At 31.1% G+C, this 282,788-nt stretch overlaps 4 protein-coding genes and 7 long non-coding RNA genes across 54 annotated transcripts in view; 9 read left to right on the top strand and 2 right to left on the bottom strand.

Annotated features, from left to right (window-relative positions):
* The first annotated feature begins 8,998 nt into the window (after positions 1-8,998).
* On the top strand, positions 8,999-12,582 carry LOC145305317 (uncharacterized). Its single transcript, XR_013874574.1, has 3 exons — positions 8,999-9,104; positions 11,933-12,005; positions 12,235-12,582. It is a non-coding gene; the product is annotated as an uncharacterized LOC145305317 (long non-coding RNA).
* A 54,641-nt stretch (positions 12,583-67,223) lies between these two features.
* Positions 67,224-92,912, top strand: LOC145306164 (glucose dehydrogenase [FAD, quinone]). 31 transcript variants are annotated; one of them, XM_080148171.1, is made up of 33 exons: positions 67,224-67,292; positions 67,498-67,731; positions 71,783-71,852; positions 72,138-72,232; positions 72,701-72,767; positions 73,190-73,248; positions 73,680-73,809; positions 74,367-74,404; positions 74,924-74,967; positions 75,515-75,551; positions 76,383-76,444; positions 77,028-77,085; positions 77,352-77,465; positions 77,611-77,715; positions 78,036-78,119; positions 79,171-79,236; positions 80,244-80,306; positions 81,183-81,228; positions 81,693-81,787; positions 82,287-82,400; positions 83,653-83,738; positions 84,441-84,537; positions 84,962-85,058; positions 85,526-85,609; positions 85,982-86,040; positions 87,318-87,378; positions 87,816-87,907; positions 88,357-88,471; positions 91,101-91,144; positions 91,551-91,598; positions 91,867-92,046; positions 92,227-92,305; positions 92,831-92,912. In XM_080148171.1, the coding sequence occupies exons 3-28, from the start codon at positions 71,831-71,833 to the stop codon at positions 88,465-88,467; spliced, it is 1,986 nt and encodes a 661-aa protein (XP_080004297.1). In that variant the 5' UTR covers positions 67,224-67,292; positions 67,498-67,731; positions 71,783-71,830; the 3' UTR covers positions 88,468-88,471; positions 91,101-91,144; positions 91,551-91,598; positions 91,867-92,046; positions 92,227-92,305; positions 92,831-92,912. The 31 variants fall into 31 exon arrangements, with proteins under 31 accessions (XP_080004297.1, XP_080004298.1, XP_080004286.1 ...); XM_080148172.1 differs by having other exon boundaries at positions 92,781-92,912; XM_080148160.1 differs by having other exon boundaries at positions 91,551-91,612; positions 91,872-92,086; positions 92,227-92,324.
* A 10,697-nt stretch (positions 92,913-103,609) lies between these two features.
* LOC145305260 (uncharacterized) lies at positions 103,610-109,339 on the top strand. 3 transcript variants are annotated; one of them, XM_080146859.1, is made up of 3 exons: positions 103,610-105,355; positions 105,646-105,698; positions 105,867-109,339. In XM_080146859.1, exon 3 carries the CDS (start codon positions 106,487-106,489, stop codon positions 106,952-106,954), a length of 468 nt encoding a protein of 155 aa, XP_080002985.1. In that variant the 5' UTR covers positions 103,610-105,355; positions 105,646-105,698; positions 105,867-106,486; the 3' UTR covers positions 106,955-109,339. The 3 variants fall into 3 exon arrangements, with proteins under 3 accessions (XP_080002985.1, XP_080002984.1, XP_080002983.1); XM_080146858.1 differs by having other exon boundaries at positions 105,646-109,339; XM_080146857.1 differs by having other exon boundaries at positions 103,610-105,698.
* Positions 109,340-114,489: 5,150 nt separating this feature from the next.
* LOC145305981 (uncharacterized) lies at positions 114,490-127,327 on the top strand. Of its 4 annotated transcripts, none has more exons than XR_013874847.1 (4): positions 114,490-114,544; positions 117,593-117,689; positions 126,287-126,350; positions 127,193-127,327. It is a non-coding gene; the product is annotated as an uncharacterized LOC145305981 (long non-coding RNA). The 4 variants fall into 4 exon arrangements; XR_013874848.1 differs by lacking the exons at positions 126,287-126,350; positions 127,193-127,327 and adding exons at positions 118,962-119,025; positions 119,871-121,143 and having other exon boundaries at positions 117,593-117,668; XR_013874846.1 differs by lacking the exons at positions 126,287-126,350; positions 127,193-127,327 and adding exons at positions 118,962-119,025; positions 119,871-121,143.
* Positions 127,328-127,809: 482 nt separating this feature from the next.
* LOC145305983 (uncharacterized) lies at positions 127,810-131,217 on the top strand. Of its 3 annotated transcripts, none has more exons than XR_013874855.1 (5): positions 127,810-127,868; positions 128,433-128,484; positions 129,363-129,438; positions 130,176-130,239; positions 131,083-131,217. It is a non-coding gene; the product is annotated as an uncharacterized LOC145305983 (long non-coding RNA). The 3 variants fall into 3 exon arrangements; XR_013874854.1 differs by having other exon boundaries at positions 127,810-127,889; XR_013874853.1 differs by lacking the exon at positions 127,810-127,868 and having other exon boundaries at positions 128,354-128,484.
* A 483-nt stretch (positions 131,218-131,700) lies between these two features.
* On the top strand, positions 131,701-145,026 carry LOC145305982 (uncharacterized). 3 transcript variants are annotated; one of them, XR_013874852.1, is made up of 5 exons: positions 131,701-131,759; positions 132,324-132,375; positions 143,172-143,247; positions 143,985-144,048; positions 144,892-145,026. It is a non-coding gene; the product is annotated as an uncharacterized LOC145305982 (long non-coding RNA). The 3 variants fall into 3 exon arrangements; XR_013874851.1 differs by having other exon boundaries at positions 131,701-131,780; XR_013874850.1 differs by lacking the exon at positions 131,701-131,759 and having other exon boundaries at positions 132,245-132,375.
* Positions 145,027-145,509: 483 nt separating this feature from the next.
* Positions 145,510-151,746, top strand: LOC145305984 (uncharacterized). 2 transcript variants are annotated; one of them, XR_013874857.1, is made up of 5 exons: positions 145,510-145,568; positions 146,133-146,184; positions 149,323-149,398; positions 150,143-150,206; positions 151,047-151,746. It is a non-coding gene; the product is annotated as an uncharacterized LOC145305984 (long non-coding RNA). The 2 variants fall into 2 exon arrangements; XR_013874856.1 differs by having other exon boundaries at positions 145,510-145,589.
* Positions 151,747-151,888: 142 nt separating this feature from the next.
* LOC145305986 (uncharacterized) lies at positions 151,889-157,205 on the top strand. The gene is made up of 4 exons (XR_013874858.1): positions 151,889-152,369; positions 155,430-155,502; positions 156,292-156,355; positions 157,015-157,205. It is a non-coding gene; the product is annotated as an uncharacterized LOC145305986 (long non-coding RNA).
* On the bottom strand, positions 156,994-219,049 carry LOC145305980 (four and a half LIM domains protein 2-like). 4 transcript variants are annotated; one of them, XM_080147894.1, is made up of 19 exons: positions 218,997-219,049; positions 211,130-211,201; positions 205,968-206,046; positions 204,436-204,515; positions 201,744-201,858; positions 200,156-200,226; positions 199,419-199,511; positions 196,255-196,290; positions 195,670-195,787; positions 193,523-193,580; positions 190,195-190,264; positions 189,796-189,901; positions 185,943-185,978; positions 179,915-180,006; positions 168,581-168,655; positions 167,172-167,225; positions 166,664-166,720; positions 165,655-165,732; positions 156,994-162,034 (listed from the first exon to the last, which is right to left on the bottom strand). In XM_080147894.1, the coding sequence occupies exons 2-19, from the start codon at positions 211,186-211,188 to the stop codon at positions 161,962-161,964; spliced, it is 1,350 nt and encodes a 449-aa protein (XP_080004020.1). In that variant the 5' UTR covers positions 211,189-211,201; positions 218,997-219,049; the 3' UTR covers positions 156,994-161,961. The 4 variants fall into 4 exon arrangements, with proteins under 4 accessions (XP_080004020.1, XP_080004021.1, XP_080004022.1 ...); XM_080147895.1 differs by lacking the exon at positions 218,997-219,049 and adding an exon at positions 218,469-218,521; XM_080147896.1 differs by lacking the exon at positions 218,997-219,049 and adding an exon at positions 218,403-218,444.
* Positions 219,050-219,863: 814 nt separating this feature from the next.
* Positions 219,864-221,570, bottom strand: LOC145305979 (uncharacterized). Its single transcript, XR_013874845.1, has 3 exons — positions 221,491-221,570; positions 220,560-220,613; positions 219,864-220,115 (listed from the first exon to the last, which is right to left on the bottom strand). It is a non-coding gene; the product is annotated as an uncharacterized LOC145305979 (long non-coding RNA).
* Positions 221,571-254,141: 32,571 nt separating this feature from the next.
* LOC145305369 (FMRFamide receptor-like) overlaps positions 254,142-282,788 on the top strand; it is a 37,575-nt gene continuing 8,928 nt past the window's right edge. Inside the window, exons 1-9 of the mRNA XM_080146987.1 lie at positions 254,142-254,215; positions 257,533-257,580; positions 261,200-261,248; positions 262,044-262,108; positions 262,585-262,674; positions 274,018-274,108; positions 275,356-275,456; positions 277,821-277,868; positions 281,179-281,221. Of these exons, the coding sequence (XP_080003113.1) occupies positions 254,185-254,215; positions 257,533-257,580; positions 261,200-261,248; positions 262,044-262,108; positions 262,585-262,674; positions 274,018-274,108; positions 275,356-275,456; positions 277,821-277,868; positions 281,179-281,221 (566 nt within the window). The 5' untranslated portion in view covers positions 254,142-254,184. The remainder of the gene's footprint in view (positions 254,216-257,532; positions 257,581-261,199; positions 261,249-262,043; positions 262,109-262,584; positions 262,675-274,017; positions 274,109-275,355; positions 275,457-277,820; positions 277,869-281,178; positions 281,222-282,788) is intronic.

Below are 282,788 nucleotides of genomic sequence, written 5' to 3'. Positions count from 1 at the left end.
AAGTCACAGGATATCTGTTTATGTGTCTGTGGTTTTTCTTTACAATGTAGCTTCTCATAAGTCTTGGTAAAGAAAATAACTAATTTAGTTGAGGGTACTACCACCCTCCCAAGATATATAAATCGCCTCAGATAAATATTACCCCTCCCCAAAATTTTTTTATTTACTTAGAAAAAACAATAAAATAAAAAAATGAGGTGGCCACCCCTCTTCTCTACTTCCTCTAAGGGCGTAACCGCTAACTCAGAAGCTACCTGATTAGTATCTCTTGGACCGGTATGTCTCAAGACACTAATATTCTAATTAGGGTTGGGCCGGATATCCGGTGTGGCCGGATATCCGGCCATTTTCAATATCCGGCCGGATACCGGATATTGAAACTATCCGGCCGGATATCCGGCTCTATAATTTTTTATACTTTACACTAAAAATCTCTGCTTTTTAAATTTTAAATGGCTATAATTTTCTTATTATTGAAGCTAGAAGTACATTTTTTCTAAACAAATTTAACTTTATGTAAATTTATATAAGATTTCTGATGAAATTTTTTTTTGCTTCTTTAATATCTGGTAATTTGGCCGGTTATCCGGCCGGATATCCGGTAATTTGGCCGGATAACCGGATATTTGCCGGATATCCGGCGTTGGCCGGATATCCGGCGTTGGCAGGATATCCGGCCGGTTACCGGATATCCGGCATTTGAAATCAGCCGGATATCCGGTATCCGGCCAAAAAAGTATCCGGCCCAACCCTAATTCTAATATTGCAGACAACCAACCCTTTGGACGACCTTTGTCTGGATTTCCTACCCCTGCAGGTTGATGAGAAGCGCCTGTTTTTGACCAAGTCATTCCTTCTACTCATACTATTAATGTTGCGCATCTGACAGCAACAGTAGGTAAAACTTTGAACTCCTTTATTTATGACATGGTTTGGGCCAAGAATAGAACCCTTTACCTTACTAAAGACTTACGGTTAACCTACGGGATTAAAAGTTAAATATCGAGTAAGGTTATTTTGTCTGTATCTTAAGATCTCGGAAGTTGCAGGTCCGAATTGGTTGAACTTTTTACTTTTTAGGGAGGTATTAGAATTGTTTTGGAGTGGTTTAATTTTTTTTAGTGGCGAAGCTACTCTATAATTTGAAATGTCCGTCTGTACGTATGTCTGTCTGGAACGTTTTGAGGGAAACGTGATTTACTCGGCTCCTTTAAAAGATAGACAGCTGAAATGTTTAGGGATTAAATAAGTTACCATTCTTCATATTTTCAACAAGTTTAATTAAGATATGTCAATTAATTGGGGTGCTAGATCGATTCCTAGATTTTAAGTTTTCATGATTTTCTCGATTCCTATTAAACATAAAAGTCTAAAAATTTCAAGGTTTAAATAAATTCAAATTCTTCACACTTCTATAAAGTTTCAGTGAGATTTGCTTATTGGTTGGGGTGCTAGATCGATTCCTAGTTTTTTTTAGGGTTCAAGCTTTTTTTCAACTCTTAGTCCAGATGGCTGAAATTTGCAGGGATTGAAGATTTTATATATCTCCACAAAGTTTCATTAAGATTTACTTATTGGTTGTGGTGCTAGATCGATTCCTAAGATTTCATTCTGGATTCATTCTGGATGTTCTTCCATGATTTTTGAGCTTCGCTACTTATGTATGTTGTCATCCTTGTTTACTTCCATCGCCTTCCCTTAGAGACTAGAGGGACAAAGTAACTATATACCTTTACAATGTATTTAAACCCAGGGATCTAAACGGCCGATAAATTAAAGTACATCCCCAATGATGATGCACAAAATCACCCCTTCTGTAGATTAAAATTGGTGGTTGATACGTTTAAACACTCACCTTAATGAACCAACCAATCAAAATTCACTAAAGTCTACCAAGTTATTATGCCAACGAATAAGGAAACGTTGTTATAAAACTTTGGGGACTAGTGTAATAAACGGTACTACGTCAAACCCTAGATACGTCAAACAGTAGATGCGACAAACGCTAGACAGACAAACAGTAGACAGACAAACCCTAGACACGACATACGCTAGATACGACAAACACTAGAATGCGACAAACGCTAGAATATGACAAACACTAGATTTTTTCTAAAGGCGACAAACAATAGATACGACAAACGCTAGAATTAATCCTATTGTGTAAAGTAATACGCTTTTTTGTCTGTAGCGATGGATCTCACTAACCGCTAAACCGATATGGTTCTCATTTACAGTGAAGTTTCATATGTGTCCAGGGAAGGTTTTTAACTATATCTACCCCCCCCCCCCAAAAAAAAAATATTTTTTTTCTTTTTAAAACTTAAAAAGAAAATGAAACAATCTTTTTTGTATGTAGCAAAGGATCTCACTATCCGCTAAACTGATTTGGTTCTTTTTTTAATGAATCGCTGCACTGATTCAAAGACAAGGACAATATCATATGTAAGTAGTGCAGCAACATTAAAGCAAGGTTTTTTCTCTTGTAATAAACAAGTATTGTTAGTATGAATCTAAAAAGAAAAATTTCATTACAATTGAAATTATTTTATATTCATTGGATAGATTTCTGTAAAACGTTTCAGTCAAGCAACGGATTGTCAGAATTAAACATACATACACTTACTACTAAATAGCTGCGCTGTTGAAAAAGTGTTGTACGGCGAAGTCATAAATGGTCAAATAATTAATGCTCATAAAATATTGCTCATCCTAAGTCTTTATCACTCCGCCCTTTGATGTTTAAACAAAGCAACTGTAAAAAAAACTTTATACAAACATGTCATTTAAAAATAATTATATTTAAATTACTAAAATTCTTTATCTCTTTAATTATATTAGACTTAATTTAATAAACCTTCTTTGATGTATCTATAAATACCAAAAAAATAACACATGCTGGTTTAGTTTTAACTGTATTGCAAAATCACCTTTTCATTGCTATATCACATTTTCTGCAGGGAATGGACAATGATAGCAGAGCGAGAGAGGACAATGGGCTGTTTAGTACACTAGTCCCCAAAGTTTTATAAGAACGTTTTCTTAATCGTTGGCTAAACAACTTTTGTTACTTAAATGAATTATGATTGGTTGGTTTAATAAGTTGAGTGTTCAAACGTTTTAACCCCTTATTTTTTGCTATAGAGGATGTACATAGATTTTTACGGCAATTATCTTATCCAGTTAGATCCCTGCATTAATAGAAATATAAATTTAGTATTAATGAACGAAAAAATTTATAAATATTTCATAGCGTTTATATTCTAGCGTATGTCGCTTCTAGTGCACTATGTTCCTGAAGTGACAAAAAATCGATTTTTACATTTTGGAAAATACACTTTTAAACAATTGTTTAGTAATATACACAAGTTTTTTGAAATAAAACCGAAAGAATTAACTCTTTACTATGAAAAATAAGAATTGTATGTGTAATTATACTAGAGGTTTCGAATTAAGTTCCTTTTCATCATAGTAGACAACTGTTTTTTTCGGTCAACTAAACTACATTTCAAATCCGTGTGGACGGTTTATTTTTAAAGCTATTGTTAAGTATTATACATTTTTGGATTCGATATGCAATGCTTTAAATGTTTAGCTTTTAAAAGAAGTCAAATCTCCATTTTTTGTTGTAATTGTAGGTACTTTTCTAGACATGCCCGTTTCTTGTAAGATAAACAATTTTCTTAAAATGAAAATTTTACGTTTGGTTCCAGAACTAAAAATGGCAAAGGATAGCAATAAAATCCTCTCGTATGAGTAAATTAGGACTATGTACAATATCATAGAACTTTAGCCTAATCTTCCGAAATCTTGCGAAGTTTGTTTTTTAAGCTCTTAAGTAACTAGGGTCAATCAAAAAATAACAATTTTTTAAGGCATAAAAGTAATATATTTTTCTTATTATTTAAAACACATATTCAATTAAACTTAAAGTAAAGAAAAGTTTTAAAATAAAATAAAAGATTATCTCCTAATGTCTTAGCTCTTATCTGAACTATCATAAGGGGGGAGGGAGGGGTTTGCTCGATTTATATCAATCTTAGATCCCATTAAAGCTAGAAGCCTAAAATTTTATATGTGTTTTCCTTGATCAACAAAAAATATTCTGATTTTATATGTTTAACATTATCTACTCCCTTTGCCCTTTTATTGAGCAACCTTTCACAAAAGGTTCTTTCATACTTATCAACAAAGAACAGAGTAGAATTTATGTTGAATAAGATAGAAAATGTTTTCTTTATAGTAAAATGAAAATAAAAATTAAAGTCTTACATATCTATGATCTAAAGGGATAAGACAATGGCAGATAAATTAATGTACATCCCCAATGCTAATACGCAAAATTGCCCATTGTGTATTCTATAAATTACATTTAGTTGTTGAAATGTTTGGACACTCAACTAATAAACCAACCAATCAGATTCAATAAAAGTCCAAAAAGTTGTTGTGCCTACAAATAAGAAAACACTATTATAAAACTTTGTGGACTAGTATTATAAACAGCTTATTGATCCCTCCCTCCTTGCTTAAATATACACCTATATTTCATATTCGGATGTAGTGATATAGGATATTTTAGTATTTTGGTAAGATGAAATGCTAAGTTTAAGTCATAAAAAAAAATATTTTTGTTTTTTACCTGTATGATATGCAAGGTATCCTGGCTTCCTGTGCCCGCCAGGATAGAGATATTCAGCTTTCAGTTATGTGTCATACCCATTTAAAACAAGTCACTCAGTTATAGCACTCTATCATTCACACACAGAAAATGAGACAGAAAATACCAGAAGGGGTGGCAACCCTAGGGGGGGCAACCCTCCCCCCCCCCCTCAGACTATTAAGGGTTAATAAACATTGTTATTTGGGTTGTACAATATATTTTGATATAATTCCCGTCAATGTAACTCAAAAACAAAGGAAGTTACAGCTTCTGAAATGTGCTTATTAGACTAGCTTTACACCCCCCGTTGACGCCCCTTGTGTAAAACCCCTATTATAAGTATTTTTCACCATTTTAAAAAAAGATATATGTATACTTATTGTTATTTAAAGAAAATTTCATCAAAATTTTAACTTATACACTCTCTATGATTTTTTGTCATTTTTCGGGATTTCAGGAACACAGTGTAGTGTTTGTCGCATTTTACAAATTCTACTGTTTGTCGCGAAATAGCAAATTCTACTGTTTGTCGTAGTCTAGTGTTTGACGTATCTATCGTTTGTCTGTCTAGCGTTTGACGCATCTACTGTTTGTCTGTCTAGCGTTTGTCGCATCTACTGTTTGACGTATCTAGGGTTTGACGTAGTACCTAATAAACAGCCCATTGTTCTCTCTCTCTCTCTGATGTAAACCTATGATTCTTAATTACCAGTCTATGGCCATAAAAATTATTTGTTTATTGATAGTGATAAAATTAAACAAATAAACAAATTTTAGTAAATAACAAAAAGATAAAGAAAATAATTTACGCACATAATCAAAAAGATATTTGAAACAGTCTTTAGAAAACGCAGGGAGGGACGAGACATAAGGTTGTTTATTACACTAGTCCTCAAAGTTTATATTACAGTATTCTTCTTCATTGGCTTAACAACAGTGAGGAAATTTATTGAACTTTGATTGGTTAATTAATTAAGTTTGGGAGTCCAAACGTTTTAACCACTAATTGTAATCTACACCATGGGTAATTTTGTGTATCATCATTGCGGATGTACTTGAATTTATCGGCCATTGTCTAATCCCTTTAATTCCCTTGAGAAAACGTCTCATAATGGAGCAGCTTTGGTTGATAGCAGCTTCCCTTGTGGCTGTGTCTGCTGATAATATTCCTCCGATAGGAGTGACAGAGCTAGAATATGGAACATGTGATGGTAAAGTAATTTTCCAGTATGGCTTTGAAACCAATTAATATCCGTTGGATTAGAACCGGTTCCCAGCCATTCTGTACATTTCTATATCCTCGGAAAGCTGTTTATAATACGATGCAATAAATAACTAAAAATATTTGTTCCCCCTCCCCCTAAACATATCGACTCAAAGGTTGGTTTTTCTGAAGCTGGAAATATATTTTCGTTTATTTTTTTTTCTTTCTGTCGTCTGCGTTTAAATCAATCAGTTAAATTCAGTTACCAAACCAAACAGCATGTGAGTACCGCATATAATATCTACAATGCAAAGTAGAATGATGTCTGTCTGTGTGTTTGTTTGTGGCGAAGGATCTCGCTAACCGCTGAATGGATCAGGTTTTCCTTAACAGGATAGCTTCTCATAGGTCCCGGGAAGGTTTATAAAGAAGGTTTTTAAAATCTTAATTTGAAAATGGGTTTTGGGATTAAACTCCCCTCTCCTCATGCGCCCCTAAAGGCCTCCTGGGGGCAAAGTCGCTAGTATAATCCTATTATATAAAGTAGTAAGCTTTTTTGTCTGTAGCGAAGGATTACGCTTACCGCTAAACTCCTTAAGGTTAAGGTTCTCCTTAACAGTGAAGCTTATTATAGGTGCAGGAAAGGTTTTTAACTATTTTGGGGGAGGGTATCACACCACCCTCCCCCCAAAAAAATTACCCTCCACAAACTATTACTATTATTTTTTACTTTTCTTTTTTAAACTCAAATTGAAATATTGTCCCCCTACTACATTAAGTGCCCCTAGAGGCTTCTAGGGGGCGTAGCCGCTAGTATAATATAATTTAATAAATCCGAAATACAAAGTTGTAGTTTTATTTTGAGCGAATATGCCACAAAATTGTTATGTTGATGCGTCATGATGCTCCTACCTTAAAATTAATATATTAATTTTTGTTCATTATTGAATTTGATAAAATAAATAAATAATATAAAATATTTTGCTTTTATTTAATTAAAGCTGTATAAAAGTAGAAGGATGTGTGTCTATTTGTTAAGTAACAATAGTTTTTCAGTTTATTATATGGAAATAGACCGTTGCCAAATTATAATATTACTTTAAAAAATCATTTTTAGCTAATCTGGAGCCGGAGCCGTTTTTAACGAAAAATACGGCTCCGGCTCCACCAAAAATGTTGCTGCTCCCGGCTCCGGCTTTGAAACGCTGCTTGAAACAATAACAAACATTTATTTATGCCTTTTCTCATTAGTTGTTTGTTATAACACTTTGGGATGGTACCAATTAAATTTTAGATTTTTGGTTCTAAGTAGCATAAAACACATCATATTTTTGTTCAAAGACATCTTTTTGACCGTTTCATATTATTTTATATTTATTAACATTGTTATTCAAGGTTCTTATCCTGTCTTGGAGATTAAAAGTCTTGCCTTTACCCCCTACCCTGTATATATCAAAGCTGGCGAATTTCTCAACTTTGAATTATCATTTAATCTCTGGTAAGTTTATAAAAACAGTTTTTTATGAGAACTTTTCTTGAAAGCAATTTTACTCCACTTATAATTATCAGAATTAAATGATTGATGGCTTATTTTATTCGTTTTTATGACAATTCATAGATCAACAAAATAATATTTCAGTGTTTTTTTAAAGTACAGTAAAATAAAATAAAAAAAACATAGGTGTCAACATCTAAAAATGTTTTTAGCGCATTTTTCTTATGCTCTAATCTTCTACCCTTTGAAAGAACGGCTGCAAAACCCTTCAAAGTTAAGATATAGAGCAAAAAATGTATACAGATACTATTGGGAACATGTACTAGAACATAATAAAGTTTGAAGGCCATATCTCAACCAGGGAGGAAGAAGTGCCCCCCTCCCCTCAAAGACGAGAACCAAAAAAAATTTCAAAAATGAGTTCTCTAGTGACATTTTTTTGTCACTTTACTGCCCATAGAATCAGTTTTAGATGTCCAAAACCACTTCTAAAGGTATTTTTGTCCTCAAACAAGTAACTGCAGAGATATAATTTTAATCTTATTATATATTTAAGCTTTTTTTGGTGGACCCAGAAAAAATATTATTAGTGGTGGGGTTAACTCAACCCAATGTATCAACCTCCCCCCCCCCCCTAAAAATTGGGTTTTCAGTAGTCAACTTTGGGGGGCCAGTACTCCTTCCCTGGTTGAGATATGGTCTTCAAACTTTCATTTCTTCTAGGACATGTCCCTAATGGTATCTGTAATGGTTTTTAGGTCTATATATCAACTTAAGCATTTTGCAGCCATTCTTGCAAAGGGTAGAAGATTTGAGCATAAGAAAATTTGCTAAAAACATTTTTTTGAATTTTTGATTTTACTTTATTTTTTTTAATAAAAACTGAAATATTTTTAGTTGTTCTATTAATTGTCTATAAAAACAAATAAAATAAGGCATTAATGATTAAATTCTGATAACTATAAGTGGGGTAAATTGATTTCAAAAAAGTTTTCATAAAAAAACAACCTCTTTCCTTGGATCAAAAAAAAAATTGATACTTTTGGTTTATAGTCTATAATTTTCTTGAATTATTATTGTTTTTTTATGTCTTTTCATCATTTGTGTTGCCACAAGGACCTCTAAAAATTTTAAAAAAATTTGTCCATTTGTGTGTCACTATGAAATTTATTTGTGTGTCTTTCTATATGAAATTTTGCTTATCTTAGCCATTTTTATTGGCCTCAAATTCTTTTTGTTAAAAAAATAAAATCTAATACCAGTTATCCTATGCAGTTATTGGATGTCTATCTTATTCAGTAGAAAAAAAGTATGTATGTCTGTCTATATGAAACTTAGCATTTTAACCATTTTTTATTAGATTATCATTTTTTGCTTAAAGTTTTACAAAATAGTTTTTAGACGTTTAATGTATGTCTGTAGAAGAAAGGCCAGTAAACTTTTTTAATTTCAAAAAGGCATAAGTTTGTACAAAATCATGTTAAATTTTGATTATTAGTATATAAAATAATATTTATTGGTATATTTTTATCATCAAATTACAAATTTCAAACTTTAATTTATGATATTGATTATGAAAAGAAAAAGGGATGGTCATAATAATGAAAAAGAATCAATTAACTTAATTGTTTTTTTTAGGAACCTATTCCCAATGGAGCTCAGATCAGCATTAGGCAGAAAAAAATTGGACTAGTAGATTTGCCAATTCCATGCCTTCCAATCAATGGAAATATGTACGGATCATGGTAAGCATTGGTGACACAAGGGGGGATGTATCTATCCTTCTGAAAATCAAGGGTGTTTAATGCCCTCCTATTGAGCAGGGTCAACCTATTTCAGCCCTTTTTGTACACTGTATTACACTTACATTTGAGACAAAATTATCTGGAATATTATAGAACTCAAATTATGGTATCAATTCTAGATTGGAGACGTTATTCTAACTAGTTCTATTACTGATTAATCTGTTTCCAAAAATCTAGCTTTTTTCTTTGCACTTCTTTGTACTTGTTTTTTTGTCAAAATGATAAAATGTTTTAACAAATAGTCTTAAATATATGAGGTAATAGGATATTTAGGGAGGTTGGCTAAATCTTCCTTTATTACCTCTTGGCAGATGACCTATCCCTTCCTGTTAAACCCACATAAATGGGACACAAAAAATACATTATGCATGAAAACAACTTTACAGAAGCGAAGCTACTTTAAAATTAATTTTGTTTAAACCATAGGGTGTGTTTTAGTTAATTATGAGAAAATATATCAACAGTAACGAAAAACTGTTGAGCTGCAAAATTGTTGTAATATTTATTAATAGCCACAGCCATCGGCTGGTAGTTTGCAGTTCAACAGTTTTTTGTTACTGTTGGTATATTTTCTCATTATTAACCAAAACAAACCGCCAAAACAGCCACCAATCCACCAAATTAAAAGTTTTGCAAAATATTTCTAGACTGACCCATAGTATTATAATTCAGAGCTCTATCTTGTATATGGGTCTCAGAGCGCACTGTTACCGTGAATGTGTACAACCCCCCTCCCCCTTATTTAAGTTTAATAAAGACTAATAGTCATTCTAAATGTTTTAAATTACAAATCCACTTATAAATACTGAATTTTGACACTATACTGTTAAATAAAAAAAACAAGGTTCACAACATCCATAAGTAGCGAAGCACAAAATCTATTGTTAAATAGACAAACGGACAAAGTGAGTTATAGAGCTGATTATCTGTTATCACAAGAAAGAAAAGAAAGAGCAGTCTGACCGCTACGGATGTGTTATACTTAATTATGCTCCATATTTATGTGAATAGCTACAAGAATTTTCAACTTTCTATCTTTTACAGGAGCTGAGAAAATCACGTTCCCCCCCCCCCCCCCCCTCGTTTTGTCTCTAACAGACGGACTGACAGACGGATATTTCGTATTTTAGAGTAGCTTCGCTACAAAAAAAAAATTCATTGAGAAAATCAGTTGTGAAAAATATAAGCGGCTTAAAAGCATTCCGACTGCTAAGGATGTTTTATACTTAATTAAGCTCCATATTGATTGAATGTTTACAAGAAGTTTAAGCCTTCTATCTTTTATAGGAGCTGAGAAAATGATGTTTCCCCCTTTTTGACATTTTGAATTATAAAGTAGCTTCGCTACTAAAAAAATAATACATTGTTAAATTGGAGTGGATACAAAACCGCGACAGTTACAAAACCGCCCCATAACAAAACCGCGACAATAACAAAAGACCAACATTCAAAAATTCTTAATGCTAGAAGGTCATGGCCGCAAAGCTCGGACCCCTGGCCTGCCTAGCCGCAGGCGCTCGGCCCCCTTGCCTATAACCTAACCTAACCTTACCTAAATATTGTAAAAAAATGTTAAAAATTTAATGTACATTAACTTATTTATAGTTTAGAATTTCGTGGATTTTACAAAAAGTGGTTGGTAGATTTTTTAAAAATTTTTAATATTTTTTTACAATATTTAGGTAAGGTTAGGTTAGGTTATAGGCAAGGGGGCCGAGCGCCCGCGGCTAGGCAGGCCAGGGGGCCGAGCTTTGCGGCCATGACCTTCTAGCATTAAGACTTTTTGAATGTTGAATTCTAAAAAAATTCTACATAGTTATATTTTTGTTATTGTCGCGGTTTTGTAACTGTCGCGGTTTTGTTATGGGGCGGTTTTGTAACTGTCGCGGTTTTGTTATGGGGCGGTTTTGTAACTGTCGCGGTTTTGTATCCACTCCGTTAAATTTTATTCAATAAGGATGACAAAATTTGTAATATTTACTATATATTAAACTGTTACTATTAGAGCTGTGAAGCAAATCATGGATGCTTATATTCATCACATTCATTGGATCTTCGTTTAGGAAGGTATAAACAACTATTTGTTAAATCATTTTATCATTTTGACAAAAAAAACAAGTGCAAAGAAAGAAAGCTAGATTTTTGGAAACAGATTAATCAGTTATAGAACTAGTTAGAATAACGTCTCCAATCTAGAATTGATACCATAATTTGAGTTCTATAATATTCCAGATAATTTTGTCTCAAATGTAAGTGTAATACAGTGTACAAAAAGGGCTGAAATATAGACTATTCCATTTATGAAAAAAAAATTTATATTAGGCCAGGGTTTTTCCACAATCGACCTCCAGGTAAAAATTACTTGTGTAGAGCTGTACTTCTACACATTAATAAATGTGCTGATTACAAGGTTTTCGATTGTCAAGCAAGTTTAAAGGAAAAGTTTAAGGTATAAAACTCATGTCAACTCTGGAAATTGTTCAAATGAGACCAAAAATACGGTTTTAACATTTTTGTGTTAGCAGCCATGGCTTCACCTAGGATGATAAGAAAAAAATATAATTTTCTTTATATTTATAAAAAAAGGTAACTTTTTAAAACAAAATATCAATTGTTAATGTATTTTTAACAATTTAGGATAATAGGCCTTTTCTTTTGATGCGTGATTTTTCTGTATTAACAAGTATTTTCCTAGCTCATTTGTACAATATAAATTATTGATTGCACATGCACAATCATGATAAAATAATGATCCTATTTTGATTTAGTGATTATGACTTGCAAAATCTACTGAATTATACACCCAATTCCCTATGCTCATATTTTCTTCCTGATGGTCAGGTAAACTTTGTTGCAAGTATCTGTCATTATTATCTGTAGTTCCAAACCATTCATTATTGGATGAATTTTCTCATTCAACTTTAAAGGAACCCTGCAAGAAATACACCGCTCTTACTGCTGAAAGGCTGCCTTAAGTAGACCTAATATCCCAAATTTGAAGCCTTCAGCTTTTTTCAGCTTTGAAATTTTTACTTAGAATTTACATATACTATTATATTATTTCATTTAGTTATGTGAGTTGCCTCTAAATCCTGGCCTGTATGGAACAAATGGACGTTATTTTGTTGTTCGTATACCAGCTGAGTTAGATAATCCGTATTTCAGTGAGATTACTTTTATTATCACCTAAATAGTATTCCTTTACTGCATGATTGTTTATGTTTGGGCGAACTAATAAATGAAATTGCATCTTTCGTATTGACAGTATAACCCCCCCTCCACTGTAGCGCTCGATTCCCTTGCCTGCCTAGCCACAGGCACTCAGCCCCCTAGCCTATAACCTAACCTTACCTAAATTTTTTTTAATGCGTTCTCTCACAGAGGCAGGGGGGTGGTGGAGGGTTGCCAAAATTTTCAAAATTCTAAGAGGATAATGTCCTATTGTAGGCTTTTTTCCACAAAAAAACGTATCACTGTTCACCTGAAATTGTGTTATTGGGCTGATTTGTAATAATATTTTTTTTATTTTATTTTCCCTGAAGTGAGAAAATTATATTTAAAATCAATATCAAGCCCCCAAAATAATTTTAAATTAAAACGTCGATTTTGAATTTTCCCCCAATTCAAGAAAAAATTTTATTTTATGAAGCATCCTAAGCACTAAGTGCAGTCAATTTTCACTAAAACCAATAAAATTTTTGGAATATAAGTGCAGTTGTAACCTTTTATAATATAAATAAGGATTTTGATTGCCTTTTATCTGAAAAGTGTATTTTCTCCATAGGGTTTTTAAAACTAATAATTTTTGTAATAAGTTGTACTAAAACAGTAGCTTTTAGTCTTTTTAGAATACAAATGACGAAAAACTGCAACAAATCTACGTTTAACGACATAAAACAATAAAAAGTATTTGAATAAATTTTATGTCTCAACAGACATTGTCGCCAATAAAAAAAATGTTTAGATAAAAAAAAATAAACGTAAGTAAAAAAGTGTCTTAATTTCTTCTTATATTCGACTACTTTCATAAAAATGATACTAAATACAAAAAAAATAATATTGCAAAAAATAGTATTAAATATTTAATATTGTTTATGGATGAACCAGGAATAAAGACTGAGTAAATCTAAAAAAAATTAATTTAGTGATTTTGTAGTATGAATTAGCTTTCCTCAAATATTGTAATCTTACAGAAATATATTTTAATCCTTTATTCTTCATACGTTTATTCCTGTTATTTTATATTTTATTCTATTTTTTACCAAAATAGCAGACAAAAAGGAAAATACTTAAATACTTTTTTTTTAAGTTGAATTATTCTTTCTTATTTGGGGAAGAAAAGATGAAAAGGAAAGTGCAATTCCTATTAACTTAACATGATAAAATGATCTTTTAATTATGAATTATTATTTAGCTATCTATAATACAAAGTAGAACGATGTCTGTCTGTCTGTTTGTGTGTATGTGTGTTTGTCTGTTTGTTTGTAGCGAAGGATCTCGCTAACCGCTGAACCGATCGGGTTCTCCTTTACAGGGTAGCTTCTCATAGTTCCCGGGAAGGTTTATAACTATTTTCTTGGGGGGTGGGACACCCCTAACCCCCCAAAAAATGAAAAATACCCCCCCCCCCAAAAAAAAAAAAAATTTCTTTTTAAAACTAAAATTAATATAGTGGGGTTGACTACCCCCCCCCCCCCCCAAAAAAATCCCCCCCCCCCAAAAAAAAAAAATTTATTTTATTTTTTATTTTAAATCTAAAATACGAAAAATTGGTTTGATCAAACCTCTTGGGGCAAAGCCCCTAGAGGCTAGGGGCAAAGCCGCTAGTCTTTTATAAAGTAACTACAATATCATTCAAAGGAAAAAAAATATTGACTGTACTTACTAAGCACCTATTTTTTCTAAGAAATATGAATGCTAAAATTAAGCATAGTAATTTTTCATAAAAAAATGTAAATGAATATGACTATGAGTTAAACTAAAGCTTCTACACAGACGCTACAAGATCTGTATTATCTTCCTATACTCTTTCACCTTAACATACCTAACATTATAAAAACGCATTCCCATATAAACAACCCCTTAAATAGTGGATGTAAATATTCATTTATTTCCCTGGTATCTCATTTATATCCCTGGTATCTCATTTATATCCCTGGTATGATTTTAGAAGATTTTTAATTTTTTTTGGAAGATTTTAGAATTTTTATTAATTACTAAAAGAAAGAAAAATTATACCAGGGAAATAAATGAAATTTAAAAACCAAAATTAAACCACATTTTACTAGCATAAAAATGAGTTTTTGTTTAAATGAGAATGATATTCCTGTCCAGTTTTTTGTTTAGGAATGAATATTTCTTACCCTCGTGAATAAATGATGACCTATCGGTCCATCATTTATTCCCTCGGGTAAGAAATATTCATTCCTAAACAAAAAACTGGACAGGAATACCCCATTTATTATCTCACCTGGTACAAAGATTATTTTATATTGTTCCAATTAGGTACTAAAAAAAAATTTTTTTTAGATTTAATTTGGGGTCATAAGGAAAAAGGATAAGAGGATGAATACTCACCCCTTTTTCATAATAAAATACTACTTCCCCATCCCTAAATTTAGAAGCAGACGAAAATCAAAAACCGCCCAGGGCTTTTTGTAAGTCAATCATAAATAATAATTTGAATAAAAAGAAAAGCGATATTTAGCAAACAGCCGTGGGCGGTCAGAATCAGCTGAATGTTCATTATGAAAAAAATTTCCTCTTTTTAGAAATAGAAGGATTCATCTTTCATGAACAAATTTTTTTAAGTAAAATAATATTCTATGTAATTTTTAATTAAAACATTAAAACGAAAATATCTAATCTAATATTCTTGCCCTAAATATGGAAATAGTAAAAAGTAAAAAAATATTTTTTAGAATAATTTTTAATCCTCCCATTTGAAAAGTAGTGGAATAGCAATAAATTTTAGCGCGGCAACAGCGCTAAGTAGGCCTCTAGGCCCACTGCCTATTTTCGTCTTCTAGTTGCTTCGATTCCTCTCTTTTATTTTTTTCTCTATGTTTGGGGTTCAGGTGGAATTTTGGAAACAAAGATGTACATCTATCTGCCTGATGGAACTGAGATGACATGTGTATACATCAAAAGCGAATATGAAGAATGGTGGCAACCCTGAATATTTTAATTTGTACAATCAATTAATCAACCAATAATATCTAGAAATTTGTATAAAATCTTTCCACACAAGAAAAATTAAAAGATAATTATCATTGTTTATATTTTGAACCATATTTTTATTATTCTAACCACATTAGCTTTAAATTTGATTAACAATAAATTCATCCCTTCTTAAATTAAGCTTTTATTTATTTCCTAACTTTTTGATTTATATTATAACATAAAATATGAAATAATTTATATCCAGAACTCTAAAAAGTTTTACCTTAAAGGAGAACTGTATGAATTCAGTGGTTAGCGATATTCTTTGGTACACACAGACAAACAAACTTCCTGTTACTTTAAATAAGGATTTGCACAGCTATTATTACTCCACCCGTTACAGCACATTATAGAATTATAATCATATTGGAAAAAACAAATTTAGTAGCATTCAACCATGTTATCGAGTTTTTAATTGATTGATTTAAACGCAGACGACCTTTTTATCTTAAAAACCCAACGTTGAACAAAGGAAAGCTTTTCATTAAGAGATATAAGTTTTCCGGAATTGTAATGTAGGGAGTAGATTTGAAATCTGCATCAAATTTTAAGGATTTTTTATAAAATTCGTTTTTTGTATAATTCTTTATCTAAAAGCAGAAATACAAATTAAGTTAATTAATTTTGGCATCTGTGATTAGTGGATTTAAAAAATCTGCGCTCTGATTGGATGTCGTACATCATTCAACCAATTAGAGCGCAGGTAGTTTAAAATCCACCTATCCTATTGGTCAAAATTAATTAACTTAAAATGTATTTTCGCTTTTAGATAAAGAATTTTACAAAAAACGAATTTTATAAAAAAAATCCTTAAAATTTGATGCAGATTTCAAATCTACTCCCTACATTAAAATTCCGGAAAACTTATATCTCTTACTGTTCATGCCAAGTTTTACCTATTTTTTTACATTTTCTTTTTTTACAAATCAAAGAGACCTCTTGGGGCATAGCCGCTAGTGTATGATACTTAACAATAACAACACCCTAACTTGAAAACTGTTAATGTTTCATTAGTCTGATTCCTAATTTTCTTATTCATAGGCTTAACAAGTCTAAAGACTTATATAAAATTTTAATAGGTTGGAACTTTTATTTCAGTAACTAAACGTTTCAATCACTCATCTTAATCTACATTAGGATCAATTTTGTAAATCATCATTGGGAATATACACCAATTTATGGGCTATTGTCTTATCCATTTAGATCCATGAGTAGAAACCATTTTCCCTAATTGGGTAAAATCAATGCCACGGTGTTCGTTCATTTCAACTAAAACACCCATATATATTTTTATAATCATGCATTGTCACATTATTTTGTCATATCAAATTTTTGGCCAAGTCCCAAGTCTTTAGGGAAGGTCAGGAAAATAGCCTAAAACCTTCACAAATCTTCTTAAAAGTACAACCACCCCGGATTAGGAATTTTCCGAGATCGTTAGCATCAGACAAAAAATAGATTCTCGGAAAAGTTTTAGTCTAATTAAATGTTTAATTTTAAATCTTGGGATGGTTTTGGACTTTGTTGCTGTCATCCCCCTCCCCTAGTTGGCACAACAACTATTGATAAAGCTAGGACCAGTTTGTGCTATTGTAATAATATACGGTTTTAATAATATGATACATATGTGCGGAAATGAGTGTACATCAATAAGGCCTAACCCATGAAACAACAAGGATCTAAAGGGATAAGACAATGGCCGATAAATCAATGTACATCCCCAATTATTATATACAAAATTACCCCTTCTGGACATTCCAATTAGGGGTTGAAACGTTTAGACACTCAACTTTTTGAATGTCTAATTAAAATTCAATAAAGGTCCCCAAAGCTGTTAAGCCAACTATGAAAACTTTGAGGACTAGTGTATTAACAGCCCAATGTCCCCTCCCTCCCTGCATGAAATCATATAATATGATCTATACTATCTATTATACCCCTTTTCCACCCCACCCAATTGCCTTAATCCTATATAATACGATTTGGTGCATCGCCCCTAACCTCAAGGGGCCAATTTCAATACAAAAATAGCTTAAAACAATTCCGGGACCTATGACTTAAACTGTTTTTAACCTATTTTTTTATCATATATCAAAAATATACTATGACACCAGTAGATTCAGACTGCAGAGCCCAAATTTGAATTAAGTCCCCAATAAACTTTTTTGGGGGGATTTAAAAATCAATTTTATATGTTGCTGTGATCATTTTGATGGAAGCAAAAGCATTTTTTAGTTTGGGGTTAAATTGTTTCTTACAGAACAATTTGATGTGATTCAGATTATATCAATACAATAATAAAAACTCTACTCTGTTCGATGCAAATAATTTTTTTCTAAAACAATAATTTATATAGAAGAAATTTAACATTAAAATAAAAAATATTATTCTGAAGTCTGAACCAATTAGAAGCCTTGTTTCATTTCAGTTTTTTACAATTCAAAAAAGAGTGTTTTCACAAAGTGACTTATTTCCAATGTAGTTAAATAATTTTTATTTAATTAAAATGAAAAGAATGAAAACTATACACATAAAAGATAAATGCTTTTTAAAAATATTTTTAAAAAAAGTTTGAATAATCTTATATTTTATCATATTTGTATATGTGACAAAAAAAAATTTGTTGTATTGCGTAAACGTTTGTTGTCATCTTTCACTATTTAACCCTTTACAGCCAATTTTTTTTGTGTTTTAAATAAGTGATGGAAAACAAGCACGATAAAGTTAATTCATTGATATATTGTAAAGAATTAAGTTTTTAATGAATTAATTTAGATGAAATCAAAAGGCCTAATTTTACTCTATACCAGAATACTATATATATGAAGCAAAACACTCTAAAAGCTACGAATTTTACCCAAATAAAAAAAGACCTTTTGCTCTGATCAAAAAAGACCACAGCAACAGTAAAATTAATTTTTAAATCCCCTCAAAAAAGTTTATTGGGGACTTAATTCAAATTTAGGCTCTGCAGTTTAATTCTACTGGTGTCATAGTATATTTTTGATATATGTTTTAAAAATAGGTTAAAAACAGTTTAAGTGGTTTAGTTAAGTAATGCAATATATCGGACAAAAAATACCTTAGTACTTAATACCTTACTATTTTTGAATTTAGCTGCGTGTACTAGATCAATAGAATAGCAGCTAAAACCGACCAAAGACATTTCTAAAGCTTCCCTATTAAGTATAAACTTATTAAGAGCAGAAATTTTCGAGATAAATAGCTTCAGATAAAAAACCTTACTACTTTATATTATATGAAAAAGGGGTCTTGATCCAAAAGGACAATTATTTCTCATTTAGAGATAAAAATCATCATTAAGAAGGATGGTGAAATCCCCTCCCCCCCGCGATAAACATACTAAAACCTGCCATAAACCAATACAAAACAAAATTGTTGCAGCTGTTTACCAGATCTTATTGGAAATACAAATTCACATTTAACTTTATACTAGCGGCTGCGCCCCTAGATTCCTCTAGGGATATTTAAAAGAAAGGTGATGAGAGTTCGAGTTCTAGTCCCCATGTGGCAACTCGAATTTCTCAGTTGAATACATTCACGCAACTTCCCCTGGTTGTGTAAGAAGGGGATTATTGAGTAAGTTTGGATACTTAATAGTAATAGTCAAGTACATAATATCAGTACTACCCTTATCCCAAGCTCCTCTGCGGAGAGCGTCATTCATTACGGTGACTTAATTTGGGACACCTGCCATACTCGGCGAGGGTGAGGTAATAATGAGTAGGTCCCTTGAGACAGCGGGTCAAGTACTTGTACTTGAGCGTGGACCTTGAGCTGGCCCTGGTGCTAGCATACAAAAGTGTCTCGTCCTACTCCATGACTACTTAGGTCCAAACACTAAGAAACTATGGCTACACACACAAAAGAAAGGTATATAGAATGTCCTAAAATTTATCTTTAAAAAATTATGGGGGGAGGTTGGAATTTTTAGAGGAGATTTCTCTTTAAAGGGTGGAAAAACACTCCCTTAAAATATTTCAAATTATTTCCTGTACCTATAAGAAGCTTCACTGTAAAGGAGAGTCAGATCGGTCGAGGGGATAGCAAATTTCTTCGATACAGATAGACAGACAAACATCATGTTACTTTTTTTTTATAGGAAAAATAATTATTAAAATTTTAAATTTTTAAAATATTTACTTATATTTAAATTTTTTTTTCACATATATTTATTTACAAATTTAAAATAAAACTATATATAATACAAAAAGTGTCCTTAGCCCTCTATTTTAGGCTTATCTTATACGCCCTTGTCAGGGTGTTTAAAAAACTTTTAAAAAAACATTAAAAATAAATTTCGCATTTTTGTTTATTTTTGGCATTTTTTATTTTATGAAATAAAAATGAAAATATTTTTTTTGTATTTTGAAACACCCTAACCGCGTATATGCCAGCCGTATCGCATGGTTAGTATGTAACCAGCGTTTGAGTGAGAAGGTCATGCGCGCTTGCGCGAACGTGTTTTTATTTGCGCGTACCGCTTAGTTATATCCTTAAAGTGTTAATGTTTTCAATAATAAAGCATATGGTTTCATAAAATATGAATTTAGTGATTTAATAAGTGATATATTAAGTTAGATTAAATTATTTTGTGTTATTTTTGTATTAAATATTTCAAAATTTAGTTATAAATGTAAAAATTTCCATTTAATGTTTGAAATCGTTGTTTGACCTTATGAAATTTAATTAACGTCGTGTTATATTGTGGGTTGTGGGATATATAAACAGATGGATAGATAGATGGATAAATGGATCAAAAAATGAATGTTTAAGGCCTGCGTACCTGCTATCAAAGGCATAATTATGGGGGAAATTGATTTTATCATCCATAGCCCCATCCCTGCAGGGCCCTGTTATTATAATAAATGAATAAATATCTATACTTCATATTTTGATAGATTGGTTAATAGTACATTTACATGATTTTCTACATAAATTGGTCTGCAACCATATCTAGTATAGTGGTTGCTCCCCTAGTATTTAGGGGCTTTGTTTTATAAGTTTACAAATGAAATAGCCTTAAACCATCCATGGACTTTGGTGAGGCTTTTCTGAATTCAGATTGAGAACGTATTTCACCATTCCAATAATGATGCACAATATCACCCCTTCTATGGGATACAATTAGTGATTGAAACTTTTGGACACTTAACTTAATAAACCAACCAATCAAAATTCAATAAAAGTCGACCTGTTGTTAAGCCAAAAAATAAGAAAACTTTGGGGACTAGTGTAATAAACAGCCAATAGTCCTCTCCCTCGATCCCCTTTGTAAAAACCAATATTAGGTACACAATATAATAATTTGATTGGGAAGTTGGAAAAGAAATTTTCTTGAGCAATATCGACAAAAGGATGTCTTTTTACGCAAGAAACTGTACCCAGGCAGTTAGAGATGGTTCATTAGACTGTTTATTTCACTAGTCCCCAAAGTTTTAATTACAGTTTTCTTATTTGTTGACTCAACAACTTTGGAGACTTTTATTAAATTTTTATTGGTTGGTTCATTAAGTTGAGTGTCCAAACTTTGAACTACTAATTGTAATCTACAGAAAGAGAAATTATGTGTTATGTCATTTGGGATGTAAATCAATTTATCGCCCATTGTCTTAACTCTTTAGTTCCCTTAAGTGTACCACAAAAAAAAAATGGACGAGTTCTGTATTGTGCCATGGCTTATAAATGATATTACTAAATGGTAGGTACATGCCTACTGAGGTCAGTTATTTTAAATAGTGATCATTTTAATATGTAAAGCATCCTGTTAAAATATGAGAAAGCTTAAGGAGCAAAAACATTTTCTAGAATTTATAATATTTCTGCCTGGCTGTATGAATAATAAGATCTTGGTAACCGATGAACCGATAATATGAATTTTTTGGTTACATATTTGGTTGCTATTCAAAAAATTAATAGTGATAGGGGGTAGTTATCCAATGTAACCTATCCTAACCTGCTCTAAAGTAATAAACGAAGAAATACTCCCCGCCCCTAATTTTCAATTTATGACTGTGGTTTTTAGTGGTCAAAAGGCACTTTAAGGGAAACTACCAAAACATAATTATGCCTCTTAATGAAATATATTAGATATTTGTAATTCGTGATTCCTAATTTCCTAAAATCAAATTTAAATTGGGTTATCTAATATTTAATTTTAATGGATTCGTTTATAATTGCCCTTTTTTGTTTTAGTTCTTATAGGGTACCTTTTTGATTGCCTTTTTATGGACAGCTTTTTATTGTTAATTCATGAAATAAAATGTTAATTAGTGCTAAATATCTTTTTTTATTAAGATAAATTGTCTTATTAACAAAGCCATTCGGCCCTGTAGTCTTTTGGGTTCTTAACGATTAAAATTTTCATATTTAAAAAAGATTTATGTTCGTTTTATTTGGCTTTTTCTTAGTTTACCCCCATTAAACAGCCTAAAACCTGGCAGGAAAAATTATTTTTAATGGAGAATTTTCCAGTCGTTTTTGAGATTTTGAAACACACGCGCATTTTACTACTTTAATGAACAAGAAAATCTTGTTTTTTCATTTAAATAAAGTGTTTTGTAAAATAAGTTATTATATTATAGACCGCTTTTCGTGAAAAATTAAAAGATTGATACATTCCAGTTTTATTTTATTATTCGTGGAAAATTATCCGTAATTCTTTGCTATACATGAAATATCAGTATGGTTGAGAGACTGTTCTAATCCATAGGATATTAATCTGTTTTAAAGCCATACTGGAAAATTGTTTAAAGTCACGTAAATTTCCCGCCCATTTTGGTTTTAAGTTAAACCCATATAAGGGTAAAGAAGATAATGTATTTATTGCCTATCATCCTTAAGTATGCATTTCTGCAGGGATGTGGTGGGGGTAGGACATTGGAGATTTATTAAAGTAGAAGATTAGAGAGCTATATGTAACTATGCCCACAGGGCAGAGACCTGTCTCGAATTTGTATTGGGTCTTTAAAATAAGTTAATAGCGTCGGAAATATAAACACAGCCGAGCTCCATCCTTCTCATTTTTGAAAAAATAAAATAATGGGGGGTAGTTTTTTTATCATTGTTTAACTCCCTTTCTGGGTCTCTACACCTGAGGTGTCCTAACCCTTAGGGGCTACCCTTTACTCAATATAACCTAACCTAACCTAACAAGCGCATTTAAAGCATTTGTTCAAAATAAGGAATGGAGGGGAGGAGTTGTCTGCTAGACTTGCTTTTGAGGGAAATCACCGAAATCTTCTACTTTTATATTATGCTATCTTTTAATCATGTAAGCTCTATCGAAATATTAGAGAAATCATTTTATTTTTAAATTATCTATCCCTTTATCTAGTAGGGGATGTATGGGTTTATTATTTAGCTGAATCATCATTCTTTTATCATGAATATTTATTTGTTGTAAACTATCATTAAGCAGCGCAGTTTCTCTATAATGAACATATAACAGGATCTGTGGCAGGGTTCCGAAGGATCTCGCTAACCGATGAACTGATATGATTCTCCTTTACAGTGTAGCTTCTTATAGGCCTTGGGAAGGTCTGCAATAATATTAGGGTTTAAGTCTTCTAGGGGCGAAGCAACTAGTTTTTTTATATATAAAAGCAGTGGCGTGCACATTGATATTGCTAAAAATATCCGAAATTTTTTATCCCCCCTCCCTCCCTTAAATCAAAACTGAGAAGGGTGTAAGGGGGGTAAAATAAAGAAATCAAGAGTGCTGTTTTATCGTATCGGTTATGATGATAAACATAATTACCCCTTCTGTAGATTAACATAATTGGGGGGAAAGTTTTGAAACTGTTAGTTTGAATAAACAAATGTATTAAAGTATCTAAGTTAAGTTATTTTAAGGAAATATGATTTAAAAACTTTGGGTACCAGTATAATTTACAGTTAAATGTCACATACCTCTCACATGTTGCGCCCTTCTTGGTTTATTTTTTGTAAAGAAGGCATATAATAAAATATAAAGTGATTTATTATGTGCAGTTTTGCAGTTATTGTTCACAATGACATTGCAAGATGTGCCATTTTATTTTTTGACATTTAAAAAAAACTATATTGTAAGAGAAGGTTTACATATATATACAGGGTGTTTTTTAGTGTCTTATTTAACCCACTTATTAATTTAATTTAACCCTTAAAATCTTATTTCCTTTAGAGGCTTGGGGAGTTTTATATCAGAAAAAAATACTTTATAATTTTCAGCAAACTATTCACTTACCTAATACTTTTTCCCTAAAAGTTTATTTTAGATATTTACAAGATAATTGTTACAAAAGAAGAGCTTTTTTCCATTCAATAAGTTAACCATTAACAGCTTTAAAAGCTTTGCTTAGTGAACAAAATTATCAGCTAAAAAAAGCTAAAAAAGATATATGATCTAAAATCTTCGTCTAGTATTAATTAATTTTCTAGGTTCACGGATTATTATTGTCTATCTAGAGAAATGAATCTATTACGCAACCTTTGAATGTGTTCACCCTAGTTTCTTAAAAGTACGACTAAGGTCAACGTTTTTACGTTTTTTTTTTCTCTCCGGCGCGATAATGAATTACTGTGTCTAGAGTCGAGAGGGAGGGAGGGGACAATGCCTATAAAAATATATCTACATACCTTTCATCCCCCAAAACTTAATACATTAGGTAAATTAATTTCAAACCAAAGATGTATGTATATTTTGGATCTACTGCAGTTCATGGTAAAATATTGCTGGTAACGAATATTGCCAAAAATCTATGAATTTTAAAGGCTGCTAGCGGTCAAACGGTTTAACGTACAGATCATGCCCGCACACTGTTTTAAGCGGCATAAGAAGGCCTACAAATAATCTGGAATAGCCATTAATCAATAATGCCTAATTATCTCGCAGTGCAGAGAAATGCGCGAAAAAGGCCTATTTTACGCGTTTTTTCTTCAGTGAAGCTTTCCCTGTGCATCATTGGATCTTGGCTATTCCAGATTATTTGTAGTCCTTCTTATACCGCTTAAAATGGTGTGCGGGTATGATCTGTACGTTCAACCGTTTGACAGCTAGCAGCCTTTAAAATTCATAGATTTTTGGCAATATTCGTTACCAGCAATATTTTACCGTGAACTGCAGTAGATCCTATATTTTTCATTGTTCTAGCCCTGTACCCCAGACAGTTAGCGCCGCCGTAATTGATATATTATTACTTGGATCTTACACCAGAATTTCATGCTCTCTAATAAAGTGAAGTTTGCAGCAGGCTAAAATTACGATTTCCCCTCACTAACCCCCTTTATCCCAACACTTGATGAACGAACTGGCCAATAAATGAGTTCCAGGTTAGCAAGCTAAATTCACAACAAACTTTCCCCTGCTATAATATCCACTTATATTTTACATCCATTGCTGCCGTAAGAGTTTAAATCTAGATTTTTCGTGTTTTGTTGTATATAACCTACACTATAGTGGTCACTTCTTGACCAAAGGGATACTTCCATGTTTGAAATAAAAGAGTTCTGCATAGTTTAGCAACTTAGTAAATATTTTGTTATTTAATTTTATTAAAAATTTATTTCTTCATAGCATATGTAAAGTAAGTTTATAAAAGAAGAAAACTGAAGTTTTCCCACTAAATATAACAAAGTATGTTGTGCTACTCGTGCGTTAAGGTCTTCCTTGTTTTGGCCGTACAGACAATGTGAATATAATATAAAGTAGCTTCGCTACGTAATAACAAACACCATTATTTTCACCCGTTTTTCAAATTTCCCATCCCCTCTCCCCAATAAATTCTCACCCTTTCACCCCCCCCCCCCACACAAATTATGGGCTTATAGGATATTAAGTTTTAATCACCTGTAAATTCTTATAAACATGTTTTTATGTTTTGCCCAGGGTTATAGGGATGGGTGGTTAATCAATTAATCATCCCTTTTAAAACTGCTCGCAATCGGGAAGGTTCGTTCTCGGCGTTAAAAAAGACGTTTAAAATTGTACTTTGTGCTGCTATGTCATATGCACGACATTGATGGTTAGAGTAGGGGGAATGGCCTGGCCCAAAACAGGCTCAACTCATTATCATGCCCAGTTTTCCATCGTGCAATCAAATAGTTGGTTGTCTGCTGGGTGTCTCGGGACCTTTTTAAAGCTTCCTCAAAATTGATAACTTAAAAGTATTAGTTATTGCTTTCTTAATAAGATTAAAATTTATGTTGATATGCCCTATCCCTTTTCCCGTCATCAAATGTTATTTTGTTCATAATTTGATAGTTATTTCTCGCATCGTATTATAAACATCTTTCCGCGGATATAGAATGTACAATTATAAGATTAAAACCAGTTTTTGTAGCCCCGAGGTGCCGAAGGCGCGGGCTAAAAAAATTGTTTTAATCTTATGATTGTATATTTTTATATTCGTAGAAAGCTGGATATAATACGATGCTAGACAAAGTTTTTCGTATGGATGAGAACCGGTTCCAATCCCCCGGATTCGAATGAATACGAGAGAATATCTTTATCAAACTATGCGTTTGTTCATAATTTTTAATAGATTTATTATCTAGATGTCCAATCAGACACAATCAGTATTTTGAGCAGCCAAAGATTTTTGTTTATAGGGTAAGGGGGGGGAAATTTCGGTTTTTTTTTCGGTTTTTTTGAAAAAAAATGGGGTAAATATTAATATTTTCAAATGAAACCAAGACCAGTAGAAAGCTTACGGAAAGGACTATCAGGTCCTAAAAGGACACTATCTTAGGACTTTTAGAAGTTGGCCGAAATTGACCGCAAAAAAGTTACCGATATTTCCCCACCACCGGGGGAAATATCGGTAATTTTTTTCAACCTAAAAAAAATCGATGAAAAACGGCCAAACGGCCAGTCAAACATAAATAATCATAATTAGTATAGGTTATAGGGATTATCCACAAAAAGTTTCATAATGATCGGACTATTCCTTCTATGTTAAAAATGAATTTTTTTGAAAGACACGAATTTTCGATTTTTTTTTTCGAAAATTTTTTTTTAAAAACTTAAAATTAATATAAGAAAAAAACGTATTTTATTACTTTTTAGGCCTGATCCTAAAAAAGCTCACATTGAACTATAGATTTAGCCCAAAAAACATGAAAATTGATTAAAAATTGACCTCAAAAATTGAATTTGAAGCAAAAGTGTCATCTTTGCAAAATATCTTGACTACATTTTAACCTTAAAAAAATCGATGAAAAAAGGCCAAATGACCAAACAAGCGTAATAAATCATAATTAGTATAGGTGATTGGGATTAACCACAAAAAATTCATAAAGATCGGACTATTCCTCCTATGTCAAAAATATTTTTTTTTTCAAAGGACCAGAAATTTTGATTTTTTCCTTGCAAAATTTTGATTCAAAAGATAAAATTAATTTTTTTTTGTTTTTTATCTGTTCTATTCATTTTTAGGCCTAATTCTTAAAATGTCCATATGGAATAATAGATTTGACAAAAGAAAACATGAAAACATGACCTTAAAAGTTGAATTTTAATTTCTTTTGAAATTACCGATTTTTCCCCCGGCGCCAACTTTGGTCATTTTTGAAAAAATATTAACCCGATTTTAAAGCTCTCAACGGATTTGGAAAAAGCGGGCAATTTCTAGTTCAAAAAGTTTTTCAGATCAGCTCTAGGTCTTACTAATTTTTGTGTAGGTCGATCTTTACACACCTACTAAAAAATTTTTGGAAAAAAAATATTTTTCGTCAGACTTTGAGACCCAATAAGTACCCTTAATATTCCTCTCACAAAAAAATCATTTTATACTTTTTTGTAGGCAATTTAATAAGGAACAAATTTGCTTTTATGTTTTTTTCTGTCATTTGAAAGGAACATGGAGAAAAAGGTCATTTAATGAAGGTAGGTCGAAATTACCGAGAATAGCCCCTTACCGAAACTTCCCCCCCTATTTAGTTAAAAAATATTTGCGACGAAAGGGGTAGTTGCATGAAGTGCATTTAAAAAGTTTGATTGCAAGCAAAAGTTACAAGAAGACCATCTAACATAAAATTTTGTATTACAACAAATAGCAATCAATTAGGCACCACCAAAATAGTCCTCATGCTGTTTTTGTGGAAGCCCGACAGTTATGATTTTCAAGTCTTGGTATTTTTAAAGCTATCTGGTAGAAAAATGAAATTCTTTCAAATATATTTCCTATAGATGTACCATTGTACCTAGTCTAAACTATCTAAACTATTAAACAGAAAAAAATATGCAGTTCACTAAATTAAAGTTTAGATGCATGCACTTCGCGCAACAACTCCTTTTTGAAAGATATATTTCTCCAAGTAAAGCTTTATTTATATCTTATTATGTATATGGATGCATTGGAAAACTTTCTAACCAATAATTTGGTCGGATTGTTCCTACAGCCCTATATTTAGATTAGTTTTAAAATTATCAAAAAAGTTTAATTACTAAATACTGAGTGTAACTCTTTCCTTTCTTTCAAAGCGGCGGTTTGCTTATTCTTGCTGCGATGCTAATGGACATTATAATCCTTGTTTATTTTGTACTGTTTTTGTCGTATTATAAAGATTTTTCAAAAATGGCTTCCAAACCGATTAATATCCGCTGGATTAGAACTGGTTCTGAGCCATACTGAAAAATCTTGTATAGCATCGTATCACAGAAAATTTTTCACGAATATTAAAATATTAATCAAAGATTAATACCAGGTTTGTTAGCCCGGGCTTTATGCACCTCGGGGCTAACAAAATCTGGTTTCAATCTTATAATTTTTCATCTTAATGTCCGCGGAATGCTGTCTATAAAACGATGCGATAAATAACATTTCTGACTGTGTCACTAAAATAACTGTGAATTTAATAATTGTTTTTTGCAAATCAAAATTGTTTTTTTTTTAGTATCGAAGCTACTCTTTAATTGTAATGTCTAATGTACGTCGTCGTCCATTGTCATACAGAAAAAATATAATTTTAAGAAAAATAGTTCAGTAGCTGTTTTTCTTTATATAAACTGTATTATAGTTGGCTGATTTTTGATTTCTTAAATATTTTACACATTTTATTGTTTCTGTGCTACCTCAGGACTTAGATTTTATTTTTTCTGTGCTACCTCTGGACTTAGATTTTATTGTTTCTGTGCTACCTCTGGACTTAGATTTTATTGTTTCTGTGCTACCTCTGGACTTAGATTTTATTGTTTCTGTGCTACCTCTGGACTTAGATTTTATTGTTTCTGTGCTACCTCTGGACTTAGATTTTATTGTTTCTGTGCTACCTCTGGACTTAGATTTTATTGTTTCTGTGCTACCTCTGGACTTTTTTTATTTTCAAAAATGCATTAGAAGTTGTCTGATGGATGTTAGATTTAATATTATCAGGGAGGGGTAAATTACTGTGAATCCTAAAATTTATGACCAAATTATCTTAATCGTTGGTCAAAAAACTTTGGGGACTTTTATTAAATTCGGATAGGTTTGATCAATACTTGTTGTCACCAATCTTTTAAATTAGGTAATAATTTCTAGATTCAGTAATTTTGTCTGTTATCATTAGGTACTTACATTAGTTTATCGTCTATTGTCTTATCCCTTAAGATCCCAGAATAATACTATACAACAAGCATTTCGGAAATATGCAGTCTTTCTCTTTTGATTGAAAATATTTAAATAACCTAATATTTTACCTAATAAAGTTTTTTTTATATAGTCTCAAAGTTTTATAATATCGTTTCCTAATTCGTTGGCTTCACAAATTTAAGGACTTTTAGTGAATTTTGATTGGTTGGTTCATTGAGTTGAGTATCTTAACATTTTAACAAACTAATTGTAATCTATAGAAGGGGTAATTTTGTGCATTACCATTGAATATGTAAATCAATATATCGGCTATTGTGTTATCCCCTAAAATCCTGTAAAAGTTCCTCAAAAGTTTTAGAACTAAATTAAAAGCCATTTTAGTGATTTATTTTAATAATCTCAGCTGTATCTTAAAATACTGGTTGATAAGTTTTGACACCAATAGGTTGATAATAGTACCCAAACTTAATAAACTAATTAATAAGGAAACGTATTTATAGGTGTAATTTAGAGTCTAAAATCATTTCTGTATTGCTTTAGTTTTTATTGTTTTTGGGGAAAAATTTTTTTTTGTATTCAATTGACCTGTCCTTACATTACTTACAACGGCTAAGTACAGAAGAGTCGGCTACAGTCAAGGAAAAGGGGGATCAAGTGGGGCGTGGGAGGCACGGGGAAGGGGGGACTAGTGGTTTTGGGGGCAAGACGTGGATTGGGGGTGGGGTAGGGTAAGAGTAATCTTGACATTGGAAAATCTCCTAGTCATGCCATAGACTAAGTATCATAGAATTTATGCGGTTTCATAGACAAATTAAAGGCTAAAACTATCTTCCCCTTTACTTCATCCCCTCCCCTTCTGCGGATGAACCAACTGACCGATAAATGAGCTCCATGTTAGCAACACAATTTTCCCCTGTCATAATATCCACATATATTTCATATCCCTTAGTCCATGAATATGTTTTTCTGCTTTTTGCTAAGAGGATCATTGATCTTTTATGTGACGTCATACATAATTTTCAACATAGTTCACATCAATTTAAATTTAGGAATAGTTATTTATCGCATCGTATTAAAGACAGCAGGTATATAAGAACTGGTATTTATTTTATGATTACATTTTAATACTTTAATCTTTAGAATTGGTTTGAACTGGCCTTAAATAATCAATAATTAAAGCTTGATTGATTGGTTGTAACTAGCAGTGTATAATCCATAATTATTTAGTGGATCTCAAACATATGCAGTGGAGGGGGTGGTATAAGGAGATCCACAGATTTTAAAAAGGATTTTACTAGAATATTAAATGGTTGGTTTAGCATTATGATAAAAATTAGATGTTAAAACATGTATGAAGTAACTTGCTTTGTTAATGAAATCAAGCATGAGAATTATTTGTTTTATGCTTAATAATTAACTTTAAAAAATATTCTTTCAAAAGTTCAAACTTCAACAAATATTTCATCGACTGAATACTTTTTATCATAAGTATATTTGATTTATTAATATTAACAAATAACAAGAATAACAACGTTAATAAAAATGTTTTAATTATGAATCTATATTTTGTAATGTATAGAATATCATGTTCTAAATATATTTTTGCATAAATGCCTACTTTTTTTTATACGTCATGCATAATTGGCCTGGGAATCACCATTTTATTTATATTAAAGCACCGATTCTCTGATAAACGAGTTGCTACGTTTCCTAGAACTGCCCTAATTATAGAAAAGCATCGCTTAGAAAAGTGTACTCTATCCATATATAACAAAATTGAATGCCTATACAAAACACTGTATTAGTTTAATGAATGGTTTTATGTATAAATAGACCCAGGGACATACGGATAGGCAAGTGATATTCATTTTTATCTAAAATTGAAAATCAGGAGTTAGTAGACATTGGACTGTATAATATACTGGTACCCAAAGTTTTAATAGTTCCATTTTTTATTAATTGGTTTTATCTTATCAACTTTTAAATGGTTGGACCATACTAGTATATTGTCCAAACTTTTCTACTAATCATTCTATTAGGTAGATACATCTATTTATCTCTATTGTCTTAAGATCCTTGGTTATAAAAAGCCTTTTATTATTGGTTCATTATGATGGGTGTATGTATATAAATTTAGAATCTATTATCCCATCTCGACTCTCCCTTTCTGAATTATAACACTTTTTAAAACTTTTTTTTTGATTGTCCCTATCTCCCTGAACTATACTACTGATTAAAAGCCTAGTTGATTTTCCCTCTCTCCCTAAACTAGAATACTGATTAAAAGCCTAGTTGATTGTTCCTCCCTCTCTAAACTAGAATACTGATTAAAATTCTAGTTGATTGTCCCTCTCTCTCTGAACTAGAATACTGATTAAAACTCTAGTTGATTTCCCTCATTCTCTGAACTAGAATACTGATTAAAATTAGTTGATTGTTCCTCCCTCTCTAAACTAGAATACTGATTAAAAGCCTAGTTGATTGTTCCTCTCTTCCTGAATTATAACAATTTTTAAAACTCTAGTTGATCGTCCCTTCCTCCCTGAACTATACTACTGATTAGAAGCCTAGTTGAATTTGTTTAATTGAGTTTGTTTAAATGACTGTAACAGTTTTTAGAATTTAAATGTTTGCTGAAAACAGGGATAAATTCAGGACTTTGCAGGGATCTTAAGGGAAAGGCCAATAGACAATAACTTGATGTGTATCTTCAATGACAATTTTTCCTTCTGTAGTTTAAAATTATTGGTTGAAAAGTTATGTAAGTTACTTCTGGTTTCAAACTACCAAGCAAGATTTGATAGGTAAAGTACTTAAATTCTTTGAAGTCAAAGAATGAAAGAGTGGTTTTAAAATTTTGGGTACTTATGAAATTACTAGCCTGCTTCCTCCCTGTGCCACTTGATGCAGAAATACTTTAAATTAAGCTTTCAAACAGCATCCTCTTAATGGAAAAAATAATAATTTTTGTTCATGTGAAATAAACAACAATCCTAATTGTGATTGGCATGCAATTGCATGCACAGATTTTTCCACCCCCCATTATTTTGTTAGGGGGGTGCATACACGCCCTACACCCCCACTTCTACACGCCTCTGCTTGCATGCAATAAAATATTTTCTCGTATTCATTCGAATCGGGTGGATAAGAACCGGTTCTCATCCACACGAAAAAACTATGTCTAGCATCGTATTATATCCAGCTGTCTACGAATATAAAAATGTACAAGCTGAAGTTACCGGGTAAAAAAGCTGGTTTTAATCTTGTAATTGTACATTCTATATCCGCGGAAAGCTGTTTTTAATACGATGAGAGAAATAACTATTAATATCTTTTCATGTTTAATTCAAATCATTTGACCTTCCATCATGAATACCATAGCCTTTTAATTAAAAATTGTAAGGGAAATTTTAAAAATATTTGAGAAGTTGAACTCATAAAGGCATTTTTACCCCTTCAAGCTTGACAAAAAATCATTTCAATGCAGCATTTTTCAAAATTGCTCAGTAGGAAATTTATTTTTAAGGGTAGAACGTTTAAGTTTATAAATAAACTTTTAATTTCTAATACATTGCAATATACATTATTTTTTTTTGTAACAAAAATGAACTAGATTAAATTTTTAAAACAAAATGTTCTGCTTAAAGAAGTGTTATTTTGAGTGTTTACAAATTAAATTGTGTCAAAAACTGAATTATCATCTCAATAACATTTTTCAAATCTACGGTGGGAAAGTATAGTTAAAAATAATATGGCGCTTACACACAAAGTACCCTATTGAGCAGTAGCACTGATATCCCCCCCCCCCCCCATAAATTTTATTGAAAATAAGGGGGTGTGGGTAGTTTTTCGCTTTTTTGTTTTTTAGATGGGTTAGGTTATATTGGGGCATTACTTGCAGAATTAGGACCCTCCTCAGGGGTTAGTCATAGAAATAAAGGAAAGGTTTATCGCTCAACAGGTTATTTGTGTGAAAGCATAGATACTATTTACTAAAAACTGCTATCACTTTCATCTCAATCTATAATACCCTTATGTTAAGTTTAACTTTTCACTAAAATATAGGTATAGAAGATGATTTTTTTCCATTGTTCAATCCCTGAGATGGGTTCTTTAAAGATAATGCCTCGTTTTTTCGACATTTTTTACGCTATGAATAACAAGCGCGACATTCGCGAAATCTAAAAGAGTATACAACGATTTATTTAATTATTTCGCTTTTGTTGGTACGGCCTTCATAGAAGAAAAACAAATTATCTTCAATCCATTATTGCTGCATATTAATTAATGCATCTTTTTAGAGCTGTGTTAGACATTATAAAATTGCTAAAAAATAATTTAAAATTCAGTATTCTTAAGTTATATACTCTGTTGAAATTCTATGGTCTTCGTTCAATCAATCAATGTCTAAAAAACGCCGAAAAAACGCGGCATTCATCTTTTAAAAACCCATCTCTGGTCAAATCATGATATAATAAATACGTACTACTACAAGCAATCAAACTGTTTTAGTTTCAATAGAATGACAGTTTCCTTAAAGGCGAAGCTCAACATTTCAATAAAACAAAACAACTTATTTTTCTATATTGAGAAAATATGTTATATTGAAAATGGGAGAGGCGGAGGCATTTTTTCTGTGCCAAACCCCTGCGGGAAGCCCTTGCCTATCGGTTCTTACACCTGCAGTGTCCTAGTCGGGCTACACAGTACCTGTCATAACATAACCCAACCTAACTTAAAGTAATAAACAAACAAAAGATTGATGAACCATTAAACATAATACCTTATTTTTAATTTGTTATAAAAATATGGAATTGGGGTTTTCTGTGTGTTGACAAGGCACTTTTAGAGAAATTGCTGACTTTTTAGAATCTAAATTCCTGAGAAGCTAAGCTCCAAAAATACAATTTGCACTTTTTGCCGTCCGTTAAAATGAATTCCATAATTTTATGCCTATTATCAAGTGCTGAATCAGTATTTGGAGTTGTTTCAAGGAAGGATATTATAAAGTTTGTTTGTCCATTAAGATATATTTACTGTTAAATGGATTATTTGCTATGATATGATGTAGTTGGGTGTCTGTGTGTATCAAAGGTTCTCGCTAGCCACTGTTCTCCTTTACTAGAAGATTCACAAAGGTTAAGAGGCTTAGTGATTTTAGACAATTTTTTAGGAGAGGGTACAACTAGTCACCCTCTTAATCGCGCACAAAAAAATGTGTCGATTTCACACCACCGCAACCCCCCCCCCCCTCCCCCCACTCTTACTCAATTGTTTTAGAGGCCTCTAGAGGCGTAGCCGCTAGTAAAATTGAAATGATATTTTTAGGAAATGTCAGCATTATCTGGGAGAGAGAGTTAATTTACAACCTTTTTCTCATCCAATATTAGCCATAGAATCTTACAATGATATCCAATTTTGGATCTATTGTCTTAGCCCTGCATTATTGGCAAATGATAATTCAAATATGAGAAGTGACTTTCAGATTTGATTAACTGTCCTAATTTTATCTAATAGCAATTTATTATGGGAATGAGGAATAGGTCACTAAAAAATAAATAGAGCTTGCTTTTGATTAAAATCTACTTTTGTGGCCCTAAAAAGTCGGAAATGTGATGAGGTTTTATCAAAGTAGTTGAATGTATGTCTGTTTGTCAGTGAGTCTTCAACTATTAGTCTTTTATTTCTACTATTGTTCGGGGAAAAGTTACAAAAGAAGTCTCTAGAGGCTTTTAGGGGTGGAGAGGAGAAAGTCGACCCTCGCCATTTTCAATTTTACTTTTAAGAAAGCGAAAAAGAAAGCTGCACTGTAAAGAAGAATTATATCGAATCAGCGGTGAGCAAGATCTTTTAGAGCAAACAGACATCCTATAACTTATATTAGGATAAATATATACATATATAATAGCTGTTAATTATTGTTTTGAAATTCATGATAAGACAACGATTTTAATTTATAAGGTTAATTATGATATATCTATAATGTTTATTTTAATACGACTGAAACAATATAAAATGACTTTCAAATATCTTTCTAATTTAAATCGAGGTTTGAATAGAAGCGCTGTTTGTCTGATCTTAAATATAAACAAAAAACTGTAATAATAGCGTATCTACTATACAACTCGCATGTCTATCCGTCCGTCTATAGTCATGTTTAAAGGGGGGAGGCGGATGTGCCACTTTTTGAAACCAAAACTAAAAGTCAAAGGAACTCAACTAAAAAAAGAGTTACTAGTCTGAGATTTTGCATGGCAGTTGCTTTATAGGGTTACAATATGGAACAGTGAAGAAACGGCGGCGCATCCGCCGAAAACCGCCGAGAAATTGCAAAAAAAAAATTCGGCGGGAAACGGCGGTTTTCGGCGGTTGCGCCGCCATTTCTTCACAGTTCCATATTGTACCTCTATAAAGCAACTGCCATGCAAAATCTCAGACCTGTAACTCTTTTTTAGTTGAGTTCCTTTGTTGACTTTTAGTTTTTGTTTCAAAAAGTGGCACATCCGCCTCCCCCCTTTGATTTTCTTGGCTTCTGTTTGAGGTAGACAGTTTTTATTTGTTTAGTAATAAACGATGATTTTTTGTGATCAGTTATAAAAATCTTAAAAATTAATAGAAAAAGATATTTTCTTTATTATTATACCAAGATTTATAACAAAAAACTAGATTAATTAATACACACTGTCCCTAAGTATTCTCTATTTCATTTTGATGCAAAAAATAGAATAAGTCATCCCAAACAACCTCTTTAGAACTTTTCAAAGGGAAAATCGAGGATACTCTTTGAGTAATACCTTAATCATTCAGTACAAACTTTATTTTAATGGGGCTTTTTATTATTTATTTCTTACTTAAAAAAATAAAGGCTATTTTGGGGTGATTTGTTTATATACACATTATTAATCTATGATTTATTTATGTGTTTTCAAGAAATATCTTTACTGGTACTATAAGTTATATTTATTGGGGTTGCTTAGATGCTAAGGTGTTATACTTCCTTTAATATGTATAGACCACCCCATAGGTAAAGGGTAAAGCCACTAGTGACAAACCGTTTGAAATAACAATAAAAGCTGCTACTTTAATTATAACTATTTATTTATGGTGCAATTGTCAAAAATCTTTTCATTTTTTTGGTAAATAAGTTATAAATCAAGTAAAATGATAAAACAAGCAACAAAAGTTAAGCCATAACGAAGCTTTTTAGAAAAAAAAACATTTTTTATGGTGGAATTCAGAACTTTTTAAAGGTTTTTAACAAAAATAAATATAAACATAGACATATATCAAAGTGTTAAAAAGCATGAAAATGTTAATATACAGGGATGGAGGAGACATTGGTTTGTTTATTGCACTAACCCCCAAAGTTTTATAATTACCTTTTGTTATATTAACAACTTTGGGGACTTTTATTTATTTTTGATTGGTTGATTCAGTAAGTTTATAGCTCTGCATGTGACGTTTAAAGAGTAGCTTTGCTCTGACAATTAAAGAAATATAATCAAAGCTTTCAGCAATTTACTGCTGAGCTTTTCTGATAACTGGGTTTACCAGGGAAACAGAGAAAGGGTCTTGGCATATTAATCTCAATACTATAGCTACTACTGTCATTTAATATTGTCAAAACATAGTGCAATAGTTATTTATCGCATAGTATTATAGACAGCTTTCCGCGGATAGTAAAATAAAAAACTATAAACTTAATTAAAGTTATGTGGTTCCTTGGGGGACTAAAGGTTCAGGGCAACAAAACAGAGATTAATATCAAAAGTTTTATTACTATTATTCGTGCAAAAATTTCTACAATACGATACTATACATGATTTTTGAGTGTGGATTGGGAACATTTTTATCTAGATATTATCAGATAATGTATCTTCTATTTGCTTATCCCTACCTCCCTGTAAGGTTTATATAATGATTAATCAAGACAAAACACTAAAGTCAATGATGTTTGCAATTTGCTTTGGGTGCAAAAATTTTAAAAAGTAACAGGATTTCTACTTGTCTGTCTTAATTTAACTGAATTATGTATCTTGCTAACCAAGATGGTTTTGCTTTATAGTAATGCTTTTATAGGCTCAGGGAAGGTTTTTTTTCCCACTATTTTGTCCTTAACTTAACAAAAACAAACCTAAAATATCTTAGGTATTGAAATTGAAATTAAAAGGGGGGAGGCGGATGTGCCACTTTTTGAAACCAAAACTAGAAGTCAACAAAGGAACTCAACTAAAAAAAAGAGTTACAGGTCTGAGATTTTGCATGGCAGTTGCTTTAAAGGGTTACAATATGGAACAGTGAAGAAACGGCGGCGCAACCGCCGAAAACCGCCGTTTCCCGCCGAATTTTTTTTTGCAATTTCTCGGCGGTTTTCGGCGGTTGCGCCGCCGTTTCTTCACTGTTCCATGTTGTAACCCTATAAAGCAACTGCCATGCAAAATCTCAGACCTGTAACTCTTTTTTTAGTTAAGTTCCTTTGACTTTTAGTTTTGGTTTCAAAAAGTGGCACATCCGCCTCCCCCCTTTGAAATAGTGTTAAATCCCCCCCCCCCTTGGCTCAATGCAATCATCTCCTTAAATAAGTCGTAACTAATGTCAATTATTAATCTTTCTTGGCCCAAAGGACCTCTTAAGCAGTAGCCTCTTGAACTTTTGTCTGTCGTTTTGCAATTCTTGAATTATATTCTTGATGAGTTTAGATATTCATGAGTTGCTAACTTAATCACACTACTTCATTCATACCAGAAAGCCCAATTAAGGTTTTATTATTTTATGGAACATATTGTACTTTTTATCCTTGTTTATTATGAGCTACATGCATTTTTAGATACTTATTACAAATAACTGTATGAAACTGTATATTAACTGTATAAAAAATGTTTATCGTTTTATTAAGACAACAAGGAAAAAATACTCCTTATAAGCATAGCAATAAAAATAGACTACTTTGTCCGAAGCTTAAGAGTTAAATAAAAACTGATTTTATTTAGTTCTCTTCAGCTTGAAATAGGTCCAGGGAAGGTTTTAAGCTAATTTATTCTTTTAATTTAAGTCTTCGGATAGTTCAGTGCTATTTTTTTCTTACCATCAATGCTAGATTCTAGATGCTAGAGACACAACCGCTAGTAATCTTAAAAGGAAAATAAAAGTGATGACAAAGCTTTTTAAACACATAAAAACGCCAAATAAAGAGGATGATCTTCTTGAATAGATATAAGTAGCAACATCATATGATCTCTTTATCGGATATACAGACAGACAGACATGCTTAGTTATAGAGTAGCTGCGATTTTAAACCTTTATTAGCAAGTCATTTAAGATGCATTATTATTTACTTGCAGTTTGCAAGTCAGGGAGGCAGGGCTATTGGGCTTATTAATTACACTAGTCACAAAAGTTTTCTAAAGATGTTTTTTTTTTTATTCGTTGGCTTAATAACTTTGGGAACTTATATAGGATTTTGATTTGTTGGTTTTTCAAGTTGAGTGTCTAAACGTTTCAACCACTAAATGTAATCTATAGATGGTAAAATTTTGTGTGTAATCATTGGGGGATGTACATCAATTTATACATGCTATACATGATATTTAGTATGGCTGAGAAACTGTTCTAATCCAGCGGATATCAATCGGTTTCGAAGTCATACTGGAATAGTTTTTCTTACGATAAAGATTACCTTTCGGGGTAAGAAATTATTTTTCTCCCATTGAAATATCCTCGTATTAATGGTTACTTAAAAATCATCCAATTTTCATGGTTAGTAGCTCATATGCGAATATGAATATTCTGTAATTATATTTTTGATTGTTTAAACTATTTAGTTTTGTATTCTGTTTTGTTTAGGGATATGGAAAAGTGAAACAAATATGATAATTTTGGGATAAAGTTCTTTATGTGACTGTAATGAGCCAAGGCATTCCAATTCCTATTTTTTTCAGTCCTTATTTTTGGATTAGAACCGGTTCTCAGCCATACTGAAAAAAATGTATGGCATCATATTTCAGCCAATTTTCCACGAATATTAAAATAAAAATCATTTTATTACCAGTTTTGTTAGCCCGGGCCTTCGGCCCCTCAAACCTAACAAAATTGGTTTTAATAAATTTTTGTTTCATTTTAATATCCGCAAAACTGTCTATAATGCGATAACTATTCTGGATCCTTATCAGAATCCTTTAATATTTTATAGATTTATTATTACTAGATAATTAATAAAAATTCTCATGTAATAAAATCATAACAATTTTATTTTGATTTGTTTTGGTTTTATCGTTGACGATATACAGAGATAGAGATATGGCATCTGAAAAAAATATTTTTGCCAGTCAAAACTTCTTTATTATTGAATAGTGGCTCCACCCCTATAATCTAGGTGCTCTGTATTCGAAGGGGTAGGGGCGAAGCGGTAGAATTATATCTTAAAACTAGTGATGGCAATCCGTCGAATTTTTGGGCCGGATTCCGTATTCCGGATTCTTAAAAGAATCCGCCAAAAAAAGTGGTGGATTCCTTGCGGATTCTTATTTTTGGCGGATTCGGATTCCGGATTCTAGCAGTATTTTAAAAGGCTTTAAAAAAAAATTAGAAATTAAGTTCTACATATGTCCTAAAAATCAATGTTCTTGGTGTTCTCTATAATTCACTTCCGAGAATCGAACCAGATTTTAAAAGATTTTATATATAATGATGATAATCTTTGCTTCAAAAAGCGAGAGTTGAAAGAAAAAACTCAAGACGCTAATTTTAGCATACCAATTAAGAATCCGGAATCCGTTTTTAATAGAAAAACGGATTCCGGATCCGGATTCAGATTTCAAAATTGGCCCAAAAATTGGGCGGATTCCGGATCCGGATTGCCAACCCTACTTAAAACCATACCGAAACCTTTTTTTTTAAATCTAAAGTAATCAAATGACTATTAAAATACTACCTACCCCCTTTAATTTCAATTATTTCAATTATTTCAAAATAAGTTAAATGGGGGGGGGGGGGTTGGATTTCTGTGCTTTATAAGCAGAGTATAAATAAAACTTAGTGAAATTATAAAGCTTAAAAACTTAAAAGTTCTTTAATATTTTGTTGTTGTAAATACTCCCCCATGCAATGTAATCTCTTTTTTATTATTAAAAAAAATAACATAAATAAAATGTGTTTTTTTAGGTAGTGGCATAGTTTTGAAACACCTTGTCTTTACGTATATTATATATGTGTTTTACATTCTTAATTAAAAATTCAAGCAAATCATATCCTATACTACTTATACAGTGTGTTTTTTTTATGAGAACTTTTTTGAAAGCAATTTTACCCCACTTATAGTTATCAGAATTTAATGATTAATGGCTTATTTTCTTCGTTTTTTAAGGGAAATTATAGACAACCAAAAAAAATTACAGTTTTTGTTGAAAAAGTACAGTAAAGTTGAAAATTAAAAACTTAGGTGTCAACATCTAAAAATGGTTTTAGCGCATTTTTCTTATGTTCAAATATTCTACCTTTTGCAAGAATGGCTGCAAAACGCTTCAAAGTTATAGAGCTATGAATTTATACAGATACTATTGGGGACATGTACTAGAATAGGTCAAAGTTTGAAGGCCATATCTCAATCAGGGAGAAAGTACTGGCCCCCCAAAGTCGACTACTGAAAATCCAATTTTTTTCTTGCAAAGGGTAGAAGATTTGAGCATAAGAAAAATGCGCTAAAACTATTTTTAGATGTTGACACCTAAGTTTTTAATTTTCAACTTTACTGTACTTTTTCAACAAAAACTGTAATTTTTTTTGGTTGTTTCATAATTTCCCTTAAAAAACGAAGAAAATAAGCCATTAATCATTAAATTCTGATAACTATAAGTGGGGTAAAATTGCTTTCAAAAAAGTTCTCATAAAAAAAAACACACTGTAGTTGTTTATTTCAGTTAAAACATCTAAGATCACTATGCAATTTCATCTTTTCCAAGTTTGATATTGTGATGTTAATATTCTTACTATATTTTTTGAAGCCTGCTGAAAAATCCTATTACTACCAGTGCATATTTCAACACCGTCTGGGCGGACGTTAAGGGTGTCAACTATAGTTGTAAATAGAGTACATTACAGATTATTATCTTTTAGGCCTTGATTTAAGAGATTCTTCGCTTATAGAATATAACCTTCTTATTATAGGAATCATTATTCCTATTATCAAATTAATAAGAAATTAATATCATACAAATAGTTGCGGTGAAAAGTAAAGACATAAGTACAGACATAAAAGTACAGATATAACGATTATAGAGTTGCTGTGCTTGTTAAATCATACCTAACTATCACAGGAATCCTCATGCAAAGTTAAAAATCTATGGGAAAATCATAGAATTACAGCAGATCCTATAGATCTACTTAGCTTTTTATGAATACATATGTATTTCTGGAACCCTGAAGTTATATTATTATTAAAAAACAGTTTCAGCTTAATAATAAGTCATTGTTGCTTTAAAAGTTTATTGTTTTTTCATTGTTTTCTTCATTCCTAAACTTTGTTTGCAGTTTCAGTTTACTTTTTATATTTGCCTATTGCGGATTTTTGGGTTTTACTGCAGTGACAGATTGCTTTTTGTTCTAACAAGGATGACATCGTATGTAAGCAAGGAAAGCTTAAAAAATAATACGAGTTTTGGCCAATAAATGATCTGATTTATCTAGGGGCTGTGAATTCGAAGTGGCAGAAGTGGACTAGAAAAATAGCTGAAAACAAATTCAAGGCTAGAATCTTAAAATAAAATAGTCTAAAACAATCACATGACCCTTTTGAAATAGAGATTCCAATCGATTCAGTAGTTTTTTATATCTTAAGCTTCAGACAAATAAACTCTTACTACTTTATATTATAGTATTATTATTACTATTTGTTATCAATGTTTTAAATTGCTAAGGAGATTATTATATCCTTATACTAAAGTAAAAGGATGTTTGTCTGTTTGTTTGTCTGTGTGTGTGTCCGTACCGAAGGATCTCGCTAACTGCTGAACCTATCGGGTTCTATTTAACAGGGTAGCTTCTCATAGATCCCGGGAAGGTTTATAACTATTTTGTGGGAGGGTACCACCACCCTCCCAAGAGAAATCGCCCCTAGGAATTTTTTTTACGTTCTCGATAATAGAAAGAGTTTTCAACGAAAACATACACATCAAACGCAATATAGACATATTTTAAATATAAAAAAAACATTTAAAGTACCACTAGAGGCCTCTAGGGGCGTAGCCGCTAGTTTACAATAACTAACTAAGATAGGTAATGAAAACATTTTGTCAAAATAATCATAAAATAGTAGACCATATAATTTATCATGATGTGTCATATCCCCGCGGTTTATAATCTAGTTAAGATTATAATTATCGAACTAGAACCTTCACACGTTTTGAAAAAAAATTATTTTTCTGATTCCAAAATTGTAATGAAGCGTGCCATGTGTTTATTAGTAGAATAGCTTTTCTGATTTTAAGTTTGACTGTTCGTTTCACATAAAAGGAATTGGGATTTCCTCTAATTAATTTTTAGTAGCGCAGCTACTCGATAAAATTCTGTCCTTTCAACCGTCCAAATAGCCGCTTAATATAATTGAATTTTTTTCTCATCTATTATAAGAATATTGACTTATTTTTACTGTGTAGATTCTCCTGCGAATTTAAGCTTTTTAATATTGCAAATTTTTGTGCGTTTTTTCATTGCTTCGATTCTTATGATTAGAACTTTCCTTGTTTTGTTAAGATTCAACAAAACAATGACAATTTACTTTTCTGTTGTTAATAAAAGATAGTCCATTAAACATCTAGTGTAAAAGTTACTTTGAAAATTTTTATTTTCTTCGCCATTATAGAATTTATGGATATTGTCATCCTTGTCTTATTTATTTTAAAGTTGGTCGGTAAGTCAGTGCAGTTTTTTAATCATGTCCGAGACAGTTAAGGGGGGGGGGGAAGTTCTGACACTTTTGCGTAAACAGTGATTATAGGCTTTGTCTTTGGACTGAGAAGATAGGTTATTAGGAATAAAATCATTCTTATATGATGAATTTCCCCCAGATTTAAGATTTTTTGGATAGGCCTCCAGGTTCCGGAGCTCCAGGCCTCCAGGTTGTCTCTCTACAGGTAAAAATGAAAAAAAATTTTTTTTTTAAAGAGTTATATGTCAGCTTATGAGACAAAATATGTATGTTTTTTCTTCAAATATGTGAATAACAATCAAAAAGAAGTATATTTTGTTTTATAAGTTAACTTCTAACTCTTCAAAAAAAATCTTATTTTTAATTTTTACCTGTACAGAGACCACCTGGAGGCCTGGAGCTCCGGAACCTTGAGGCTTATCCAGAAAATCTTAAATCTTGGGGAAACTAATCATATAAGAATGATTTTATCTGTAATAACCTATCCTCTCAGTCCAAAGACAAAGCCTATAATCACTGTTTACGCAAAAGTGTCAGAACTTCCCCCCCCCCCCTTAAGTCTAATAAATGTAAGTATGTTCTTAATCAGTATCCTGTTTTTAAAAAGTTTTGCAACAAAATTTCTTACAATTTACAATTTTAGACTTCTGCATTAATATTCTGCTTATTCAGTTCTGACACTCTACAAGTGTTAATGTTCATTTGTCCTACCATTTCAAAGCTTTGCTTTTATGGACATTGACATCATTGTTCATGTTTGTATAGTGTAATAGTGTATACTAATGTGCATCTATATTGTGTTGTCAAATTTTTATAAATAAAATGCAACTACCTAGTCTATTTGATGGTTGAGTAATTATAAAATAAATACGCATGGATAAGGCATTACAAGTTAAATTTATGCCCCCATCTTTTTGGCCAGTCATGTATAGAAACGATAACAAATTGTTTATCTAAATTGGTTGAAAAGTTTGACATTGTACATCACTTAATCAACTGTGTCATACCTGATTTTAGCATTCTAAACCAGTTTTCAAGCCTTAGAACACATCTCTTTATGGGATCATAGTAAGTGGGTGGTCTACCTTTTCGGCATTTTTATCTTTTTATAGTGAAGCTACTCTATAAATCAAAATATCTATCTGGTAGTCCGTCTCAAACGGGGATAAAACGATTTTCTTGGCTCCTATTCTAGATAGACTGCTAAAATTTCATGTCCATATTACCATTATTATGGAGCATATTTATAAATAAAACCTCCATAGCTACCAGGCGACTTTTATTCATCTTTTTAGCTTTTTTTTATCCTTGGTTATATTGTGTTATACTGATGTTATAAGATAAGTAAAAAAAACTACGTTTTATAAGCGTAATGTCCATTTTTTGGGGAACAATATGAAGAGATTTTTTTTGATGGGTGTGAAAGTATGCGGGCATATAAATTTTATCACGGGATAAAGGTGTTAGTAAATGAACCAAGTAAAGAGAGCATTCGAGAATTTTAAACCAATAACTCACAGTACCACATTGTCACATAATAGATTAAAGCGGCAATTGGAAAAACAATTTATATTACATTTTTAAGGGGGTTATGTTTTGTGCTTTTTGGGGGGGATATGGTTTCCTAAAACACCACAAACGAAAATTTTTGATGCTAGTGTTTGTTTAGGTTTAGAAAAAGAAAGGTTAGAAGAGCCTCGTGTAGATGGAAGGGTTATAGCCACCCCTCACTCCCGCCCCCCAACGAAATCTTCTCAAAAATTGAAAATAAAAGGAGGGTGTGGGGGGTCATTTAGATGACCAATAATAGGTTTGAGTAAAGGGATCAAAATATTTGTCTATAGAACAGAAATTTGGTCACATTTTAGGAAAACTTTATATTACCCTTTATCCCTTAAAAAGTAGGAAGTAACCCATATCGGACAGAAAGATCAAAATCTTTTTTTTCCGGTTTAGGACCACAGAATAAATGTTTGTCTAAACCCAAATAAATCCCTTTTATATTCTATATTTATTTTAATATAAAAATAGACATAGATAGCAAAACTATTAAATAGATTCGGAGGTTTTCATACGACATTTTTGGCTTTATAGGTATAATAACATGATTATAAACTGTCCATATTAATTTTTTAAATCTGATTTTACAGGTTTTACCCAGGAATATTACGGGATAAGACAATACAATGGAGGAATAATACATTTCTAATAATAATAAAAATACCCTTTCTGTAAGTCAAAATGTTTAAAAAGTCAGGACACTTCTAGTTTGGAATTAATCAATCAAATTAAATTGAGGTTTCCAATGTTTTTGAGTCAACGAATGAGAAAACAAACTTTGGGTATCAGTGTAATTTACTTTCGTTTGTTGGAATTAACCAATTAGTATTTAATAAAAGTAGCCAAATCTAACAAAAATGATAACAAAATTATATATATTTGGGTACCAGTGTAATTTACAGTCCAATTGACCTTCCTTTTCTCCGTGTGTTTTACTGCAAATGCAAATTTTCCCATCCAATTGCATTTTTAAAACTTGTGCCCAAACAATGATTCCTTTTTTATAATCCCATGCCCTCTGCAAAATACTGGGATCTAAAGGGATATGACAATTGCCGATACATATTCTTACCCAATGATAATATACAAATTTCTGTAGATTACAATTAGTGCTTAAAACGTTTGGACACTCAACATAATAAACCAATCAATCCAAGTCCCCCAAGTTTTTAAAATAACAAATAATAAAACGTTATTATAAAACTTAGGTGAGAAGTGTAATAAACAGCTCCCTAAAAAAATTGAATGAGGAAGGAACTTGATGTTTAAGAGCTTTTTCAAGTTTTAGTACAAGTTCATCAATCTATTTTTATATGCATAGCATTTCTACAATTACATCAATCAACTTGAAAACTGCTCTCTTTGTGATGGTTTTGCTAGCACACATGTTTTATGGGTCTCAACGCGTTCAAAGGGGGGGGGGGGGGGGGAATGTGGTGACTCGTGCCACGACATACCAGCAATTTTATTTTGGGTGCTACTCCCTTAGTTTTAGAGATAATTGGGTGAAATCTTTTGGGCTGGGTCACTAATTACCCCAACTAGTGGTATATTTCGAAAAAAACGGCGGCGGGTCCGCCGCTCCCGCCGTTCGCCGCCATTTTCCGCCGCGGCCGCCAAAAAAATTTTTATTGCATTTCTCGCCGAATTAGGCAATTTGGAATCATTTGAGACCATGTTATTTTTTTCAAAAATTTTTCCCCTTATAACCAACCCTGCGGGGGTCATTTTTTTCAAATTCTCGTTTATCAAGGTATATCTTAAATTCAGTGCCTCTCCTGTGCTTTTAAAGATATTGAAACAAAACCTTTTGAGGTAGATCAGTAAAAAATATTTGAATAAAATATGGCGGCGGTACCGCCGCTCCCGCCGTCCACCGCCATTTTCCGCCGCCGCCGCCAAAATTTTTTTTATTGCATCTTTAAAAGCTTAGTAGAGGCACTGAATTTAAGATATACCTTGATAAACGAGAATTTGAAAAAAATTACTAAGTCCCCCCGCAGGGTTGGTTATAAGGGGAAAAATTTTTGAAAAAAATAACATGGTCTCAAATGATTCCAAATTGCCTAATTCGGCGAGAAATGCAATAAAAAAATTTTGGCGGCGGCGGCGGAAAATGGCGGTAGACGGCGGGAGCGGCGGTACCGCCGCCATTTTTTATTCAAATATTTTTTACTGATCTACCTCAAAAGGTTTTGTCTCAATAACTTTAAAACCTTGATAAACGAGAATTTGAAAAAAATTACTAAGTCCCCCCGCAGGGTTGCTTATAAGGCGAAAAATTTTTTTAAAAAATAACATGGTCTCAAATGATTCCAAATTGTCTAATTCGGCGAGAAATGCAATAAAAAAATTTTTTTTGGCGGCGGCGGAAAATGGCGGCGAACGGCGGGAGCGGCGGACCCGCCGCCGTTTTTTTTGAAAGATACCACTAGTTGGGGTAATTAGTGACCCAGCCCAAAAGATTTCACCCAATTATCTCTAAAACTAAGGGAGTAGCACCCAAAATAAAATTGCTGGTATGTCGTGGCACGAGTCACCACATTTTCCCCCCCCCTTTAAATTTTACTTTGCCGAAAGAAATGTTTTAAGGGATTTTAAGCGATAATTCTTTTAAAAAAATTATTGCTTCTAAATTTTTAGTGAGCCTCACTGATTTTAGTGAGGCAAATTTTTCTTAAAGAATTCACGTTAAGTTTGAATAATTTTTTTCTGTATATTGAAATCAAGGTATTAATCAAATTAAACTTTGATTCTTTTTCTATATCTTTTGAGAAAAAATTTAAAAACAAGGTAGGTATCCTTTTATATAACTAGTAATGTTATTTGTCTCTTAGCTATTTGGTTGTAGGTTATTTATTTGTTTGTTTAAGTCTTGTGATGGATTTAAGCTATTTTATATTTTTTTCGGTCCTATGACAAACGCAGGAGTTCCAAACGTCGGAGTGGACAAACGCAGGAGTGGACACTTAACCTAACCTAACCTAACCTATTTAAGACCATCTTATAGGTTTTTTAAATGCCTAACCCCTGCGGGGGGCTTATTTGGACGTTAATATCTTAACCTAACCTAATCTGCATAGAAATACTTAATTAAATTAATATTTTAACACTCCTGCGTTTGTGCTGGAACCTTTTTTTCTACTTTTTCGAATAGTCACTAGAAGCTAGGAGTGTAGCCAATAGTACTTATATAAACTGTATTTACATATGAAATATGAATAGTTAATGATGCATAGACAGATAGGGTTACATTCTTATAAAGGATATCATATCAAAATATCAAATCCATTGAATACGTAGCCCCTAGATGCTAGGGGCATAATCGTTATTTTGTTTATTAAAACACAAGTAGCTATATTCCTTAAAGAGTACAGACCAATCGGTTCAGTGGTTACCGAGATCATAAGCTTAAGACGGAGGTACAGACAGACATCGTTCTATTATGGATGTATCTTAAATTATGCATAAAAAGATAGGGTTACATTCTTATAAAGGATATCATATAGTTTTTACTTCTATCCCGTTATATGCCTTATTTTCAAGTTTTGTTTTAGGCTATTTTAGTTTTTTATGTAGATATTGGGCGTAGATATTGTTTCTGCTTTTCAATTCCTACTTTTAATACATAGCCCCTAGATGCTAGGGGCATAATATTTAGTTTCTTTATAAAAGAAGTAAACTTAATGATGCATATAAAGATTGAGTTATAATCTTAATAAGGACATCATATCAAAATAGAAGTAGTTTTTTTTACTTACATTCAGTTATATGCCTTCTTTTCAAGTTTTGTTTTAGGCTATTTCGTTTTTTATATGTTTCAAGCTATTTTTTTCTGCTCTTTAATTCCTACTTCAAAAATTAGTTGCTAGTGACAAAGCCGTTAGTGTGTTTATAAAATTATGAAAACTTAATGATGCATAGAAAGACAGGGTTATATTCTTAATAAGGACATCGTATCAAAATGTAAATAGTTTTTACTACTTTCCCGTTACATGCATTATTTCTAACTTTGACATCATTATATATATAAAAAAACAAGAACGATTTTGTTCCATTTATGGCATAGCTTGTGAAATGCCAAAGAGGGAGGGGATATTAAACTGTAAATTACACTGGTATCCAAAGCTTTATAATTTAGTTATCTAATTCGTTAGCCTTAAAGTGAAAGTAATGTATACTTTCATTAAATTTTGTTTGGTTAGTCCCAAGCTAGAAGTGTCCAAACGTTACAACCAATTAGTTTAATCTACGAAATAATAGTTTTCTTTATCTCGTGTTGTCTTACCCCTTAAGATTTCGAAAAGCGATATCTAGCTGTATTTATGAATTAAAAGCTAGAAATCCATGAATAATCCACGAATAAAATGCTCAAATGCTACAAATGGCAGAATTCAGCGCATGTACGGTGAAATATTTATTAACCTTCCATTGTCCTATCCAGTTAGATCCTTGCTGCTAATCTAATCTTTATCTAAATCTATGAAAATTTGAGTGCTATGCTTAATTAGCCATTGTGTCTTTACATCGTTAACTGTTCAGACATTTAACTTTTTTTTTTTAATTTTGAACGAATTTTATGTAAATCATCATAGAAATCTTTTCAAATGGACAAACATAATATCTATGTAACAGGAATCATTCATCATACTTAGTTTGAAATCGTTAAGACAATTCTAATATGCTTGAACGAACGACATGAGCTATTCCGTATTCGTTACTGATGGCTAAACCATAACTGTAGGAAAGCAACGGGGAGGTATAGACCAATATAAGAATACACAATCTTATATTTGTTAATTAAAGATTTAATAAAAACTTGCTGCTTTGTTTGGATATCAATTATCTAAGTACAATTGTTATATCATAAACATAATTGTAGCTGGGGACATGGCTTCCAAAGTTAACTATTACTTTCCTTAATCTTTTTCGCCAGTAGAAAAATACAATTTAAGAAAAAATATTTTTAAAAGCATTTTATCTTATTACATGAAGAAAGTTTTTATTTTTAGTTTAGTTCGTTAAGAGCTAACTAACCACTGAACCGCACGATAGAGCTCTAATTTTAAGGAAGCTTTACATGGGTCACGGGATGTTGTACACTATTTCAGCATTTTTTTTTCATTGTCTTATCCCTTCGCTGTTGAATAAAGAAAGGGTTAATAAACTTGTGTGTTATTATAATGGATATATTATTACTTGGATCTAACACAAGATTATCATGTTCTCTAATAAACTCACAAATAAAGATTCTCCCTTTTACCCTAGCCTCTCCTCCCCAACTGTACGAAAGAACTAACATATGAATGAGTTTTTTATGTAAGCAACCTAAATTGACGACAATTGTTCCCCTGTCATAATATCCATGTATATACTACATCCATTGTAATTATTCAGAACTGTTACAATTAATTTCAACAGTTATCTAATTTTCACTTTTGTCTTCTATTTAAAAATAATTGAAATTAATTTCAAAATTCATTGATCCTGATACTTAAAAAATTTAATCTTTTTATTATGATTTGGCCCAAGCCGTTTAACTTTACTAAAGTTAAATTTTTCTTTATAAATACACACTTCACAGTACATTAATTTGAAATGGTTTATTGGCAGCTTTTCAAAAATCCAAATATAGATGAGATAGAGCGTAAAAATATTTGGATACAAGGACAGTTTCTGCTTAAAAGAAGCGAGGCGAGTTTGTAGGGAAGTATACTAGTGACGGCAACCTAAGCTTCCAGTAGGGATGCTTAGGAATAAGACATTGGACGTTAAATTGATTATAAACTTTCGCCCAAATATAAACCCCGAATAACGATAGAATTATTGGTAGATTAGTTTGGATGCTAGTTTGGAAATATCCAATCAAATTTCGATAAAAGTAAAAGTACCCAATGATTTTGAGCCAACGAATGATTGTGGTTGTGAAACATCTTGTGATTTATAGTCCCATTCAAATTGGAATCCCTCCACCGGATTGCTGCCAATTACCCCGTCCCGTTTTAGATTTTTTTTTTAAATTTTGGCCCCCAGCCAAAATATGGTTGATGTATGCAAAAAAATGACCCATGCATAATATTTTTTCTGTATTGCAAAAATTGCGATGTTACAAGCCCAATCCTGCCCAACCCTGTCCAACCCTATTGTTTATGTATGCAATTTTGACTTTGGAAGATTACTTGCTACACTTTCGTCCTTCATATGTTATAATTGAGACAGCCCCCATTTTTTTTGAGTAAATTTCAGATTTATATCGACACACAAGAATTGAAATTTTATAAAAAAATCTTTAAAATTGAGATGGTACAAAAGCTTTAAAAACAAGTCTTTTTGCAGATTTTAAAAACTTTGCAGTGCTTGTACCATCGCAATTTTTGCAATACAGAAAAAATATTTTGCATGAGTCATTTTTTTGCATAAATCAACCATATTTTGGCTGGGGGCCAAAATTTTAACAAAATTTTTCTAAAACTGGACGGTTTACTGCCCATATTATATTCTTGAATCAATATAGATATTATGGTTTTAAGATTGAAAAGATTAAATTACATATGTAGGCTAAGCAATGAGCATAGATTTAAAGGTGTTAGACAATGGTCCATAAATTGGTGTACAAGACCAACTACGTTAAACAAAATTACTCATCTTTTGTAAACTTAAGGTATAGACAACTTCATCAAGATAAGTTTCCAAAGGTGTTAGTCCAACCCTTGAGAGGCAGTGTTTATAAAACTTTGAGTACCAGTGTCATTTACAATCCAATGTCCCCTACCTCCCTGAGTTTTAAGTGACTTCTTTAGTTAAATATGCGTATTAGCTTGGCTTTCAAAGCAATCTTTTATCTTAGGCGTCTTATTTCAGGAATAAGGTATAACTAACAATAAAAATTTATCTAAATAAACAAGGATGACAACATCCATAAAAATAAATCGTAATATATGAGTTAAGATTTAAGGACATACTTATATTTTAAAGACTTTGTTATAGAGATGCTTCTCTCTTCTCTTTATTGCTCTATATTTGTATAGGTTAAATGTGTTTCTCCTCTGCCATTTAAGATAGAAGGCTGAAATTATTAGTGAAACTTTAACATTGGAATATCGTCGGGTAATCGGAATAGATATTGATTTGTTTGTTCAACTTTATGTGCAGATAACTTTTTGTTTATCATCATTGGGTTTGTACATCAATTTGTCGTCCATTTTCTTATCCCTTAGAATACCTGAGGAATTTTGTTTCATACATGTTATACACAATACAATTTGATATATCTGAAATCTATCTCTTAAATGCCCGTGTATGCCTTTTTAGAACAGGATATCATTGGAAGAGCAGGTTTATTATGTTCGTCTGTCTATCTGTCACAAACCTAAACTTAACATTTACGTTCATATTGGGAACAGAAAGATCTACACTTACTCACACAGTGGTTATATGTTAAATTTCTGTAGCTTAAGATCTCACAAACCGCTGAACCGATTTGGTTCTCCTTCACAGTTGAAATCCAGAGATGACTTATCACTTTAATAATATTTTTGTTGCTGCGTTGGACATTGTTGTCCTTGTTTTAGGGGCGTTGTTATCTTGTAATAACTAACAGTTAGATCTAGAACCATATTGTAGGAATGGATATTATAATACGTGGCTATTTTAAGAGATTTTTGCATATCCTGATAAAATACCCCAGCCCCCTCATTTTGGCTTTACTTTGTTACTTTCCCTTACTATGGAGGAACGTATTGACCAATTGTGATGACTATATTGAGCACAATAATTCGCCTGTCACAATATCCACGTATTCTATATCCATTTTTGTATGTATGGGTTTCATTCTGTGAATTACCAATCTCGCACTTGACCTTTAATTTTAGACCTTATAAAATCCAGGATAGGATGGGATATATGACTGTAAATTAGACTGGGACCCAAAGTTTTATAGACTTATCATATTGTCCGTTGTCTCAAAAACCTTGGGTCCTTTTTTTGCCTTGCCTTTCTTTGCTTGATTCTAAACTAGTACCTAGCGTCAAAACTTTTTACTTAATAATAACAATATATACATAGAAGTTATTTTGTTTATCATCATTGGGACTTTATATCAATTTATCCTCCATTGTCTTATCCCTTCGTATCCCTGGAAAACCTGTATCTGTGCCATTATGGGGCTTTCTTTGTCTAGGGTGCCCTAATCTAATATGTTCATCTAGACAACATATGAATAAACCAAATGAGTCTGAAGTCTAAGGGATAGGACAATGGCCGATAAATTAATACACATCCACAATGATGAACCCTTCTATAGATTACAATTATTGGTTGAGATATTTGGACACTCAACTTAATGAAACAACCAATCAAAAGGGAGGGGGCGAAAGTGACACTTTTTGAAACCAAAACTAAAAGTCAAAGGAACTCAACTAAAAAGAGTTACAGGTCTGAGATTTTGCATGGCAGTTGCTTTATAGGGGTACAATATGGAACTGTGAAGAAACGGCGGCGCAACCGCCGAGAAAAGGCAAAAAAATTCGGCAGGAAACGGCGGTTTTCGGCGGTTGCGCCGCCGTTTTTTCACAGTTCCATATTATACCCCTATAAAGCAACTGCCATGCAAAATCTCAGACCTGTAACTCTTTTATTAGTTGAGCTCCTTTGTTGAATTTTAGTTTTGGTTTCAAAAAGTGTCCCTTTCGCCCCCCCCCCCCCCTTTAATAGTAGTTCCAAAAGTTGTTAAGCCAACGAATAAGAATGCTCCTATTCTGAAGTAATAGGAGCATTTTTATAAAAGCTTTTTTTGGGTGGGGTGAGGAAGTGATTTTGTAGTTGACTAAAATAAACCTTCCAAAATTTCTTTTAAGTTCTGAAAGCTGTTCAGGACAAATATTAAGCTTCCTATATTAGAGAAATTTAAGTGACACCCTCAGAACGACCGACATTCAAACATTAAATTATACCATTATACATTAAATACCAATTATTTAGTTGATAGAAGCAACAGGATCTTTTCAACTGGAAAGTCCAATATTGCAAACTGTTCGTCATAATCATATATTCATATAATCTAATATTGCTTTATCAACACTTCTTGTAGCGTAACTACTCTATTGATAGTGGTTGTCCGACATTCTACAGTCCCTTCGCAGATTTCTTATGTTATCATATGTTAGTTAATTTGATTTTCATTAATTTTATTTGAATAGGCTTAACATTTGGATATTTTTGTGACGTTATGGAGAAGGAGGAGATGGGGGGGAAGGGGGAATTTTCACTTATAACTGTCAGAATCCTTGTCCTTTGTCTCTGATTATAATATGCATTATATTATACTTAATTATTATATTTTTCAACGTATAAAATGTTTAAAAAAGTATTGGGAAGTATTAGTTCAAATATTTTAGTAACCACTTTTTGTAGATTTTGTATGTAAAACAAATAACGTAATCTTTACTTGATTGACTATTGTCTTTAAGTGCGAATACAAAATAGGAAAATTCAAGTTTTCGGGAACGTAATTGATTCGCTATTATGGTGTCATAACTAATAATGTTAAAAAGGTTTATGTAAATCTACGATTTTTAATACCCCCTTTCAATAAAATTAAAATTAGGTAATTCTGGTTTCCATTTTTTCAATCCTTTTGAAAGTTAACATCCCCTTACAAAATTATGTGCACGCCATTAGTTAATGATAAGATTCCTTCTCTCAAGCAGGCGCATCTCATTTCCACGTATAACAAGAGAGGGCTTTCCGACAGATGTTATGCAATAATTCCAAAAAAATAAAAAGAATGTTTATTTGAAAAAAATATTCTATTTATATAAATAACTTATTCCTAATAAGTAGTACTTTAAATGTAAAAACAAATAGATACCTACTATTTTACCTAGTTTTGAATAACACTGATTTAATGAAATGTTTATTATACATAGCAAAAGAAAAATATAATACTGTTATACCTTTTTTGCAAGGTTATTTTTTGGATTACCATGTACTAAATCATATGACAAACGTATTGGCACCTAGTATACATGGGCTTTGTCTTTGAAGGAGTACAGAAAAATAGCCTAAAACCATGCAAAGACTTTAATCTAGATAGTAAAAAGCCTAAAAGCATCCCTGAACCTATGTATCTAAAGCCCCCCCCCCCCCCTTAAAAAAATATATCTAAATCGATGAAGTATTTTTTGAAATATTTATCTTTAGACATAAACATCTTTCTTCTTTCTATAAAAGGAAGCTTTGTCCTTAAAAAGTTGTTATTTAAAAATGATACCTATCGTTGATTTTCACAATAGTTTGTGAAATTTTAAATATCCTTTAAATAATAGCTTGCTATTGCTGTGCTACTCATGCAACTATTCATAGTATTGTTTAAACTCTAAACTTGCTAATTGCTGTATAATTTTTATTTGTTTGTAAGGAAGATTTTAATAGTGGTAATATCCCCTAAAGCGCCCATAACCAGTCTCAACACCCCATAAGGTTCCATAGAGTTCCATTATTCTTTTTTAAGCAAGGGTGAAATATCCATTAACACGTTTATATTCAATACCTATTATTAGAAAGTCTAAAGTATTTATAAATCTATCAAAAAATTACTTAATAAGGAATGTTTTATATGAATAACCATATATTTTAAAACTTTATTAAAATGGACTTATGGTTATTTAAGTTATACTTTATAAGGAATCATCCGATGGAATAATTCTAACTTGCTTAAATTAACGTTGAGAGCAATCCAAACAGGACGGACGAACATGTGGACCGAACCTAAAGATAAAATGTTGTTTAATAATATGAATATTAAGGAAAATTGGGGGGGGGGGGGGGGGGTATTGTCCACTACAATGTTTAGGGAAAATACCAGAGTTATTTTTGCTTCTGGCTAGGTCAATAATTTAACCACAGGGAATAGATTTCATGCAAACAGTATTTATGTGGATTTAGTGTTCATGAAAAATGCGTTATTTTACCGTGATGGAATCATCTTATCGGTTTGAACCTTTGGCATATGTTTCAATTATACAACTTTTTGTTAATATTTATATTGTAATATTGTGATTTCTGGATGTCCATCTGTCGTTCAGTCCTTCTGTAACGCTAAATTAGCTCTTTTACTTTTCTCTTTAATTTTCTCTCTTTCTTTCTTTCTTTCTGTTGTCTAATTGCAAGAGAATTAGGGCACTAGTATGAAAATTATTATGGTATTCAAAGTTTTATAATTTCTCTTTCTCTGACTTAAAAAAAACTTTAGGATATAATACATTAAATCTTGACAGATTGATTCAAACTAGCAATGTCCATATTTCTTATTGCGTTTTACTTCAAGATATCTGTTTATTTGCTGTATTCAATAAACGTATTATGGACTTTTAGTTTGATAATTAATATTCTATTTAGTATAATATAAAAGGCTTCCGTTAATATAATAGATTATTATACTAAAGTGTTATTAGTCATATTTATATAAAAATGTGTCCATATTCCGTTAAAATTTCATTAACCACTGAACCAATTAAGAAATCCTAAATTTTGGAGAAACTTCACATTGCTCGTCGGATGATTTTAGACTATTTAGTTTCTGGATTAAAGATTTGGTTTACGGCTATTTTTCTGTCCCCTTCCTCTTAATATTATTCATATCTTGCCATAATGTTTTAGGGTTATTCTATAATTATATCTTTTTTTTTTATCAAAAGGACTATAATAAACAAAAAATAATGTTCATGATTTTCTAAAATTTGTAGGTCTACTAAGAATTCTACCTAGCAAATTAGTTTATAATAAATGATAATTACTGCCTATTGGTACAAGATATGAATGGGATGATGGAATATTAATAAGATATTTAATTACAGATCGGCTGCGCTCCTTAAAATTATCTGTACTGTGCGCCGCCGTAAACTTTAAAAATAACAAGGATGGCAACATCAATATAAGGAAAGCAGATGGTCAAACAAACGAACATGAACACAATTAATATACATACAGTTTGTAGTTTGAACAAAACTTACATATTTATTTTCTCAGGATGCCTTATATGGACATACTTATATTTTAAAATTGATTACAGGATTGCTTTGCCTATTAAATTTTGCCCTTTCATACAAACTTTTCAGCAATAGTTATATAGTTGCTATAGGTTTTTGATTTGTACCTGACTGTTACAGGAATCCTAAATACCTCTTTTATTGTCATGCAAGGTTTCACATGAATAGAACAATGCTATCTTGTCTAAACAGGCCAACAAACAACCCTCATGACACTTGGTATAAAAACTCTATTTCCAGCACAATTCTATCTCAGTTTTTTTGTGTACAGATCTATTTTAAAAGGAAATATCTCTTGCCCATTGTGTAGGATAAACATTCATGTTTGTTTATTCTAAAAGTAAGAATAAAAGAATAGGTTTTTAGAAATATTTTTTTAATGTCCCAATTGCTCTACAAGCTTGAATGTTGTGTCTTTTAATCCCAAAGTTGCTACTCTTAACCCTATTCTCAAAGATAGAATACAAATGGAGTCCTTCTTTTACAATAGGTCCCTCTTATACTTTTTACTCCAAGATAGGATTGTTATATATGGAATTAACTTATTGATTATACCTGCGACCGTGGCTCAACACGTAGCGCATCCGCTCGTCGTCGGAAAGGTGATAGGTTCGAATCTCGGGCCGACACCGCGTCATAACTAAAGACGTTAAAAATGGTTCCTACGGCTACTATGTCAGATGCGCGACATAAATAGTTAGAGTAGGGGGAATGCCTTGGCCCAAAACAGGCGCAACTCGTTACCATGCACAGTTGGGACTTCTCAGACAAAGGTCGTGCATCACAGAGAGTTGGTTGTCTGTTGGATGTTACTTAACCTAATATCCTTGGGTGTTTTGACAGAGAAGGGTGCACAACAGTCATCCTTAGTTCTCCTGGATTGCTGGACCAGGACCTAGACAGTACACCAAGTCGAAAAGGTCCTGGACTGTAATCCCGCCCGTTCGAGGTAATCTAGGTAACTTATTGATTAATTCCTACAGTTGCTGCTCTTCTACATATTACTTCTAGATGTACATCTTTTCCCTTTTACTTTTTTCTAAAATGTGAAAAAAACTTATCTTACTTTTTACTCCATGTTAGAATGTCATATTTAGCATTCTTTTTTGTAAAATTAAATCTATTTACTACTCTTGTCTTTATTACTCCAAGGTAGGATTTTTATTATGGTACAAAGGGGGGGGGGGTTTTAATGCAACCATCTCGTAATCAGTGAGCAAATGGCACTTAGAATTCGAATTTCGATCTGAAATTTTGCATGAGTAATCCTTGATAGGTTTATTTTCCCTAAATCGAACAAAAAGTTGGAAAAGTAACGGCTGGCGGCTGGCAGCTCAGCCGTTTAGCCGTTTTTTGCCTATTTTTAGGGCAAATTCATCATTAATTACGTATTAATCAACTTTTTAAAACATATTTCTGGTTTAATTCATGTTAAATGATAACAATAACCATTTTTAAAATTTTTAGTACCAGCTGCTAAACTGCTAGAACCGGCTAGTGACGGCCAATCCATATGGCAGCTGGGTTGCAGCTCAGCTGCGAGCGGCCAAGAGTAGAATGAGTAGATAGGGCTTGTGACGTGTCTAGGGATAGGTTTTTATAGGTGCTGAGCTCAAAAATGCTAACAAAAATAGTGGAGGCCCATCCACATGGCAGCTGGGTAATGGACGCAGCTCAGCTGGGTAACGGCCGCAGCTCAGACGAGATAGGCCAAGAGTAGAATGAGTACATGAGGCATGTGACGTGTCCAGGATTAGGTTTTTATGGGTGCTGAACTCAAAAATGCTTCTAAAAATAGTTTCGGCCAATTCCTGTGGCAGTTAAGTAAAAGCTGCTGCTCAGCTGCGAGCGGCTAAGAGTAGAATGATTAGATAGGGCTTGTGACGTGTCTAGAGGTAGGTTTTATGGGTGCTGAGTTAAAAAATGGTACCAAAAATAGTAGCATCCCATCCATATGGCAGCTGGGTAACGGCCGAAGCTCAGCTGGTAGAGGCCAAGAGTTGAATGAGTACATAGGGCATGTGACATGTCTAGGGGTAGGTTTTCATGGGTGCTGAGCTCAAAAATGCTACCAAAAATAGTGGCGACCCATCCATATGGCAGCTAAGTAACAGCTGCAGCTCAGCTGCGAGTGGCCAAGAGTAGAATGAGTAGATAAGGCTTGTGATGTGTCTAGGGGTAGGTTTTCATGGGTGCTGAGCTCAAAAATGGTACCAAAAATAGTGGCGACCCATCCACATTGCAGCTAGGTAACAGCTGCAGCTCAGCTGCGCGCCACCAAGAGTATAATGAGTAGATAGAGCTTGTTACGTGTCTCGGGGTAGTTTTTTATGGGTGTTGGGCTCAAATATGCTACTAAAAATAGTGGCGACCAATCCATATATGGCAGCTGAGTAACAGCTACAGCTCAGCTAGGAGTGGCCAAGAGTAGAATGAGTAGATAGGGCTTGTGATGTGTCTTAGGGTAGGTTTTTATGAGTGCTGAGCTCAAAATGCTACCAAAAATAGTGGTGACCCATCCATGTGGCAGCTGGGTAACCGCGGCAGCTCAGCTGGGAGCGGACGAAAGTAGAATGAGTACATAGGGCTTGTGACGTGTCCAGGGGTAGGTATTTATGAGTGCTGAGCTCAAAAATACTACCAATAATAGTGGCGGCTCATCCATATGGCAGCTGGGTAACACAAGCCCTATCTACTCATTCTATTCTTAGCCTCTCCCAGCTGAGCTGCAGCCGTTACCCAGCTGCCATATGAATGGGTCGCCACTATTTTTGGGAGCATTTTTGAGCTCAGTATCCATAAAAACTTACCCCAAGACACGTCACAAGCCCTAAGTACTCATTTTACTCTTGGCCGCTCCCATCTGAGCTGCAGCTGTTGCTCAGATGCCATATAGATTGGCCGCCACTATTTTAGGTGCCATTTTTGAGCTCAGCACCCATTAAAACCTATCCCTAGACACGTCATTAGCCCTATCTACTCATTCTACTCTTGGCCTCTCACAGCTGAGCTGCAGCCATTACCCAGCTGCCATATGGATGGACCGCCACTATTTTTGGTAGCATTTTTGAGCTCAGCACCCATTAAAACCTACCCCTAGACACGTCACAAGCCCCATCTACTCATTCTACTCTTGACCGCTCGCAGCTGAGCAGCAGCTGTTACCCAGCTGCCATATGTATTGGCCGCCACTATTTTTGGTAGCATTTTTGAGCTCATCACCCATAAAAACCTACCCCTAGACACGTAACAAGCCCTATCTACTCATTCTACTCTTGGCCGCTCGCAGCTGAGCTGCAGCTGTTACCCAGCTGCCATATGGATTGGCAGTCACTATTTTTAGTAGTATTTTTGAGCTCAGCACCCATAAAAACCTACCCCTAGACATGTCACAAGCCCTATCTACTCTTCATACTCTTGGCCGCTCCCAGCCGTTTTCAGCCGGTTCTAGCCGTTTAGCAGCTGGTACTAGAAATTTAAAAAATGGTTATTGCTATCATTTAATATGAATTAAACCAAAACTATGTTTTAAAAAGTTGATTCCTACGGAAATAATGATGAATTTGCCCTAAAAATAGGCCAAAAACGGCTAAACGGCTGAGCTGCAGCCGCCAGCTGTTACTTTTCCAACTTTTTGTTCGATTTAGGGAAAATAGACCTACCAAGGATTACCCATGCAAAATTTCAGCTCGAAATTCGAATTCTAAGTGCCATTTGCTCACTGATTACGAGATGGTTGCATTAAAAACCTCCCCCTTTTTGAAATACCTCGTCTGAGAACCCAAAAAATGGTCACTGGTATCTGTCACTTACATATTTAGTCAAAGTTTGTTTATATAAATAATATTTTTCTATTTGTAGCATTAATGGGAAGTAGTTCATTTGTAATTTAACTATCATTACCGGCCACGCTCCTAGCATCTATGAAAGAAGGAAAATAGCCTAAAATCAAACTTAGATTTAAAAATTAAAAAGCCTTAAAGCATCCAGTGACCTATCAGATGCTTAAGGAACTTAATCGGTCCAGTAGTTATCGAAATCTTAAGCTACAGACAAAAAACCTTCTTTACTTTTTACTATAGGATAGCTTTTTAAAAACCAATGGATTCACTTTAAAAGGTTTCTTTGCCTTTATGACTTTAGTCTTAAATTAAGAATTGACATGGATATTATCTATAAGTAGTTAAGAACAAAATAATATGGATGGACAAACGGACAAAGTGAGTTTAAGATCAGATTTTCAATGGCCATAATGAAAATAAATATATGTCTTTTATAGCATGACCTACAAACTGACGAACCAAGAAAATTGTATACAGGATACTTTTTACAAGGGGCAAATTAACAAAAGCGTTATGACGGACGGACAGACAGATTGACGTACAAATTAAATTGCATAGTACATTACCATATCTGTCATACATAAGTAAATAATTTCTTACTTTTATTCATTTTCTTTGGACTTTAAATTTTCCGGATTTTTATTGTATCTTTCTTTTTTTGTATAAGCTTGATTGATTACAACATTTCTCGTATCCTTTTAGCTTTTTATTCATCAATGACGGATGCTCCCGAAGCATGTAGGGGAGATGAAATTAAATAGCCTAATACCATCGAAGAAACTAAAGGGGGGGGGGGGGGCGAAAGTGACACTTTTTGAAACCAAAACTAAAAGTCAACAAAGGAACTTAACTAAAAAAAGAGTTACAGGTCTGAGATTTTGCATGGCAGTTGATTTATAGGGGTACAATATGGAACTGTGAAGAAACGGCGGTGCAACCGCCGAAAACCGCCGTTTCCCGCCGAATTTTTTTTTGCCTTTTCTCGGCGGTTTTCGCCGGTTGCGCCGCCGTTTCTTCACAGTTCCATATTGTACCCCTATAAAGCAACTGCCATGCAAAATGTCAGACCTGTAACTCTTTTTTTAGTTGAGTTCCTTTAACTTTTAGTTTTGGTTTCAAAAAGTGTCACTTTCGCCCCCCCCCTTTTTAAAACATATATTGTAAAGCTTTCTTTTATGTAAAACTCATTCGGTTCAGAGGTAATCGAGATCTTAATCCCAGGATAAACAAAACTTCGTTTTTTTTATGTGCTCATCCTTTATTATGTCACTAGTGGCTTCGTCCCTAGCCTCTAGGGGATTTGCACACAAACATACCCTGTTTTTCTATATTTTTTTTTATGTGGGAGTAGGGTGAAGAAAGGTAACACCCCCGATGTATACTATTAATATCAAATTGCAGGCAATTTTCCATGAATGTTAAAAAGAAAAATCATAAAAGAAGGGAGGGGGGGGGGGGGGGTTCGATATAGAAAAAATAGACCTACCAAGGATTACTCAAGCAAATTTTCAGATCAAAATTCGAATTCTAAGTGCCATTTACTAATTTATTACGCGATGGTTGCAATACCCCCCCCCCCCCCCCCTCCTTAATACTAGTTTTGTTAGCCCTGGCCTTCTTATATTTTTTCATTTAATATCAGCGGAAAGATGTTTTTTCTAATACGATGCGATTAACAACTTTTCCCGAGATTAAGATGGTGTAACAAGTAACAGCCTATTAGTTACACTTGGTGAACATGTCAATCCCAGGGATATAAAGGGATAAGACAATGGCCTATACATTGATAGGCATACCTAATGATGATACACAAAATTACCACTCCTGTAGATTAAAATTAGTGATTGAAACGTTTGATTCAACTAATCAAAATTCACTAAAGTCCCCAACGTTTTTTAAGCCGACGAACAAGAAAAAATTATACTAAAACTTTGGGGGCTTGTGTAAAAAAACAGCCTGTTAGACTGTTAGTCACACTTAGTAAACATGTCAATCTAGTAAATACTAAGAAAAACAAGGATAACAAAGTCCTTAAAAGTGAAGATCAATAAATCAGACATAAGAATATAGAATGTTAGTGCATTTAGTATTTAACATTATTTAGAAGCTTAGGAATCATTCCACATCGTACTTTGTATAAAGTTAGTTATAAAGATTGTATAAAATCAGAATTCTGTATTTAAGATATTTTGGAATATATTTATTTAGAATATTTGTTAAGGCTAAATTATGTATAAAATTAAATGCGTTATTACTTTGTCTATTTTATTTGTTAATCTAGTATGTTATAATTTTTTATTTCTTCGCTTTTATGAATGTTGTCATTCTTGTTCAGTGTTAAAATTGCTAACAATCACCTTTTTTATTGGTTTAATTTCTTTATATTCATTGTGGTATTTTGACTAAACTATAATATGGCTAAGTAATCAATAGCCTTAAAAAACTGTTTAGTCATGTTTTAAAATACATAAAAAATGGTAGGACTAGACCTACAACTATTTGGGTTTATTGTCAGGGTGGAAGGGGATATTGGGCTGATTATTACACTTGTCCTCAAAGTTTAAGTTAGGTGTCCAAACGTTTCAACCATTAATGGTAATCTACAAAAGTCGTAATTTTGTGTATTATCAATGTATGTATATGTGCATTAATTTATCGGCCATTGTCTTTTCTCTTTAGATCCCTGCCTACAACTATTTGGGTTTATTGTACACACATAGCGAAGCGTGGCCTATATATTTAATAATTTATTCAAAGCAAAGTATTTCTACATAACTAGGATAGTTCTGTCCTTAACGGATGGCTCTTATTAATTTTGGCGAAGAAAAAGGATTATAGATATCGTAGCAACTCTGTTTTCATTGCCAACAAGTATGTATGTCCTATTTAAGCTTATTTCTTCAGCTTTTTAGACAGCATTTTTTACATGGTAATTTATCATATTCTTATTATTATACCTAGGGATATTAGGTGTAATTTTTTCTATAATGTGTAATTTTAAAAACGTTGTTATTTTACATTTGTTAATGTCTGTCTGTCTGATTTGTTAAGCTTCGTTTTTATGGATGTTGCCATCCTTGTGAAATTATATTAAGTATATGTATGTCTGTTATATATATGTTAATAGGTAGTTTCTCAAATCTTACAAAATGTTTTTTCCAGGGTTGATTACTATTGGAGAGGGTTAACCTACCCCCCTCCCCCCCATAAAAATAAAACAAAGTTAGCCGTTCAGGAAATCTTTTGGTACAGACGGGCAATCGCCTGATCTCTATAAAAGATGAATTTCTTAAGTTTCTTATGTGTCAAAATTAAACTTATTGTAAAAAAATTAAAAGTTAAAAATATTGTGCAAAAATATGGTTCTTATGAGCAAACTTCAGTGAATAGTTTTAGCTGTATAATTTTTTCGCGGTTTTACTTGAACTTAATCGTATGATAATAGGCCTGTCCGTCAGAAAGTCAAGGTCGAAGTTTTACCGCATTTAGGCCCCGCCCACTTTCCCCCCTGAGCCCCCTTTTCGTACACTTCGTGGGTGTTTTTCCTGTCTAAAACATTTATGCAACAGGTTTATTTTATTCATTAAAATTTTTGTATTTTAATGACATAAAAAATAATGATTTATAAGTTAGCGAAAGTAAAGTGTTCTAAAAAGGAAGGGAGGAATAAGTCAAGAATTTTAATTTAAACTCGTTCTGTCATTCATAAACTTTGGGTTGAGATTGAATCTTTGGGTTGGTTGAACAAAGTAACAGTGCCCTATCTTTTCCACCAATAATTTTAATTAAATCAGGTTTAATTTATATCATTATTAAGAAGTATATTAATTTATCGTTGATTGATAGTCCTTTTCCTTAAGATCCATGAAGTGCTTCTTTAGACTGGGGAAGGGGGAACTTGAAAAAAAATTTTTAAGATAAAAATAAACTTTATTGTTGTTGTATTGTAACACCTAATGTTCACTAGCATTTATTTCCGTTCCTAATAATCCTATAATCCGCAAGTCTCTTAGGACGCAGGGATATTAAGGGATAAGACAATATGCAATAAAATTGTGTTTATCCCTAATTATGAGAAACAAACATAACCCTTCTCTATAATGAAATTATTGGTTGAAAAGTTTGGACACTGTTACTTGAATTTTCTGGTAAGCATATGAGTTAATAAAACTTTGGTTACTAAAATAAATTACAGTCCAATATCCCCTCCCTCCCTGGTTAGGACGTGATAATTTAAGCATATAACCATTCTAAGAATATGCGTAATACTTTTGTAATTATTTTAATTTATATTTCAAATGTGAACGTACAATCAAAAAGAGCTGAGGTGAGCAAATTCTATTATATAAAGTAGTAAGGGTTTCTTGTCTGAAGCTTAAGATCCTATTAATTACTGGTCCGATATAGTTCTCCTTTATAGAGAAGCTTTTTATAGGTCCTGATATTATTTTTGGAAATAAGTCTGGGTACGGTTTTAGGCTATTTTTAATTTCTGCCCTTCGAATATAAAGCTCCTAGATGTTAGGGTCACAACGGCTTATACCTGTCATACAATAATGTGACTGGTGGTTAATAACTCCCCTCTAAAACCAATTTCCCACTCCAAAATTTTTTTTCCAGGGGATGTAACATGTCCCTTCACCCCCACCCACCTATGTTCTGTATAGGTACAACAGTTATAGAGATTTTAAGAGACTACCTATATCATTTATTTTATGTTCAATCAGAAGTTGTTTAAAACGTTTTATGATTTTAAAATATTATTATTGAAATAAATAACAAAAAGTAATTTAGTGTTTTAAAATAGAAAAATACTGGTTTAAAATGCCCTTAAGAAGTGTTTATAATTAATTACGGTATAGATTTTGTTAGATTTATGTATTCTGAGAGAATTTAAAGTACATAGCCTATTAAGGTTTCTTATTTGTATAAAGCTAATATTTTAATAACTACTCAACTGATTTTGATCTCAATTTTACTAAAGATTAACATTGATGCTGGGATGGTTTAAGACTATTTGTTTTAAAAAAATTCCCGATTCAATTTCTTTTTGGTGTTTGTAGGTACCCTCCCTCAAAATATAAACGTTCCCTTGGTCTATTTGAAGCTTTACTGTAAAAGAGAACCATATCGGTCAAATTAACGAAACCTTCAGCTACACACTAACAGACAAACAGAATATTATAAGAATACATTAATTTCAAAGTATAAGAAAGATAATATAATATTTAGTTTTAGTTATTATTTATAATATCTCCATTAATCTATTTACTATGAAGGATCTAAAGGGATAAGACAATGATTGATTAATTGATGTACTCCCCAGTGATGACACACAAAATTACCCCTTCTCTAGATTATAATTGGTGGTTGCAATGATTGTACACTCAACTAATTGAACCAACCAATTAAAAGTCCCAAAAGTTGTTGAGCCAACCAATAAGAAAATGTTATAAAAATTTGGGTACTAGTGTAATTAACAGCCACATATCCCCTCCCTCCCTGATTTACTATGCATGGTTTACATAGTATATTTTGTCTGCTAATTGACATGCATGACCTTATAACCATATGCGCTAAATATTATAACAAAACAGACCAATATATAGTACAATTATTTTAATCATTTCAAAACATATTATTTTTAAAATTTATTTAAATTATTTTGATTTAACTTATTATTCTTGAACATTTGCATTTAAAAAAAATAATAATTTTTCCTTATTATACCTATAGGTTATACGAAGGGGAATGGATTGTTAGATAAAACAGCATAAAACCATCCCGGAGCCATTATGAAGCCTCCCTTGAAGTAAGAACTTATTCGGTTCTTAAGCTTCAGAAAAAAACCGGTTGCTTTATGTAATAGGATATTTTAAGACATATGATTTATATGTAATGTGTAGGTTTTCATTTAAACAAAGTTAGAAAATAACACATATGCAATTCTTTACCATTAAAAAAATCCACAGTATATCTGTAGTCGCAGATTTCTTGCAAAATTAAAAGTATATATTTGCTGAAAATTTTCCACGCCCCCATATGCTTATTGCAGATTCTTTAAAGAACAGGGAAATAAAGCACTTTCTCTTCCAATATTTATGAGTACTCTAGCCTACCTAACAATTTTGAGATTAATTGATTTATCGTCCATTGTCCTATAACCATATGCCTTATAAAATATAACCTTCTTCTCTGGTATTGTTTAGAAATGAAGAATGTAATTCAACTCGCATCAGGGAGGGAGGGGACATTAGGCTGTTTATTGCACTAATCTCCAAGTTTTATCATAAAGTTTTCTTATTCATTGACTAAAAACCTTAGGGACTTTTTATAGAATTTTAATTGGTTGGTTCATTAAGTTCAGTTTTAAAATGTTACAAGTATTGTCATCAACAAAAGAAGTGTTTTTGTGAATCACCATTGGGGATATACATTTAATTATCGGCCATTATCTTATCCTTCTAGATTCCTGATATTATATACTTGCTATGAGGTTATTATAAAATAATTAGGCCTAGCATTGTGTGCAATTATTATTACACAATTTCACCAGCAAAACACAATGATAGTTGTTTTCATAAGTAGCGCAACAATGACTGGCGAAGATTTAGAAGATTTTCTTGAATGTTTAGTAAATGATATTGCAGTTTTAGATAATTTTGATTCAAGACATTTTTTTTCTATAAAATTTTGATTCGGCTTCTGCAAAAAGAACTATTTTATGTGTAAGTGGCTAAAACATACCATTAACAGAAATACCTAATAAAGACTCGAGTTATAGTGTTTAAAACTTGGGTACAAGGACGTCAAAGGGGGTTGCTTAAAGAAGTAATAACCCCCCCCCCCTTCCTTCTTGAGATACTCTAAAAAAATAAATATTATGTTATTTTCAGATAAAATGTAAAAGTTCTTTAGGTTTAAAGTGTTTCTTATTCTTCATCTAAAACTTATTTTGTAAGGTAAAAGAATTTTAATTTGTTGTTTTCTCTTATCTCGATTATGGATCATTGAAAGATTATTTATTGTTTCATGCTTCTTAGGTTTAGTAAGATCCTTCGGTACAGACAGATAGACGGACACATTGATAGACAGACACAAAGAAAGACATCCTGCTACTTTTATAAGGATATCATATGTTGATATTTACATTTCTTTATTTTTTAGGTTCTGCAATTTTTGCGAAGATGTGAACCCACCCCCAATCACCAATTTCTTATCACCCCCCAGCACTGCACTACCCCCTTAAAAAACTCATATAAAAAATCCACCAAATTAATTTTGGATAATCCCGCCCTATCTTTTTAAAACCTTCACCAAGTACCTACACCTTAATTTTCTACGCCCCAGAAATTTCCTCTACATTTGGACATTCATTACTGTACTTCTGAGAAAAATCAGGTAAATGTTTGGAGGAAAGGGACAATGAAATATAATTTTTTTTTGCCCCTCAAAGTTGATAACCTCGTTAGATTAGTTTGTACTAAGTGTTCAAAATATTTGGGGTGGTATTAAATCTTTGTATTAAGTTATACAAAGTGTCCAAAGTTTTCCACAAAAAAATTCAAAACTAAGTTAGCACATTGACGGACAATGTGAGTCAAAAAGGTAATCTGAATAAAATATTACCCCTACATAAAGGGGACTATCCACGAACAATAGCAAGCATCTTTTAGCATTGACCCATAGTATTTTTTCAGTGAATATACTAGGTTAATGTTTAATATTTGCTTTGTCGACTAAAAAGTTAGGTTTCACCATGGTTTTATATGAAAAAAACTTTGTAATGTAAATCAATTTTTAAAGCAATATCATCAAATGCTTTGTTGAGTTCAAAGGACAAAATAAAATAACACTGCTGAAAAGCATCAAATGTTGTAATTTGCAAAAGTACATTAATTAAACTGTTTACAAGTTACCTACCCTTTTTCTTAATATACATTTTTAATCACAATAATTTATTTTGTGTCAAAGCTTTTAAACAACAGTTTGAACTCATCAAAACATTCGATGATATTGCATCAAACAATGCTATATTTCAAAGTTTTTTTTTATATAAAACCATGGTAAAACCTAACTTTTTAGTCGATAAAGCAAATATTAAACATAAACCTAGTATATTTACTAAAAAGATATTATGGGTCAATGCTGGAAGATGCTTAGAATCACTTGCTCTTGTTCGTGGATAGTCCTCTTTGATATCCCCGATGTATACAGACAGATTAAATTGACTACTTGCTACCAAAAAAATAGGCTGTAACTATTTTTGGAAAACAAAATTTTAGATTAAATTAAATTAAGAAATGAATTTTCATTTATTTTTTTCATTTTGTTTGTAAACAATCGCAGCTCTCTCTCTCTATCTCTGTTTCATTAATCAAATTGAAAAGAATTTTTTTTATTTAAAGATTTTTAAAAATGTGAAGACTTGTTTTTTTCTCTCGTTTTTTCAGAGATGGAGAGAACATTGGATTGTACATAAAATTGGTAGCGAAATTTTTATAAATTGGAATCCAATTTATTGGATTTCTTATTCATTGGCTTAAAAACTTTGGGTACTTTTATGAAATCCTGATAGGAATACACATACACAATCCTTCAGTGTCCAAACTTTTCCATCAATAATTTTAACCTACTAATACATAATTAGGGGTTTATACTACATTGTTCAAATTATTGTCCATTGGCTTATCCCTTATAACTCCTGAATTCTATTGAGTTTAAGGATTTCTGGTTATGCAAAAGTTTTTAAAGAAAATTACGTTTTTAAATATTGGTAAAATCCACTATTTCAAAAGGCGAGCAATTTCAACCTAGGGAGGGAAGGGAATATTGGGCTGTTTACACTAGTCCCAAAAGTGTTAAAAAAAACTTATTCGTCGGCTTAACAGCTTTGGGGACTTTGTTTAATTAATGGTTGGTTAATTAAGTAATTTTACAAACGTTTTAAATCTACAGAAGGGGTAATCAACCTCAACTTAACCCCCTCCCTCCCCTCCTGAACAAACTGACCAAACAACGAGTCCTTGGTTAGCAAGCTAAATTGACGACATTTTTCCCTGTAATATCACGTATATTCTACACCCTGCATTGGGATAAGACACTTTAAATTTTCGAGACATCCTTGAAGCAGTAGTACAAAAACTCCCTGATAACTAGTGGGCGCATTAAAACATGATTTACAAATAATTTCACTTATCTATAATACAAAGTAGTACGATGTCTGTCTGTCTGAAGCTTAAGATCTCAGTAACCACTGAACTGATTGGGCTCTACTCTTCAGGGAATATACCTACTGGTCCTGGGATGGTTTTAAGCTATTTCCTGGGGGGGGGGGGGGGGGTGAAACACTCCCCCCCCCCAAAAAAAAAAAGTTTTTTTTCCCCTAAAATCAAAAAGTGGGAGTTCGACTACCCCCCCCCCAAAAAAAAATTCACCCCTCAAAAAATTTTTTTTTTCTTTTTCCTTTTAAATCAAAATAACACAAATAGGTTGATTAAACCTCTTGGGGCGAAGCCCCTGGAGGCTAGGGGCTAATCCGCTAGTAAGAATTAAAGTGTTGCTCTACTTGCACTTTATGAGGTCTTGTAATTAATTTTTATCATTTTATTTACGCCATTAGTTTTTTCTATTGCATTAAATCCCTCAAAATAATGAAATTAGAGCTAGACACTTTAGTTGGTAGTTAATAACATAAAAGAAGTAGACAAATCCAGTCATAAGAATTATATTCCTCTAATTGAACCTTGCGTTTTAGTGTCTCAAATAATCTTTAGTTGACCTATCACTGTATCATTATTAAACGTTTTGTCATTTTTTCTTGTGTATATTCGTTTTAGTTAACATTTTGGCGGTTTCCCTTTAATGTGCTAATTTGATCACAGGAAACCCACAACTTCCCCATTTATATATTCTTTTGCGTTTATCTACTTTTGGTCGGATAGGTTAGGTTATATTGGGTACAGGGTAGCCCTTTAGGGGTTTGTGATTAAGAAAAATACTCCCTACTTAAATCTTTTTAAATTCGAGGGTTGTTAGATGTTAACCAAAATTAATATTAACAAGAAAAATTATATCTGCATACTTCAATGTTTTATATTTAGGATTTTGACAACATTATATTTGAGAGTAATTGAGTAATGTTTTGTTCCATATATTTAGCATCTAGAGAGTAATATATTTCAGAATTTAGAGTAATGTTTTGTTCCAATATTTATATTTAGAATCTAGAGAGTAATATATTTGAGAGTAATATAGTAATGCTTTGTTCCAATATTTATATTTAGAATCTAGAGAGTAATATATTTGAGAATTTAGAGTAATGTTTTGTTCCAATATTTATATTTAGGATCTAGAGAGTAATATATTTGAGAATTTAGAGTAATGTTTTGTTCCAATATTTATATTTAGGATCTAGAGAGTAATATATTTGAGAATTTAGAGTAATGTTTTGTTCCAATATTTATATTTAGAATCTAGAGAGTAATATATTTGAGAATTTAGAGTAATGCTTTGTTCCAATATTTATATTTAGCATCTAGAGAGTAATATATTTGAGAATTTAGAGTAATGTTTTGTTCCAATATTTATATTTAGAATCTAGAGAGTAATATAGTAATGCTTTGTTCCAATATTTATATTTAGAATCTAGAGAGTAATATATTTGAGAATTTAGAGTAATGTTTTGTTCCAATATCTATATTTAGGATCTAGAGAGTAATATATTTGAGAATTTAGAGTAATGTTTTGTTCCAATATTTATATTTAGAATCTAGAGAGTAATATATTTGAGAGTAATATAGTAATGCTTTGTTCCAATATTTATATTTAGAATCTAGAGAGTAATATATTTGATAATTTATAGTAATGTTTTGTTCCAATATTTATATTTAGGATCTAGAGAGTAATATATTTGAGAATTTAGAGTAATGTTTTGTTCCAATATTTATATTTAGGATCTAGAGAGTAATATATTTGAGAATTTAGAGTAATGTTTTGTTCCAATATTTATATTTAGGATCTAGAGAGTAATATATTTGAGAATTTAGAGTAATGTTTTGTTCCAATATTTATATTTAGAATCTAGAGAGTAATATATTTGAGAATTTAGAGTAATGCTTTGTTCCAATATTTATATTTAGCATCTAGAGAGTAATATATTTGAGAATTTAGAGTAATGTTTTGTTCCAATATTTATATTTAGAATCTAGAGAGTAATATATTTGAGAGTAATATAGTAATGCTTTGTTCCAATATTTATATTTAGAATCTAGAGAGTAATATATTTGAGAATTTAGAGTAATGTTTTGTTCCAATATCTATATTTAGGATCTAGAGAGTAATATATTTGAGAATTTAGAGTAATGTTTTGTTCCAATATTTATATTTAGGATCTAGAGAGTAATATATTTGAGAATTTAGAGTAATGTTTTGTTCCAATATTTATATTTAGGATCTAGAGAGTAATATATTTGAGAATTTAGAGTAATGTTTTGTTCCAATGGCCCTTCTTCCTTCTGTAGGTAAAACTTATTTTATTTATTTTAACAAACAAATTAATTATGTTAAGCTTTTCTAATAAGATTGGTAGGCGGATTCATTCTTGGGGCGATTTTTAATTGGAGGGTGGTTATAAACCTCTCTTCGTCCTATTGTAAAGGAGAACCATATTGGTTCAGCGGTTAGCAAGATACTTTAGTAAAGACAAGACACACTGAGAGACATTCTGTTACTTTTATACAAGAATTATTGAATCATTTGAAGGCATAAGTTTTCATGGAAACTAATTTTGTTTATTTTGTTTTTAGTGATCTCAGGGTTGAGCCCTTATGCGGCTCTGGCCACTGGAGTTTGGTTCTTTCCTTTTCTTATAGCTTCTTTATCATATTATAAATTCTTAAGGGTAAATATTGTTTATTAGTAGCAAAGCTGCTCTATAATTTTATTGTATGCCCATCCGTCAGTCCTTCCGTAACTGTAACTGTACGTTGGAAGGTTGATTTTCTCTGGTGTTATATAGGTAGACTGCTGATTTTTTTTGTAAAGATAGCTTTTCAAAAGATAAATGTAGTGAATATCTATTCTTTATGTAACTTTGTACGTTTGCACATCCATTCAAATAAAAGAATGTCCCCATTAGGTTTCACACAATGCCAATTTTTAATGAAGTAATAAATAAAATAAAACTTTATTATCTAGTATTTTCATCAATATATACTCTTACATTCAGTGGTGTGTAGTAGGGGGTTTAAAGGGATGTTATTGCTTCCCTTAAAATCAAAATTACTTTCTCTTAGTCGCACCCAAATTGCATATACCCCGCCCAGTTGAATAATTGTGAACGCCACTGATTAAATTGATTTTTGTTTAGGAAAATCCCGAAGAGAAGATAAATAATGCAGAAAAATTATTTCAATATTATGATTTTATTGTAGTAGGTAAGTCAGTTTCTTACATTTTTAAACATTATTTGCTTTGCCTCTAGCATTTATTGGCTCGTATTCGAATAATGTAAAAAAGCTTACATCCATTACTAATTCTATATATAAAATAAAATAGCTTAAAACCATTCCGGGACATATGTGAAGTCCTTCCAAATTAGAGAACCCATTTTAGTCTTATTGAAATCTTAAGCTACAGAAATAAAAGCCATACTATTTTAGTAGTATTAGATTGTATAATAAACTTTGGGAATGCCTAGGGGGGTGGTTTTAGACTGTTTTTCACTCATGATTTTCATTATTGCTCAGATCCGGTTATAAACTAGCTGGAAATTATCGGATTCGATGACATACTAGTTAAATATTAAATATTATTTACAGTTTTCTGCTGAAAGTAAAATAAAAATTTGATTTTTAAGGTGCCGGATCCGCAGGAGCGGTGGTGGCCAACAGATTGTCAGAAAATCCTAATTGGAAGGTAAAATTTTTCATTTTTAAACTAATTTTTTTATATGAAAAGTATATTAATATTACTTTTTCTATTAGTCTAAATATTTTTTTTTACAAACTGGTATAAATTTATTGTAATATATCAATCTCATAGAATTTTATTTAAAAAAAAAACAGAAATATGGATACAAAAATCCACTAGTACTAATTTAAAAATCCGCCAAAATGTCCACAACCACATATACCACTTTAAACAAAACAAATCCATCGGTTTGTGATATTTTTGATAAAATAAAACAGAAAGACAAAGAATAATATATTTTTTTTCACTTCACATAAATATGCATAAACAATTCATTTGTTTGAATTTTTTAAACATATCGGCTTGAATTTAGAAGGATGACAATTGTACATTTTTAAAACAAAGTTTTGACGCTATTTTTACAACTCCCTGTTCAGATATTGTTACTGGAGGCTGGTGGCGATGAGACGGAAATCTCGGACGTTCCCGCCTTGGCGGCATACCTTCAGTTGGGGCGGATGGATTGGAAATACAAAACGGAACCTCAACCTAACCGGGCTTGCTTAGGTAAAGATTATTTGGAAAACGAAGTTGATAATAAATTCTTAGATAATAAACTCTTATAAAAGGCGAACATACTCTAAATTATTGCCTGTTAGTCTGTCCATTACTCTAAGGTGTATTTGTGGTTTAATTGGCTTCTATTTAGACGACAATCAAATTTTTGAAATTAAGATTCCCCTTACCAATCAACATCCAATCTTTAACTATGTATGTCCGTATTGTTCTAGAGGACATCAAACTTCAGGGAAGTTTTTTTCACGGCTGTAATTAAAAATAGTTCTTTTATTTCAGTAAATTCTTTTATATTTTTAAGCAGGGAAAGTGATATTCTGACAAACAATTCTAAAGGAAAATTTCCCCACAACCCCTTTCCCTCCCCTTCTTACCCACCCCTCTTCAATTATATGAAAAAATAAGATATACCCCCAGCTAACTTCCAAAGGTTTCGTAATTTTTTTTTGTAGAATTGATTATTACAATAGCTAGGCCTGATTTTTAAGCTCCACGACTTATGGATACTGTCATTCTTGTTCTTTGTTGTTGATTAATATTTTTTTCAGGACACACAAACCAACGATGTAATTGGCCGAGAGGAAAGGTAAACTATTTATTTTTTTCTTCTTGAAACTCAATTTTATCATAATACGTCATAAAGAGAGCATTAAATATTAATGTTCTCCACTTAAATTTTTATTTAATTTCATAGAAATTTATCATATTATGATGTACAAATACTTCGTGTCTAAACTTAATAATATATGAATCACTTTGAAAAATGCAAAGAAAACGAAGTAGCGGGCCAATTTCCTAACCCTGCGGGGAAATCATTAATAATTACCTAACCAAACCTATCAAAAGCTACTTTGAAAATACGACGAAACCCGCTACTTCGTTTTCTTTCCTTGATCATGTAATATGTTTGTTCATATAGTAGGTGGGTGAACACCATAGGGGGTGTGTCCACTCCCCAAAACTACATTCCTCTTGTCTGTGTTATACCCCACTAAAGCTCACACCGCCATCTATTTTGTTTTAATGAGGGGGGGGGGGGGGGGTCGTAGAACCCTGTGCAAGCCACTGTTTTTAATTTAATTATTTAATGCATTTTTTTTTCAAGGTTTTAGGCGGCAGCTCAGTTCTAAATTATATGCTTTATGTCAGGAAAAATAAATCAAAATTTTCTATAATTATACATAGTTATTTGTTGCCTCGTATTATCGACAGTCTTCAGCAGATAGTTAAATTACTTGATTTCCTTGTTGTGATTAATTCAATTTTATTATGTAGAAGGTTTCAATTGTTTTTAAAAGGAAAAAATGTGGGATATTAAAATATAAAACAATAAGCGTTAAATTGAAATTGATATATAATCTCCAACTATAAAAATAAACTTGCCCCTTTTGTAAAAAAAAAATATTGGTTTTTTACCCTATTAGCTTTGAATCAACCAATAAAAATGCAGAAAGTACCTATAGTTTTTGAGATGATGAAAATAAAATAATGTTATTTAAGACTTACGGTCCTATCCCCCCTTTCTCTATATGTAAATAATAAATAGGAAGAAAAATAAATCTTCTAAAAAATTAAATTTTAATTATTAGAGAAAGAATCTTTTAAATCAGACAATAAGAGTGTACTGACATTTAGAAATCTAGGCTTATCTGTGTTTTTTTGTGCTTAATATTTTGATTTATTTTTTGTAATATAGAGGAAACAAAAAGGATTATGATGACTGGGAGGCGCAGGTATTAGTTTACTCTTAAAATCTCGAGAATGTCTTTTCCAGTATGAGACTTTAAAGCTGATTAATATCCCGTGGATTATAACCGGTATGAAAATTTATGTATAGTATCGTATTATATCCAGTTTTCTACGAATATGATATGATATGATATGATTTATTAGCAGTAAATTACAGATTAATTTTACAAATAATTAAATACATTTTAAATTACATCATTTTTATAGATATATTTATTTATATTGACATAATTAGGGTAACTGTACTACAGGGCCTTTAAAGTCAATCTTGACTGTCCTTCGGCCCAATTTTCATTTAATTTTTTAAAAATATTTACAAGTTTCACAAATAATATAAAATAATATTAGCTATTTACAGGGTATGGCATTAAAGTAGCTTACTGGTTGCGATATTTAAATTAAAAATGTAAAATCATAAGATTATAACCAATTTTTTTAGTCCTTGCCTTCGGTTGGGTCTGACAAAATTCATTTTAATCTTATAATTGTACATTTCTATATCTGCGAAAAGCTGTTTATAATACTATAAATGTAAAAATAACTACTTCAGTTAAAATAGGTATAAATATAAAATCATAATTGAATATAATAACGACTATACCTATCCAGTATGGATATTTTAAGCATTATTTTTTTTTTAAATATGGCGAGGTAGGTTGTGCTAAAATTCCGTAGAAGTGAGTTTTAAGGCTTTACAAGAGTAATAGAACGATAAAAAAATGTTTTTTAAGCCTTAAAACTAACACCTTTACGGAATTTTAGCACAACCTACCTCCCCCTTTTTAATTTTGTAATAACATTCCTTTTTTCCGTAGGGTAACCCTGGATGGGGCTTTAACACAGTTCTACATTATTTCAAGAAATCTGAAGATAACAGGTTTGAATATACGTTTATATATTCATGTAATAAAGTTGTCTGGGGGATTTGGGTTCATTAAGATCTCAGTAATGGCCAAACAAAGATAAACATTAATGTTTGATAAGATATAAAAAAAATATCTATAAATAGCTAGGGCAGGGGCTGCTATTCAGCCAAATAATTCCATTTGAAATTTAATATTTTGTTGGGGTAAAGTTGGCGTGAAATTTTATGTAACTGAAGGGGAGTGGGTAAGAAGGGGGAGAAAAAAGAGAAGGGGATATAATTATGGGGATGAAACAATGAAATAATCTTTGGGTACTAGAATCAATGCAACTTCTGTCCTTTTGGCTAACATTCAAGACTATGGGTACTAGCGCAGAATGCCGCGATATAGTTACTCTTCTAACAGACAAGATATTTTTGATCGTAGTAAAACATGTTTCAATAACCTATAGAGGATTTTTTTTATCGTTCTAGGCAAGTTTTACATGAAATTTTTACCTAAATTACAAAATCCTTAAAATATGATAATCATTTGAATAATAACTAAAAACAATTATTTTTTTTTATACTTTAAAACCCCAAAAAAATAATTTAGAAACCCGTACCTGGCGGCCACTCCATATCATTCTGCTGGAGGATACCTCACTGTTCAGGTAAAGTTTAGAGAGTGATATCGCACGTCCAAGAGGGGGGGGGGGGATAACTTTTTTCCAATGGGTATTTCTCTTGAGAGGGCGATGGTGCCTTCCCTCCAAATAGTTATAATCCTTCCCAGGACCTATGAGAACCTACCCGGCATGAGAGAACCATATATTTCCTGCGGATAGCGAGATCCTTCGGTAAAAACCAATACAGATGAACATCCTGTAACTTTATCTTAATGATTATTTTAAATACGAAAAAATGTGTATAATTCCAGGAATCACCATGGCGAACGCCGTTGTCCACTGCCTTCGTGTCTGCTGGCGTTGAGATGGGATACGAGAACAGGGACGGCAATGGAGAGTTCCAGACTGGCTTCATGATTCCTCAGGTTTGAAGTCATTTTTTTTTCTCTCTTCGTTTTTCCTCTAGGGAAAAAATAGGTATGAGGAAAAAAAAATATTTTTCAGCCGGGGAAAAAATGTTTTTTTTTTCAGAATAGCAATAGTTCGAATATTATCTTGAATTATTTTCAGGGTACAATAAGACGAGGTTCACGATGCTCCACAGCCAAGGGCTTCCTCCGTCCCATCAAGGATAGGAAAAATCTTCATATAGCTCTAGATTCATACGTTTTAAAAGTAAGTACAAAATGGACAATGGACTGTTTGTTACACTAGTCCCCAAAGTTTTAAATTAACATTTTCTTATTCTTTGGCTTAATAACTTTGGGGACTTGAATTGAATTATGATTTTTTGATTCATAGAATTGAGTGTCCAAACGTTTCAACAACAACTAATTTTTATCTACATGGGTAATTTTATGTTTGATCATATGGAATGTACATCAATATATCTGCCATTGTTTTATCCTTTCTGATCCCTGAGTATAATTCTTAAGGGATTGAAATACAAATAAATAAGTTTTCATATTAATCTAATCTATCTTTTTACTGTATAGGTATTGATAGATGAGAATAAGACTGCTTATGGTGTTAAAGTAAAAAGATACGGCAAGATTTATAATATCAAAGCAAGAAAGGAGGTAATAAATAATCATATTACAAAGGGGGGAGGCGGATGTGCCACTTTTTGAAACCAAAACTAAAAGTCAAAGGAACTCAACTAAAAAAAGAGTTACAGGTCTGAGATTTTGCATGGCAGTTGCTTAATAGGGGTACAATATAGAACTGTGAAGAAACGGCGGCGCAACCGCCGAAAACTGCCGAGAAAAGGCAAAAAAAAATTCGGCGGGAAACGGCGGTTTTCGGCGGTTGCGCCGCCGTTTCTTCACAGTTCCATATTGTACCCCTATAAAGCAAGTTCCTTTGTTGACTTTTGGTTTTGGTTTCAAAAAGTGGCACATCCGCCTCCCCCCTTTTTTGCCTATAAATATATTGGTAAGGCTGAGAAAAAAAACTATTCATCCGTTCATTATAAAAAGCTTGTTCTGAAAGAATTAACATATTTGATATCTCCATAATTCATCAGTTTATACACCCAAAAGACAAATAAGTGAAATAAGTGCTATCTTGTTATGTAGGTTTTGTGAGTCTCTTATTTGCAGATAGACTTTGTGAGTCTTTGTAAAGGTTTTGTGACTTAATAATATTCACAGTTTATTGTTTATTATATTCACAGTTTGACTTTTTCAAGGCCTTTGATAGTTAGTTGCTAGTTCTTCTTGGTTACCTAAATAAGAGAAAATTACTGATTATCAAATTCTATGATTTAAAATTTAAAATACTAATTGTTGAGGTCATCTTCATTTCAATTCAATTTTTATCATTACCTACAGATTTCATTTTTCCTATTACATAAAGTATTTAGGTTTTTTGGCTGTAGCTTAAGATTTCGTCAACTATTATACCAATTAAGTTCTCCTCTTTAGTGTTCTTCCCAGATGTTCCGATATTTTTTAGGATAATATATTAATAGGTTGTTTTGTGATGGTTTTAAGCTTTTTTTTATCTCTTCTAACATAAAGTCTTTAGATGCTGGGGCGCAACTGCTAGTTTTACAAATTCACATAATGCGTCTTTTCATAAATATTGTTACTTATATTTTCCAAAATGTGTAACTTTGCATTGATTTAGGTTATTTTGTCGGCTGGTTCTCTAAACTCAGCCCAGTTACTTATGCTCAGTGGAATAGGCAGAGCGGTAAGTTTTTATACTATAAAATGCTTAAAATCCTAGTTATATATTTCTTACTTTATGTAAATGGTTCGTTGAAGACAGATTTTAAATCTCGTTTGTTTCCAAGTAATCAATTTGGCATATAATTTTTGTGATTTTCTCAACAAAAAAGATTTAGCATAATGTACTTTTTAGATTGTTAGTTTTTATCTATAACCTTAGTTAATCTATTTAATGAAAGGTTTAAAGAGAGGGGTAGGTTTCTGGTAGAATCCGTAAAGGTTATGTGTTATAAGTTAAAAACAGTAGTAAATCAATAAAAATTTATGTTAACTTTTGAGAAAAAAAAAAATTGTCTATAGTTCTTTTCAATAAGAAATACACTTTCTAGTGAATAATATCGTTCTACTACTATTTTTAAGCCTTAAAACACATACCTTTACGGATTCTACCAGAAACCTATCCCTCTCTTTGACACACAAAAAATGATACTTCCCTCTTCTTATTTAAGTAAGGAATTTTTGCTTTCAAATTAGCAAAATACATATATTGAATTAAAATTTACAATTATATATAATCATTCGGTTCAAAATTAATTGTTTTTTTTTGCAAATAATTTTACAAATACGTAATGTATTAAATACGGTTTCGCTAGAACCTTCGTATTTTGCATAACTAATATTTGCAGATGTTTTAAAATTAGGACAATAAAATCCAATTTTGGCAAATTAAAAACTCCTTAAAAAACACCAACCCAATATAATTCCGAACATCTGTCAGCTATGTTAAGGGGAAAACATAATATTCTTAGCTGCTTTTTAAAAAGGTTGACGTTTGTGTGTGAACATTTTTATATCAAAGAGCACCTTCATAAAAAATAACTTAAGTCCATCGGTCTGTTATTAGGAAAAACTTGAAATTCTTTATGAATGTTCGGATCCTTGTTCCCACCCCTAGGGGATTTTTTGTTTCGAATAAGAAAACCATGCAGTATTTTTTGGCATAAAGGACAATCTTAATTTTTTTTGCAGGATCATTTGACAGATATTGGAATTCCTGTAGTCGAAGACCTTCCAGTTGGTGAAAACCTCCAGGTATAATATCAACAACAGAATGAAAACCTCCAGGTATAATATCAACAACAGAATGAAAACCTCCAGGTATAATATCAACAACAGGATGAAAACCTCCAGGTATAGTATCAACAACAGGATGAAAACCTCCAGGTAAAGTATCAACAACAGAATGAAAACCTCCAGGTATTATATCAACAACAGAATGGAAATTCAAGGTATAATATACACAACAGAATGGAAACTCCAGGTATAATATCAACAACAGAATGGAAATTCAAGGTATAATAACAACAGAATGAAAACTCAAGGTATAATATCAACAACAGAATGGAAACTCAAGGTATAATATCAACAACAGAATGGAAACTCAACGTATAATATCAACAATAGAATGGAAACTCAAGGTATAATATCAACAACAGAATGGAAACTCAAGGTATAATATCAACAACAGAATGGAAACTCAAGGTATAATATCAACAACAGACTGGAAATTCAAGGTATAATATCAACAACAGAATGGAAACTCCAGGTATAATATCAACAACAGAATGAAAACCTCCAGGTATAATATCAACAACAGAATGAAAATCTCCAGGTATAGTATCAACAACAGAATGAAAACCTCCAGGTATAATATCAACAACAGAATGTAAACTCTACTATTTTAGCTGCACAGCACTAAAGTGTTAAATACTATAAATAACAAAATCTTAGTAATATTAAGTAGACAAGTGGTACCGTCTCAGTAATTTGTTATAAATCTTCCCAGGACCTTTGAGAAGCTACACTGTAAATGAGAACGATATCGGTTCAGCAGTCAGCAAGATCCTTTGGGACAGACACAGAAACTGGTATTTTTAATGTTTGTTATTTATGAATATTTAATTTTAGGACCATTATGGAACTGGAGCATTAACTTTCACCATTAATCAACCAGGTTTCACATTTTATAAAAAATATTAATTCCATTGCAAAAAACGCGATATTGAGTAAATATTCTTTTATTTAACTTCGTGTATTTTTTTGTAAAAAAAGGGTGATGTTAGCAAACTATTTCTTCAATAAAATAATAAAATGTTTTTTTTCATTTGATTCTATTTATTTTATTCCAGTGTTTTGTTTTAATCTAATTCAAGAATAAAAAAAATTATCAATTAAACACAATCTTTTAATTTTAACAGAAATAAAAACACAAACAGAATTGATATTACACAAGCAAAGTTGTTTAATGATGATAAAATAAATCTGACAAATGCTTTGTTACAGTCAAAAAGACATTATTTGTAGTTATTCTTTTATTATCTGCAGTTAGTTGTTTTTAAATGCTATTTGGATAGATAAACAATATTTTAAGTTTCTAAATAGGCGAATTCGGTTTAAAATATGATTATTTTTATTTAGTTTCCCTGGTGCAAACTCGATACGAGAATATTCCAGCTGTGCTCAAGTATGCGGTGTTTGGTTCAGGTCCCCTCACTGTTCTGGGTGGGGTAGAGGTAAGATTTAATTTAAATATAAGATTTCATCATAGTTGACCCAGTAGATGTTTTCCGAAATTCAGAACAAACCCCTTTTTTCAACCTCTTCTCAAGAATATTTCATTATGCCCATTATTCTGACAAAAAATTCCAAGTGAAAATTTCTTCTAAACACTTACCTCTCACCTTCTTATCCACTTCCATTAAAATTACAAGTTTTACACTAATAAAATTAATTTTTGGAAGTTTCAAACGGAATTACTTGGCTGAATCACAGTCCCTGATTATGCTTTTCTAAGCATTTTTTTTAGGACAGCTTGAAGAATAATTTTTATGGCATGCTTTGAACTAGCATTCAAAGTCTTTGATAATAACCAAAATAAGAAAGGTTGTTTTGGTTCTAGTATCCAAACTCCAAGATAACCAAAAGAAGAATTTTTTAATCTTTTACCACCCTAAATTTCTCTGCTTGTGACAATACCTATGGCCTTAGGTAAATGAAACAATTGCATTTCAGGGTCTTGCGTGGATCCCGACCAAGTTTACGAACCGTAGCAAAGACTGGCCTGACATAGAGTTCCATTTTGTGTCGGGTAGTCCTGCCTCTGATGGAGGCAGACAGATCAGAAAGGTGAGACAATAGACATAATATATCTAGATGATCCATCTGACCCCATTTTTCGTCAAACTTATAAAGGGATTTTTTCAGACAAAAACCTTTGTTTACTTTTTGTTATATAATAAATATATTCTAGAAAGCTAACTTTACACTTAAGAAATTCAACTATTTGCAACTAACTTTTAAATGTTTTGTCATATTTTACGAGGAAATACATTTTTTACACGAATTAATTTACCCAAGAAAAGTTTTATCCTATGATATGCTACATTTTATAGCGGACTCATAATACCAACGAAATATGCTATTACATTCCAAGATCTGTAAAATATTTCAACCAATGAGATGTCTCGAATTTTCCTATTTGTTGATTTAGACAGTATGTCTCAAGGTTATCTCTATTGGTGAGTCAACTTTACCTTTAAAAATGTCTTAAGACTACCGACAATTTCACTCTAAATGATAATTTTTATATCAGCAAAGGATGCAATCCCTATAAAAGTACCTTTATTCTATAAAGCACTGATACACCCTTAAATCTTGACTATTAGCCCCCTTACCCTGCTGGGATGCCTAGTATCAACATTATTGTTAATAAAAAAAATTACATTCTATCTACCGAATACTTGATGATATTTTATCGTATTTCAGTCTTAAACAGCTTGAACTCGACAAAAGATTTGATGATTTTTGAGAATAATATTTGTTTAAAATATTAATTTTTCTGCCTGAATTGAAGTACAGCTGTTTTTTTTGTCCATATTAAACAGAAAATTAGTATATAAACCTAAAAGTGCTAGACTAGATTAAATCCGGTTTAATTTGGATTGGTTTAAGTTTTAAAATATTTTATTTGATGGTATTTTATCTGCTTATGTAAAAGATTTAAGATAATATCTTGAGTAGTTTGTTTAATTTTGTCCTTTTCGATTAATTTTGTTTCATAACTCTAGTTGAGGATTTTACAAAATGACGATTAAGTTGCCTCAGGACCTTTTAATTAATTGGTTATCAGGCAGTTTCCCACAAAGTGCGTAGCGAGCACTAAATTCCCCTCCCCCTTATTTTGAAACAAATCGAAAACAATGACGGGTTGGGGTAGGTTTTGAGTGTTAGTATTTTACCTTAGGCACTTTAAGGGAAAGCATTTGTTTTCACTAATCCCATTTTGTTTTTAACTTCAAATTAAAAAAATTATTAAAATTTTTAGTTTGGTTTCAGGTTATTAACATTTAGTTTTATATTTATAATTTTTTACTTTTAGGCTCATGGTATTTCTGATACGATGTGGCAGATGTACCGACCCCTGGCCTACAAGGATACCTGGTCCGTCATTCCTATGCTTTTAAGGTACACATTTTTTCTAATTTTGTTATCGTTTCCTTATTATAAAGTAACAGGAAAGATCTCACTATCCGCTGAACAGATATGGTTCTCCTTTAAAGTTAAGCTTCCCATAGGTCATAGAAGGTTAGTAACTATTATGGGGGTGGGTACTACCCCCCCCTCAATTTTTTTTTCTTTTTTAAACTAAGATAAAAATTTAACACCCACTAATAAACTAGATAAATCCTAATAAAGATAAAAAGGATTTTTTGTTTGAATTTCAACAAAAATGCTTAATATTTAGAAAAATAGTTTGATAATTTCCTTAAAATTCCATACGTCATTTTTTTTATCTAAGGGACAATCAACCTTTTGTCTATAAGAATAGTTAACAACTATTATTCTATTTTATGTGAAGCACCTGTATAATCAGTCTAAATCTTTATTATAAATATCCTTTATTTTTAAATTTAATGACTTATTTACATCAAATTATGCTCCGATCTTATAATAATGCTTAATTTCTTTAATAGCGGTTACGCCTGTAGATGCCTCTAGAGGAAGTGGTGGCACCCTTTCTCGCAAAGGAGAACCATATCGGTTCAGTGAGATCCTTTGGTGAACATAGACTCATAGACATCCCATTATTTTGTAAACGTCAGGTTCTCTTTTTTGGGCTTCTCTTTTATGTATGTTTTCGTCCTTGATAATCTTTAACTATTGTAGGCCCAAGTCTCGTGGAAGAATCATGTTGCGCAGTTCTAATCCTTATGAGAAACCTTTATTTTTTGCTGGGTATTTTAATCATCCGGAAGATATACAGGTATAGAAATCCCCAGAAGGTCAATCAAACACTCATTCCAATCTAGAAATTGAATCTCTAGCAGACGAAGTATTTGTTTATATTTAATCACATAAGATTATTTTTTAGCCTAGTAAAAGGGGCGCTTTTTTGACGAATAACTTTCCGAATTCAACTTTCAAAGCTAACTAATTGTATGATTGGATAAACCTGTAAATCTTTGAGAATTTTTTTAGAACTTCTAGTTAAAAGTGGGGTAAAACTAAACAGCTCTTGCAAAACACTAAAATTTACAGCAATTTTTTTCTCTCGATTAGATCGGATTTTTCATAGCTTTCTTCCATTTGTTTTCTTAAATATGAGTTACCTTTTTTTATCCACCTATTGTTAATAAAATATTAATGATACGCTAATTATGAGCATAATTTATATTATTTTTCTTCAGGTGTTGGTAGAGGGTGTGAAGGTGGCCCTTGCCATGGCCCAAACTCAGGCCTTCAAACATCTGGGTACCAGATTCTGGGATAGAGTGCCCATGCCAGGTAAACTAAGGGATAGCACAATTGCCTTAAATCAATCTCTTTCCCTCTTAATTTTAGTTAAAATAACTACTCCAATGAATCAAAGCTATTGGAGGAAAAAGGTACTTTCTCTTTAAGTGCATTGCAAGGCTCCTTAGTACCCATTAAGACTTAACCTAAATTAAAGTAATAAACGAACTAAGGAAAATCTCCCCTCCCCTATCTTAAGGTTTTAATTTATATCAGAAACAATGGGGTGGGTTCAGGGCATACCCCAGGCACTGTTAGAGAAACTACCAGGAAAAGTTTGAAGACTTAAATGACTAATGATTTCAAAGTTTTCAAGTTTCTTTGTTCAACTGTCTTCGATAGTTCCGGGCCAATAAAACAGGGAGCTAATGAATGTTATTTTGTAGAAAATTGTTAATAAGATTCATATTTCAGAACTGGTTATAATTTAGTTGAAATTAATAATTTTTATGTTTAAGGCTGTGAAAATACTGCGTTGTGGACAGATGAATATTGGACTTGTATGTGTAGACAGTATACAACTACCATATATCATCATTCAGGTAGATAGATAGATAGATAGATATATAGATAGGGTACTAGGGACATCAACATTGATAGATACATACAGATGAATATTACACTTGTATGTGTAGACCGTATACAACTACTATACACCATACATCTATCATAGAGGCCGCATTTTTAGATAATGAAAAACACCTTTTACAAGTTTGATGTGCTTTTGTACAGAGAACAAGGATATATAATTATTTTTTCTGTATTCCTTCTGGTTGTTTATGAAAATCGGAAAACTCAGTTTTATTTGACTCACACTGTATATCATCATTCAGGTAGATAGGATAATAGAGAAATCAACACAATTAGTAAGATACATACACATGAATAATGAACTTGTAAATTGTATTTTTTAGGTTCTGCTAAAATGGGCCCCTCAAATGATCCTCAAAGTGTTGTCAACCATGAATTGAAGGTATAGTCGTTTCGTTTTTCGCGGATAGCAATTTGAAAAAATAAATTAGCCCCTAGGTGTAGTTTATAACTATTTGTTGAAAAGTTTATACATCATTAGTTTTGACCAACCATTCAGTATATTATTGTGCCAAAATTTTTAAAGGGATAGTTCTATGAAGTGTATTTAAAGAGTTAAGGTACTTAGAGTAGTGAACTTTTATATGTCTTAGTAGAATGTATTAGGCATTGGATAGATATGATTATATGTTAAAGAATTTTTAACATTGACCAGACCAATTTTTTTTATTCGACAATATCTAAAAAAGTTAAAGTGATTTGCCACATAAATTACATGAATGGTCTATTTTTTTTCAAATATGTATAGCCAAAACACCAATATGAGAGAATCTTTTTCCACATATTTCACAAGAGTTATAATAAAATTGAACAGGGGTTCCCCTTGGGACAAGTTATTTAAAAAACATAAAAAATAACATCCGGTTCATTATAGGAAAGGTTTTCTAGAGATTCTTTTTAAAAAAATAAAGAAAACCGTCCGGTTTACTTACAAATACAATACACACATTATCTCACGCGGAAATACCAACTAACCATACAACATATATATATATATATATATATAAAGACCATTCTCATGTAATTTTATGTTGCAAATCATTAACTTTTTTAGATATTGTCAAAAAAAAGTTCGGTCAGGTCAATGTTAAAATTCTTTATCACAATCATATCTATCCAATGCCTGATATATTCTACTTAGACATATAAAAAGATCACTACTCTAAGTACTATACTAAATATTTTATTGGTCATTCTTTGTTGTTATGTGTATTTTGTTGTATAAAAAGTTTGAAGTTCTATCAACTAGTAAATGCTATCTAAAGTTGTATTTATGACAAAAAAGTTTTCGCCATATATAACATGCAACGAAGTTGAAAATAAAAATGAAACACTCATTTTTTAAGGAAATTCCCAGGTCAAATCTTTTAATTTTAATCAATAACTTTATATTATGCACTACTACATTATTTAAAATAGAAAAAACTTACAGTCCACTATTTTTTTTATAAATGCACTTCATGAAACTATCCCTTTAGGAATGATTGAGTCGATGTAAAAACTATGTGTACCACCATCATTTACAGTCCATTGTACCCTCTCTGCCTGGAAACATAATAAGACATAATATTATTTTAATCCTCATGTGAAAACATCCAAAAACTTTTATGCTACACATTCTATTTCTAATAAACAACACTTTTATTTTAATAAATTTAGGTTTATGGAATCCCTCGTTTGAGGGTGGTGGACGCCAGTATTATGCCCACAATTGTTTCAGGTAATCTACAAATGGATAGGGTAATGTAAGAAATAAATTGTGCATTGAAATTTTTTAAACACGGTATTTTGTAATCTTTTATTGGGAAAAGTAACCTGCGGGATAATATCAGAAATCTTAAATTAGTCATTTTATACAGAAGCTATTCTATAATTCGAAATGTCCGTTTGTCTAAAATTATATAGGGAAAAAATAATTTTCTCCTCTTCTATGTAAGATAGACTGCTTATTAATTTGTGAAAGTTTCCAATACTAACTTATAAACTTAGATTATGATTAGAGTTTCTAGGCTTCCTAAATTGCAGCTTACTATTAAAATGGATAATTTATTCCTAACGTGCCTAAATTAACAATAAGAGTTATCCGTTACGGTTTGTGTGAACCGACGACCCCAATTACAATTTGGGTAAATTGCTTATATGTTTTTTTCTTCTCAGGAAACACAAATGCTCCGACAATCATGATAGGAGAGAAGGCGAGTGATATGATCAAAGCTGACTGGGGCTTTCATCATAATAATTATCATAGGGTGAGCATCAGTTTTTTTAAAATAGAAAATAGCGGTTTCCCTCAAAGCGATTAGTCAAGCACAGAAAAGCAATCTCCCCATCACACCCTTATTTTCAATTTATTTTCAAAACAACTCTAATAACTCAATGTTATATCTTATCATTGGCACGTTCACTTGTCATGGTATTTACTCAAGATGTCATTACAGTTTAATGTGTTTTCAAGTTGTAGTAAGAGTTTCTCTATTTCTGTCTGTTCCGAAGGATCTCGCTAATGCCTGAACTGGTATGTATGGTTCTCATTCACAATGTAGCTTCTCATAGGTACAGGGAAGGTTGATTCATATTTTGGCGGAGGGTTCTACTACCCTTTTTAAAAAGAAAATAACCAGAAAAAGTTATAAAAAAATGAGGCATCTTAGGAGCGTAGCCACTAGAAATAAAACATTAAAAAATATTTATGTTTCAGATAAATCGTGTGAGACGAGACGCTCGAGACAGCCGGGATGTTTCTAATTCGTGGCCAGTCAAGAAAATCAATGGAAATTATTCATATAATATAAACGATCATTATAATTAATTTTATCACATTTAATGTGAGAATGTTGCTATTATCATATTCAAAATAAATGCTGTAATAAGCTTTAAAATATTTAAACACTAGTCTCTCATTGGACACAAAATGACGTCCAATAAGAAAAAGGAATAAAAATATTGGAAAGAAAATTATTTTATTTCAAAATTAATTCTTGGCATTTTTGAATAAAAAATATGGGGGAATAGTTATTTCTCGCATCGTATTATATCCAGCTTTCTATATTCGTAGAAAGCTGGATATAATACGATGCTAGACATAGTTTTTTCGTATGGATGAGAACCGGTTCCTGTCCACTGGATTCGAATGAATACGAGAAAGAAAATTATTTATTTCAAATTTATTTCTGGTCTTGAAATAATATTCATTATTTTATTTTAATTCGAGTGTCAACCAATAAGAAATAGGCATGCTGTTTTAAAAGTTTGGAATAAAAATTATTATTTTTTGTCAATACCTTTTTTCAGAGTATAAAATGAGAATAAATTTTCCAACATCATTATTGATTTCTAATTTAACATTTCATACAGTGGGTAATATTTATTTCAACATTTTTTGTCATTCAAAATCAAGTGTCACAAAAATAATAATATTTAACATAAAAAAGAAATTTTTAAAATAATTTTGTTTTCTTTATTTGTTGAAGATTTAAGCCCAAGCTTTTTCTGAGGGGGGAGACCCCCCTCAACCCCCCCTCTCCTGAGGGGGGAAACCCCCCTCGACCCCCCCCCCCTGACGCTCTCTTCTTTAAATCTTTCATTATTTCTGTAATTTATTCTAACTATCTTATAAATTTCAGAACATGAGATAAAAAGGAAATAATTTGCTGTACATTATTAAAAATTTAAAAATTGTAAAAAAAATTCCAACATGATTTTAATTTTGAATACAAGAATATTTTTTCCTATATGATATGTTAAATTTAAATACAGGAATAATTTTGTACTGTGGAATTGAAGAAATAAATGCTGTACATTAGAGTGGCTTGATTTTCAATGATTTTCTAATTTTAAATGTGCTACATACACTTTCTGTCTGAACATCATATAAGAGACCAAAAAATGAAAAGAAAATATTTTGAATAATGGGGAGGCTCGCTGATGCATGTAAACTTTTAGAAAGACACTTGAGGGGAGAATTTTTTTTTTTTTGGGGGGGCAATTATTTTTCTTTCAAAGTATAGCTTTATGCACCTTCCCAATTTTGTCTTGAAGAGTAGAATAAGAATAAAAAATCTGTTTTTAAAACTATTGATCCTAGCAAGAAAAATCCATAAATAAATTTAAAAACCAAGAGATTTTACATTTAATTTAAGATTTTTCATGCTTGGATTAATATTTTTTTAAACCAATTTGATATTCTTATATTAATCAACAAGACAAATTCAAAAAGATGCATAAAGCAATACTTTGAAAGAAAAAAAGTTGCACCTCCAGAATAAACTTCTAAAATTTTTAATGCATGGAAACACCTTCCCCCCATTTCCCCTCAAGGACAAAATCAATTTTTTATATTTAGGTTTCTTATATGACGTTTAAACTGTAGATGTTGATTACAAATTCAATGTCCAAAATTGATCCACTCTACTGTACATTGTTATAATTTAATATTTGATGTGGGTATAAACATTAGACATAGATGGTCAATCTGACCCCATTTTTTTCTTAAAAAGAAACCTTTGTTCACTTTTTGTTGTATATGAAATACAGCCCTATAGGCAACATTATTTGCAACTAAATTTTGCAATGATATAATTTTTAGAAAGATAACTTTATTATAAGAAATTAAATTATTTATAACTAACTTATTATATGTTGTGTCATACGCCTCACATTATATGATGGAAGAAATATTTTCTTCAAATATTTCACCCAAGGAAAGCTTTAATCTAAGATATTCAACAATATATAGCTGATACATAATGTAAACGAAATTCCCTTGTGCTGTCTCTAGGTTATCTCTATTGTATAAATGAACGTACAAAAGAGGAGGAGAGAGAGAAGGAAATAGACAGAAAAGTGAGGGAGGGGGGAGGGGGAAGAAATATAGAGAAAAATAGACAGAGATATTTATTGTTCACCCTTAGATGATGTAAATTTTTTGATAGACTTTTTTGAATTTAAGAAAAGATAGAGAATGAGACAAAACCAAGTATCGTATTTTATTAATATTGCTTATACAAGAAAGGTCATTCAAAATTATTTCACCAATATTAAGGTCAAGTGACAAAAATTTAAATTTCCACCTACTTCGCCCCCAGAGGGGGCAATAGTAGAAGGAAAATTCAAATTTTGATCACATGACCAAAATTGTTGAAATAATTTTAATATCCTTTCTAGCATTCACAATATTACGAAAATATGATAAATAACTATTCTCGTATTTATTCGAATCCGGTGGATAGGAACCGGTTCTCATTAATACGAAAAAACTATGTCTAGCATCGTATTATATCCAGCTTTCTACGAATATAAAAATGTACAATCATAAGATTAAAACCAGCTTTTTTTAGCCCGTGCCTACGGCACCTAGGGGCTAAAAAACTGGTTTTAATCTTATAATTGTACATTCTATATCCGCGGAAAGCCGTTTATAATACGATGCGAGAAATAACTATTCAAATATAAAGCATCATAATTACCAGAATTTAATATTTTCAAAGGTAGAATCAGTTAATTAAGTTAATCAACCCTTCCAAGTAATCCAAAAACTAGTTTTAGCCCTTGCGGGGCCTTTATACTGCGAGCAGATAGCTATTAGGACCGTTACTTATCCTAACATATCAAAAAATGCTCAAAAATGAAAGTTAAAAAGCGGAGAGGTGTTTGTTTGATTTACTAACAATATCATTTTTAGAATATTTTATATTTATTATATAACCTTAAATAATAAATATAAAAGAAGATAATAATTTTTCTAAGGGCATTTAAAAAAAATATCTAATGGTAAATATTTAATTTTGTAAAAATATTTATTTTTGTGTTTTAAGATTTTCTTACACTTTTTAGTTATATTTTATTCATTTTAAATGCTTAAAAAACTGATTACTAACAATTGTTACTGAGCAGCTTATATCAATTATTTTATTATATTTGTTAAATCTAGTTAAGTTCACGGTTAAATATTGCTGGTAACGAACATTTTTTTTTTTTAAATCTTAAAACTTAATGGGCTTGGCTGCTAGTGGCCAAACAGCTGAACTTACTTGTACTTGCACAGCTGGAAAAAACGTTTAGAATAGGTCTTTTTTCGCGCATTTATGTTTGCTCCGAGATCACTAGAATTATTGAGTTCTTTGGCTTTGGAAATGTTCGATTTATCCAGCAACATTTTACTGTGAATGTCATCCTTTTTATTTTATTTTTTTTGTTTATTTATCAAAAGTTTAGCTGTTGTTTTATGATTTTAGTTAGTTTTTAAATTATTGTTAGAAAATGTGCCAATTTGGATGCCATTTATTAATTAAAGAATTGTAAAAAAAGTCTTGTTTGAAATTGAAACATTTGTAAAATACTTTAAATGGCAAAATAATCTCAAACTATAAATATTCTTTTGTATGTAAAGGTAAATTGTATTTTTTAATGATTATTTATCGCATCGTATTGTAGACAGCTTTCCACGGAGATTAAAAAAAATTAAGAAATTACCGTTTTTGTTACCCTCTGGGAGCCGAAGATTTTTATGATTTTATTTTGATATTCATAGAAAATTGTCTGTAATACGATGCTATATATGATTTATCAGCACGGTTGACAATCTGTTCTAATCTAGCGGATAATGATCGGATTCGAAGCCATACTGTAAAAATTTGAATGTGATTTAGGTATGTAATTGTTAATGATGTAATTAAAAACTACGCCGTACTTTATTATAATCTAATCTTTTTCAGCTCCATTACTGACCAAACCGACCAACGAACTAAATTTAAGACGCTACTTCGCAATTTTCTAATGTGCATTTTTTTCATATATTGCTAAACTCGAAAATTAAACAATTTTTTGGTATAGTCCCTTTCGTGGCAACACCTCTTAAGGGGTGCTTCGTCGTATTTTTACTCTTTCTCCTATTTCAAGACCCTGCGGGGGGCTTTAACCCAACTTAACCTAACCTATCAAAAGCTACTGCGAAAATACGATGAAACGCCCTTTAAGAGGCGTTGCCATGAAAGGGACTAGACCTCAATTTTTTTTGTAACTAATCAGTAAATGTCCCTTCTTGTTACTTTTTAGACTTGGTAAATACCTCATAAATAGATAAAAATAATGTTCTCTAATATCTTTTTTCTCCATATTGCAAAGATTTTTTGATAAAATTTATAAATGTGCGGCGTAAAATACTTATTTAATAGACGATTTTAACATATTTTAGGGCAGTGTTTAAGGAAAACATGTTTTTACATATTTTATCTGAATAAAATTAGTGTCATATTTGTTCAATGTGTTTTTTTAGTAGCGAAGTTACTCAATATTTCACTTTGTCTGTAACTCTGTGGAGGAAATTTTCTCAACTGCTATTGAAGATAAACGGATGAAATTAAGGAGAAGATTTCCTGTATTATAAAGATTATATATGGTCCTCAACTGAAATAAAGAATTTTTGGTTCCCAAATTCATATTGATGTTGTAATATTTGTATTTGTAATGAATATTGATGTTGTAATATTTGTATTTGTAATGAATATTCATTTAGGGTCAGTTCCAACATCCATCAGTGATGGCTCTGATTGATCTTATTTAAGAAGTGTCCTATCAATTGAAAACATAGTATTGTGATTTCTATAACAGACGTATGCAAATTAAAAAGCATAGCAACTCTATAAACTTAGTGTACTTTGTAGATCAAATAATAGGATTATAAATCTAAAAACTTTTGCTAACCTGCCTAATAATATTCCCAGAGAGGGAGGGTACATTGGTCTGTAAATTATACTATTTTCAAGGTTTACGCATACCTACTCTTGTTAGTTCCCTTAAATCTTTGGGTACTAATAAAATCCTGATTGGTGGGTCTCAAACTGATAGCGTCCAAACATACCAACCAATAAGTCATGTCTACAGAACAGGCAAATTAGTTTATCAATAAATCATCCTTTAAGATCGGGTATATATTCCCCTTTAATCTGTAGTCTCTGTCTATAAATCCCTGTACATTAAATCATCTGTATAGACGGTCATACGCTCATAGATCTAACTAAAGGGATAAGACAATGGTCATTAAATTGATGTCTATTGTACATTCCCAATGATGATCCACAAAACTACCCCTGCTGTAGATTTCAATTAGTGGTTGTAACGTTTGGACACTCATGTTATTAAACCAACCAATCTAAATTCAATCAAGTTCCTATAAATTGTTAAGCCAACCAAGAAGAAACTTTATGGACTAGTGTAATAAACAGTCCATTGTCTCCTCTCTCCCTGGCATACGCTAAATAAACGTATGTATATTCTTTATGTACTTGAAATGCGTATTGCACATGTACAATGGAAAATTTTCAGTGAAAACAGTGAAAACTTGCTTTTTATCAACGAAGCTATTCTTTTGACATGCAGCATAGCCCCCAAGAGGCCTCTAGTAACACGTGAGAGAGTGTATAAGGGAAGGAAAGTCGAGCCCCCATTTTAAATTTTAGTTATGATAAAAAAGAATAGAATTTTATTTTGCGCGTTGTTACTTTTTTGGAGGTCGGCCCTTAGGGTTTTACAATCTACTTAAATTAGTCTTTTACTTTTTATTTTACTATATTTGTATTCTATAGAGGGGAATTGTACCTCTTCTAGAAGCTTATTTTGTCTGTTAGTGTTCTTGTTATTTTATTACATTTTATATATTTCTCTGCTTTGCCACTTATGGATGTTGTCATCCTTGGTTTTTTTTTGTAAAATTATGGAAAATACAGAAAAGTTTCTGGTTGTCCAAAGGCAGGTTCCTAGCTATTTTGCTCGAGGAAGTGTGGTTAATCGTCCTCTGTTTAGGTTAGTTGCTTATTCTAATTCATTATTTTATTCGCTTTTTATATTAAAATCTGCAAGGCATATAAAATTATATCTTGCATAACAGTATAAAACAAGGCCAGGATAAAAATATCTATAAATAGCAAAGCACAAAATTTATGAAATGAACAACGGATAAAGTGAGTTATAGAGCAGATATTCAATTTCAAAGCATGACCGACAGACGGACAAATTAATTTATATATAGAAGCTTACTTGTCATTGGGATCTTCGCTTAAAATTTCAGCTGACTATCTTTCATAACAGCCTAGAAAATTACATTCCCATATAAACGACCCCTTAAATAGTGAATGTAAATGTAAATAAATGATGTCCATCATTTATTCCCTCGGGTATCATTTTAGAAGATTTTAAATTTTTTTTGGAAGTTTTTAGAATTTTTATTAATTACTAAAAGAAAGAAAAATGATACCAGGGAAATAAATGAAATTTAAAAACCAAAATTAAACCACATTTTAGCATAAAAATGAGTTTTTGTTTAAATGAGAATGATATTCCTATCCAGTTTTTTGTTTAGGAATGAATAATTTTTACCCGAGGGAATAGATGATGGCCGATAGGTCATCATTTATTCATTCCTAAACAAAAAACTGGATAGGAATACCCCATCTCCCTCATAGCACCACGTATTACGTGAACACACATTATAGAGAAGATTCGCAACTTCTAAACTAGATTCGGTTATTTTTTATATCTTCACTCTTCTACATATGTGAGAATAATACATAGTATTTGAATTATCATCAAGGATGACAACATCTACATATATGTAAGTAGCGAAGCTCCTAAACAATTTATGAAATTAACAACATATTGACAGACAGATGAACATAGGTCGACTTCATCTTCACATCAAAATGTAGGCATGTAACTTTAATTACAGCCAAAATAGAAATTAAAAGAAAATATTTCCCTACAAAATCTTGATGTCCTTTAGACTGATGGGTCATTTCAGTTACATAATACTTCAGAGAGTTATGTGACAATAGACTGTTTAATACACTAGTCCCCAACGTTTCATAATAAATTTGATGAATTTGATGGCCGGTTGGGTTTATTAGGTTTAGTGTCAAAATCGGTGTAAGACGTACGGTGATAAGTGGAGAGTAGCTGCGCTTATAATAACCCGACTTGTTGTTGTTAAAGGCGAAAGATTTATTCGGTTTGTAACAAAATAATTTAATTTATCAAGGCAATGATAAATCATGTATCTAAAATAAACAAAAACGCATCAAGATCATGTGATATAATGTGTGACTGTGATAACACGCAAATATTTTTATAAAAAGCTTTGATTCAGTAATATCTATAATACAAAGTAGTACGATGTCTCTCTGTCTGTCTGAAGCTTAAGATCTCAGTAACCAGTAAACTCTACTCTTCAGGGAATTTACCTACTGGTTCTGGGACAGTTTTATGCAATTTTCTAGGGGGGTTAGGACACCCCCGCAAAAAAATGAAAAAAAACCATCCCCAAAATTTTTTAAAGATCGCAGTAAAAGTAAATTTTACCATTGGCTAATTTTTTTTGTTACGTCATAATCAGTCAGACACTTTTACTGTATTTTTTTTTTTAAAACTAAATAAAAAAGGGGAGTTCGACTACCCCCCCCCCCCCCCCCCAAGAAAAATAATCTCCCCTCCCAAAATTTTTTTTACTTTTTCTTTTTAAATTTACATAACACAAATATAAGTTAATTAAACCTATTGGGGCAAAGCCCCTAGAGGCTAGGGGCGAAGCCGCAAGTATATATATAATCTTTTATTGATTATGGCATAATATATAATAATCTTAGTATTAACATTTAAGAGAGAACGAAGGCCCAGGCTAACAATTATTTAATTTAACTATGTTTTTTTTGCCTGTAACTATAGATTAGGGTTAGTTTTTTTTTATGGTAAATTTAATAAAATTTTATATTGTAAGATATCTCAAATCTTAGCATATAGTTTGATACAATACAATAAAGTAAGTAATAATAGTTCCAAGAGTAGCTGTAAGAGTAGATCTATCAATTGTGTAGAACCCCATAGCAGTAAAAGGCGGAGCATCTTTTAGTTCTTCAATCATCACATATAACATCCTCCACTCCAAGTCATCTTCAGTTATTAGTTGTTCCTTTCTGATGAAAAAAGATAGATATTATTTAATCATACAATAGATAGCAATTCAATTATGTGCATGGTACCCAGGGATAAGACAATAGCCGAAAATTCTCAATGATTCTACACAAAATTACCAATTCTGTGGATTACAATTAATGGTTAAAGCGTTTGGACACTTAATAAACAAACAAATCAAAATTGAATAGAAGTCCCCAAAGTTGTTAAGCCAACGGATAAGAAAAAGTTATTATAAAACTTTGGGGACTAGTGTAATATACAGCTCTATGTCCCCTCCCTCCTTGCTGTTACCTTAGGAATGATGTGAATTCAGCTACCTTTGCCTTGCACTTCTCCAAGGTGAAGCCTAATATGAGATGTATGAATCATATTAAATCATATTAAACTACTCAATTTTTTTTTGCTTCATTTAAACCTAGTATAGACAGCTATCCGCGGATATTAAAATTAAAAATTATATGATTAACACCAAATTTGTTAGCCCCGAGAGGCTGTAAGCTCGGGCTAATAAAACTGGAATAAATTTTATGGTTTTTACTACGATGTTAAACATGATTTTCAGAATAGCTGAGAACCGGTTCTAATCGAACGGATATTAATCGGTTTCGAAGCCTTACTAAAAAAGTTTTACCTAAGGTAATGAGAGTTAGGGAGTATGTTAGAGCCATAACAATAGCATAAACCATAAATCCATAAGTCTAAAATATGAAAAGTAATTTATTCAAGAAATAAAATACTATGTGAAAAATTTTTAAAAGTCTTACCATCATGCGCACATTACAACTAGCTATAGTTCCTGAGACAATATATATCATCATTATTAGATTACACACATGGCTTGAATATGATAAGAATAGAGATGGCGATAATACAGAAACCAAATTTTGATAGTTTGTAACAAAAAGGCGGAGACTTTCCACTGTTTGCCCTTTTTTCATCTTAGCCTCTATTCTTAAGTTCAAGGACTCAGTAGATACTCCAATAACCAGAAGAAAGCAAAACATGATCATGGCCGCAAGCACATTGCCTATTGCCCCTATACAAATCATAAAAGTAGGGGCGTTTTGTGACATTTCATAAAACATTAGACAAGTTGAAAGAGTTGATAGAGTCCAATTTAATGCCAACAAAATGCTGTAAGATGGGGTTGATATCAAACTTTCTGGCTGGCATTTTAGGTACTTGTAGTAGATATTCCGAATCAGTGTGGGGGAAATGAACATGTTTAAGTTTGCAATTACTGAATTAATCTGATTTACAATATCTAAACAAAACATATCTAATAAATTATCTACAATTTTACAAAACATTTGTTTGATTATTTCTTGCACCAAAGCAACAAACCCTAATGATAGCCTGACCTTTGAATAAGCAAAATTAACTTTGTTTTATTTGATGCTAGTGCAGTAAAATTGAATTATTCAGTATACCTGAAGGTCCAGTAGTTTTATCATAGCCAATTTCTCTAGTGAATACTGTAAAAACCATGGGACTAGAGAACAAAGCAGCCATAACTAGAGGGTAAACAATTGCTCCAGACTTGGAGAAGAATCCTAGCTTTTCAAATATGCGCAAGAGCCTTGGTGTCAGCTTTAAACCCATAGTATTTTCTGTCTCCAATGGTATCTAAATCAAAATGACAAGTTCAATAAAAGACAAACTAATTTTCCTTTTTTAAAACTGAAGCTACTCTATATTAGAAATATCCAATGCATGTCTGTCGGGGCTTTGTATTTCTGCTGCTGCCATTTATTGTGTATTAACTGCCTAAAAACATTTTTTTTTTTTTTTTTGGGGGGGGGTTATTTTTGGGGTTGGTAAGGGTGTCCCACCCCCCAAAATAATAGCTTAAAACCACCACAGGACCAATAGGTATATACCCTGAAGAGTAGAATCCAATCGGTTCTGTGGTTACTAGATCTTTTCATGAAAATACCCTTTTTCGAATTTCAATCTTCTGCTAACCTAAAAAGTTACTTTAGGGGCCTAGAAATATATGTACAAAATTTCAGCTCTCTATCTCTACTGGCGACCTAGCGCCAGGCATGTAAAATATCAACAGATAACGGTAGCACGGCGGTTTTAACAATATCTCAGTAATGTGCAGGTTTTCAGCTCTTCTGCATATTTCAATTTAAACACATAAGGCCAAAGATATTTTATCCAAAAAATCTTTTGTCAAAGTCTACTCTAGACCTAGCGCCAGTCAGTTTTCTAAAATCATGCATTTTATACCTGTGAAAAATGAAATCGCCAGCGCTAGGTGTAGAGTAGACTTTGACAAAAGATTTTTGGGATATCATATCTTAGGCCTTATGTGTTTAAGTTGAAATATGCAGAACACCTAAATTCACCTTCCAAGCCATTCTCTAAGCATTTTAATTTTTTTTTAGAAATAACGGGATTTTAAAACTGCCTTTTGAAAAGGCCTAAAAAATATCTTTTTTTGTCCCTTTTTTCACTGTATATAGTTACAACTTATTAAGATATTATTCTCAGTTAAAAAAAAATTGGCGCTTCCAGCACCAAAACCGGCAAAAACAGGCAGTTAAACTTCTGAACCCCTACTTAACCCCCTGACAGACCCCCCCTCTATCTCGGCTCCTGTTACAGATAGAGACTTAAAACTTTTTTCTGGTTGTTCATGTGTATTTTTAGAGAATTGCTTTTTCTAGTCATAGCGGTCAGACCGCTCCTTATCCGCTTTTTAGCGTCCAGCCGCTAAATATTAAAACAGCTGTAGAGCGGCCAATTTTAAAGCTATGAAAACCAAATTTTATGACAAACTATTATTTTTTAACTGCCAATTTTAAAGCTAAGAAACCCAAATTTTATGACAAACTATTATTTTTTCAAATGCCAATTTTAAAGCTAAGAAACCCAAATTTTATGACAAACTATTATTTTTTCAAATGTTTTTGACCATCGCCGAAAAACGACAAATAACGGAAACTGCCAATTTTGGCGGTAAAACGGTGGTTGGCGGCGCTAAATAATATTTTTATCTGTTTATAGTTATGTGATGTATAGTCCCTTTCTTCCTGACTTGAGAGCAATGTATGTATTTTGTATATTAGCTTTTAGTTCTTGTGTCAACGGTTTCGGAGCAAGACATTGCTCTGCAACACGACACGAACATAAAAGTGAACAGTTGTCTTAATATTAATGTTATTATTGTATGTTAACCTTGTATTGAATTAATACACTTTATAAGAATATTTAGCTGTTTGTTCTTGCTATTACTACACGTCATTTTGGCGCAGTAGTGTAGTACGAATCTACGGCTCAGATTTTCTTTTAATTGTATTATTTCTTTGTTTTAGTTTTGTTCAGGAATTTTTGGACGCCATGAAGGTGGACATTGATTATTACAAGAAGTTGTTCCCGGCGGAGAAGGAGGAGTATATGCTCCAATTGTTGGCCTCGTTGCAGGGTGATATTCATTCCAATGGGGATAAGCTGGATAATCTTACTGGAAGAATGGCGCCGCTGGAGGCGAAAGTGCAGGAATTGACGGATAATGTTGATACTAATGTTGCTGCGGTTACTGGACTGGCTACTCGGATAGACGATTTAGAAGATCGTCTTAATAAGGTGGTGGAGCCTAGTGTTGATAATGATATCAAGACTGAAAATGTGACTGTTGTGAATGAGTTTATGACTGGCCAGCAGCGAATTCTTGAAAAGATTGCCCAGCAGAATAGTTTGAATGACCAGCAGAATGGTTCGAATACCCAGCAGAATGGGTCGAATAACCAGCAGAATACCCAGCAGAATGGGTCGAATAACCAGCAGAATGGTTTAAATAACTCTATGCCGTGGCAGAGGACGGCTGGCGGATCTGGAGGATTTGGAGGATCAGAAGAGAAGCCTAAATTGTTTGCTAGTGGTTCTCGAACTATTTTTGGTGGAATGCAAGATCATGAAGATAAGATCGAAGCTCGAACTGCTAATGACAAATTTTGTTTCCTTGAACAAGAAAGTTTGGTGGTGTTGCCAACACTTTCTATGGACAATTTCAAAGCTCCAATTGCTAATGAAAAATTTTGTTTCCTTGAACAAGAAAGTTTGGTGGTGTTGCCAAACAGGTTAGGGGGGGGAGAGTGTATAGGTGGAGAGGACCAGGTAACAGTCAAGGAGATGGTGAACCAGGTCGAACCTCTGGAGGAGGAGAGACATGTGATGCTGGACCAGGTCGAACCTCTGGAGGAGGAGAGACATGTGATGCTGGACCAGGTCGAACCTCTGGAGGAGGAGAGACATGTGATGCTGGACCAGGTCGAACCTCTGGAGGAGGAGAGACATGTGATGCTGGACCAGGTCGAATTCCTGGACCAGTTATGCTTAAAGAATGGAGAGAGGGTGAACCAGGTCGAACCCCTGGTGAAAGAGAGATATGTGATGGTTAAGAACACCACGACACCATCCTGTCTAGTGAAGGACAACATGTGGGTGGAGGACACCAACATAATGTCCAGGGAAAGATATGTGCCGCCCTGGACATGTACTATGTTGGTGGAGGACACCATGAAAGGGGAAAAGGTGCCGCCCTGGACATGTATCAGCAGGGAGAGAAGGATAGACATGTGTTGTTAAAAAATTATCCTTTTATAGTTTGTTTCTACAGGGAGACAGTTGAGTATTGTTAAAAATTGTTAAAAATGTATTCTCTCTATCCTTTTATAGTTTGTTTCTACAGGGAGACAGTTGAGTATTGTTAAAAATTGTTAAAAATGTATTCTCTCTACAGTTTATTCCTTTCTACAATTTGCAGGGAAGCAAGGATTACATGTATTTTTTTTCTATAGCTTATTCAGGACAGACGTGTATTGATTAAACGAGTATTTCTTTCTACAATTTGCAGGGAAGAAGGATTTTCTCTACAGTTTTGGATTGTATCAACAGGATATACATGTACTACGGCCTACGGCGATTTGACGGCGGTGTGGCGGCGATCGATTTTTGTAGTTTTGCAATTAAGATATCTATAATTGAATAAGTATTGTATCTGATAGATTTGACGGCTTATAAAAATGTATAGAAGTTGTGCTTCTGGAAGTATTTCTATTTAGGAAATAAAACTCGCAGATGTTATGTTGACATACAAATCATAGATTATTTGTGGAGCAACTTTTTCTAGAATGAACGAAAATTTATCTGCTATTGTTATATCCCTGTATATTACTGATCTTACTCGATTTTTTGGGAATGAACGTCAATTTATTTTCCATTGTTGTATCCATTGCTAATAAATGTAGATCTCTGATATTATTCGAATTAGTGGGATAAATGTTAATTTATCTGCCATTGTGGTGTCCATGCATAAGGTTAGAATGTATAACATATAATTTGGAAAGCGCTGACATTGTTTAAATAATAAGAAGAGAAACGAAGCAACTCTATAAAGTTTGTGATAAAAAATAATTTGATTTATGGTAATTATTTGAATTCTGGACATATAACATTTTGTTAACTATTGAATACGAGTTTATGAGATTATGTTATTATGAAAATCAAAATATATGCATTTATTTTTTTTGTGTTTTGTTACACTGGAATTGGATATTTGGATATATTTATTTTTGTTTCAGACTATTGTGGTGTCTAACAGAGATAAGAATAAAAAAAAATGGAAGATGGATTAATTTCAACGAAAATAGGAATACAATTTTGTAAAATTGTTAATGGAAGAAAATTGATTTTATTAAATGTTAATATCGTGATTTTATGAAAATTGGATAAAAATTTGAAATTAGATACTTTAAAAAGTATTAGAATTTTGATGAAAGGCTGTAAATTGTTTTAAAAGTTGAGTCAGTTATTATGGTTCTAAGTATTTAATTTTAAAACAACTATATTGCGGTTTATGTATAAATAAGAGTAAAGCTACTCTTAAGCTTATATGAATGGAAACAAAATATTTTGAATATGGTTAAAATGTGCTATGAATAATAACAATTGTACTTGCGTGAAGATAGATATGTGATCTTTGATCTGTGATATATTATTCATAGTACGAAATTTCTATTACAGATAGAACAGAAATTTTGTTTGTTTTGTTTTTGAATTTACGTTGATTTGGATTGATACATACTTGTCATCATGATCAGTAGAATGTGATATTTGATATTTGATGTTTGATTAATGGGCGGAATTTTTGTGGATTTAACTAGATTTATTTTAAACAATTAAATGGCGAGTTAAGATTGGAATGCATAACTCAGCAAAAAATTTTTAATGAAGCAAAAATTGTTATTCAGTATTTGATTATGATGTGAGATAGAGAGAGAGAGAGAGAGAGAGAGAGAGAAAGAGAGAGAGAGAGTGAGAGAGAGATATGTGTGTGGAATTGGATTGTACAATGGACATATTATATGTGGATTAATTATGATATGTGTGCAAAATTGAAATGTATAATGGACATATTATATATATATGAATGAATTATCGGAAATATTTGTATAGTAGGAAATGAATGATTATTGGAAATATTTGTATGGAGAGAAGAGAAAACTTGTTGATGTGTGTACAATGGATATATTATTTATGGATGTTTGTTGAAAATAAATCGGAAATATTTGTATAGTAGGAAATGAATGTTATTGGAAATATTTGTATGGAGAGAAGAGAACACTTGTTGATGTGTGTACAATGGATATATTATTTATGGATGTTTGTTGAAAATAAAACTTTGTGCAAGTTTTGACAATAGATCTAGTATATATAGGATTGTGTAGGGAAGAGATGTCTATTGTGTATATCTATATCCAATGATGGGTGATGCAATATAGATTAATACTAAATGTGTTGTTTAGACTTGGTGGTTAAATGTTGCAAGTTTAGTTTGACCTATATATGACTTCTATTGAAACGTTTTCGAATATGATGTATAAACCAAGGATATTAATATTCATAAAAATGGAGCATTAACACTCGTATAGTAAATGTTGATATATGATTTATATGATATATGATTAATTAAACAAAGATGACAGCATCCGTAAAAACGAAGCAATGGAATGGCAGGACAAACGGACATCAACACTTGTATAGTGTCAAAATTAAATAATCAGAATATACATATAAGATTCAATGCAAAAATTGTAAGCAAATTTGTTTGTAATAAACAAGGAAGACAACATTAATAAAAGCGAAGTATTGAATGGTAGGACAAACGAACATCAACACTTGCATAGTGTCAGAACTGAATAATCTTTGTAAAAACAAGGAAGACAACATTAACAAAAGCGAAGCATTGAATGGTAGGACAAACGAACATCAACACTTGTATAGTGTCAAAACTGAAAAAATAAGTGCATAAGAGTCGATGTAAAATTGTAAGTAAATGTGTTAAAAAAGAACTGATTGAAACAGATTGATGTTTTACTTACATTTTATGAACTTGCTTATAGAGTGGCTTCGCTTATAAACCGCTTAACACGTAGCACATCTACTTGTTGTTGGGTAGGTGATAGGTTTGAATCTTGGTCTGACACTGAGTCATAACTAACAAAGTTAAAAATGGTTCCTACTGCTACTATGTGAGATGTGTGACGTTAAAGTTAGAGTGGGGAAATGTTTTCTTGAAAAAGGTTGTGCATCTCAGAGTGTTGGTTGTCTGAAGGGTGATTGGATGCTTGACACTGTAATCATAAAGTATTGTACTTTGTTGTCCCAGGAATCAATATACATCAAATCAATCGGATAATTAGATCATATGAAATCATTGACATCGCAATCATAAAGTATTGTGCTTTATTGTCCCAGGAATCAATATACATCGAATCAATCGGATAATTAGATCATATAAAATTATTGGATAATTAGATATTTTAACTGCTTCGATTATAATGTTGAATTTTGTTGTTCCCGGAATTAGTATACAATCGGATAATTTGATCATATAGAAATTTGTGGTCAAATCAACATGTTTACAAATGGAAGTACGGACGTCATAGAAATGATTATAGTGTTGCTACGTTTTTTAAATTGTACCTACCTGCTGCAGAAATCACCATGAAAAGTTCGAAATACAAAAAGTAGATAGATGTAAAGTATGGATGGGCGGACCGAATCTAATTATAGAAAAAAACAAATATATCAATAACACAGGGTGGTGAATCAAAATGGTCGTATGGATGGGCGGACCAAACCTAATTATAGGAGAAGAATTATATAAATAACACAGGGTGGTGAATCAAATTGCACTCAAACTTGAAATTGAAACATTATGTGTTGCTCAATTTTGGATGAATCAAATTAACGTGAATAGATGTGGGCGGATTTCAATCTATTTAAAAACTTGGAATATAATGAACGTATTGCGAAAGTTTTGGTGGATCAGAATAAAATGGAAAATATTGAGGGGTGGATTGAAATCTACTAAAACTTGGAATTATAATGGATGTGTTAAGTTTTTGTTTAAGCTTAAATTTTATTAAGGACACTCGATATAGAATAGTATATATTGCGATTTAGTGATGTTGATTCAGCAAAATTATTTATGAAGCTTAGAATTTCATGAAGCAAAATTGTTATAATGCATTAGATATTTGAGTGGAGCTGTCTCTCTTCATGGAGAAGGGGGGTGGGCAATAATTTGGCAAGGAAAGTTTGCACTGTCTCTCGAAGTTGGTATGCGCAAGGTGGGGTGGTGCAGAGAGGTAGCAGCAATGATGAGCAGGAGTTGGGCGTTGTATGCGCAAAAGTTGAGCTGCGCAAGAAAGTGCTCTCAGGTATAGAGAAAAATAGTTAGTTGTGCTTCAACTTTCAAGATTCTAATACATAAAAATAGTTGTGGATGATATAAGTTATTATTCAGATATTCATTGAATAATTAGGTAAATTTTTTACTGTATTAGACTAATATATTGTATTAAGAATTATTTTTATGTTGCTCGATTATTGACAAACATTTGATTAATATTATATTTCTTAATACATTTTTAAGAAGACATGTTGAAATTTTATTTGTTAAGTGATAACATTTAAGTATGGCATCTAAAATAATTGTATTATGTTTTAGATTGGTCGAAAAGAGGAGTAGTTGTGGTGGTTGAGATACAGTATTACCTGTTGGTGAGTTTTAGTTTGTTAAGATTTTAATGATGTTCAATATTGATATACATTTGATTAATGTTATATATATACTAATACATGTTAAAGAAATTATTTTATTTTGTTGAGTGAAAATAAAATATGTATTAAATAAGTTTTGGCATCTAAAATGATTGTATTTTGTTTTAGATCGGCCGCAAGAGAAGTAGTTGGTGGTGACTGAAATTTAGTTTTGAATTTGGCCATTGTTTTGTGTTGACATTGATATTATTTGAGAGTGGAGGCTGGTACATGATACACTTTGATCTGACCGATTATATGTTGAATTAAATGTTGGTGGAGAGAGAGTGGAGGCACATGATACACTTTGCTCTGACCGATTATATGTTGAATTGCTGCTGGAGAATCTGTTTATAGATTAGATGTGAAGTCTGTTGAAGTTCAGAATGCTAAACAGGAAGCTAAACAGGAAGCTAAACAGGATTGTTTAGTGATTGGGTCTGTAATATTGTGAAACATGCTATTGCTGCTGGAGAATCTGTTTATAGATTAGATGTGAAGTCTGTTGAAGTTCAGAATGCTAAACAGGAAGCTAAACAGGAAGCTAAACAGGATGCTAAAACTGTTCTCAATAATGCGGTCAAGAAGCTTGGAGTATCACCAGGAAGGTAGATATCAAGTTCAAGGTTCCTGTATTCTCTGGCAACTATAAGGAGATTTAGTGATCATGAAAAGTACCTGAAGCTAACAACTGAGTGCTTGCACAAAACTCCAAAGGAAGCCTGTGCTGGATTGACAACATATTTGGAATGTATGGAGCTGCTGTTTATGGATTTACCAATATTCTGTCTATTGTGCAACAAAATATGTTTCCTCATGATGTACTAGAGCTGATGATGTTACAGATTAAATACTTGCAAACAATGATTGATGAAGCTATCTTTGAGCTTGAATATGATATCTTGCAAACAATGATTGATGAAGCTATCTTTGAGCTTGAATATGATATCTCTATTACTGATCTTGGCAAGAAGAGTCTTAAATCAACCAGTAGTGGCAAATCATATGCAACTAATGATAGTACTGGTGATAGTGATGATCATAATCCTACTGAAGCAAGTCAATCTGTTGGTACTGGTGATAGTGATAATCATAATCCTACTGAAGCAAGTCAATCTGTTGATACTGTTGTTGCAACCCTTTCTCAACCTGTTATAAGTACTCCAATCAACAGTCCAACTGCTGCCAAGGAGAAGAAAAGTAATTTAGATTTATAGATTGCTAGATTTATAATAACTGTTGAAAAGTTTTGAAGACTTGGAGGTGTTAAATTTAAGCATTTAAGCAACAGTTGTGGATAATAAGACGTCGGAGAGTAGTTTTGAAGCTTAATTTGAAAATTGAGGATTCGTATGTCAAGGATAATGAAAAAACATTGAGTTAAATGAGATATGTTGATATTGTAACATTTTGAACAGATGTGCACAGTGTGCCAGATTAACGTAAATAAATGCACAGTGAGTCAGGTAGATACAAAGAGTTAAACGAATTATGTTGATATTTATTTTGAACAGATGTGCACAGTGTGTCAGGATGATGCAAATAAATGCACAGTGTGTCAGGATGATGCAAATAAATGCACAGTGAGTCAGGTAGCTACAAAGAGATGTATTTACAGTTGTCAAAATGAGAAGTATTTAGTTGATAGATAATGATATACAGAGATATACACCATGGGCTAGAAGCTATTGTGAAGTTGTGCAGAATTTTAAAATAGCATGCATTGTATCTTAAATATATTTATGACTGATAAAACGGATATTTGTAAGTTGTTGATACAGTGGGCAGTCAAAGTATAATGCTGGTTAGTGAAATTTTAGCTGTTCTAAAGAAGGCGGGGCTTAAAGTTGATGTGGCTGTTGTAGATTTGACTGCCAGGTTGGATATCTTACTTGTCAATAGCTGGTGTGTTTGTCGATAGTTAGTATTGAAAAACAAAATGGATCAGATTTCGAATCAATCTATGGCGAAGGTTTTGGTTGCTTTTGTTCGGCTGCAGTTTTCTCTGTGTTTGTTGTTTCTGTTCATTGTTTTCAACGTTATCATTGGTTGGAGTGTCGACAGTAGCATCATTGTTATAACGAAATTCATTGGCAGTTTCTGTATTTTGAATGACATGTCGATTTTTGGGAATCCAACAGAGATGTTAATAGCAGTTATTGTGGTTGTCATTATTAGGCTTAAGTCATGCCTGACTATGCAATAGATATAATCTCCTGGATGATAAATGTGAACAGCAGTTCTGATTTTTGATCTGAGACCTCAAACATTTGGCAGGTTTGGTTACTAGAATGGTTGAGTTAGATGCTCGGTTGGCTAACCTGCAGGATCAGCAACGTATTTTGAATCAGGAAAGGGTGAATTTTGGGAAGTAGTTAGAGTCGATGCTAGAAAGGATTTGATCCCAATTTTTTGAAGAGATTGGAGGCTTCTTGTGGTGGAGGTGAATGGCTGTTGTGTTGTTTGAGAAAATCACAGTTGCTAAGTGGAAACCAGTTTATAACTAAGTTTATAACTAAGCTAAGGTCAACTGGTATAGTTATATCGTCTGTGGTGTTGTAGCATTGGTATGGTTATGTCATTTGTGAGATGTTGATGGATTGATGGATAATGATGGATTGATGGATATGAATGATACTACTATGGTTGGTATGGTTATATCATTTGTGAGATGTTGATGGATTGATGGATAATGATGGATTGATGGATATGAATGATACTACTATTATCAAGAAAAATCTGGCAAAAGAATGAATATTATGATCAAGAATAATTATAGTTTTACTGTGTATTAATTCATATTTTATTTTATTTTTATGTATTAATGTTTAAGTATTTGTTGAGGCAGTAGTAGTCTCGAAAGGTTTAATATTAATGCTTTTATAACAATGCATCTCTAATGACATGTTTTTAAATCAATGCATTCTGATGGTTATATGTTAATCAGTGTTTTTATTTATCATGCATTTATAATAACTATGTTAATCAATGCATTTCCAATGTTTATGTGTTAATCAATGCATTATATGTTAATCAATGCATTTTTCAATGATTATATGTTAATCAATGTTTTTTTAAAAAAAATAAAAAAAAAAAAAAAAAAAAAAAAAAAAAAACACATAAAAAAAAAGGAACATATAAAAAACATAAAAGAGTTCTAAGGAACCAAAACAAAAAGAAAAAAAAATGTATATGAAATGTTTAAAGATCTGGAAATAAAATAAAAAAAAAAAAAAAAAATTATGGCAGGTGTCATACCAGATCAATTATTATCTATTTAATAAGCATTCAATGCTACTTATAATATATATATGATAATTAACATGTAATAAACATATTGTTATATTCAATCTGAAATATTACAGTTTTGAAATCCATGTTCCTGTTAAAGCCAGGGAGAAATGTGATGTATAGTCCCTTTCTTCCTGACTTGAGAGCAATGTATGTATTTTGTATATTAGCTTTTAGTTCTTGTGTCAACGGTTTCGGAGCAAGACATTGCTCTGCAACACGACACGAACATAAAAGTGAACAGTTGTCTTAATATTAATGTTATTATTGTATGTTAACCTTGTATTGAATTAATACACTTTATAAGAATATTTAGCTGTTTGTTCTTGCTATTACTATACGTCAGTTACAACTTATTAAGATATTATTCTCAGTTTAAAAAAATTTGCGCTGCCGAAAAACAACAAATAACAGAAACCGCCAATTTTGGCGGTAAAACGGCCAATTTTAAAGCTAAGAAAACCAAATTTTATGACAAACTATTATTTTTTAACTGCCAATTTTAAAGCTAAGAAACCCAAATTTTATGACAAACTATTATTTTTTCAAATGTTTTTGACCATCGCCGAAAAACGACAAATAACGGAAACTGCCAATTTTGGCGGTAAAACGGTGGTTGGCGGCGCTAAATAATATTTTTATCTGTTTATAGTTACAACTTATTAAGATATTATTCTCAGTTTAAAAAAATTGGCGCTTCCAGCACCCAAACCGGCAAAAACAGGCAGTTAAACTTCTGTATCCCTATTTAACCCCATATCGGACCCCCTCTATCTCGGCTCCTGTTACAGATAGAGACGTAAAATTTTTTTCTGTTGGTTCATGTGTATTTTTAGAGAAATTTACTTTTTCTAGTCAGACTGCTCCTTATCCGCATTTTAGCAGCCAGCCGCTAAATATTAAAAAAGCTGTAGAGCGGCCAATTTTAAAGCTAGGAAAACCAAATTTTTTGACAAGCAATTATTTTTCATAACAAAAAAATGCTTTTTCTGACCATCGCCAAAAAAGGACAAGTAACGGAAACCGCCAATTTCGGCGGTTGGCGGCACCAATTAATATTTTTAGCTGTTTATGATCACAATAAAAGACTACATACAAAAATTGGCTGATTAAGGTCTGGAAAGGGTCAAGACAGTTAATTGTTTAAACTAATGTAATAGATTTTTATTTTAGTCAGATGCCAGACGCAGACAATTTAAAAAAAAATAACATTTAGAAATATTATCAATTTGTCTACAAAGGGTTAACAACAAAATCAAAATATACAAATCTAATTATTAAAAACATCAAGATGATCTTCTCTATAAATTTTATTTGTAAAGCATTGATATTTTTATCAAATAATATGACAATGATAACATTAATAAGTGATTAAATACAGACAAAAAATAGGATGACAACATCCATAAAGACAAAGCTCTAAGATCAGAAGTAAGGACAACTCTCTTGTAATTACTTTTGTAATATTTAATCAACCTTAGAAAAAAAATAAGATGAAAATTAGGTGTTCAGGTATGATCCAGCAGGATATAATCCTCCTAGTCTTCCAATAACTTTGAATGGCTCCAGTGTATTTATTTTTTTACTCATAGACTTAAAATTGTAAAATTAAGCTTATCTTACATGCCTACATGACATATTAAATTTTTTTTTTAAATCAGCTGTTGTTTCCAGCTGACCGCAGCCAGTGGCGGCAGTCCATGTAAGCTTCAAATCAATTAATTTTTTTTAAAAATATATATTAATTCTTGAGTAATAATAAACTTCCATGAATAGTAAGGCCATGACCGTTTGGCCACTCCTTGACCAATTTTTAACTGATTTTTTATTTCCTACCTGTAGTTTTGCCGTTTTTAAGCTGCCAGTAGCGGAATTCTAAAACAGCTCTAGACCAGCCAATTTTTGTATGTAGTCTTTATTGTGATCATAAACAGATAAAACTAGCGCGGCCAACCGCCGTTTTACCACCGAAATTGGCGGTTTCTGTTATTTGTTGTTTTTTTTTGTTATGAAAAATAATTGCTCGTCATAAAATTTGGTTTTCCTAGCGTTAAAATTGGCCGCTCTACAGCTTTTTTAATATTTAGCAGCTGGCTGCTAAAAAGAGGATAAGGAGCAGTCTGACTGCTATGACTAGAAAAAGTAATTTTCTCTTAAAATACACATGAACCAACAGAAAAAAGTTTTACGTCTCTATCTGTAACAGGAGCCAAGATATAGGGGGGTCTGTTATGGGGTTATGTAGGGATACAGAAGTTTAACTGCCTGTTTTTGCCGGTTTGGGTGCTGGAAGCGCCAATTTTTTTTTTTAACTGAGAATAATATCTTAATAAGTTGTAACTATAAACAGATAAAAATATTATTTAGCACCGCCAACCGCCGTCTTACCCTCAAAATTTGTGGTTTCCGTTATTTGTCGTTTTTTGGCGATGATCAGAAAAGATATTTTTTTATTATAAAAAATAATAGTTTGTCATAAAATTTGGTTTTCTTAGCTTTAAAATTGGCCGTTTTACCGCCAAAATTGGCAGTTTCCGTTATTTGTCGTTTTTCAGCGATGGTCAAAAAAGGTATTTTTTTATTATAAAAAATAATAATTTGTCATAAAATTTGGTTTTCTTAGCTTTAAAATTGGCCGCTCTACAGCTGTTTTAATATTTAGCGACTGGACGCTAAAAAGCGGATAAGGAGCGGTCTGACCGCTATGACTAGAAAAAGCAATTCTCTAAAAATACACATGAACAACCAGAAAAAAGTTTTACGTCTCTATCTGTAACAGGAGCCGAGATAGAGGGGGGGTCTGTCAGGGGGTTAAGTAGGGGTTCAGAAGTTTAACTGCCTGTTTTTGCCGGTTTTGGTGCTGGAAGCGCCAATTTTTTTTTAACTGAGAATAATATCTTAATAAGTTGTAACTATATACAGTGAAAAAAGGGACAAAAAAAGATATTTTTTAGGCCTTTTCAAAAGGCAGTTTTGAAATCCCGTTATTTCTAAAAAAAAATTAAAATGCTTAGAGAATGGTTTGGAAGGTGAATTTAGGTGTTCTGCATATTTCAACTTAAACACATAAGGCCTAAGATATGATATCCCAAAAATCTTTTGTCAAAGTCTACTCTACACCTAGCGCTGGCGATTTCATTTTTCACAGGTATAAAATGCATGATTTTAGAAAACTGACTGGCGCTAGGTCTAGAGTAGACTTTGACAAAAGATTTTTTGGATATAATATCTTTGGCCTTATGTGTTTAAATTGAAATATGCAGAAGAGCTGAAAACCTGCACATTACTGAGATATTGTTAAAACCGCCGTGCTACCGTTATCTGTTGATATTTTACATGCCTGGCGCTAGGTCGCCAGTAGAGATAGAGAGCTGAAATTTTGTACATATATTTCTAGGCCCCTAAAGTAACTTTTTAGGTTAGCAGAAGATTGAAATTCGAAAGTGGGTATTTTCATGAAAAGATCTAGTGGTTACCGATATCTTAGGGGACCAGGGAAGGACGGACAGACAGAAAGACAATAAAATGACAATAAATCTGTGTTTATGACAGCTGTAAAAGGGTAATTTTGACTAAGAATTGCCAAAAGGACAGCAAAAAACGAAGTTGACAAAAACACATCCACGTTTTGTCAAAAACACAGTTACTGTATTTTTGCAAGTGGTAGAAATGGCAGCACCCCTATTGAAACTGACAATTAAACTCTAAAAAAAAACTGTGCCAAACAAATGGGAAGAGGGGAGTTTTCTCAAAAAAAACCGATTTGTTTGTTTTTTAGAGGGATAGAGGAGACCCCAAACCTCCAACACATTTGCTAACAAACCAACAAACGACAAGTAGGTATATTCCTTGAAAGGCCGAAACTTCAAGGATTAGCGAGATCTTAAAGGAAAGGAAACCCCTAAATAAGAAATGAATAATAGACGTATTTTTATGATGTCACACATTACGCTTTCTGCTGTCCCATGTTGGCATCCTTATTTTGATTTTTCTTATTAACTTAATTTTAAAGGAAAATTGAATGTAAACATTTATTATCGTAACCTTTATCATGGCTGAGATTTTGAATTATTTATAAGTATTTAATTAAAACAATGATATGTAAAAGTAATCCGATTCTTGTTATTTGCAAGCAACAAATACAAAGACTAAGCTTTACAAAGCCGTTTCAATTAACTTTAGTAATTTGATTCAAAATATTTATCTAAAGATTTTCGATATTTGCAACCTGAAAGTTTGTTTAGGAAAGCAAAGACTATATTTTAATAATGGAAATTAATAAAAGGAAACTTTTAAAACAGTATATTTTTAAGGGAACAAAGTATTGCTTAATTTAACCCAATTACTATTGACAGAATTTAATCATCAATAACAAGATAGCTAGATAGACTGTTTATTTTTTTCTTTAAAAATACTTCTATAACTTTCTTTCTCTCTAACTTACTTTGTCAGACCGCTTCTTTAATTGTAAATGGTATTATATATTTGTGCATCAATACTTATGGATGTTGTCATCCTTGTGTTTATAAAAGCTTAAAAATCTTTAGTTAGCAACATTCTAGAAAATTCTTAAGTTAATATTCTACACTTTAAACATTAACATATGTGGAAAAACAACCTCATATAGCAATTCAAGCATTTCACCCCCCCCCCCCCTTAATGGGGATTTTAATCATTAGGAAAATAATTTTTTGAAAACCTACTCCGAGTATTAAAGCAACATCCACCACCAGACAACCAACTCTTTGAATGCACGACCTTTGCCTGGAAGTCCTAACTGTGCATGGTCATGAGTTGTACCTATTTTGGTCGCAGGCATTCCATTTACTCTAACTTTTGATGTTTCACACATATGACATAGCAGCTGTAGAAAACATTCTAAACATCTTTTAGAGCGGCTCGAGTCAAAAGATATCAAAGGGATATTACCCAAGTATAATGTATATTATAAACAAATTTATAAAAGATTACATTTTTTGACTGTCTGGCTTTAAAAGATCTAGTTTGTGTATTTTTAAAATCAGTTAAAGTTGTTCGTTGTTCTCAATAACACTAAAATCATTGTAATATACACTTAACTTTATATTCAGTTATAAGATAATTGACATCCGCTCATTGTTAGGGAGGTGATAGATTCAAAACTTGGCACAAACCTCGTCACAACCAAAGACTTTAAAAGTTGTACCTACTGCTGCTATGTCAGATGTGCGACATAATAGTAAGATTAGAGTAAAAGCCTTGGCCTAAACAGGAAATACTCGTCATCATGCAAAGTTAGGACTTTCAGACAAAGGTTGTGCAAACAAAGGGTTGGTTATCTGCAATGGTTTAGATGTTATTGTAGTGGGACTGAGCATAATGGTTAGGTCATATGTTGTTATCATCAGTCCCCAAATGTTTTTTAACAAAGGTACTAGATTTTTAAAAAATTATGTATATTTAAAAATAATTCTCCCTTCCAGAAAAAAATGAGGGTTACAGCTGTTCTATTCTGCTGTCTCTTTCTTCTATCCCAGGTAACACAACATGAATCTGATGCTTACACAATTTAATATACCTAAGAAAAGCTTTATCCTAAGATATGAGACAATTTATACCTGACTCATAATATAAGCAAAATTAGATAATGATGCCCTTGGCTTACATACAAAGATCTGTAAAATATTTCAACCAATGAGATGTCTAAATGTACCTTTAATATTCTCCTATTGTCTGATATAGACATTATGTCTCTAGATTATCTCTATTTTTTCTTTTTACCACAAAGATATATTTTCAAAACTGCGAACCAAAAAAATAGGCAAATCTGAATTTTTTGAATAGCAGCTTCATTATTCATTGTGGATAATTTCACTGTAAATATGAAATGTAGATGCATCTTTTGGTTACAAGTTTCCACTGTCAATTTTTTATTAATCAGCACCAATGAAGCACAAGATCTCAAAAACAGCATTTGCGGGAGATACTGGTAAACCAAAAAGATATGCAAATCCAAATGAAATCAATATAAAAGCGAATTTTTGGCACTTTTCTCCTCTCTAAAAGATTGATTTTGATAAATTAACAATTTTTTAAGGGATTTATGCATTAATAATTATGAAATATAGTATAAGGTAGAAAAAAATGATTTTTCTTAATAAGAAATATTAGAAACAAGGTGACAACATCCATAAGTAGCAAAACTCAAAATTTATTGATAGACATCAGGAAAAAATAGTCTTTTGAGTATGTTAAAAAGACATAAATGAAATAAATCACGAAACCTTTTACAAATGTATAATATCTTTTGAAGCATAAAGCTAAGAAACAAAATGTAAAATTAAAAGGAATTGATCTAGCACCCCAACCAATAGCAAGTCTTTCTGAAACTTGGTGAAAATATGTATAATGTTGACTTAATTAATTCCTAAAAATTCCAGCTGTTTATTTTGAACAGGAGTCGAAAAAATCATGAAAACTTGAAAAACTAGGAATCGATTTAGCACCCCAACCAATAATCATATCTTAAAAAAAACTTTTTAGAAATGTGTAGAATGTTGACTTAATTAATCCCTAAAAAAATTCCAGTCGTTTATCTTGAATAGGAGTTGAGATAATCATGAAAACTTGAAAAACTAGGAATTGATCTAGCACCCCAATCAATATAAAAATCTTAATGAAACTTAGTAAAAATATGTAGGATGCAAATTTACTTAATCCCTCAAAATTTCAGTCTTCTGTCTTGAAAAGGAGTTGAGAAAATTACGAAAATAAAAAAATCTAGGAATCGATCTAGCACCCCAATTAACAAACAGATGGACAAAACAAAGTAAGGATTAGATGCGCATATGTCATGGGAACCTTCACTAAAAATATCAGCTGTCTATCTTTTATAGGAGCTGAGAAAATTACATTTCCCCCACTTTGTCTCAGACAGACGGACGGACAGACAGATAGACGGACGGACAGACATTTCAAATTATAGAGTAGCTTCGCTACTAAAAAGAAATTCGACCCCTATCACTTTAGAGGACAGCTGCTAACCTCCAGTCTTATGGATATAGCTAAATACATGTTAAAGATAAAAATTACCCTCAAAAGTATACAAAAATGTTTTGTGATGTGTTAAAAAATACATTTTAAAATCTTGATTTTGAGGATGATGGCCTTAAAGATGCTCCTACTGGTGGAAATGGTGAGCCAAATGTTATCAAAGTGCATGCCCATGATGACAACTTATATATTGAACTATGGTTCAATTTTTGTATTCATAGCAATCTCCAATGGAGCCTCACGACAAGAAATATAAACATCTTCTAAAAACTACAGTAATTACCTTATGAATTAGGGTAACTAAAATTGCAATTTTTTCTTTTTTAATACTGCTTGGCTGGAGGCTGCTATGAATACAAAAATTGGACCATAGTTCAATATATAAATTGTCATCATGAGCATACACTTTGATAACATTTGGCTCACCATCACTACCTGTAGGAGCATCTTAAAGGCCATCATCCTCAAAATCAAGATTTTAAAATGGATTTTTTTAACACATTACAAAACATTTTTGTATACTTTTGAAGGTAATTTTTATCTTTAACATGTATTTAGCTTCATTCATAAAGTCCTCTAAAGTGATAGGGGTCGAATTTCTTTTTTTCTAATCATTAATTTTTACCTAATAATATATTTCATAATAACTAATGCACAAATCCCTTTAAAAATCATTAATTTATCAGTATCAATCTTTAAAAGAGAAGAAAAGTGAGAGAAAAAAATCACTTTTCCGTTGATTTGTTTTGGATTTGCATATCTTTTTGGTTCACCAGTTTTTCCCCCAAATGCTGTTCTTGAGAACTTGTGCATCATTGGTGCTGATTAATAAAAAATTAACGGTGGAAACATGTAACAAAAATGCATCTACATTTCATATTTACAGTAAAATCATCCTAAATGAATAATAAAGCTGCTATTCTGAAAATTCAGATTTGCCTATTTTGTTGGTTCGCAGTTTATATAGCACGATGGGGCATTGTATGACAGTGTTGTATAGAAACTATGCACCTTGATTTTTTTAACTTGTTGAAGAAAATGTTAGAACTAATAATAAAATGTTGTTAATTCATAATTCTTTTCTTTAATTTTGGTGGCTTTGACCTTACATATATTGCTGACAAAGAGTTGTGCATTGTGTAGATGGAATTAGGATAAAAAAAAATAACTGTAAAAATTATATGCTTTACCTAGTAAAATAGCTTAAAACCATCACTGGACCAGTAGGTTTTTTTTCCCTGGGATGCACAGATTACTTGGTTAAGCAGTCAGACAAAGGGACAGACATTGTTCTACTTTGTATTATTAATAACTTGTAGATCATTATTTGAACTAAAAAAGACTTTTGTAAAATTAGGGCCTTTTTTGAACTACTATTAATTGTTATTTTAAATCAATAAGTTTGTTCCTTGGTCTGTATCAAAAGTAGCACTGCAGTATCGTCTGCATGCAACTTTACAACAGAACAAAAATATAGTTTTCATAAATAAGTTTATTATGTGATTTATTATGGTTATGCAATATAATTTTAGATATACAGTGGTGTGAACGGCATCGATATACAACAACAACGACCATCAGATAGACAAGTTGGACCTTGCAGACCAGGTAATGGACCTTGCAGACCAGGTAATCTATAATACAAAGTAGAACGATGTCTGTCCGTCTGTCCGTCTGACCGTCTGACCGTCTGTCCCTCTGTCTGTCCCTTAAGATCTCGGTAACCACTGAACCGATCGGATTCTACTCTTCAGGGTATATACCTATTGGTCCTGTGGTGGTTTTAAGCTATTTTATTGGGGGGTGGGACACCCCCAACCCCCCCAAAAACAAAAACATCCCCCCCCCCATTTTTTTTTTTTTTTTTTTTTTTGCAGAAGATTTCCTTGGTCCTTTGTTCAAAAATATTTTTTATTCCAGCATTTATTTTGAATGAAAGAATAGCAACATTCTCTCACTAAAAACAATAAATATTATTTTTTTACGAATTTCGCCTTAATTTTTTTTATCACCTCTTGGGGCAAAGCCCCTAGAGGCTAGGGGCGAAGCCGCTAGTAGTTATTATCGCATCATATTAAAAACAGCTTTCAGCAGATATAGATATGATTAAAAAATTATATGACACAAAACTGTTTTTTAAGCTCCAAGATGCCGAAGGCACGGAATAAAAAACTGGTTTGAATCTTATGATTGTATTTTTTTTTATATTCGTAGAAAACTGGATATAATAAGATGCTATGCATAATTTTCAGAATGGCTGAAAACCGTTTCTAATCCAGCAGATATTAATCGGTTTTGAAGTGACACTGGAAAAATTATCAAAATAGAATGACAGAGACTCAGTTGACTGAGCTGGATAGGCTCACGTTATAAAAGTACAAATAAGTGGCTAGGGTGCGAAGCGCACCCAAAAAATTTGACAGTCAAAGTTGAATGAATTAAGTTTTGATTATGTCCATAAGAAGAGCAGCGCAAAAATTAAAAGTCACAATATTTCGTGATAAAAAGAGAAAAAATAGAGAATAAAAAAAAGATAGGAAGAGGATGGGAGAAAAAGTGAAATAGAGAAAGGAAGAAATATGGAAAAAGAAAAGCACTAACCAACCAAAAATTTGGGGAATAGTCCCTTTCGTAACATCGCCCCAGAAGGGGTAATTCATTGTATTTTTAAAATGGCTTTTTAAAGGTTATTTTGGGTTAGGTGATTGCCCCACAGGGTTTGGTAATTAGCCCTGCATAAATTGGAGAAAAGCTACTGTGAAAAATAAGAAGAATTGCACCATAAGGTGCGATGTTACGAAAGGGACTATACCCAAAATTTCTTAATTTCTAAAGTTCAAATTTTGGTGCTAGGTTAACATAAACATATAAAAAGTATCTTTCTAATATTCAATATTTTAGGATGCAGAGAATTCATCTATAAAGATTTCAATGAGTGTATTCAAAGCTCTTCATTAAGATACAGGTAACATTAAATATCAAATGCTAGGAAACTAATTGTTCAATTATATTAATATTATTTATGACTAATATTGAATATTAAGCCTACAACGGGGGAAAATAATGTACATGTGAATGGGTAAACAGAAGAATTATTTTGTGTTATCTACAGTCTTTTTATTCAATAGAACCTAGAAAAGTTGTCTCAAAAAGTGCCTTTCTGCTTGTCTCTCTTTCTGCATGTTCTTTCCTATAAGTCACCCTTTTAACGGTTAATTAGCAGTATTTATGTGATTCTCAAAAAAACCTTAAAAAAAATTATTACTGTTTTCTTTTGTGATTTGAAAAGCAAAACTTTTCTATAATTATGTCTGTCCCTCCATAACGATTACCTCTTTTGTTAATTTAGACATTTTAAAATTGTCCTAATGATTTCATTTCATGATTATTCCTATAACAGTCAAGTATTATTTAGAAAGCGTAGCAACTCGATAATACCAGAATTATGTACGTTCATTCAAATCATGTTGATTTTTAACCTTTAGACGATATTTTTGTTGATATAATTATCCTAAATATCTGATTTTTGGAATGCTGATTCTTAGGATAACAAATTACAATATTAAAACAAAGCTTAATTATAACCAAGTCCTTAAAAATGTAAGTATGTCCCAGCCAGTATACTGCATTTGATAATTTGCAACAAATTTACATACACTTTTGTCAAAACTTTGTTTATGCAGTTCTGCCACTCTACAAGTGTTAATGTTCATTTGTCCTACCGTTTCAGAGCTTCGCTTTTATTGATGTTGTGATCCTTGTTTAATACATAAATGATTATAATTGAAAATAAATATAATTATTATTTAGGCCCAGATTGCAAAATTGGATAGATCGTGGACTTGTCCACAAACTCAATGGTTACATCTGCTAAAGAATCATATGCTGAAAAATGTAGAATTCTCAGTAGATCAAAAATTATGCATTTCTTTCACAGTCTTAAATACACTTAAACACAAATTATATGAACTATGAAAAGTATGTCATTAAATACTGTTTTGTTGCCCCTGACCAAAAAGTTACAAATTTTGATTATTTCATATATGAAACCATACAATATATATTTATTTGAAAATTTTTTTATCATTTCAGCCTTATACAAAATATTTAAATGTCAGGTTGTTAATTATCTGCCTATTTTTTTTTTTAGCAGAATAGAAATATTAGGAAAAAAAGTGGCTTAATATAATTATGAGCAGGTATTCAGTGAGAGTTTAAAATTGATTGATTATTATAGAAAATATTTTAAATTGATAACTCAAATTTGTAATTTTAATATAATGCCATTTTAAAAATAGTATTTAAATTTTTGCCAAGCTTTCCAGTTTTTTAGTTGTCATTTGGATTTTCTGGTGATAAGTTTCAAAATAATTTGTGACATTGTTTTATATAAATTTATGTTTAATATCTTTGATCATATTTGCTGTTATCTAATGTCGCATACCTATATTTTTTTGAGACAAAATGAATTGAAAATGATTGCTAAAATCGAAATATATCTTCATGTCTTAGAATAGTATATTTTTTTTAAAAATAGGTTGAAAAACATACTAACTTTAAAACAAGCTTTCCTAAAAAATAGTAAACCTTTGCCTACAAATCCAATAGCTTCATTTACATTTCAGTTAAAATAAAAAAAATTTTCAATCTTGAAAATTTAACCTATTTTCAATATGACCTCTAGCTCTTCAATTTTGTATTAACCTGCAACTATAACATAATAGCATGTATTAGATCTATTTGTCTTGGGAAGGTGATGAATTCAAAACTGTTCTAAACCATGTCACAGCTAAGGATTTTAAAAGCTGCTATGTTAGGTTAGCAATACAATAGTAAGAGTAGAGGGAAAGCCTTGGCCTAAACAGGAAATACTCATCATCATGCAAAGTTAGGACTTTCTGACAAAGGTTGAGCAAACAAAGGGTTGGTTATCTGCAATGGTTTAGATGTTATTGTAGTGGGACTGAGCATAAAGGTTGGATCATATATTGTTATGATCAGTCCCCAAAGGTTTTTAACAGATGTACTAGATTTTTTAAAATTTAATGTATTTGTTAAAACAATTCTCCCTTCCAGAAAAAAATGAGGGTTACAGCTGTTCTATTCTGCTGTCTCTTCCTTCTATCCCAGGTAACAAAAAATGAAACTGATCATTTTTCACCATAGACATAATACATCTAGAAAATCCATCTGAGCCCATTTTTCGTCAAACTACAATGCTTACACAATTTAATATACCTAAGAAAAGCTTACATACAAAGATCTGTAAAATATTTCAACCAACGAGATGTCTAAATGTACCTTTAATATTCTCCTATTGTCTGATATAGACATTATGTCTCTAGATTATCTCTATTTTTTCTTTATACCACAAAGATATATTTTCAAAACTGCGAACCAAAAAAAATAGGCAAATCTGAATTTTTTGAATAGCAGCTTCATTATTCATTTTGGATAATTTTACTGTAAATATGAAATGTAGATGCATACTGGTAAACCAAAAAGATATGCAAATCCAAATGAAATCAATAAAAAAGCGAATTTTTGGCACTTTTCTCCTCTCTAAAAGATTGATTTTGATAAATTAACAATTTTTTAAGGGATTTATGCATTAATAATTATGAAATATAGTATAAGGTAGAAAAAAATGATTTTTCTTAATAAGAAATATTAGAAACAAGGTGACAACATCCATAAGTAGCAAAACTCAAAATTTATTGATAGACATCAGGAAAAAATAGTCTTTTGAGTATGTTAAAAAGACATAAATGAAATAAATCACGAAACCTTTTACAAATGTATAATATCTTTTGAAGCATAAAGCTAAGAAACAAAATGTAAAATTAAAAGGAATTGATCTAGCACCCAAACCAATAGCAAGTCTTTCTTAAACTTGGTGAAAATATGTATAATGTTGACTTAATTAATTCCTAAAAATTCCAGCTGTTTATTTTGATCAGGAGTAGAAAAAATCATGAAAACTTGAAAAACTAGGAATCGATCTAGCACCCCAACCAATAATCATATCTTAAAAAAAACTTTATAGAAATGTGTAGAATGTTGACTTAATTAATCCCTAAAAAAATTCCATTCGTTTATCTTAAATAGGAGTTGAGATAATCATGAAAACTTGAAAAACTAGGAATTGATCTAGCACCCCAATCAATATAAAAATCTTAATGAAACTTAGTAAAAATATGTAGGATGCAAATTTGCTTAATCCCTCAAAATTTCAGTCTTCTGTCTTGAAAAGGAGTTGAGAAAATTACGAAAATAAAAAAATCTAGGAATCGATCTAGCACCCCAATTAACAAACAGATGGACAAAACAAAGTAAAGATTAGATGCGCATATGTCATGGGAATCTTCACTAAAAATATCAGCTGTCTATCTTTTATAGGAGCTGAGAAAATCACGTTTCCCCCACTTTGTCTCAGACAGACGGACGGACGGACGGACATTTCAAATTATAGAGTAGCTTCGCTACTAAAAAGAAATTCGACCCCTATCACTTTAGAGGACAGCTGCTAACCTCCAGTCTTATGGATATAGCTAAATACATGTTAAAGATAAAAATTACCCTCAAAAGTATACAAAAATGTTTTGTGATGTGTTAAAAAATACATTTTAAATTCTTGATTTTGAGGATGATGGCCTTTAAGATGCTCCTACTGGTGGAAATGGTGAGCCAAATGTTATCAAAGTGCATGCCCATGATGAAAACTTATATATTGAACTATGGTTCAATTTTTGTATTCATAGCAATCTCCAATGGAGCCTTACGACAAGAAATATAAACATCTCTAAAAACTACAGTAATTACCTTATGAATTAGAGTAACTAAAATTGCAATTTTTTCTTTTTTAATACTGCTTGGCTGGAGGCTGCTATGAATACAAAAATTGGACCATAGTTCAATATATAAATTGTCATCATGAGCATGCACTTTGATAACATTTGGCTCATCATCACTACCTGTAGGAGCATCTTAAAGGCCATCATCTTTAAAATCAAGATTTTAAAATGGATTTTTTTAACACATCACAAAACATTTTTGTATACTTTTGAAGGTAATTTTTATCTTTAACATGGATTTAGCTTTATTCATAAAGTCCTCTAAAGTGATAGGGGTTGAATTTCTTTTTTTCTAATATTTCTTATTTAGAAAAATCATTAATTTTTACCTAATAGTATATTTCATAATAACTAATGCACAAATCCCTTTAAAAATCATTAATTTATCAGTAACAATCTTTAAAAGAGAAGAAAAGTGAGAAAAAAATCACTTTTCCGTTGATTTGTTTTGGATTTGCATATCTTTTTGGTTCACCAGTTTTTCCCCCAAATGCTGTTTTTGAGAACTTGTGCATCATTGGTGCTGATTAATAAAAAATTAACGGTGGAAACATGTAACAAAAATGCATCTACATTTCATATTTACAGTAAAATCATCCTAAATGAATAATAAAGCTGCTATTCTGAAAATTCAGATTTGCCTATTTTGTTGGTTCGCAGTTTATATAGCACGATGGGGCATTGTATGACAGTGTTGTATAGAAACTATGCACCTTGATTTTTTTAACTTGTTGAAGAAAATGTTAGAATTAATAATAAAATGTTGTTAATTTATAATTCTTTTCTTTAATTTTGGTGGCTTTGACCTTACATATATTGCTTACAAAGAGTTGTGCATTGTGTAGATGGAATTAGGGTATAAAAAAAATAACTGTAAAAATTATATGCTTTACCTAGTAAAATAGCTTAAAACCATCACTGGACCAATAGGTTTTTATTCCTGGTTTAGCAGTCAGACAAAGGGACAGACATTGTTCTACTTTGTATTATTGATAACTTGTAGATCATTATTTGAACTAAAGAAAGACTTTGTAAAATTAGGGCCTTTTTTATGAACTATTGTTAATTGTTTTTAAACTTGATTGCAAGTAATATCTTTTGCTTTTCTTCAATGTAAAAATATTCTTTAACAGTTTCGTACTTGGCTATTCTATACACTTGTAAAATATAGGTTTTTTAGCCAAAAAGATGAATACTCTGGAAATTCGACCAGATATCATTTATTTATGCCTATATAGAGAGCCCCACGTCTTTATTTAAATCATAAGTGCATGGCCTAATTTTTTTTCATATTTTATAATAAAACCCTCTATTTTCCATAGATCTAGCATCATTTCAACAAGTTTTATTCATTTATTTTATATGAAGTTCTTTTAAATCCACAATAATATTTTTTTTTTTTTGTATAGAAATACATAATTAACTATTACTAAGATGTCATTCAAGATTCAAAATAAATTTCAAAGAATATAAAGATTTTAAAGAAATTATTATAGCAATTCAGATTCTCATACTGGAATAGGTCACTAGGACGAATAAACATTAACACTTATAGAATAATCATAATATATGTAAATGTTCTAAATGTCAAAACAAAATTGGAGTAAATTTGTTGAAAAACTGAGTACGGACATTCTTGTAACAATTATACAGTTGCTACGTTTTCTAAATCACAAATACTTAACTACTACAGGAATCACCATGCAAAGTTTAAAATCAATAAGACAATTCTAACATGTACAAGTTAACGGAAAAAATATCCGGATGGACGAACGGACCCACACTATTTTTAGAAAAGTTTTGCTTTTAATAGACACATCACTTTTAATTTAAATTCATAATTAAAAATATGTTTATAAATATGTTTTACAAGTATTACAAAGACCTGTTGGTTCCCTCATTTGCACCAGATTTAGAAGAACGAACAACGTTTCATTTTTGTCTATATCTTGGCAATTCTTTCACAAGCAATACAAATTATTTTGGATCTTTTAAATTATCTATTGCAAACTATGGTATGTTTGTTGTTTAAGAAACAACCACACTAAGAGTGAATTTTATTACTAAAAAGAATCACGGATTTTTCATTTTTTTATTTGCGGATTTTTAAAATGAATTTTATAGTTTAAAAACATAATTTTACAGCTTTTTTTCAAGAAAAAATACACTCAAGTTCAAATGCAATTTATTTTTTAGGCCATGCACTTATGATTTAAATAAAAACGTGGGGCTCTCTATATAGGTATAAATAAATGATATCTGGTCGAATTTCTAGAGTATTCATCTTTTTGGCTAAAAAACCTATATTTTACTAGTGATCTATAAGTTTGGTTCATTGGTCTGTATTAAAAGTAGCACTGCAGTATCGTCTGCATGCAACTTTACAACAGAACAAGAATATAGTTTTCATAAATAAGTTTATTATGTGATTTATTATGGTTATGCAATATAATTTTAGATATACAGTGGTGTGAACGGCAAACACCGACCATCAGATATACAAGTTGGATGTTGCAGACCAGGTAATAGTTATTATCGCATCGTATTAAAAACAGCTTTCAGCGGATATAGATATGTATAAAAAAATATATGACACAAAACTGTTTTTTTAAGCTCCAAGATGCCGAAGGCACGGAATAAAAAACTGGTTTGAATCTTATGATTGTATTTTTTTTATATTCGTAGAAAACTGGATATAATAAGATGCTATGCATAATTTTTCAGAATGGCTGAAAACCGTTTCTAATCCAGCAGATATTAATCGGTTTCGAAGTGACACTGGAAAAATTTTCAAAATATAATGACAGAGACTCAGTTGACTGAGCTGGATAGGCTCACGTTATAAAAGTACAAATAAGTGGCTAGGGTGCGAAGCGCACCCAAAAAATTTGACAGTCAAAGTTGAATGAATTAAGTTTTGATTATGTCCATAAGAAGAGCAGCGCAAAAATTAAAAGTTACAATATTTCGTGATAAAAAGAGAAAAAATAGAGAATAAAAAAAGATTGGAAGAGGATGGGAGAAAAAGTGAAAAAGAGAAAGGAAGAAATATGGAAAAAGAAAAGCACTAACCAACCAAAAATTTGGGGAATAGTCCCTTTCGTAACATCGCCCCAGAAGGGGTAATTCATCGTATTTTTAAAATGGCTTTTTAAAGGTTATTTTGGGTTAGGTGATTGCCCCACAGGGTTTGGTAATTAGCCCCGCATAAATTGGAGAAAAGCTACTGTGAAAAATACGAAGAATTGCACCATAAGGTGCGATGTTACGAAAGGGACTATACCCAAAATTTCTTAATTTCTAAAGTTCAAATTTTGGTGCTAGGTTAACATAAACATATAAAAAGTATCTTTCTAATATTCAATATTTTAGGATGCAGAGAATTCATCTATAAAGATTTCAATGAGTGTATTCTAAGCTCTATATTAAGATACAGGTAACATTAAATATCAAATGCTAGGAAACTAATTGTTCAATTCTATTAATATTATTTATGACTAATATTGAATATTAAGCCTACAACGGGGGAAAATAATGTACATGTGAATGGGTAAACAGAAGAATTATTTTGTGTTATCTACAGTCTTTATATTCAATAGAACCTAAAAAAGTTGTCTCAAAAAGTGCCTTTCTGCTTGTCTCTCTTTCTGCATGTTCTTTCCTATAAGTCACCCTTTTAACGGTTAATTAGCAGTATTTATGTGATTCTCAAAAAAACCTTAAAAAAAATTATTACTGTTTTCTTTTGTGATTTGAAAAGCAAAACTTTTCTATAATTATGTCTGTCCCTCCATAACGATTACCTCTTTTGTTAATTTAGACATTTTAAAATTGTCCTAATGATTTCATTTCATGATTATTTCTATAACAGTCAAGTATTATTTAGAAAGCGTAGCAACTCTATAATACCAGAATTATGTACGTTCATTCAAATCATGTTGATTTTTAACCTTTAGACCATTTTTTTATATAAATTATCCTAAATATCTGAATTTTGGATTGCTGATTCTTAGGATAACAAATTACAATATTAAAACAAAGCTTAATTATAACCAAGTCCTTAAAAATGTAAGTATGTCCCAGCTTGTATACTGCATTTGATAATTTGCAACAAATTTACATACACTTTTGTCAAAACTTTGTTTATGCAATTTTGCCACTCTACAAGTGTTAATGTTCATTTGTCCTACCGTTTCAGAGCTTCGCTTTTATTGATGTTGTGATCCTTGTTTAATTCATAAATGATTATAATTGAAAATAAATATAATTATTATTTAGGCCCAGATTGCAAAATTGGATAGATCATGGACGTGTCCACAAACTCAATGGTTACATCTGCTAAAGAATCATATGCTGAAAAATGTAGAATTCTCAGAAGATCAAAAATTATGCATTTCTTTCACAGTCTTAAATACAGTTGAACACAAATTATATGAACTATGAAAAGTATGTCAAAAATTTACAAATTTTGATTATTTCATATATGAAACCATACAATATATATTTATTTGAAAAAATTGTTATCATTTCAGCCTTATACAAAATATTTAAATGTCAGGTTGTTAATTATCTGCCTATTTTTTTTTTAGCAGAATAGAAATATTAGAAAAAAAAGTGGCTTAATATAATTATGAGCAGGTATACAGTAAGAGTTTAAAATTGATTGATTATTATAGAAAATATTTTAAATTGATAACTCAAATTTGTAATTTTAATATAATGCCATTTGAAAAATAGTATTTAAATTTTTGCCAAGCTTTCCAGTTTTTCAGTTGTCATTTGGATTTTCTGGTGATAAGTTTCAAAATAATTTGTGACATTGTTTTATATAAATTTATGTTTAATATCTTTGATCATATTTGCTGTTATCTAATGTCTTATACCTATATTTTTTAAGACAAAATGAATTGAAAATGATTGCTAAAATCGAAATATATCCTCATGTCTTAGAATAGTATATTTTTTTAAAAAATAGGTTGAAAAACATACTAACTTTAAAACAAGCTTTTCTAAAAAATAGTAAACTTTTGCCTACAAATCCAATAGCTTCATTTACATTTCAGTTAAAATTAAATTTTTTTTCAATCTTGAAAATTTAACCTATTTTCAATATGACCTCTAGCTCTTCAATTTTGTATTGACCTGCAACTATAACATAATAGCATGTACTAGATCTGTTTGTCTTGGGAAGGTGATGAATTCAAAACTGTTCTAAACCATGTCACAGCTAAGGATTTTAAAAGCTGCTATGTTAGGTTAGCAATACAATAGTAAAAGTAGAGGGAAAGCCTTGGCCTAAACAGGAAATACTCATCATCATGCAAAGTTAGGACTTACTGACAAAGGTTGTGCAAACAAAGGGTTGGTTATCTGCAATGGTTTAGATGTTATTGTAGTGGGACTTAGCATAAAGGTTAGGTCATATATTGTTATCATCAGTCCCCAAAGGTTTTTTTTTAACAGATGTACTAGATTTTTTAAAATTTAATGTATTTGTTAAAACAATTCTCCCTTCTAGAAAAATGAGGTTTGCGGCTGTTCTATTCTGCTGTCTCTTCCTTCTATCCCAGGTAACACAACTTGAAACTGATGATTTTTCACCATAGACATAATACATCTAGATAATCCATCTGACCCCATTTTTCGTCCAACTAAAATGCTTACATAATTTAATATACCTAAGAAAAGCTTAATCCTAAGATATGAGACAATTTATACCTGACTTATAATATAAGCAAAATTAGATAATGATGCCCTTGGCTTACATACAAAGATCTGTAAAATATTTCAACCAATGAGATGTCTAAATGTACCTTTAGTATTCTTCTATTGGCTGATATTAACATTATGTCTCTATATTATCTCTATTTTTTCTTTATATTTTATATATAGCATTGTATGACAGTGTTGTATAGAAACTATGCACCTTGATTTTTTAACTTGTTGAAGAAAATGTTAGAAATAATAATAAAATGTTGTTAATTCATAATTCTTTTCTTTAATTTTGGTGGCTTTGTTCTTACATATATTGCTTACAAAGAGTTGTGCATTGTGTAGATGGAATTAGGGTGTAAAAATAAAATAACTGTAAAAATGATATGCTTCACCTTGTTAAATAGCTTAAAACCATCACTGGACCAATAGGTTTTTATTCCTGGGATGCACAGATTACTTGGTTTAGCAGTCAGACAAAGGGACTGACATTGTTCTATTTTGTATTATTAATAACTTGTAGATCATTATTTGAACTAAAAAAGACTTTTGTAAAATTAGGGCCTTTTTTGAACTACTATTAATTGTTATTTTAAATCTATAAGTTTGTTCCTTGGTCTGTATTAAAAGTAGCACTGCAGTATCGGCTGCATGCAACTTTACAACAGAACAAAAATATAGTTTTCATAAATAAGTTTATTATGTGATTTATTATGGTTATGCAATATAATTTTAGATATACAGTGGTGTGAACGCGCGGCGGCGATGTACAAAACCGACCATCAGACAACAAGTTGGACGTTGCAGATCAGGTAATATTTGTTTATCGCATCATATTATAAGCAGCGTTCCGTGGATACAGATATGCACAATATATTATAAGATACAAAACAATTTTTTAAGCCCCGAGATTCCGAAGGCACGGAATAAAAAACTGGTTTGAATCTTATGATTGTATTTTTTTTTATATTCATAGAAAACTGGATATAATAAGATGCTATGCATAATTTTCAGAATGGCTGAAAACCGTTTCTAATCCAGCAGATATTAATCGGTTTTGAAGTGACACTGGAAAAATTATCAAAATAGAATGACAGAGACTCAGTTGACTGAGCTGGAAAGGCTCACGTTATAAAAGTACAAATAAGTGGCTAGGGCGCGAAGCGCACCCAAAAAATTTGACAGTCCAAGTTGAATGAATTAAGTTTTGATTATGTCCATAAGAAGAGCAGCGCAAAAATTAAAAGTCACAATATTTCGTGATAGAAAGAGAAAAAATAGAGAATAAAAAAAAGATAGGAAGAGGATGGGAGAAAAAGTGAAATAGAGAAAGGGAGAAATATGGAAAAAGAAATGCACTATCCAATAAAAAATTTTGGGAATAGTCCCTTTCGTAACATTGCCCCATAAAAATACGAAGAATTGCACCATAAGGTGCGATGTTACGAAAGGGACTATACCCAAAATTTCTTAATTTCTAAAGTTCAAATTTTGGTGCTAGGTTAACATAAACATATAAAAAGTATCTTTCTAATATTCAATATTTTAGGATGCAGAGAATTCATCTATAAAGATTTCAATGAGTGTATTCTAAGCTCTATATTAAGATACAGGTAACATTAAATATCAAATGCTAGGAAACTAATTGTTCAATTCTATTAATATTATTTATGACTAATATTGAATATTAAGCCTACAACGGGGGAAAATAATGTACATGTGAATGGGTAAACAGAAGAATTATTTTGTGTTATCTACAGTCTTTATATTCAATAGAACCTAGAAAAGTTGTCTCAAAAAGTGCCTTTCTGCTTGTCTCTCTTTCTGCATGTTCTTTCCTATAAGTCACCCTTTTAACGGTTAATTAGCAGTATTTATGTGATTCTCAAAAAAACCTTAAAAAAAATTATTACTGTTTTCTTTTGTGATTTGAAAAGCAAAACTTTTCTATAATTATGTCTGTCCCTCCATAACGATTACCTCTTTTGTTAATTTAGACATTTTAAAATTGTCCTAATGATTTCATTTCATGATTATTTCTATAACAGTTAAGTATTATTTAGAAAGCGTAGCAACTCTATAATACCAGAATTATGTACGTTCATTCAAATCATGTTGATTTTTAACCTTTAGACCATTTTTTTTATATAAATTATCCTAAATATCTGAATTTTGGATTGCTGATTCTTAGGATAACAAATTACAATATTAAAACAAAGCTTAATTATAACCAAGTCCTTAAAAATGTAAGTATGTCCCAGCTTGTATACTGCATTTGATAATTTGCAACAAATTTACATACACTTTTGTCAAAACTTTGTTTATGCAATTTTGCCACTCTACAAGTGTTAATGTTCATTTGTCCTACCGTTTCAGAGCTTCGCTTTTATTGATGTTGTGATCCTTGTTTAATTCATAAATGATTATAATTGAAAATAAATATAATTATTATTTAGGCCCAGATTGCAAAATTGGATAGATCATGGACGTGTCCACAAACTCAATGGTTACATCTGCTAAAGAATCATATGCTGAAAAATGTAGAATTCTCAGAAGATCAAAAATTATGCATTTCTTTCACAGTCTTAAATACAGTTGAACACAAATTATATGAACTATGAAAAGTATGTCAAAAATTTACAAATTTTGATTATTTCATATATGAAACCATACAATATATATTTATTTGAAAAAATTGTTATCATTTCAGCCTTATACAAAATATTTAAATGTCAGGTTGTTAATTATCTGCCTATTTTTTTTTTTAGCAGAATAGAAATATTAGAAAAAAAAGTGGCTTAATATAATTATGAGCAGGTATACAGTAAGAGTTTAAAATTGATTGATTATTATAGAAAATATTTTAAATTGATAACTCAAATTTGTAATTTTAATATAATGCCATTTGAAAAATAGTATTTAAATTTTTGCCAAGCTTTCCAGTTTTTCAGTTGTCATTTGGATTTTCTGGTGATAAGTTTCAAAATAATTTGTGACATTGTTTTATATAAATTTATGTTTAATATCTTTGATCATATTTGCTGTTATCTAATGTCTTATACCTATATTTTTTAAGACAAAATGAATTGAAAATGATTGCTAAAATCGAAATATATCCTCATGTCTTAGAATAGTATATTTTTTTAAAAAATAGGTTGAAAAACATACTAACTTTAAAACAAGCTTTTCTAAAAAATAGTAAACTTTTGCCTACAAATCCAATAGCTTCATTTACATTTCAGTTAAAATTAAATTTTTTTTCAATCTTGAAAATTTAACCTATTTTCAATATGACCTCTAGCTCTTCAATTTTGTATTGACCTGCAACTATAACATAATAGCATGTACTAGATCTGTTTGTCTTGGGAAGGTGATGAATTCAAAACTGTTCTAAACCATGTCACAGCTAAGGATTTTAAAAGCTGCTATGTTAGGTTAGCAATACAATAGTAAAAGTAGAGGGAAAGCCTTGGCCTAAACAGGAAATACTCATCATCATGCAAAGTTAGGACTTACTGACAAAGGTTGTGCAAACAAAGGGTTGGTTATCTGCAATGGTTTAGATGTTATTGTAGTGGGACTTAGCATAAAGGTTAGGTCATATATTGTTATCATCAGTCCCCAAAGGTTTTTTTTTAACAGATGTACTAGATTTTTTAAAATTTAATGTATTTGTTAAAACAATTCTCCCTTCTAGAAAAATGAGGTTTGCGGCTGTTCTATTCTGCTGTCTCTTCCTTCTATCCCAGGTAACACAACTTGAAACTGATGATTTTTCACCATAGACATAATACATCTAGATAATCCATCTGACCCCATTTTTCGTCCAACTAAAATGCTTACATAATTTAATATACCTAAGAAAAGCTTAATCCTAAGATATGAGACAATTTATACCTGACTTATAATATAAGCAAAATTAGATAATGATGCCCTTGGCTTACATACAAAGATCTGTAAAATATTTCAACCAATGAGATGTCTAAATGTACCTTTAGTATTCTTCTATTGGCTGATATTAACATTATGTCTCTATATTATCTCTATTTTTTCTTTATATTTTATATATAGCATTGTATGACAGTGTTGTATAGAAACTATGCACCTTGATTTTTTAACTTGTTGAAGAAAATGTTAGAAATAATAATAAAATGTTGTTAATTCATAATTCTTTTCTTTAATTTTGGTGGCTTTGTTCTTACATATATTGCTTACAAAGAGTTGTGCATTGTGTAGATGGAATTAGGGTGTAAAAATAAAATAACTGTAAAAATGATATGCTTCACCTTGTTAAATAGCTTAAAACCATCACTGGACCAATAGGTTTTTATTCCTGGGATGCACAGATTACTTGGTTTAGCAGTCAGACAAAGGGACTGACATTGTTCTATTTTGTATTATTAATAACTTGTAGATCATTATTTGAACTAAAAAAGACTTTTGTAAAATTAGGGCCTTTTTTGAACTACTATTAATTGTTATTTTAAATCTATAAGTTTGTTCCTTGGTCTGTATTAAAAGTAGCACTGCAGTATTGGCTGCATGCAACTTTACAACAGAACAAAAATATAGTTTTCATAAATAAGTTTATTATGTGATTTATTATGGTCAGACATAGTACCTTGGGCTGACGAAATTAAAATTCGTGTAATATTGCAAATTTGGAACAATACTAATTACCCAAAATAACATAAAGTTTTGTTTGAAAATATGTAATATGCAATCATTAACAAGGAAATAACAATAATTAAGCCTCAAATAGTCAGAATATTGCAGACTTAATTATGTTTTGTAAATGTAAAATTATAGTCTTAGAAACAATTAGCGTTGCAATATTGTATAATAACATATATATTGCCAGGCTAATGGATTTTGTTTGTAATAATCAAATATTTTTTTTCAAATATGATAATTATAGTTTATTATAAAATCACTAAACCTAGCAAAAATCTTTTTAATGAAAAATATTCTTATTCTTTATTATGTACCAGCGGCTACGCCCCTAGAGGCCTCTAGGGTCACTTGATGAGGGGGGAGTTTATTTTTTTTGTGGGGGGGGGGGAGAGGTAATTTTTTTCTAGGGGCGATTTCTCTTGGGAGGGTGGTGGTACCCTCCCCCAAAAATAGTTATATACCTTCCCGGGACCTATGAGAAGTTACTGTGTAAAGGAGAACCCAACCGGTTCAGCGGTTAGCGAGATCCTTTGGTACACACAGACAAACACACATCCTGTTACTTTATTATAAGGATGATATTTTTAAAAGCGAAGCTTTCATATAATTAGGATCGGTTTGTCCATCCGTATGTCCGTCCTTGATAAATAGCTTTTATTCCTTAATTTAGGCATGTTAGAATTGTCCTATCGATTTCAAACTTTGCATGATGATACCATACCTCTAGTAGTTAGGTACGATATAGATGTTGAGAAAGATGTAAAACATATAATTCACCATATAATTATAGTTGTCAGAAATTTCGTTTTCCTTATTCAGTTTCTTATCAAAGACGAGGGAGCATATTAATTTATAGAGTAGCTGACTTATATTTATATTCTTATTATTAAGTTCAGACACTATACAAGTCTTAATGTCCGTTTGTCCTACTGTTTCAGTGCTTCGCTTTTATGGATGTTGTCATCCTTGTTAATAAGTGAATATGTTAAAATTTGACAAAAATAGCCTTAACCAAACCCCCCCCCCCCCCCACCCTCTTACCCTCTATTCTTAATAACTAAATGAGACGCTGAACATTGATTTATTATTTAACTTTCATTTTCAATTTAACCCTGAATTGACAGGCAAACACAGGGATTTAGGATTAAGTAAATCAGTGCTATATCTGTTTTAGCAAAGTTTGTTTTAGCTAGGAGACTAGTGTTAAAATCGTAGAATGAATGAAGTTAATGTAATAATGAACATATCAAATATTTGTTTATTGATTCAATTATATAAAATTGATATCAATCAATAATTATATTATAATTACAATGGAAATTGGATGAATTTTAATACTTGAATTGTTAAAGGCTGGATTAGATTTAAAAAGTGGGATAACATATTTTCTTTTTTTCAAACTGTAAATACCAAACAATTTTTGATTCAAAATTATATTATTTCCTTCTTAATTGTATTATGATATACGCCTCTTTCTTGGAATCTATAAATTTCTCCTCCCTCTTTGTCACATTAGGTTGAACCATTTAAAAAATCTTGATATTCAAATTATATTACTTCCTTCCTGAAATATGGTTTCATAATTCTTAATTGTATTATAATATACCCCTCTTTCCATGAATCTATAAATTGCTCCTCCCAATTTTACACCAACTACTCATTATCCCTATAATACTTTTAACTTATCATCTTGTAATTATAACTTTATCCCTGTAACATACTTTTAACTCTATTTTTTGTGACGGGGGGGGGGGGGGGAGGAAATATCGAATTTCCAAATAATCCCTTCAAACAAAGAAAATAATATCTAAGTATTTGGGCAGTTTAAAGTGGAAGCTTATGAAAAAGTATCTTATGTGTACATAGAAAACATTAAGGATTACTTATTTATTACATTAGAGATACGTTGTGACGAACAGATAAATTTTTATTATAGCGAAGCTGTGCTTCTAAAAAATATGGTTGACAATAATGTTTAAACTTACTGTTTCAACAGTTTCACTGTTTAACACAAAATCTTTTCAAAGAGCCCCTTTTACAATCTTAAACAAGTCAAGTTTTAAGTCAGTTGACCTAAAATAGACTTCATACTGGTTCTAATGGTATGCCTACCTTATTCTACAATTACTATGAGCCGCTCAATTTAAATTTTAAAATCTACGTATGTTGTGGCTCACATATCATTTAACTTTAATACAGATTTAGGAACCAAATATTGAAAATCCATAAAAGCGAAGCTCTGAAATGAAAGGACAAACTAACATTTACAGGATAAAATGCATAAGTCTACATAAAATTATTGCGATTATAGTAAATTTGGGGGAAACGTGGGGGAAACGTGATTTTTAGTAGCGAAGCTACTCTATCATTCGAAATGTCCGTCCGTCAGTCCGTCAGTCCGTCTGTCTGTTTGTCCGTCTGTCCGTCTATCTGAGACAAAATGGGGGAAACGTGATTTTCTCGGCTCCTATTAAAGACAGCTGAAATTTTTAGTGAAGATTCCCATGATAAATGCGCATCTAATCTATACATTGTTTTGTCCATCTGTATGTTAATTGGGGTGCTAGATCGATTCCTAGATTTTTTTGTTTTCATAATTTTCTCGACTCCTTTTCAAGACAGACAACTGAAATTTTCAGGGATTAAGTAAATTTGCATCATACATATTTTTACTAAGTTCAATTAAGATTTGTATATTAATTCGGGTGCTAGATCGATTCCTAGTTTTTCAATTTTAATGATTATCTCAACTCCTGTTCAGGATAAACGGCTGGATTTTTTAGGGATTAATCAAGTCAACATTTTTAAAAAGCTTTTTTTAAGATATGATAATTGGTTGGGGTGCTAGATCACTTCCTAGTTTTTCAAGTTTTCATGATTTTTCGACTCCTGTTCAAGATAAACAGCTGGAATTTTTAGGGAATAATTAAGTCAACATTATACATATTTTCACAAAGTTTATTAAAGACTTGCTATTGGTTGGGGGGCTAGATCGATTCCTAGATTTCACGTTTTTCTTCTTAGCTTAATGCTTCAAAAGATATCATACATTTTTAAAAGGTTTCGGGATTTATTTCATTTATGTCTTTTAACATACCTAAAAGATTATTTTTCCTGATGTCCTATCAATAAATTTTGAGCTTCGATACTTATGGATGTTGTCATCCTTGTTTTAGCATCGCTTTCACTACATGGATTCTACATGATTCTTGTTTTTACTTCAAACTAAATTTAATCTTAACCATGAATCTTAATTAATTAGAAAATGAAGTATAAAATTATGAAAATTGCCAATTACAATACAAAAAAAAATAATTAAATTATTGGCCAAAAAAAGTTAGGATTCTGCTAGTTTGGAACCAATCAATCAAAATACTGAAATTATATCAAAATATAGGGATCTATAGAGATAAGACAATGGCTGTTAAATTGATGTACATTACCAATGATGACACATAAAATTACCCCTTCTGTAGTCCCCAAAGTTGTTAAGCCATCGCACAAGAAAACGTTATTTTAATGGCGTTACTACAAAAGACCAACTCTACAAAAGACCAACGCCTACAAAAGACCAACTAGTCGGTTCTACAAAAGACTAACGCCTACAAAAGACCAACCCTACAAAAGACCAACGCCTACAAAAGACCAACGACTACAAAAAATCGTAGAGCTGGAAGGTCTATAGCTGCAACTGGTGTAGCATCATATTTGTATTTATCAAATTAATAAATATAATGAATATAATGTATGCTTTAAATAGATTTTAAGCGACACAATTACAAGAAAAAAATTGTAATTATTTTTTTGTATCAATGTAATCAAATAATGGCTTGAAAATCTTCTAAATTTTAAAGAAAAAATCTTCCAATTTTAATGATATCCAATATGGCGATTAAAACACAAGGACAAAATTCAAAACCGAAATTTCTTTCTTGAATAACTTTGTCCACAGGCTGAATTTTAAAATTCCGTCCGACAGTTTGTCCAAAGTCTGTGTTTGCTACGTAACGGAATAGTTTCGAACCCGATACAACCTTGCTTTTAAAAAATTGACCCTTTTGTAGTTGTTGGTCTTTTGTAGGTGTTGGTCTTTTGTAGGCGTTGGTCTTTTGTAGGTGTTGGTCTTTTGTAGAGTTGGTCTTTTGTAGGCGTTGGTCTTTTGTAAAGTTGTTGGTCTTTTGTAGCAACGCCATTTTAATCTTTGGGGACTAGTGTAATAAACAGCAAAATGCCCCCTCCCCCCCTCTCTCTCTCTCTCTGCTAGTTCCCAAAGTCTTAAAATAACGTTTTCTTATTTGTTGGCTTAACAACTTTGGTGAACTTTACTGAATTTTCAATTTTGTTGGTATAACCACTGCTATATTAATAACCTGACCATTCAAAATACAATAAAAGACCATAAAGTTGTTAAGCCAGCGAATAAGAAAACATTATCGTAAAACTTTGGGGACTAGTTTAATAAACAGCCCATTGTCCCCCCCTCTCTCTCTGCTAGTTTCCAACGTTTGATAATAACGTTTTCTTTTTCGTTGGCTTAACAACTTTGGGGACTTAAGGAATAAGACAATGGACGATAAATTGATGAAAATTTCCCATTTACGATAAGAAATAAACAAATCATTGTTCAAAAAGTTTTGAGGACTTTTATCGAATTTTGATTGGTTAGTTTATTAACTATAGTGTCCAAACGTCCAACCCCTAATCGTAATGTATAGAAGGGGTAATTTTGTTTACCATAATTGAGGATGTACATCAATTAATCTGCCATTGTCTTATTCCTGTAGGTTCCTTTATTTGGGTATAGTCCCTTTAGTGACAAGGGGCGTTTCGTCATATTCTAAAAGCAAGGCTTTCTATAATTAGGGTCGGTCCGTCCTTTCGTATGTACGTCCGTCTGTACATCCGGAATGGATAGCTTTTTTTGTTAATTTATGCATGTTAATTGTCCTATCGATTTCAAACTCTGCATTGTGATTCCTGTAGTAGTTAGGTACGATTTAGAAAGCGCAGCAATTCTATAATCATTATCAGAATGTCGGTATGTTCATTTTAAACATGTAGATTTTTTACTTTTTTAACAACAAATTTTTATGTGATCAATTATCCGATTGATCTGATTTTTGTATATTTTTGTATATTGATTCCTGGGACAACAAAGTACAATATTATAAGCTAAGTAACTCTATAATCAAGTCCTAAAAATGTAAGTATGTCCATAAACATTATCCTGTATGAACTGGTTATAAAACTTTGGGTACAAGTGTAATTTATGGTCCAATGGCACCTCCCTCCTGGTTTGCTCAAACAAATGCATCATAAAACGGTTTAAGAAATAAAGCCAAACATTAACCCATTTACTAATTTAAAACAAGTAAATTTGAATAACAAAATGGTTAGCTCTTAAAAAATTAAAAAGGATGACAACATCTGACCAAACCTTCAAACTACCAATAATTTTAATCTGAAGATAGGTGCTAATAATGTTTATTATAATCAGATTGAGATATCAAATTATCCTCCATTCTTCATTATTATGATTTTAGATAAATTTCAGGGAGGGAGGAACATTGGGCTGTTTATTACACTAGACTCAAAAGCATTTAGTAACATTTTCTTATTTGTTGCAACTTTGCGACTTTAATTATCGGTTTATTGAGTTGAGTGTCCAAATGTTTCAACCACTAATTATAATCTACAAAAAGGGGTTAATTTTGTGTATCATCATTGGGGATGTACATCAATTTATTGTCCATTGTCTTGTCCCTTTAGATCCCTGATAAATTTTGAAATTCTATCAATTTAACCGTTTTGTTGAAAATAATATTGAGTCATAAAGTAGCTAAGCTCAAAAGATTGTGTTAATTCCACTGCTGCTCTGTATGATACTGAGCAAAGGGGGAGGGGGGAGACTTGTCCTTAAACATGGACTTGTATTCTTACTTTTCTACCGATTAAAACGAAATTTGATGCTTATCCACAATTTTATTCCAATACAAAAGGCTAATGTTTAATAGCATAATGTTGTTTTTTTCTTTATTATAGTATTTAGTATTTACGGTGAATGTTGTTTGTCATCCTTATTAAATTGAACTAATATTATTAAAATGGCTTAAAACCTGTCCTTAAGCAATATATGTGCTAACCGCTCAACTAATATGGTTCCCCTTAACAATACAGCTTAAAATCAAACCACCTCTATTACCTTAATAACAAATAAAATATTATTTGAGATGCAAAGAAAGGATAGAACAATTTAGTTTGAATGGGAGGAGAAAAAACAAATATGAATAATTCCCCCAACCCCTGAGTATCATATAACATAATTAACAACATTTCTTTTCGGTCAAATAACTTGACCTTGTTTGACCCCCCCCCCCCCTCCCCCATCACACACATCCAGATATATTTTTAAGAAGCGCAGCTTCTATCTAATTTGTTTGGCTGTACGTCACAACGTATCTCCATCAAAATAAACATGTAATCTATTGTAACCTAAAGTTAAAAAAATGTATTAAACATTTTTTTAAAGATCAATAAAAGTTTTAGACATGCTTAGAGCTGAAACTGATTTAAATTTGGAAATTATTTTTCTTGTTTCACTAATAAGTCATTGATTATTAGGAAATTCAATCATAGGTTAAAGTGAGGCGATCTCAGTGGCGAGGCAAAGTTGGTAATTTTCAACACACTTTCATTAAATGACACTTTTCTCCATGTTTTAATCGACTGATAGGAAAATCATTAAACCAAAGTTGTTCGTTATTAAATTACACACAAACAAGGATAATAACATCCATAAAAGCGAAGCTCTGAAACGATATGACAGACGAACATTAACTTTTGTTGAGTGTCAGAACTGAATATACAAAATATAAAAATATAAGGTTTGACAATATTATACGTAAATTTGTTGCAAAACTTCTTAAAAACAGAATTCTGTTCAAGGACATACTGCCATTTTTAATACTTGATTATAATATTGTATAATATTGTACCTTATTGTAATAGGAATCAGTAATAAGAAATCAGATCAATCGGATGATTTTATCACATAAATAATTCTTATTAGAAAAGTAAAAAAAACCAACATGTTTAAAATGGACGTACGGACCTTCTGGTAACGATTACAGAGTTTCTACGATTTCTCAATCGTACCTTACTACTACAGGAATCACCATGCAAAGTTTGAAATCGCTAGGACAATTCTAACATGCCTAAATTAACGAATAAAAGCTAACTATCTCGTACGGGCGGACTGACCGACCCTAATTATGGAAAAGGTTTGCTTTTAAAAAGTATAAATAGTAGCTGTTCATAGGAGAGTTTATAACTATTTCTGCAAGGGTATCATTATACCGAGAGTGATTGCATCAAGAAAAATTCCAATCCCCCCCCCCCAAAAAAAATTAATTACAACAAGGATGACAACATCCATTAAAGCAAAGCATTAAAACAGTAGAACAAAAGGACATTAACACTTGTATAGGAGAGTTTATAACTATTTCTGCAAGGGTATCATTATACCGAGAGGGATTGCATTAAGAAAAATTCCCAACCCCCCAAAAAAATCAATTAAAACAAGGATGACAACATCCATAAAAGCGAAGCATTAAAATGGTAGAACAAACGGACATTAACACTTGTATAGTGTCTGAACTGAATAATCATAATGTAAAAGTATAAGAGTCAAAGCAAAATTGTAAGTAAATTTGTTGCAAAACTGCATGATACAGGATAATGTTTATGGATGTACTTACATTTTTAAAAGTTGATTATAGAGTTGATTAATATTCAATATACCAAAAATCAGATCAAACGGATAATTAGATCACATAACAAGGATGACAACATCCATAAAAGCGAAGCACTGAAACGTTATGACAAACGGACATTAACACTTGTAGAGTGTCTGAACTGAATAATCAGAATATAAAGTATAAGAGTCGAAGCAAAATTGTAAGTAAATTTGTTGAAAAACTGCTTGATACAGGATAATGTTTTTGGACATACTTACATTTTATGAGTTGATTTTAGAGTTGCTTTGCTAATAATATTGTTCTTTGTTGTCCCAGGAATCAATATACCAAAAACCAGATCAAACGGATAATTAGATCACATAAAATTTTGTTGTTAAAAAAGTAGAAAAATCAACATGTTTAAAATGGACGTACGGACATTCTGGTAATGATTATAGATTTGCTTCGCTTTTTAAATCGTACCTAACTACTAGAGGAATCATCATGCTATTTTTGAAATCGATAGGACAATTCTAACATGCATAAATTAACAAATAAAAGCTATCTATCTCGGACGAAAAATTAACATGTTTAAAATGGACGTATGGACATTCTGACAATGATTATAGAGTTGCTACGCTTTCCAGATAGTACCTAACTACTACAGGAATCATCATGCAAAGTTTGAAATCGATAGGACAATTCTAAAAGGCCTAAATTAACGAATAAAAGCTATCTATCTCGGACGGACGGACGGACCGACCCTAATTATAGAAAAGCTTCGCTTTTAAAAATGTGTTGTGAAAAAAGTAGAAAAAACAACTTGTTTACAATTGGAAGTACGGACATTCTGGTAATGATTATAGATTTGATACGCTTTCTAAATCGTACCTAACTACTACAGGAATCACCATGAAAAGTTTGAAATCAAAAGGACAATTCTAACATGCCTAAATTAATGAATAAAAGCTATCTATCTCGGACGGACGGACGGACGGACCGACTCTAATTATAGAAAAGCTTTGCTATTAAAAATGTGTATAACTCTATTCTCTAATACAAAGTAGCTTGATGTCTGTCCGTCTGTCTGTCCCTTAAGATCTTGGTAACCACTGAACTGATTGGATTCTACTCTTTAGGGGAAAAAAATCTGTAAAAAATCTTGATTTGACCAAACTTATTTATCTAGGGATAAAGAGGTGTTTTTAAAAGAGAAGCGAAGCGAAACTGAGGCCTAGAAAATAATGGATTTTAGTGGATAAGACTTTTTAAAAAGAATTTGTTACGACTTTTGTTAGCAGGTTGACTGTCTACTATTAACAGGGATCTTAACCCTTTACGGTCGGGCCCCTTGCCGCACCTTAATCGGTCGGGGGGGGGGGGGGGCGTTGAACGCCCCCCCTCATTATCTCAGTTACTATTAGAGCTAGAGGGCTAAAAAAATTTGGATCACCCTGCCAGGTTTGCTGGCATCCTGTGTCCGCCAGGATGGAGATATTCAAAAAATGCCAACTCTCAATTATGTGTTATACCCATACTTAAAAAGTCAAGCAGTTTGGGCTCTTTATCTTTCACACACAGAAAATGAGATAGAAAAAACCGGAAGGGGGGGGCGTTCAACGCCCCCCCCCCCCCCCAACCGTTAAGGGTTAAGGGATTGGACAAAGTAGCCCCAAAGTAGATAAATTGTTATAAACCCAATAATGACAAGCCAAATATAATTATTTGTTAAAAACTTCAAGTACTAATAGTTTCAAAAGTCATGCAAGGTTGAGTGATTTTTTTCGGAAAAAATTTACAAGTACCCCTTTTTGAAAAATTAGAAAATAAACCCCTTTTACCTAACATCATTAAGGATGCTATATTGACGAATATTACATCACTAATTATCTTTTCTTACCCAATATTACACACTTAATTATCTTTTCTTAAAAATACAGAAAATATAAAAATTAATAAGGTTTGTCATATTCCTATTATTCATAGTTGATTATTTTTTTTGAAAATAAAAATAAATAAACAAAATCATATAGGATAATCATATATGTAATATTCATTTTTGAGATATTGGATAATTTCGAATTTAGACAGCCCAAGGTACTATGTCTGATTATGGTTATGCAATATAATTTTAGATATACAGTGGTGTGAACGCGCGGCGGCGATGTACAAAACCGACCATCAGACAACAAGTTGGACGTTGCAGATCAGGTAATATTTGTTTATCGCATCATATTATAAGCAGCGTTCCGTGGATACAGATATGCACAATATATTATAAGATACAAAACAATTTTTTAAGCCCCGAGATTCCGAAGGCACGGAATAAAAAACTGGTTTGAATCTTATGATTGTATTTTTTTTTATATTCATAGAAAACTGGATATAATAAGATGCTATGCATAATTTTCAGAATGGCTGAAAACCGTTTCTAATCCAGCAGATATTAATCGGTTTTGAAGTGACACTGGAAAAATTATCAAAATAGAATGACAGAGACTCAGTTGACTGAGCTGGAAAGGCTCACGTTATAAAAGTACAAATAAGTGGCTAGGGCGCGAAGCGCACCCAAAAAATTTGACAGTCCAAGTTGAATGAATTAAGTTTTGATTATGTCCATAAGAAGAGCAGCGCAAAAATTAAAAGTCACAATATTTCGTGATAGAAAGAGAAAAAATAGAGAATAAAAAAAAGATAGGAAGAGGATGGGAGAAAAAGTGAAATAGAGAAAGGGAGAAATATGGAAAAAGAAATGCACTATCCAATAAAAAATTTTGGGAATAGTCCCTTTCGTAACATTGCCCCATAAAAATACGAAGAATTGCACCATAAGGTGCGATGTTACGAAAGGGACTATACCCAAAATTTCTTAATTTCTAAAGTTCAAATTTTGGTGCTAGGTTAACATAAACATATAAAAAGTATCTTTCTAATATTCAATATTTTAGGATGCAGAGAATTCATCTATAAAGATTTCAATGAGTGTATTCTAAGCTCTATATTAAGATACAGGTAACATTAAATATCAAATGCTAGGAAACTAATTGTTCAATTCTATTAATATTATTTATGACTAATATTGAATATTAAGCCTACAACGGGGGAAAATAATGTACATGTGAATGGGTAAACAGAAGAATTATTTTGTGTTATCTACAGTCTTTATATTCAATAGAACCTAGAAAAGTTGTCTCAAAAAGTGCCTTTCTGCTTGTCTCTCTTTCTGCATGTTCTTTCCTATAAGTCACCCTTTTAACGGTTAATTAGCAGTATTTATGTGATTCTCAAAAAAACCTTAAAAAAAATTATTACTGTTTTCTTTTGTGATTTGAAAAGCAAAACTTTTCTATAATTATGTCTGTCCCTCCATAACGATTACCTCTTTTGTTAATTTAGACATTTTAAAATTGTCCTAATGATTTCATTTCATGATTATTTCTATAACAGTCAAGTATTATTTAGAAAGCGTAGCAACTCTATAATACCAGAATTATGTACGTTCATTCAAATCATGTTGATTTTTAACCTTTAGACCATTTTTTTTATATAAATTATCCTAAATATCTGAATTTTGGATTGCTGATTCTTAGGATAACAAATTACAATATTAAAACAAAGCTTAATTATGACCAAGTCCTTAAAAATGTAAGTATGTCCCAGCTTGTATACTGCATTTGATAATTTGCAACAAATTTACATACACTTTTGTCAAAACTTTGTTTATGCAATTTTGCCACTCTACAAGTGTTAATGTTCATTTGTCCTACCGTTTCAGAGCTTCGCTTTTATTGATGTTGTGATCCTTGTTTAATTCATAAATGATTATAATTGAAAATAAATATAATTATTATTTAGGCCCAGATTGCAAAATTGGATAGATCATGGACGTGTCCACAAACTCAATGGTTACATCTGCTAAAGAATCATATGCTGAAAAATGTAGAATTCTCAGAAGATCAAAAATTATGCATTTCTTTCACAGTCTTAAATACAGTTGAACACAAATTATATGAACTATGAAAAGTATGTCAAAAATTTACAAATTTTGATTATTTCATATATGAAACCATACAATATATATTTATTTGAAAAAATTGTTATCATTTCAGCCTTATACAAAATATTTAAATGTCAGGTTGTTAATTATCTGCCTATTTTTTTTTTTAGCAGAATAGAAATATTAGAAAAAAAAGTGGCTTAATATAATTATGAGCAGGTATACAGTAAGAGTTTAAAATTGATTGATTATTATAGAAAATATTTTAAATTGATAACTCAAATTTGTAATTTTAATATAATGCCATTTGAAAAATAGTATTTAAATTTTTGCCAAGCTTTCCAGTTTTTCAGTTGTCATTTGGATTTTCTGGTGATAAGTTTCAAAATAATTTGTGACATTGTTTTATATAAATTTATGTTTAATATCTTTGATCATATTTGCTGTTATCTAATGTCTTATACCTATATTTTTTAAGACAAAATGAATTGAAAATGATTGCTAAAATCGAAATATATCCTCATGTCTTAGAATAGTATATTTTTTTAAAAAATAGGTTGTAAAACATACTAACTTTAAAACAAGCTTTTCTAAAAAATAGTAAACTTTTGCCTACAAATCCAATAGCTTCATTTACATTTCAGTTAAAATTAAATTTTTTTTCAATCTTGAAAATTTAACCTATTTTCAATATGACCTCTAGCTCTTCAATTTTGTATTGACCTGCAACTATAACATAATAGCATGTACTAGATCTGTTTGTCTTGGGAAGGTGATGAATTCAAAACTGTTCTAAACCATGTCACAGCTAAGGATTTTAAAAGCTGCTATGTTAGGTTAGCAATACAATAGTAAAAGTAGAGGGAAAGCCTTGGCCTAAACAGGAAATACTCATCATCATGCAAAGTTAGGACTTACTGACAAGGGTTGTGCAAACAAAGGGTTGGTTATCTGCAATGGTTTAGATGTTATTGTAGTGGGACTTAGCATAAAGGTTAGTTCATATATTGTTATCATCAGTCCCCAAAGGTTTTTTTTTAACAGATGTACTAGATTTTTTAAAATTTAATGTATTTGTTAAAACAATTCTCCCTTCTAGAAAAATGAGGTTTGCGGCTGTTCTATTCTGCTGTCTCTTCCTTCTATCCCAGGTAACACAACTTGAAACTGATGATTTTTCACCATAGACATAATACATCTAGATAATCCATCTGACCCCATTTTTCGTCCAACTAAAATGCTTACATAATTTAATATACCTAAGAAAAGCTTAATCCTAAGATATGAGACAATTTATACCTGACTTATAATATAAGCAAAATTAGATAATGATGCCCTTGGCTTACATACAAAGATCTGTAAAATATTTCAACCAATGAGATGTCTAAATGTACCTTTAGTATTCTTCTATTGGCTGATATTAACATTATGTCTCTATATTATCTCTATTTTTTCTTTATATTTTATATATAGCATTGTATGACAGTGTTGTATAGAAACTATGCACCTTGATTTTTTAACTTGTTGAAGAAAATGTTAGAATAGTTATTTATCATATTTTCGTAATATTGTGAATGCTAGAAAGGATATTAAAATTATTTCAACAATTTTGGTCATGTGATCAAAATTTGAATTTTCCTTCTACTATTGCCCCCTCTGGGGGCGAAGTAGGTGGAAATTTAAATTTTTGTCACTTGACCTTAATATTGGTGAAATAATTTTGAATGACCTTTCTTGTATAAGCAATATTAATAAAATATGATACTTGGTTTTGTCTCATTCTCTATCTTTTTCTTAAATTCAAAAAAGTCTATCAAAAAATTTACATCATCTAAGGGTGAACAATAAATATCTCTGTCTTTTTTTCTCTATATTTCTTCCCCCTCCCCCCTCCCTCACTTTTCTGTCTATTTCCTTCTCTCTCTCCTCCTCTTTTGTACGTTCAATTATACAATAGAGATAACCTAGAGACAGCACAAGGGAATTTTGTTTACATTATGTATCAGCTATAAATTGTTGAATATCTTAGGTTAAAGCTTTCCTTGGGTGAAATATTTGAAAAAAATATTTCTTCCATCATATAATGTGAAGTGTATGACACAACATATAATAAGTTAGTTATAAATAATTCTTATAATAAAGTTATCTTTCTAAAAATTATATCATTGCAAAATTTAGTTGCAAATAATGTTGCCTATAGGGCTGTATTTCATATACAACAAAAAGTGAACAAAGGTTTCTTTTTAAGAAAAAAATGGGGTCAGATTGACCATCTATGTCTAATGTTTATACCCACATCAAATATTAAATTATAACAATGTACAGTAGAGTGGATCAATTTTGGACATTGAATTTGTAATCAACATCTACAGTTTCAACGTCATATAAGAAACCTAAATATAAAAAATTTATTTTGTCCTTGAGGGGAAATGGGGGGAAGGTGTTTCCATGCATTAAAAATTTTAAAAGTTTATTCTGGAGGTGCAACTTTTTTTCTTTCAAAGTATTGCTTTATGCATCTTTTTAAATTTGTCTTGTTGATTAATATAAGAATATCAAATTGGTTTTAAAAAATATTCATCCAAGCATGAAAAATCTTAAATTAAATGTAAAATCTCTTGGTTTTTAAATTTATTTATGGATTTTTCTTGCTAGGATCAATAGTTTTAAAAACAGATTTTTTATTCTTATTCTACTCTTCAAGACAAAATTGGGAAGGTGCATAAAGCTATACTTTGAAAGAAAAATAATTGCCCCCCCCCCCCAAAAAAAAAAAAAAAATTCTCCCCACAAGTGTCTTTCTAAAAGTTTACATGCATCAGCGAGCCTCCCCATTATTCAAAATATTTTCTTTTCATTTTTTGGTCTCTTATATGATGTTCAGACAGAAAGTGTATGTAGCACATTTAGAATTAGAAAATCATTGAAAATCAAGCCACTCTAATGTACAGCATTTATTTCACCAATTCCACAGTACAAAATTATTCCTGTATTTAAATTTAACATATCATATAGGAAAAAATATTCTTGTATTTAAAATTAAAAATCATGTTGGAATTTTTTTTACAATTTTTTAATTTTTTAATAATGTACAGCAAATTATTTCCTTTTTATCTCATGTTTTGAAATTTATAAGATAGTTAGAATAAATTACAGAAATAATGAAAGATTTAAAGAAGAGAGCGTCAGGGGGGGGGTCGAGGGGGGTTTCCCCCCTAAGGAGAGGGGGGGTTGAGGGGGGTCTCCCCCCTCAGAAAAAGCTTGGGCTTAAATCTTCAACAAATAAAGAAAACAAAATTATTTTAAAAATTTCTTTTTTATGTTAAATATCATTATTTTTGTGACACTTGATTTTGAATGACAAAAAATGTTGAAATAAATATTACCCACTGCACTGTATGAAATGTTAAATTAGAAATCAATAATGATGTTGGAAAATTTATTCTCATTTTATACTCTGAAAAAGGAATTGACAAAAAATAATAATTTTTATTCCAAACTTTTAAAACAGCATGCCTATTTCTTATTGGTTGACACTCGAATTAAAATAAAATAAAGAATATTATTTCAAGACCAGAAATAAATTTGAAATAAATAATTTTCTTTCCCCTATATTTTTTATTCCAAAATGCCAAGAATTAATTTTGAAATAAAATAATTTTCTTTCCAATATTTTTATTCCTTTTTCTTATTGGACGTCATTTTGTGTCCAATGAGAGACTAGTGTTTAAATATTTTAAAGCTTATTACAGCATTTATTTTGAATATTATAATAGCAACATTCTCACATTAAATGTGATAAATAATAATAAAATGTTGTTAATTCATAATTCTTTTCTTTAATTTTGGTGGCTTTGTTCTTACATATATTGCTTACAAAGAGTTGTGCATTGTGTAGATGGAATTAGGGTGTAAAAATAAAATAACTGTAAAAATGATATGCTTCACCTTGTTAAATAGCTTAAAACCATCACTGGACCAATAGGTTTTTATTCCTGGGATGCACAGATTACTTGGTTTAGCAGTCAGACAAAGGGACTGACATTGTTCTATTTTGTATTATTAATAACTTGTAGATCATTATTTGAACTAAAAAAGACTTTTGTAAAATTAGGGCCTTTTTTGAACTACTATTAATTGTTATTTTAAATCTATAAGTTTGTTCCTTGGTCTGTATTAAAAGTAGCACTGCAGTATCGGCTGCATGCAACTTTACAACAGAACAAAAATATAGTTTTCATAAATAAGTTTATTATGTGATTTATTATGGTTATGCAATATAATTTTAGATATACAGTGGTGTGAACGCGCGGCGGCGATGTACAAAACCGACCATCAGACAACAAGTTGGACGTTGCAGATCAGGTAATATTTGTTTATCGCATCATATTATAAGCAGCGTTCCGTGGATACAGATATGCACAATATATTATAAGATACAAAACAATTTTTTAAGCCCCGAGATTCCGAAGGCACGGAATAAAAAACTGGTTTGAATCTTATGATTGTATTTTTTTTTATATTCGTAGAAAACTGGATATAATAAGATGCTATGCATAATTTTCAGAATGGCTGAAAACCGTTTCTAATCCAGCAGATATTAATCGGTTTTGAAGTGACACTGGAAAAATTATCAAAATAGAATGACAGAGACTCAGTTGACTGAGCTGGAAAGGCTCACGTTATAAAAGTACAAATAAGTGGCTAGGGCGCGAAGCGCACCCAAAAAATTTGACAGTCCAAGTTGAATGAATTAAGTTTTGATTATGTCCATAAGAAGAGCAGCGCAAAAATTAAAAGTCACAATATTTCGTGATAGAAAGAGAAAAAATAGAGAATAAAAAAAAGATAGGAAGAGGATGGGAGAAAAAGTGAAATAGAGAAAGGGAGAAATATGGAAAAAGAAATGCACTATCCAATAAAAAATTTTGGGAATAGTCCCTTTCGTAACATTGCCCCATAAAAATACGAAGAATTGCACCATAAGGTGCGATGTTACGAAAGGGACTATACCCAAAATTTCCTTATTTCTAAAGTTCAAATTTTTGTGGCTAGGTTACCATATAAACGTCATATAAAAAGTATCTCTCTAATATTGTAATTTTTTAGGATGCAGCGAATTTATCTATAAAGATTTCAATGAGTGTATTCAAAGCTCTAAATTAAGATACAGGTAACATCAAATATCAAATGCTAGGAATCTAATTGTTCAATTATATTAATATTATTTATGACTGATATTGAATATTAAGCCTACAACGGGGGAAAATAATGTACATGTGAATGGGCAAACAGAAGAATTATTTTGTGTTATCTACAGTCTTTATATTCAATAGAACCTAGAAAAGTTGTCTCAAAAAGTGCCTTTCTGTTTTTCTCTCTTTCTATTCTTTCCTATAAGTCACCCTTTTAACGGTTAATTAGCAGTATTTATGTGATTCTCAAAAAAACCTTAAAAAAAATTATTACTGTTTTCTTTTGTGATTTGAAAAGCAAAACTTTTCTATAATTATGTCTGTCCCTCCATAACGATTACCTCTTTTGTTAATTTAGACATTTTAGAATTGTCCTAATGATTTCATTTCATGATTATTCCTATAACAGTCAAGTATTATTTAGAAAGTGTAGCAACTCTATAATACCATAATTATGTACGTTCATTCAAATCATGTTGATTTTTAACCTTTAGACGATATTTTTGTTGATATAATTATCCTAAATATCTGATTTTTGGAATGCTGATTATTAGGATAACAAATTACAATATTAAAACAAAGCTTAATTATAACCAAGTCCTTAAAATGTAAGTATGTCCCAGCCAGTATACTGCATTTAATAATTTGCAACAAATTTACATACACTTTTGTCAAAACTTTGTTTATGCAGTTCTGCCACTCTACAAGTGTTAATGTACGTTTGTCCTACTGTTTCAGAGCTTCGCTTTTATTGATGTTGTGATCTTTGTTTAATACATAAATGATTATAATTGAAAATAAATACAATTATTATTTAGGCCCAGATTACAAAATTGGATAGATCGTGGACTTGTCCGCAAACTCAATGGTTACATCTGCTAAAGAATCGTATGCTGAAAAATGTAGAATTCTCAGAAGATCAAAATTCATATATTTCTTTCACAGTCTTAAATACAGTTAAACACAAATTATATGAACTATGAAAAGTATGTCATTAAATACTGTTTTGTTGCCCCTGACCAAAAAGTTACAAATTTTGATTATTTCATATATGAAACCATACAATATATATTTATTTGAAAAATTTTTTATCATTTCAGCCTTATACAAAATATTTAAATGTCAGGTTGTTAATTATCTGCCTATTTTTTTTAGCAGAATAGAAATATTAGGAAAAAAAGTGGCTTAATATAATTATGAGCAGGTATACAGTGAGAGTTTAAAATTGATTGATTATTATAGAAAATATTTTAAATTGATAACTCAAATTTGTAATTTTAATATAATGCCATTTTAAAAATAGTATTTAAATTTTTGCTAAGCTTTCCAGTTTTTTAGTTGTCATTTGGATTTTCTGGTGATAAGTTTCAAAATAATTTGTGACATTGTTTTATATAAATTTATGTTTAATATCTTTGATCATATTTGCTGTTATCTAATGTCGCATACCTATATTTTTTGAGACAAAATGAATTGAAAATGATTGCTAAAATTGAAATATATCTTCATGTCTTAGAATAGTATATTTTTTTTAAAAATAGGTTGAAAAACATACTAACTTTAAAACAAGTTTTTCTAAAAAATAGTAAACTTTTGCCTACAAATCCAATAGCTTCATTTACATTTTTGTTAAAATTTAAATTTTTTTCAATCTTGAAAATTTAACCTAGAAAGGTATTTTAAATATGATGCCGAGCTCTTCAATTTTGTATTGACCTGCAATTATAATATAAAAGCATGTACTAGATCTATTTGTCTTGGGAAGGTGATGAATTCAAAACTGTTCTAAACCATGTCACAGCTAAGGATTTTAAAAGCTGCTATGTCAGGTTAGAAATACAATAGTAAGAGTAGAGGGAAAGCCTTGGCCTAAACAGGAAATACTCATCATCATGCAAAGTTAGGACTTTCTGACAAAGGTTGAGCAAACAAAGAGTTGGTTATCTGCAATGGTTTAGATGTTATTGTAGTGGGACTGAGCATAAAGGTTGGATCATATATTTTTATCATCAGTCCCCAAATGTTTTTAACAAAGGTACTAGATTTTTTAAAAATTATGTATATTTAAAAATAATTCTCCCTTCCAGAAAAAAATGAGGGTTACAGCTGTTCTATTCTGCTGTCTCTTCCTTCTATCCCAGGTAAAACTGATGAGACTGGTGATTTTTCACCATAGACATAATACATCTAGATAATCCATCAGACCCCATATTTCGTCAAACTAAAATGTTTACACAAATTAATTTACCTAAGAAAAGCTTTATCCTAAGATATGAGACAATTTATACCTGACTCATAATATAAGCAAAATTAGATAATCATGCCTTTGGCTTACATACAAAGATCTGTAAAATATTTCAACCAATGAGATATCTAAATGTACCTTTAATATTCTCCTATTGTCTGATATAGACATTATGTCTCTAGATTATCTCTATTTTTTCTTCATACCACAAAGATATATTTTCAAAACTGCGAACCAAAAAAATAGGCAAATCTGAATTTTCAGAATAGCAGCTTCATTATTCATTTTGGATAATTTTACTGTAAATATGAAATGTAGATGCATCTTTTGGTTACAAGTTTCTACTGTCAATTTTTGATTATTCAGCACCAATGAAGCACAAGATCTCAAAAACAGCATAAAAGATTGATTTTGATAAATTAACAATTTTTTAAGGGATTTATGCATTAATAATTATGAAATATAGTATAAGGTAGAAAAAAATGATTTTTCTTAATAAGAAATATTAGAAACAAGGATGACAACAGCCATAAGTAGCGAAGCACAAAATTTATTGATAGACATCAGGAAAAAATAGTATTTTGAGTATGTTAAAAAGACATAAATTAAATAAATCACGAAACCTTTTACAAATGTATAATATCTTTTGAAGCATTAAGCTAAGAAACAAAACGTAAAATTAAAAGGAATTGATCTAGCACCCCAACCAATAGCAAGTCTTTCTTAAACTTGGTGAAAATATGTATAATGTTGACTTAATTAATTCCTAAAAATTCCAGCTGTTTATTTTGAACAGGAGTCGAAAAAATCATGAAAACTTGAAAAACTAGGAATCGATTAGCATCGCAACCAATAATCATATTTAAAAAAAAAAACTTTATAGAAATGTGTAGAATGTTGACTTAATTAATCCCTAAAAATTCCAGTCGTTTATCTTGAACAGGAGTTGAGATAATCATGAAAACTTGAAAAACTAGGAATCGATCTAGCACCCCAATCAATATAAAAATCTTAATGAAACTTAGTAAAAATATGTAGGATGCAAATTTACTTAATCCCTCAAAATTTCAGTCGTCTGTCTTGAAAAGGAGTCGAGAAAATTACGAAAATAAAAAAATCTAGGAATCGATCTAGCACCCCAATTAACAATAGATGGACAAAACAAAGTAAAGATTAGATGCGCATATGTCATAGGAATCTTCACTAAAAATATCAGCTGTCTATCTTGTATAGGAGCCGAGAAAATCACGTTTCCCCCACTTTGTCTCAGACAGACGGATAAACAGACGGACGGACGGACGGACATTTCGAATTATAGAGTAGCTTTGCTACTAAAAAGAAATTTGACCCCTATCACTTTAGAGGACAGCTGCTAACCTCCAGTCTTATGGATATAGCTAAATACATGTTAAAGATAAAAATTACCCTCAAAAGTATACAAAAATGTTTTGTGATGTGTTAAAAAATCCATTTTAAATCTTGATTTTGAGGATGATGGCCTTAAAGATGCTCCTACTGGTGGAAATGGTGAGCCAAATGTTATCAAAGTGCATGCCCATGATGACAACTTATATATTGAACTATGGTTAAATTTTTGTATTCATAGCAATCTCCAATGGAGCCTGACGACAAGAAATATAAACATCTTCTAAAAACTACAGTAATTACCTTATGAATTAGAGAAACTAAAATTGCAATTTTTTCTTTTTTAATACTGCTTGGCTGGAGGCTGCTATGAATACAAAAATTGGACCATAGTTCAATATATAAGTTGTCATCATGAGCATGTACTTTGATAACATTTGGCTCATCATCACTACCTGTAGGAGCATCTTAAAGGCCATCATCTTTAAAATCAAGATTTTAAAATGGATTTTTTTAACACATCACAAAATAAATTTGTATACTTTTGAAGGTAATTTTTATCTTTAACATGTATTTAGCTTCATTCATAAGACTGGAGGTCAGCAACTCTCCTCTAAAGTGATAGGGGTCGAATTTCTTTTTTTCTAATATTTCTTATTTAGAAAAATCATTAATTTCTACCTAATAATATATTTCATAATAACTAATGCACAAATCCCTTTCAAAATCATTAATTTATCAGTATCAATCTTTAAAAGAGAAGAAAAGTGAGAGAAAAAAATCATTTTTCCGTTGATTTGTTTTGGATTTGCTTATCTTTTTGGTTCACCAGTTTTTCTCCCAAATGCTGTTTTTTAGATCTTGTGCATCATTGGTGCTAATTAATAAAAAATTAACAGTGGAAACATGTAACCAAAAGATGCATCTACATTTCATATTTACAGTAAAATCATCCTAAATGAATAATAAAGCTGCTATTCTGAAAATTCAGATTTGCCTATTTTTTTGGTTCACAGTTTATATAGCACGATGGGGCATTGTATGACAGTGTTGTATAGAGACTATGCACCTTGATTTTTTTTAACTTGTTGAAGAAAATGTTAGAACTAATAATAAAATGTTGTTAATTCATAGTTCTTTTCTTTAATTTTGGTGGCTTTGACCTTACATATATTGCTTACAAAGAGTTGTGCATTGTGTAGATGGAATTAGGGTATAAAAAAATAACTGTAAAAATTATATGCTTTACCTAGTAAAATAGCTTAAAACCATCACTGGACCAATAGGTTTTTATTCCTGGGATGCACAGATTACTTGGTTTAGCAGTCAGACAAAGGGACTGACATTGCTCTACTTTGTATTATTAATAACTTGTAGATCATTATTTGAACTAAAAAAAGACTTTTGTAAAATTAGGGCCTTTTTTGAACTACTATTAACTGTTATTTTAAATCTATAAGTTTGTTCCTTGGTCTGTATCATAAGTAGCACTGCAGTATTGTCTGCATGCAACTTTACAACAGAACAATAATATAGTTTTCATAAATAAGTTTATTATATGATTTATTATGGTTATGCAATATAATTTTAGATATACAGTGGTGTGGACGGCATCGATATACAACACCGACCATCAGATATACAAGTTAGACGTTGCAGACCAGGTAATAGTTGTTTATCGCATCATATTATAAACAGCGTTCCGTGGATACAGATATGTACAAAACTTATAAGATACAAAACAATTTTTTAAGCCCCGAGATGCCGAAGGCACGGGATTAAAAAATGGTTTTTATCTTATGATTGTATTTTTTTATATTCGTAGAAAACTGGATATAATACGAGGAAGAGGAAGGGAGAAAAAGTGAAATAGAGAAAGGGAGAAATATGGAAATAGAAAATAAAGAGACATAAAAAGTAACAAAATCTCTCTCTGTCTGTACCGATCGATTTCGATGAAGCGATATGAATCTCCTTTGAAGGGTAGCTTCTCATAGGTCCTGGGTAGGTTTATAACTATTTTGAGGGTACCACCACCCTTCCAAAGAAAAATTGCCAAAAATACCAAAAATTATTTCAACTTCAGTTAGGCAGCGCCAGTGTTATAGAAACATGAATCAGAAACATCGTATCTTAACATAAGACAAATATTTTCTTAACTTAAGTTAAAAAAACAACATGTTTAATTAAAATGGACGTACGGACATTCTGTTAACGATTAATGTGTTGCTACGCTTTCTAAATGGTACCAAACTACTACAGGAATCATCATGCAGAGTTTGAGATCCATAGGACAATTCTAAATTAAAGGAAAAAATCTAAAAGTTACGGACAGACGTACAGACGAACAGATGTACCCTAATTATGGAAGAATTTCGCTTTAAATAAAAATACTGAATCATTTGGGGTCATGATCAACAAAAGCAGATTTTTTTCTAACACTGTATTTTTAGGATGCACAGAATTTGAACATAACGACTACAGTGAATGTATTGAAAACTCTAAATTAAGATACAGGTAACATCAAATATTCCTCCGCAATAATCTTTTAAATGAGTTTTTTAAGCAAACAAAATTTAGCATTATACTAAAACATATTTTTTCTCACATTTTATCCCATGCTCAGATATTTTTCCCACGATTGAAAAAAAATGAAATTAAATGATCATTTAATGCCAAAAAAATGGTTCTCACACTCGAAAAATTTTCCCACGCTTTAAAAATATGAATTAAATGATAATCATATGTATCATTTAAATTACAATGTTTGAATAAAAGAATATTTACTTAAACCAAATATCGCCTTTTTTGCAATGGAATGCTGATTTATCTTTTTATTTATACAGCTTTCGAAGCTCGTTAATTCGAGATTTTGCAGCCAAATTTTTTTAATGTATCCTCTTTTTTTAAGCACTAAATTTAAAGGCTATTTACGTCATATTAGTAAAATTTTATTGTTTATTTTATATGTATGACTGTGTATATTATAAAATAAATACAACGAATTTTAAATAAAACTAGGTTTCCTATCCCTAATTAAACCTCTATATTGTATCATTATTGTTTTTTAAGTAATACCTTAGCATACCTTAATGAGAAAGGGTAACCAAATGTGAAATATTTCTCTTGATGACTTAAAATCAAAAACAATATTTAAAACCAAAACTATATATTAGAAGACGTATGGAAAAGTGGATTGATGTGGGACTATCCTGGAAAGTTGATCTGTACAAATGTTAGGAATTTATCTACTGGAGTTAAAGAATTATGAGGAGCTGCCAATTTAACAATAATCACAACTTATATCTCTATACTTATTTTTTTGTTAGATAGTATGTACGTATCAACAAATATAATTTAGATTAGAGTTTTTTTTTAAATTTTTTTTCTTCTCTTATTTCTTCCTTGAAAACTGTCAACAGCTTTACTACTGTTTGAAGTAATCGGCCTTGTTTTTATAAATTAAAAGAAATTCTTATTTTATGAAGCTGAAGCCATTCGAACGATGTCTTTTCCTGACTTTTGTAATTTAAAAAGCTACCTATGAAAATAACCGCCCTCGTTAAATATTCAGAGAAAAACAAGGATGACAACATCCATAAGTAGCGAAGCACAAAAAATTGTTGATGGTAATACGTACAAGTAGATTTAAAGGTATTTATTAAAATCAAGAATAGATTATTGGAGAAAATAAACACAAAACCTTGTTTTATTTTGTATGATGACGACGGTTAAGGTAATTTACATATAGATGCACATAACAATATGAAAATTTTTTTAAACTATCATCGCAAAAAAGTTTAGAAATTGGATCAAAAATACCAAAGATACGGGGAAATATGTAAAACATATTAAAATAGCCAAAAACCTGCTAAAAGGCAGTCTGAACGCCATTGTTTCTTTTCTTACAACGCCAGAATTTTAATTTTAATATCTATGACTGAAAAATTTTTAAAATCCAATCATAAACACCAAAGATATGGGGAAAAATGTAAAAAATATGAAATAGCCAAAAACCTGCAAAAAGGCAGTCTGACCGTCATTGTTGTTTTCTTCAAACGACGGGAAATTTAATTTTGATATCTTAAACTGAAAATTTTTTCTAAATCGGACCATAAACACCAAAGATATGGAGAAAAATGTGGAAAATATAATAATAGCCTGATACCTGCTAAAAAGCAGTCCGACCACTTTTGATGTTTTATAGTTAATTGTGCTGCTTCATGATGGGAAAGTTGTCAAAAAGTTTCAGCTTTCTTTCTTTTTTAGGAACTAAGTTAATCCAATTTCCCCCATAGCGTTACGGACTGACGGACAGACAAAGTGAATTATAGAGTAGCTTCCCTTCTAAAAATACATGAGATATAATTATCTATTAATACAATTAAAGCTTATTGACATACATGATAAATACAACACAAAGGGAATAGTAGCTTTCGCAATATTCTGTAAAATTGTGAGCTAGCTTCCAGTCAAATGCGCTTATTAAGTCTAATTGTTCTTAATGTTAACCAAACGCATAGTATGATTAAATGTATATTTAAAAACAATTTGACCCAATAAGCGCAATTGACTGGAATCTTACTCACAACTTTGAGAAATTTTGAAAAAGCTACTATTCCTTTCCTCACAACACAACTTTGGTACACCATTATAATCTAAAGCAATTAAATCAATTTAAAATCAATTCCATAACATGAAATCAATAATACAATTTTTTTGTCAGGGATCTTAAAGGATAAGACAATGGCCGATAAATTGATGTACATCCCCCATTAAGATCAAAATTAGTGAAAGTAGCGTTGAAGTTAGTTAATCAACCAATCAAAATTCACTAGAGTCCCTAAAGATAGTTAGCCAACGAATAATAAAACGTTATTATCAAACTTTAAGGACTAATGTAATATACAGCCTATTGTCCCCTTTCTCTCTGATTTTTTGTAGCCTAATTCCTGATTTATAAGCCAAACAACTGATTATGATATAAAATTCTATAATAGTTTAGTCCAAATAGTGCACTGGATTCGCACAGCTAGAGAAAACGTGCGTAAAATAAGATCTTTTTTGTAACGTTTAAGTGCAGAATTTTGGCAATTACAGATCTATTTTACATTCAAACTTGACTGTTTAATCAACCATTAGACAGTAAATAGTTATCTACTTAATGCTGAAAAATGATCTCAGCTTATTAATTTACCCAATTTTTTGGTCATTAATTAATCTAATAATCAAAAGACACATTTAAGTCAAAAAGACAAAAATTGTTACCATTTTCAAACAGATAAAGGCAATTTTTTAGTAATTTTTTTTGAAATTGTACCTCTTAGCACGGGAGATTTAGATCTAAAGTAATAAATTGTGAAATACAAAATGAAATTTACGTGATCAACATATTAATCAAAATCGCGCAAATATAAAAAAATTTATTTCAGAAATATTTCTTTTCGTTTATGTTACATTTTCGTTTTTTTACGTAAGTTATAATATTTCCTTTGAAAATTAGTAATTTCCAATTAATTAGTTGTGAACCCTTTTAAATCAACATACCTTCCACCCTTGTTTATTTTTTGTTGTTGCATAGTAACCAGCCATTTGAGACAAGATTTTAACAGAGGGAAAGAAAATTTATTTTTATAAACAAAGTTACCCTTTCTGTAGATTAAAATTATTTGTTGAATAGTTTGGACCGCAATAGTTTAGAATTAACAAATCCATTTATATAAAAGTTTTCAATGTTGTAGTAGCACGTGTTTAAAACTTTGGGTACTACTAGTAAACTTTACAGTGCAATATTTCCCTGAAAAGTTTCCTATTGCATATTGCATATGATCAATATCATGTTATTCAAATAACTATAATTATGTCAATTTAATAAAAGTAGTCACGGCTGACATATTATCAACATTTCAATTTTTTGATGACATTATGAAATTTTAATTGGTTTAGTGATTTGTATTTTGATAATTTTCAGATGGGATGGTTTATTTTTATTATCAACTGATATATGTATGTACCTCCTCTACTAGGAAGTTGCTAAAATTAGGTTATTTTTATAATTACTAGATTTCTGTTTTGCTAAAGCAATTAATGCCTGCTGAGTCAGGCTAACTTAACAAGGAAGATCAGGCCAATATTTAGCACAGCTATATCAAGCTTACTAAACTGTAGAGCACTGAGGTAGTAAGCAAGTCACTTTTCTGTATAGATCTACTAGAGGATGCACGCATAGCATCTAACAGCACTGATTTTGAAGGAGTATGAAAATAGCCTTTAACCGTCCCGAGAAATTTAATCCAAAAACTAAATATCCCAAAACTATCCCGGGACCTATGTGTTGCTTCCATAAAACGGAGAACACAATCGGTTCAAAGTTATCGAAATATTTATGTTGACAACAAAATTTACATATAATGGACTTGAAACATTAAAAAGTAATGATTTAATCTGTAATCGTTTACTGAAATATATGTATCAGTATATTTACAATTGCTTGGCCTATTAATAAGATTATATATAAAATAAAAACACAAATTTATAATAAATAAACATAAAACATTAAGAATATACATTATATGAAAGACAAATTAATAATTATTATGATAACTATTCACTGTGGTATCCTGGAGTAAAAAGTTAAAGAATGCACTTACAAAAAAAGTGATAGATTTGTATAAATTGCTTATATTGAACAAAATTTCTAGATATCAACTTTGGTAACATTTTTTCACTTACGTAATTTGTTTTTTTACAATATAAACTAGAAATAACCATAATACAACCTAGAGTAACTTTTTCACTTGTTAAAAAGAAGAAAAATCAAACATCCTTGATGAAGAAGCAGATAGGAGTTTAGTTTTAACAGAAATAAATACAATAGAGCTGTTTTTTTATGTAGGCCCCTCTTTAAACTTTTTCTATCCAAAAGACCACAGTGAATATTTATCTTTAAATATCGACTAGAATTTTAATAAAATGAGACCATAATACAATAAAAATCAAGTAAATACATTTTTTTGTGAATGTAGCAATGCAAAACAATACAAATTTAGTTTTAAGATTATTAAAACCATTTAGAAACAAGTAGATGTAAATTTTAAAGATTTGTGGTTGGTTATGTTAATTAAAAAATCATAACTTGCATAAGTCGAAATAAAATAAGTAAAATATCTATAACTGAATTTTTAAATTTTAAATAAACTAAAGTAGCTTGCTATACAAAATTCTCAATAAAAAAGTTTCATAAGAGAAAGAAATTTAATTAAATACTGAGTTGTTTTCTTTTGCATTGTTTTGTGATTTAACAAAGGCATTTGATACAATTATTTTTGTTTTTATTTGAAATATGACTAAAGCAATAACATAAACAATAAACATATCCTTTGATTTGTCTTAGGCTCAGTAACCTTTCTTATTTTTATAATAGTTCTTGTCTCTATTAAGTGTGCTTGATTTAGTGGAAATACTAATCTTTTTATGTTGAAGAGGGTAAAATTAGGGATTTCGCAGATTCAGAGGGAAAATCTAATGTAGTTTTTTATTTTAGGTGAGTACAATGGGGGCTTTAAAAGGACGTCTATGCTATCAGGCTCCCTTAAACCTTGCCTAACCTCACCTAAAAATAGTTTAACATATTTTTCTATTCGAAAATTTTGATCAATTAATAATAATATATTGCTCTTTTCATAAGCTTTAAACATTAATGGATTTATTAATACATACACAGATAAATAAATAATAAACACACTGTGCTTAAATAAAAAATAAGTTGAAAATAAGATTTTTAAAATTTTAGCGTGAATTTATAGTTTGCTGTAAACAATATTAATAAGTGATTTTTTGGGAGAAAAATCGTACTTTTGTTACTTATTTTGGGCTAGGTTAAGAAAGGGTTAGAAGAACCCTGCAGGTTCCTTTACTAGAATTTTTTCTACATTATTTTTTAAATTAAAAATCTCACTGTCAACTTATTTTGTAGCATTATTAATAATTTCTGGATAAATACTTCTTATTTTTTAAGCCTGTCCCATAAGCTTCTGTTTAGCACAATCCGGACATATTATACTCTCTCCATTAACTTATTTTGTAGCATTATTAATAATTTCTGGATAAATACTTCTTATTTTTTAAGCCTGTCCCATTAGCTTCTGTTTAGCACAATCCGGACATATTATACTCTCTCCATCAGTTATAAATCCTACACCACGTCAACATTCTTTCAAATATCATCATCCTTGTTAAAGTTTGGTGATGTCATTTTATCTACATAAAACTATGTAATGATATACCTTGTAGATTGCTAGGCGTATTCCCTCATAGTGCCTTGCTAAGCACTGAAACCCCTTCTTCATTATTTTAAAAATAAACTTTTTCTTTGTTTGTTTATTACTTTATGGCAGGTTAGGTTAGCTTATATTTGGACGAGGTAGTCCTTCAAGGTTAGTGCACCCTAGGTATAGCCCCCACAGGGTTAGGGGTACCGTAGATGTTAAGCATAGGAACAAAAATACCCTCTTCCCTCATTTAAAAAAAAAAGATTGGAGGAGGGTGTGGAATAGTGCTATTTGTTTGAAATTCCTACCAACGTACAGAGGAATAGACGGACATTTAAAATTAAACGTAGTTACGCTATTAAAAAGCTATTTATGAACAAATTAAAAAATAAAGAAAGAATTAAAATATTAATAGGTTTAGAAATAAGATATACGAATTGTCTTTTTCTGTTCTGTACTAAATATTTGATGATGGGTTTTGCAGAATTATGATCTTATTTTTCAGAAATATCGTGTTTTAGAAATCTGATTCATCATCTGATTTTCTTAAACTAAATTGAAAAAGAATTATAATTTGATATTAAAATATAGTTTAAATGCCATAGAATGTTTTAGTATAATATAAATAAAATAGATCAACATAAAATACTTGAAATTAAAAAAAAATATTTAAAATTTTGGCTCTAACTTTTATCGTCGGCTATGAATGGTTTGAAAAAGTCTCGCATTCTGAATTTCTTTTATTTTTGTTGATTCAGCTTATTAAAAGCATAGCTTTTCTGCAAAAAAAAGTTAGTGGATTTTGTTTTTATATTTGAAAGATTTTTCTTTACGTATTCAAAATCAATTTGACAAAAAAATAAGTAAAAAAAATATTTGTTTCATTGTCTTGTGTAATATATCAATATTGCGTAAAATATCAAATTAAGTAGAAATTGCCCACTAGAGGATTGGTTTCTAGGTACGTTTGTCCCCTAGAGGATTTGTTTCTATGTATGTTTGTCCCCTAGAGGATTTGTTTCTATGTATGTTTGTCCCCTAGAGGATTTGTTTCTTAGTACTTTTTTTTCTAAGTAAGTTTGTCCCTTAGAGGATTTGTTTCTATGTATGTTTGTCCCCTAGAAGATTTGTTTCTAAGTATGTTTGTCCCCTAGAGGATTTATTTCTAAGTATGTTTGTCCCTAGAGGATTTGTTTCTAAGTACGTTTGCCCCCTAGAGGATTTGTTTCTAAGTACGTCTGTTCACTAGAATATTTGTTTCTAAGTTCGTTATTTGCACTTATAGGTTTGTACCCCTAGTAAGTCTGTCGGTGTATAATTTAGTAGCAATTGTTTACATCTTGCATAGAATAATTTTTCAGCTTCGCTTTCTTGATGTTGTCATCCTTGTTTTTAAAATCTCGGAATTAAAAATAGATATATATATATAAAGATGCTGAATAGAGATATTTTATATCCGTTTCTTTTTGTGGTAAATTAAACAATAATCTATTTCCTAAAAGGTTTATTCAGATATTTTTTGTGATATGCTTCCTCTTTTCTTCATTTAAAATATTTTTATTAGTTCTAGGTTTTGAGAGTCCGCTTTAAATAATTGAATGAAATGGATTATTATGATAAGCTTTTTGGAAAGGGGAATCAAGATTTAAAAAGTTTAAAAAAAAAATCAATCCCCTTGTTAAAATTAAAAGATTGAAACACCTTTAAGGATATGCCAGAGGTCTACACCCCCATACAACCTTCTAAACTTGTAGGGGAGAGGGTTATAGATTAAATCAGTAACACCCAGTCAAACATTGTAATAGTGGTGTCAAAATGTCTACGTGCGCTTTGTTCTTCCCTCTGCCTGAACACTGTGCACCCCACTTCCATACAGTATTTAAATCGACCTCCAATATCTAATTTCTAAACAGTTGCCCTATCCATATAATCCCTGGCACCTAATTATAAATCAGTTGCCCTATCCATATAATCCCTGGCACCTAATCTTTTTAGCAAAATTTTACACTTCAAAGCACTTCCACTAAATGGTTGGAAAACACAATTTTTTTTGTTTTGAGTGTTTTTGTATTTTATACAAGGTTCAGCAATATTTTTAAACATTAAAGCTTTCCTATATATAATTAGGGTCCGTATGTAAGTTCTGTAGCTTCTATAGTTAAATTAAGCATGTTAAAATTTAAACTTTTCATTGTTGGTTATTCCTGTAGTAGTTAGGTAGGATTTAGAAAGCGTAGCAATTCTATAATCGTTACCAGATTATCCATACGTCCATTTTGAAATTCTAATTCCTAGGACAGCAAGTTGATTTACAATTTTGATTAGACTTATACATCTATATTCTGCTTATTCAGTTATGGCAGAGTGTTAAGGTTTATTTGTTCTGCCGTTTCAGAGCTTTTATGGATGTTGTCATCCTTGTTTTTTTAACATTTTCTGTATTATCTATACAGTAATATTTTTTCTAAAATGAAACAACTTTATGAGTTCTATTGTCCATCTTTCCTTTTTCTGTTTTCTTTCTCTATCTTTTTTAATGTCCTTTTTATTTACTTATTCATTTCATTTTTCGGATCTACTGCAGTTCACGGTAAAATATTGCTGGTAAGCAATATTTCCAAAAATCTATGAATTTTAAAGGCTGCTAGCTGCCAAATGGCTTAACGTACAGATTATGCCCGCACACTGTTTTAAGCGGCATAAGAAGGCCTACAAATAATCTGAAATAGCCGTAAATCAATAATGCATAATTAGCTCGCAGTGCGAAAAAGACCTATTTTATGCGTTTTGTCTTCAGTGAAGCTTTCCCTGTGCATTATTGGATCTTGGCTATTCCAGATTATTTGTAGGCCTTCTTATGCCGCTTAAAATGGTGTGCGAGTATTATCTGTACGTTCAGCCGTTTGGCATCTAGCAGCCTTTAAAATTCATAGATTTTTGGAAATGTTGCTTACCAGCAATATTTTACCGTGGACTGCAGTAGATCCCATTTTTCTGATATTAGATTAATTAGTTCTTAATTTTTATTTAATTGTTTATATCCATAGCGTAGCTATTCCGGCATAAGTAAGGCCTTTCCTTCATCTTTTTTTCCCTTTTTAAAAGTTACACAACTTGAAAATTTATTGGTATATTTATGCCTAATGTTTAATGAAAGTCATAACTGACAGACAAATTATTGACAATAGTTAATTTCTATGTAATTTACGTCCAAATATTGTTATTGAATAGATATAATCTAGATACATACTCCCTAAATCAGCCAAGAGAAAAACAATGCAATGGTGGAACAATCTGAGCATATTACTGGTTAGAAAATGTACAGATTAAAACAAATATAAAAAGTCTTGGCCTGCTAGAATTTATTTCAAGTTTGACGGATTATAGGGATAGTTTCACTATCTAGATCTACTATATCTATTTACTATTATAATGATAATTTTACGATCTTTTTAACAGAACTATAATTTGACTCATATTAAGTATATAACTTATTTTTTTTCGATTTTTTAAAGAATGCTAAAATTGTATTGAAAGAATGTTCCTTTGCCAGCAAGTGATTTTTCACATAGAGCACATGCAAAACAGGCCGAGTGCCAGTGACGTCCCTCAAAGGAGATGTATCTGAAAATAAAGATAGATAGATAGAATGACAGACAAACAGGCAGACAGCACATGCAAAACATATGAAGTGCCAGTGGCTAAAAATAAAGATAGATACAGATAGATAGATAGATAGATAGATAGATAGATAGATAGATAGATAGATAGATAGATAGATAGATAGATAGATAGATAGATAGATAGATAGATAGATAGATAGATAGATAGATAGATAGATAGATAGATAGATAGATAGATAGATAGATAGATAGATAGATAGATAGATAGATAGATAGATAGATAGATAGATAGATAGATAGATAGATAGATAGATAGATAGATAGATAGATAGATAGATAGATAGATAGATAGATAGATAGATAGATAGATAGATAGATAGATAGATAGATAGATAGATAGATAGATAGATAGATAGATAGATAGATAGATAGATAGATAGATAGATAGATAGATAGATAGATAGATAGATAGATAGATAGATAGATAGATAGATAGATAGATAGATAGATAGATAGATATAGATAGATAGATAGATAGATAGATAGATAGATAGATAGATAGATAGATAGATAGATAGATAGATAGATAGATAGATAGATAGATAGATAGATAGATAGATAGATAGATAGATAGATAGATAGATAGATAGATAGATAGATAGATAGATAGATAGATAGATAGATAGATAGATAGATAGATAGATATATAGATAGTAGCTGATATAATATACCCTTATCGGCAGTATATTGACCAGGAAGGGAGGGGACATTAGGCTGTTTATTCACTGGTCCCCAAAGTTATATAATAATGTTTTTTTTTATTAGTTGGCTTATCATGGAGACCTTCATTGAATTTTGATAAGTTGCTTCAGTAAGTTGGCGTCCAAACGTTTTAACCACCAACCACTTTCAAATAAGAAATATAATTGTACCTGTTAGAGGGTTGTCCTCCCCCTTGTCCAGTAATAGGTTTTGTACACGCGGAACATCTAAATAATTCGGATTATAATGCACTATAAAAATATAAGTTTTGATTATAGCATACATTTGTATTATACGGACTTTATGCCAGGAAAATAGCGTAAAACCACCCCAAGATGTTTGAAATGATTATCTGAAAAATACAGATAACTCGAACCAGCAATGGTTTTAAGCAGAAAGCACCTTACTAGTTGATACATCTTATCAAAAAATAAACTTTTAAATAGAAAAAAATATAAAAATATTTTTCCCCAAGTGAATAGCTTAAAACCACCACAGGACCAGTATTCTCTAAAGAGTAGGACTCAATATTACCGAGATCTTAAGCTTCAGACAGACTTCGTTCTACTTTGTATTATAGATAGGTTACCATATTTTACCAATGCTGTTTGAAATGAAATGCTATACACTAACACTTTAGTACTAAAAACTACTAAAAATACATTTTTAAAAATTTACCTTTTTGCAAAGAGAATTGCAAAGCAGGAGGCACAATAAGGTCTATCCTCTCTGAAAACAATTTTTGCATTCATTCGCTGAAAACATTATGGAATAAAGATATAAGTAAGCAAATAATTAATAAATCTATTAAGCTAAATGGCCAATCAAACACAATGAAATTTTAAGCAGACAAAGTTTTTGGTAAGAGTATTTTTATAGGGGAGACGATTTTTCATGGGAGGGTGGAGGTATCCTCCCCTAAACTACCAGTAAACATTCCCTAGATCTATGAGAACCATATCGGTTCAGCTGTTAGCAAGATAATTTGCTACAAAAACACATACATACACACCGACACAATAAAGTAACAGGATCTTGGTCTGTCTGTCTTTCCCAAAGGATCTCTGTAACTGATAAAGTGATATGGTTCTCCTTTACAGGTCCTGGAAAGAATTATAACTATTTTGGAGAATACACACCACACTCCCCAATGATGTCATCCCAAGATAAAAACAACTCCCCAAATATTTTTTTGTACTTCAAAAAAAACATAAATTTAAAAGGAGCAGACTCCTACCCCCACTTAAAGTGACCCTAGAGTCTTCTAACGGCGTAGTCGCTATTATGGATATATCAATGCTATAAAAAAGCTAAACTCTTTCAAAAAATGAATTAATTTTTCCCTTTTTCCCTTTAAGAAAGTTATCCTTACTTCCGGGATGTGTTATTTTTTTTGCAAAAACATATTTGTACTCCAGAAATGGATCTACAATAGATTTGGATATTATGACAGGTGAAACATTTACGTCTATTTAGGTTGCTAACTTGGATATCAATTACTGGTCAGTTCGTCGATCAATTAGTAGGTGAGAGGACGGGGTAATGAGGTGGATGGGAGGTCCGTTGTTTTAGCCAGCTGCAAGTTTTATTTATTAGAGTACATGGTAATCTGGTATAAGATCCAATAATAAAAAAACCATTACTTCAAAATTGTTTTCTCCTATTTAAAAAAATATGAAATCTGTTTTGTTAATAATATTGTTCAAAAATTTTTGTTCTTCAAAATATGGTTCTATCAAAATAACAGGTTGTCTTAAGCATGTATATGTTGCGAAGATATGGTCCAGAGAAGGTTCATGGCTATTTTAAGATTCCTCCAACCCTCCCAGATAAATTGCCCCCAGAAAAAGATCTTCCTCCCAATTATTTTACATTTTCTTTTTAAAACTTAAATTAAAAGTAGAGGGTTGACCCCCCTCCCTCCTCCCTATTCAAAAGAGCCTCTAGGGCTTTAACCGCCATTACATCATTGAAGCTTAATGACTGTAATATCTTTTTAACTTTTTAAAACATTTTAAAAACAAAGTCTTTGCAATCAAATGATTGTTCTTTCTGATGTTTAAAATTAAAAATGCAAATTGTTCCTGCTAGCAAATTTTTGTCCAGCCAATTCAGTCTTACAGTTCACACAAACAAAGCATTCACGGTGCCAAGGCTCGTTCCTTAAAAAAATATTTGTCATAACTTGAAAGTTCAATTATTAAAAAAATATCATTTTTATTTGTATGGTTCACGAACAAACAAAATATTCCTGGTGCCAAGTTTCATTCCTTAAAAAAATATATTTAATAACTTGAAAGTCCGATGATTAAATAAAATCTATATAATGGTTAAAGCATAAAACATTCCCAAAGCCAAGGCTCATTCCTTAAAATAAATATCTATAATAACTTAGAAGTCTAATTAATATGTTTTTCTTTCGATCCTACAGTTCAAACTCAAACATTATCAGAGCCATGGTTTATTCCTTAAAAAAATATTTATGATAACTTTAAGTAAAATGAATAAAGAATTTTTTTTCAATCTTAAGGTTCACATACAAACCATTCTCCTTGCAAGGCTAATTCCTTCAAAAACAGTTATAATATCTTCAAGTCCAATTATTAAAAAGGCAAGTTTTTAATTATGGAAATATCATAAATCATATTCGATCCTTAATGTTAGATTATTATTTCATTCCTTAAAAATAATAAAATTTTAATCTAAAGATTTAAAAAGTTATTTGTGCAAATATTTTTGTTTGATAATTTAGATAAAGCAAAAAGAAGTATATATACCTAAATATATTTAATTTTAGATTTGATGATCTGACGTAAATATTTCAATTGTGAAATAAACACAGAAAAATACAAAATATATAATAAATAATATATGATAAATACTCTGATATAAATTCTTTTACTTTTACAACAGATACCATGGCTTGTGAAAAGTGCTGATTAGTAGAGGTGAAGCCCCTTGAGGCCAAGGAAAAAGTTTAGAGTATTTTTTATAAGATATTTTTTTAAAAACAAAGAGTTAAAAGAAAACAAAAAGTAGATAAAATCTAGCTAAACATAATAAAAAATATCCTCCGGAGTTTTAATGTTTATTATTTTTAGATGAAATTGAAGTTAAGTTATGAATAGAATGGGAAACACAGTGGGAAAATACTCAGAGTTTTCAGCCCTATTTTAGTTCCTTGTGACCAACCATACATTCACAAGAAACCTTTAAAGTTACCTAAAAAACACCCCCTTATTTTAGATAAATTGAAAATATGGGGGGTTGGGGTATTTACAAAAACTACCTTCCATATTTAAAAAAATAAGATGGGGTTTTCGGAGCTTACCAGACACTTAGAGGGTAAGAAACCCTGTATATGTTTTGGTTTAGTGTTATAACAGATAACTTTGCCTCTTCTTGACAGATAGACAGACGGACGAAAATTTCAACAGTGATCTAAAAGAGGGACGTGGGGAGGGGGGGGGGAGGAAATGTATTAATTTAGTCTGAATATTTGTTTATTTATGTTGTAATAAAAGATCAGCTAAGTTTTATCTTCAGATCATTGGATAGTTTCCTCCAAATGTTAATGGGACCAACATTCTTAGCGTTTGAACAAAGATAAGTAAATCCAATATCAAATACAGATTTTAAGATTTTAAGCTTAATATAAGGACATAAAAAGTAGAGATAAGAAGTTAAAAGGAGAAATAAACAGAAAAGTAAAGGGGGTAAATAGTGCCTAAAAAAAGTGACGTCATACAATACAAATGACCAATGACAGGCCAGTATACATTTTACCATTGGTAAATTTAAATATATAATCTGTCCTATCATTCGCATTTGTATTGTATTAAGTCATTTTTTTATAGGCACTATAATCCGCTTCAAATGGGGGATAAGGTAAAGCAGAAGTAGGGGGGAGGAGGAAAATTAAAACGAATCAATGCATTTTCTGCAAGGGAAATTTGGGGGGGAGGGGGTGTTACTTGAGGTCCACAGGTTGATTTAGGGAATTTTACAAGATCATTTTCTTACACCTTAAGCTTCATACATAAACATTGCATAATAAAATATTTAGTGCAGCAATTTTTGTTTTATCCGTTTTTATGTCTGTTGGTACGTTAGGTGCAGGGATAAGGGATGGGAAACGTAGGAAAATATTATTTTTAGGCCTATTTCAAGCCTAGGCCTATTTCTAGCCTAATAAACCAGTTTTGGGATAGCGCAGTGGTTCGTATAAAATGCTAATGAAAAAGCTGTGTGTGTGTGTGTAGATAAAGTATAGAATCAAATTCAGGCAGCTAGTTTAAAGTAAAAAACATAACTTTTTATAAACCTATATATTAATGGCTTTTGTTAAAATGAAGTTTTTTCTCTCCCAAAATTTTTTATCTTTTACTTTGGTAATTTGAACTGTCAGAAAGCTATCGTTGGGTTTCCCTCAGACAGATTTTAGTTTGTATTATTTGCATTTTTATTAATGAGTAAAAATTTTATTTGAAAATTTCATTGCTAATTAAAATTCAAAATAAATAAATAAATATGCACTTGGGTAACATTCTATCAAGTTCTTTGGATACTATAATGTAATGATATATCTGTACTGTGTTGTATTGTACAAAAATTAGGGTTAAGTGTTGTATCAATTCCGTACTAAATTTTTAAAATTCAAAATACAACATCTAATTTATAAACTACCAAATGAAAATTCGTAGCTACCTTCTTTCCAAAAAAATAATCCCGTTATTTTTGTTTTTTTTTATATGGCCCTTTTTTAATGTTTAACTCTAAGCAGATTTAATAATTAAACTAATGTGATCTAGCACCATTTATATTTATTTTTTCGTAGCAGATGAAATCATTATTTTTTCTAGAATTGTCTGCTTCTAAAATTTCCGTCATCTGTGATTTGGGCTTGTTTTGTATCAACCAATCACCATAACCAGGCCGAGACCTAATTTATGGCCAGGTTTCCTATCCCTTATCCCTGGTTAGGTGAAAGTGGAAAATTTATTTTTTAACAAATACATATTTGACCAAACTGATTAATATGATTCAAAGTTTAAATATCAGATCAATCTTTTAGATCATTAAAGAAAACGAAGTAACAGGTTTCGTCATATTTTTACAGTGACTTTTGATAAATTAATTTAGGTTAGGTAAATGTTAAAGAGCCCCCCGCAGGTGAAAATACCAATACGACATAAGCTTATGAACAGTGCATATTCTTGTTTACTTTTTACAACGGAGATTAAATCATTGTATAAATAAATTTAGATTTAAAGCATAGATAATAATAGTTGAAAAAAACCCGCAAATTTAAGGTGTATCACAATATTGTTAAGGGGCTTTCCATCGGATTGATAACCAAGCACAAAAACCCCTTTTTCATTTTAATTAAAATAAATTGAATTTATGGGGAGTTTTTTTATACTTATGGGGCCTATTTATTAGTCCTGTATATATTACTTGCGGCTTCGCCCCTAGCCTCTAGGAGCTTTGCCCCAATAGGTTATTTAAAAAACAGTATTTCTGGTGCTACAATTTTTAAAAAAATAACTGCCTAAAAAAAATGGCGGAGGGATTTTTTTTTGAGGAGGGGGGGGGGCCGGGGGGGTTGTGGGTGTCCCACTACCCAAGAAAATAGCCAAAGACCTCTACAGGAACAGTAGGTATATTCCCTGAAGAGTAAAAAATCCGATCGGTTCAGTGTTTACCGAGATCTTAAGTGACGGACGGACAGACATCATTCTATTATGTCAAAGACCTTATGGGATAAGACATTGGATAATAAATTGAAACACATCACCAATGATGATGAACAAAAATACTTCTTCTGCATATTGTTAATTTCATTAATTTCGAATTTTAGTCACAATTAGTTTGAGACCATCAAAATTAGGCGAATAAGTTGATGCAATTAAAGTTTAGGGTACCTTTTTAAATAACAAATTAATGTACCCCCTTTTTCCTATCATTATAAACATTTCTGGGTATTACTTAATAGTTATTTCTCGCATCGTATTATAAACGGCTTTCCGCGGATATAGAATGCACAATTATGAGATTAAAACTAGTTTTTTTTAGCCCCGAGGTGACGATGCTAGACATAGTTTTTTCGTATGGATGAGAACCGGTTCCTATCCACCGGATTCGAATGAATACGAGAAATAATATTAACATTTTACAACAGATTAACATAAGCAAAGCATTTGAATGATGAAAAGATAATAAAGCATAAAAATCTGGGCTTTAAAAAAAACCTCCTAACATTCTAGACTACAGTCTAGTAAAACACTATTCTATGAATCACATTTATGCAAAGGAAGTTTAAAAGTAAACAAGGAAGGAACTATCAAATAGAACAGAGGTGGATTCTAAAAATTCGTTGTCTCATCAAAATTGTTTTTGTGAAAACCTCTAAAATTACATATAAAATCTAAAAAAAAATTTAATAAAATCTTAATAACTCCCTTCTATGATTTTATTTAATTTTGATTTGTAGATTTTTGGGTATAGTCCATTCCACGACGTGACGACATCCCTCCATAAGGGGCGATTAGTCGTATTTTTAAAATGGCTTTTTATAGGTTATTTTAGGTTAGGTTAGGTTATATTGTGTTAGGTGATTGCCCCACAGGGTTAGGTAATTGGTCCCGCAGGGTTAGAGCCCCCCGCAGGGGCCAGAAATAGGAGAAAAGCTACTGTGAAAAATACGAAGAATCGCTCCTTATGGAGGGATGTCGTGGAAAGGACTATACCCGATTTTTTATGTGATTTTGGAGGATTTTTCACAAAAACAATTTTAGCAAGGCAGCGAGATGCTGTAAGTATTGGTGCAATAAATGGGGACAAATTTCAAATTGTTTTGGCATGTGACGTCATACCCCCATCTCTTTTCTAGGGGGTTTCTTTCCTCCTTCCCTTTTCTTTCCCTTCACTTGTGACGTAAATAAACAGCCCCGTCAAATCAATTTAAAATTTGTCCCCATTTTTTGCACCAATACTCACAGCATCTATTTTCATCCCAAAATTTGGAATTATAGAGTACATTACTCTACTTGGAAATGGACATAAGGACTCTTTTGTTTTGATTATGAAGTTGTTACGCTTGTTAGATTAGACTTTCCTCTAACAGGAATCACCAACAATTGTTCAAAGTTTTGAATTGATTGGATAATTCTAACATACCTAAATTAACAATTTGAGATGTATGGGCGTACAGATAATTATAGAAATATTTTGCCTTTTGTATTTAATTTTCAAGATTAGAAAATAGACTACATATCAAGGATCATATCAAAATTAATATTTCAACAATTTTATTAGATTCTAGAATATGTATTGTTTTAAAAATTTATTTTCATTACCCCTACTGAAGATAGATAGATGGATATTAAAGAGAGGAAATGTTAAATTGTTTACTGTCTAAGCTTTTAAGATTTCGGAAAATAGGAAATACATTTTGTACACTTTCGTCTATTTGTTTAGGTTATGTTATGTTAGGTTTTAGTTGGGACTGGGAAGCCACGCAGGGTAGGGCATATATATTTTTAGAATCGTCTTACATGTTTCAAACCCTTAATGATGATTCCTGTAGCATTAAGGAATATCTTAAAAAGCGTAGCAACTCTAATCGTTACTAGAAAGTCTCTGCGCCAATTTTCAACATAACAAGTATTATATCCCTACTAACTAATTGGACAGACAAACAAATTAAGGGTGACAACTAGGCTTAGGCCGGATACTTTTTTGGCTGTATACCGGATATCCGGCTGATCTAAAATGTCGGATATCCGGTTCCGGCCGGATATCTGACAAACGTTCGATTTCCGGCAAATTACTGGATATCTGGAATTAAAAATCAGCCGGATATCTGGCATCCGGATAGTTTCAATATACGGTATCTGGCCGGATATTTAAAATAGCCAGATATGCGGCCAAACCCTAGTGACAACACATTCAATATTGAACCATACTTAGAAATTTATATCAAAGCTTCTAGAATAAACATGATGGTGCTTCCCCCCCAAAACCTTACTAGTTTCTATAAAAGCTTGTTATAATGGTCTGAATGTTAGAAGAAATATCAATTTTAATTGTAATTATTTAACTAACGTCAGGAGAATCGGGCCTTAAAATATACTAAAACGACACCGGGACTACTAAGCCTTAATTTATACATAAAAATTATTATTATGTATGTCCTTACATATAAAAACTATATATTCGATTTAAAGAATTTTTAATAAACAAAATTTTGTTTAAATGTTATCTATAATTAGGATCGGACCGTCCGTCACGAAAAGCTCTTTCAGAATCGTGCTACTTATAGAAAAACTTTACATTTAAAAGAGTTGAATGAAATCATTTTGGCACATGATACATTTATTTATATTTCAATGAGCGTGCAGACAAACCAGCAAAAATAAAATATCTTAATGAGCGTTTTGTGTTACGCGTCTGCTAGTGGTCGGGGAAAATATCTTAATACAATATTATTGGAACATTGAAAGAAGACAAAGTAGCGGGTACGTCATATTTTAACAGTAGCTTATGATATTTTATTTTAGGTTAGGTTAGGGTTGGTAAATGTTAATAATTGACCCGGAGGAGTAGGAAATAGGAGAAAGCAACTGTGAAAATACGTCGAAACCCGCTACTTCGTTTTCTTTCTATGATCCCAATTATCTATATGTGTTAATGGAAAAAATGACCTAATTTGCAAAAAAGTAGAGGCTTTTATCTATGACACGAAGCGCCAAAAAATATGTTTTGACGGTTTCTAACGGTTTCAGGGGGGTAATACCCCCTCCCCCCTTGGCTACTAATAAAGTTCTAGGAATGTTTTTTTTTGGGAGGGGTGGAGGTAATCGCCGCGCGCATTCATGCCAGATAGGATAAAGTACTTACTATTGAATTTTAAAATACACTCGTTTGAAAGTTTTTTGGCAGTATTTTATTCGATAGCTAAATAATGTATACATTTATATTGGAATGTTGTGTTACTAGGTTATCTAAACTATTTAATTTTAACCTGTAGAAACCTGTATTCAGTTATTTTTTTGAAGGGATAAGACAATAGCCGATAAATTGATATAAATTTCCAATGCTGATACACAAAATTACCCCATCTGTAGATTAAAATTAGTTAACAAGCCAATCAAAATTAAAATAAGTGATTGAAACGTTTGGACACCCCACTTATGAACCAACCAAACAGAATTCAATATTTGTCCTTAAAGTTGTCAGGCCAACGAATAAGAAACCATTATTATAAAATTTATCAAACAGCCCATTGTCCCCTCTCTCTTAAGTTCCCCTTGAGGCAATTAGAGGGCATAGCCTTAATTCCTAATTTAAAACTAACAGGATGTCTCTTTGTCTATCTCTGAGAGTGTGTATTTGTGGCAAAGGATCTCACTAACCGAAAACCAAAACTTAATATTGGCCCAGTGAATTTCTTCAAAACTATGTTTGGGGAGTACATCATCGCATCTAGAACAAATAACCTCCATTCTCCTCTTATTCAATATATAATAAAATTTTATATTATTTATTGCAAAATCTCTTTTTGTGTAATTTTTAACTACATGTTTCATGTTTCTATATCTTGCCAGAGATCGAAAGGGATAAGTAATGTACTTCCTAAATAATGGACACTTAACCTTGAGCCGACCAAGCAAAATTCAAATGTTCCCAGAGTTGTTTAGTTGACAAATAAGAAAACGTTATTATAAAACTTTAGGGACTATCTAAACAGTCCAATGTCCCCTCCCTCCCTGATATCTGCCTGTCTGTGTGTCATTAAATAAACATTAAACATTCCTTACCTGTAATTTGCAAAAAAATGTACTTTTTCCCAGAGAGAAAGGGACAATGGGCTGTTTAATACATGTCCCCAAAGTTTTAAATGTTTTATTATTCGTTGGCTTAACAACTTTTCGGACTTTGGTTATTTAAGATGAGTGTTCAAACTTTTCAACAACTAATTGTAATGAATTTAAGGGAAAATTTTGTTTATCACCATTTGGGATGTACATTAATTTATCGGTCTTATCCCTTTAGATCCCTTACTTTCCGAACGTTTCATCAAATAATTATAATTAGCATTGGTTATACTATGTGCTTCATCATTGGGGATCAATATAACAGCCATTGGCATATCTCTTTAGAACCCTTAGTAGCTGCGCCACTAGTAACAAGCTGATCTGAGAGAGGGGGGGAGGGAAGGGTGGAGGGGTAAGATGGCAAAAAAACTTCTTAATATTTTAATACAAAATTGAATAACCTAATAATATCCTCGGAACTATGTGAAGCTTCCCTAAAATAAGAATTCAATCTGTTTAGAAAAGAAAAAAGAATGAAAATAGTTATTTCTCGTATCGTATTATAAACGGCTTTCCGCGGATATAGAATGTACAATTATAAGATTAAAACTAGTTTTTTTAGCCCCGTGGTGCCGAAGGCACCGGCCAAAAAAACTAGTTTTAATCTTGTGATTGTACATTTCTATATTCGTAGAAAACTTGATATAATACGATGCTAGACATAGTTTTTTCGTATGGATGAGAACCGGTTCCTATCCACCGGATTCGAATGAATACGAGAAAACATTTTACAGTTTCTTCTTTAAAGTAAATATAGGTCCAGGGATGGCTTTATAACTGTTACGGGGAAGAATACCTCAAACTCTTTGCCTTAAGTACCTCCTGGAGGCCTCTAGGGGCGTGACCGCTAGTTATATAAAAAGTCATGCTCTCTTTTAAAATATTTTCTACTTTATGTTATAGGATGTTAACTTTTTCCATATTCACAATGTACAAAATTGTATAATCTAAATAAACATCAACAAGGATGACAACATCCAGACATAAGTAGCGAAGCATAAAAGACAAAAGTAGAGCAGATGTTAAGTGGGTATAAAAAATGAAAAGGAATATGTAATAATAGAAAATCACGAAACCTTTAGGCGTGAATAAATTTATGCGTCTAAAGTAGCAAGATTAATGACCGACAGACAAAGTAAATCTTATACTAAATGTTTTTTTTTGTAAGAAGTATATTCACTTAAAAAATAGCAGCCGAGAAAATCACATCCTATCATATAAAGTAGTAAGCTTTTTTTGTCAGTAACAAAGGATCTTGCTTACTGCTGAACCGATATGGTTCTCCTTTATAAAGAAGCTCCTGATAGGTCCAGGGAAGGTTTTTACTTATTTGGGGGGGGATTTTCCTATAAAGCGTTAAGGAATGAATGACGGTTAGACAGACCAATTGAGTTGAATTAACAATCTATGTTAAATTCAAATATAACAAAACTAGGAAAAAAAATAAATACTATGTAACAAGCAAAAGAAAATTAGTACAGATTCTATCAATTTGTGCTACTGATCCTAAGTAGCAATCTGATGGACATATGGACGGACATACCCTTAACATACAGTTGCTGCGCTTTCACAAATTTCATGAATGAAGCCGAGAATTGAAGGAATGTTGAAAAATGCATATAACCAGGGATCCAAAGGGATAAGACAATGACAGATAAATTAATGTACATCCCTAATGATTATCCACAAAATTATCCTTTCTGTAGATAATAATTCGTGGTTGTAACATTTGGACACTCAGCTAAATGAACCAAACCAATCAAATTCTATAAAAGTCCCCAATGTTTTTAAGCCAACCAATAAGAAAATATTATTATAAATTTGGGGACTAGTGTAATAAACAGCCTAATGTCCCTTTCCTCCCTGGCATATAACACATGTATAGTATAGTGAACACACAAGTTTTTAAAAATACGGGAAAATCTACTTTTTGTCCAATTGGCCACTTCCTTTCCCCCTCTCCATCATAAACTCGTCAAGCCGTTTACGAGATCTTTATAAATATAATTTACACAAGCAACATGTGCTGCTTTAGTTGAAAGAGTAAATTAATAAAAGCAAAGCTGCTAATCTTAAAGAACATTATACCTAATGTTCCTAGAAATATGTATAATTAAAGGATGATTGTATCATATAAAATGTAGTTTTCTATCAAAACAAAAAAGACATAATGGACTTTTTAAAATATACCTAACTATTAAAGTAATTATTATGGCATGTTTGAAATCGAAAGGACAATTCTAACATGCCTAAATTAATGATAACATTTTTCTCGTATTCATTCGAATCCAGTGGATAGGAACAGGTTCTCATCCATACGAAAAAACCATGTCTAGCATCGTATTATATCCAGCTTTCTACGAATACAAAAATGTACAATCAAAAGATTAAAACCAGTTGTTTTAGCCCGTGCTTTCGGCTGGTTTTAATCTAATGATTGTACTTTCTATATCCGCGGAAAGCTGTTTATAATACGATGCGAGAAATAACTATTCTTCGCTTTTTAAATTACTCTAAGGAAGGGGGGGGGGGCTGGAATTCCACGTGATGTTCTCAAAATTGTTAAAAGCATTTTCACAGCTATTACACACACTCAAATACAAAATACATTTTTTTCTTCTCAAAAATCTATCTATTTATTATGAAAAAAAGAGATGTTTTTTATTTTCAAAATTTTCTTTTTAAGAATCATAAATCTAAACTAGATTAAAATTAAAATTGCCTCTTACACAAATAGATTGAAATTATTTGAGGAAAAGTTGGACACTATATTTATCTTTGAACAGACCAATCATATAAAAACCTTGCCTCCGAAGATTTTGACGAATTGAAACTTTTGGGTCAGTATTTTTTAAAGTATAATCCTACGTAATAACCAATGGTGTGTACAGAGTTTTGACAAGTGATATATTATATGAGATGGTGAAAATGTGGATAATTTACATACACCTGCTTTGCTTATATTCAGTCTTTTCCTTAATTTCTGTTGACACTGTTTTTACTCGTTTTTCTTCCTTTTTTTACAACCTATAAACTGTGTTAAGTTTGTGTACTTTTAGTTTTCTGTACAAAATGCACTTTTTGAAAGGCTCTTTAAAGTTTAAAGAAATAAGGATGTCAACATTTTTAATAAGGATTTACTTTTATATTGCCGTAGTTATGGAGATACTACGCTTTCAACAATTAGGACATTTTTCAAAAGTTTGCTTAGAATATAAGTTTAAAAAAAAATATTTTCGTACTTTAGTAAAAAATCTAAAAGTAAGCCATAAGCTAGTAATATTTATTTGTCGCATTGCATTGTATTAAGATGAAACGGTATTATATTGAATCCAGTTTTATTTTCACTGAGATGAAGAAGGCCCGGGCAAACAAAACTTGTATATATTTTAGTGTTCGTACATAATACGATACGATACATGATTTTTCAGTATGGCGGATATTATTCATTTGGAAGCTTTGGAATTCTTTACACAAAAGAGGGATTGCCATATTTGGGTCGGGTTTAAGTTCCAGCTGATTTTAAAACTGCCAAATTTTTACCTGAAGTTAACTCCCCCAGAAGTGAGAATTTGTTTGCATTTTGTACATCGGGTGGCGATCTTATCCTCAAAACATCGGTTACAATAAACATCCTAGATAGATAGATAATATACATGTATGTATACATATAGATAGATATATGATTAGATAGATAGATATTTTGTATATTAGGTGGCGATCTTATCCTCAAAACATCGGTTACAATAAACATCCTAGATGATTAGATAGGTAGATATTAAAGAACAAGATGGCAGATAGGTAGACAGATAGATAATCAGATAGCGGTCAGGTAATTTTTTAAATTATCATAAGCGAATTGTCATTCAAATTAAATCTACAATAAGTTAAAAAAAACTCCATAATATCATGTTATTGATAAGCACAAATTATTAAAAAATGTTATTACCCCTTCCCCATGTAAATTTTAGCCCAGTAATACTTTTTTTAGGGGGGAAGAAGGTTATAAATTTTCGCAATTTTACGCAACTCCATAATTGAACTCCTTCCCCCTCCCTAAAAAAAGATTGGCCGTTCCAAGATATTACTGGACAAACAGACACACATCCAGGTACTTAATCTTATAATTTTTAATTTTATTATCCGCGGAACACTATCTTTAATACGCTGTGATAAATAACTAGGTTTGTGCCAATCAAAATAATTGCCAGTGAAAGTGATCTTTTTTTATAACAATATCTATTGAATTACTGTGTCTTTAATAAACCAATTTGATTGCAAGACCAAGCTACCAGGAGGAGAGGGACATTGGGCTGTTAATTACACTTGTCCCAAAACTTATTTGGTGGCTAAACAACTTTAGAGAATTTTATTGATTTTTGAATGTTTGGTTCATTAAGTTGAGTATCCAAACGTTTCAACTACTAATAGTAACCTACTTGAGGGGTAATTTTGTGCATCATCATTGGGGATGTATTATACATCAATTTGTTGGTTATTGTCTTCTCCATTTATATCCAACTAGAGTACTAACTGTGTGATTCTTTATTACATTTTAATTGGTTGGTTCAAACTAGCAGTATAAAATTTTTTCAAGCCATAACTACAGAGGGGGAAACTTTGTCTGTTATCATTAGAAATATACATTATTTTTGTACATTATCTTATCCCTTTAGATCCTATAATTATGCTACTAACTTTGGGAACTTTTATTACATATTAATTGTTTGGTTTAAACTATCAAAGTCCAAGTTTTGCTATAAATTTTATTCTCAAAAGGGGTAACATTGTCCATCAACATTGGGGATTTACATCAATTTTTGTTCATTGTCTCATCCCTTAGATCCCTGGATATCCCCATTTCATCAATTGAAAGAGAAGATAGAGACATACAATAATTAATTCAATTTGTCCGACAAATCTTTAATCAAATTGATCAAAGGTTTTTGCCTAATTATAGTGACAGGACTTTGGTATAGATATAATTATTTTCATAAGTAGCACAGCATTACAAGTTTTTCTATTTGTATGTTTTAGATGTTAACCCTTAACAGCTGTCGGACCTTAATCGGTCGGGGGGGGGGGGGGGGGCGTTCAACGCCCCTCCCTTATTATCTTAGTTCCTCTTAGAGCTAGAGGGCTAAATTTTTTGAGTCCCCTGTTTGATAATGAATTTCCGACTTTAAGTAAATCAAAATCAATTTTCGCTTCCTTCACCCTTTTATTTAACAACCTTTTTTAAAAAAAATTTCAAACGACTGTAATTTTCTTATTTTTGAAGCTAGAAGAACATTTTTTTGCAAAAAATGTTTATCTTTGTGTAAATTTTATATTAGAAATATCAAAATATAAATTTCAGCGGCCGCAGCTCCCAGCCGCCGCAGTCAGAATATCTCCATCCTGTGCCCGCCAGGATGGAATAATTAAAAAAAAATCCAACTCTCAGTTATGTGTCATACCTATACTTAAAAATTCACGCAGTTTGGGCTCTTTATCTTTCACACACAGAAAATGAGATAAAAACAAGGATGACAACATCCATAAGTAGCGAAAGCACAAAATTTCATGGATGGGACTGACGGTCATTGTTGTTTTCTTCAAACGACGGGAAGTTTAATTTTGATATCTTTAACTGAACAAATTTTGAAAATCGATTAATAAACACCAAAGATATGGGGGAAATTATAAAAAATATAAAAAGTAGCCAAAAACCTGCAAAAAGGCAGTCTGACCGTCATTGTTGATTTCTTCAAATGACCGGAAATTTAATTTTAATATCTTTAACTGAAAAAATTTTGAAAATCGGTCCATAAACACCAAAGATATGGGAGAAAATGTCAAAAATATAAAAATAGCCAAAAACCTGCAAAAAGGCAGTCTGACCGTCATTGTTGTTTTCTTCAAACGATGGGAAATTTAATTTTGATATCTTTAACTGAAAAAAGTTTGAAAATCGGACCATAAACACCAAAGATATGGGGGAAAATGTAGAAAATATAAAAATAGCCAAAAACCTGCAAAAGGGCAGTCTGACCGTCATTGTTGGTTCTCCAAACGACGGAAAATTTAATTTTGATATATCTAACTGAAAAAATTTTGAAAATCGGACCATAAACACCAAAGATATGAGGAAAAATGTGGAAAATAAAAAAATAGCCTAAAACCTGTTAAAAAGCCGTCCGACCGCCATTGATGTTTTATAGTTAATTGTGCTCCTTAATGATGGGAATGTTGTCAAAAAATTTCAGCTTTCTATCTTTTATAGGAGCTGAGTAAATCCCATTTCCCCCATAGCGTTACGGACTGACGGACTGACGGACGGACGGACATAGTGAATTATAGAGTAGCTTCGCTACTAAAAACACTAGAGGGAGAAAGGGTTAAATAACTGTATCTCCCATCGCAACAGCCTTGTGCAACCTTTCTATTGAAAATCAACCAATGGTGTCGCCTATATTAACACAGAAAATAATTTAGAAGCAGACGAAAGAGGTTTTTGAAAAAGAAAAGGATAGTTGTCTGTATATACATCTATACTATATATCTATTATGTATAACATAACATATATCCTAAGACGTGGAAAAAAGGGATAGAGAGAAAGAGATAGATAGATAGTTAGATTGATAGATAGAGAGTGGTAGATAGATAAAGAGAGTGGGAGATAGATAGATAGAGAGAGTGTGAGATAGATAGATAGGGAGAGAAAGAGAAATATTTTGACCACATCATGAGAAAAAAAGTGGGGTTGTGTTGGCGACGTAGTACTGAAGGACGGACGGATTGACCCTAGCTGCACTACTAATTATTAGTACTTATATAACCCTCTAATAATATCATTTTAATATCTTTGCAAGTTGATTTACTTTACATGTTACAAGCGGATACGCCCCTAGAGGCCTCTAGGGGCACTTGAGTTGAAGGGGGTCAATTTTTATGGGGGGGAGGGGGTGTCCCATCCCCCAAGAAAATAGCGTAAAAGCATTACAGGACCAATAGGTATATTCGATTAAGAGTAGAACCCAATCGGTTCAAAAAAAAATGGGGGGGGGATTTTTTGGTTTTTAGGGGGGTTGGGGGTGTCCCACCACCCAAGGAAATAGCCTAAAACCACCACAGGACCAGTAGGAGTGAAGAGTAGAATCCAATCGGTTCAGTGGTTACCGAGATCTTAAGCTTCAGACGGACGGACGGACAGACGGACAGACATCATACTACTTTTTATTATAGATATGCATCAAAATCGCAAAAAAAATCTTCTTAATAAATATATTTCTAATGTAGAGATTACATATTAGGAGATATCAAATCAAAGATCTAAAGGTAAGAGACAGTACAGTTAGGGAGTTGAATCCATTTTTATAGAAGCAGAAATATAATCTATGATTATGGTTTGGACCCTCTAAAACTGTAATCTACCCTTCCACTTTCCCCTCTCTTGTTGAAGATATCTTCAACGCCGATACGATTTTTGAAATATAAGATTCCACTTTTGTCTCTCTTGTTGAAGATATCTTCACCAAGAGAGGCAAAAGTGGAATCTTAAATTTCAAAAATCGTATCGGCGTTGAAGATATCTTCACCAAGAGAGGGGAAAGTGGAATCTTACATTTCAAAAATCGTATCGGCGTTGAAGATATCTTCACCAAGAGAAGGGAAAGTAGAATCTTACATTTCAAAAATCGTATTGGCGTTGAAGATATCTTCACCAAGAGAGGGGAAAGTGGAAAGGTAGATTACAGTTTTAGAGGGTCCAAACCATAATCATAGATTATATTTCTGCTTCTATAAAAATGGATTCAACTCCCTAACTGCAGTAGCTAGCCGATAACAAACACAAATGATGATACACAATATTACCCCTTCTGTAGATTGCAATTAGTGATTAAAACCAATTAATCAAAATTCAAAGTCACTAAAGTTATTAAGCCAACGAATAAGAAAACGATGTTCTAAAACTTTACAGACTATTGTAATAAACAGTTAGGGATACAATTGCGTTTTTAGACTTAAAATAATACAAATACCTATAATAGTTAATACGCATCTAGGGGATTTTTTTGGAATGTGGGTGACCCCCCCAACCCTCTAAAAATAGCTCAAAACCACCACAGGACCAGTAGGTATCTTCTCTGAGAAGCACAAACTTGTTGTTTTAGTATCTTAAGCATCGGACTGACAGAAAGACAGTTATCCTATAACTTTGTATTAGAGACATTATTCTTTTTAAAATTTAAGAATATGAAAGTACATAGGAAAGTAATAAGCACAATAACTTTCTTGATTAGCGTAGCACTTACACGATAATAAAATTATAAAAACAAACAGTAAAGTACTATACAGTAATAACATAAGAAAATAACTTTTTGGCAAAAGTTTTGTACGAGTTACAAAACATGCATTTTTACATTTTAACAGAACGAAGGATGGACAGACACGAACACTTATAGAGAGGCTGAAAAACATTGAAAATATAAGTATGAACTTTATATTGAAAATTATCTAGTTAAATTAAACATTTTCACCAGACACTTTTAAATAGGGCATAGATAGTACGTTACAAAAAGGGTAAATATATCAACCCTTAACCCTCCGTTTTTTTCTATCTCATTTTCTGTGTGTGAAAGATAAAGAGCCCAAACTGCGTGACTTTTTAAGTATGGGTATGACACATAACTGAAAGTTGGAACTTTTTGAATATCTCCATCCTGGCGGGCACAGGATGACAGCAAACCTGGCAGGGTCATCCAGGTAAAGAGCAAAATATGTTTTTTGACCTAAACAAAGCATTTTATCTTACTAAAATACTAAAATATCCTCTAGTAGTACATCCTCATATTAAATACAGATGTTTAAGTCAATTTCAGGGTCCAGGTATGATTCTGCAATTCCCAATTCTCCAGGTCTCCAGAAATCTTTAAAAGGCTCCTGAGGCCGACTGCGGCCGCTGAAAATTATATTTTGATATTTTTAATATAAAATTTACATAAAGATAACATTTTCTGCAAAAGAAATGTTCTTCTAGCTTCAAAAATAAGAAAATAACAGCCGTTTGAAATTTTTAAGTAAAACAGGACCTAAAAACAAAGGTTGTTAAATAAAAGGGTGAAAGAAGCGAAAATTGACTTTGACTTACTTAATGGCCGGAAATTTAACAAAAATAAACTGCGCAGCTCAAACTACTGAAATATGTTTGTTTTTCTTATGCTTTTATTTTTCCTTTGTTGGAATCAACAGCCATCGTTTGCTTTATTTTAAGTTCTGTGCTCTACTAGGCACTTTCCAGGGATCTAAAGGGATAAGACAATGACCGTAAATTTATGTACATTCCCATTGAAGAAACATAAATACCTCCCATTCTTTAGATTAAAATTAGTGGTTGAAACGTTTGAACACTCAACTTAATGAACCGACTAATCATATTCAATAAGTCCCCAAAGTGGTTAGGCCAAGAAATAAGAAAACGTTGTTAAAAAACTTTGGGGACTAGTGCTATAAACATCGCAATGTCCCCTCCCACCCAGCTAGCATTTACTAGCTCCATCTCTGAGTACGCCTCTAAATAATTCTCACCTTTTCATTAGTGATGATAAATGACCGAGCTCCAACCTAGAAATATATAAATATTCGTTAGACTGGATCAATATTAAAACTTATAGAAATATATATGTAGATATTCGTTAGACTTGATCAATATTCAAACTTATAGAAATATATGAATATTTGTTAGACTGGATCAATATTAAAACTTAAAGAAATATATAAATATTTGTTAGACAGGATCAATATTCAAACTTATAGAAATATATAGATATTCGTGAAACTGTATTAATATTCAAACTTATAGAAATATATAAATATTTTTTAGACTGGATCAATATTCAAACTTATAGAAATATATGAATATTCGTTAGACTGGATCAATATTCAATCTCCTAGAAATATATAAATATTTGTTAGACTGTATCAATATTTAAACTTAATTTGCTACGTTCCTAAATCATAATTGTTTTATAAATCATCATACAAAGTTTGAAATTTATAGAACAATTTAAACATTTATAAATCAAGGAAACGAGCTCTCCGTTAGGGACGAAAGGAGTTAGTAATTATAGAAAAGAAAATCTTTTAACATATGCCTGTAATATAACTTTTTGATTTGTGAGAAATAAACAGTTCTAACATTCATAGTTGTAAGTATTGTAAGTAGAAGGGCGTTTGTGTGTATGTTTGTTTTCTAAAGATGAAAAGGATGAAAAAATATACGATTTGATCACATAAAAATTTGTTGTTAAAAAAGTAAAAAAATCAACATGCTTAAAACGGACGTACGGACATTTTGGTAATGATTATAGAGTTGCTACGCTTTCTAAATCGTACCTAACTATTAAAGGAATCACCATGCAAAATTTGAAATCGATAGGACAATCCTAACATGTCTAAATTAACGAATAAAGCTATCTGTTACGGACGTACGGACGGACGGACGTACGGACGGACCGATTTTAAAAATATACATCAAGTTAGCTTTATATAATAAGTAGTTTTAAATAAAAAAATATGAATTTGATTATATTGCGTTATGATTTACTAACGGTTATGCTCCTAATATCTAGGGACTAGGGCAGAAAAATAGCCTAAAACCATCCCATGGCTTAATTCTATAAATAGAATATCTTAAAACCATTTCAGGACAATGTAAACCTTCTCTAAAAGGTAGAACTCAATCTCTTCTGTAGTTATCGAAATTTTAATCTCCTTACAAAAAAATACCATAATTTATAACATAGGATTGCTGTTTATTTGTTTCAAAACCTTCCAGTTTATTTTAAAGAAAGGATCCATAAAAGCGAAGCTCTGAAAAGGTAGGACAAACAAACATTAACATTTGTAGAGTGTCAGAAATGAATAAGCAGAATATTAATTAAATTTTTTCTTAAGAAAATTGTAAGTAAGTTGTTGAAAAACAACTTAGATACAGGATAATGTTTAAATATTGTACCTTTTTGTAATAGGAATCAGAATTCCAAAAATCAGATGAATCAGATATTTTTATAACAAAAAATCTTTTGTCAAAAAAGTAAAAAATCAGCATGTTTTAAATGGACGTACTGACTTTCTGATATCGATTATATTGTTGCTGTGCTTACTAAGTCGTAGCTAACTGTTATAGGAATCAGCATGCAAAGTTTGAAATCGATAGGACAATTCTAATCTGTTTAGATTAACAAAAAGAGCTAACCGTTACAGACGGGCGTATTGATGCTTTGCTTTTAAAAATTATCTTAATTAATCAAAATCTTATCTTCATAATGATTTTATTGACCTAGACATTAGAAATTCTAAATTAACGATATGAATATGACATACTTTATAGTAGCGAACCTACTCTATAAAAGTAGGATAGGATATGTTTGAAGGCTTTTAAAAAGTTATGTTTGGTTTTTTCATCCGCATGTTACATATAAATAGCTTTAATTTAGACAAATTTAGATATTTAGAATAGCCATATAAATTTTAAACTTTTCTAGGTGATTTTCCATAGATTTCGATATGTTATTTAGTTTTTTTACACTTCAAATCAAAGGTCAACTTTCGTTTGTCTGAATTAATAAGCTTTCCTTTTTTCCACTGCAATATAGCCTAAAACCTGCCGGGATCATTACAAAGCTTGTCTCTCAATTGAAGTCTTCTAGTAGAAGTATTTACAATTTTTTTGGGAAATATTTAGTTTTCCTTTTCATGTACTTTTCCTTGGACGTATTGCTTTCTTATTTCTGTACTGTAGCCTACTTCAGGAAGGGAGGGGAAATTGGACTGTAAATTTTACTGGTACCCAATCTTTTAAAATATGTTTTCAAATTCGTTAGCTTAAAATTTGTGGAGTTTTAATAGAATTTGATTGAGTTGAACAACTAATGATTGACAATGGGTATGATTGAGTATGTACATAAAATTACCTTCCATTGTCTTATCCCTTATAATTTCTGAGTCTATCTACGTTACTGTTTACACTATAATGCATTTTTACAGCTCTAATTACTAATTAAGATGTATTCTGTACGTCTTCTGTACGTCTGTCACAAAAGTTAGACAGGATTTACAATGATTATTTATTACTGGATAAAGGGGGAGGTAGGTTGTGCTAAAATTCCGTAAAAGTTTGAGTTTTAAGGCTTAAAACAGTAGTAGAACGATAATATTCACTAAATATTCAAAAAAAATTGTCTATAGTTCTTTTCAATAAGGAATACGCATATTTAGTGAATATTTTCGTTCTACTACTGTTTTTTAAGCCTTAAAACTCACACCTTTACAGAATTTTAGCACAGACTACCTCCCCCTTTATCAGATTATATCATTAGCTAAAACTATACATAGGCATTATCCCACAAAGTGCCATGTGGGAAAGGGGGGTAGTTTTCTTTCATTTGTTAGGTTAGGTTATATTTGGTACTAGGTATCCTCGTAGGGCTAGAACACTGCAGGTACAGGTATAGTTTTTTAGTTTATTTGTTTATTACTATAGGTTTGTCTAGGTTATATTTAGTTTCAGGTAGTCCCATAGGGTTAGACAGTGCAGGTATAGGTACCGCAGGGTTGAGCAACCCAGCATAGGATAAACCTATAAAAAATAATAACCCCTTATTATCAATTATTTGAAAGATGAGATGGGGAGGGGTTTGCTGCTCCAAGTGCACTTTGTTGGAAAGCCGCATTATATTATATATATAATATATCATTTGTAAACTCTTGAAAACAATTTAAGTACTTTAATCCCCTAATTTCAAGATGCTTAATTTATTTAAATTTTTTTTGTAATTTTGGGGGCTTTCATATTAAGTGCCCGTTGAGCACTAATAACCCCGGCCCTTCCCCCTTATTTTTAATAAATTGAAAATAAGGGGGAAGATTTGTTTTCTATGCCTTTCTGATGCAGGATGCCTCAAACATGCGGGGCTTACCAGTACCCAATCTAACCTAACCTGACATAAAGTAATAAACACACCACTAAAACTCCCTCCCCCATAACCTTATTTTTAATTTATTTTAAAAAAGAGCAAGAGGGGTGTTTCAGTTCTCAACAAGGTAGTTTGTGAGAAAGTGCCTTAAGTTTCTTGTATTTTACAATATTTTTTTGTGTAACTTAAAATAATAAAATTGTGATATTTTGATATGCTTATAAAAAGATTTAGGAACTTTTAATCATTTTGCTTTACTTAATTATTTTATTTACTTTTAGGGTATGTCTGTTTGTCCCTAAAAGAGAGCCAGAATCGTTTATTTATGCAAAATAGAATTGTCCTTTCGATTTTAAACCTTATACATTTTTACAAACGGGTTTTAAAATCGTTATAAATTAAGTTTGCACATCTACTCAATAGTTAGGTACTATTTAAACGTCCGTCTGTCCGTCCCAGTTTACCTGTAGTTTACAAGATTTACAGAAGAAGCACTCATCATGCCACTGCATATTCTTGTACTGAACTTTCTTACTACCAGTTGTAAACTGTTCTCCACAACCATCACATCTAGATAGATAGATAGATAGATAGATAGATAGATATAAATATAGATAGATAGATAGATAGATATATAGATAGATAGATAGATAGATAGATAGATAGATAGATAGATAGATAGATAGATAGATAGATAGATAGATAGATAGATAGATAGATAGATAGATAGATAGATAGATAGATAGATAGATAGATAGATAGATAGATAGATAGATAGATAGATAGATAGATAGATAGATAGATAGATACATAGATAGATAGATATTATAGATAGATGGATAGATAGATAGAAAATTAAGTACCTTGAGGCAAATTCTTTGTCATAACAATCTGCACAGTAGGTCTTCTCCTTCATAATTGCAAACTCTTCTCCTGAAAGTAAAAACAAGGATGACAAAATCCGTGGGTAGCGAAGCTCAAAAATTAAAAACAATTTACTCAAGACGACTTAAATGGTTAGGGGAAAGTTATGGTAAAATTTATAGTGGCCTCTCATTGGCTAATTTTTTTTGTTACGTCATAATCAGTCAGACACTATTACTGTGTTCTTTCTACATACTAAAATTCACCCATCTATCTTTTATAATAGCCGAGAAAAATACATTTCCCTTTTAAAAGTTTGATGTTCTCTAAGCCAATACAAAAAGACTAATTAACCAAGTTAGTTATACAGTAGCTGTTCATTGGTCAGCTAATATATCACAAAAAATCCTACTCAGTCGCTTAATTTGAAATGCACAAAAATTAAGCCGTTTACTATACACGGCTGGTTTTTTATTAAATGAATAAGTTAGGGTACAATGTTTGGCACTTTCGATATAAGTAAATGATAATAAAAAACCCATAGAATGCGATAATAACTTCAGAAAAATCGAAGAAAATAGTTTTCATACTTAATTAACGTTTTTAAGTTTTTCTTCAAAAAGTTTAGATAAGATGCCTTTAAAAGTCGTCTATGATTTTGTCAGGGATAAAAATGTAACTTTAAAATAAGAATTACAACATATTTTGTCAATTAGTACAAAGTAAAATTTTGAACATTTTATTGATCAGTATATTTTTTAAAATGTGAAGTAGAAACCTGAATATTTTATCATGAAAATTGTGTTATGATTTGATTGTCTGCTAGATTACAAGAAAAAAGATACTGACAGTACTTGTTGGTTCTTTAAAAAAAATTAGGTAGATTACTTTCAGAACCCCTCTTTTTGCAACGTTATTTTAATAGAACAGAGACGTAATCTTAGTGTACTCAATATCTAGACAGCCAACCATTGTTTTAGAATTGTTCAATTTTTTTAACTTCTGATAAAAACAGAATTAATGGTATTTTTGTAAATATTATACCTCCAAGAAATGGCTATACTTCCCAATCATATGTTGTGTGATATTTAAGAGGAATTATTTTGATATAATGTCATTAAAATATTCGTTGAAAAAAGTGCTATTCTAGCTTATACTTTACATTTTAATGTGTATGATAATTCAAATAAAAGATAATGAAGATTTATATTATATTTAATTGTTATAATTATAAAGAAAAACCTGGAAACAGTAAAAAACTGACTTTATTTTATTGACGTAGGGAAAATTTTGTCAAATATTTGAATAAAAAAGCAATATAAAACAAAATAAATTATTTTTAATATAGTCACAAAAAGGCTTAATGAGTTTAGGAAATATTTCATTCACTAATCATGTCATTTAAACTCTATTACATAGAATACAGTGTAAAAAGATGTTCTCGTTTTAATTTTAAGTAATTTCAAATGCATTTTAATACCTTTTAATGATTTATTTTTTGAAACATCTTTTTATAAAATGTTAATGATTTTTGAAGTTATATGTTAAAATGTTTTTAAATTATGTTAACATTTTGTTTTAAATGTAGAAAATTGGTAATTCTAAACATTCTAAAAATGATTTTATTAAATTTTCATCACTTAAATTGCATGTTTGATGAAATTTTCAACTGATAATTCAAGAAAAATCGTTTAAGTTTTATTATATTTTACTTTGAAATGTTAAAAAAATATATTATTGTCAAAAATGTGGAAGTTATACTTTCCTCAAAAAAAGACCTAAAACATGCAAATTAACACGTGTAATGAGATTTTTTTTCTTTCAGGTTTAATTTTAAGTAATTATTGATATTTTTTGTAAAAAGGATTTTATATAAAAAGTTTTAAAACTCGAGTTATGTAGTGGTTCTAAAAAAGGTTGCGAATTTATGCAATTTTCTTGCAAAAAAAATTTTCTAGGATTTTAAAAATAGCAAAGGATGTTATTAGACGTACTTACAGATACAATTGCTAAGTCATTTTGGCCAAACACTAAAATAAAGTTTTGACATCTGAGGGCCCATACGTGTATAATTAGCTGCAGAGTAAACCTAATTTTCCACGAATCCTTACAGACTGATTAAAGATTGACTATAAAAGTGAGTTAAAGAGCTAAAAGGTTAAAATTTGTATAGCTACTAAGTTTAATTTTATCTATAATACAAAGTAGAATGATGTCTGTCCGGCCGTCCATTAAGATCTCGTTAACCACTGAACCGATTTGATTCTACTATTCAGGGAATATACCTACTGGTCCTGTGGTGGTTTTTATTTTCATGGGGGGACACCCTCAACCCCCCCAAATAAAAAAAAATCCTCCTACCATTTTTTAGGCAGTTATTTTAATATAAATGGCAGCACCAGAAATACTTATTTTTTTTAAATTACCTCTTGGGACAAAGCCCTTAGAGGCTAAGGGAGAAGCCGCTAGTACTTGTTAAAGCAAGCAAGTGTTAAATATTGGTGAAATCAGGGAGAAAGAGATATAGTTCTTAGGTACAAATCTTTCCTCCCCAGAATATATCCAACTCCCCCATATGAAAAAAACAAATAAAATTAAATTATGACATCATGACTACAGAAACTTAACAATTGAAAAACACCACAAAAAATTAGCCAATGCTCTAACATTTTTACCCTTGGGCAAATATTACAAAATAAGTTCTTGGAAATATTACATTTACTATGAAAATGTTTTTCTAACATTTTATATGATAAACCAATCTTTCTTCCATTATGATATCCTTCTATTCGTGGTGGTTACAAAGTTTAAGATTAAAATTGAAGTTTAAAGTATATTTAAGTTCCATAAAGTAAAGAGTACTCAATATTGTATTGTAGTAATAGTTTTCTTAAATGTTATAATCGGGGATAAGACAATTGTTCAATCTTTTGATTAAATTATTTGTGCAAAAGTTTGAACCAGCCAATCAAGATTTAGTAAAAGCAAACGAATAAGAGGTTCAGAAGGATGTTTCGAATTATAGATTAAATATTCTACTAAGTTTCTCAACGGCAAACGAACATTTCTAAATTAAAATATTAGTATCCCTTCCCTTCTGTATATAAAAAAGGATAAAATACATGCATATTGTGACAGGGTAAATTTTGTCGTCAGTTCAGGTTTCTAATATAGTCCTCAGATATTGGTCATATTAGTTCCTACATGGTAAGGAAAGGGGGATGGGACAAAGGGGAGTATAATAATCGTTATATTAGCCAGCTGGGAGACACATTTAGTCGGTATGCAAGAAATTCTCACAATATTCACGTTTATTTTATCCATTACCTATAACAGAGGTATTGCAGAGAACACAGGAGAAACAACCTTCATGCCAATGATGGCCCTAGATAGATAGATATATTATATACATAATAAATAGATAGATATAAAGGTATATATATATTGCAGAGAACACAGGAGAAACACCTTCATGCCAATGATGGCCCTAGATAGATAGATATATTATATACATAATAGATAGATAGATATAAAGGTATATATATATTGCAGAGAACACAGGAGAAACAACCTTCATGCCAATGATGGCCCTAGATAGATAGATATATTATATACATAATAGATAGATAGATATAAAGGTATATATATATTGCAGAGAACACAGGAGAAACAACATTCATGCCAATGATGGCCCTAGATAGATAGATATATTATATACATAATAGATAGATAGATATAAAGGTATATATATATTGCAGAGAACACAGGAGAAACAACATTCATGCCAATGATGGCCCTAGATAGATAGATATATTATATACATAATAGATAGATAAATATAGAGGTATATACATATTGCAGAGAACACAGGAGAAACAACATTCATGCCAATGATGGCCCTAGATAGATAGATATATTATATACATAATAAATAGATAGATATAAAGGTATATATATATTGCAGAGAACACAGGAGAAACAACATTCATGCCAATGATGGCCCTAGATAGATAGATATATTATATACATAATAAATAGATAGATATAAAGGTATATATATATTGCAGAGAACACAGGAGAAACACCTTCATGCCAATGATGGCCCTAGATAGATAGATATATTATATACATAATAGATAGATAAATATAGAGGTATATACATATTGCAGAGAACACAGGAGAAACAACATTCATGCCAATGATGGCCCTAGATAGATAGATATATTATATACATAATAAATAGATAGATATAAAGGTATATACATATTGCAGAGAACACAGGAGAAACAACCTTCATGCCAATGATGGCCCTAGATAGATAGATATATTATACACATAATAGATAGATAGATATAAAGGTATATACATATTGCAGAGAACACAGGAGAAACAACCTTCATGCCAATGATGGCCCTAGATAGATAGATATATTATATACATAATAGATAGATAAATATAGAGGTATATACATATTGCAGAGAACACAGGAGAAACAACATTCATGCCAATGATGGCCCTAGATAGATAGATATATTATATACATAATAAATAGATAGATATAAAGGTATATATATATTGCAGAGAACACAGGAGAAACAACATTCATGCCAATGATGGCCCTAGATAGATAGATATATTATATACATAATAGATAGATAGATATAAAGGTATATATATATTGCAGAGAACACAGGAGAAACAACATTCATGCCAATGATGGCCCTAGATAGATAGATATATTATATACATAATAAATAGATAGATATAAAGGTATATATATATTGCAGAGAACACAGGAGAAACACCTTCATGCCAATGATGGCCCTAGATAGATAGATATATTATATACATAATAGATAGATAAATATAGAGGTATATACATATTGCAGAGAACACAGGAGAAACAACATTCATGCCAATGATGGCCCTAGATAGATAGATATATTATATACATAATAAATAGATAGATATAAAGGTATATACATATTGCAGAGAACACAGGAGAAACAACCTTCATGCCAATGATGGCCCTAGATAGATAGATATATTATACACATAATAGATAGATAGATATAAAGGTATATACATATTGCAGAAAACACAGGAGAAGCAACCTTCATGCCAATGATGGCACTAGATAGATAGATATAAAGGTATATACATATTGCAGAGAATACAGGAGAAACAACCTTCATGCCAATGATGTCCATAGAAAGATAGTTTTAAATTGATACAGACAGGCAGATAGATATAAAACACATAGAAAATATTCTATTTTGATATCTTGTAAGATATATATTTGGATAGATAGAAAAGTACCAAGGTTTTGAAAAATCTTTGGCCTCAACTGGAATATTTAGCTTACAAACCCAGCACGAATGAGAATGGATATATAGTTTAAAAACCATGTAGATAGATGTCTATAAAGATATCAAGATAGATAGATGGCAAGAAGGACATATAGAAATATTTACCTGATAAGAAAAATCTTTGGCCTCAACTGGAATATTCAGCTTACAAACCCAACACTTATGAGAATGGTTGAACTCATAACAGCTGATACATAAAGGCCGTGTCTCATTTACCACATATCTAAACAATGGATATAACATATATGGTTGTTACTGTAGTCCTCATCAAATGGTCAGTACTTTCCTCCATCAGGAAAGGAGGGGATTAGAAAAATGTTTGGATTGGAGGTATTGTTAATTTTATCTTAGCCAGCCGGAAGGACCATTGTATTAGAGTAGGCGAAAATATAGTTAAAAAACTAAGTAATTACTAACATAACAAATTGTCATTAAAGTATTTCTCCAATAAATATAAAACCTCTAGATCACAAATCCCATAATTAGAACAATAGGAAAACATTGTAACATTAAGTTGAGTGTCCAAACATTTCAATCATAATTGCTATCTACAGAAGGGGTAATTTTTTGTATCATCATTGGGGATGTACATTAATTTATCGCTCAGTGTCTTATCCCTTTAGATCTCTGTGTTATTAATGATCTACTTATAATTTTCTTTTTGTACAGTGATAAAAATACATAGTTTACCTGTCATTGGAAAGAACCTTATCACATTCAAAACACCTAAAAATAGAAAATAATTTTAGTACCAACAAAATATTTGTTTCTCATAATATAATGCCAGTTTCCCTCGCATTTTTAATTTGGACCACTTTTTTAATGCTCTTAGCAAATTAAGTAAACCTTATAAATTAGTTCAGATGGAACATTTATAGAAAAAATACTTAAAAACAGAAATAGTATAAAATATACAGTGAAGTACAGTATATTTAAAGGGTGAGCAAAAAAAAATGCGTACCTTTTTAAATTCAAATTGCACGGCTTGTGTTAATGGTAGAAAAATGTTATGCATATCGTTAGAACCGCTATGAGACCCGCGACCGTGGCTCAACACGTAGCGCATCCGCTCGTCGTCGGGAAAGTGTTAGGTTCGAATCTCGGTCCGACACCGCGTCATAACTAAAGACGTTAAAAATGGTTCCCACTGCTACTATGTCAGATGCGCGACGTAAATAGTTAGAGTGGGGGGAATGCCTTGGCCCAAAACAGGCGCAACTCGTTACCATGCACAGTTAGGACTTCTCAGACAAAGGTCGTGCATCACAGAGAGTTGGTTGTCTGTAATGTACTGTACCACGGGTATGAGGTGAAGGACCAAGAGTCTGGCCTTGAGTTGACAAGTTGACTGTTCAGTCCAGGTGCAACTCACCCATACGACATTGGCATAGAACCGCTATGAACTCTATTTTTCGGAAATATAAGAACGATTCCTCTGCTACGTATGTTAGGGAGCTAAGTGTTAAAATGTCTCAACTGATGTAAAACTTGACTTGCGAGTAAATTTTAAAATATAACTAAAAATTAGAGAAGATATTTTGCAAAAAGAGATGCCTACATTTTTAAATTTCAAATTGCGCAGCTTGTGTTAATAGTAGAAAAATGTTACGCATACCGTTAGAACCGCTATGAACTGTATTTTTTGGAAATATAAGAACGGTTTCTGTGCTACGCATAGTTTATAAGCCAGATGGTAAAATGTCCCAAAATTTACTCGCAAGTCAAGTTTTAAGTCAGTTGGGACATTTTAACACGTAGCTACTAAACTATGCGTAGCACAGGAAATATATTTCCTAAAAATAGACTTTAACGATAGCGGTTCTAACGATATGCATAACATTTTTCTACTATTAACACAAGCCGCGTAATTTCAATTTTAAAAAGGTACACATTTTTTTTGCTCACCCTTTATATAGAGACTAGCGGCTACGCCCCTAGAGGCCTCTAGTGGCACTTTGAATGTTTTTTTTTATTTAAAATATCTAATTACAGAAATAATTGGTTTATGTATCGTTGGAGTCTCTTTTTCGGGAGGAGTAATTTTTTTCTAGGGGCGATTTCTCCTGATAGGGTGGTGGTACCCTCCCCCAAAATAGTTATAAACCTTCCCGGGACTTATGAGAAGCTACCCTGTTAAGGAGAACCCAATCGGTTCAGCGGTAAGCGAGATCCTTTGGTACAAACACACAAACACACAGACAAACAAACACACAGACATCCTGTTACTTTAGTATAAGGATAATGTAAGATTTTTCAGGAAGGGTGGGAACATTGGACTGTAAAATTAAACTAGTTATAAAGTTCATAAACATGCTTTTTTTGGTACAATTGGGTATAGTCCCTTTCTTGTGACAACGCCTCTTTAGGGGCGTTTTGTCGTATTTTTAAACTTCATTTTCACCTATTTTTAGCACCTGCGGGGAGCTCTAACCCTATACCCGAACAATTTATTAGAACTTGATTGGTTGGTTCAAACTCTCAGTGTTAAAATATTTCAACCGATAATTTTAATCTATTCTTAATTTAAATACAATACAATTCTTTTGTTACTAACCTCAAAATTTATCTTATAATTATTAGATTATTCAAAAAATCTCCAAATTATAATAAATATTTTCATTTTAACCATATTATAACTTTTTGCTGACGTGCAACGTTGAGAAATGAATAAATTATCTAAAATGTTTTCTATAGCAAAAAATATTTAATGAAATTTTACCAAAGATAGACTATATCAAGGGAGGGAAGGGACATTGGACTGTAATTTGTATCAGGTATAAGACAATGTCAAATAAATTGATGTACATCCCCAATGACGATACACAAAATTACCTAAAATTCTAGATACAATTAGTTGTTGAACCGTTTGGACACCCAACATAATGAACCAGCCTATCAAAATTTAATAAAAGTACCACAAGTTATTAAGCCAACGGATAAGAAAACATTTTTATAAAACTTTGGGGACTTGTTCAATAAATATCCCAATGTCCAGTCCCTCCCTGAATTTATATAAACACGATCCCTTGCTTAAAAGCTTTGTGTACTGCAAAGTCATTGCAGTCTTAAAAGGTAAAAAATATTAGAGGCTACCCCAAAATAGTTTAAAACCTGTAATGTAAAAAGCTTTAATGTAAACTAGAAAATTTTTGGCCATGAGGTTAGCAAGATCTTAATCTATAGACAGACAGATAGACACCCTGTTACTATTTTTTAAATATTGTATAAGCTATACTAAATATATAATAAACTTAAAAATAGTTCCATAAAAACAAATAGATTACCTAAAATGTTGTGTATGCAATACTTTGTCTAGGGCATTAACAAAGCTACAAGCAAAGATTAATAAACAGATAAATTACCTAAAATGTTGCGCATGCCATACTTTGTCTAGGGTATTAATAAAGCTAAAAGCAAAGATTGATAAACAGATAGATTACCTGAAATGTTGTGTATCCCATACTTTGTCTAGGGTATCAACAAAGCTACCAGCAAAGATTGATAAACAGATAGATTACCTGAAATGTTGTGGTATGCCATACTTGTCCAGGGCATTAACAAAATTACTTTGTCTAGGGTATGAACAAAGCTACCAGCAAAGATTAATAAATAAATATATTACAATGCAATGTATATGCGATACTTTGTCTAGGGCATTTACAAAGCTGCCATCAAAGATTAATAAACATATAGATTACCTAAAATGTTGTGTATGCCATGCTTTGTCTAGGGCATTTACAAAGCTGCTATCAAAGATTAATAAACAGATAAATTACCTAAAATGTTGTGTATACCATACTTTATCCAGGGCATTATTAAAGCTACCAGCAAAGATTAATAAACAGAAATATTACCTAAAATGTTGTGTATGCCATACTTTGTCGAGGGCATTAACAAAGCTACCAGCAAAGATTAATTCTTCACAGTGGGGACACCTAGGTTTTTGTCTAAACAAAAACAGTTTTTTTTAAAATGTGAATTTAATAGGCTCTTTGGTAAGTATTATGTCTTTGTAAAACAAAATGAAGTATATTTGGGTTAATATTCAAGTGTTTTGAGAAATAAATGCATTTACATAACTACCCTAGAAATTTTTTAAATGCATTAGATTACCTCTCAAATATTAGAAACCCGTCATTTTATCCCATCAAATTTCTGTAAGTTAAAGTTAAATTTTCAATATCTTGCATTAAAAAATAAAATCTCAAGTAGAGTTTAAGCCAAGGTTTTAGGATTGACAGGTTGACATCATAATAAAAATTTCAAATTTCTCATTCGAAACTTTGTTTACATAATTTCATACCATGTTTTTTTTTATAATTTATTTAAAACATTTATTTGTAGCACAGCTTAAAAAAATATTGTGAATAAATAATGAATCAAGGCATATCTTAAATAATTAAATAAATTTTCATCAAATTAGATAAAATAATTAAAAAATCACTCTTAATGATTACAATTTATATTTCTTATTTTTTTTTGTTTTCAAATTATTTGAAACCTGCCTAACCTTTAGCCAGATGGACATACATGTCATTATCATAGACTAGCTGTTCTACTAAGAAGTAAAGCTATATAAAATAAAACTTACTTTTCTCCATAGTGACGAATACATAAAAGCTCAGACCCACTCACACAATATGTTAAATCTACCAGCAATTCCTAAAGCAAAAAAAAAATAAATAAAATTTTTGTTTTTAGATTAAAGAAAATATGCAATCATTAATCAATTATAGGCTTTATCAAACCATATCCTCATAATAAAGTAACAGGATGTTTGTCTGTTTTTACTAAATGATCTCGCTAACCACTAAACCGATCGGGTTCTCCTTAACAGGGTAGCTTCTCATACGTCCCGGGAAGGTTTATAACTATTTTGGGGGAGGGTACCACCGCCCACCCAAGATAAATCACATAAAATCGAAAAAACAAATTTTTAACTAGAGACTTAAACGCAACATAGAAAATAATTACATATTTGAAATACAAAAAAAACCCAAAAAATTAAAGTGCTACTAGAGGCCTCTAGGGGCGTAGCCGCTAGTAGTAACTTTATGTTTAAAATAGTGCCCTGTACTGTTTAAACTTTTTGCTATCATGAAACATTCCACAGATGTCCAAAGGTGAGGGCAAAGGGTGATTACCCCCCCTTAAACTTTGAAACACCTCATTTGACCCCCCTGGAAATTTTAAAAAGGGTTTGGAAATCCCTGAAACATTCATTTATATTTTTATTTACATAAATTATTACATTCTAATTAGTTCTATTCATGGTTAATTACTACATGCATCTAGATTAATCTATTGATGCAATCACAACTTTTTCTTTCAAAACTTTGGAAAATATGATATGACTGGAATTTCAAAAGAATTTTAATGTTTTATGAAATGCAGCAACTTATACTTTAAGCAAGATCCTAAAAAAATTATCAGTACAGTTAACAAATAGTTCACTGAATGTTAATGATGTACTGATAAAATCATTGTGATTAACTGATTTATTGATGTTCTATTATACTGACATAGTATTATATTGTTGTACTCACATACTGACACAATACAATTCTGCAAAAATTTACTATAAAATTCTAAATCTTAACTAAATTAATGTCATTTAGGTAAATATTATGTGTAGATTTCATTTCTAGAAACCATAATATACAAAGATATCGAAATTTTGAGTAAATAATATTAGAAAATGTTAAGGTCAACTTTCCTCCCCTAGAAGTTCCTACACAATCATGATAACAAAAGAAAATAGTCCTAATCTAAAATCCTGAACAATTTGCTTTCATTAAGTTCTTCATAGAAACCACTTCTTAAGGGAATTAGATTTATAGTCATTTTTATCAATTGCAAATATACACATCTTAATTAGTTTAGTTTGCATTGGTCTAGTCAAGTTTGGAAATTTTAGTCTTAATTTTTATATTAATGAACTGTACTGACTGATGGACTTGCACAATTCCATACTGATACCCTAATCTGGAGACAGTGTAAATAAAAACAAAAAAACGCTAAAATAACAATGAGAGGCAAGTATAAATTTTACCATTTTGGTCAATTACAGTGTATACTGGACTGTCATTGGTCAACATTATTGTAGGACGTCATTTTTCTGGAACCACTTAATGCTGTCTCCCTAATCTGAAATCTAAGTTGCACACTGGAAGACCTACCTTACAGGTGGTACATGTAAAACAGGATGGATGATACAGTTTGTCTGGTAGCAGTGGGGCACACACAGCCAAAGAACCAACAGGTATTAACCGGTTACAGGTACCACAAGTATTCCTAGAAATTATGGAGTTAACTGGTTTTATTGGGGAACATACAGTCAAGGCACATTTTATACATTTAGTGTCAGTTTGACTTTAGTAGAGTATTTATCAACAAAGAGGACAATGTTCATAAAAAAATTGATAATGTCTTTTCTTGTATGGTTTCGAATCCGATTCATATCAGGAAGATTATAACATATTGTCAACAATTCTGTAAAATTATGTATATCATCGTTTTAAAGACAAATATTAAAATAAAAATTATAATATTAATACCTGTTTTGTTCGGCCTTTCGAGCAGTGACGTGCGAACCGAAGGGGGCATTTGGGGCAATCGCCCCCCCCCCCCCTAGCGCCCTAAACGCCACCCTCTGCCCCCCCCCCTAGCCAACGCCCCCCTTGCCCCCCCCCTAAATGTTGTTAAATGCCTCTTTTTGCCCCCCCCCCCCCCCTGGTGAACAAAAATGCCCCATTTTGCCCCTTCCCTCTCTATAAAGCAAAATTGTCCAAATGTTTCCAAAAGATCAAGAATAATCAAAACTTCCTTGGCGCTTCGCGCCAATTATAAACTTATTAGTCAATAAATCATACCTAACATATTTGGAAATTCCCAATTAAGACCAATAATTTTTTAAACCGGTGATCTTATATAAAAGATAGATGGCAACTTTTTGACAACATTCCTATTATCAAGGAGCATAACCAACTATAAAACACCCATGGCAGTTGGACTGTCATTTAGCAGATTTTTGGCTATTTTTATATTTTACATATTCCCCTTTATCTTTGGCCGGTGTCTTTTGTCAGATTTTCAAACTTTTTTTGGATAACAGTATCAAAATAATTTTTTCCATTGTTCTTAGCATCCAGTATTCAATTTACTTTGACTGTCGGTCTAACAGTAATCATACAAAATAAGAAAGGTTTTTGTGCTGATTTTCTCAAATAAATCTAAAATAATCATTTATGTTTTTTTGTGCTTTGCAGGGATCTATAGGAAAAAGACAATGGCCGATTAATTGATGTACATCCCCAATAATAATACACAAAATTAATCCTTATATAGATTATAATTAGTGGATAGAACGCATGGAAACTCAACTTAATAAACCAACCAATTAAAATTCAATTAAGTCCCTAAAGTTGTTAAGCCAACGAATAAGAAAATGTTTTTTATCAAACTTTGGGCACTAGTAATATAAATAACCCAATGTCCACTACATACCTGCATATTTGAAAAATAATCACTTTGCGGCCTTTAAATGGGGTATTCCTGTCCAGTTTTTTTGTTTAGGAATGAATATTTCTTACCCGAGGGAATAAATGATGGACCGATTTATCATATGGTATATTATGATGTTATTTATATAAAAGCATTTGCAGACATTAAATATTTATACAAAAAGTTACTTTATGTTAAAAAAAATTTGCGCGCTTCGCGCGCCGATCTACCAGTACATTTCAATCTGCTTTGACATTTATCTAGGTCTTTTTCACAAAACTGTATGTCTGTTTAAACAAATAACAATGTATAAGTATGTATATCATAAGATGTTCAGGAAAAGTTTATAACTTTTTTGTGTATATTCCCTTAACTAAAAAATATGTTTTTTTTCCTAGCAATTTACATTAACAACCCTAACACTTTATATATATTCTTGACTTGATAAAATAACACAACTCTTGTTGTCTTTAATAGTTAATGAAGGTGGTGTAAAATTTTCTTAGTGCGCTTCGCGCACCACCTTAGCAAATCCATGCAAACACCACTTTATAAAAGAGTGACAGATTTTTAAAATGCCATTTGAAGAGGGCGGGAGACGGTGATATAACTTTTTTCAATAATTTACCATGTCTGTCAGTCCATAATGCTATGGGGGAAATGTGATTTTCCAAATTATTTCCAAAATGAGAATTTTTATCTCGCCCCTCACCTTATTTTTTAAAGGTGGGTTGTCATTCTTTTGTGTCATCCTCCCTCCAATGAAAAAGGAATTAATTCCGTGTGGAGGGGGTTGGTAAATATTCTTTTTTTTCAAAATGCTTTTAGCTTAAGGGATGGGAGATATAGATGGGAGTAGGAAGGGGGGAAGGAAGGGGGAAGGTATGGGGGGAAGGTATGGGGGGAAGGTATGGGGGGAAGGTATTGGGGAAAGGGGTGGGAGGAAGGGATGGGGAAGAAGGAATAGGGATTAGAATGCCCATAATCAAGTAATTCCCCCCTCTTAAAACGCCCTTGTTTAAAACAGAGCTGGATCTTTAAATCATTTCAATGGTGATCTAAACCACCCCGCGCGAAATTTCAGCCAATCACAGCGGCGCATTTTAAAAATACGCCGCTGTGATTGGCTGAAATTTCGCGCGGGGTGGTTTAGATTACCATTGAAATGATTTAAAGATCCAGCTCAGGTATACACATTACACAATAAAAATGCAAAATTTGACAAAATGTTCAAAATGCCCCCCCCTAGACAAAGTGCTTCGCACGCTACTGCTTTCGAGTCTAACTAAAATGGTTATAATCTTACAATTTTTCATTTCAATTTCAGCGGAAAGCTGTCTATAATTCGCTTCTATAAAAAAATCTTACCTGAATTTACAATACTCAATAATAAATGCAACGTCTAAACATTCTTCATTTCTTGTCTTCAGAAATGTCTCATATGCTTTCTAAAATAAAACAATGAGAAAAGTATACTAAAATAACTATAACCAATAGTGATTCACATTAAACATTTAATTAACCCACAAATTACTAACTTTGAATTAACCATACCTAAGGGAAGCATCAAAATCACTTTAATATTTAAAAAAAATAAGGGGATTGGGGCCTTAGGTTCTTCAATTGCATTTGAAATGATATATATTATAAAGTATTTGAAAAATTCAACAAAAAATAATAGTTATTTTTCGCATCGTATTATAAACAGCTTTACGCGGATATAGAATGTACCATTATAAGATTAAAACCAGTTTTTTAGCCCTGCGGTACCGAAGGCACGGGCTAAAAAACTGGTTTTAATCTTATGATTGTACATTATTATATTTGTAGAAAGCTGGATATAATACGATGCTAGACATAGTATGGATGAGAACCGGTTCCTATCCATCGGATTCGAATGAATACAAGAAAAAGTATTCTAAAATTTCTCGAAACTAGATACAACTTAGGTACCTAAAGACTTAAAATAGACACCCTATTTGTTAGGCAAAATACTTTATTTTGCAAAAGAAATGGATTTGAGAGTGAATTTATGTAAAAGTATCGACATATATTTTTTGATTAATGAGATTTAAAACGTTCCGAATTAAAAAATTGAAATTGCCAATTGCATATTTATCTCATCTTTAAAAATATCATTAATTATGTTCTTGAATATGCTGACGACTTTGATACTTAAATTTCAATTTAATTAAATAAATAGATAGATATTTTGATAGATGCAGTCATTAGTAGAACTTTCGTATATCCATAATACAAAGTAGAATGATGTCTTTCCGTCCATCCGTCTGTTCCTTAAGATCTCGATAACCACTAAACCGATTGGATTCTACTCTTCAGGGAATATACCTACTGGTCCTGTGGTGGCTTTAGGCTATTTTCTTGGGGAGTGGGACAAATTTTTTTTCACTAAATTTATTTTTTGTTTTTACAGCGAAAACCCGTGTTTAGTTTTTACAAATTAAATTTTTGTGTATACGGAGAACAACCTGGGTTTAATTTTACTGCAGCTTAATTTGACAAAGAATAACTTTTTTGAAAATATCTATAGCTTTAAGCAAAATTCTATATTGGAAGGTTGACTTCCCATTACCTCATAGGGCGAAGCCGCTAGTATAAATTATGTATATGATTAGAGGTTTATAAGGGCAATTGAGAAAAAAGGGAAAGGGGGAAAAATAAGGATTGAACCCTTTACTTCTAATTTAGTTTCAAATAAGTCTCCAAGACTTGGGAAGGGCGGAGGTCCTTTTATATCCTCGAAGGTATTATAATATTGCATATGAGACTAACAAACCAATATACAATGAGTATACTTCATGATTAATTAACTTAACTAATGACGTACGTACATAGTACATACCCTAATTATAGAAAGCTTCGCTTTTAACAATATATACCACATATCTCTCCTCTAAGTATGTACAGTTATCTTTGGCGAAATCTGCCTTTGGTATCTGGTAAGACAGCTGCTCAGATCTGAAATAAAAAGAAAAACAAATTGCTATGGTTTTTAAATTTTATATAACTAATTATAACCTACTTATCTACAATACAAAGTAGCTTGATGTCCGTCCATCTGTCCCTTAAGATCTCGGTAACCACTGAACCGAACGGATTCTACTCTTCAGGGAATATACCTACTAGTCCTGTGATGGTTTTAGGCTATTTTCTTGGGTTGTGGGACACCCCCCCCAAAAAAACATAAAAATCCCACTCAATTTAAAAAAAAAAATCAGTTTGAAATTAGTGGTTGCATTTTTTTAATAACCTTTTCTTGCAAAGCCCCGAGAGGCTAGGGGCGAAGTCGCTACTTAAATATAAAGGAGCCAGGGGCAGTCCGTCTCGTCAACAATTCTTCAATAATTCTTCAACAATTCTTGGAAAATCACCAAACCTACCACAGTAATTGTCAGCTGATATAGCAAAAAGAAAGATGCAACTACTTCTATTATGTACTATTGTTCATTTATCTGAGTATAAATCATAAGCTATCACCAAACTTCGTTAGCTTAGAATTTTAGAATTGCCGTCTGCTGGTGTAATCAAAACAAAGATTTCTTTCTAAAGAATTTAGAATTAGGGAGATTAAAAAAATATTTTTAAAAACTTCTTAAAATTAAAATCTTTAAATTTTTTTCTTATCCAAAATATTTGTAACTGTTTAAAATCAAAAACAAAATATTTCAAAAAATTTTTAATCCTAAACATTTTCAAGCACTTTGTTTAACCCCCTGAAGTAGGTTAACGCAAAAGTTTCAAAATGATTCAATAACTAATTAATATCTCACTTTATGAATCTATAAAAATGAAATAGGACAAATTCAATCAAAACAATTTGGATCTTTAAAGAAAAATTGAAAATAATTAGAAAATAATCAAACTTATGCCTAAAGCTCAAAATTAAATTCATTTTTCATTATTTATCAAACAAGGATGACAACATCTATGAGAGCAAAGCTCTGATACGATAGGACAAATGGACATGAACACTTATAGAATGTCAGGACTGAATAATCAGAAGTGAAATGTATAAGAGTCGAAGCAAAATTGTTAGTAAACTTTGTTGAAAAACTGCTTAATACAGGATAATGTTTATGGACATACTCACATTTCTAGGACTTGATTATAGAGTTGCTTCGCTTATAATATTGTACTTTGTTGTCCCAGGAATCAGTATACCAAATAAATAGGATAATTAGATCACATAAAAATTTGTTATTAAAAAGTAAAAAAAATCAACATAATGTTTAAAATGGACATAGGGACATTCTGATAACAATTATAGAGTTGCTACGCTCTCTAAATTGTATCTAACTACTACAGGAATCACATGCAAAGTTTTAAAACAATAGGACAATTCTAATATGCCGCCCTTTTGATCGTTTTCAATTTGTTTTACATTAATGGTAGGGAAAGGGGGGACTCTGTGCTCTACAAGGCACTTTTGGGGAAATTACCCATATCTTAAATGATTCAAATGTTTGTAAGTTGTAATATTCAGAGAAGATTATAAGTTTTTAGGTTTGATTATTGCAGTACTTATTAAATCATGATTTCAGGAAAGCTTTTTTATTTTACTTCCCTAATTCGCCACTTTCCTCCAACGTGTTTAGCTATTAGAGACAAGAAGTTGCCAAGAAAGTCAAAATTAAACTACTACAAATATTATAAAATGTATTATTGTGAAAATTCATAGCAATGTAGTTCAGAATTTTATTGCTAGGTGTCGTAAAAACCTTTTTTGAATTAAAATATGTATATGAGATAAATTTTCAAATAATCTTAACCCTTACAGATCGGGGGGGGGGCTCCAAGAGCCCCCCCCTCTAGTTTTTTCAATCTCATTTTTTTTGTAGGTAAGATGGAGTGCTGTGACTTCATGACTTTTTAAGTTTAGTAATTATACGTCGGCAAGAGTTGATTTTATTAGGATATCTGGTCTGTGTCGGTCGTGGTGTCCGGTCAAAGTCGGTTGGGTAGCACCAAAATTAGAAAAAAATTCTAAAAAAATCTTAATTTCTACATTATGACTTTTGTGTATAAGGAGAAACCTAAAATTTTTTTGGTGAATACTTAGATATCAATGACCTTCTGAGAAAAAATGTGTTATGACTGTTTGACCGCTCCCTGACCGACTTTATGACCGATTTTTGTCCGGCTTTTACTACAGACATATATCATGAATATCGTGGCTTCTATTACAGCTAGAGTCTTATAAATTTTTTTGGGAAATCCTTGAGCAACATCAAACAGATAAAAATATTAATCGGCGCCGCCAACCGCCGTTTTACCGCCGTAACCGCCGAAAATGGCGGTTTCCGTTATTTGCCGTTTTTTGGCGATGATCAGAAAAAGTAATTTTTTTGTTATGAAAAATAAAAGTTCGTCCTAAAATTTGGTCATCCTAGCTGCAAAATTGGCTGCTCTACAGCTGTTTTAAAATTTAGCGGCTGGCCGCTAAAAAGCGGCTAAGGAGCGGCCTGGCTGCTATGACTAGAAAAAGTAATTTTCTCTAAAAATACACATGAACCACCAGAAAAAAATTTTACGTCTTTATCTGTAACAGGAGCCGAGATAGAGGGGGGGGCTCTTGGAGCCCCCCCCCCGATCTATTAAGGTGGGAATTGGGGCCCGAGCTGTAAGGGTTAAATATTTTTCAAAGTATCACAGCTATTCACTCTTTAGGATTTTTATAAATTTATTCACTCTTTAACATATAATTTAAGAGTAGTTTATGATTTAGATAAAATACCTAAATATTGTAAAAAAGCTTTATTTCTGCCCATACTTCTTTAAACTGGACGTGCAGGCAAACTCTGTCTATTTCCTTTATCATGGCTTTTAGTAAACAAAGCAAAAAGTGTTAAAATAATGCTTGAGTTTATTATCAAATTCTGCCAAAAGTTGCTTTATCTCATCATCAAGTTTAAACTGGAAATCTAAGAAATCAGCTCTAAAGCATTGTTTGCCAGAATAGCCTTCCCTTGTCCCTGAAAGGAGCTAAAGCGTGTTAGAAAGTATGAATATTTTAACAGATAGTATGCTAAAATTGAAAGTAACGTCATAAGTGAAAAATGTCTCTTTCCCGTTGTGCAGCAACTCTATAACTTTGTCTGTACATGCGTTCGTAAGTCTATCATTAAAAGTATTTAACGATAAAATGAATGATTTTCTTGTTTATTTACAGTTTTTAAACAGGGATTTTTTGTCTTTAAGGGGGTGGGGTCGGGTTATCCCACCCCCCAAGAAAATAGCCCCCACAGGACCAGTAGGTATTTTCCCTGAAGAGAAGAATCCAATCGGTTCAGTGGTTACCGAGATCTTAAGGGATGGACAGACGGATAGACATCAAGCTTCTTCGTATTATTGATGATTAATCTTGTTAAAAACCAAGCTTTCTACATTTATAGTTCAGTCCAACAGTCCGTAACGGATAGTTCTAATAATTAGTTTAGGCAAATTTGTTAATTTTGTAATTTTGACTTGATGATTTCTTTCTTTTTTGAAACAATTTTCATTAGATACATTCAAATATTATATTGTTGATCTTTAGAATATTGATTCATTGGAAGAATAGGTACATTGTTAAAAGCGTAGCATTACATGAGTTGTTAACGTTGGTTTGATATGAGGAGCTTTCGCTTTTAACGATGTTGTGATCCTTGTTGTATTGCAGGTTGTCTCAATATTTACCTAGTTAAACTGCTAGTAAAATAGCTGAAATAGCAAACATTTTCAATGTATGCAAAATAGTAAAACATAAATATATGTGGGGATATTTTATCCAAAGAAAACTTTTAACAATTCTATTTTTCTCATGTAAATTTTAAGGTGTTTCCCACAAAATACTTGTTGAGCACTAACATCCACCCTTTTATAGTTTTTAGATAAATTTAAAATAAAGAGAGTGTGTTATTCTTTGCTTTGCTTAAACCCTGCGAGGAAATTAATCCTGCGGGCATCTTTTTATTTTAAATTTTGTTTTAAAATAGAGGAGGGGAACTTTTGAGAGAAAACGTCGATTCTAATCTTTTATTTTATGATAGAAGCAAACTAACTTTTCTTAAAACGCTTATATTTATACGTATCATAGCATTTATAAATTCACAGTAAAAGTTGCAAAATGTACACTGAATACTCAATATTTTGTCCCTTTAGCAAAGGTAGTTAAAACAAACCTACATGTAGAATTGCTTTGCTTATAACGATATTTAAGGAAAATAGTTATCATGTATTGTAATACATATTTACATTTGCTATGAATGACTTTTATTTTTTTAGAGGCGTAGTATCTCTATAAGTATCTACTTCCCTCATCGCCAGACTCACTCACTTGGTATAGGCAGCTTTCTGCAGAGATAAAGTCGAAAAATTATACATTTTGTTTGTCCCGAGAGACATAAGTCCCAGGCTAACAAAATTGGAATTAATTTTTATTTTAGTATTCGTTGAAAATTGTATGTAATACGATGCTGTACATAGTTTTTTAGCATGGCTAAGAATCGGTTCTAATACAGCGTATAATAATCGGTTTCGACGACTTAATGGAAATATTATTTATTCTATAATAAATCATATGATATATACACAACTGTGCATCTAAGACCATTCTTATTCTTTTTTAAAATTTAATGTTCCATCTGTTGTCAGATTTTTCATTTTATTAAATAGTTTTCCTAGTGACAGCATTTTATTCAAAGTTAAAATAGTTTATTAAAACTTGAAAATCATGATTTAACAACTTTATAGATTTGATTAACAATTATCATAAAAAGATTTTTTTTATTTTGTAAAGTTAGAAGTGTTTTATCTCAAAGTGTCTTGTTGAACATCAAACCTCCCTAAATTTGGCTCAGAGATCTCAAATCCCGTCCCCTATAGGTTAGGGGCGTAGACACTAGTTACATATATAAACTTGACTTTTTCTTAATTTAATATCAGTAGCAGTCCGTCAGACGGACGGAGGAACTTACTAACCTATATTTTTCTCCTTCAGACGGACGGAGGAACTTACCAACCTATATTTTTCTCCTTCAGACGGACGGAGAAACTTACTAACCTGTATTTTTCTCCTTCAGAGCCAATCAGTGGCACCTTCTCTGTAGGCAGCAGTCTCATGTACTCTGCTATCCTAAAAATAAAAGCTGTTTGAAAGCAGTCGGACCACTATGGATGTTTTACACATCAATACTAATAGCAATATTGGAAATTTCCGTTTTCTATCTTTATTAGCAGCCGATATATTCAAACTTACCCGATACCGCATATTAGAGACAAACGGAAAGATATTTAGTAGAAAAGCTTTTATAGAGTAGCTTCGTTAATAAAAGTTTTAAGATGATCTCTGGGAAATTTAGTAAAGCCTGCATGTGTAAAAGGAAAGAAAAAATTTCTATGTAGTTTCAAAACTAAAAAATATCAAATATTTGCTTTAATAACAATATCTTTTTTGTTTATTTCTTAATAAATTATCAAATATAAATAACTTAGTAAGAAAAAATCAAAACATTCTGATGGTAAAATATTTGTAAAAAATGTTTAATATCTCCTTTACAAAATCTATAAAATATCTTATTTAAAAATCTTATACAATATAAATAACTAAAATAATTAACATTGATTAATTATTACCTCATACCCAAATTACCGCGTTAGGGCGATATTTTCCTTTGATTTAAATGATCATCTAGAGTAGCCAAAGCATCATTCGCTTGTAATCCCAGTATATTAGATTAAGTTAACAGACAGCCAATCCTTTGATTGCACGACCTTTGTCTGGAAGTCCTAACCGTGCAATGTAATGAGTTTCGCCTGTTTATGGGCCAAGGCTTCTACTATTAATGTCAGACATAGCAGCAGTAGGTACAATTTTTACCGTCTCTAGTATGACACGATGTGGTAGTACAAAAATAAATAAAATCAAACGATTTGTTGAGATCAAAGTAACATTTAAGTTTAAAAGTGAGAAAAAAATAGACATGCGTTATTGTATATTGGAATCGAATAATGACGTCACTTATTATAAAATGTTAGATTATGTTAAACAATTAAATATTACTATGCTCATAGAAGCTTATCTTCAAAAATAGAAGAAGACATTGCCTCCTCCCTCATTACATCAAACTTTCCATGAGGACACCTGTTTTAATAAAACTGTCATACATTTTTAGAAATGGAGATTTCTAAGGTAACTAGGCATAAAAATAAAAGAGAGCGAATATATGATTAATTAACAATTTAAAATTAGGATACCTTTCTAAAAATAAATATATATATATTGTAGCATGCAGCAGTCTATTCCAAATATCAGCCAAGAAATTTACATTTCTTTCATACTGTTATGGACGGATGATAGACTTATAGACAGACGGAGAGAAAAAGTGCATTATAAAGTAGCTTCGATACTAAAAAATTCCAGACCCCCTATTAACAGGGCTGCAATTAAAGTAAGATAAAATCATTTTTCATAATCAAATTTGTCAGAGTAAGATAAATAAACAAACTTTTATGACAGTTTTCTACAGAGCCTGGATTAAAATTTACATTGAAAAACGATTCATTTCTAGTAGTGAAGTTACATTTTAAATCACGTTGTTTGTCTTTCCACCCGTCAGTCCTTACAGCAATAGGGTTCTGTTGTCTGAGTCTAAAGATCTAAAAAAAATACTGCTCCCTGATAGTTGGTCTTTTCAGGGAAGCTATATAATTAACATGAGGTATGTTTTAGTCTATTAGCGAACACAGTAATAGTGTCTGACTGATTATGACGTCAAAAAAATTAGCGAATGAGAGGCTACTATAAATTTTACCATTTGTCAATAACGGCCTCTCATTGGCTAATTTTTTTGTTACGTCATAATCAGTCAGACACTATTACTGTGTTCTCTATTAGCTAGTATAACAAAATGTGGTTAAAAACATAGAGAAGAAAGTAAGTTAATTTGAAAAAAAACTCCTAATTTATCATTTTATTGTGTTCGTCCATTATTTAAAGTTTAATTTTAATTTTTTAGCACAAGTCCATTTATATAAATTAAATTCAAAAGAAGATCAAAAGGACAGTTTCATCCAAAGGTGAAAGAGATTGAATAAATTTAGTCCCTTTCATCATCCTTTGATAGATATAAAAATTAGTTTCTACAAACAATATATTGTAGCTTCAATAACCTCTTTACCGTTTCATACATAAATTAATATCCTTTTAGTTTTAAAACTTTGCTTTTGTTATTTAATGCGATGTATTGCACCTTGCATAAAATTAACCTAGAGTAGCTATGTTACATCTGTATTATTTGATCTCAATTTCTGGATTAATTTATTCAGCTCTTAATGAAAACTAGTCTTTGTTTATTTTCTTTCAATCATAGATTAAAAAATAGAGAAATTTTGAAGAAAAAAACAAATTATGTGATTTAAAATCAATAATAAAAATCCACCCACATAATATAAAAGCAAATCTAGTGCTTTCCCCGCAAAGTACATATCGAGCACTAAAAAACCCTTGGTATTTTTTTCTTGTGCCTAACCACTGTAGGAGAAACAAAACCCTACTGAGCCTAATCCTTGGGGGAATACCTAGTTCCGTATATAACCTAACATAACCTGAATTGAAGTAATAAACAAACAAACAAAAATATTTTTCCTCCTTATTTTTAATTTATTCCAAAATTATGAGGGGGATTGAGGGGGTTCTGCACTTTGAGTGAAACTGCATATTTATGCCTCAAAATGGTGGGTACATCATTTATTATTAAATCTTATTATACATCAGTAATGTTCTATAAATTATATTCCGTACAAGAAAAGTATGTTAGTGAGAGCATGTACTTCGGTATGCGTCATATTTCAAATAAAAATGAAACAGAAAAATGACAATTTTTTTTAGCTAATTTTGGCGTTTTCACTCAAAGTGCCTTATTATTCACAGAAACCCCCTACCACTATGGACGTCCAAGGGGGTGGGGGGAGGGGGTGGTAGAAAGGTGTTTATCCCTCCCTATAATTACCCAAAAAATAATTGGAAATACATTAGATTAAACCTCACCCCCCCCCCCAAAACCGTCATTTAAGATCCCCCGGCCTCCCCGCCTCCAAATAATAAAGAGCTTGAGCGTCCTACCCGATTCCACCTACGACTTATTTTTGAAATATCGTGAGAATGAGGGAGGTAGATAGTTTTCGTTTGTTTGCTTAGTTAGGTTAGGTTAGGTTAGGTTAGGTTTTGCTAGGAACTAAGTAGACACGTTTGGTTAGGGCTCCCCACAGGGGTTAGTAAAGTGAAAAAAAATATGGATTTCTGAAACTGTATTTGTACTATAGCTCAACATCTAAAAATAACGCAGTAATTTACGATTTAAAACGATGAACTTTATCTTCCCAAAACACTTTTGGGATAATTTTATAGCCCGTTTTTAAGATTTATACCATTAAAAGTACACACTCGTTGACATGGATCATTCTTGTGAAAATTTTGCAATTTTTACAATTTATAGGTTCTGGAGAGGTTTATAACTATTTTGGGGGAGGGTACTCCCAAAAGAAATCGCCACTATAAAAAAAAATTACCCTCAAAATCTAAAATTGAAAGTTGGCGAATCCCCTCCCCTCCACCTCAAGTGCCCCTAGAGGCCTCTAAGGTCGTTAGTATATTTCAAAACAACTGAATCTGTCCGTGCTAAATTGTAAAAGTACAGACTTAAAGTTCATGTACTTAAAAAGTGCAACGTTGTTATACAGCCATAGTAAATCATGCAATTTTACATTAATCAAAATTGCTTTTTTGTTTTCTCAGAAAATTTAATAAATTTTTTATACAAGAATGGCAAAATTAAATTAGAAGAGATCAAACATTGAAAAATACAATACTATTTTAGTTAGATTAAATTCAGGGATCTAAAGGGATAAGTACATCCCCAATGATGTTACAAATTACCCCTTTTGTAGATTAAAACTAGTAGTTGAAACGTTTGAACACTCAACTTAATTAACCAACCAATCAAGATTCACTAAAGTTACCAAAGTTGTTAAGCAAACGAATAATAAAACTTTGGGGACAAGTGCAATAAACAGCTCTTTGTCCCCTCTCTCTCTCTGGATTAAACTCAACAATATCTAATAATAATTTATATTCGTTCAAGCAAAATATTCAAACAAACTTTGTTCCTATATTGTAGTAGAGTTTCGCCATTGGGGGGGGGGGGGGGATGGAGCATTGAACTGTAAATTTAATTACACTGGTACCCAATGTTATATAAACAGAACCTAGTAATAGTGTCTAACTTTTTATCTTCGTGACGTAACAAAAATCCATGTCTTTTTTAGGGGTTTCCTTTCCCACCTCCCCTCTCATCCTTCGATTTTTGTTACGTCACAAAGATAAAAAGTTAGACACTATTACTAGAGTCATATAAACCTTTTATCTTATTCAATGGATCTAATGAACTGTGGGTACTTTAATTAATTTTTAATTGGTTGCTTCGAAACTTGCAATGTCCAAACTTTTCCACCAATAATTAACCATTCATAGGTACCGTAGCAAAATAAATCAAATTAAATTCGACCAAATTTTCGTTAAAATCGTATGAAAAGGTGTGACTTTTTTCTTCCCTCTTAAAGGTAAGAACCGCCCAACATACTAAAATATAGAGTATTTCGTAACTACTTCAAAAAGTTACTTACGACATGCATAAACAAATATTCAGACTTGGTTTTATAACAATCAGACTACTCTTTCATGCTTATAATTGTAATAGTCCTGGCTATGTTGTACAGAATTTGAGAATAGAGTAGCTGCGCTACTCCAAAAGTCTTTTTCAATTGAATAAATTTAAATTTACAATTAGGTTAAGAAAAATTTAGTTTTTATATGAGTTAAATGGTACATAAAGGGTGTTTAAAAAAACCAATCGCTCCACCCATTTCAATATAAACCGTACAGTTTTAGTAAAAAACTAACAAAAAATGACCCAAATCATGTCCAAGCAATGACAATGAGAAAACACTATTGAATTTTGATTTCTACTCACATATCCTGAGCACTACAGCTCGAGTCCTAGCCCTTGTGATTCATTTTCCTTACATGGAGATTAGAATACAACAAATCGTCTTAAGTACTTAAACTCTTGTAGATAGACCCCATAATGTTTAGAATCTTTGATGGAGCATGTAAAGACCTTTCTATAGACACCTTAACCAGGTATCTAACTCAATCCTAGCCAGTTTGGCATAAAAAAGACAGACCCATCAAACAATCAGACATGACAAGTCTCTCTAGTTCTTGATGTTTGACAGATCTTTCTTTTTGATGTCAAAATGGCTCAGGTTGTGTTAGAAACCTGATTAAGGTGTCTACAGAAAGATATTTATATGTCCCATCAAAAATTCTAAACATTATGGGTTCTATTTACAAAATTTTAAGTACTTAGGGCAGTTTTTTTTTCTTCTAAAGACAGAGCAGTCATGTCTCAATGTTTGATTGGTCTGTCTTTTTGATGCCAAATTGGCAGAATTGAGTCAGAAATCTGGTTAAGGCATCAATAGAAAGGTCTTTATATGCCCCATCAAAAACTATAAACATTATGGGGTCTATCTACAAGATTTTAAGTACTTTAGACAGTTTATTCTTTTAAAAAAAGACAGAACAGTCTTAATAAAATATGCACTCTCCACTTAGGGAAAAATTTCCACAAGGGCTAGGACTCGAGCTGTAGTGCTCAGGAGAGGTGCGTAGAAATCAAAATTCATTAGTGTTTTCTCATTATCATTGCTTGGACATGATTTGGGTCTTTTTTTGTTAGTTTGTGACCAAAACTGTAGGGTTTATATTGAAAAGTGTGAAGCGATTGGTTTTTTTTAAACACCCTTTATAAAAAAAATTCCCTGTGAAAAGTTTATTTCTAAAAATAGAAAATGTTTGTAAAATGTTTTGTGTATTAAAGCGAAGCATTTAAAGTTAGGTGTTCATATGATACTGATAAAAATATTGATGACAAACGGACGAACAAAGGATTAAATTATAGGTGATTTCTAACCACACAAATTTTCTTCGGAACGAAATGAAAAGCAAAAGCTTGAAAAATCACGTGTCTAAATTATAAATCCATTGCATAGCATTACCAACAGACAAATGGACAAAACTGTTTTAGACTTAACAATTAACTTAAACAATTCAGCGAGCTATTTTAAATAGTAACAGATAAATTTACGTTTCCCTAAATTTTGAGACGGACAGACGGACAGTTTGAACTAAAGAGTATCTATTCAAAATAATTTTCATAGAATTTACGTTTCCCTAAACTTTTGAGACGGACAGTTTGAACTAAAGAGTATAGAAGTCGTAATATTATTAATTTTTTCTTTCTTGTCAATATGTCAAGGGTTAAGAATCCCTTCGAAATACAGTCTAAAACCTTAACATTTTAACCTTATTCCATTTATGATATCTTACCAGGAATTTATTTATATTCAGATACTGAGAGATAATTTGTCTTTTTACTAGGAACAACTTTTTAGCGGGGATTATTAATCTTCTGGTCATAATAGCTTTGATAAACCTTACAACCTTTTATTAAAGTAAAGCTCTTTTATACTTGGTCCGTTCGTCCGTCAATCTTTAACGGATGGCTCTAATTGTTAATTAAGGCGGATTAAAATTGTCCTATCGATTTCAAACTTACTTGTTTAACAACATATTTTATTAATATTTATTCTATTAATCTGATTTTTGGAATACAGATTCCTATGACAACAAAGTACAATATCATATAGCGTCCCTTTGATCAAGTCTTTATAATGTAAGCATGCCCTTTAACGGTATCTTGTATTTGAGTATTGAAGCAATGCTACTTACAATTTTTTTAGACTCCTTTTCTACATTTTAAAGTCTGACGGTCTAAAGTGTTGATGTTCGTTTGTCCTACCGTTTCAGAGCTTCGCTTTAAAGGATATTGTCATCCTTGTTAATATTAGAACTATAATTGTTGGATATGGCACATAAAGAATTATTTTTTGCCTCAAATTTTTCTGCCACAATCATGACTGAACTATATTTTAAAAGATTATAAAGAATAGTACTATTTGCTTCACCGCTAGCCTCTAGGGTAGGGTGAGAGAGGTTAGGAAATGGCCTAAAGCCACCTGATATATTTACAAAGCTTCCCTGAAAAGTATAGCCGAGTCTGGCCAACAAGTGTTTTACTAACCTGGGTTGGGATAAACTAGGGGGAACCCAGGAATAATTATCAGCTGTTCTAGTATATTTTACTAACCTGGGTTGGGATAAACCAGGTGGAACCCTGGAATAATTATCAGCTGTTCTAGAATGTTTTACTAACCTGGGTTGGGATAAACCAGGTGGAACCCAGGAATAATTATCAGCTGTTCTAGAATGATTTACTAACCTGGGTTGGGATAAACCAGGGGGAACCCAGGAATAATTATCAGCTGTTCTAGTATATTTTACTAACCTGGGTTGGGATAAACCAGGTGGAACCCAGGAATAATTATCAGCTGTTCTTGTATATTTTACTAACCTGGGTTGGGATAAACCAGGTGGAACCCAGGAATAATTATCAGCTGTTCTAGTATATTTTACTAACCTGGGTTGGGATAAACCAGGTGGAACCCAGGAATAATTATCAGCTGTTCTTGTATATTTTACTAACCTGGGTTGGGATAAACCAGGTGGAACCCAGGAATAATTATCAGCTGTTCAAGTATATTTTACTGACCTAGGTTGGGATAAACCAGGTGGAACCCAGGAATAATTATCAGCTGTTCTAGAATGTTTTACTAACCTGGGTTGGGATAAACCAGGTGGAACCCAGGAATAATTATCAGCTGTTCTAGAATGTTTTACTAACCTGGGTTGGGATAAACCAGGGGGAACCCAGGAATAATTATCAGCTGTTCTGGAATATTTTACTAACCTGGGTTGGGATAAACCAGGGGGAACCCAGGAATAATTATCAGCTGTTTTATCCATCCTAAACATGAATAAAAAAAATTTAGTCCCCTAGTTGTCAGAGAGTTGAAGTTTATTTTTCGGGGGAGGAAGTCAATTTTTTATTAGAACGATTTATCTATGGTGGATGGTGTACCCTCCTACAAGATTTATCTATGGAGGATGGTGTACCCTCCTACAAGATTTATCTATGGAGGATGGTGTACCCTCCTACAAGATTTATCTATGGAGGATGGCGTACCCTCCTACAAGATTTATCTATGGAGGATGGTGTACCCTCCTACAAGATTTATCTATGGAGGATGGTGTACCCTCCTACAAGATTTATCTATGGAGGATGGCGTACCCTCCTACAAGATTTATCTATGGAGGATGGTGTACCCTCCTAGAAAATAGTTATAAATCTTCCCAGGACCTATGAGAGGCCATATTGTAAGCGATCCTTTGGTACAGTCGGACACACAAACATCCTGTTACTTTATTAAAAGAATAATGATTGACATAATATTGTTTAAAATGACCTCATTGCAGTGATCCCGAAGGATAAGACAAAAAACGAAAAATTTATGTACATATGTATATCCCCAATCATGATTAAGATTACTACCCTTTTTCTGTATTAAAATTATTTGTGGAAAAATAAGGACACTGCTAGTTTTTACCATCCAAAGTTTTAATCTAACGAATGAGGGAATCTGTCTATGAGATTTTGGCAACCAGTATAATTTACAGTTCAATGTCCCCTCCATCTCTGCTTTATAAAATTTATTTTCGTAGATTGAAGCCTTAGACTATCTACAAATGTATTAAAATGAATAGTTTTACCTTAAATTACAAGTAACCTCTACAACTAAAGATAAAACCACATAGAACTCAATTCCCTTATCTTATTAATTATTTCACTATGTAATTTTCATTGTATATTAATCACTAATGATTTCCAATCACTTTTAGTATGATAACACTTTTTATATTTTCACTTTTGATTATTTATAACAAGTTATAACTTTCTTGAATAAATAATTTGAACATAATTTTGTGTGTATATATGTTTAGTATCAGAATTCTTTGTGTAATTTAATATCTAACAGTGAGGTTCTTAGTTTGAGTATGGTATAATAAAGCTGATAATCTTTACTCTAATATCTAACATAACAGTGGGGCTCTTAGTTTGAGTATGGTATAATAAAGCTGATAATCTTTACTCTAATATCTAATATAACAGTGAGGCTCTTAGTTTGAGTATGGTATAATAAAGCTGATAAACTTTACTCTAATATCTAATATAACAGTGAGGCTCTTAGTTTGAGTATGGTATAATAAAGCTGATAATCTTTACTCTAATATCTAATATAACAGTGAGGCTCTTAGTTTGAGTATGGTATAATAAAGCTGATGACCTATACTTTTTAAGGCGGGTTTTCCACTTATATTAGATGGACTTTTGAGAAAACAACGTAGTTTTCTCTGCTTATTTTTATACAGTTGTAAAAGGCAAGTAAATGTGCTTTACTGTACTAAAAACAACCTAATATCTTCACCAAGTAAAGGAAGCAATTATTATTTTCTCTCTTGCAGAGCTCTATAGCAAAGAATCATTCCATACAAAACTGTTTTAGAATTAAATAAGAATAATCCCGTCAAATAACTGCAATGCTTTTCAATAAAATTTGATATGAATGCTATGTTAGCTATAAAAAAAATGACCAGTAAAAAGATCAAATAGATTCTGGATGACAACATCCTTAAAGGCGATGCTTCACAAATCAGACAAACGGACAGACGGACATTTTCATTAGAGATAAAGCGCTTTTCCTATTGAAGAAACAAAATATAATTTTATCCTATTGTATACATTTTTTTGTCTGTGGCTTAAGTTCTCGACAACAACTGAACCGATTGAGTTTTCCATTATAGAATATTTTCACATAGGTCCCGGGGTGGTTTTAGGCAATTTTTTATTTAGATTTAGCTCATGGGATGTTTTTTTTGCTCTTTTTATTTATCCCTTATCCCTTGAATATATAGCCCCTAGATGCTAGAGGCGCTGTCACTAGTGGTACGAATAAAGTAGGGATGCATTTTAGGAACTGAATTATAATATAAAGCAAACCTATCAAGGACCTTATTGTTTATATTTTTTATTGTTGTGGGAGGGGGGGGGGGTCCAAAACCCCTTCAAGCCCCACAACTATCTCCTTCCTTAGGCGTCCCCAATTCTCATGAAAATCTTAGGTTTTTGTCTTAGAAATCCCCATTTGACATTCATTTTATAGAAATTTTTTTTTGTCATTATTCTTGGTAAATTGTTTAAAGGAGACATAAGATTTTTCTGTAATTATTATAGAGCTGCTACACATAGAAAAATTTACCATATTAATCTTAAGGAATTTTGAAATTGATAAGAATTTTATTATGGCAAATTTCAGACTAATTTTATTACAGTTTTGCATGCGAACCTGATAGTCGAGTTTTAACAATAAAAACAATGAAACACAAAAATGTTTTACATTTCTGACCCTCTCATTAGTTAAGATCTGAAAAGATAGTTTTTTAATTAATTATATTGAGAGTTATTTGTTTTATTATCCTCGGCTATTTATGAAATACAAAGCTTGTTCTGTAAAGCTTTGATTCTCTGGCTATCCTACAGTCCTTTAATGTATATTGTATACTAGCGGTTACGCACCCTAGAGGACTTTAGGGGCTTTGAGGGGGGGGGGGGAGTTGAATCACAGAACCCATTTTTTAATTTAAATTTGTAAAGAAAATGTAAAAAAACAATTTTTGTTGGGGGAGCCTAACCCCATTTTTTTTATTTCAGTTTTAAAAACAGACAAACACACACATACTGTTACAATATATATAAGTAGTAAAGTTTTTTCTCTGAAGCTTGTGTATATAATTATATGTATGTATTTAATTAGGTATTGGAAGCATGTCTTTAATTATATAGCCGGAAAATAGCTGAAAACCACCTCAGGACAACAAGTATATTTCACCATCTTTTACTCCCACCTTTCCTTTAAAGGATCCCTAAAGGGGCGTAACTGCTTGTACCTATGAATGTATTGACACTGCATATCATTACTCTTGTTCTTAATATTACTTTTCATTTCAGCTGTATAAATTATGAATCTATGTGGTCTTGTTAATTCTATTTTTTCTAAAGGATATGCACTGTAAAAGATATTAAATAAAGAAATAAATTTAATACAAGGGGGGGGGGGGGGATTATATTCTAAGTCTAACCCTATGGGGCATTTTTTTAATTTATGGTAACCTTTTCCTGCGGGTCTACACAGTACTTATAATATAAACTGCAAACCAAAAAAAAATAGGCAAATATGAATTTTCAGAATAGCAGCTTTATTATTCATTTAGGATGATTTTACTGTAAATATAAAATGTAGATGCATCTTTTGGTTACAAGTTTCCACTTTTAATTTTTATTAAACAGCACAAATGAAGCACAAGATCTCAAAAACAGCATTTGGGGGTGAACCAAAAAGATATGCAAATATAAAAGAAAATCAAATGGGAAAACGGTTATTTTTGCACTTTTCTTCACTTTTTTGGTGAGCCAAATGTTATCTAAGTACATGCCCATTACAACAACTTGTCTATTAACCTATGTACCATTTTTTGTAGTCATAGCAATCTCCAATGGAGCCTGCCGACAAGAAATATAACCATCTTCTAAAAGCGTCAGTGTTTACCTTATGAATTAAAGTAATTAAAGAAGGTGTATCAACTTTTTCACTTTTTATTTAAGATAGCTAGCCGGCTCTTTTAGTAAGTAGTAGATGTGAGATTTTTCATAGAATTCAGATATGCAATCGGTTTTTTTTGTAGACCTCTTATTTTTTAAGTAATTTAAGTTTTAAAAAAAAATAATTAAGTCGGTTTTAAGGTATTAAAACGCAACAAAATAAAAGAAGAAAATGGCCAGTATGAACAAAAATAGTAAGATCTTTAATTTGACACCTTACTTTTAAAATTCTGTTGAGTAATTATTGAAAAAATCAATTTTTTTAATCTCAGTTTAATAAAAACTTTAAACCTAAATATTTTATCAAACAGACATAAAAAATATGGGTTCATATATACCTTTAGAATCAGAAAAATATTACGAATCCATTCTAAGTGAAATTGAAAAAGTTTTAAAAAATTGTAATAAAAAATAAAAAAAATAAAAGTTTATTTTAAGAATTGTAACTACTAAACTAGCCAATCACAAATCGCGAAAATTGACGAATCGCGAAGCTTAACCTATAAAGTTAACCAATAGAATTACCAAAAAAAAAGGAGAACGTTCATACAATATATACAATAGATACCACAATAAATATAGTGATATTACAGAACATGTAAAGAATGAAAAATTATGAACAAATATGCATCAGTCTGTTTATAAACTTCAAAACAATGCAGTTAAAAATACATTATTGTTTCTTGTGTTTAAAAAATATCTGCTACATTGCATTGTCTTTTGTTTAGGTTTTGTTCAGGTTTTATTCAAGCTAACCCTTTAAAGCCGAAAATTATGATTCTTAAAATAAACTTATATTTTTTATTTTAGTTTTATAAAAGTTTTTCAATTTTGCTTAGACTGGATTCGTATTATTTTTCTCATTCTAAAAGTATATATGAACACATACTTTTTATGCCTGTGAGAGGATATTTTTAATTTCAAAGTTTTGATTAATCCGAGGTTAACAAAATAGATTTTTTCAATAATTACTTAACAGAATTTTAAAAGTAAGGTGTCAAATTAAAGATCTTACTATTTTTGTTCATACTGGCCATTTTCTTCTTTTATTTTGTTGCGTTTTAGTACCTTAAAACCGACTTAATTATTTTTTTTTAAAACTTAAATTACTTAAAAAATAAGAGGTCTACAAAAAAACCGATTGCATATCTGAATTCTATGAAAAATTTGACATCTACTACTTACTAAAAGAGCCGGCTAGCTATCTTAAATAAAAAGTGAAAAAGTTGATACAACTTCTTTGAAATTTTTTTCTTTTTTAATAGAGCTTGGCTGGAGGCTGCTATGAATATAAAATTTGGACCATAGTTCAATATATGAGTTGTCATCATGGGCATGCTCTTTAATAACATTTGACTCGCCATCACCACCAGTAGGAGCATCTTAAAGGCCACCATATTCAAATCAAAATTTTAAAATGGATTTTTTAGCACATCAAAAAACATTTTTGAATACTTTTGAAGGTAATTCTTATCTTTAACATGTATTTAGCTTATTTAGAAAAATCATTAATTTCTACCTAAAACTATATTTCAAAATAATTAATGCATAAATTCCTTTTAAAATTGTTAATTTATTAGAATCAATCTTTAAAAGATGAGAAAAGTGCAAAAAAATCGTTCTTCCATTGCTTTATTTTGGATTTGCATATCTACATTTCATATTTACAGTAAAATCATCCTAAATGAATAATATAAAGCTGCTATTCTGAAAATTCATATTTGCCTATTTTTTTGGTTCGCAGTTTAATATAACATAACCTTACCTAAAGTAATAAACAAACGTAAAAATCACACCGCCCCCCCCCCCCCTCTTTATTTTCAATTTATTCCAAATTAAGCGTGGGGAGGGGCTTCTGTGCTCGACTAAATACTTTAAGGGAAACCGCAATTCTTTTTAGATTAGATTTATTTTGATAATATTTAAACTCTTCTAAAAAAAATTTTTTTAGAGTAAAATACAAGTATGACATCATTATAATTAGAAATTTATATTAGATTTTTATAAAACAAAGGCGATAAATATTTTTCATTCTGATATCTAATAAATTACTTTAATTTGAATCTATTAACCTTTTTCAATTATGATTAAAAATCAATAAGTCAATTTTATATTACAAAAAAGTGTATGACAACATCAAAGCTAAGCTCTAAAATCAGAAGTAAGGAGAAAAGAACAATAATTCATTTTGAGTGTCAGCAATTAATAAACAGAACATGAATTAGTAAGTCAAAACTAAATTGTACATAAATTTGCAGCAAAATTTCCTAAATACAGGATACAGTAAAAGAATATACTTTCAATTTTAGAATTTATAATATTGTAGTTGTACCATGTTATTCAAGAAATCCGTATTACAAAAATCATATGAATAGGATAGTCTTATAATTTCACAAAAAAAAATTTTGTTAAAAAAAGTGAAAAATCAGCAAGTTTAGAATTGACTTTCTGGTAATGATTTTGGAGATGCTACGCTTCCTTAATTATACCTAATTGTTAACATCATGTATGTTTAGATTCGATAGGACACTTCTAACATCAACCGATCTGCAAGATTTTACTGAACATAAATGCGCCTAAACATATCCAAAAGCTCATAACTCTAGTCTAAAGTTTGATTTAATTCACTTTGAAGTATTTGATCACGACTGAGTAATCCATTTAACTGAATTAAACAGACAGTATAATGGAAATTTAACTGAACATTAAATTGTTCAAACCAAACAGTAAAATTTTTAGAACTTATCGTGGATAATACACAATGCGAATAATTAATTCTAAAAAGTTAATTGGATGTGTACCAAAAGATCTCGCTAACCGCTGAACCGATTTGGTTCTGCTTTACGATGTAGCTTCTCATAGGTCCTGCGAAGGAGGAAAACTATAACCACCCTCCCAAAAAGAACCTTTACTTTTTCTTTTAACAACTCAAATACCCTTAAATTCCTCTTGCGGCGACTCCGCTAGTTAGGTAGTATCAAAATAAATAATCAAATAATGAAAAGTACTTGATATTAGAAAAGTATAAAAATACAAGGTTCAACCTATATTTAGAAGTGAATTTATACTATAATTAATTATGTTTGTCTTTCTGTCTGTATGTATGTAATGCAGCTAAATAGAATTTTAAATTTTCTATCTCTCTCTTTCTTTCTCCCTCTTTCTCTCTCATTTTCTCTTTAAATGTCAATTTTCAATTAAATGTATATCCTGGGTTTATCTAATCGTTTCAAAAATCTTTGCCACTATTGAACTAAATCGTCCTTGTTCAAACTCTGAAAGGTAAAAACGATTAGAAATATATTGTGAGAGTGCAAAATAAAATTAAATAACAATATATTTCAAAATGTATAGTAAAAACAAGGATTGGGCAATGATTGATATTTCTCTTCCCAAACTGTTTTTTTTTTATCGGAAAGTGGTAAATTTTTAGGGGGAGAAAGAGTTGTAAATTATTGAACGCATTGTTCTTATATTTGGTAGTTGTATATTTAATTTTAATCAATTTCACATACTTTTGTAAATTTATGATGACATCATTATATTATTTCCATGTTTCCAAACTTTGCATATTAGCATTCTTGTTTGAAAACTTTTACTTCCTATTTTCAATTTGATAAGTGCTTTACTTAATGAAAAAGGCGGTTTTCCTCAAAGTGCCTAGCGAGCACAGAATCCTCCCCCCTTGTTTCTGGGAGGTATTTTTTCGTGTGATAGTGTTTTACTAGGTTAGGTAACATTGGGTACAAGGAAGCTCGGAGCTTCGATAGGATAAGGCCCCTTCTAGTGGTTAGGCATAAATAACAAAACTACCCCCATCCCCTAATTTTCTATTTATTTAAATAGAGGGGAGAGTTTCTTTGCTCTAAAGGCATTTTATGGGAAAGGACTGATAAAAACAAGAACTCAACTATTTTAAATAACATTGCTTTTAATCTATTTAAAAGTTTTGGCGTCTATACTCTTAAAGTTATTCACTATAATGTAAGTTTTGATAAAAACACTTAAAAATAGCCTAAAACCTGATCAATACAAAGCTTCTTTACATTGCAAATCAAACCTTGGTTCTAAAGATCGTAAATAACACGCCTCCTTCTATAATACAAAGTAGCTTGATGTCTGTCCGTCTGTCCGTCTGTCTGTCTGTCTGTCCCTTAAGATCTCGGTAACCACTGAACCGATTGGATTCTACTCTTCAGGGTATATACCTATTGGTCCTGTGGTGGTTTTAAGCTATTTTCTTGGGGGGTGGGACACCCCCAACCCCCCCAAAAACAAAAAAATCCCCCCCATTTTTTTTTTTTTTTTTTTTGGTAAGAAATATCCTTGGTCCTTTGTAGAAGATTTCCTATGTGGAGGATTTCCTTTGTAGAATATTTTTTTTTACAAATTTCACCTTACACTTTTTTTACCATCTCTTGGGGCAAAGCCCCTAGAGGCTAGGGGCGAAGCCGCTAGTATACATATACAGTAGCTCTTTATAGTGCATCATACAATACAAATGACCAATGATAGGCTAATACACAAACTAGATTATCAATGTCAGGCTAGTATACATTTTGATTAACTAATGGTAGGCCAGTATAATGTAATTTTTAAAGGCATTATCAAAAGCTTTATAAATACAGAAATACATCAAATTATTATATATTTATGATTGTACTAAAATTGTATACAAATGTATCATTATTAATAATTTAGTAAAAGAATTTATTAAAGTAAAATATTTTAATAAAATAACCACAATGAAATATTTAATATCAAAGAATACATTCTCTAAGTTGCGTATTATCTCTACATGTACTCTATTACACTAGTCCCCAAAGATTTATAGTAACGTTTTTTTATTCGTTGGCTTAACAACTTTGGGGAATTTTGATTGGTTGGTTTATTTAGATGAGTAATCAAACGTTTCAACCAGTAATTTTACGCTACAAAAGGGTTATTTTTAGTATCATCATCAGGAATTTACATTAATTCATCGGTAATTGTCTTATCCATAAAAAAGCTCTATTTGCCAATTTCATTGTCAAATCTTTATTTTTCAATTCATATTATTTGTATTAATATTCATATTTTGTTTACAACTACCCCCAGTAATGCGGCTTATAGTTTTAAAGCAAACACGAATGAGAGAATGTACCAGTATTATTTAAAGTTAAAGTCCCCTTCCTCCCTGGAATAATAAAGATACTTCATATATTCATGGGTAAGGTTAAGGGTTTGGTGGAGGGAGGGATATGGAAATTGCAATTCTTATCAAAACCTTCAGAGTGTCTAAAGTTTTTCACCAAAAATTTTTATACTTTCTTTGGTTCCTATGAACTTTTTTTTTGTTGGTATGCAATAAAATATTGTTTATCTCGCTATTAAATAATGCATATTTAAACATTTCTGGAAATAAATTTAAATATAGGATTTTATATAGTATTTGATGTTTAATATTATTTCTTTATACCAAAAGATAATATTTTGAGAAGATTTGAATTAAATTTGAATAGAGTTTTTGTTTTATACTTGTTTTATACAGCTTTCCCACAACTGCGTCTGTCCGTTTCTTTGTCAATCAGAATCCCATCCATTTTTATGAAGAATGTTAAAAAATTAAAAATCAAAAACTTCTTGATCATTTCCAATTGGTATCGAATATGAGACATTATCAGCAAAAATTAATTAAATCTTATGATATTATACCTTGTTGTTCTAGGAATCATTATTCCAAAATATCATACCTTACACAAATCACCATGCAAAGTTTGAAATCTATAGGACAATCATAACATGCATAAATCAACAAAAAAAGCTAACTGTAACCTAATGACGGACATACAGGATAATAAAAAAGCTTTGCTTGTAATATTTAAAACTAGTGGTTACGCCCCTAGAGGCCTCTAGAGGCACTTGAGGAGGGGAGAGTCGAATTTGATAACCCAATTTCTTATTTCAGATTTTAAATGAAAAGTAAAATTTTTTAAAAAATGTTAGTTAAAATTTTTTTAAAAATTTGGGGGGGGGGCGATTACTCCTGGGAGGGTTGTGGTTCCCTTCTCCAAAATAGTTATAAACCTTCCCGGGACCTATAAGAAGCTACCCTGTTAAGGAGAGCCCGATCGGTTAGCGAATCCTTCGGTACACACAAACAGATAAAAATTATTACTTTAATATAAGGATATCATAGAAAATTTTTAAAAACATAACATAAAAAACGTAAAAAAACACACGTACAAATATAATCACAAATTCTAGATAAAGATGTAACATTAAGGAATACTGCTGACTAACTGCACGGGGGTAATTAAAGTATATTTATTTTTCGCATCGTTTCATAGACAGCTTTCCGCGGATATAAAAATGTAAATTATAAGATTAAAACCAGTATTGATAGAACCGAGATGCCGAAGGCATGGGCTCACAAAACTAGTTTTATCATTATGATTGTAAATTTTTGTATCCGTAGAAAATTGTCTATAATACTAAACGATACATAATTTTTCAGTGTGACTGAGAACCGGTTCTAATCTAGCGGATATCATTCGGATTCGAAGCCATACATACGTGAAAGTAAAATATTTATGTATAAAATTTCACACTCTTGTCAGGGTCCATCAAATGCTAACTGCCTTGAAAATTTAATCCTCCTTTTCCCCCCCACTTCGCCACCGTAAATCTCCTACTTATTGCCTCCTGTTTGCTGCTACAGTAGAAAAAATGAGGAAGCCTAAAGAAGCTATAACTTGAAAATAACATTTTTTGATTAAAAATGACATAACATGACTAGTGTAACATAATGTGTGTCTGTCATCTGTCTGACTCTGCATGTCCGGTAGAATCTCGGAAATTATTTCCAGGGATATTTAGTATTGCCAAAGGTTTTGTGACAAAGAAGAGGGGTTAACACACCACCAGGAAGTGATATGATCCAAAGAAAAAAAATATTCTTTTTTGAAATGATGTATTTTTCTCCATAGTGTCTTAGACTCCTAAAACACCCTTTCATCTCCTTTCATAACTGTGTAATTTTCTTCAGGGATTAAAAGGGATAAGCCAATGACTGATAAATTAATGCATATCCCCAATGATGATTCACAAAAATCTCCCTCTCTAAATTACAATTAATGGCTGAATCGTTTGTACATTGAGCCAACTAATCAAAATCCAAGTTGTGAAGCCAACGAATAAAAAAGCGTTATCATAAAACTTTGGGAACTAGTGAATTAAACAGCCCAATGTCCACTTTCTCCCTGAATTTTTTGTGTATGCATCGTAATATTTACATTTTCCCCCCTTTTCGTGTTATTTCCAATATATTTCTCCTAATATTTACATTTCTCCCCCAAAACTTCTCTGATACTGTAAACTAACATTTTACTCCTTAAAAATCACAGCTAAATTGATAGTCAAATGATCCCAAAATTATTGTTTTTTTTGCGGTTTCCCAAGTGAAATTTAAAAACTTTATTTTTAGTAATTTGTGATGCTTATTTTAGCTTTGGGTATGTATACTTGTAGTAAAAACTAGAATAGCCCTGCAGGGTAAAAGCCCCACGTAGAGGCTCAAAAAATTCTTCTCAATAGGACGTTCATCGCTTTAAAGGATATTGTCATCCTTGTCTAATCATTTATTACAGTTTATTGTTCTTTTTTTCAGCTTATTGTTGCTACGCTAGTGATCATACAAATCCTTGCAAAGCTTTTCTATAATTAAGGTTCGTCCGTAACAGTTAGCTTCTTTAGTTAATTTAGACACTTAATCTTGTTGGGTATAGCCCCTTTCATGACAACACCTCGTAAGGGGCGTTTTGTCATATTTCCACAGTAGCTTTGGATAGGTTATTTTAGGTTAGTTAAGGTTAAGTAAGGTTATGTGATTGAGCCGCAGGGTCAGGCAATTGGCCTCCACAGGGTTAGAGCCCTCTGCAGAGGCTAGAAATAGGAGAAAAACAACTGTGAATACGAAGAAACGTCCCTTAAGAGGCGTTGTCATGAAAGGGACTATACCTGACTTTTTTTTATTAAAATCTACAAAAATAAGTCTTATTTTTCAACATTTGCATTTTCGTATGTGCCTGACAAAAATATCTTGTATCTAAGTCATAAGGTAGAGAATATAAATTCAAAAAGGTGTTTTAAAACATCGAGAAAAAGTAAATACACTATTTCTTCTTAAGACCTTAGAAAATCTTAGCCTATGGGAGAAATGTGATTTTATCCGCTGTTACTTGAGATTGACTGTTTTTTTGAAGATCAATTTGGGCCGCGGGTTAGTCAGTCATGCTACTAATGACATTTCCATAAACTCATACTTGTTTTTTTTAACTTTGATTTATACAAATATTACAATGTCCATAAAAGAGTAGTTGAACAAACTAAACTGTTGTAAAAACAGGTAAATATTAATAGTGAAAGTACTTTGAATTCGACTTTCTGGTAATACTTATAGAGCTTTTAAAATTTCAAAAGTGTATCTAATTGTTACAAAACTCATCATGCTAAGCATGAAATCGATAAGATGTTTCTAACATCCCCTAAAAAAATACCATAGGTCTAAGCGTTACAGAAGGATGGACGTAAAAACCTTTCCAAAATGTTTTAAAAGTTTGAATGTTTTGAAGCAACATATAGCACAGGTATAAAAACCTCCTTGCTTTTTTCTCCTTCACCTTACATTCTCTTTCACCTTCCTCTTTGCAAGGATTAGGTAATATGCAGAGAGTCCTCAAAGTTTTACATATTTTTTTTCGTTGGCTTGACAACTTTGGGGACTTTTATTTGGTTGGTTCTGAGCTGTTTAAACCACTAATTGTAATCTATAAAAGGGGTTATTATGTGTATTATCATTGGGGATATACATCAATTTATCAATCCTTGTCTTATCCCTTTAGATCCTTTAGAAAAGGTTAAATAAAGCTAAAATTATCACAATCAAACTTCTGTGTTCTAAAGTTGTAAAATATTGAGGGATATTATTTTATATTTTGTTTGCCTATTCCTGACTCCCTGATAAGGATATAAAAGTTACTTTAGGTATTAGAGTTCAGACAATTTACTGGAGGTGCAATTCAGGTAATACTTGTAGAGTTTCCGACCTAGAGTTTTTTAACATCACAAGTAAGATGTCTGTTTTTTTAGAAGATGATCTACATAAATCATTTGCGATATAGTTTTATTGATAAAGAAATGTCCTAAAGAAAATCTAATCCCCCTCCCCCCCCAAAAAATAAAAATCGCAATGAAAGTAAATTTAATTTGTGTTTTTTTCTTACAAATGTATATCTTTTTTCTTCTAAGCATAATCATTTCGGGGGGGGGGGGGGCTAACCTTGCTTGCCTATACCTGCGGTGCTCTAACCCTTCGCGGTTACCCTGTACATAATATAACTTAACCTAACCTGATTTAACAAAGAAAAACTGCCCCACTCTATTTTTTTAAGTTATTTGTCTAATATCTGCGCAGAGCAAGTCAATAAATCCGCAAAATTCCCCTTAACACCCCCCTTCACCCCACCCTGGATTTTTAATCATAACCTTTCTCACTCATATAATTCTTTCAAAACAACTAAATCAATTGTTTATGAATAGGTAATAATATGTCAGTTATGAAAACCCTCTTTCTTTACTAGCAGATATAAAAAATCCAATTGCTTAATACTCAAATATTAAATTATTTTTAGATAATAATATCTGCTAAACTTTTAATGTTCAAAACTAATTGCTTTTTTATAACTAGCAAAATTAGTATAATTTTAGAAACACTTTTACCTAGGCTTAATACTCACAAGCAAGCGAGCAACGTAAAGTTTACGTATACTTTATATACTCTAAAAAAAACATGAAATTTTTTTATTTAAAGCAAGTCTTTTCTGTAATTATAGATTATTTGTTTGTAAAACTTGATTTTCAACAACTTACATATATACTAACATATAACTATAAGAATAAACAAAAAAGTTCATTTTAAAATAAATTTAGTAAATTTTTATATTTAGAAGATTTTTTTGCAGTGAATGTTTATGAATGTGTACGTATAATATACATACATAAATAAATGTAATTATATACTTAGAAAATATCAGAATTAAAATTTCATTTATTAAAGAAATTAAAAAAGGAAGAGTATTTAAATTTTTAAAGGACATGATAAAGTCAAAACAACAAAATAAAACAACTATCATAAAATCCTTATTTACAGACACGAAAACAATTCTTTTAAGCTTTTCTATATTTATAATCAGTACGTGCGTCTGTCCATTATTAATTTGACTTGTTTAATAGTTTAGCAATGCAGAAAATAAAAGATTTTGTCCCCAAGTCCCTAAAATGTGTGCATTTAATAGGCATAATTCTATCCTTTTATATAAAGTAGTAGGGTATTTTCGTCAAACGTCTTTGCCTGTCGCTTAAGATATCAATAATGGTTTTTGTCTATTATATTATAAGATTTAATTAGCCCCTATCTTATACAGTGTTATATTATAATTTATGGATAAAATAAAGAATTCCATACTTCATTTTATCCCAAAAGTTCATTAAACAACTTAAAATTTTCCTTTCTTTAAAAAAAAACTTTTTAATGTGTCTTTAAGAAAGATTTCTTTGAATATTACTATTCCTCCATTTATGAATGATTATTCTCCACCTATTTCACTCTTTTTTCACACTCCTCGTTCTCCTATAAGCTTGTAACAGCCTCCTTTAAATCTTAAATGAATAGTTTTCAGTAAATATGACGTTGCACGCCAGCCACCGCTCAGATTAATCATATTTGAAAGCAGAAATATTCAGCTGACAATATTATGCAAATAAATGTTTTTTTTTTCAGTTTGACTTTAAATTGGATTAATATACACTGTATTAGAACTCGTTTGTAGCCATAATGAAAAATCATGTATTTCATTGTATTACAGACAACATTCCACAAATATTAAAAGAAATATTATAAAACTAATACCATTTTTGTTAACACAGTCCTTCGGCCTCTTAAGGCTAACTATGTTTGTCTGTCTGTTCATTATTTCTGTTATGATAATAAGTTTTCTAAATTTTATTTTAGTGATTATCACTTTGTATGTACACAAGCTTTCAATCTATAGAATTTGGCATTCTTGTATATATCTATTTGAGAAATGTTATTTTCTAATTACCGTAACTATTATTCCAATAAGGGGATAAATCTCTTTACTAGCTTCTTATTTAATGCAGAAACATATATATTCATCTATATGATTGTCCATTATGATTTTAAAACCCCTGAAATAATCAAATAAAGTTAACATTTCAAGGCAACTTTTGACCCCCCTCCATCTCTCTTGCCCCTAGATACTAAATTTTTATGTACACAGTATTGCAGATTAATTACTTAACTGTGGTTTCTCATTTCTGTAAATATTGTACTTGTTCTTATTATACATTTTTTAAGAACATGTAGAAATAAAACAAAAATAGATTACCATTTAATGTTAATTAACCCAACTAGCTGAGAGCTTTTAATGATCTAATAAGATTGTATTAAATAGTTTCTCCTGGTATCTGTTGCAAAATACTTTGGAAGTGCAACAGGATATATTGTGTATTGTATCCTACTGAAAGTTTTATTTTATCCTTACATTCTTTCTTTCATTACTAATGGTGGGCCCCTAGCATCTAGTAAGCGCAAAAAAATAGCATAAAACCATACCCAGACTTTTTATTTAAAAATATAGCCTAAAATGATCCCAGGACTTATGAGAAACTTCACTGTAAGAAGAGCCATATCAGATTAAGGATAAGTGATATCTTTTGCTACAGAAAAAATAGCTTACTACTTTAAATAATAGGATATAATGAATAGGACGAAAAAATATTATTCTATACTTTCATAAAAAATCTAAAAAATCTTAAGGATTAAAAAAATATTATTCTATACTTTTATGAAAAGCCAGAAAAATCTTTAATATTATATAATTAGATATATTTGTTTGCCTTTTTTTATTATGTAGTGATTGATTATTCATCCCTGATTTTAAATTTTTTTTTCAGTTTTTGGAATGTTTGGTATAATGTTTTCCAGGGTACTCTCTATCAAAATGGTTATAAACCTTCTTTGTGCCTAAAAAGAGTTTCAATGTAAAGAAGATCTTAAGCAAACCAAAGACATTGAGACATTACATCTTATTTTCTATCAAACATGTAAATTTCTAATTCTACATTATATATTTACATATTGTTTTTTTTGGTTCATTAAAAATCAAGTAGAGTTATAATTCAAGTGTTGTTGATGACTTATAAGTACTTATTGTAATAATTAACTATATTTAACAAATATTTTTTTCTCAATATTTTTATCATAATATTTAATTAATGAAATCTACCGCCTACACAATTATCTTATTCTTATTGCCAACAGAAAAAAAAAGAAAGAGACTCTTTAAGTTATCCTTAAGTTTATGTCAGGTATTTAATATTTATGTTTATACATTTATTATAATGACTGTCATATTTATCTTGAGTCTTTCATTTAAGTAAGCAAATAGGGAATCCTAGTTACAAAATGAGGGGAAGGCATTTCTGCTTATTTTGCTGTCAAATGTTGTCAAGTGAAAACATAAGATTTTTTTGTCTGAAATGTCTGGTCGTATTTTTAAAATGGCTTTTTATAGGTTATTTTAGGTTATATTGGGTTAGGTGATTGCCCCACAGGGTTAAGTAATTGGCCCCGCAGGGTTATAGCCCCCTGCAGGGGCTAGAAATAGGAGAAAAGTTACTGTGAAAAATATAAGAATTGCCCCATGTTACAGGTCTGATGTTACAAAACGGACTATACCCGAAACGTCTAATTTGTTGAAAAAAGCACTAAATAAATTCAGCAGTTTACACTCAGACAATTTTATAGAATTTATCTGAATAGCCTAATTGATCTATGATTTGTAAAATCAAGATTATTATTCCCTATGGAAATTTACATAATAAAATGGAAGTAATAAAGGATTTAAAAAAATATATGTGGAATATCGGAGGCCGGCGCTCTTTTTCAAACTTGAATGAAGCAAAAGTGGTTAAATTCATAATCAAAGCATATTTATGCAATTTATACATTGTGTGTAAAGAGTGAGTTAGTAACAATTTTACATTTCATGCATTTTTTATACAAGAAATGAATAAACAAACAAACAAACATATTTGAATACTTTGAAAACCTATTAAAAGCCTAAAGCTTACACTAAATAGAAAAAAATGATCTTTTCAGATGTTCTGACAAACAGACCAAGTCTTTATAGAGTAGCTTCGCTACTACAGACATCAGCTAGTTAGAAAATTTACCTTTGATTTTATGGCGGACAGAAGGAAATAAAACATATTTAAAAACAAATTTATGATTTTGTTTTGGATACTAAAAAGCTATAAACAGGTTACATTATATTTCTTTTTTTAGCAGCAAATGAATTCCAGACTGTTATAGAATAAATGTTATAGAAGGCGTCGAAACCGATTAATATCCGGCCTTTGTTAACCATCAGCAAGGGTTAGCGCCCCTCGCATTTAGTACAAGGAGCTCGCTATTCGAAGAGAAAGGGGTGAGCATAAAAAGCCAAAAACTCTTCCAAGAATTATATATAACTAAAACTAAAATAGCCTAAAACCATCCCGTAATCTAACTTTTATAAAATAAAGAACTTAAACGGTTCAGCAGCCTTCTAAAACATAAACTTCAGACAAAAAATCTTACTACTTTATGTAAAGGATAGTTGTTCAATAAAAGAAGGGTTAGTTTTAGGCTATTTTCTGTCCCCTCACCTTCCATTCAATTAGAGAGTCCCTAGATGCCTTTAGTATTTATTGAATGAAAACATTACCTTTCAAAATGGATTTATTATCACTTGGATCTTACACCAGATCAACATGTATTCTAATAAAATGTAAACATGTAGCGGGCTAAAATCAGGATTCACCGATGTTCAACCCTTTACCACATCTGCTACCCTTCCATTTGATGAACGAACTGACAATAAATGACAGGGATATAGCAATTTAAAATGACGTTAATTTTTCCCGTGTCATAATATCCACGTATATTCTTTATCCATTTCTTTCACTATATATACATTGTTTTATTTACGAATATGTCGTTGTGTGATAATACCAAAATTATACTGAAAAAGCTTAGTAATACAACAAATTTTATCTATCCCCCCTTCCATAGATAAAATATATTTATATAAAAAAGAAATTGTCTTGTTTTAAAAAAAACATACAAAAAAATGTATTTGGGTTTAGTTATTTTCTAGGACAATGGGAAGTTCGCTCTAAGATTTACTGTAAAGGAGAGACATATGGGTCCAGTGGTTAACAAGATTACACAACAAAGATTCCATTTCTTATAATACAGTAAAAGAATCTCTGTCTGTCTGTACCAAAGGATCTTGATACCCGCTGAACCAATATAGTTCTCCTTACGAGTGTAGCTTTATAGGTTCTGGTATATTTTTAGAGCTATTTGGGGGGGAGGGTACCATAGTCGTCCAAGGGGGGGGGGGTAATGGGGCGATTACCCCCCCCATTCAAAATTTACTCCTACCCTGGGGGTGCTGTAGGCACCCCCAACCATTTAGGAGGGGGTATTTACCCCCCCAAACAATTTTGGGGGTGTAATTACCCCCCTCAAAATAAAAATCTCTAATAAAAAAATTTTTTGCGCGATTCGCGCGCATTTTTAATACTATATATTAAATAAAATTTCAATTACCCCCCCCAAAAATTTTACCCCGGGGGTAAATTTTGGAAGGGTAAACTAAATTTACCCCTGCCAACAGATTTCAGGGAGGGTAATTACCCCCCCCCCAAGCAAATTTTACCCCCGGGGTAAAAATTTTGGGGGGGGTAAAAAAAATTTGCGGCGCGCTTCGCGCGCAATTTTACCCCCCCCCAAACACGAATTACCCTCCCCCCCAAAATAAAAAGCTTGGACGCCCCTGGAGGGTACTACTACCCTCTCTAGAGAAATAACCAAAAAACAAACACAAAATATAAGGCGCCAATTAGTTGATATTTTTGGTATACAGCTAATTTTAACATAGATTGAAAAGAAAATTTTTTAAATGCCCCTAGAGGCCTCTAGAAACGTAGCCGCTAGTATATAACCTATAATATTACCTAGTAATTATAACATCATTAAACTTATTCAAAAGCCGAACACTATATTTTTATTTTCCAAAATATTGTCACTTATTTGTCTATGAATCCTCTATAGTACAAACAACAAGCTTTTACGAGAGAAATTTTATGTTTGCTTTGCTTACTAATCTATCTATCTATCCATCAATTATTAGTTTGTTTATCTACTAATCTATCTATCTATACATCACTTATTATTTCGTTTATTTATTAATTTATCTATTAGCCAATTACTATTTTGAATTTCTATTATATATTTATCTATCAATTATTATTTTGTTTATGTATTAACTATCTATCCCTTAATCAATATATGTATATTGTTTGTTAACTTATCTATCTACCCATTAAATATTAGTTTGTTTATCTACTAATCTATCTATCTATCCATCAATTATTAGTTTGTTTATCTACTAATTTATCTATCTATCCATCAATTATTAGTTTGTTTATCTACTAATCTATCTATCAACCCATAAATTATTAATTTGTTTATCTACTAATCTATTCATCTATCCATCAATTATTAGTTTGTTTATCTACTAATTTATCTATCTATCCATCAATTATTAGTTTGTTTATCTACTAATCTATCTATCAACCCATAAATTATTAATTTGTTTATCTACTAATCTATTCATCTATCCATCAATTATTAGTTTGTTTATCTACTAATCTATTCATCTATCCATCAATTATTAGTTTGGTTGATTTATTAAGTTGAGTGTCCAAACGTTTAAACTAATAGTTGTAATCTACATAAGTTGGAATTTTGAGTATCATCATAGGTGATATACATTAATTTGTCGGCCATTGTCTTATCCCTTTAAATACCTGGGATACATAATGGTTGTTTGCTGATGAAATAAAGATGATAACATCCATAAAAGCGAAGTAAAACATATTAGATAGTCAGACAAACTAAAAGTAACAAATAAAAACTAATTATTCAGCACTATTCCATGTAAATTGTAACATTTTTGTTCTCTTAAACACTTTGTATAACCAAAATAACAAAATACATTTTACTATATACAAAAGATAACTCAATATTATACCTTTATTTTCTTAACTTATTGCATGATGTTTAATACATGATAACTACATAATGACTGCCTTAAAGCAAAGCCTTGAATACCAATGTGCGCTTCACTATACGTGGAGCTGGTTGTACATTTTTGCAATGATGCAAATATATTTGCAACATACTACCCCCTCCAGGGATGATTAGGTAATCAAGGGATCGCTTTTAACATATTAATAATAATTTAGATATTAGAACATAAATATGTTATTTGATGAGTAATACTGCGATTACTATGATGTTGTATTTCGGATAAAGGAGGATGTTTTTTTTCAACTGCTGGATTAGCTTCAATTGTTCCGCAGTTCGTCAGGTGTAAGGATACTGAAAAATATCTTTACAAAAGTAGTTTATGCATAAGATGTTATTTTTACAATCACATTTTAATATCAAACAATAAATCATCATAAAAAATAAATTTAACATTTACAATTAATATTATTTAAAATTACATAAGTAGAAATGTTTTAAATTACAAGTAATTAATCAATTGATGAGAATTTACATATAATCAAAGTAAATTTTATAGAAACAATTAAATTTGCCTATATAAAAACAATTCATAAATTTTCCAGGGCTTGTTAAAATGAAGAAAAAATAAAATATACTATTGCTAATTAATAGTAAAAAGTGGAAGAAAAATGATTTTGAAAAACTGTTGTTAATTGAAAATTAGTTACATACAAAAATATAAAATAAGGTGAGAACTATATATTTTTAGGTTAGCCTACAGTAAGAAGGCTATACCTGTACAATGTTAAAATATCATTATTGTCCTTTGAATGAGAACAACAGTAATTTAAGCTAGCCTATAGTAAGAAAGCTATACCTTTACTATATTATCATATACTATCATTGTTCTATGAAAGAGAACAACAATGTATTATACATAGGTTTGCCTATAGTAAAAAGGCTATACCTGTACAATGTTAAACTATCATTATTGTCCTTTGAATGAGAACAACAATAATTTAAGCTAGCCTATAGTAAGAAAGCTATACCTATTGTACAATGTTAAACTATCATTATTGTCCTTTGAATGAGAACAACAATAACTTTGATTAGCCTATAGTAAGAAAGCTATACCTTTACTATATTATCATATACTATCATTGTTCTATGAAAGAGAACAACAATGTATTATACATTAATTTTTAGTTTAGACTAATAGTAGGTAAGCTAAACCTTTTACAATAACTTAGATTAGCCTATAGTAAGAAGGCTATACCTTTACTATATTATCATATACTATCATCGTTCTATGAAAGAGAACAACAATTATTTAGTTTAGCCTACAGTAAGGAAGCTATACCATTACTATATAATCATATACTATCATTGTTCTATGAAAGAGAACAACAATGTATTATACATTAATTTTTAGTTTAGCCTAATAGTAGGTAAGCTAAACCTTTTACAATAACTTAGATTAGCCTATAGTAAGAAGGCTATACCTTTACTATATTATCATATACTATCATCGTTCTATGAAAGAGAACAACAATTATTTAGTTTAGCCTACAGTAAGGAAGCTATACCATTACTATATAATCATATACTATCATTGTTCTATGAAAGAGAACAACAATGTATTATACATTATTTTTTAGTTTAGCCTAATAGTAGGTAAGCTAAACCTTTTACAATAACTTAGATTAGCCTATAGTAAGAAGGCTATACCTTTACTATATTATCATATACTATCATCGTTCTATGAAAGAGAACAACAATTATTTAGTTTAGCCTACAGTAAGGAAGCTATACCATTACTATATAATCATATACTATCATTGTTCTATGAAAGAGAACAACAATTATTTAGTTTAGCCTACAGTAAGGAAGCTATACCTTTACTATATTATCATATACTATCATCGTTCTATGAAAGAGAACAACAATTATTTAGTTTAGCCTACAGTAAGGAAGCTATACCATTACTATATAATCATATACTATCATTGTTCTATGAAAGAGAACAATAATGTATTATACTTACAAACGTTTGTTTGATTCAACAGTAAGGGAATCAAACCTTTTAATATCATTCCATTGAAATAGAACATCAGTGTGTCGTAGTTTACATTAATTCACATAATGATTGTTATACATAAGGAGTGTTATTTTCGGAAAGTATTGTTAGAATAGATGTCAAAAGCAAAGTTACACAGAACTAATGACTTGTGTTGTGTTGATCCTGTAAGTAATACTTTGACCATTATTATGTTAGCTATTAAACAAAATGATCAATAATGGTATACTATAAGAAACCTATACAATATATTTGAGTTAATATGTATAGATATGTATGTTATAATCACGAAACCTCGTACTTCAAATATAATTTCGATTATTGGCATTAAAAGATACACTATTCTTGATTATTGATACACTAATTGATGTGGAGAAATTTCTCCCCCTCCTCAAAAAGGCAATTACTTTATACCACGTAAAAAGGGTGAAGTGAACCTTAATTAAGTATGATAAAATTTTTATGGACCTTTATATTATACTGGAGAAATCTTCCCCCGCAAAAGGGCAAGAAAAACAGCACAACCTTTGGTTTTGTGTACATGCTAGAGGCGCAATCACCATTGTTTTATAATCCTATTATATAAAGTAGAAAGCTTTTTTTGTCTGTAGCTAAGTATCTCTCTAACTACTGAACCAATAAGATTCTCCTTTATATGGAATCTTCTTATAGAACCCGGGATGGTTTTAGGCTATTTTATTCTAAGATTTCAGACTTGGGATGGTTTTGGGCTATTTTTCTGACACTCCCTTATCCATTTGAAGACAGAAACCACTAGATGCTAGGGGCGCAGCCGCTAGTATAATATAATAAGCAAGGAAATTAGCAAATATTACCAAATATTTGCAAGAAAGATAAAATCATATTCGAACCCATACTCAAAAAAAACAATAAGATATTTTCGTTGGTTTAGTAATTTAGATTGTTAAGGTGAAATCACTTTCCCTTTTGATAAAATCTTTTATTTGTCTTTAGATCAGAACAAAAACTTTTTTGAGCGGCGTCAAGAAATGGATATTATATTTTCTTTATTTAGATGTTAATAACGGAGAGATAGACGAGTAGCAAAATTGGTTCAGTGGTTATACTCAAAAAAGAAATTAACCTTAAATCTTATCTCTTGTTTTTCAGGATAATCAAAGAAGTAATGCTTCTGATACTATATCTTTTTCTTTCAGTAGAATACAGTAGGCAAGCACGAGTTCGGTCCTTAAAAAACAAAAGGGATGCACTACTGCCACTAATGCGATTATTGGGTTAATTATATCTGATGTTATTTTTTTGTTTAGGTACAAGAGCACGGGGACGAGTACCGGGTTTGAGTCGAATCCTTAAATGTGAAGCGCGAGAATCAACAAACAACCTTTCTTATTCTGAATGGCAATGGTAGGATGGATCGAATGAAAAACAATTATTTTTCCTGAAGAGAGAGGATTCTCTTATGTATCGGATGTAATAAAAAAAAGGCAAGTTATTCAAATTTGTTTTTTCTTTGATTTATTTTTACTTATCAGTTATGCAAGTGAAAATGCTGATATGAAAAATAAAATCGACACTTAATATTACAAGACAATTTTTTTTTCTTTAAATACAGAATTTAAAAATGATTATAAATGCAATCAAAATAGATATTACAATAGGAAGACAATATAACATGTATTGTAATGTTACCTTATAACTAAAGTTTGATCCTTAAAACTAAACTAAATATCGACTATGTTTTTATACTTCCTCAAAAAGAAAAGAAGTATTTCTAATCCTTCTACTACTAGAACTAAGTTGATTTGAATATAAAAACTATGTAAAATACGTAGGCTGATTTTTAACAAGTTCTTTTATTTTTAGGATAAGAAAATATTGCTGTTAAATGAAAAAAGAAAAAGAAGTGGAAAAAGTAGATGGATAAAAAAACTGTAAAGTTAAAATAAATGATTTTTCAAACTATCAAAAAGTTAAAGTCCAAAATAACAACAAGAGAGTAAAGGAAATCAAAGTTAAGGAAAACGCCAGCACAGAAATAAAAAAGCACCTTTTATCTACCAAAGAAAAACTTTTACCGAACCTAAAATTTTCTAACCTGTGAAGATTTGTTGACCAAGGGACCAAGCTGAAATGACTGGTATCATATCTAGCTGGTCTTCCCTTTTTATACCTGTAGAGATGCATAATCGTTTTCTGTGCTTTTGTATAAAGGGTTGTTTTTCCATAAGGGGTTGAAACGTTTGTATACTTGTATATATATATATATATATACATAGCGATGACTCATCCAAAAATACGTATATCCTATTTTGCATTCTCTTCTGGAGTTATTTTAGACTCACTAACATTATAAAAATAAAAATGACTATCAATGTAATACTTAAACATGTTTTTAAAATTATAATATTTTTCTTTTTCTGTGATATCTTTTCTTGTTTTATCCTTCTTATTTCTTCTATTGTGTGTGTATATCCAATTGTTCATTATGTAGTTGTTTTCTACCTGAAAAATTTGTTCTGTTATGTATTTTTTATAGCACTCAATTGTTACTCTATTATTCGCTTTTTTTCCTTACTATCATAAATATAGTCTGTACCTATATAGGCTGGTTCTCCCCTTTTTATTTTATGCGTGGTTACTCTACAATTCTTTTCTGTCGGTTCGACTATTTATGCCTTGTGAAATCGGCATAACAAGATTGATAATTAAAAAACATAAAAACTTGAAAGCTTCAATATGGTATCGGTTTTAAAGTAGATTAGTAATTAAAACACTGTTTTAAGGAGATTTGAATAAAAACATTAACATTAGATCCCAAAATGGTTGGATATATGTAACCACATAATTTGCAGATATAAAACCTATTTTATATTAGCGTAGCTATTCTATGACTATAATATGTTGTGCAAAAGGAGTAAAAAAACTTTACTTTGTTTATTATTATGTTGTAACCTTCTATTACAGGAGCAGAATTACCCTATAATTTGGTGTAATATATCTTTCTGTGAAGACTAAAAAAGTAGCGCAGCTACGTTATTGATTAAAATGTGCTCTGTTAGAAAAACCTTTTAATGTAGAAGGAATGCGCTACACATGAGTAAAGATAGTTTAAGATATTTGCTCATGTAGAGTACAAAAAATAGCACAACTACTTTATACCTTCAATATAAGCTATAATTGAGAATGGTAACCTTTTTAAATTCTAAATAGACGGCAATCTTAAATGATGCAAAAACAAGGTTTATTCAAACGCTTGATAGAATGTTAGCAAGTTTATACTATACAATTAAACTTTTACATTGACCTTATGTCTAGAAAGATGGCATATCATTACATTATTTACATCATTTTGCTAGAAAGATAACTCGTTTATATTTAAAGTTTATTCAGGTGTCGAATTTGTTGTGAAATAGAAATTAAACAAATAACTTTTTGTGAACCTTGATTTTCGGGCGCTCTATTTAGCATAATGCACACATAAAAAACGGAAAATAAGGGGGCTAAAATTTTGCATTTTTTGGATTTCTTAGTTTAAAAATATTATTAATATACATTAATATGCATTTTCATTTATACTTTAATTTTAAAAAAGGTCGTTGTTGTGCGTAAAGGTGCTATTTTATGTAAAATTTGGGAAATCTTGAAAAGAATAAATGCGCGGGTTGCTGTTTGTAAACTTATTGTAAAAACTTGATCAACCTTTGAATCTATTTTAATCTTGGAATTAGAAAGATAAAAAGACAAATTTTGAAATTATTTTAATAATTAGAAACTTTAAAAACCATTTGGAATTACAATCAATTACATTTTGAAGCCAGTTTGTTTGTTTTGTTTTAAGATTATATATCCATTAATAATATTTTGAATACAGAAACCAATTAAACTAATTGAAATTAGAATAAAAGATCCTTTAATAATATTTCAAAACCAATTAGTTTGTTATGTTTTAATATAAAAACAAATTTTGATATTGATAATATTTCTGTATGGTTGGTTGATTATATCGCTGTGTGATTATTTTGCAAATACTATACACCTTCTCTTTTTCTTGTAGCTTCCCCCCTTTTTATGGAGCCATTTTGTAATTTAGCAAGTTGGTCGATTATAACTCAGGCGGTTAAAGTACTTTTTAGTGAATGAACTCAAGCTGTCCCCTTTTCTTAAGCAGTACTTAGTTCACCCCATCTACCAGCAAACATGATTAACATACATAAATATGAACTAGTAATCCAAAAATATACGCAAACAAGAATGGATTTGTGTATACTAAATATGAAATAGAAATTATCTTTATTAGCGTAAATAGGAAACAGAAATTAGAAGTTATTACGCTAAAAATGTTACATTTATTACGTATGGTATGAAATTATCTTTGTAATATGCTACTTATAGAAATGATAGAGGAGTTGGCATTAGATTGATCATCCATACTTTTTCTGATCATTATAAAATTTAATCTCTTATTTATCAGAATCATTGTGAATAAACGATTTTTAACAGGTACACCAGACGCTATTGTCAGAAATAATAGGTGACTTATTTAAGAAGTTACTAATACAACTAGTAACTTATTGTCTGAAAGAAAAAAGGTTTCTTTAAGTTTACACGGCTTTGATAACCTTTTTAAACTATTACCTCTACTGTTAGAATGAACGGAGACATTTATTTTTGGGATGTTTGTATATTTAGTAGCTTTACAAATGTTATCTCTATTATGTTATGGATTACAACTATTTTCAAGTAAGAGTGTAGCTTATGTTTATAATTCTAGCGACAGCCTGCTTTTAGTAAGTTTATTTTAACTTAGGAAGGACAACAATTATGTGTAGAAGGGAGGATTATCAATAGATATATTTTCATGCTTTTTTTGGCTTGACTATAAGCAACGTTCGTTTTTTCTCTTTATTTTCCTTCAAAAGATAGCCTCTACTAAGGGCATGAGCGTTCATGAGAAATATATTGGTTTGCTTATACCGATACTAAGGGCATTTAAGCGACTGAAATTATTAAGTATACCGTTACTAAAGGCATTTTGAGTCATTTTTTAAGTCAATAAATTTGATACATAATGGTAATTGCAATAATTTCTAAGGAAAAATAAACCCAATTATGAGCATCGTATAAAATTTAAAAATAATTTTAAAACATTTTAAGCCATCTTTAGTTGAAGTTTAAATTTTGCATTGTACTTTCTGACTACAATCTACTCTGTAATGGTAGGCTGTACAATCAATTCTGCTTAGCTTCAGTAGTTGAATATTAGCAATTTAACAAAATTCATATGATTATGATGACCATATTTTTTATGGCGATAATAATGATAGCATTTAAGTTATACTCTATAACTAGTTGTTTATATACTCTATAATAAAATGTTCATATGTGTACATGTTTATATGCAAATATGCCTGTAATCTAATTTATGTGAAATTTTCTCATCTTTTCTAATTTTGCGGAATTGAAAGGTTGCTATAGGGCAATGACTGTGTCCGCGCCGAGTGCAAAACTTGTTAAGTATAGATGTTTAAGCATTTAAGCAAAGAACAACTAAAGTATAACTTGTGGTAATAGTGATAACTACTTAATTACTAAAAGATTAAATATATATATTTTAACAAAAGTAAAAAGTAAAAAGTATATATCAATAAAATATCAATATGCAAACAGAAGATATCTTATGATATTAGTAATCCTTAGTTATGTTACATAAAATTTACTAGATAAGTTTAAGCTATATAAAAGTTTTGCAATTTTAAATGCTCTCTTTTTAATATCGCAAGTTTGTCATGCAGGCGTACCTTCAAAATTAATGTGTCTGGTAGGAAAAAGCGTTTTTATTTTGCAAACAGAATTATTAGAAAAGATCAAAGTTAATATTTTAAATGTTACTCTAAAATTTACTTCATAATTATATTAATTTCGAATTTCTTTGAATTACTAAGCAGGTTTTGAATTAAAACTGTAATCAAATTAGATTAGATATCCTAACATTCAATACACAATTTTTTTATGTTTTGTATGGCAGATAGTCGCGCATTGGATTTAAAAGGCAGAAGGCAATTTGCTTGTTTTAGGCTTGGTTGGTTTTTAGCCTGGCTATATCCGGGTGTGTTTTCAGCCTACTCAGACCTTGCAACCCGCAAAAGCGGGCTTTGTTCTGAGTACAACAACAAGAAAAATAAACACAAAAAATAGAGTTATCTTAAATAGAGAATTGTGGTTTTATATGGCTTTTTTGGAATTCTTGCCAATTTAACATTATAATGGATACTTGGTAATAGTAATACATTTCTAGTGTATTTGTTCCCTTTAAACTATAGTTAGGTAATAGATAAGCTAATAAGCAATTGATAACATGTTTTTACAAATAATCCACTCATATCTAATCAATGTGCTTAACAGGACTTTACATTTCAGATTTTTGTAAAATCTACCTATGTTAGAAAATTTAAATTTAACCTTTGATGATTTGAATGGCTTACCGAGATAAGACTTTTTACATTTGTTTGCTATTAAGTATTTTAATCTTTTAGGGTGTAATCTTTTTACTAGTATATTAACACAAAGTAAATAAACAAGTAAACCAAGGACACAGAGATGTAATTTAGGATTATAGTTTATAAAATATACGAGCATTAGTGTTTTGATCAGCAAGGGAGAAAAAAACTGTACTAAATATTTAACATTTAAAACTAAAAGAGATAGTCTTGTATCTAATTTTAGTATTTCAACGATATTAGAAAGAATGGGAGTTTGCATACTTACAAAATTATTTTGCACCTGATTAACCTTATTATGATTATTTATATTCTCATTATTAGAAGGAATGGAAGTTTGCATACTTACAAAATTACTTTGCACCTGATTAACCTTATTATGATTATTTATATTCTCATTATTAGAAGGAATGGAAGTTTGCATACTTACAAAATCATTTTGCACCTGATTAACCTTATTATGATTATTTATATTCTCATTATTAGAAGGAATGGGAGTTTGCATACTTACAAAATTATTTTGCACCTGATTAACCTTATTATGATTATTTATATTCTCATTATTAGAAGGAATGGGAGTTTGCATACTTACAAAATTACTTTGTACCTGATTAACCTTATTACGCTGATTTATATTCTCATTATTAGAAGGAATGAGAGTTTGCATACTTACAAAATTATTTTGCACCTGATTAACCTTATTATGATTATTTATATTCTCATTATTAGAAGGAATGGGAGTTTGCATACTTACAAAATTACTTTGTATCTGATTAACCTTATTACGCTGACTTATATTATCAATATTAGAAAGAATGGGAGGACATGAAATATTACTTGATATGTAATTGTCACCAATAGACTTATTGTCAGAAGTAATTTTGCTTTCTGTGAAATCCATAATGTTATGACTACTTACATAAGTACTTTGTGGTTTATTAACACTTTTTGAAACACAGGAAAAAACGCAATTTTTACAATCTACAATGTTCGGTTTTCTTACATAAATGTTTTGGGTTTTATTATTTACAATCGTTAAAACATCAGATTTGTTACTCTGACATGATTTAGTTGTTTTCATTTGTATATTTCGGATGTTTTGACTTTTTCTAAAAAACAATCTGAATCATTTTTATTGACATATTCTGTTTGATGAATCCTAGACATCCCTCTAGTATTAATCTGAACATCATTTGACATAAACCTATAATTTCCATCGTTATTAGAATTTAAAAAGTTTTGTGCGATAGGACCTGGTGCCCTAAGACTTTGTGTATCTGAACCTTGAACACTTAGATTATGTAGTGTCCTTTGCATAGTTTGCATCTTTTTATACATTTTGGCCATGTTTTGTTGCAAAGTTGTTATCTGTTGATTATTACTATAAGAATACGAATTTTGTTGATTTTGACCCTTATAACGTTTTTGGTTAGTAAAACGCCCCCATGTATGGTTAAATAAACGAGGCATTCCAATAGACGTCTCATCATCAGACTTGGACATATTTTATGTAGATAAACACAATTTTTAATATGAAATATGAAATAATATTTTATTCTAATTAACTTAGCGCAATAAATTTAAATACACCAATTTAATTACTTTGTTAACTTTCAAGGAGCGTATTAAAAGCTTCGTCAAAAATTTCAAAAGTAATTATAAAAAGTTTGAACGTTGTCTGATTGAGACATATTTGTTTATGAAAAGATTTATTACTGTTAAAAAGCTTATTGATTGTTTAGTTATCAATACCAATTATTTTGAACACCAAGAATTATAGATATTAGGTATAAAGTTTTTAACCTTAAATTTATTCACTATTTCAACCTTTAATGAGAATAATATTTAACCAACACAAACTTATAATTATAGATTTGATAAAGTTATATACGATAAATTTTTATACTTTAATTTAATCTTTTCTACAGCTTTGACAAGTGTAGAAAGAACTTTTTAAAAAACGTAAAAGAAATTACAAATACTGTATATATTAAATTTAGTTTTTGTCCAACCTTCAATTAGCATTAAATCTGTATACCTTAATTTGATTACTTTGACAACCTTTAACGAGCATAGTAAGAGCTTCGTTAAAAACCTCAAATGTAATTACTTCAATGCTACCTTTTTAAGTTTGTTGTATGATACTATGTATCTTTAATTTAGATACCTTGACAAACTTTAAGTGAGTGTAGAAAGAACTCACTTAAAATTTCAAAAGTAATGTTATTAAAGCTTTCTAACCTAATTACTTTTATAATATTTGAGTACCTAAGAAAGAGGTAACCAACCTTATTAGTAAAAGTAAAATTTAGAATACTATTGACCTTGACAAATTTAAAGTGAGTGTAGAAAGAACTCACTTAAAATTTCAAAAGTAATGTTATTAAAGCTTTCTAACCTGATTACTTTTATAATATTTGAGTACCTAAGAAAGAGGTAACCAACCTTATTAGTAAAAGTAATTAAAATATAATTATATACAAATCTGTATAAATATGTATAAACGACGCTAGTGAAAATCCCAACTTGAATAATTATAAATGACGCTAGTGAAATACCCCACCTTTAAATAGATGTTAAAGCAAAATATATTTAATTAAAAAATACAATACCCTGTCGTTGTTCTCTTAGTGCCTCCATTGTAACATTTTTGTTCTCTTAAACACTTTGTATAACCAAAATAACAAAATACATTTTACTATATACAAAAGATAACTCAATATTATACCTTTATTTTCTTAACTTATTGCATGATGTTTAATACATGATAACTACATAATGACTGCCTTAAAGCAAAGCCTTGAATACCAATGTGCGCTTCACTATACGTGGAGCTGGTTGTACATTTTTGCAATGATGCAAATATATTTGCAACAAAATTTATCATAAAACTACTTAAATACAGGATACCTAATATATTCTAATACTTGTAGCTAATTGTTACTGAATGCATCATGCCAAGTTTGAAATCGAAAGGAAGATTCTAAAACACTTAACAATCAAAGATGCGGACAGAAGGACCTATACAAATTTTAGAAAAAATTATCTTCTGATAAATTTTAATGAATATTTTAAAATCATCACCAAACTTCTCAAAAGTCTAACATAAAATAAAAAACAAGGTTGACACAACATACAACAAGTTGCAAAGTATACACGCATATTAAATAATTTGAAATGAGTGTGGTTATTAATTTACGTTACATTATCCAATCCCGGAATTCATTGTAAAATTTGATAAATTATCTGTAAACTCTTATTATGTGTAGTTGTAGGGAAATCCTTATATAAAGTTTTAGGATTTATTTATTTCTTCAAAAACTCCTGTACAGTAAAGTAAAGCTTTCTGATAATTTTTTTAAGGGGGGGGGGGATAAAAAATAAAATTAATAATTAAAGTGGGTCCCTCCCCTCCCCTTTGAGAACTTTAAGTGGCTCAGCCGCTTGTAAAATCTAAACAAATCTAAAAAGATAATTTTTTGTATTTTTATTGAATTAAATCTTGTTGTTTTAAGAATTGTTCTGCTTATAAAATTTGTTTGATCTTTCAACCTTGAGATAATACGTTTTTTGCATAAGATGAATTTTAAAAAAATGAATTCATCAATCGAAGAAAAAAAATCCTACTGTATTCAGAAAAAAAGTTTTTTTTATCGTTACTTTAGCCCTTTAGAAAGTTAACTTTATCATGGAACATGAAAATCTCATGGAAGATTCTAAGTTCTTTAATTCGTAAACTTAAAAAATCCCTTATTTTAGAGCCCATAACATTTATATTAAGCATCGCGTATTTACGGAATTTTTGCTCATACCTCTGTTCAAGTCTATAAATGTTCGTGTCTCTGATCGAACATCTGATTTGCGGAGTTTCGCTTTTATGAATGTTGTCATTCTTGTTCTTTTATTGAAAACTATTATATATTGTCTATAAAAGTTGTAAGTGTATGTCAACATCTTAGTAAATATTTGTTTTATCAGGAATCTTAAGGGATAAGACAATAGAAAATTATTTGATGCACAACCCCAATGATTTTTAACAAAACTTTGTGTATTGAAATTATTGATTGAAAATTTGGATACTATTAGGGTTCCAGGACAAACGCAGGAGTCCCAAACGTCGGAGTGGACAAACGGAGGAGAGTTAACATATTAATTTTATTAAGTATTTCTATACAGATTAGGTTAGGTTAAGATATGAATGAACAAATAAGCCCCCCGCAGGGGTTAGGCATTTAAACAACCTATATGATGGTCTAAAATAGGTTAGGTTAGGTTAAGTGTCTACTCCGACGTTTGTCCACTCTGACGTTTGGGACTCCTGCGCTTGTCGTAGGACCACTAATAGTTTGGAATTGGGGAATCAATTTTCAACAAAAGTACCCAAAGAAATTGAGCCAAATAAAAAAGAAAAATATTTATGAAACTTTACAGTCCAATATCCCCTTCTTCCCTATTATCAAGTAATATAAACTTTTAAACAAAGATCTACCAACACCCATATATGCTAAGCTCATCATACTTTTCAGGACTTGAATCTAGAGTTAATTTGCTTATAAAATTGTACCTTGTCGACTAAGGAATCACCCAAAAAATTAAGAGTATAACTATATCAAATGTTTGGCAAAATTTAGGCATATTTAAATGGAGGCACGGCCTTTCTGATTTTAAAGTTGCTACGCTCTCTAAATTGTACTTAATTACTCTAAGAAGCGGCATTAAAAATTTAAATATGTGTAAGTGTACGACCGACCCTAATTATAGAAAAGAATGTCTTAAAAAAAGGAAAGATAGACAAGAAGATAAAAAAGAGAAAGATAGAGAGTGAGAGAGTGGGAGAGAGTGAGAGAGAAAGAGAGAGAGAGAGAGAGAGAGAGAGAGAGAGAGAGAGAGAGAGAGAGAGAGAGAGAGAGAGAGAGATAGAGAGAGAGAGAGAGAGAGAGAGAGAGAGAGAGAGAGAGAGAGAGAGAGAGAGAGAGAGAGAGAGAGAGAGAGAGAAAGAGAGAGAGAGAGAGAGGGGGGTGGGGGAGAAAGAGAGAGAGAGAGGGGGAGAGGGAGAGGGAAAGAAATAGAGAGTTCAATCGGAAAAAGAGTAAAAATTGGACACGGGTTTTACTCCGCTATCGGAGAATAAACCATTGATTTTAACCAAAAAAATTTACCCCTCTTGAAATATACCCCATTGTGGGGGGAGGGGGGGGGGGTTGATTTTACAACCTCCTATTTTTCGAAAGCCCCCTAAACATCTCTATTTATTTTACTTCAGTAAATTTACGGTTCTTGAAAGTAACGCAAAAAGAAGAACCAAATAAATTCATTTTAGTGTAAACGTTTAGAATATTATAAGCAATGTTTTTTTTTATCTTGAATATCAATTGAAGTATCCCTCGTGAAATCACCAACTCTTTGATTGCAAAACTTTTTTCTTTTGATTATAACTGTGTAAGATTTCATCTGTTTTTGAGCAGGAAAATGCTGTAACAAACAAGCGAAATAAATCTAAAATAATATTAAGGGGACAGATGTAAAGGTCGTCAATTTTACTAAGTGTTGGCCCCAAACGACAGCTGAAATCCGCAAAGTTTCGTAATTTTTTCCGTTTTTGGTATAAGCTGGTCTTTGGGTAGTGACATTACTGTAAACTGTTCTATTAAATGGGCTGATGTGTTAAGTCTTAAACTACTGCTGCGAGTTAAGCATTCGTTGAGTTAATAAGAAGAAATAAAACAAGGATGACAACATCCATAAAAGCGAAGCTCTGAAACGGTAGAACAAACGGACATTAACACTTGTATAATGTCAGAACTGAATAATCAGAATGCGAATGTATAAGAGTCAATGCAAAATTGTAAGTAAATTTGTTGAAAAACTGCTTGATACATGATAATGATTATGGACATACTTACATTTTTAGGACTTGATTATAGATTTGTTTCGCTTATAATATTGTACTTTGTTGTCCCAGAAATCAGTATATTAAAAATCAGACCAATCGGATAATTAGGTCACATACAAATTTGTTGTTAAAAATATAAAAAATCAACATGTTTAAAATGGACGTACGGACATTCTGGTAATGATTATTGAGTTGCTACGCTTTCTAACTCGTACCTAGCTATTACAGGAATCACCATGCAAAACTTGAAATCGATAGGACAATTCTAACATGCCTAAATTAACGAAAAAAGCTATTTAAAAAGGTAAAAAAATCAACATGTTTAAAATGGACGTACGGACATTTTGGTAATGATTATAGAGTTGCTACGCTTTCTAAATCGTACCTAACTACTAAAGGAATCACCATGCAAAATTTGAAATCGATAGGACAATTCTAACATGTCTAAATTAACGAAAAAAGCTATACGTTACGGACGGACGGACGAACGGATGTACGGACGGACCGACCCTAATTATAGAAAAGTTTTTCTTTTAATAAATATTACTAAAAGAGAAGTATACCTAACTATTTGTGACCATCTTTTTTCTATAAAAATCCAAATTTGTTTACAAAATATTCAAATCTAAAATATGTCTAAATCTGTCTAATTTTGGAAATATAACAAAACAAATAAACGTTCAACATTTTTATATATTTCAGAAAAAAAATGGTATTATAATAGAAAAGTTATACCAAATAAAATCAAAATGAGTGTCTCGTTTGATCTGATAACAGAAGGTTATATAATTTTACTTATGTGTGGCTTGGCTGCTCTATCATTCGAAATGGGTATCAACCGTCTGAAACGTACATAGGGAACGTGATTTTTTCGGTTCCTATCCTATTATATAAATTAGTCAAGTTTTTTATCTGTCCCGAAGGATCTTGCTAACCGCTGATCCGATATTTTCTCCTTTACAGTAAAGCTTCTCATAGGTCCTGGGAAGGTTTTAAACTATTTTTGGAGAGAGTGTCTTCACCCCCCTCCCCCCCAAAAAAAAATATTTTTTTTACTCTTTTAAAATTCAAATTTAAAATGGGATGAGGTCGATTTTTTCTCTCCTACCTTAAGTGCCCCTAGAGGATTCTAGGGGCGTAGCCGCTAGTTCTAGAAAAAGTGCTGAAATAATTTTAAATCCATGCTCTCATCATTATGGAGAATATTTAAGTATTATCAATGACGGTCGGACTGCTTTTAAGCAGCATTTTAGCCGCTTTTTAAAAATTCATCGACTTTCAAGTTTTTTTTGTGTCCATAGATGTTAAATAAGTATCGAAATGAAATTTCTAGATTATCAAGCATCTCTTCATATTTCTTTCGTAATATCTCTTAATTTTATGTTTCGCTATTTATTAGCATTATTAGTATCGAAGCTACTCTATAATTGCTTATTGGTGGAGGTGGAAGGTCGATTTCTAGATTTTCACGTTATGAATCTTACAGTGTTTCGGGATATTTTTAGTTTAATGTTTTTTTTTATGAAACTGAATCCATAATTTTTGAGCTTCGATACTTATGGATGTTTGTTTACCTCTCAATCTGATTTTGCTGAACACAAACATGTTCTGAAACGTAAAGAATTTTTTTCTTCTCATTTCTATATTCAATGTTTAAACATGTTTTCCTTTCAGTCTATGGTTCGATGCGATAAATCAGGGCTCGACAGCCGCGCTTCAGCAGCGCATAAGCCTCAAATTAAAACCCGACAATTCTTTTTTTGAAAAAAAGTAATGTACGATTAGGAATTAATTGTTTAGACATCCAGCTGAATTTTAGAGTTTTCATTTGACGAGTTAACTGAGACTAACATGCGACTGACGCTAAACGCGCAGCTGCCGAGCCCTGCCATAAAAATTGAATTATTTATACACTAGATAGAAACCTAAAAAGCAAAGTTTACGCGAAAAATGTTAAAACTTTTGCAGATTATTTTGTAAAATCCTTTATTTGCAAGCGTACCGATTCGCAAAGACTAGATTAATATACAAATCATTTATAAATCAAATTAGCCAATGAGAGGCCAGTATACACTGTAATTGACCAATGGTAAAATTTATAGTGGCCTCTCATTGGCTAATTTTTTTTACGTCATTTACTATGTTCTATAAAATACGTTTTTTTCACATTTACCTAACCTATAATATCCCCTACATAGGCCTTAAAAAAGCGTAAGTATTATACAGACAGTGAGAAGTGATTCATTGGCAGAATATAGGATTTTGCCAATTTCTTGAGTTAATTAATCTTCGGCTTGGCTTGGCACAATTTGTGTCTTGGAAATAGGCATAGGACAATGGGCGATGAATTAATATTCCCCAAAGTTATAATCATTAAAAATTGTGCTTTAACATAAATGGGGAAAATTAGGATGTTGATTTGTACAATTCATTCCCGATTCTAACAAAGACGAAGAAAGTCGCTCAAAAAAATTCTGACGTCACAAAAATGAGGGATGAGGAGAGGAGGAGTGGGAAAAAAATTCCTAAAAAAGAGATGGATAATCTCTCATTTTTATGACGTCACATTTAGCGACTTTTATCGTCTTCATTCTAACGTCACATTTAGCGACTTTTATCGTCTTCATTCTAACCCTACCCCTGCAATGGTTAAAAAAAAGAATAACTAATGATCGTTACCAGATTCTAAGCAAACTCAAAGGGAAACTTATTTGTTTTAAAAGAAGTTGTATCAACTTTTTTGCTTTTTATTTAAGATAGCTAGCCGGTTCTTTCAGTAAGTAGTAGATGTAAAATTTTTCATAGAATTCAGATATGCAATCGGTTTTTTTGTAGACCTCTTATTTTTTAAGTAATTTAAGTTTTTTAAAAAAATAATTAAGTCGGTTTTAAGGTACTAAAATGCAACAAAATAAAAAAAGAAAATGGCCAGTATGAACAAAAATAGTAAGATCTTTAATTTGACACCTTACTTTTAAAATTCTGTTGAGTAATTATTGAAAAAATCTATTTTTTTAACCTCGGTTTAATAAAAACTTTAGACCTAAATATTTTCTCAAACAGACATAAAAAACATGGGTTCATATATACCTTTAGAATCAGAAAAATATTACGAATCTATTCTAAGCAAAATTGAAAAGGTTTTATAAAACTATTATATAAAAATAAGTTTATTTTAAGAATCATAATTTTCGGCTTTAAAGGGTTAGCTTGAACCAAACCTCAACAAAACCTAAACAAAAGACAATGCAATGTAGCAGATATTTTTTAAACACAAGAAACAATAATGTATTTTTAACTGCACTGTTTTGAAGTTTATAAACAGACTGATGCATATTTGTTCATAATTTTTTTTATTCTTTACATGTTCTTTAATATCACTATATTTATTGTAGTATCTATTGTATATATTGTATGAACGTTCTCCTTTTTTTCTGGCAATTCTATAGGTTAATTTTATAGATTAAGCTTCCCGATTCGTCAATTTTTGCGATTTGTGATTGGCTAGTTTAGTAGTTACAATTCTTAAAATAAACTTTTTCTTTTTTCTTTTTTTTATTACAATTTTTTTAAACTTTTTCAATTTCGCTTAGAATGGATTCATATTATTTTTCTCATTCTAATGGTATATATGAACCCATATTTTTTATGTCTGTATGAGAAAATATTTAGGTTTAATGTTTTGATTTAACCGAGGTTAAAAAAATAGATTTTTTCAACAATTACTCAACAGAATTTTAAAAGTAAGGTGTCAAATTAAAGATCTTACTATTTTTGTTCATACTGGCTATTTTCTTCTTTTATTTTGTTGCGTTTTAGTACCTTAAAAACGACTTAATTATTTTTTTAAAAAACTTAAATTACTTAAAAAATAAGAGGTCTACAAAAAAACCGATTGCATATCTGAATTCTATGAAAAACCCACATTTTTTGAAGGGGTGTATCCCAACCGCCTAAGGAAATAGCATAAAACCATGGAATGGCAAGTAGATATATTCCTATATATGGCCGGTTGAGCAGTTACCAAGATCTTAAGCTTCAGAAAGACAGGCAATCATCATTCTTCTTTGTATTATAATTCAATCTGTTTTCTTTAGGTTACATCCTGGGGTTTGTAGCCGTCACTGGAATATTTTCAAACTTAGGTAATGTTTATTTCAGGATGGCTTCCAAACTGTTTAATATCCGCTGGATTAAAACAGATTCAGAGCCATACCATTAAATCATGTATCGCATTCAATAAAATTTTTCTTTGGATAGTAAAAGAAAAATCATAAGATGAATTCCTGTTTTGTTAGTTCGGTCTTTTGTCCCTTTGGGTCCAACAAAACTGGTAATTATAATACGATATACGATTATTAATGTTTCTAGTTACGCCCCTCTTCAATCATTTGTCCGTATAATGTACGTGATATATGACAGTTTTCACTAATGTAACTTTGCTGCTTTAATTCACTTGTTTGAATTTTGAATATCGAAAAAAATTGTGAAATTTTCTTTTGTCAATTCTTTCTTGTCGTAATTCGAAAACGAATCAATTTGATGAATTGGTTAATACGTTTTTTTTATTCAAATATTGTATAGATAGTTGGTAGTACATGTTAATTAGGGAGGGAGGGAACAATGGATTAACTGTAATTACACTGGTACCCAAAGTATTTTGACCATTTCTTACTCTTAACCTATAATTTAATCTACAGAAGTGGTAATTTTGCTTATCACCAAAATAGATTTAAGAATAAAAATAAATTATAATAAAATTCAAATTTTGAAAAATATTGTTTCTATTTCAAACCTTTCAAATTGGTTTAAATTCATTTTTTATTCATATACATCAATTAATTTGGCAAACTTTTGTAAATGGATATATTATTGACAGTGGAATATTTGTCATCAATTTAAATTGCTAATATGGACCTAATTTATTGTTTCAAGTATAGAAGGGGGGCCGGGGGGGGGGAAGGGATAAAAGGATTTGATGTAGGGTATTGTTAATTTAGTCAGCGGCGAGTAACACTTTTTAAGAGTACTTGATAATCTGGTTCAACATCCAAGTAATAACATATCGATTATTAGTTGTTTAGTACAATAATAAAACTGCCAATTAAATTCTAATTTAACATGTTCAGTGACGTTCGCAAGGCTTAAAATTTAACACAAGCAAAAAAATGATTTATATGGATAATGGGTCGAACACAAAACGCCAAGGAACAAAAGACCAATTTGTTACACACGTCACAAGGATTTTGTTTTCATGAATTATGCATTTTTAATTAAAAGTACATAAATAGGAATCAGTTATATAATTGTCAAAATAATTCTTAGCAGATGTTTAAATTCTTTTGGTGACGTTTTGCGTGGTTTTTTTTCTTCAGAGGAGGGCGGGGGGTTGGCAGGAAAATAGTTTAAAACAACCACAAGATATCTATAAAGCTTATATAAAAAGTACAACCAATTCAGGCAAGCAAGTACCAAGATCTTTAGCTTCAGCTACTTTATTTTTTGCTAGCACATTTATATTTTTGATTAAAAGATTCCGATTGGCAGTTTTGAATACTCAAAACCATAAAAAAATTATTGGAAGCTCTATCTTTGAAAAGTAAATTTGTAATGTAAGCATCTAAGGAAAAAGCTACAGGAACAATAAAACATTGATGACAAGATAAATTAAAGTAAATACTGACAGCTTGACTGAATTTTAGAGAAGCTTCCCTAAAAAAAGGTTGTTTAAAGTGTATAGGATAGTTCAACCAATATTTGTACTATTATAAGAAAAATGTAATATTATATTTTATACTTTATATTTATATTTCTTTCAATTTCTTTTGGGATTTCATGTTGTACTATTGTGAGGCAGGAGCTGTGATTCAGCAAATAAATTCCATTGGAAATTGCTGAAAATTTCATTGGCGTAAAACTTGTTTTGTGCTTTAACTAAAGGTTTGTGGGTAAGAAGGGGGGAGGGGGGGGAGGTGAAGAGAAGAAGGTGGAAGATGAACTGAAATTTAATTTTTGAATGGTTTTCGAACGGTTTCCTTGGTTTCCTCAATATTTACTACTAGCTAAAAAACTTTAAACTTCAAAAATTCAAAATTTGAATGTATAAACGATTTATGCATTATATTCAAAATTTTACTTTTTCATATTTTTATTTTATTTTCAGAAGTTTGAAGCTTTTTTAGCTAGTAGTAAATATTGAGATAGGATGAGGAAACACCGAGGAAACTGTGTATACATTCGGAAATTAAATTTCAGTCCATAAAGTGTATTGTAGGAAATTTTTTACTTTGAATTGTTTGTCAGAATCCTAGTTCCCTTGTCTATGACTATTGTAAGAAAAAATTTGTCTTGGAAAATATTTCTTTTTAAGTTCTTTTATGTAAGATATTTATGTTATGTTTTTTCAATTTTTCATAACTAAAATTTTACATAATTTTTTTCTAACTATCGGATTATTTAAAAGCTATTGTTTTAGGTTTTAGACACTTTTTTTTGTTACAGGTTTTGGTAAATGAACTTTTAAAAATAACCGTATGGAAGTTTTGAATATCTAGATTCAGATATTATTATTCAAATTTTTTTAATTCGTAGTTTCAAAAAAATGTAAACCAATGTATATTATTTATTATTTTCATAAATTAATGATGTCCAAATAACATATTTAAAAAAAAATCTTTTTAAAAAGTTATTGTTCAAGTTAAGAAGTTATAGAAAAGTACTAAATTTTCTCAAAAAATCTGTAGACTAAATAGTTCTACTTCTATGGTCATACACATGTCTCTATATAATATTCATTTTCTTCTCAACAATGCAATTCCAAGTAACTGTTTTGTTAATTTAGCCTTTTGTTATTTGATCTTTTGTTAACCTAATTCCTTAAAAATATTGTCTGTGTTTAGCTAAAATAAACGGGCTCGGCAGCCGCGAATATCCATATTTTTATTCTTAATTTCTTTTCTAGCTGCTGAATCAGGATTTAAATGTAAAAATGAACAAGCCTAAGACCATAACGTAATCAATGTTAAGCTTTCTTAGAAGAGAGAGCACAATCAGTTCAGTAGTTATTAAAATCATAAGCGGAAGACAAAAAAACCATACTACTTAGAATTCCAAAAAAATTTAACCTTTTTGATTAACCTTGCTGCCGAGCCGTGGTCAAAATTTTGTGTTTAGCACAATTCATTAAATTTTATTTCTTAATCGATTCCTTAACAATAAATTTTCATGAAACCAATAATTATGTCTAAATTTAAACTTTGGTTTAGTTCAGGGATATTAAAGGATAAGACAATGGTTGAATTTTGTCTAATAAAAAACCAAATAACCCTTCAGTAGATTACAATTATTAGCTGAAAAGTTTGAACATTGTTAGTTTAAACGAACCAATCAAGATGTAATTGAAGTCCCCATATTTTTAAGCCGACAACCTAGAGAACCTACTTTAAAATACCTTGATGAGTACCCGTAAAATTTACAGTCCAATGTTTCCTCTCTCCATGGGTATAATTTGAGCATGTTTGACATTAGCAAATATTTGATACAATTAATCATTTATGGACTTTTTTGTATAGATAAATGTTTTGGAATATTTAATCAAGTAATTAAGAAATAAAATAGTTTAATTAATCAGAAAAATATTAATGTTTCAAGCATTATACTGTCCAAATATTTTTTCATAATTTTTAACATTTTGTTTTGCTATGAAATTGATTTAAGTATGTAGGTCATTTTATTTCTAGATAATAATTATATTTATTATTTTAGTTGCAACTGTTGTGTTCGCAAAAAAGAAAATCTCGCAACCTTTCTACAGGTAAGTTGATTACCTATATAGATAGATTTTTTTCATCTATAGTACAAAGAAGCTTGATGTCTGTCCATTTGTCTGTTTGCCTGTCTCCTGACGGAAGCTTAAGATCTCGGTAACCGCTGAACCGATTGGATTCTATCCCCCTCTATAATAAAATATTTTTTTAAGGAAGGTATTTTTTTGTAAATATTAATTTTTCACAAAAAAATCTTTAAAAAGCAACTTAATTTCCAACAAAGAAACTCATTAAACCCATTAGCTCTATTAAGCAAAGCCCATAGTTGCTAAGGACGAAGGCGCTAGTAAGATGATATAGTAATAAATGAATAAGAAACCCAATTATGATGCACAATATTACCTCTTCTGTAGATTGAAATTAAAGATTTAAACACTTGAACAGTAAATTTAATGAACAAACCAATCAAAATTAAATAAAGTTCTCAAAGTTGTTAAGCCTACGAAAAAAGAAACCATTATTATAATAATACTTTGGGGACTAGTGTAATAAACAGCCCATTGTCCCATCTCTCTCTGGTAATTCGCACATTGCATGTCATTTGCACATTACTCTGCAAACAAAAGAAAACAACAGTAAAGGAAAGAAAAACGAGAATAGCTCAACTTAGTAGAAGGGCAGCTCACCAATGTTTGTTTAATAATAAAAAAATATTGGTAAAAAAGCACCTCAAAATAATATAGAAATTATTAAACAAGGAATATGTAAGAGATAGGATAGAATGATGAATTAAATAAAGAAAAGATAGTCAGACTTATTTATTGATCTTGATAATTTTTCAGGCTTATGATGTTTCTGTGTGTTTTTGACCTAATGTATGTTAGTGCTTCTCTGCTCATTTTTTCAGGTAAATTTTATCCTTGTAACAAAAGTAACAGGATGTCTCCTTGTCTTTTTGTGTGTTCGTAGGAAAAGGAGATCTCACTACACGATCTTATCAGCATCTTATAGGTGTAGGAGAGGTTTTTAACTATTTTGGAAGAGGGTACCATCACAATCCCAAGAACAATCGCACCTAAAAATAAATACTACCCACTAAATCAAGATCCAATGATGCACAGAGAAAGCTTAACACTGCAGAAAATGTGTAAAATAAGTCTTTTTCGCGCATTCATGTTCACTACAATACAACTGTGCATTATTGAGTAACGTCTATTCCAGATTAATTGTAGGCCTTCTTTTGCCGGTTAGTGTGATTATATTCTATATTTACCACCGTTCAGCCGTTTGCAGTCTTTAAAGTTAATAGATTTTTGGAAATAATCGTTACCAGGAACTTTTCAGATTCAAATATCAAAACAAAGTTAATTCTTTTTTTTGCAGTGCCTATGTTATATCCTAACATACCGAACACACCATGGTTTGCAAAATCTATTCCCGCAATTTTACCCACAGCTCATGTTGGAATGACAGGTATTAAAATAGATAGATAGATATCTAGGTAGAATGGTGGTTTGCTAGATAGATAGAAAAATAAGAAAGTTTGGATGGATAGACAGTAGGACAGATAGATAGATAGCTTTATAGGTTTATTTGTAATTGGATAGATAGATATAATCGATTATAGTTTAGTATCTCTTTGATTATTACATTACATATTTCAATTCCAAAATCAAATATATTGGAATCTTTTTGACATTTTTGACTGAAATAACATTTTTAAACTTTATTTTATGACCATCCGAAGCAGATTAACCCTTGGTCAATTAAATTGTATACTGGCCTTTCGTTAATCATTTGTATTTTATGACGTCATTTTATTGAGGCACTATAAGCTGCTCCATCCCTCTTCCTATTTCTGTCTAATGCTATCCTTCCACTTTACATTTTAAGTTGATAAACATATTCATGAATTTTAGGGCTTGGCAGCCGCATCTAAAATTAATGGCTGTTTTTAGAATATCAGAATTCAATGCTGATTTGCTTAGGAAGGGAGGAGATATTGGGCAATCTATTAAACTAGTCCCTGACGCTTTTTCGTTCAGGACTTTATTTAATCGTTTCAATCACTAATTTTAATCTACAGAAGAAGTAGTTTTATGTATCATCATTGACGATGGAAATCAATATATCGGCCATTGTCACATTGCTGCAAAAATCTTTAACATATTAAAGGCATCAGCCGGCATATGAAATTTTAGCAAATTCGCTGTAGTTTTTAAGAAAGGGCGGCTGCCTAGCCCTGATGAAAATATTAAAAGAATATTCTGTTAATGAATATAGAATGTACGTGGATATTGTGACATAAAAAGATAGTTGCTGACATCGAACTCATTTATTGGCCAGTTTGTTCATCCAGTAGGAGGGTAGGGGTTGGATTTATGGGGTTATTTAAGCCCCCTGCGGGATTCACTTTTTTTAGGGAACATGAAATTCTGGTGTAACATCCATAAGTGATAATAAATCCATTATTCTGTTTTTTGTTTTTATCCAGTGGAAAATATCCTAATTAAGTGTTTATGTTGGAAAATGAGAGGGGATAAGGGAAGGATTAACTGAGGTGGGTGTTAGCATTGTGCAGCAAAAAACATGAGTCTTAAAAATAGCAATATCAAATACTAATAATATGTTTTAATATTCATATCAGCTGAAGTTCACGGTTAAAAGTTATTAATCCTTAAAGGTTTTTGGCGGCCAAACGGCTGAGCGTATATATTATGATCACAAACATGCGCAAACTAATTATTATTCGCGTGTTTTCTCTTGCCAAGTCTGTGCATCACTGGACTACTGAAACGTTCATGTTTTTATTTTTATTTTGGGGAAATCTCTTCTAGGGAAATGATTAAGTTTTAATTTAATAAATAGTCTTAGGATGGTTTTAGAAAATTTTTCGATGCCTTCCCATAAATTTGTAATATAGAGACTCTAGTCTATGCTTGCGGCGCAACCAAGCTAGTTTTAGGATTCATAAATAGTTATTTTTCACATCGTTTTATAGACAGAATTCCGCGGATATTAAAAGAAAATTATATAATCAAAACAAGTAATCAGTATGGCTGAGTTCCGGTTGTAATTCAGTGGATATTAATGATTTCAAAACCATACTGGAATATACTTTTTTTTACTGGACTGTTGCAACATTTCCAAGGATATACTTAGACTCGTATTAAATCCTCTCATAATGGAAAATATATGAATAATTAATATATTCTTCTACCTACACTCTAATATTAATATGCAAATGTGTTAAAAAATGCTTAGAGTCCCTATTTTTCGCTTTTATGAATCAGTAACCAAAGAATTTAAAATACACAAAATTATATCTTCTGTAGATTACAATTAGTGATTAAGAGTCCCCAAAAATGACAAGCCATTGAATAAGAAAAAAGTTATTATAAAGCCTTGGGGACAAGTGGAATAAACAGCCCAATGTCCCCTTCCTTTAAGGCCTTATGATCCGAAAATTTCAATTTTAAATTACTAGACAAAGTACTTGTTGGCTTTTAAAACAAAATTGCATGATATATGTCCCTCACCTACATAACCCCCCTCCCCCCAAAAAAAGAAAAAAATGAAAGAATTTTTTAGAATAGATTCTATGAATGATACATAAAAATGTTGTCGAAACACGAAATTTTTAATGCTTTTTGGGGGTTTAATCCCTTTTGTGGTAGCGCCGCTTAAGGGGCGTTTCGTCGTATTTTTTTTTAGCAGCTTTCCTCCTATTTCTAGCCCCTGCGGGGGGCTCTAACCCTGCGGGGCAATCAACTAACCTAACCTAAACTAATATAAGCTTTCAATAGTTACTGTGAAAATACGACAACACGCCCCTTAGGAGGCGTTGCCACAAAAGGGACTATAACCATTTTTTTTATATAATTTCTAAACTATTGTTAACTAGTATGAAGTAGCTAAATGTTCTATAAATAACATTTATTTCTTAAAAGAAATAACATGTTATATTATATTATAATTATTTCCTTATTATAAGTGCATAAACAAATCATAAATGTAATCCTTTAATACGATTATGTTTAGTATCAAGATTTATAATAGTAAGCAGGTTCAAGCAAACATAATTTTGGCCAAAATACATTTATTTTTTTAGATAAATTATTTCGGTTGATTTTACAGCAAAAATAGAAGGAAGAGGTTCATGATTTTCCTCCCTTTTTTACTGAAAATGACATTCTATTTATGCATTACTGCTGTATTAAACTTTGTTTCTTTGATTTTTATTAAAGCCAGTTATTGTTGCGCTAACTTTGGATATAACAGTCCATATTAGAACCAATGTTGAAAATTTTGACACCCTCCTACAATTTTGACACCTTCCTGAATTCAAAATTAAGAGGGAATGTAGGGTTGTCAGCTTTACGTGGGTGTATTTTAGACAACATGAGGTTTGTTATATTAGAGTCAGTGGGGTTGATACGCCCCCCTAGTTGTCCAACCTCTTTTTAAGGGAGTAGTGGAGTGGATGTACTCCCTGCATACACGCCTCTGGTCATAACCTAATTAATGTCATTATAAAATCAAGAGGATAGCTAGTAGTTAATTAATTCTTAAGGTTTGAAATTAATTATCAGAGACTTGGAGCAGCTATACAAGATTAATATGATATAAGTTTAGCATGTATGACATGTATCAATACGTAGCGAAGCAATGCCGAGTATATATCAAACTTTGTAAAAAGTAACAAGATTTTTGTGAGTCTATTTGTGTGTCTATGCCGAAGGATTTCGCTAACAACTTTACAGTGAAGCTGCTCATATGTTTTTAACTATTTTGGGTAGGCCACCTTAACACTTACAAGAGAAATCGACCCTGGAAACTACCTACCCCCAAAAACTTTTCTTTTTTAATCTATAAACGGTCGACTCTCCATCCCCTTCTCTAAAGTGAATCTAGAGGCCTCTAAATCTGCACTAAATCGGCAATGTGCTATAACCATAAATATATATAAATATAAAAAATTTTGTAGAGTAATGTCGCCGTTAAAAATGATAAACGAACTAAACTTTGATTGAAACTTTGACTTCTCTTCGACTTATCTACCAAAGTTTTATGAAAAATTAATCTTTAGAAACTTTGGTTCATCTATATATTTATTGATTAGTCTCTATTTATCTTTAAAAATCAAGTATTAGCATATTTCTAGTTGCGCAACTACTATATAATTATATTATTGTTGCTTGTCAGTCAGTATCTATTTATCAAAACCTAATCTATAACAACAAAGCAATAGGTACTTACGAATGAACAAACCTAAAATAAAGAAAATTTGCACAGAAAGAATTAATTTTATATATTTTTTTATTCAAAAGTTACTTACTGTTATTAGTTTCTTGAGAAGTTAATCTTTAAGGTTTTATATCCTTATATATGATAAAAGACATTTCTTAGAAAAATAAATTCAACTATATAATAACTAATACATACTTATGTTCAAAGGCCAAATTATAAATTAAAGCTTTAACCTTTTTTCTAACTACAAAATTTTTATTTTAATGTATATGTGCCAGAATGTCATATATATCTGTGTGTCTTTCTGTCTACACTCTACATATCCACAGCTTAGGATCTCGCCAACCGATATGGTTCTCCTTTACAGTGAAGGTTTATAAACATTTTGGTGGATGGCATCACCCCCCTCCAAAAAAGAAATCGCCCCTGAAAAAAATCCTCTATCCTATAGGCCTCTTATATTCCTGTTATGTGATGTAGTAAGGTTTTTTTGTTTGTACCCTATGATATCATAACTTTTCATTTGGGTCCCTGTATGGTAGTAGGCTTTTTACACTCCCCCCCCCCCCTCCTAATGCTTTTCGAGTACAGTGCCTTAAGATAGTTTATTTATATCCTAGCCATAGAATATTGTGCGGAAAGGGAATGGTGTAAAAAAGGGCGGATGTGTGATAACTTATGTTTGCCATAGGTACGTATCACTTTAAGTAAATAAAAATCTGGTGTAAGATCCAAGTAATCCGACACTCTGTATAGTTTTAATTTAGAGCAGTTTGAACTCACCAAAGCGTTTGATATATTTTATATGGATTTATTATTAATTAGATCTCACACAACATAATCATGTACTCTAATAAGGTGAAACTTGTAACAGGGTAAAATCTCCCCATGTCTATTTCCCTTACACCCCATCCCCTTCCCTCTTTTTGGATAAACTAACTGACCAATAAATGACAGTGGAAATAGCAACTTTAATTGACGACAATTTTCCACTGTCATAATATCCACGTATTACATATTCCATTCTACAAGATGTAATAAAAGTTAGATTTTATAATCTTGTGAATCATCATTTGGGAAGTTCATCGATTTATTGGACATTATCCCCTAGAGACCTGATTCTTTATATAGGGATGATAAATGTAATAAGTATAGATGAATAAACCAGACAACTAACTGGATCCATTGTTGGGCACTTTTTCGTCTGCTAGCAAATTGCTTTAAGCTCTTTTTTAATATGTGTTAATATTTCCGATGCTATTGGCTAATATTAAAAAAACTAATTGTGTCCTAGGGATTGGGACATACAGTTATTTAACCCCTTCCCCCTCTTTTGTTTTACTTTAATATAAGGATATACAATTTCATTACCAGAAACCAGATTTTCCTGTTCTGATAATAAATGATTGTGTAATTATTACTGAGAACAATTTTCAATATGTAATTACTTGGTACACCACTATATGACAATAATTAATTACATATATCACGCTAATTAATCAGGGAGGAAGGGGACATTGGGCTGATTATTACACTGGTCCCTAAAGTTTTAAAATAACGTTTTTTTATTCGTTAGCTCAACAATTTTAGGGACAATAATAAATTTTGATGAATTGGTTCATTCATTAGAGTGTTCAACGTTTTAAACACAAATTGTAATCTACAGAAGGTTTTTTTTACACATTATCATGTACTCTAATAAAGTGAAACTTGTAGCCGGATAAAATCTCACCTATCAACTCCCTTACACCCTAGGAAGGTTTTTATATATATACATATAATAATTTGGGATGTATATCAATTTATTGGCCATTGACTTATCCCTTTAGATCCCTGCTAATTAATACCTAGAATAAATATTTAGTGATTCAGGAAAAGGCAAATTGAACCAAATTAATTTCAACTTGGATATTGATGTTTCATCTAAAGGAAAACTAAACTGACTTTCTGTCAGTTAAAATTAACCATTAATGATTAACATTTCTATATAGTACTTTAGAATACTGTGTTAATTTATTTTGCCTTAATCGATCCCTGTTTTCCTGATTAACTGCTCCTTAGTTTGATAGTAAGATATCTGTAATATAAAGTAGAACTATGTATCCGGTTTGTCTGGTTATATATCTGTTGTCTGAAGCTTAAGATCTAAGTGACCGCAAGTCCAAACAGACAAGCAATTTTAAAGATCACATTTACTTCATGAAAAAACTCTATAGGGATTAAGAGATATAAGTTTTCCGGAATTTTAATCTGCATCAAATTTTAAGGATTTTTTATAAAATTCATTTTTTGTATTATTCTTTATCTAAAAGCGGAAATACAGATGCTGTGAGTATTGGTTTAAAAAATATGACGTAACAAAAAAAATTAGCCAATGAGAGGCCGTTATTGACCAATGGCGGCATGCGTAGTGGACTCTCATTGGCTAATTTTTTTTGTTACGTCATATTTTTTAAACCAATACTCACAGCATCGGAAATACAAATTAAGTTAATTAATTTTGGCATCCGTGATTGGTGGATTTAAAAAATCTGCGCTCTGATTAGATGTCGTACATCATTCAACCAATTAGAGCGCAGGTAGTTTAAAATCCAACTATCCTATTGGTCAAAATTAATTAACTTAAAATGTATTTCCGCTTTTAGATAAAGAATTATACAAAAAACGAATTTTATAAAAAATCCTTAAAATTTGATGCAGATTTCAAATCTATTCCCTACATTAAAATTCCGGAAAACTTATATCTCTTAATAGGGATAGAGTTAATAAGCTGGAAACTGTTTAAACCAAACAAAATATGTAATATGGTAAATCCTTCTATGTTTGTTTTGTCGATTTTGGTTTCATTGGTGTGCATTCAAATACTCCCCCCCCCCTCAATCGTCTATTCTAAAATTCTATAATCTAAATCAAAGTGATAATCATTTATCTACTAAGTAGTTTAAAACACGAAAAAGATTGTTAATTACTTAACCAATATCTGTTTTTATTACATTTCATATCTCTTTACAAAATGAATTTTGTAAAACAAGTTTGAAAACAGCCATAAAGGCGAAACTAAAATAATTAGACATACTCATGTTCAGCCATCATATTCTAGTACTAACATATTGAAAGTAACAGATTTTTCTGAAAGCTAAAGACATGCTGTTTTTGGTTTTTAATGAAAACAGTAAAAGTGTCTAACTATAACGTCAGAAAAAATTAACAATTAACCAATGAGAAGCCAGTATTCACAATGGTAAAATATATAGCGGCCTTTCATTGGTTAATTGTTAATTTTTTCTGACGTCATAGTTAGACACTTTTACTGTTTTCTTTTTAATGAATATAGTTGGGTCAGGGGGGGGGGGCACTCATAAAATCGTGGCATTATACCAAATATTTCTTAGAATATGGTTAAAAATAACTGTCTAGAGTCAAGTCCAAAACGTTGCTAAGCTTACAACAAATCGCAGTATAAAATTCAATTTCAAAGTATTAAATCAATGAAATAAATACCATGTTAAAAGGTTGTCATGTATGAAACTACTGATATAATTGTAGAAAAGGATTTACAACAAAAATCTATGTCTTGAGTAAAAGACAGATAATATCCGACATTGCAGTGTAATACATTTCCTATCCTATTTACTATATTACATTTAACAAAAATTATTTATTCAATTTAGATTTTTTCTAATATTTATAATATGAATATTTGTTGAGTGGTCTTCAATGATCAAATGTATCAAATTCTGGGATATAGAATGAATAAAATTTTTGTTGGTATCTTGGTCATTAAAACTAATACATCGTTTTGTATTTTGGCTAATTTCAAAGACTTTGGGGACTGCATAGATTGCCACCCTAAAATTATTAAAATTTTCAAGATAAATCTGGTGTTTCAAGACAATTAAGTTGGAACTTTAAAAATAATTGTCCATTCCAGAGGGTATAGCGAAAATAAAAACAAAAAAAAACAATGAAATGGTAAAAGTTTTCTTGCTTATGCTTATCTTTTGCATCTTCATATCTTAATCAATATATTTATTCCTCTATTTCAGCTATTAACCCTTACAGATCGGGGGGGGGGGGGGGAAGCTTCAAGAGCCCCCCCCCCTCTAGTTTTTTCAATCTCCTTTTTTTTGTAGGTAAGATGGAGAGCTGCGACTTCATGACTTTTTAAGTTTAATAATTATACGTCGGCAAGACTTGATTTTATTAGGATATCTGGTCTGTGTCGGTCGTGGTGTCCGGTCAAAGTTGGTTGGGTAGCACCAAAATTAGAAAAAATTCTAAATAAATCTTAATTTCTACATTATGGCTTTTGTGTATAAGGTAGAAACCTAATATTTTTTTGGTGAATATTAGATATCAATGACCTTCTGAGAAAAGTGACCGCTCCCTGACCGTTTTTATAACCGATTTTTGTCCGGCTTTTACTACAGACGTATATCATGAATATCGTGGCTTGTATTACAGCTAAAGACCCATAATTTTTTTTTGGTAAATTCTTGAACAACAACCGCCGTTTTACCGCCAAAAATGGCGGCATCCGTTATTTGCCGTTTTTCGGCGATGATCAGAAAAAGTAATTTTTTTGTTATGAAAAATAAAAGTTCGTCCTAAAATTTGGTCATCCTAGCTGCAAAATTGGCCGCTCTACAGCTGTTTTAAAATTTAGCGTCTAAGGAGCGGTCTGACCGCTATGACCATAAAAAGTAATTTTCTCTAAAAATACAGAAAAAATTGTACGTCTTTATCTGTAACAGGAGCCGAGATAGAGGGGGGGGGGTTCTTAAAGCACCCCCCCCCCCGATCTGATAAGGTGGGAATTGGGGCCCGATCTGTAAGGGTAAATTAGCTACATTACTAGCACATTACTAAAAAGAAAACATTAGGGAACAAAATTCTTGTCCCAAATGAATATATATATATGCAATAGGTAGTAAAGAAAGTTATATGAAAAGCAAGGGCATGTTAGTCACCTATTAAGAAACTGTAATACTTGGCATTGTCAATAAATTATGTAAATATGTATAACCTAGACAATTTCCTGGCCCAAGTGGTGGGGAACTTTTTTGTCTTGTAGCAAAAAAACTCTATTGTATTTTCTGTTGACGCTATTTTCTGATATTCAAAGACCTTTTAATGGAAAGTCAAAACTGGGATCCCACTCCATGAGTTATATTTAGCTTGTGCCCCTCTATTCTTTTACTTTAATGGTGAAACGGAAGAAAAAGTAAAAAAAGTAGCAAATTAGTTGAAGCTTTAAATGTTCTTGGGGGTTGGTGCGGCTGAAAAAAAATGGTAAAGTTACTTCTTCCGTTGAGGCTGACCAAAGTTGCGGCCGCTGTGCTCTAGAAAAGGATAATAATGTTTTATGCAATCCCGTAAAAATGTTACCCCAACTTGGGGTGCCTGAGACACTGCCAAAAGTTGGAGATTATAGCAACCCCCTAAAAAATAAAATAGTAAGCTTGGACGTCCTTATGTTACCTGAGCAAATTATAAAACTATAAAAATAAAGATCACGTTTTCAATTCCTTAAAATCATTCTTTGTTTTGATGTACTTGAATTATGAAACAACGATGGATTTATACAAAAAAAAGTTATTGTATAAATCTTATTAGCCAAAAAATGAATTCTATTTAAGTAAAGCTACTTTAAAAATATGTTAATGCCTCATACCTTTTAAGTAACAAATCTAGTCCAAATTTAACCCGGATTAACGTATTTACTTCCTAAATTGGTTGATTAAATGAAGGATTAACCGGCAGTATAATTTACAGTCCAATTTCCACTCCTACAATATATAAACATATCAATCTTTGAGCTTCGCTATTGAGACAAAATACATTTTTGTCTATGCTGTAAGAACACATTTAATGTTGTCTGAATAATAAATCAAAGCTCTCTGAAAAGAATAAAAATATACTATGCATGAACTAGAGAAAATGTTCCTTCGTTCCTTCAATATTGCTACAATTAACCAGAGGTTTATTAAGTTGAATCTTCAAACGTTTCAAACACTACAGAAGGGGTAATTTTGTTTGTCGTCATGGGGGATGTAAATCAATTTACTGGTCATTGTCTTATCCCTGACAATTATCATTTCAGCGAAGCTACATTACACTAAATGTTTATTTTGTATGTTAAGCTTTTTTTCAAGCATCCGAAAAAATATGTTTTATTGACAATTGAAATTTTAAATTTATTAGAAACAAAATGTTAAAAAAGAATTGAAAAAAAAAACATTTTAAATTACAAAGGTACAATTTTGTTATCTATAATACAAAGTAGAACGGTATCTTCCTATCCATCTCTCCGTCTATCTGATTGTCTGGGGGTAACCGATTCTGTTTTACTCAAAGAGGTATACAGTTAATGGTCCTGAGGTGGGGGGGGGGGGGGGACCCAAATCTACAAATACAAGAATCTCCCCTGATTTTTTTTTTGTAAAAAACAACAAAATTTAGTGCATCTTGATTACTCTCTTGGGGTGAAGCCACTGGCGTTTGATAATGAATGTTATAATTGTAGTATATATTTCATTATTGATTCCTATAGAAATATAATACTAATTAACTCGTTTGATTACATTGTAGTTTCGTCATAAGATGTATTAAAAGGTTTCTGCTTACTTTTAGTATTAATCATTTCATCTTAGGATATTTGTTTTTGTAGTTTGACCTCACTAGACCTTCTCAGGAGGGGAGGATATATTTGACACACAAAGTTTTAAAACCAACTTATTTTATAACTTCTTTAAAAACGTTGGGTACTTTTAATATTTTTTTTTTGGTTTTAAACTTGTGGTGTTTTAACTTTTAAATTGATTTTGTTTATCATTATTGGGGATTTCTATAAATATATCGTGTTATAATGTCCTTTCATTATAACTAACCAAACTGTTTCATTCTTAATATTTTGAGTTTGTGAAACTTTTTTTGAATTAAATTTTGAATTCAAAAATCGTAATTAAATTTGGACAAAATACGATATGACCAATGATCTTAAGGGATAAGATAATGGACGATAAATTGATGTACATCCCCAATTATAAAACCAAAATTAATTCTCCAATAGATTATGTTTTTGAGCCATCGAAGAAGAAAAAGTGTTTATTTGGGGTTTGATAGAGGTACAAACTTGATCAAAAACTATTAATGTCATTAAATCTTTTAAATCAGTCTACAAACAAAATAGTTTTTACAATAAAATTAAAAAGATTAATAAAATATCTACCTCAAATATAAAAGTGTACATAACTAAGATCCTTTTTCATTATAATTTGTATTTTATGTAAGTTAATTAGTGTATCACACTTTAGCAAATTATTCTTAAGAATATTTTAGCGTAACAAGAACAAAGCCTATCCAAATACGGGCACACAGAAAGAAACAATTAAAATTAAAAAGAAATATAATTAATTTAGGTATGATATTTATGATATGATATTTTTTGACAAAAGGCATAATTTTTGTATCCACTCCTAATTTTTTACTTATTTCAACAATTACCTAAATTTTCTTGGTCTATTAATATAATTATACATTTATAACTATCTTTATGCATTTTAGGTTCTATCTATCTGACAATATCGCTTGCAGTAGAGAGATATATAACAGTATGTCATCCCTTCTTCAAGTTGTCTCATAATTGGCCTGCGTGGTAAGATTTTCATATTATCATTATGTCTAGTTTTCCTAGGAATCAAGAATAAAGATAACAGGATCAATTATATAGAAAAGAAATAAATCGTTTATTTAAAAAAGTTGATTACTTTAACAAAAAACTGTCGAAAACTTCTATATTTTGTTAATGTATTTAGAATTTAATCAAAAGAAAGTTGTTTGTAAATAGGAGAAAAAACGTTTGAAAATTGTTTGTAAGAATCATAATGAAAATTTTGTAAACAAATTAGTAAAAGTAAGATCAATCTAATAAAATATTATGAAATTACTACATGTTTATTTAATATTGTCATAATAAATATATACGTATAGAATAGATATAATCTTGTATAATTTCGACAACTACCTGCAAGAAGTGGTGGGGATCTTTTTTCGTCATCTAGCAAATTGTTTTATGTTCGTTTGTGGTTTTTATGGCTGTGTTTTTGTTTCCGACACTAATGGCTGATATTCAAAGACCCAATTAAAAGTTTACACTCAGTTCCTACCCCATGGGTAGGGGGACATATAGCCAGTGCAACCTCTATTCTTTTACTTTAAAATTGTCATATTAAAAAGTAAATTAAGTACACCCACATAGCAAAAGATTTTATATAAAAATTTTATTTAATTAAAAGTGCAGAATTACAAGATATAATTAGATAATCTTTTCAAGAATCTTAGCTACGTCAGTAAGTTTACAGTAAGCATACAAAATCATCTTATTTATTTCAAACTTTGCATGATGATTCCTGTAAAAGTTAGGCATAACTTAGAAAGCATAGCAACTCTTTAAGCAGTTATGTGAGGTACATTTTAGTTGTTGACAATTAAGATATTTTTACATCAAGCTTTACGTGTAATTTACGGTCTAATTATTATATTATCTTGATTTTTCTTTAATTTTTCACAAATTTTTTTTTGACAAACACCAAACTGTCCAGATTTGAGCAAGACGATTCCTGTGACGTCATATAAAAAGGGAAGGGGGGAAGAAAATCTCTTCCCTTTTCTCCCATCTCTTTTGAAGAGATTTTCTTCCCCTCCCCCCTTCCCTTTTTCTTTCACGAAACGTATATGACGTAACTGGAATCGTCTTGCTCAAATCTGGACAGTTTGGGGTTTGTCAATTTTTTTATGCTTTTTCGTAATTTGCAGGCTCTCGGGACTAATAAAACAATGGTCTCAAAAAAATTTGTCTTTTGTGTTCAACAGTTTTTTTTATCATCTGAGTTTTATGTTTAGGTTCTACATAGTTCCGATAATATTCTTCTCAATAATCTTTAACCTACCCAAGTTTTTTGAGCTGGAATCAATTAGCATCAACCCCATGGAGTTTCAACCAGGTACATCTCAATTATATGTTTTGCTGGAATTGTATTAGGATCATTCCTTTGTAGTTCCACATAGGTATAGCCTTAGTAGTTTTATGATCCGGTAATCTTCCGGATATCCGGCCGAATACCGGATATCCAGTATTAGAAATCAACCGGATATCCGTTATAAGTTAATCGGCCAAATGTATATCTTGCTCAAACCTACTAATAGCATCAATGGAGTTCCACCTAGGTTTAATCAAATTAGTTGAATTTCATTGGTGCTTTTACTGATATCACCCCCCCCCCCTGTTTTTAAATTGAATTGATTATATGGGGTGTTTTTTTTATACCTAAGCACTGTAGAGGATCCTAATCCTGTGAGGCTACCCAGTATTCAATATAACCTAAACTAACCTGACTTAGAAGCAGCTTAATAAGAAATGACGTCTTAAAATACAAATGACCATTGATAGGCCAGTATACATTTTACCATTTTGGTCAATTACAATGAATACTGGTCTGTCATTGGTTTTTGTATTTTATGACTTCATTTTTTGTTTGTAATTATGAGCTACTTAATGACTTGTAGTAAAAAAACAAATAACTAAAAAACTACTACCCCCTTCTCTTTAATCAATGTTATGATGCGGGGTTTATCAGTGCTTTTTTTCATAAAGATTTTCCGACTATAAAAAAGATGTATCAATTTTTGCTTCATTCACTCGTTAATTTAGCAACATTTGTCTGTAGATACTTTTTTTCTTCACTATTTTGAAAATCGATGTATACTACTTTTGAGTGCCATTTACGTCTATCTATATTTTGCATGTACTTAGTTTATTTATTATCGAATTAGCAATTAATCCTCTTATGAAATTCACAATACAATATATAATTATACACAGAGCTAATGTATACTTGTATACTATAAGGCCGTACCTCTGACACACGAAACCTAAGGTTACTTAAAATATCTTTGTTGAGTTTGACAGCTGAAGTATCCATTCAAGATTTCTATGACATATAGGTATAACAAACTTATCTAGGACCTTCTATCATTTAGCTTATTTTAATAAAATGAATGAGATATTGATCTTTTAATATATTTTATATAAAAAACTTATTCTATTGTTGTTGTTTCTAACCTAAATAAAATGTACATAGAAAATAACATGAATAAATCTTGTATAGTACATATCAGAGATCTAGAGGAATATAGACAATTGACGATAAATTGAAATACATACACATTATCGATAAACACAATTACCCCTTCTCTAGATTCAAAGCTTGTTCAAACTAACCAATCAAGCTTTAATAAAAGTACCCAAAGTTACCAAAATGATTTACAGCCTAATAAACTATCTCTCTCAAGTACAAAAAAGAGGAAACCAAGAATAGAATAACTATTATGATCATTGTATGTCAGATTTAACTCTGAAAAAAAACAAGGATGACAACATTCATAAACGGCTTTAAAATCAGACGATAAGACAAATAAGCATTAACACTTATGCAACTTAATAGGCAGGATATTAATATATAAGTCTATACAAAATTGTACTTGATATTGTTGCAAAAATTACCTAAATTCATTACTTTTTCAGGCTAGTTTATAATACTTTTGCACTAGATTTTAATACAGAGTTTGTAATCATAAGATTATATTTGAAATTTAGATTCTTAATTTAACTTTTGTAATTAACAATGACTTTCAAGTTAAGAAGTATGAGTAAATAGTCACAGATCGAAAGGGATAAGACAATGATGTGCATCCCAAATGCACATCCTTGTTAATTTCAATTAGGGGTTCAAATGTTCGGACTCCCCACTTAATAAACCAACCAATCAAAGTTCAATTAAAGTCCCCTATATTGTCAAGCCAACGAAAAAGAAAACGTTATTATGAAACTTTGGAGTTATTGTAATAAACAACCCAATGTCCCCTCCCGCCCTGGTAAATAGCAATATTAGATTTGTATGTTTAACTGTATTTCACATAATTTCAATGTTAACAGAGATATTTGCATCCATAAGTAGCACAACAAAAAAATATTTAGAACATAGCAAAAGGTTAAGTATTTTTTTGCAAAGTAATCTAATTTTAGCGTGAATTAAAAGCTGTCATTAAAAAGGTAATTTTTATACATTTTAGAAACTCTATACCATGCCATTTGGGAGAATTACTTTATTTTACAGTACGGCTCCAAATCCAATTATTATCCGTTGGATTAGAACCGGTTCTGAGTCATACTGAAAAATCATGTATCGTGATGTATCATATCCTCAATCCTTCGACCCTCGGGGCCAACAAAACTTGATTTAATCCTATAGATATCTTTCCATATTCCTATCAGTGGAAAACTATAAAAAAAACTCATTCTAATTTAGAAATGTTTGCAAACAGAACAGATGCAAATGAAACTTCACTTATGAAAGGTAAGATTTAATATGGAAATCAGATCGTAAATGTATTAAAGCTGAAGTTTTTGGATAATGGAAAGAAAACGAAAGAAGCTGGTTTTGTCGTATTTTCTCATTAGCTTTTGATAACTAAGTTAAGGTTAGGTTAGATATAGGAGAAAAGTTACCGTAAAAATACAACAAAACCCTTTACTTTGTTTTCTTTCCATGATCCAAGTTTTGTATATATTTTATATAAGTGCTTGTCATGTCGTGTATTGTTGTAATATCCATTTTTTCTTTATTAATAATTAATTTATCTTATTTATTCTATATTTATGAAGTTTAGCTAACGTCACAAGTAATTATTTTTTTGTGGGGGTTGGCGTTAAAATGATGTTTTTTAAAGGATGAAGGGTGGGGAGGGGTAATCTAAAGTATTTTATAAAAAGTTTTGAGAGGGGTTAGACACTCTTTAACCTCCCACCCCATTTTCAAAAAAACTAACCAAATGTGTAAACACAGTACCCCCCCCCCCCCCTCCTATCTTACTTTGGACGTCATTGTCTGATAAAGTCTTAACACAAACACCCTGTTTCTAAGGATTGACAAATTAATAAATGACTCAAACAAAACTTGCCGAAACAAAATCATTTCTGTACAAGATACACGTGTTTAGATTTAACATTTTTTCTCTATCATTTTTACCAGCATAACTACTCTAGATTTATTCTTTATCTGATAGTTCATAGATGAAACCTTTAGTCTTCCTGCGGTTTTAAATTTCATAATATTGGCTTAATGATTTTATTCACTTACAAATACAAAAAAAAACTTTAACTAAAAACTAAAAAGATATAAGTCTGTGTCTGTGCCGAAGAATCTCGCTAACCGCTAAACCGATATGATTCTTCTTTACAGTATAGCTTCTCATAGGTCCTTGGAAGGTTATTAACTTTTTGTGGGAAGGTCCCAGCACCCTGTAAGAGAAGTAGCCCATGGAATTTTTTTATCGTTTTGAAACTAAAATCAGTTATTGATAAAGTAAATATATCAATAGATATAATTAGGGTTGGTACGTCCGTCCTTCCGTCCGAGACGGATAGCTTTTTTAGTTATTTTAGACATGTTACAATTGTCCTAACGATTTCAAACTTTGCATGGTGATTCCTGTAGTAGTTAGGTACGATTTAAAAAGCGTAGCAACTCTATAATCATTTCCAGAATATCCGTACGTCCATTTTAAACATGTTGATTTTTATATTTTTAACAACACATTTTTATGTGATCTTATTATCCGATTGTTCTGATTTTTGGTATACTGGGACAACAAAGAACAATATTATAGGCAAGCCAACTCTATAATCAAGTCCTATAAATGTAAGTATGCCCATAAACATTATCCTGTATCAAGAAGTTTTTAAACAAATTTACTCACAATTTTGCTTTGACTCTTATTCATTAATTTTCCGATTATTCAATTTTGTCACTATATAAGTGTTAATGTCCGTTTGTCCTATCGTTTCAGCGCTTCGCTTTTATGGATGTTGTCATCCTTGTAACCACAATGAATCTTTTACCAGTGCAAACACTTCTAAATTTGACAACATTTTAGTTTTTTTCAGACTTTTATATGACAGCTGATTTTTACAAATAAGATAAAAACTTTTTTTAGTAAAATTAAAAAATGGAACATTTTTTTCTCGATTAGATTAGCTGGAATTAAGTTTGATTTTTAGAAAAACAACAATACAGGGTTTATTTTAGAATCGAGCTACCTTATGACGTTGGTATGTTGGGTTTGAATCCGGACCTTATCGCGTCAAACTAGAGCCGTTAATAACGTTATTTACTGCTGCTATGTCTGGCGAGTGCCATTAACTTTCGAGTCTGGACTCCACTGTGTGATACTAGAGCCGCTAAAAACATGCTGCTGTTTTGTCAGAGGGTACACAGGGGAAAAAGGGGAGGGAAGTTCTACCAAATTCCCTGTTTTAGGGGGTTGTTGACACCCTCCTTTTGAATGCTCCTAAAATTAGAGTAAAACACTAGAGGGGAAAGGGGTTAAATAAAGTTGTATCTCCCTATCGCAGTGTTCTTGTGCAGACTCATTGAGCCATTTCATATTTTTTTGGTTCACTGTTTACGCTGAAAATAATATTTGCGTTGGAGTTAGGCTTTCTTTACTATGCTAAATCCCTGCGGGGAGCTCTAACCCTGCGGTGCCCTAATGGAAACCTAACCTAACATAACAGAGTGAAGAAAATCAATCGAAAACTAGCCCAACCCCTTATCTAAATTTTCTATTAGGGTGCTAATGTTTCTCATTTTAAAATATGGTTTCTGTAATCGAACCAGAAGAAACCCTGAAGGGCTGCATACATATATGTCAGTGTTATAGGGATAAGACAATGGACTACAAATTCATATACAATGATGATGAACAAAATTGACCCTACTGCAAATTAAAATGAGTGGTTAAAAAGTTTGAACAATACATGTTTGGATCAATAAATCAAATTTCAATAAAGGGTCCAAAGTTTTGAGCCATTGAATAAGAGAATGTGGTTATAAAACTTTGGGTACCTGTGTGATTTACAGTCCAATGTAACCCCCATCCCTGTACATTTATATATTTTACATTTCCATGAAAGTGAATTGAAGGACTGTCAGCGTAGTAAAAAATTGAATGTCAAACATGAAATCAAAATTCAAAATATGAAAATTTTCTTTTTTACTCAATTTTTTTTGTTGGTGTCCTATCAAGGCTGCGATGATTGCTTTTTCTTGCAAATTAAAGTGTTAAATAATAGAATATATAAATTGTTGCTGTTTTAGAAAATTGTTGTTTTGATTAACTAAAAAGATAAGTCTTATAGACGGTTTGATTGAAAACCAGATATGTATATGCAACCATAATGCATAAATCTAAACAAAATTGTAAGTAAATTTGTAAACTGCTTAAATACATGGTACTGTTTAAGGACATACTTACAATTTTAGGACTTGTCTTCAGAGATGCTTCACTTGTAACATTGTACCTTGTTGTAATAGGAATCAGTATACCAAAAAATCAGATGAATCAGATAATTTTAACCCAAAAAATTGTTGTTAAAAAAGTAAAAATCAGCATGTTTTAAATGGACGTACGAACTTTCTAGTAACGATTATAGAGTTGCTGCGATCATTAAGTTGTACCTAACTGTCAAAGGAATCACCATGCAAAGTTTGAAATCGATAGGATAATTCTAACCTGTTTAAATTAACTAAGAGAGCTAACAGTTACGGACGGACGGAACCTAATTATAGAAAAAGCTTCGCTTTTAAAATATATATTTGTTTTCAGTGGAAGAAACAATCATTTACATAGTACAACCTACCCCTCTCAGGTAATATATCTAACTATCTATTTACATAGTACAACCTACCTCTCTCAGGTAATATATCTAACTATCTATTTACATAGTACAACCTACCCCTCTCAGGTAATATATCTAACTATCTATTTACATAGTACAACCTACCCCTCTCAGGTAATATATCTAACTATCTATTTACATAGTACAACCTACCCCTCTCAGGTAATATATATAACTATCTATTTACATAGTACAACCTACCCCTCTCGGGTAATATATCTAACTATCTATTTATCTCTATATCACTCTATCTGTCTATCTACCTTTCATCGATATTTCCTTTTTTTTAATCTTTCATCTTTAAATGCTTCTGTAATATTTCTATACCTCAATTTTAATCCAGAGCTGGATCTTTAAATCTTTTATAAGTGCGCTGAACCGGGGCGATTCATTTCAGCGCACCATCAGATTATTAATGTGGTAAGCCGAACGGTTCAGCTCACCGGTTGCGAGTTCGAGTCCAACGAGCCTTAGCCTTGAATTATTCTACCAAAACAAACTAGCAGGATTTAGTCATACAGAAATTATATATTTAACTGAATAAATTTACAATGGATGTTTACTATATATATACAACAGATTATAACAATAGGTTAGGTTTGAAGGGGGTGTGGGACACAAGGGCTTAGCCCACGGCGGTAGACAGTCTGCGGGGGTAGCTGTGGTAAAAGGGGAGGCAGCGCCTCCCGGTTGTATAATTGCGTGAGGGGCGCGTGATAGCTGCGTGTCCGTGCCCCTCCCCATATTTAGGCAGGCCAGTTTGACCGCTGGACAGCGGGGTCACCGGCGGTCATGAGGTAAATGGTGATATAATGGGATTAGTGCAGAAGGCTTGTTATGATAAGTCACTGCGTAGCAATTCTGTAAACTGCCCGTCCGTCTGTTGCCGTATTACCACATTAATACCAATCTTTAAATTGAAATGTCATGGGGCGAATCGGCGCGGCCAGTGGCGCGGTACCAGCGCACCAATGGTACTCAGCGAGTACCATTGGTGATCCAATCCCGGGTGATTTATTTAATAAATAAATATATTTTTTAATTACTTTAATATTTTATTGCAAAACTATTGTGAAAACATTTTATAGTTATTTTTAAAATAAATTATTTATTGTTTTATATACCCTACTGACACGGCATTTTATGTAAAGTACAAACGAATAAAACTTTGAGTACCAATATCATTTACTGTCTTATGTTCCCTCCCTTCTTGCTTGAATTAATAAAAAACTTAATTACTCGAACTTAAAACATAATTACCCAATCAAGCAAAATTATATTAATAATTAATGCAGAATAAACTAACAAACAACAATAGTTATACGTTGTATAGTAGCCCTATTCTAAAATATAAATTTAACAAAATTTCCTTTTTAAGTGCGTACAGTGATACAATCGATATATGATTACAAAGATATTGCGCCAGATTTTCATATACTTTAATAAAGTGTTACTCACAGCTGGCTTAAATAACGATACCAACATCCCCCCACTTTAACCCATCCCCTCCCCTCTTACTCTCTGAACGAACTTACCA

This window comes from Acartia tonsa, chromosome 14 (genome assembly GCF_053477335.1).
Source record: "Acartia tonsa isolate MP-2025a chromosome 14, ASM5347733v1, whole genome shotgun sequence".
Taxonomy (NCBI): Eukaryota; Metazoa; Arthropoda; class Copepoda; order Calanoida; family Acartiidae; genus Acartia; species Acartia tonsa.
The sequence above is the reverse complement of the archived record's forward strand: the minus strand, read 5'-3'. Positions and strand labels throughout refer to the sequence as shown.

Excerpts from the sequence above, each read along its gene's own strand:
- LOC145306164 (XM_080148173.1), top strand. The coding sequence starts at position 71,831 with ATGGCCCTTCTTCCTTCTGTAG. Across the intron at positions 78,120-79,170 it reads ATATCAAAGCAAGAAAGGAG|GTTATTTTGTCGGCTGGTTC; the intron begins GTAATAAATAAT and ends GCATTGATTTAG. Across the intron at positions 84,538-84,961 it reads ATCATCCGGAAGATATACAG|GTGTTGGTAGAGGGTGTGAA; the intron begins GTATAGAAATCC and ends ATTTTTCTTCAG.
- LOC145305980 (XM_080147894.1), bottom strand. The coding sequence starts at position 211,188 with ATGAGACTGCTGCCTACAGAGAAGGTGCCACTGATTGGCTCTGAAGGA. Across the intron at positions 199,512-200,155 it reads ATTCGTCACTATGGAGAAAA|ACAAAAACCTAGGTGTCCCC; the intron begins GTAAGTTTTATT and ends GTTTTTGTTTAG. Across the intron at positions 196,291-199,418 it reads TGGCATACACAACATTTTAG|GTGTTTTGAATGTGATAAGG; the intron begins GTAATATTTCTG and ends TTCTATTTTTAG.
- LOC145305260 (XM_080146859.1), top strand. The coding sequence starts at position 106,487 with ATGTATGGAGCTGCTGTTTATGGATTTACCAATATTCTGTCTATTGTG.